The following is a 288,358-nucleotide window of genomic DNA, read 5'->3' on the forward strand; positions in this document are numbered from 1 at the left end:
TTCGGAGGGGTGAATGTGGACTTGTTGGGGCTGTATGGACTCTGTTTTTGTCATTGGAGTCACTATGTGTTCACAGGGTGAGACTGAGGCACCATTTATTGCCCATTCCTATTTGCTATTTATAAAAGGTGGTGGTGAGCTGCCTTTCCAAACCTCTGCGCCCCTCGGGGTGTGGAAGACAGCACCAGGATTGCAACACAGGAACACTGAAGGAATGGGGAGAAAGTGAGCACTGCAGATGTTGGAGATCAGAGTTGAAGAGTGTGGTGCTGGAACAGCCGGTCAAGTGCAGGAGAGTCGACATTTTGGGAAGAGCTGAAACGTCAAGTCTCCTGCTCCTCTAATGCTGCCTGACCGGCTGTGCTTTTCCAGCACCACCCTCTTCGACTCTGAAGGAATGGCCTTGTATTTGCAAGACAGAGGGGAACTTGCAGGTGATGGGTTTGGAAGGTGCTGTAGAAGGAGCCTTGGCAAGTTGCTGCACTGTATCTTGGAGATTGGTGCTCACTTCTGGCAGTGAGCAAATGTAGAAGCAATTGGTGGGGTTGAGCTGTTTGTCCTGAGTGTCATCAAGCTTTCTTCAGTGTTGCTGGAGCTACAATCCGCCAGGCAGGTGGAGATTATTCTAGTGCAGTCCTGTAAACCCAACAGGATAAGCATCTGATGAAGGAGCAGTGCTCCGAAAGCTAGTGCTTCCAAATAAACCTGTTGGATTATAACCTGGTGTTGTGTGATTTTTAACTGTGTCCACCCGGTCCAACATCGGCACCTCCAAATCAGGATAAGCATCTGGTGTTGAAAATGTGGAATTTGCTGCCACCTGGAGTTGTCAAGATGAATAGCATCAACGTCTTTATCAGAAAGTTTGAAAAACTTGAAGGGGAAAGCAATTGGTTAAGAGGAGATTGAGGGAAAGGGGTGACAGTCACGGTGGAATTTAGGGACAGCATAAAGAATAGAAACACACAGGCTGAATGACATTTCAACACTGCAAAAAGAAAACTTGTACATTGTTCAAATTGCGGATTTTTGAAAATTAACAGAATGGAGGACTTAATTTTTCACATGTAGTTTTGAGGTTTCAATGTTATTTATCTCAGCAACCTGGACAATGAGAAAGTTTCCAACATCTCATGCAAGGAATCTAATCGACATTCACAATCTTTTCACAATAACCTGTAGCTACCAATTCAATCAAAATCCTCAAATCTGATCTACAATGTAAATGGTGGATTGAAGGATATTCTTAAATTGGACAGGGTGCAAAACAGACTTACAAAGATATCACCAGGTATAGTGAGTTTGGGTTTAAAAAATTTTTAAATTAGATTTCCTACAGTGTGGAAACAGGCCCTTCTGCCCAACTAATCCACACCGACCCGCCGAAGAGTAACCCACCCAGACCCATTTCCCTCTGACTAATGCACCTAACACTATGGGCAATTTAGCATGGCCAATTCACCCGACCTGCACATCTTTAGACTGTGGGAGTAAACCGAAGCATCCGGAGGAAACCTACAGGACACAGGGAGAATGTGCAAACTCCACACAGTCACCCGAGGCTGGGACCCTGGTGCAATGAGGCATTAGTGCTAACCACTGTGCCACCCTGTTGTAGGGAGAAGCTGGAACTATTTTCCCTGGAGTCACCAGGGAAGGTGCTGTAGAAGAGGCTGAGGGGTGACCTTATAGAGGTTAATCACAAAGGTTATAGATAAGATGAACAGTAAAGGTCTTTTCCCTAGGGTAGGGGAATCCAAAACTAAAGGGCATAGTTTTAGGGGGAAGATATAAAAGGGAGCTAAGGGGCAACTTTTTCACACAGAGGGTGGTACGTGTATGGAATGAGCTGCCAGAGGAAGTGGTGGAGGCTGGTACAATTACATTTAAAAGACATTTGGACAGGTACGTGAATAGGAAAAGTTTAGAGGGATATGGGTCTAACGCGGGCAAATGGGACTAGATTAGTTTGGGAAACTTTGTCGGTATAGATGAGTTGAACCAAAGAGTCTGTTTCTGTGCTGTGTGACTATGAGTGATGAGAATTCCAACGTCTTAGAGTTTCTACTGCACTTAGAGTGTGGCATCTTGCTCAAATTGTAAACCTACCTCCACAACATTTCTAGGTAAGATACTTGGAAAGGGGAACATTGAGAGGTGAGAAGGGAAATTGATTTGAAGAATTTCATAAAGCAGCCAAAACTTATTTTTAGTGTGGGGTTTTGAAAGACCGACCACAAACCGAACATGCCTTCTAGATTACATTATCCCACAACTCCAAGAATTTACACTTTTGCTGACTGTGTTAAGTGAATGTTAGTGCTGAGGACAGAAAGCAGTCTGGTCTGGATTCCCATTCCACAGATTACTGCTATGCACAACTAAATGCTTGAAAGAAGAATCGGAGCGAAAATTTACTGCAGCCACATTGCAACATTCTGTAAGGAATAGCCAAGTGTATGGGTGCTCTGAGTAATAGGTCATGACTCACAGATGATGAAAAATCTGAAAACATTTCAGACTTCCAGCTTGTATGGGAACATTGTCGATGATGTCTGTATAAATGTCTGATACAACAGATTCTCACACTACATACTGCCTAAAGTCAAAATAATGTTCTCTTCCTCCCATTATAGATACCCCTGCACTGTTACAGCAGCTGTGTGTATGAGCTAGCCTCCAAATATTGCAATTGATACATCTATTCAGTTAGCTGTAGTCTGTTTCCCAACATTAACAAGTTCGATAATCACACTGCAAACAAACTGAGCAACAAGCAAATGCACAAGAACTGCATTGGCTCTCAAACCCCTTTCACAGTCTTACCCCCTTCCTAGCTTTGTAACCTGTCCCATCCCTCCAGCTCACTGCAATGTAAATTCTTCCAATTGTTCCATCCCCAGTTTATTTTTGGGGGTAATCACTGGCAGACATGACCTTAAGTCCCTATCATTTCCTCTCTAAACCCATCCTTGCCCTCTTTCTATCCAGCCCCTCCTTGGAAATGAAGGCTCCCCAAAGTGGGGGTTGGGACCCTAAGCAGAGTCACAAGTTGAAATGTTAGACTGCAAAGTTTCCAGGTTGTGCCAGTTAGTCACGGAGCTTTGACCGGAGCTATAACAGCTACCACACCCCACCCCCACCCACCCCTGTTCTGACTTTCAAACTTCACCTCGATGAGGGGTTCATGACAATTTGCAAATGGGGGAATAGTTTGTGAAGCATTGCCCTAAATCCTGCCTAATTGGCTTTGTCTTTAGGAACTCCAACTTACCCAGAATTCCCACAGTGCAGCAAGACACCATTCAGCCATCGAGTCCACACCAGCCCTCCGATGGGCATCCAACCCAGACCCACTCTTTCTCTTAACTCCCACATTTCCCGAGGCTAATCCGCCTAGCCTGCACATCTCGGATACTACGGGGCAATTTATCATTGACAATCTACCTAACCTGCACATCTTTGAACTGTTGGTGGAAACCATATAGACACAGGGAGGACCATGCAAAAAAATGTCAGTCACCAGAGGCTGGAATTGAAACCAGGTCCCTGGCAGCAGTGCTAACCACTAAACCACCATGTCACCCATTGAGCCATTGCACATGGCACAATGTGATATCTTGTTTAGTAACAGATCTATGGGTCACCACTGTGGCTTAAGGGCGCTTTGTGAATGAGTTGTTGTTTAAGTGAGTTATGCAGAATTTAAAATACCTCTTTTATCCTTTTAAATTCTTTAACTTTTATACCCAGAAGTATTTTTTGAAAATTATTCATAGAATGCGAGGGTCACTGCTTAGCTCAGCATTTATTACCCATCCTCACGCACAACTGAATGTCTACTTAAAGCCCAATCACCTATTTTATTTTCATCTATTAACCACCTAACCAAACCCATTATAAATAGATGCAGAGACTCAAAGGTATTATGTGGACGAGATGTCAAGAGTGCTCTTGTGGTACAGTGGCAGTGTCCCAACCTCTGAGCCAGGAGACCTGTGCTCAAGTCCCACTTGCTCCAGAAGATTGGGTTGGGATATCTGGTTGGCCTGGATGAGTTGGACCTCAGGGTCTGTTTCCGTGCTGTACATCTCTATAATTGCGCCATTCTATCCCTGAACAAGCTGATTAGAAAATATCTGTATGAGGTGATGTGGGTTAGGCTTTGTCAAGAGCACACATACAGTTTTAGTTCCTGTGGTACAAAGGGAACTGATGCTTCGGAAAGCACCAGTATAACAAGAATTAAATTACAGTTTGCACACTTGCGATATTAAGATTACTTCCACTGAAGAGAAGGTACAGGAGGTGGTTAAACCAATGAACGTTCTGACTGTAAATAGGGACACACCTATGAACACACCCTTCCTGTGTCACTGAAGAAGAGGAATTAACATTTGTGCTGAGTTCAGAAAAATTCTTATAAACTTAATCACTTATCAAGCCAACTGGCCACCAACACCATGTCCAGTGCATTTAATACAACTGAACTACATTTGGTGGCTGACCAAGTTTAATAATCTAGCAATTTATTTTTGTTTCTGATTTTCAGCATCTGCAGTTCTTTTCAGTTTTTAGTTAGAAAGGTGAATAATGCAGTCTATTGTTTACATTCTTTGAGCTTTAATTGGAAAGGGCAAATTCTACATAATTCAACATCTGGAATGTTATATCAGTTTGCAATTTTAATTCAATATTCCTTTTAATTCCCCACTTCCTCCTGACCCACTGAATTTAGCTGCTTATGTTGCTCCGTGTTTGTGACATGCATTTTACAGTACATGTGAAATACTGTAGATAGGGCTTAGGTTTGCAAATGCGTTGGGAGAATTAATTACCAATACTAAAGACTGTAACAGGTGAAATGGTCAAACTGCTAACTGGTTAAAGTCATGAAGAAATCTTGATTGAAACATTGCTTAGAGGGTCCACCTGGAGTGGAGAAAGATTCATCGAGTCAGTACCAATATTATGGAGCAAACGGCCTCCATCCCAACAGTCAGCCTCAAAGTTGCAACACAAAAGAAACAGACAAGATCAAAAATGAATTATGGATTTTATTATGTGAAATGATTACTTCCGTGAGAAATAGCAGTGTAATTGACAAGAATCAAGATTCGGGGACAGGCAGGATTAGATTCAGGCAGATATTAAACTTAGGAGTCATTGACAGCTCCAATTCACATTGATTGCCATCCCTCTGGGATTGTCTGAGAGTCTCTAAGAGTTTAAGGATAATTTGCTTGCCCCCCCCCGCCCCACCCCAAGGAAAAGCGTAATACTGTTGACTCATTCCAACAGGACTGGATCTGGGGGCAGGGAAGACTGTTTGATCGGGCAATGGGAGATATACAGAGAGGCAGCTGATTGAACCTCCAGGAACAGTTCCCTGTTGATAATTCTGGCACTGAAATTCCAGTGAGCCTCCGATCTTTGGGGTCCCCAAACCTACAACATATATGGCTACATTCCAAATACAACTCCAACACCACCATCCTGTGATAGAGGTAAAAACTGCAGTTTTCGAAGGTGGGTGAGCAAGACAGTGTTACAATGGAGTTTAAGCTGTTTCTCTACTGGATAAATTTGCAATAGCAGCATCAAGCCCTCACCCTAATGGTGCTTTGGGGGAGGGTAAGTGTGTCCGATTAGTCTAGATAGTGTCAGGTTCTACAGCACAGTTATTGCCAACTCATCTCAGCATTGTAGAATCGTACAGCACAGTCATAGGCCATTCAGCCCTAACAATGTGCCAGCTTTCTGATTGATCTAATTAGTGCCGCACCTTCCCCCCCCATACAGCTGCCATTTTCTTCCCCCTCCCCCTCCTCCAATGAAATATTTACATTCAAAAACTTCTCCCTCCCCTTAAAGTTTCTTCCCTCAACTCAAAAGGTGACTCCTAACTGGGTTCTGATTCACAAGGACCTCCAGATCCTTTTAAAGGCATTTCTTCACATGCACCAGAGTGCAGTTACATTAATGGTGAAGTGCAGGACTGCTGAAATTAGCAGCAAGTAGGAATCTCCTTTCCCATCACTGAACGAAGGCATCATTGGCAAGGCCAGTAATAATTACCCATCCCCAAAAACCCTTGAACTGAGTGGTTTTGCTGGATCATTTCAGAGGACAGTTATGAATCAGCAATTTTGCTGTAGGTCTGGAGTCACATGTAGGCCAAGATGAGTAAAGTGGGCAGATTTTCTGAAGGTCATCACTGAACCAGATTGTTTTTTCTCAAATCAGGAAATGATAGGTTCACGATCACCAAGACTGAGACTAGTTTTCAATTCCAGATTTTTAATAATTAATTAAACTGATATTCAACCAGCTGCCATGATTGGATTTGAACTTGGGTCCTCAGAACATTTGCACAGACCTCCAGCTTGTTATTCTAGTGCAATACTAATGGTCTACTGTCTCAATGATATTCACAATAATGTAGTGACTGTTTTAGAACCTTGGGGGTGGGGGTGGGAGAGGGGGGAGGGAAGAGAGGTGGTGGGAGTATACCATACTGTGGCAGAATGAAGGAAGATAGATAAACTTGACATTCAATAGAACAGAGTGGATGACTATGGTTGGAAATACAAAGAGACCATTCATTTCTTGGGATCTATGAAATTAAAATGGGCCAGAACAAGTACATCAATCATTTAAATGCACTGGTTTTGCACATAGGAGTGTAGAGCAGGTAGCGACAATAAGATCAAAGAATTTAGCAGAAATTTTACAGTAGCAAAAATATGATACTCTGCCACCCATGAGTTACTGAAAGAGAGAAGCGATTCAGTAAAGGGAAGGTTTGACGTGTGTAGGTGAGAGGAGGAAAGGGAGCCAGTGGTAAGAGACTCATGCTGATACAAACACCAACTTACATGGGCCAAGGTGCTGGAACATTCTACTAAATGCAATGTGGCATCTTCCACCTCCCCTAAAGAAACTCAATCAAATTAAGTGTCCCCCAATGATTTTGCAGGGAAATGGGAAGGGTGGGGGGTTGCATTAATGTTGGGGGTGGAGAGACTGAGGGGGAAAAGAAAAGCAGACAGATGCGCAGTGAGTTCATTGGCCATTGCAGGCTCTCAATGCAGAGATCTGAAATGCCCAGGACAGCAGAATTGCCGGCTCCACAAAGTGCCTGTACCAGAGAAGGTCCAGAGCGTTTAAAGTCGCATACAAGAGACAACTCCTCCTACAGCGCACTGGGCTGTTGACCTAAATTGTGTGAAATATCACAGCCATCTCGCTCAGAAACAAATACTGAGCCAAGGTTCAGTGACTTTACCGTTCACACGGGATGGTGGTAAGTGTTGGAGGTTTGACTGACTTCTGTTGCCCTTTCCTTCTCTCTAACGCAGTGGAGTGACATGATAAAGTCCACCTTCCCCGGCACAAAATTAAACTGATCTGCCCCATCTACTATAGCAGCACACCCCCATAAAACCTTCAATTAAAAGCTGATGGGGATGGATAACAACTTCACATCACTGAAGATTGTAATTAAATCAGAGGAAGTCTGAATAACACAAACACGATATTTCTTTAAAAAAAGTTTTTTAAAAAGTTCAACACAAAACAGTGTTTACAGACAGTTAAAAAAGATAAAAAGATAAAGAGAAAAGCAAGCAGTAAAATTCATTCATTACATCTGCTTTCTGACTCTACCCCTCCCCCTTTTCCTTGCTAATGGCTGACCACGAAGAGAGAGTCACTACAATTTGAAAAGGAAGGAAGATCCAAATACATTCCTCCAAATGGTTTCCCGATAAATGTTTACACCTCAGAGTTGGAATATACACATTCACAGTGGCATTAAAAAGGGAAAGGGTTTGTACAAAAGTTCTGGCACACCAGTCTGATGTGAGGACCTCCGCTCCTGTACAGCAAACTGATTGGTTACCGCTTCACTTCAGAATTCTGAATTTTTCACAAAGTGCTCATGTACAGCAAGAGACTGATTATCACTCAGGCACCGACATTTTTCACTACCCTAGAAGTTTTTTTTAACACAAAGTCGCAGCAACATTAGCGCAACTCATGACACCCACAGTACACACAGATTAGCAAAGGGCACCGCCGCTAGTGGGTATGGCTCTGCAAAGTCACTTGCCTTATCTACCATCATCAGCAACATTCCACAGGTAAGGGCAAGCTTCACATCGTGGCACTGAAATAAATGAGGAGTATTCAACGGTCTCCAATTTCCTTGCTACGCTGCTGGGGTTGTTGGCTCTTACGGGGGTGGGGGGGGGGGGGGGGGGTCAGGTATTGCTCCACAGATTTTATCAGCCCCGGGTTTCTCATCCCAGAGTCAAAACATATGGTGCTAGAAAAGCAGAGCCGGTCAGGCAGCATCCGAGAAGCAGGAGAATCGACGTTCCGAGCTCTTCATCAGGGATCCAGATTTAAACTCTTCATCCACACTTTTTGACCCTGATCTGCAGTCCTCACCCTCTCCCATCCCAGAGTCCAAACCAAGGGTCCCAGCACACGTTTTGAATGTATCAACAGTCCGAGCCAACCTGTAGTGGACGGTATCACTTCGCAGTGGTAACCATGTCCATAAAAGGCAGTATCTGTGACCGATCTTCTCCCTTCACCAACACCGAGACCCATGAGGGTTGCCCTTAGCCTAAGACAGGCTTGCAGGAAGTGACAGACTTGAGGCTTTGATGATCTAGATGGCACACTCACACCAAACTGCTCGGAACTAGGCTCTGGTACCACGTCAAAAAGTGTGGCGCTGGAAAAGCACAGCCGGTCAGGCAGCATTTGAGGAGCAGGAGAGTCAACCTTTCAAGCATAAGGTCTTCATCAAGAATTCTTGATGAACAGCTTATGCTCAAAACGTTGACTCTCCTGCTCCTCGGATGCTGCAAGGCCAGCTGTGCTTTTCCAGCACCACACTTTTTGACTTTGACCTGCAACATCTACAGTCCTCTCTTTCCCACTCTGGGACCAAGTCTCTGGCCACTCTCCAGAGTGATCCTGCGAGTACACAAAGATATGCCCCTGGCTGCTGTAGCTCGGCTGGGCCATTTTTGGGGGGGGGGGGGGGGGTGGGGGGTTGGAGAGCTTGGTCTCATCATCCATACAGGTGTCTATTGCTGGTCTCCACCCCAACTGCAAAGGAAGGGTGTTTGATGATTAGAGTGCAAGATAAATTAAAAGGCAAAACATGAACAGAACAAAAACCTTCTCACACTGGAACCTTGACTGGATCACTGGATTCCTGTGGCCTGTGATTCCAACTGCTTCCTCGATACAGGCATTCACCCAACCACAGGACACTGTCGCCTCTCTTGCATGCTGTTGTTTCTCTGCCATGGCAGGGTTGAACACATTTTCCCTCCTTGATTTTTCATCTCCCACCTCTCTCCACAGAAGTCAAGAGTGGGACGGTTACACTAGTTCATTCTTATCATGTGCCCCGAGGGGGACAGTGAAGGTAACGGACACGGTCAGCTTACAATTTGTCCACAAACCCAAGCTAACACTGCCCAGAGAACAGAAGGGATATGAATCAGTAACTGATCAGCCCTGAGTGTGTACAGGATACATGGGCTGGACATGGTACACATGCGAGTGTGCAGCCATCAGTTTTCAATGGCATCAAGAATGCCAAAGCAAGATTTCAGTCAGGGAACATTAGACATACCATGTAACTAGCCCATTCAACCGTAACAAGGTGCCCTCCATGATACATTAAATCATGTCTTTCCTGCAAGTAACAACAAAGGACTCATTACAACAAAGACAACATTACTCCAGTTTTAGCCGCTAGTGATTTGCCACATGGAAATTTGCAGAAAAAGCAGGTTCCTATCTAGAATTATGGGATGGAGTAATGAAAGGAAAGTTGTTTGCTACAAGCACTGGGACCAGGTATTTCAGTGTCCCTCCCAATTAATCCACCCAGCCTGGGTCAGGCTGTGGAACCTGTGGAGAATATGAACCTGAAAAGCCACCCAACAACTTGTGTTATATAAATCAGTGATACACTTTGAAAACAGTCAACATTCAGGCCCCTCCCCCAGCCATGATTCCCATGCAAAGGCCAATTTAGCATCATCTACCTGTTCGGAAGCCTGGGATTGAACCAGACACTTTCCACCCTGGTCTGGATGAACTCGTGTATTTTTCCCAAAAGAGCATTGTGTGGGTCAGAGCCCATTGTTCAAGTAGATCAATTTTTGCATTTTCTTTATAGATTTACACAAAGGGGCCTCCACTTCCCCCAGCCCAGACTCCAGAGTGATCCTGCCTATTCTACCACTGCTGCTGCTGAGAGAGAGCGAGTGGTTATAACTGGACCACTCAACAGCAACTCTCAGAGGGCAGATGGAAGTGCTGAGATCCCAGCAGCTCCTCTGGACACTGCCTGTGCTCATGCACACAAACGGCACGTACAGCAAATCCAGTTTTATCGCTTCAAAGCACCCCAACTGATCAATGCGGTGTCACAAAACCAACCACTCAACAGGCAGCCAAGAATATATAATAAAAATATTAAACGGTGTGTATTTAAAGAAGTGCCTCGCTCCACCATGATTTTACTTATTTTTATCCAATCTACATCAATTCTTACACCATGATTTATTTAAGGATTTAGAGATAAGCTCGCATCTCTTCTCCTGGTTTATATTCCACTTTTGTGACAGATTTAAGAACATCAGATTTGATGAGGATCCACAATGTCTCCTCATTGCCCACATCCTCATCTTCAGTGAATGTCTGTCTCTCTGGTCTCAGTATGGCATCGGGATCTACAGATTGATGTCCAGTAGGTCAGTGTATGGTCTCATTTCTTTCACGGGATGCTGGAGCCACGGGAAAGTCCAGCATTTGTTATCTGTTCCCTAATTGCTCTTGAGCCTAGTTTTTGCCTGACCATTTCAGATGTCAGAAATGACAAACATCTTTTGTTTTAAATGAGGGCGTGTGGACCAATATTTGTTGCCTATTCCTAGCTAGCTTTGCGAAACTGGTGGTGAGTTGCCTTTATGAACTACTACAGCTCATCTGATGTAGGCAGACCCACCCACACTGCTGTGGAGGAATGGCAGGATTTTGACCCAGTGACACTGAAGAAACTGAGAGACATTTCCAAGTTAGGATGGGGAGAGGCTTCAAGAAGAACTTGCAGAAGGTGGATGTATCAGCTACTCTTGTCCCATGAGCTGGGAGTGGGCACGGATTTGGAACGTGCTGTCTGAGGAGCCTTCCTGAATTTCTGCACTGCACGTCGCTGGAGCAGGTGGGACTTGAACTGGGGCCTCCTTGCTCAGAAATAGGGGCACTACAACTGCGCCACAGGACCTTAGCTTAATGAGTAGAAACTCTATTGTTGACAGTCTGGACACGTAAAATATCCCAAGGTGCTTTACAGGAGCAGTTTACAAAGATACTGACCAACATAGAAGAGATATTCGAACAATAGTGGTAGTTTGGTCAAAGAGGTAGGTTTTAAAGAGTGCCTCAAAAGGAGGGAGGACAGGAAGAAGGTTTAGGGAGGGAGTCCAGAATTTTGGATCAAGGTAGCTAAAGGCAGAGCCACCAAAGATGCAGTGAAAGATTATCAGAATTGTACAAGAGTGCAGTCTGGCATTCTAACTCTGCAACACAACTCTATTTCACATTCAAACTCATGGCAGTGTAAGCATTAAGATTCAGACAGCAGTTCAGGGGTGCATGGGCACAGGGTTGGGGATGGGTCAAGTGAATGAAGCAGAAAGACATATATGTAAGGAGAAAGAGCAGAACGCATCCAAATTAGTGTATCCTGCCTTGCATTCTGCATATAGTGTCTTCCATAAGCTGATGTGCAGGACATAAAAGAGGAGGAAACCAATGATACTCCCCTCACTGGCCTGGGGAATGCAGTGCCTTCAGCTTCACAGCCACCACCCCCTGACCAGAGCTTCCCCATTCCAAGGGCCTTCGGAACTGCATTCCTGTTTGTGTTTCATTTACATCCTGGCCCCCAGGAGTCACGAGCCTGCGACTAGAATAGCAGCGACAGCTTTACCATCAGGCGAAGGCTACTGGCCTTGGATTGTCTCAGATTGCAATGTGACCTTTTTTTTGGTTCCTCAAGCAGCTAAAACCCAGTGATGGTAACAAACCCGTGCATCCCAATGAAGGCACCAAATATTGCACAGTGATCCACAAACCCCAAACAGTTACAAGTTAAAAACATTGAGCACTGGTACTGAGTTGCCATAATTTTGATTGGTGCCACTGAAGGTTGCAGACCATGATTGGACAACTGAATCAATACAATCTTGCTTCATATTATTGCTGGCTACCTGACTGTATTAATGGGCTTTAATAGGATTCAACACTTAAAATCAATGGATTACCAAGAGTCAACAATTACAAAACATTAATAGGATTGCCACTAATATTGATCCAACGCAGGCAGTAGTATTCAGTATCCGTCGAGAGAGATGCACAGGTAACCTTTCAAGATGAAGTTGATTATTCTTCAGAACTGAAGAGTCATAACTGACTCAAAACGTTAACTCTGCTTCTGTCTTCATCAAAGCTGCCAGACCTGCTGAGGTTCACCAGCACTTTCTCATTGTATTTCTGATTTCCAGCATCCGCTGCTATAACCTGCTATCAATACTTGGTGTGGGATGGGTCGGAGATTCTTTGGCTCGTCAGAGGACTTGGCTGTGGGCAGGGATGTCAGGTAGCAGCTAAATGGTTTGGAAACCCTCAAACCCCCGTTACTCCCTAATGGCTCAGAGCTCTGCATTCCAAAGGGTTCTTCCTGCCAAAGACAATCTGCCAATCCCAGAAAATTATTCATTTCTGTGCAGATCATTGACATTCCTGGCCAAGTAACCCGGCGGTGAGGGGGGGAAAGCAGTGCAGTGAAAACGACTCAGCATGCAGATATTAAAAAGGTCCTTTGCTTTGTGTAGATCAGGAACAAGGATTTTTCAGGGAAAAGAGTCTGAAACCCTTAGTATTTGAGAGCCGGCCTTTCCAGCACTAAATAGCACGCATGACAAATTTGATGAGAAAATACAATGAGGCGCACTAAAACAACTGAGCTCTTGTTCGGGGATGTTGAAGAATTTAACTGGTGTATTGCACCTTTCAATGCAAGATTCATTCCCAACATCATAAAGGTTTTAGGGACGAGTGACATTAGGAACTTTCAACAGTAACCCAAACTCCTCCTGCTCCAGTTGACACACTGACAACATTTAGAGAAGGATCCCCTGCATCTCAGTTTGGAAGAATAACACAAACTGTCAACACTTGACATCCCACTTCACATCTCAGAATGATCTTGCCCTGTTTCAGATAGGATTGCTCTTGGATTCAGCACAGGAGGACGACAAGACCTGGACAGTACAATTGTTCCTTTCCCTCAACCTTGACCACAAAACAACAACCCAGCCAGTGCTCGAGGGAAACAAGACAATGCTGGTGACTAAAGCAGCAACACCCAATCACTTTCCTTCCGGCTAGGTAATGGCCACAGTAACTTCAACTTTGGCTACTGCGAAGAGTACGTTGGCCACTAATTTGCAATACTGCTTACGACCACAAGACCCACAGTGAGAATTGGTGGCTGTGTATTCTTTTTTCCAAAAAAAATTTGCCGCAATGTTGACAGCAATCAATGATCGATCTAACTAGACTTTAAAACCAGACTTTCAAGACAATTTTCATTCAATTGATTTTCAAATCTCCATCACCACGTCCAACTCTCCAAGGGTTCATGATCTAAGAGTCTCCTTCAGCTTAGTGTCCATGCCCAGAAGACGTAACCCCCCCACACACACACTTCCCCAGCTCCAAAGCTAATTACCATCCATTTCTCAGCCAGGAGGGACACCTGGTGAGAGAGGGAAATGCATCAGCTTGGCCAAGGGCTCGCAAGCAAATGCTTCATGTGCGGGTGACAAACTGGAGAATCATTCCAAGCTCGGATACCAGAAAGCTTGAAGCATTTGAGCAGGCCGGATAGATTATATCGTTTGATGCTCATAACCAAGGTATGAAGTGACAAGCAAAGCTTGTACACCAGTGCCATGCTCGTCAGCGATGTGACCTATACACAGATATGATTAAACTGCACGTTTTACATCGTGCAATCATTTTACATTCTAAATGATTGTAACTTTACAGATTTAAAAGAGATCCTTGGATTGGCTGGCAAGGTTCAAGAATCCTCCTCCCCCTCCTGCTGTATCCTCCTTCATTTGAGAAATACTACACTGGGTGACAATAACTGTTCCCCCACTCTGAAAGGCAAGGTGGGCAGGTGGTGGACGACTTTCCCACATAGGCCGTGTTGCTTCAGTCTGTGGGGGAGTGAAATCTGGGCAGACAACCCCTCCTCCTTCCTAACTCTGCAACCAGAAGACCCAGAGAACATGCACCAGGCTCCAAGACCCCAGTTGGCAGTGGTAGCTATTTATCGGTTGAGCACTGTCTGCACTTGAGTGGCGCATGGCCTGAAGTGCTGATTTGCCATCAGTGCTACAAAGACCAGGAGAACAGGCTCATGCCACCTCCCCCGCACAACTCAGGGACTTGGTGGATTCACTTCTCGGTAGGTCAACGTGTCACATCCACCCAACAGGATTGCACCCTAACTTGTTTCATTTTGTAGCCTCGAGGGGTTTGTATTTTAGGCTCTGCGTTTTCAGAATCGATGGGGAAAGCTGTCGCTGATGTTGGGCAGAGCACGAGAGCCCACGTCCCTCAGTCCGATGAAACAGCTCCGAGTGTGACTCCAGAATAAGTGGTACAATGATTGTGAGCAGCTGTCCCCTGGGGATAAAGTCTACCTCCCACCTCAGGATAAAACAAAAGGGAACTATTTCTTGACAAGTCATGATACTGTGGTTACTCGCTTTGCGAAGTACAAGAGAACATGGGGAGGACCAAGATACCTGTCCCGGGTGCAGGCAACACCCATTGGACTTGGCCTGAACAGCTTGGTGTTTGGGATGAAAGGGGAGGGGTCAGTTAATTTTGATACCTGCTCACTTAGTGTACCTTTGGGTTTTTTGTATTAATTTATTTCTTTTTTCTAAAAAAAACATACCCACCCTCCCCAATCAGTGCAAAAACACAACCTTGGCAACGTAGAAACCAAATAGTGGGTAGGCGCTGAGAGGGTGATCCTGCTTCATTAGGACCAAGCTCTTGAGCCTTGTGAAGGTCAAAGAAACCCACGCTGCCCAGGTCAATCAGCGGGCAGGCTCAGAGTTGGGAATCTTGTCCAGTTGTAGATTCCCAGCAGAGATGGTCAGGCCCAGAGTCGAGTCATGAGCTCCAGCCCATTCTTGCCTGCAACTCTGAAACAGCGAAAATCCTCTGATGTTTAGCCAAGGGTCCTGCGTTCCCAGCGCACGTGTATTTCCCGGTCAATTAAAGTGACCGCGAAAAGCGCACACTTGGAAGTGAATCTGATCAGGTCCCATGCACTGAAGGCCCACACGGACCTGGGGATTTCGCAAACAAATCGCCCTCCACGTTCTGGCTGTTTGATGTTAATCCCAGTGCAGCTGCAGGTCTTGACTGTCTAGAAAGTCAGTAGAAAAGACACTGGGGGCTACGGAGCTCAAAGGAGCAAGACCCACAGGAGTGCTGCCCATCGTCAGGTCGAGCCACTCCATGTTGTCCAGGTTAGTGTCAGTGAGGTCCAGAGCCAGGCTGGTGCTGTCTGCCGTGAAGTGCATGTCTGAAGTGTCCATGGGAGAATGAGGGTGCTCGAGAATACTGGAGCTGCTCAGCATTTGGTTGTGTAGGTCATCGATGAGGGAGAGGGGCTCCGTCCCGTCGTTATCCACCGATAACAGCGGCACGCCGGTGGTGCTCACGAGGAAGTCCTCGAGCCGGTTCTCGTGGTCAATGGGCTGACTGTCGGTGACAGGTTCCAGCAGCAACTGAGGTGACGGCAGCTGTGCTTTGGCCACTGGCGGCGGCGAAGAGACGGCCAGCGTGGGCGAGACGTTCTGGGGAGACGGCGTATTTAAAGATGTGGAAATGTCCTTGGCGTTGAGCGAAATTTCTGTCAAAGAGAATAAACAACTCAGTTGGTTCCGTAATCCAAGCTCAGTTCCTCAGACCCTTGGACGGGTCGGTCTCAGTCAGCCAATATACAGAGTTTCACCAAAGACATGGAGGGCACAGGGCTCAGGCAATTATGGTACAACTAATTTCAGGGACCGGGGTTTTCAATCTAAAACTACACTCCTGATCGTGATTCACTGGCAAACAGCCAGAAAGGTTCAGAGTTGGCCACGTACGTCCTGCAATGGTAGCACTCACTATCTGGCTTCATGCTAACAGCAGTTTTATGGAAGCACAGGAGAAATTCAGAGAGGATTTACTTTTAGAAGGTAAAAGGCAGCGACTTAGGATGGGGAGCACAGCAAGATGGGAAATAGAGAGACAAAAACTATCAAAACTAGCAACTCAAAGTGGTCAGGCCAAAAGGAGCATAAGCAGAAATTAGGGTTTTAGAGAAATAGAGTTGGCAGCAATGACCAACTTATACAGAACTTTGCTTCGGCCACACTCGACATGAGCCAGGGAGCTTCGAAAGCACAATCCTCATAGCACTGCTGCCTCATTGATGGCCACATCCTTCAGTAACTTGGGAGATTCTTGGGGAACCAATGGAATTTTCAACACAAGGGGCCGAGAGTATAAATTATAACAACACACATTTATACAGCATCTTTCTCACAGCGAGACAGCCCAAGATTCTTCCTCTGTCACATTCTTAGACAAAGCTTGCCCTGAAGCCCATCAGAATATATTAGGGTGAGCGTTCAGAAGCCTGATCAGGGAGGTACACCTTAAAAAGGATTGCAGGTGCAAGGTGGTAAGATTTAGAATGTAAATCTCCAAGTAAGGATCCTCCATTATACTAACACTGCGGCCCAGCTCAACGAGGGGGCGTGGGGTGGGAGAGTAACTTCACCAGTCCACGGTTGAGGGGGTACCTATCAGAGGCACATTGACAGCCGGGTGGGATCTTACAGGCAATCATCTTGAACAGCTCGGCTTTAAAGCTTTTAGCGAAGCAAGCATATGTGTAGACAGCATGAACCTACCTCCACTTTCAATGAGGATATCAAACAAATCATCCATTTGTTGGCTTCTGGAGTTTTCCTGAGGGCAGTAAAAACAGTGGAGTCATTACCGAGTGCAAACTAATATTGGAAAGAACCAATGAAGGTGCTGCAATGTGACAACTCCCAAGCAGGAAGCCACAGGGGTCAGATTGTTCAGTAGCCACTTGCCTGGTGTTAACAGATGAATCCCCTGCTGAGAGCCATGAGCCTGAAACACTGATGGGACCAAGCTGCCAGTGGGGAGAATGCACCTGTCCGGTTTCAAGTTAGGCCTATGGAGATGACGTGAGGTGTGACACTAAATTACTTCACCCCGATGAGGGGGGAAAACTGGCACATCCAGTTTCAGAAAAGCTCCTCCTTGGCACAAAAGCTGCACCAGACCAGTACCAACCACCAATGAACTGGGTCCCATCAATGGTTAGAACAAGTGCTGAGGCCCAATGCCAAGTCCCAGAGATTTCTACACGTGTCATGGAGATGGGAATAACAACAATCTCTGAACAGAGTGAAAATTGCTGACCTGTCTGGTCTATGATTAGGCACGAGCTTGAGACACAATGCCACAGGAGACATGCCATGGTGTTTGGCCCCATCCTGACTGAGACATGATGTGAAGCTGCCTGTATTGGACTAGGGTGGACAAAGTCAGAAGTCATACAACGCCAGGTTAAAGTCCAACAGGTTTGTGGGCGGCACGGTGGCACAGTGGTTAGCACTGCTGCCTCACAGCGCCTGTAGACCCGGGTTCAATTCCCGACTCAGGCGACTGACTGTGTGGAGTTTGCACGTTCTCCCCGTGTCTGCGTGGGTTTCCTCCGGGTGCTCCGGTTTCCTCCCACAGTCCAAAGATGTGCGGGTCAGGTGAATTGGCCAAGCTAAATTGCCCGTAGTGTTAGGTAAGGGGTAAATGTAGGGGTATGGGTGGGTTGCGCTTCGGTGGGTCGGTGTGGACTTGTTGGGCCGAAGGGCCTGTTTCCACACTGTAAGTCTAATCTAAAGGTTTATTGGGAATGACAAGCTTTCGGAATGCTGCGATGATCGAGCAGTCCTCCGAAAGCTTGTGATTGCCAACAAACCTGCTGGACTATAACCTGGCGCTGTGTGACTGCTGACTCTGACTGAGACTGCTCTCTCTCTCTGATTTATGTGGGACTTCATTTCCTATTTTCCATCATTCTGATCTGGTACTCTGTACTTCCACACTCTGCCTTTGGTCTGGCAGCCAAGTAGCAATCCATTCTCATTGCCCCCGACTGTACATGCTTTAACTTAGTCCACTGGTCTATTGTGATACCTTACCAGAGGCTTTACGAGCAATCTTGCTTATTATTAACTCTTCAAAAACTCAAGAGGGTTGGCCAAGTAACCCCTTCTAAATCCTTAGGACCATTCATTTTTAATTATATTTCTGCTTTCCAGATGCTTCACTTCTCCTCCCTATTGTGGGGGCGCCATTATTGTTCCAACCTCCATTATTAAACTGACCAGGTCTGTCGCAGCCTGCGCCCTATACTGTTCAAACTTCCCTCCTAACATACAGTTACAGCATGAGTAATTCACTACTCCATTTTTCTGATAAATTATCAAATGTGTTAAAAAATGCATCTGCTATTTCTTGCCCAGATTCTTTTACAATACAGGAACGTAATTGATTCAGGCAAGGGTTGCTGCTCTAATTTTAATCACAATCACATCACTTCTAATTTCATCTTGAGATACCACGCCCACCTGACCAACTTTCCAAATAAATACTGAAGCAAAACGATGACAATTGTGCAAATGTACCTGTGATTTTATCCTGACACCATCCTTTACTGCCCCTTTGGCTTTCCTTTTCTTTATCTGCCTTCAGAACATTTTGCTAATTTGTTTTTTTTAATCTCGATTATTTGGCTTCATAGTTCCTCTTTGTCTTAATTTTTTTTCATTCCTCCCCAATCACTTCATGTGCTCCCGCTGCGCCTTTTCCATGATGTCTACTGCACCCTTCAGAATTGTACCCTTTTAAAAACATTTCTTCATCTCCTTTCTCCCCACTAAAATCCATAATTTCTTTGCATTACACTTTATTGGCCATGAGGCTGCCCATCTATGCCCTCGGTATACTTCTCACGAGTCACAATACTTTCTATTTCATCTGCTTTAACCAGCCTGATGGGGTGGTACATTTCAGATTATAACTGTTGTAGGGCCAGGGCCAGGGCCAGTTAATGGCAATGTATAAATTGATGCTCATGATGAGTGTTACTGATAAGATCCTGTTCAAGTAGAAAGTGACAACTGCTAGTGTAGCAGAGGAAAACCACTTCCTAGTCTAACTGGAAGAGTCTCTGGTGCTTAACAAGATATAGTTGTTGTTGACAACTAGTAACACATGATGTTGAGATGGTTAATGATATTACATAGATTTTCATTAAGTTCGATTCTGGGCACTATATGTATGGAAGGAGTTAAAGCCCTGGAGAGACTTCAAAAGAGATTGCCTACAAGGATACCCAGAATGAGGGATTTTAGATAAACAGAAAGATTGAGATTGGAAAGAGACACTGGGCTTAACGTTCCCTGCTCCAGACCTCACTGAGGTATTCAACATCATGAACTGTTTTGACAAAGTAAAGGAGGACATGCTGTTTCACTAGTTGGCATAACTAAGGGGTCACAATGCCAACGAGAGAGCTAGGAGTGAGATGAGAAATTTCTTTACTCAAGGAATTGTTAGGATTTGGAAGGTGCTGCCTGGGAGAAGGATGGGAGGCAGATTCCATAGATGGTTTCAAAAGAGCCGAATATATATTTGAAAATAAAAGTATTTAGAGGCTACAGAGATACGGCTGGGTAGCCCTTTCAGGACTCGGCATGGACAATGGGCCAAATGGCCTCCAGCTGTACTGGAAAATTTGATGATATGACAGACATTGTTCCAGAAATGTTGAGGACGACCAGATTTAGGGTGCACTTCCTCGGTGACCCTCCCACAATGTCCGGGAGGTTAATCTTCAATTCCCAAAACCAGCAGACTAACCCTGGAGGGTTCATAACTCTCTAGGGAGGCCAGTCAGTGCAGTGAAATGATGATGCAGCACCTTGGAGGGGGGTTAGGTGAGGGAGACAAGATTTTCTCTTACTCTCTCACACGTGACCCCCCTCCACCATCCCCCACAGTGAAATAGTCTGTGGATATATCTTTGAGCTGGTGTTAAGGAAGCTACTGAAGCGATGGATGAGCTTACCTTGTGCGTGGAGCTGGGGCCGTTACTCACAGCGTTTGTCCTGGCTTTTAGTGAGCCCTCAGTTACACTGTTTACAAAGCAAGGCTGCACGTTCAGGGGTGTAAAGGAGTAGGAAAGCACCCCGGATGTCCCCGTGATCAGCTGCAGACCTAACTTCTGGTCCTACAATGAAAACAAACAGGAGTGAGGAGGAGTCAGACACCGCCTGCTGACATTCAGTCCAAACAGGGAAACCTGCCGCAAAAAAGTGCTTTTAATAAGTGCAGCTTTATTACTCCAACATGTCAAAGAGATGGTAGGCCATGAGGCTTATTCATTAATGAGGATTGTCGAGTTTAAATTGTACCAAGATTATATTTCAACACTTGCTCCATGCTGATATTTCGATAAACCAACTATCTATTCCTAACTTAAGACCATAATATCCAGGAGGAGGAGGCGGCCATTCAGCCCACCAAGTCTGCTGTTCCATTCAATGAGATCATGGCTGATCTGATAAATTCTCAATTCCATTTTCATACCTTTTCCCCATAACCCTTGATTCGTTAAAATATTGATCTCGGCCTTGAATACACTCAGTAACCGAGCCTCAACATCCTTCTGCCAGAAACAACTTCAGACTCACCACCCTCGGGGAAACGCAATGCCTCCTCATCTCGGCCTTAAAAGTGCGATCCTTGATTCCGAGAGGTTGCCCTCTGGTCCTAGACTGTTCCACAAAGTGAAACAACATCCCATCTACCCTGTCAAGCCCACTAAGAATCCTGAATATTTCAATGAAGGTTTGCCCTTCATTCTTCTATGTTGTATTGAGTACAGGTCCAACCTACCTGACCCCTCCTCATAAGACAGTTCCTCCAGACCCTAGGTCAGCCCTGTGAACCTTCTCTGGCCTGTCGCTAATGCCGGCGAATCTCCGCTTCGATAAGGGGCCCAATGTTGTTCACAGTATTCTATCTCTGGTCTGACTAGTGGCTTGTATACATTCAGCAAAACCTCTCTACCTTGATATACCATTCCCTTTGAAATAAAGGCCATTTCATTTCCTCACTGAACTTGAGAGCTTTTTGTGATTCAAGGACGAGGTCTCCCCAATCCCCCTGTTCTGTAGCCTTCTGCAGTCTTTCTCCATTTAAGTATTATTCAGCTCCTCTATTCATTTTGCACAACCTCACATTTGCCAAAATCACACTGCATCCACATCTTCTCCACTGCGTTCAGGAAACAAAAATTGTAGAATGCTGTTGAATCCACTTTGCCCTGGAATCCATCCTTGCTCCTTCACCTACAGACAGGCAGCACAATAAAAACAAAGTCTCTACCTTTTTCACAGCCTGGTTCATCACTCCTGCCTCCAGCTGCTGCTTCGGCTGGCTGTTAGGTGATGGTTGCTGTGCCTCTCCTTGGGAAGGAGGGGATGGCACTGCCTGGGAACAGAGAGAGGGAGGGAGGGAGGGAGGGACAGACAATAAGAAGCTATGAGACAACTGGAATAGCATCACAAGGTGCCAATCCCATCTAGGTGAAGCAATGCTGTTTATTTTTCCCCTGGAACTTACTGACATCTTTCCACAATGCCGAACTTCGGAAAGCATTCTCTCACCATCAGCTTGGTCCAATTTTGAATGTTTGCAACCTCCAATCAGATACATTGGTCAGGATCACATCTCAACAGCAGGGGCGGGGGAGGGGAGAGTGGTGGTGTGCGAAGAGGAGAGATGGGGGCAGTGTTGAACTGGGGTGGGGGCGAACGGTGGGGCGGTGTTGAGGGCAGATTGGGGCACAGCGGACAGTGAGCAGGGGCTTGCATGCGGTGCAAATCTCCTGAACGGGGAACGGACTTAGCAAGTGCTCCCTGTGTCAATCCCCATTGAACTGATGGTGAGGTGTGTGGGGGGTGGGGGTGGGGGAAGGCTTCAGCAATACTGCAGGTGCCTTACACACAAGTGTGTGCCTGCTCAGAAACAAACCCCGAGACAGAGAGAGGGAGCAAGGCAGGCAGAGAGGGGAAAAAGAAAACTTCAAAAAACTCCGAGCCCCAGAGGAGAGGCACTGAATCAGTTAACTGAATAATCAATTATCCGAACAAAATAGTGCCCTCCCATCTCAATCGGATAATCGAGGTTCCTCTGTATTTAACACTGCACATTGTGTGCTCATTAACCTAAATTATTTGCAGGAATAGATAAAGTTTACATAATATACACACACAATATACAATCCCACCCAGAGTCTCTGCAGACATAACAATGTGTCTTAATCCATCAGAACTTGGATTTCGTGTTGTAATTTTCATTCTATCGAGCTTTATTTTAAAGTCTGTCATCTTCTTCACATCAAACTGATAGAAGGTGCATTATCGATTAAAACACCTGAAAATGTGACTGAAATAAATGCAGATGCTTCAGAATCACTGCCACAAATCTCAGTCTTTTACAAAAACAAAATCCTCTTTTCCTGAACAATCCATTCAGCAATTCTCATCAGGTCACAAAAACAAATAAAGAAAACTTCCTGTTAACTTCCCCAAGAGAGTAATCTGCTTTGTAGCAAAGTCAGTTTCAAGGGAATAGCTTTGAAAAGCAGGAAGAGCACTGGTAAATAGCTCCCTCTGCTGGCAGTGTGCTTTACTGCAGTAACACATCCAACACGCAGCACAGGGACAGAACTGTGCCAGTGCCACATAAACGTCAAACCAACCTACTTTATCTCACTCTGTCAGCATTTCATTCCAACCCTTTTCCCTCATTTCCAGCTTTTTCTTAAAGGCATCAATGCTATTCCCTTTCACAGGTAGATAGGATAGTGAAGGTGGTGTTTGGTATGCTTTCCTTTATTGGTCAGAGTACCGAGTACAGGAGTTGGGAGGTCATGTTGCGGCTGTACAGGACATTGGTTAGGCCACTGTTAGAATATTGCGTGCAATTCTGGTCTCCTTCCTATCGAAAGATGTTGTGAAACTTGAAACGGTTCAGAAAAGATTTACAAGGATGTTGCCAGAGTTGGAGGATTTGAGCTACAGGGAGAGACTGAACAGGCTGGGGCTGTTTTCCCTGGAGCGTCGGAGGCTGAGGGGTGACCTTATAGACATTAATAAAATCATGAGGGGCATGGATAGGATAAATAGGCAAAGTCTTTCCCCTGGGGTTGGGGAGTCCAGAACTAGAGGGCATAGGCTTAGGGTGAGAGGAGAAAGATATGAGAGAGACCTTAGGGGCAACTTTTTCACGCAGAGGGTGGTACGGGTATGGAACGAGCTGCCAGAGGAAGTGGTGGAGGCTAGTACAATTGCAACATTTAAGAGGCATTTGGGTGGGTATATGAATAGGAAGGGTTTGGAGTAATATGGGCCGGGGGCTGGCTGGTGGGACTAGATTGGGTTGGGATATCTGGTTGGCATGGACGGGTTGGACTGAAGGGTCTATTTCCATGCTGTACATCTCTATGACTCTACGACTTTATGTGGATTACCTCATATTTGACCTAGAGTTCTGGTCTCCTCCCGACAATTGAAAACATTTGCATGTTTGCCCTACCTAAACACGCTAATTTTAACAGGTTTCCGTTAGGGTGCCCTGTACTTCTCAGTATGAAATAAATCAATAATTATTCTCACTGACTCATCAAATCATGGGACAGAGTCTGATGAAAGATTTCGACCTGAAACATCAACTCCCCTCCCCCTCTGATGCTGCCTGCTCAACTTTTCCAGCACAACCTTTTAGCCACTGACTCTCTAGCATCTCACGACCTTCATAGGACAAAATTTGTAAATATAGCTGTCTGAGCACTCGAAGGATCTGAAGCAAAGTGTTAAACCAACGTTCAAATGGGTAAAGACACGAACCCCTCACCACCTCCAGCATGGTCTTTATTGATTCTCCCTGCTGCTACACACTAACCTGTTGAACACAAAATTCCCAGAATCACTCTTTTCAGAGTACCTCAGAATTAATACTCAAAGAAACATAAGGCAAGGAAAGAGTTCTCTCATCCAGCTTGGGAGAAGATCATAGAAAAATAAAGAGCAGATAGTGTAGACCATTCAGCCCTTCGAGAATACTCTGCCATTCATGGCTGATCAGCTCCACTCCTCTGACTTACCACCCTACCTCCTGATTCTATTAGCAGCCATCACCTAAATCTATGACAACATACACTCAATGATTGCGCATGCACAACCCTCTCAGTAGGGGATTTCAAAGATTCACAAGGATCTCAGTGTCTTCCCTTGTCCTGAGATTACAAGCTGCCAGCTCTCTGGGGAAGCAGCCTCATTCTATGTCCTTCATCACATCCCCATATACACCTGATGTATTATACATACCTGATGACCACTGCGCCGGTAGAATGTGTTTGAAGACGCAGCTCGTCTGAACCTGGGCTGAAAGGCCTGATTCTGTGCTGTACATGACTCCTAACTCTGGAGGAAGTTGTGTGGGGAATGATGTATCAACCACCCTCTGGAGATTGTATCAGCTGCATTAAGTGCTTACCTGTATTGCTGGTGGACCCTTGGCCGCACTGACAGCAGGAGACACATGACCCACGTTGTTGTTTTGTGGAGTCACCGTGAGGAGAATGTGGGTACCCACTCCGTTTGCTAGCAGACTCGGAGCTTGGCTCGGTGCCACGGTCCGTGGTGCCCCCGTGGTCACCTGGTTTGGCTGCACCGGGCTCAGCAGAACAGCCGGCGTGGGTGAGGGCTGCTGCTGCTTGCAGGTGCCCACTAGACCCTCCTGCTTCACCACCACGGCCTTCACTGGCACGAGGTTTGACGCCCCTGGAGCATCGATGGGGCTCGGGTTGCTCCCGGGGGGTTTGACGTGGTTGAGAAGCGGGACAGGTTTCGCTGGGTTCGAGGGCACAGACTGCCCCGAAAACAGGCAACTGGAGGGCAGGTTCTCCTGCTTGACGGCGGTGGGAGTAGGTTTCTGGTTGCCCGGCACAGTCAAGGCCACGCTGAGGGGCGGCTGTTGGAGCTGGGTTCTCTTCTCCTGGTCGAGTTGCAGCCGGAGTGCTTCCACCAGCTGCTGCTTCTGCCTGAGCATCCTGGTCAGCTCCTCGATCTGCTTGTCCTTCTCCTGCAACATCAGATCCTTAGTCGCGGCTTGAGCGTCTTTGTCCGACTCTTGGCAGTGGCCCTGGATGCTGCTGGGCACCAACCTGGCGATGCCTGTCATGCCGTTGATAGGAGCTGGCTCCTCGATGCCAAATGGCCGCATGGGCGACGACTGGAGAGATTCGGTGACCACCTCGGGAGTTGTGCTCTCCTCCAGGCTGTGCAGCGAGTGGTCAGAGGGGGCAGGTGACACTGGAGGGCTGGAACCGGAGCTGCCCAACTTCGCTGTCACCATGGTGTTGGCTACATCCCCAGGAGTGGCACTGGTAACCGCCGCTGGGATGCTGCCGAGACGGACAGATGGGAAGGCCATTCCCTCCGCAGGTTTCGAAGGGGTGGGGCCGGTCTTGGTCACGGCAGACACCGTGGTGGCTAGAGTCCCGCCAGCTTTGTTCAGTTCCTGATAGTTCTTCAGACGCTCGATGAGGTCGGTTTTCGTTCCCGACACGGGCAAGGCCCTCAGCTTCAGCTCCTGCTTCAGCTCAGCCACCTGCAGACAGAAACACAGTCAGACACAACTCCGTGTAGAACCACTCAGCACGACACAGCAAGAGGCCATTCAGTCCTGCACACCTGCACCAGCCCTTTAACCCCTTCAAGTACTTCACCCAATTTCCTTTTCAAAAGTGCAACTGGATCCACTTCCCACCATGCACTGTTCCATTGTTTTTTCGCTGGTGGGGGCCACAAATGCAGACCAGGAAGATTCCAGGCTGGATCCCTGGGTCTGGATCGATCCCAGCTAGTGCAGGAAGGAGGGAGGGAAACTGCAGACCAACAGAGTGTGGATACAGCAGCAGGATATCCCTGGGTTTGGAAGTCTCAGTGACAATCAGACCTTTCAGAAGAAGTAGGAGATCCATTTTAACTGCTTGTATCTAACTCTCTCTAAAAAGGACAATACAGCCTCGAAAATTCATGTTGCGGTGGAAAGGTATCCATCTACAGCTGGTTCTGAATTACTTAACGAAATTCTTTAAAAGCTGATAATGGCTGGAAGGTGAGTCAGAACCACAATTTGCTCTACCACAGGATGTGAGTGTCACTGGCAAGGCCAGTATTTGTTCCTCATCCCCACCTGGACTTAAACTGAGGGGCTTGATTCGACCATTTCAGAGACCTGTTTAAAGTCACCCACAGTCTGCAGTCATGTCTGGACCCTCGGAGTTATTAGCCCAGTTATGGTACCATTACAGTTTCCTCGCACAACATCCACCAATAAAGCGTTGGATGAAGGCAGCATCAAAAGCTGGTTAATAGGACAAGGCTGAACCTCCTGTGCATCTCCAGTGGGCAGTAAAGGCTTCAGGATTGGCAAGAGGTAGCAACGGCCAGACCACAGTGGGGTGGGAAGGCAGAGCTGGGTAGGGACAGCAAGTTCCTTTCTTGAAGGATATTTCTGCACACGCTGCATTTTCCTGACAATCAAAATTCCATTTGCTTCCTGCATTATTTTCTGTTCCAGCATGCTAACTCTGGTGTGTCTTTCATGTGCAAGAATACTCAGATCCCTGCTTGCTGTAGTTGTTTGGAGTCTCTCTCCATTTCTGTAATGATCTGCCTTTTGACTCTTCCGAACAAAGTGCCCGGCCTCTTATTTTCCGGCACTAAATTCCATTTTTACCCATTTCCTTAACCTGTCTACACCTCCCTGACAAATTCCTTATATCCTGACCACAACAAGCCTCCTGTTTATTTGTGTATCACCAACTAATTTGGATACATTACTCACTATCCCCCCTCAAAGTGTTTGTGAATAATCAAAGCCCCAGGATTGATCCTTGGGACCTTCACCTTGTCAATGTTATTCAGTTTACCCCCTAAACACAGCCATTTGATAAGGGACCAGATAATCTGCTTTTAAGATACCTGCTGAGGGACAAACATTGGCCAGGACACTGCAAGGACTCAGACCTTCCAATGATACTGAGAGATCCTTTAAGACCTTCTGAGAGGGTTTCATTTAAAATCTCCTCTTAAACCCACAGGAAAAATATTGCAATCACCACCACTTTGTAGGAACTGAAGACCTTTCAGTTGTTTCAGTCAATGCACAGTTTTGCCAAGTGACCAGGAAAGTGCTGGCTTACAAGGCATCAAGTTGGTCATCTCCTCAGCGATCCCAGTTACATAGGCTACATTGCTGGAAAATGCAAGCTCAGCTTTGCCTCATGGTTAAACAGCATCATTACTTCCGCTCTCGCAAGAGGGATTACTCACATAAGACGCTGCAGAATTACAGCACTGGCTGCAGTTCATCCTGCCATGAATCACCAGCTCCAGATCAGTGCAGGGAGAGATGGTCCACTACATATTTGATAGATCACTTATAACATGCTGAGTGACAGACCAGGAAGATAAGGCAGACCTTGGGGGAACTATGAAGTAAATGCAACAGACCTTCAGGTCGTCGAGGTTAGAGGGCAGCGACCCCGGTGCTTTGCTGATGGCTGTGCAGCTGTTGTGCCGAGTGAGTCTGCCTGAACCTGGTGACGGTGTGCTATTACTCAGAGTCCTCACTGAGGCGGTACTGCTGCTGGTCTGTTTGTCACTGTTGGGCCTGAGACAGAATGAGAGAAGCAGCCATGATTAGACCGGCAATCACAACCATATGCAGTTACACGGCAACACCGGAGCTGAGAACAGTCAAATGTCATTACACACCAACAGGCCCAACTAGAGCCTGCCCTCACCCTGGTTCATGCAGCCATTTCAGCATTTCTGCAGAGGCCACTATAAAACACTAGTTCAGAAATAGCTGCCATCATTCACCACTTCAGTGAGCACTTGATAGATAGCACTGCAGCTGATACTCTGTATCTCCAACACCATGGTGTCAGACCTCAGCACTGTGAATTCAGGCGGTGATGGGGACTAAATTATTAAAAGAAGGGTCGCTTTTCTTTGAAAGTACAAGGGGACATATGCTTCCAGAAACTGGAGACAAATTTAGATGAAATTCTTTCTGGCCTAAGATACTACCATGCAGTCAATTACACAGCGATTATGTCAAAATAGAGTGTGTACTAAAATACAAGCAACAGACCAGGTAGTGTACGCTTTCAGAAGCTGCATACCAAAGTGAAAGAAAATGTGTGGGCTTGATTGCTGCTTGTAACCGAGGGAACTGGCCCAAGTGTTCTCATGGGTCACTCACACTTCTGAAGATGAAACCTCAAGTTTGACAGTTCACACACTGCAACTTCATTTGCAAACTGTAGAGTCTGAAAATGTTAAAACCCTGAAGTCCCACTCCTGCTCCCAACTCAACGTCTCCCAACTCCTCTCTCGAAGCTTTAGCTTTGTGGGGGCAGGGAGCAAAACCAACCCCAGTAACTCATCCTGCACTACCCTGAAAGTGTAGTGAAATTAATGACGGACTAATCCTCACCCTGTCTTCATTCAGCACAATCCAATGGGAGAAACTATTACACGATCAGAAGCAGGAAGCCCGACTCCCTTCCTCTCCCCTCTTTAAGGTAACAATGACGAGGTTCCAATAATGCCCTGGGGGTGGAAGGGCGAGATTAGCCAACTCAGCACAGGCTGAGAACTAAACCAGAGTCCTCAATGGCTGTCGTGACTCAAAATCATTTCAGGCACTGCATCAGCTCACTATTTCATGAGCTACAGCAATCTTAGAACCAATAACCTCCTGTATGGAGGCTGCTGCCTCACAGCACCAGGGACCTTGGTTCGATTCCAGCCTCGGGCGACTGTCTGTGTGGAGTTTGAACATTCTCCCCGTGTCTACGTGGGTTTCCTCTGGGTGCTCTGGTTTCCTCCCACAGTCCAAGGATGTGCAGGTCAGGGTGGATTGGCCATGTTAAATTACCCATGGTTTTCAGGGAGATAGGTTAGGTGCATTAGTCAGGGGTAAATATAGGATAATAGGGTAGGGGAATGGGTCTGGGTAGGTTTCTCTTTGGAGGGTCAGTGTTGACTTGCTGGGCTGAAGGGCCTGTTTCCACACTGTAGGGATTCTATTCTATGATTCTAAATGTCCTGCAAAGGCAGTAGGCAGATAGGGGAGTGTGTGTCTTACTTTGGAGGTGCAGGAAGGATAGTCTGGTAGTTGTAGTGCTGCTGCTGTTGACACAGGATCTGGAGCTGCAGGAAGAGCTGCTGCTGCTGGAGGAGTTTGGAATAGGCCGAATCCAGGGGCAGGGCAGCCTTGTCGAGTTTCTGGTCTGGTGGGACGTACTGGTGGTACTTGAGTTTCTTCACGCGGGATTTTGGCTCCTTCAGCTTCTTGCTCCTCTGGTTCTTGTCTCGCAAGGTCTTGGGCTGGCTTTGCTGCATGTGGAAAGGACCGAGAAACACCATCGGATTTCATCTGGAACAACTCGGAAGAGGCAGGTAACATAGAGACCACCCAACCGACAAAATCCAGACGCAACTTACAAAACGACAAACACACCAGGCCACAGTCCAAAACTAGAAACAGACTGAAACATAAAAAAAGGAGGCAGCTCCATGAGCGCTGATCACTGCCAGATTTAAACTTCCTGTACAATCATTCCCCTGGTATTAGCTTTCAACAGTGTCTTCTTGTATTAGGAGGATTAGACAAAGGGCAGAAGAGACAACTCTTTATGGACTAGCTTGCGATTGACAAAATAGGCTGTGGTACTTGTGTCAGGCTAAACAAATTATATTCCTGCCTTGTGCAGAGTATCAACCTTTTCACTTTGGAATTATCTACATTGCTCCCCCCACCCCACTCTCTGCAAATTTGCACCTATACTGAAGATGCTGACAGTGTCAGTGACTGGCTAAGTACTCACTGATCAGGTTCAGTCACTGGTAACGAGTGGCAGCAGGTTGCGTGGCTCCACGCAAAGTCACGGAGATTGCATCTTCTTATCAGGGGGTGGAGAAACAGCTCCCACGTGGGATGCCCGCACTGTAATCAGCAGCAGGGACTCTGACTAACCTCCCCTGTTCATCACTGTGGAGCAGAGTAACCTGCAGCACCAGCTGACTCGGTTAAGATCAGCAAACTTAGTGCAGTTCCAATTTGTAGACTACAGTCCCGAGTTCCAAACTAAAGACAGAAGAAAAATTGGAAATATGACAAGCGGACTGTCAGCCCCTGATGAGAGAAGGGGCAAGCTAAGGTGTTGGGTGTACACCAACGGCACAAACAGGAGAAGCAAACTCCAAGAGAAAACTGAACAAAACAAAAATCAAAAGGAAAGAAAAGCTGATTTTAACCACTCAAGAGGCAGATTTAAATCGCTAGTTAACAGATTGTTGCAAGCAGGAAGGAGAAACGATTGAATGCTAGCACAAACAGCCCCTCACTCAGTGATGTGGAAACAAGATGTGGAAAGCCACAAGGTTGACCAAAGGTAAGAGCTCTCCCACAGGGAATGACGTGAAAGCTTGGTTCTCGAAATGGCAGGAATACGCAAAAGAAATAAGCTCTTGACTGCTGAACGTATGGAGACTGCAGTCTTCAGCATATACACTTTCTGCAAATGGGGAGGGGAGAATGACTGAAGACCTCAAAAGCATTGAGCTGCTGCATAATGGCTATCCAGAGTATCTGAAGTCAGGAAAGGATTGGCAGTATATTAAGACAACTTGAAAGTTCCAAGTAATTATATTTACTAACTGACCTGAAATAAATCTCAAAGCAAGGTTCTCCCTGTGATCAACACTCGGACATACTCCACAACCCACCAGACAATAATACTTTAGAAAATAAAATGTGACGAACTGTGAACCCTGCTTCCTGAGTACAGAGTGAGGATTAGCTTACATACGGCCATGCTGGAGAGCTCAAGATTTCTGCCCGTAATTGGATTCAGCAACTCCCCAGGCCCCTTACTCGCTGACTGGGGTTATGCAAAAATCAGAACTGTTAGAATACGTGTGCGCGCAAACGTTAATTCCAGATTCAATCCCATTCCTGTGGGGGGAGTCTCTCTCAACCAGATATGGTTGAACAAACTGCAGTCTGCCAAGGTGCCCACCAGAAATGAAATGATGAGGGGTACAGAGGGGGCAGAATCACCACCTGACCAGCACCACCGTCAAAACGTTTCACCAAAATAAGGCCATTTGGCAGAGAACAACGGCCAGCACTCAAACCATACTCCACCAAAGACAAAGTGCCTACAGAACAGGGCAGGGGGAAGGGCAAATACCGGCAAGGAAGTACAGTAAACAAAGATTTTGGACCACACAATTTTATGTAAATACAAGTCAGCATCTGGTTAACCTCACAGTTGCAAGTGCACGATTCCAGCGTTCTGACCACAGTTTAACATGCAATACATTCATCACCACTCTAGAAAGGCTTTCCAAGAAGTAATCTTACTTTAATAAGTGTTGGCATGGGTTTGGCAGCTGGGGACAACACACCATTTGCCAATTTTGCTGTGTGTTGGTCAGATGCTGGCTTGGACTTGCTCAATTCTGTCCCAGTTGGCAATGATACAAGATACTGCAAAGAGAATAAATTAATTATGAAAAATGATGGCAAACTTTCCAAATCCATCTCACAAAACCTTGCAAAACATCAAGAAATGCCAATTCTCTGAGGAAAAGTTTAATTTTTAAAGTGACATCTCTTTTGTGGATCTGAGAAGCCAACATGATTCCCTGCTTAAGGACCAATCGGTATTCAGGTTTTAACTGATGTTCCCTCCCCTCCAAACAAAGGAGGAAAAATCTGGACTGAATCAAATTCAACAAACTCTTTGAAGCAAACACAAAAATGAAACAAAGAACTCCGGATGCTAAGATCAGAAACAAACAACAAAAACAGAAGTTGCTGGAGAATTGCCAAGTGACTTGAGTCCAGAAACGTTACATTTGTTTCTCTCTCCACAGATGCTGCTAAACCTGCTGAGTTTCTCCAACAAGTCCCCGAAGCAAATCCCATAGCTTTCCACCTGGCATCTCAGCTGAGGTTGGCACGCAGTATGTGGAGTGTTTTAAAACTGTTTGAGATGTCATGATATTGCAGTAAGTAATTACACATAAATGACCATCCCACCAAGTCTGCGCTGGCTGTCTGCAACAGAGAAGTCACCTTGTGCCATTTCTCTCCCCTTTACTCCTTGTAAACTGTCCTCTTCACATAATGATCCAATTCTCTTTCACCAGCCACAAGTGAAGTTGTTTCCATGGTATGCACACTCACTGCATTCTACGTGCTCAGCACTGGCTGCATGAGAAAGATTTTCCTCATCAGCATCGCTTCCTTTGCTCCACAGCTCAAGTTGGTGCCCTCTAGCTCTTGATCCTTCCACCAATGGGAATGGTTTTGCTCCATCTACACTTCAATCAAATCACCCTTCAACTGTTTATTTTCCACAGGGAACAGCCTAGCTTCTCCACTCCATCCACATAATTTCATCATCCTTGTGAAATTGTTTTTGCACCTTCTCGTAACGCCTTCACATCTTTCTGAAAGGTGGCCAGAACTAGATGCAACATCCCCGCTGAAGCCAGTATTTTTCACAGGTTTGTCAAGTAGTTCTTGCTTTTGGACATTATGCCCCTATATTTAGACCCTAGGATCCTGCAAGCTTTTCAAATAGTTCTCTCAAACTGCCTTGCCATCTTCAATAACTTGTGCACATAAATTCCAAGGTCCCTCTGGTCCTGTATCCCCTTTAGAAACGGTCCCTTTAGTTTATTTTAGCTCCCCACATTGTTGGAACCAAAATTAATCATTCTCATGTCTCTTCAATCAATTCATTTGCAATTTTGCAGCCCATTCCATCAACCAACACCCTTTTAGAGGTTCAACAATCTCACTCCCTGTTCACAATACTTACAAGTCGTGCAGCATCTGAACATTTTAATAGTATGTCATGTCAACAAGTCTAGTCATCGAATCATGGAGCACAGAAACTGGTGCTTCAGCCCACCATATCTACGTCAACACACAAACACTACCTAAACTAACTCGATTTACCTGCACTTGGTCTTTAAACCACTATCCCCTGGCATTTCAAGCGCTCACCCAGGTTCTTCTCAAACATTGCTCAAAGACCTATCTCAACCACTCTCTCAGGCAGCACGTTCCATATTTCTACCAACCTCTGGGTGAAAAACAGTTTCCTCAGGTCCCATCTGAACCACTCACTCTTAAACATATCCTCTCTGGTCTGAGAGGCATTTGCCACGGGGAAGATGACTTTCACAATCTACCTTATCTATGCTTCTTATAATTTTGTATATCTCAATCAGACTCCCTGTCCTCAGCCTCCTCTGCTCGAGGGAAAATCAATGAAGCCTGTCCAGTCTCTCCTCAAAACTAAGACTTTCCACTCCAGGCAACGTCCTGGTGAATCTCCTCTGCACCCTCTCCGGTTCTTCCATGAGTATGCCAACCAGAACTGCTTATTGTATCAGTGGTCTAACCAATGCTCTATAAAGTTTCAACGAGACTTCACTGCTCCATTTTCTACCCCACCCTGGGCTAATGAAGGCAAGTATCCTGTTTGCCTTCAGCACCCTGTGTGCTGACACCTTCGAAGGCCTATAAACTTGTACACTAAGGTCCCCTAAGTATCTCAGTACTCCCTTGGGGCCTAGCATTCACTGTGTAAATCGTTCCCTTATAAGACTTCTCAAAATGAACCTTACACTTATCGGGATTAAATTCCACCCCGGATTGCTCTGCCCACTTTACCTGCTGATCAATATCAGACTGTAACCTGAGACCATCCTCCTCATTACCAACATCACCACCAACTGTCGTGTCATCTGCAATCTCACTAATTATACCTTTGTCATTCACATTCAAGTCGTTAATGTACATAACAGACAACGAGGGTCCCAGCAGCAAACTCCGAGGTACACTGTTGGCTTCCAATCACAAAACTACCCTCCACCTTCAACTATGCCTTGGAATACTTTTATATCTCTCAAGAGCTAGTGTCCAGATACCAGTTTGAGGAATGCCACAAAAAACCTTCCTCAACACAACTGATCACCTCCAGCATTTCCTGGCAATTCATGCCCACGTTGCCACTGACGCAGTTTAATCCATGATTTCAGATTATGCTCACCTCCATTATGCAGCAGGAGAAAGCAAGGGCTGCAGATCAGATTTGAAAAGCGTGGGGCTGGAAAAACACAGCAGGTCAGGCAGCACCTAAGGAGCATTCGAGTTGATGTCTCAAGCAGAAGATCTTCATCAGGAATGTGGGGCGGAGGAAGGGAGCCGTGAGGTAAATAGGAGGGCGGGGATGGGGCTGGAGGTGATGTAGCTGGGAAGGTGATAGGTAGATGCAGTAGGGGGGATGGGTGGGTGATATTGATAGGTCGACGGGGAGGGTGGAGTGGATAGGTGGGAAGGAAGATGGACAGCTACGACATGTTAAAAGTGCAGAGTTGGAAGGTTAGATCTGGGATGATGTGGGGGGAGGGGAAGAGTAGTGAAGCCAATGTTGATACAGTGTGTTCAAGGGTCCCAAGACAGGAGAGGCATTCGACCACCGGTCATTGGGTGGCTTAGATTTGGCAGTGGAGGAGGCCAGGACTTGCATGCCCTTGGAAAAGTGGGAGGGGGAGTTGAGGTGGTCGGCCACAGGGAGTGGGATTGTTTGGTGTGTGTTCCCCAGAGATGTTCCCTGAAACGTGCTCCAAGTTGGCATGTATTTGGAGATTAGTGGGTGGAAGGTGAGGACCAGGGGAAGTTCTATCCTCACTGCGTTTAGAGGGATGGGGTTCCAGGGGAGGTAGGGGAAGTGGAGGAGGGCATTGGTGATCAGTGCTTCTCCTCCATTTCCTGCATCCCTTCAACTGCAACAAGGATAGAACACCACCTGTCCTCACCTTCCACCCTACTCATCTCCTGATATAGTGGATTATCATTCACCATTTCTGCCACCTATAATCAGACCCCAGCACCAGAAATATATTTTCTTCCCCTGCCGCAGAGACCATTCCCTCTGTGCCTCCCTCTTTTGCATTAGGTCCACGTGTTGCCCCCCCATTCACTCCCAGGACCTTCCCTTGCCACCTTACGAGGTGTGAAACCTGTGCCCACACCTCCCTCTTTACCTCTGTCCAAGGGCCCAAGGATCTTGTCACATCTGGCAGAGCTTTTCCTCATCTACTATGTCTGTTGCTCTCAATGTGGTCTGCTCTACACTGGGAGACAGGATGCCAACTCGCGGAACGTTTCAGGGAACATCTCTGGGGGACACTCACTAAACAACTCCACTGCCCTGTGGCCAACCACTTCAATTGCCTCTCCCACTCTGCGAAGGACTTGTGAATCCTGGGCCTCCTTCCCTGCCAAATCCAAATCTCCCGACGAGTAGAAGAAGAATGATTCATCTTCCACCTAGGGACCCTATAACCACATGGCATCAACACTGAACTTCACCAGTTTGCTCATCGCCCCTCCCCCCATCTCATCCCAGATCCAACCCTCCAACTTAGCACTACCCTCTTTAACTTTCCTACCTACCCATCTTCCTTCCCACTTATATAGTCCACCCTCCCCTCCGACCTATCACTATCAATTCCTACCTGCACCTACCCATCGCCTTCCCAGCCACCTTACCCCCACCCTTACCCTCTGATTTATCTCTCAGCCCCCTTCCTCTGCTCCCGCCCCACATTGCTGTTTTTGAGGTGACCTGTATAATGAACGGGGAGTGGTCAGCTCTCTAGCTGAGAAGTTTAGTTCAATCCAGAACTAATTGGGAGCTCAACAGTGAACTGGTGTGGAAACAAACTCACTCACTCTCTCTCTGATCTTCTAACTTCAAGAGGATTTGTTTATTGGGACTGTTGGTTATATTCACAAACAGCATAACTAAGTCTAGTTTGGATAGACTGAGTTCTGTAGGGGTCCTTTATTCTGTTCTGTGTGTTCCATTGTGTAATTTTGTGAATAAAATTTTGTCTGTTCTAAAACCTGGTAGTTAACTTCACTTACATAATCCAGGTAATTTTCACTGTTCACTTACCAAAACAAATTGCAAAGTTATGGTGTGGGCTGCCTGCTTAAGAATGTTTTGGGTAGTCTGGCCTAGTTCATAAACACTTCAAATGCCTTCTGAAAGTCCACATACATCACATCAAAAGCACTGCCCTCACCCAATCCCTCCAAACCAGAGTCAAACATATCAGTTCAATATAATTTGTCAATAATAGGTCCATGCTGGCTTTCCTTAATTAACCTACACTTGCACAATTGATGATTCTTTTTATTCCAAATATTGTTTTCTACAAGTTTCCCCAACACCAAGTGGCCTGAAGTTGTGGGTTTTATCCTCCTGTGAACAAAGACATAATATCTGCAATTCTCCAAATCCTCTGGCACCACACCTATACCTAAGGTGGAGTGGAAGGTGTTGGCTCAAGCCCCTACAACCTCTTCACTGTCCTTGGGTTCAGCTCATCAAGTCTCAGTGTTTTATCAACTTGAGGTAAGATCAACTGCTCCCTAGACTTAGAATGGGAAATGGATACAAGCAACAGGCATTGATGAAGCATTCAAATTTGATCATGCATACCAAGTACACAGGCTGCTTTGTCTACTGGTGGAAAGCAAAGCATGTTGTGAAATACGTAATGTCAGATTTCATGATAGCAGGAGGTCATAATGAGGCAATTTAGTTAGTAAATTAAGAATGTTCCAATTACTGGTCAATGATTACTTGCAAATGATGATTCTTGATAAAGAACATGATGAGGTGACTCAAAGGCAGTGATGAGTATTGGAACACTTGATGGAACCTGTAACACTCTCGCAGGTCAAGGAAGCCACAGTTAGATGCAAGATTACATCGTTTTTCTGCAGAAAAGAAACACTGAACTCATGAGCAATGCTTTCCCATTTCCTACATCATGCTGCAGTCTGTTCTGCATCAGATAGCCAGGTTGGTCCAGTTCCAAGGGCAGTCTTCTACTATCAGTTCACATCAAAGAGCAACTACACGGTGACTTCAAATGTAAGCCGTACGGTGAGGGAAGGACCCTTCATCTTCAGCTGAACAGGAAGAACAACCTTCACTTCTAAAGCAATTCATTCAGCCTCCTATCATCCCAAAGTGCTTTCTATCCAATAAACTACTGTTGAAAAGTAATCATTGCTGTAATGTAGGAAATGCAGCACTCAGCATGCCTCACAAACAGCAATGAGGCTGTGGCAGAATGCACTCTAATAATAAAGTTGGTGAAAAGATAAACAGTGGACGGGTCACCAGGAGGAACAGCCTTGCTCTTCTTAAAGTACATCTCCCCATGAGGGTGTTAATGTCTCCCCTAACAGCAGCAACCTCTGGTTTTACGCTTAAATTCCTGAGTAAGCCCACAACTTTCTGACTGTGTGACAAAAGTGCTAACCACCCAGCCATGTTTAGGCTGAGGCCAACCCACAATGCCAGAGTTAAAGGGCTCTTGTCCACACATTTCACCAAAGTGTCCATTTCCTCAGAGACACCAAATGCAGACTGAATGACTGCTACACAGAACATCTCCTCTCATTTGTGAGCATTAACCTAAATTTCCATAGTTTTGTACTTGGATTCTCATCCTTACACTCAATCTGATATCTCTAACCTCAGCCTGCTGCACCATCCCAGTGAAGTGCAATGCAAGCTTGATAAACAGCATGTTATCCTTTGACCAGGCACTCCATAGCCTTCTAGACACAATATCCTTCAAAGTTGTTGAATCCAAACACTGTCTCACCATTTTATTTTCTCCCCAATGTTCCCAAGCTAAACCAGTCCCTGCTGACAGGGCAGCCACTTACAGGCAGCTGTCAGTGCTGCAGTCAAATAAAAATAACCTTACTGCAATGTGCATTTGGCCCATATCCCTCCAAATATTTCTTATTCAATAACTTATCCAAATGTCTTTTAAACATTGTAACTGTACCCTCATCCACCACTTCCTCAGGAAGGTCATTCCACACACAAACCACTGAAAAAATAGTTGATTTTCATATTCTTTGCAAATCTTTCTCCTCTCACCTTAGAAGTAGGCCACCCCCTGTTTTGAACTCCCCCACCCTCGGGAAAACACACCTGCTATTCACCTTATCTATCTCCCTCATTGTTTTATAAAGCTCTAAGGTCACCTCTCAACCTCCTACATTCGAGTGAAAAAAGCCATTCACGTTTTCTGTGCCCCATGACTTTTTAAACCTCTGAGGTCACTCCTCAACCTCCAAAACTCCAGTGAAAAAAGTTCCAGTCCATTTTTAAACTCAAACCCTCCACCCCTCCAAAATAACCTGCTAATCTTTTCTGAACTGTCTCCAACTTAATAATATCCTTCCTATAACAGGGTGATAGAAACTGCACACAGTGGTCCACCAGAGGCTTCACCAACATCCTGTATAACTTCAACATGATGCCTCAATTCCGACACTCAAAGCTCTGAGCAATGAAGTTTGCTAAATGCCTTAACCAGCCTGTCTGTCTTGGGATGCAAATTTCAAAGAATTATGTACCTCAACTCCTAGGTCTCTGTTCTACATCACCCAGGGATTTATCACTAACCGTCTAAGTCCTGCCCTTGTTTGTTTTACCAATATCTCACATTTAACCAAATTAAACTCCACCCACCACTCCTCAAGCCCATTGACCAAACAGACGACTGCGCTACCCGATATACACGAAGCCCACTTTCCAGCAGTTGGGTCACAGCCTTCAATTTATGACACTTCAGTTGCTCACCCAAGTCCTTCTTAAAGGTTTGAGGCATCCCACCTCAGGCAGTGCATTCCAGATTCCAACCACTCCGTGTAGAAAAATAATCTTTCCTCCAATCCCCTCCAAACCTCTTGCCCCTTAATCTTAAAATGATGTCCCCTTGTCATTGACCCTTCAACGATCTCATTTTCAGTTACAGATTGAAGGTGACCGGTAACAAGGATTAGAGGGAACATGAGGAAAAACATTTTCACCAGAAGCTGGTGGGTGCCTAGAAATCATAAGAGTCCCTATAGTGTGGAAGGAGGCCATTCTGCCCATCAAGTCCATACCAACCTTCCAAGTAGTATCCCACTCAGCCCCTCACCCCTACCGTATCCCTCTAACCCTGCATTTCCCATGGCGAACCCACTTAACATATGCATCCCTGGACACTGCAGGGCTATTCAGCATGGCCAATCCACCTAACCTGCCCATCTCTGAATTGTGGGAGGAATTACACAGGAGAATGCACACAGTCGCCTGAAGGTGGATTTGAACCCAGGTCCGTCGCACTGTGAGGCAGCAGTGGTGACCGCTGAGCCACTGTGCTGCCTAGTTTTGGCGGTTCAAGCAGAAATCCTGTGGCCACCTGTCAGCACAGCCACAGAGCAGGTGCTGGGAAATGGTATTCAAGTGAATGGTTTGTGCGGTTCCTCCGCACCATCTTTCTGCCTGGTGGATGGTGCCAACATTTGATGCATAATCGAAAACAGAGTCGCATTTATTCATGTCATTTGGCCCTGCCAGCGAACAACGTGCTTAAATAAACAGTGAAGTATAATCCACAGATTCCAACATTTTTACATTCCAGAAAGATGTTGCAGACAGTGGGCTTAATGGCCTCCTTCTGTACTCTAACCTATTCACAGGTCCAAAGGCCACAGACCTGAAAAGTTGGCTCCATTTCTCTCTTCCCACAGATGTTGCCAGACCTCCTGAACGTTTTTCACACTATTTTTAAATTCAGATCTCTGGCATATTTTGCTTTTGCATTGCTGTAGCAGAAATTAATTATTGATCACCAAGGTAGAGTAACATTCAGCATCTACAAGCATCTCTTGCATTTACGTTCCCACCACATTGCTGAGAGGTTATTTTTATTTTACAGCAGCACCGACAGCTGCCTGTAAGTGGCTTCCCCGTTGGTAGGTATTCAGTAATCTAAACCTCCCAGTGACCTTCTCTTGGCAGCAGTGTTCTGTGGTCCTCCATGACCTGCCATCAGAACCACCTCCTCTGTGAAGAGGGCGCTAGGGAGACAACGTTTGACATGACTCACCCAGGAACCTCGAATGAAAGCAAGGAACCAGCTCAATATGAAAGGCCACCTCAACCACAAGGTGAAAAACATTTTAGAAGTAATGATGCCGGCCACAGTTGAATAGCTCACCAAAAGGCAATATAAGCAAGAATGGATGCACAAAGACCTGTTGTCAATCCATGCAACTTTACACAGGATAAAGTGAGGGAAACAAGAGCAGCACTTAAACGGGCACTTAGCAGTACAGAGCTTGAATACTGCTCTTAAAAATAAAGACATGGTTAAAGCTTTTCAGCTTACACTCATCAGGACAGAATTGCAAGAACACTACATCTCAAAAAGACAATTAATATTGCACTTGGCAAGAATGCCAAACTACATTGTTGGTTTCCTTTGAAATTTAGCATTCTTGTAATTCCGTCCTGACAAGTGCCAGATGAAAAACCTCACAAGCACACCTCGTTCTTTCAGCATTCTCAAGAGCAGTATTGTTTTGGAGCTTCCTCCGCACCATCTTTCTGCCTGGTGGACGGTGCCAACATGTGATGCATAAGATTCGCATTTATTCATGTCATTTGGCCCTGCCAGCGAACAACGTGCTTAAATAAACAGTGAAGTATAATCCACAGATTCCAACATTTTTACATTCCAGAAAGAAATGAAAGATTTATCCCAACAGAAGAGATCACAAATCAAAGTCAAGTCAACAATGATAAGTTGATTTTCTATATCAAAATGTAATTTAGGGAGCTTAGTCGAAACCGAGGGGTCAGTACCTGGGTTGAACAAGTAAGAAGGGGATGGTGTGGATCAATAGATCTTGCTTCTGTGGGGGATGGCAATGACCCCAATGACTCCTGGCTTCCTGGCTGCTCTGGTGAAAGGGCATCACTGCTGTCTTCATCAAACGATGAATTGTCTGCCAAGGCAGAGTACGGCACATGATTATCTGTGGGAGAAATTGCGACAACACTACATTAACAACTGGGCAGGGAAATTAATTTCTTTTGGGATCGACTCCCCTGCACACTGACAGAAATTACACCCACAAACATCAAGCCGTCACCCCAGCCACTGAAGGCAGCTCTCCTCTCAATCCAGGCCACCTTAACAATCAAAGAGTGCTTGGCCATGCAGTAAGATCAATTGATTCGAATCAGTCCAGTCTATACAGCTTGATGTACAATCCAACAAATTCAACAATATTTATTGTTTCAGGAATTTAAGTGGCACGGTGACTCGGTGGTTAGCACCACTGTCTCTCAGTGCCAGAGACCCAGGTTCGATTCTACCCTTGGGGGACAATGTGGAGTTTGCACATTCTCCCTGTGCCTGAGTGGGTTTCATCCCTCATTCCCAAGATGTGCAGGTTAGATGGCATGATCATGTTGAATTGCCTGTAATGTCCAGGGATATGTAAACTAGGAGGGTTAGCAATGGGTAAGGCAGGATGACAGGGATAAGGGTAGAATCTGGGTGGGATACTCTTTGGAGGGTCATTTTAGACTCAATGGACTGAACGGCCTGCGTCCACACTGTAGGGATTCGAAGAATTACTAAAAGCATCAAAGCTTTTACAAAACTTCATTTAGTTCTGCTGTTCATTAGTCTGCCTGCATTAGCTTGGGATTTAAACAATGCTCTTGTGCCAACTTTCCATACAAGCAGAACCAGTTATTCCACTTCAGCTTTCTTCCCTGTACTCTAGAGCCCCTTGCTCTCAAACTTGTGATCGTGCCTGGAGATCTGAAAGCACTCTAATTGGGGCTTCATGAGGCTTCTCTCACGATGCCAGCAGCATTACCACCAGCGACTTCTTATTCCCACTCCCTTCCCCCCTGCGCCTACTCAGTCCCGTTCCCATCAATGGAATCTCCTGGGAGAGGCAAATTACAAACACACTTAAAACACTAAATTGGACTGGAAAAGCCTGACTTTTTCAAGTCACTCTGAGAAGTGTGTGCAAATACAAACAATACGTCAAAGAGCAGCAATGGCTCACTTCAGTTTGGAATGCTGTCCTGAAAGAAGAGAGTACAGAAAACTTCCTCACTCAAGACTGTCACAATCAATAAAGAGTTTGTGAATTGCAACTCAGTCTACAAGCATTTTCACTGTTGCAAATGAAAACAGGTTCATTGGGATTTTTTGTTTTTATTAAATTCTTCCAATTTTACCTCACCTGCTGCTGTCAACAAGCTTCACAACAACTTGGATTTTATATAGCACTTGATAAAACGCTATTTTGGCAGAGCATGTTCTCACAAAATATGACTGAGTCACATGACAGGAAAACTTAGTCACAGAGGTAGGTTTCAAAGAGGCAAAAAAAAGGGAGGAGAGAGATGCAGAGCCACAGAGGCTCTGCACACTTCAGAGCTCAGAGTCTAAGGCAGCTGAAGACATGGGAGTGGAGATGAGCAAGAGATTAAATTTACAGAAATACAACAATCCAGCAACAATCAATCAATCAGATACAGGGCAGGGTGAGACCACAAAGGGACTTGCAATCAAAGGTTCAGGATTTTAAAATCAAATTTCTGTCATCACAGTATCAACAGCCCATTAAGTGAACAGTTTTAAACAATGAAAGGCCACCTTAAGACCAGGCTACATTTAATCAGCCTCTATTCTTTGAGTTGCCCAATTCACTGTGGAACTTGGGACTGCGCTAGACTAAAACTAGATAAACGCCAATGATTGACTGTCCTTTCACTATAAGGGATTGGTCAATCAACAACCATCTATAAACATCACAAGTGGTTGAAAACTAAGGTGACATCTACCAATATACTGCTGGGGAGTGTGGCCATGCTCACTCAAATATCACAACAACTCTCCTCGCCCTCTGTAATGCAGAATTTTAAATATACAAAAAAACCCCACAAAAATTGAATTTCACAACCTAAACAACAACAATCACTGCAGTCCAACTGAACACCAAGTGAAAAGGTCAGTGAGAATATTTCACCTCCTTTCCAATCCCATACTGTTTCACACATTTTGTTTCACAGATCCATATCTGACTGTGCCTAGGTTAATATGGAAATATCCGAAATAAGCAATGAAAGCTTTACTTCCTGGATTTCAACGCCCACTTAAGATGAAGGATGCTCAGTGTTGGGGAACAGAGCATCTTCTTGTTTAGAGACATAGCGAGTTGGGAGTACTCCAAGGTCAGGTATAATAGAGCCACACCTCGAATAAAATTCCTCAAGCTCAAGTGAACTTGGCAGCTCTCCGCTGCTTTTCCATTTAAATTTTGAGAGCCTTGGAAAGGATCAACTCAGCACCAACTACTCAATGATAGGTTAGGGCTGCAAGCCAGTCAGCACGTGAGGTTCACAAATTAACACAAACACACACTCACTCTTAATTCATGGTTAGTAGAGCTTCACGGTGCATGACTAGGAAAGGGAAGGAGTATATCTCTCTGCACCACTCTGCCTCTCAAACTTCAAATCTTTTTTGACAAGTGGACAGCAGTAATTTGAGGATGTTTATGAATAGAATCACACGCACAGGCATTGTACTGGGAGCTAATTTCTGCTTCAAGTATGTGTGAATTAACATCTGACCTGAATCCATGCCCAATGGGCCTTGTTTGCTTGTGTTAAATATAATACCGTGGGAGGCAAGGTGTCTGAGGGCAATGGGTTACAACAGTGAGATCATAGCAGTGCACTGTGCCAGAATGACCGAACAGGACAAACCAGGAATTGGCATGCAGCACATCACAAACATTTCCCTTGGTATGACCCATCCTGTGTTCAGTGAACAGCTTTGAATGACACTGCACTAGCTGAACAGATTGATTGATTGCAGTTATTTCCTACCCACAGTAAGCAATGTTACAAAATGATGCGTAAATATGTCAGATAGCATCCAGTTCCAGTCCAACAGACTAAGAGTACAAAAGCAATACGAGGGGATTGATCTTCATCTTTGGGATAGTGACAAATTTCTTCTTCAACTCTCATGAAGTTAGTACTACTGGAAAAATCACAGGAAGAACGAGAGTTTGGCTACCGTGGGGCAGGAACAGAGCAAAAGACTGCTACTAATTGGGCTGATCTTTCAGCAAACTAAAACAGGCACAATGACCAAATGACCTCACACTGTGCTGTATACTCTTAGGATTTGTCACGTTGCACATTCTTCTTTTACATGTCGCCTGGACTTAGAAGCAAACGGTATCAAGATTTCAACAATGCTGCCTTGTTGCAGTTTAAAAAAAAAAATCAGTTGTCAAAAAACAAAGAGTAACATTTGAAGTCGCTCCATTTAACATTCTGGAACTCTCCATTAGTCATCAACTCTAGATTGCTGTGTTTCAGTTTATTTAGAGTTGCAGAGCTGTGCAGCACAGAAACAGACCCTTCGGTCCGACTCATCCATGTCGACTAGATATCCTAAACTAATCTAGTCCCATTTGCCAGCACTTGGCCCACATCCCTCTAAACCGTTCCTATTCATCCAGACACCTTTTAAATGTTGTAACTGTAGCAGCCTCCGCAACTTCCTCTAGCAGCTCATTCCATATGTGCACTACCCTGTGTGAGAAAAAAAGTCGGTCCCTTTTAAATCTTTCTTCTCTCACCCTTAAACCTATGCCCTCTAATTTTGAGCTCCCCTCCCCTAGGAAACAGACCCTGGCTATTCACTGTCCATGGCCCTTATTTTGTAAACCTCTTTAAAGGTTTCTCTTAGCCTCCAATGTTGCAAGGAAAACAGCCCCAGCCTATTCGGCCTCTCCCCTATAGTTCAAACCCTCTAACCCTGGCAACATTCTTGTGAATCTTTGCTGAACCCTTTCAAGTTTAACAACATCTTTCTTACAACAAGGAGACCAGAACTGAATGTATGCTTTCTTCAATGACTTTTGTTTGGCAGTAGGGTCACTGGCAAGGCCAACATTTGTGCTGAGCAACCTTCTCAAATCAGTGCAATCTATCTCTTGTAGGTACCCCCATGGAGCTACTGGAAAGGAAGGTCCAGGATTTTAACCCCAAAAGGATGTTAGCGAGCCAGACAGATGTTTTGACAATTGGACAGTTTCATGATCACCATTACAGGCATTCTTTCAACTCTGAATAAAATTATTTAAACGCTGCCATGTGGAGGTTTGAACCCTGGTCCCTAGAGCATTAATTAACTTGAATCTCTGTGTTGTGAATCCAATAACATTACCATTATGGTACTAACCCCTTGTATATGGATAGGTATAAGTTACTCAGAAAGCATGACTGTTCCCTCCTCCATTATACTACCCACTAAACAACAATACACTACCTCCAAAGCTCAATAATAAGTAGCATGATTGCTCTATTGAGATAGCAGCATAGGGGCATTGTGCTGGACTAGTAACCTACAGGACCAGGTCAATACTCCAGAGTTGAGAGCTCCAATTCCACCATGCCGGCTGTTAGAATTCAAGTTACTGCATATACTTGATTTGGAGGCGCCGGTGTTGGACTGGGGTGGCACCTGAAGGGGGAAAGCTAGTGCTTCCAAATAAACCTGTTGGACTATAACCTGGTGTTGTGTGATTTTTAACTTTGTATGTACTCGAGTAATAATCGCACTCATATAAAAAGTCAACACCCTATTTTTGGCCAAATAACCTGGAATTTTCCATATATCTCATATAAAGGTTGACCGTTGTTCTTCACAGATAACAGATCGTTTATGAGTCAGTGTGCCGACTGTCATGTCCCGCTCCAGCTTTCCAGTCTGCCGGTTGCTCTGCTCACTCCCAGTCTCCCAGTCCGCTGGTTGTTGTGTTCCGCTCTGGGTCTTCACAATTACCATAATTCGTTTTGTTTTCTTTATTCATTAAGAGACCAGTTGGGTGTCTGCTAATGACACGGTACGAATTTTGACAGGCATGAATTTCCGCCCCTCAAAAATAGTATCCATGTAATAGTCGACCCCATAATTTAACTGTAAAAGTAGTCAAAAAAAATTTGACTATTACTCGAGTATATATGGTAAATTAATGAATAAACCTGTAATATAAACCTTGCTTCAGTAATAATGAAGTTAGTACCAAATGTTGTAACAAAAATCCAATTCACTAATATTTTAGGGAAGGAAATCTACTGTCTTCACCCAGTTTGGTTTACATATGACTCAGATCCATTGCCCTCTGATATCACCCATCAAGCTATTCAATTATACCAAACGGCTACGAAACAGACTGCAACAATTTGAGTTGGCAGCTCACCATCATCTTCTCAAGTCACGTAGGACTGACAGTGATTGCAGGCCTTGCCAGTGACACCCCCGTCACATGAAATAAAGAGAGAAAAGCTGCTGGGTATACGTAATTTGGACAACACGGGAGAAAACAAACAAGCAGCGACAAATCTATAAGATGATTTTTCAATGGACAACATAATGCCAATGTGCTTTTCAAGAGACTGAAATGAGAAAGAACTGCTTTAAAAAAAAATGTTTTAAAAGGGTACTGCAGTTTTGAAGAGCAAGTGACCCGAGCGCTATGGTATGCATCGTAAATAACTGTTCAAACAAGCAGTCATTGAAATTCAAGTTGCTGAGGGTGATATACTGCTAAAGCTCGCAACAACAGTATGTCAATTGGTCTATGGACTAGTGACCAGTTATTGATGACAGAGACCATTGTCTGTCAGCAACTGAGAGACTGGGTCTTGGATAGCTGAACCTCTTGGAGCTGGGACAAAGTCAGAGAAAGAAGCATTCAGTTCTTTCTCAGCTGGGGATCAGTCTCTCTGTCCTCTGCAGACAAAAGGTTTCAGTCTCGGCAGAGAATTCACTTCGCAGTCCCATGAGGCAGGTTCCCAGCACCCGCTTGGGCTGTGGTTCTACATCCTACACTTCCATCATGTCATTCCAGATGGAAATTCTGCCTTTGTGACAGCAAACAGGAGCAGTTTCATCATTCCTGTGGTGCCCAAACCCTATCTGATCCCATCCTTTCACAACATAAAACATGTACATGCTTTGAACCCTTGTAGGGTAATGATTTCAGAGTAGAAATCTCCCTGTTTTGTAGGATTTCACCCTCCCTTAGCCCAGCCACACTGAAGTCAGTTGTGCTGTAGTTAATTTCAATCAGTAGCTCTAATATAACACTGTGAGGCAGCAGTGCTAACCACTGTGCCACCGTACCACCCACACAGTGACGCCAGGCAACACTCAGGTGCCATGCCAAATTGCCTGTACCTACTGTGAAATTTGGTGAGCCCAGGCCCAATGTGTGCTCCCTTGGGAATCAAACCAGCTTTTGATTTTGTTACACCTCACTTTGGGTAGTGTGCTGGAAATCATACCCTGCTATTCTGGCTTGTTTCAAACTTAAATACTTTACAAATTACGCACAGCTCCCCAATTTATCTGACTCTCACACTGTGGTTCCTAGAAATCACAGCCGTAGTTTGTATTTGAAAAAAAAAATTAGTTTATTATAAATAATTAGACTAGCCCCGGGTAAACAGTAATAAACTGTTGGCGTATATCACAATCAATTCAAACTCTAATCCCTTTATAAACTCTAATCCCTCACAGACAGTCAGACAAACAGGGTAAAATAGGTTATGGGCAGCTGGGAAAGACAGTTTAGTAGTCTTTGTTCTTAAATTCTGTTATCCTTATGATTCTACTGCTGGCCAGCCTAATGCTTCAATTGTCTTTCTTCAGAAACTTGCGCTGGTTGCTAAGAGTCACGAGGTGCCCAGTTCACTTATAAAAGGTTTCTGACTTCTCAACCAAAAAAACCACCATAGTTTACAGCAACTATTGTAGGATAGAAACTGGTTTTCTTCGGGTTTAAAGTTGGTTTTCAGATCCTAGTAAAGTTGCACATGCCATGATCCAACAGAGACTCAGTCAGAGCTTTCCAATAAAGGCATTTTTCTTTTGCCTCAGTGTTTTCCCGTTCCTCCCAGAGCATCCAGCCATCGGGACTTGACAGTCGGAGACAATGTGGAGCCATGTCACTTGCCCATCAATCCAGCTAGATGTGCTCAGTATGAGTCACCACAGAAAAACCACTGAATTTCCTTCCCCTTCCTCAAAAATTGACAACTACTGAGGGACGTTGTCTCATATCAGTCAACTCTAGAAAGATAAAACATATACTTTGATGGGATCACACCTGATGATTACTGAAGAAAAATAGGAAGAGGAACAAAAAAAAAGAGTTATACTGCAGCTTTACATAGCAGCTGACAGGTATGGTGCATTTACTAAAATAGTTGGTCCTCACTCACCTATGATGGCCTCTTTTACGCTGGAGTCCACTGGAAGGATGTTCTTCTCCACCAACTCCATGGGGCCAGGCCGCTGGGCAATCTTCTCATTCAGGTCGTCAGCTAGCCGTGCCCGCTTCAGCTTCATCTGAGTGGCTTGGAGGGAGGGCTCTGCCGAAGTTTCTGCAGGACATCGGGATGTACACAGTCAATTCAATCTGCATTTAGTACTTTGATACTTTAACAGCTCAAACTGGGATCGAACGCAACATTTTCATCCTTCGTAAAAAAAATTATTCCTCATCTTCAATCCCCAACCCCCTGTCTCAAGACAGGCATTGTAATAGGCATGAAAATATTGGCAGACGGGGGGGGAACCAGCTTCCAGATTTTCACCTGCACCCAACCACTTGAAAACCGGTAAAGCCAGGATTGAATATCTCCACCTTGAGTCCAGGCTGGGTCTGGGAGCTCACGAACTGGGGAACAATGGGTATGGATTTGCATCTTTGCCATGCAGGCGCAGGATGGCTGAAACTGAAAATGTTGGCAATGTTCAGTAAGCCTAGTAATACAGAGAAAACAGGTCAACATGAAACATGAACTTTGTTTCTCTCTTTAGCCTGAGATGGTGAATCTGTGAAATTTGTTGCCTCAGAGGGCTATGGAAGCCAAGTCATTGAGTGCCTTCAAAACAGAAATAGATATGTTGCTGATAAGTGAAGGGATGCAGCGTTATAGGAAGAAGGCAGGAGATTAGGATTGAGAAACATACCAGCCATGAGTGAGTCTGGTGGGGCAAACTCAATAGCTCAAAAGGTCTAATTCTGCTTCACATTTAATGGTCACAGATGCTGCCAGACTTGCTGAGCACCTGCAGCGTTTTCTTTCGTTTAACTCTCTATCGCATCACTTGCAAATTTTGGCAATTTCTTTAAGCGAGCGCTCTGGAGTATAACTGCGTACAAATCGCATGTGCCATTCATTCTCTCCAGCCTGGTCTTGGACCTAAAAGTCAAATACTTTGATTCATTGGTCCAGAGATTTCTGAATTGTAAATCAGATGTAACCGGTCAGAATCTTAACAACTTTGCCCTTTTGTTGTTGCATCCTGCTGTGGCTTAGGACACATTTGCATTCTTCTTATCCTTAGCAAACCAACTATACAGCTCCGTCCTTGTACACCAACTTGCGATCCCACTTGACATCCATAATTGTGATTTTGCTTTAACAAGAGACTTTCTATTATTGCAAATATAGCCTCATTTAATGTCAGGATCATAAACAAATATGACCTTTCATATTAGATGCTAAGGCACAGTTTATATTTCAGCTTTTCTTTAAAGAGAAAAGTGGATTATGTTGAATTGCAACTTAATCCTCTGTATATGATGATCATGAAACCAACAGCTGTTCACCATTGTAACAAAGTTCAGATAACAGGGGCATGTCCAAAGGAATTTAGGATGTGAGGATCTTGTTTACTCCAAAGATAACAGTTGCTGAGGAAGTTCCCAACGAAAATCAAATGTGCGAACAGGTTTGTGAATATTTCGACACATTCTTGCATGGAAAGGGAGCAGAGATCTGGGCTGGAAAGGTAACTGCAATGGGTCAGAAAGAAACAAACTTGTTGACTTGAATGGCCTTTTCAAATTAAAACCTCTTTATTCTACACAGGTTGCTTCTGCCAGGACGTTTGAGCACAGAGAACACAGTCACACAACATGACTATTCAGCATGAGGTACTTTTCTTTTTTTTAAATCTTGCTATCACATCCAAAACCACACAAGAGTTGTAGAGTATAATAGTTTGTGGGAGGCAAGTGTTTCCAATTCACTTGTAGTCCTGTTTGAAATGTGAAAGACAGCTATACAGTGCAATGTCAACCTTCCATGTCAGTGCAGTCCTGCTAGGCTACTTTCCCTTTGATATTTGCCAGCACACATCTCATCTGCAATGCAGAAGTGCATGTCAACCACTGTCTGCCAACATCCGAGAGCAACTGTTGAATGAGTTACTCTTCACAACTGGTTGCGGTTCATCCCACTGGACCAAGCAGACTGTGCAAATTCCTTGGCTCTAAAATCCCTTTCAATTCAATCCATTTCAGCTGAGCTTAGAGTAGCTTCGACAAAAGGACAATGTTGTAGTGAGCATGGCAGGGTATCAAGACAGGAATACAGGGCTCAATCATGTAGCAGTGGGGTATCTCATAGCCCAACCCTGACAAGACTGCCGTGGGAACCCATCAGCTCAGAAACTGTTGTGTGTTGTAACTTGTTGCTGGTGCATGGTATAAGGAAACGGGGCATCTGGGACCTTGATGAACAGCAGACAAGCAGGGGCTTGCAAAGTACAAGAATCACAATTTCCTGGCAAAGTTCAAATCTCTTCTGCGGTCACGCAAGAGGACTTTGAAAACTGGCAATTTTAAAAAACAGCCTTTCTCCATACGTGCACACGATTACATTCACATGTGCAACCGAGACTTGAGACCAGACTGACGTAATTGGAAGATAGGACCCAGAGCACGTTGCTTTGTTGAGCCTGAAGTGATTATGCACAACATCGTAATGTGCACCTCATGCTTACATATATGAGGAAGTTAGAAGGTGACCGCAGAAGACATTTGAACTTTGCCAGGAAATTGTGATTCTTGTACTCTTGGAATGCAGGCCTCCTGACCAACAGCAATGTGGTTGGCTCTTAACTGTCCTCTGGGCAATTAGGGATGGGCAACAAATAGCAACACCCACATCCCACAAACGAATACATTTTTGAGAAATTGTCTCTGCATTTATTAACAAATCGGTACAATGCAATGAAAAGGTTAAGAAAGAGAGAGATGAACGATTGAAAATAGTAAATTGAACTTGTTAAGAACGAGGAGCAAAAAAGGAAATTGTGGAATGAAAGGGGATAAAATAAACTAAGAAGGTAATTTCAAAAGCTATCATTTTAACTTATAAAACAATTTATAGCCTATCCATGATTATGACCAAGATAGGTTAGCTTTGCATTATCTTAAAGTGATCACCAAACCATTGATTACCAGCCTTTTTCTGTGGGGCAATTAATATTGAATTCCAGCAAGTTCTATAAATAATGATTAAGAGTCTGATTTTGTTTCAGCAAAACAGACAGCTGAGGGACATAAATCAAGCAGCAAGTTCAAGAGATTTGCAACTCTGGCTGAATGACTTGAATTCCACCCACATCCCCTCCCCATTTCCCAGAATTTTCTGGCTAAATTTGACGTCAACATCATACTTCATTAACACATCACCACTTTTCCAGCAAGATCTTGCCAGATTTTTTTAAAATTTCCACTCAGTTAACTCTGAAAAGCAAGATTAACTTTGATGTACAGCTCATAAAGCAAACAATGATGACTACTCCTCGAAGTGGCTATCATGTGCAGAGCCTCAGTATTTAAAGTTCAACTAAATTTTCATTGCCAAACCTATTGGTTGGACAATCGCTTAGCTGCTACACTGCAATTGGATTCTTTGCTGCTCATATTCAAGCTACAGAGGAACCTCGATTATCTGGCAATTATCCGAATTTCAGATTATCCGGCCAGGATCGCAAGGCTAAACTGTGTTATTCAGCATTCGATTATCCGAACATTCAATTATCTGAACAAAATACTCCCTGGCCGTGTCGTTCGGATAATCGAGTCTCCTCTGTATACCAAAATCCTCCAAAGCAGTGGGAGGTGGCGGTGTTGTGCTGTCTCATTTGTTCAATATCATTGCAGCATCCATCACATAATCTTACATGGAGGCCTAATATAAAAACAATGTGCTGGAGAAGGTCAGCAGCTCTGCCAAACTTAGGACCAGCTCTGAAGAGAAGTCCTACTGGAGTCGGAATGTTAACTTTGAGTATTTTGAGTTTCTAGGGAGCCGGACGGATCTTACCTTCAAGTATGTGCATCCTGACCAACTCTGCTCTCTCCGGACGTGAACGGATCTTTCTTTTCAGATAGTCCTCAGTCTGCATTTTTCAAGAAAATAAAAAAGGATTATATCGAGAATCCAGGGGACTGAGAATGTCAGAATGCAACGCTCATTGCAGTGAAGATGGGAAACAATTGAGAGAACGCCACTCGTTCTAGTTGCAATCACTTACAATTTACTTATTCAGATGTACAAAGCTAGATAGAAACTAACTACAGCTGAGCATTACAGCACCCCCCACACCCCCCCCAAGCCCCTGTGGGCAAGTCTGCAGACTGAGAAAAAGCACTGAGCATTTCAAATTCTTACATTCAATTTTGAGCGGTCTTTCTTCAATTAAAATGTGGATCACAATGGGAGCAGACTAAGAGAATAAAGTTACTTCCAATGTTCAGATATCCATCCATTAAACAAGAGGTTATCGCTACAAATCCAGGTGGAGACTGAGTCCAGAAGTTAAATCTCCAAAGTCTACTGTACTGTTTTTTTTAAATTCTAGAAAGACTGACCAGAATTTTCCAATAGCCCATATCACAAGTGGAAGCCATGCAGCAAGCTAGACTATAAAATGCACAGCCCATGGCTTTCCAATAAGTAGCCTTGTTGGTACAATGGGAATTAGAATATCCCACCTAATGCCACCTCAGCTCCTGACTGGGTTACATTTTGTTTTAAGCAAAAACATTAATTTCCAGTCAAAAGCTTAAATACAATTCTATTGGCAAGGGAGAGAGTTTTAAATTTGAATGCACACGGTCATTACCATCTACTGCACAAATATATTTGACAATTTTTAAAGATCTATTATGTTTTTTTTGAGGTTTGGGATGCTTTCCAACAGTGATTTTTATAAGAAGGAAAGGTCAATTCTCCAATATTTATTTTCTTCCTTGTACACTTGCTCCTTTAGGTAGATCAGAGGCAAAAAAACCCAAAACTTTCAGAGAGGAAGGAGCAAGATTTACATATCTGTGTTAAAGTTGCTTACCCGTGCCCTCTCCAAGCTTCTCCTCTGTTCGTGAAATGCAGCAGGACTCTTCAGAGCTGTAACAACAAGCAAAGTTAAATAGCAGCAACAAGGTGCATTTAAATAAGAAACATTCATAAATATCATTCAAACATATTTCACATCAGTTGTCATACAAAATTCCACACTCAGACACATCAGGAAATGGACAAGAACTGGGCCAAAGGCACAGGTTTTTAGCAGCAGCTTAGAAAGGATGAGAAGGAAAAAAGGCAAGGGGTTTATGGATAGAATTTCAGAGCACAGGGCTGAAGCTGTTGACGTACAACAGATCAATGGGGAGCCAATGCCAATCTCAAATGTGCAACAGACTAGAATTGAAGGGGTGCAGTGTTGGTGGGCTAGGATGTCTTAAATACTAGAACTAGAATTCTGAGGCACTGCTGGACCAGGAACCAATTTACACAAGTGAGCACAGGGGAAATGGAGAATGGGTCCAAATGCATATTAGGGCAGAGGCAGCACTTTTGGATAAAGATCAATTTTAAAACTGGACGGAAAGTGGGGAAACCAGCTAGAAAAGGAATGGAGTAGTCTAATACAAGGCTCTCGGGAGCAGATGAGCTGGGACAATAATATGCAGATGGAAGCAAGTCGTGGAAAATTCACCTTCATTAAACAAAGCTGTTTTCTGAGCAAGAGGTTTGTAATTCAATAAATTAAGTACATGAATAGGAAAGGTTTGGAGAATATGGGCCAGGAGCAAGCTAATGAGACTGGTTTAGTCTGGGAAAATGATCAGCATGGACGAGTTGGACTGAAGGGTCTGTTTTCCATGCTGCATGATTCTATGACTCTCAGTGCTGATGCAGAGAGGAGAAATTTAACAAGGCAGCTTAAATGTTGCAAACAACGGATTTCAGCCAGCAAGCATCATTATTCCTACAAGCTGGTACCTCCATGTGTTAAAGTGAGGATTTACATGAGCTGCCACTCATGAAATGTCTAAATGAATTACAGTCAAAGCTTTTTTTCCCTTTGACTGAGTGAATGGCTCATATACCCAGCATTTCCATTTTATTCATTAATGTCATGTTTAATCACAAACACTAGAAAGGAATAGGACCCACTGTGGGATCACAGCTTTCTTTTTTTCCCCTCAGAGCTTGGAAAGCATTAGCTAAAGCTCAGGGGAGACCTGGGTCAATGCACAACCACTGTTAGCTGGATGGACTGCTAGAGATCAAACTGGTGCCAACAGTATGGGGCTTCAATCACTGTCATACCTAGAGTGAATGTAGGGCTAGCCTCTTTTCCAGACCTGTGATGGAGGTCACGACCCCAAGGGTCAGCCCTGCCTTTGATGTTAAACTCAAGCGGTAGCAGAACAAGGATCGTACACACAACTGTGCACACCCCAGGATGCAACAACCCAGCGTGCTCTGGCCAAAGACCTGATCGGCCAAATGGTCTATGATTCTATGCTCAGTTTCCAGGAGATCTTCAGTCTGTCGGTAAATAGAACATTTCTGAAGTGAGAACAAGATACATTAATGGTGCTGGGTTTTAGGATGAGCATGGAGGACTGAAGGGTCGAGCAGTCACAATGATGAGTGCAATGGCTGTGGGTGAGTGAAAAAGGTACACAGTGGAGTCAAGGGAGTGTCGAGGCAGCAAAGGCTACACAGGAATCTAAGGAGGAGAATTTTGCAATAGATACTTTGGGTTGCAGCAAATTGGTGAATGCCAATCAAGTCAGGCGAAGAGTGGAACTTACTCCAGGCTGCATAGATGGTGGCAGAAGTTTGAACAGTAGTTGTTGTGCAGGGGAAAGATGGTCTTGGCATAGAAATCAAGTTTAACGATGACAGTTGCTAAATGATAGCTGCAGGTGAGGTACAGTTGGCTCCTTTATGGGGCAATCTAAAACAAGGGGTCACAATTTCAAGCTAAAGAATGGCAGGTTTAAAACAGAGAGGAAGATGAAGATGAATGACTTCTCTCAAAGGGTCACGAATCTGTGGAATTGAACATATCAGAGACACCCTGACACTGAATAAGTTTAAAGAGGAGTTAGACAGATTTTTAATTAGAAACAGTTCATGGAGTTATGGGGAGTGGGCAGAAAAGTGGAATTCAGTCAATTTGAGATTAGTCACAATCAGAGTAAATGGCAGAGAAGACTCAAGATGCTGAATACTCCCAGTTCCTATATTAGGTTCTGTCAAATCAAACTTTACTGAATGTCACTTCAAAATCCTGTAAGTAATTGCAAATGAAGAGGAGAAACCTGACAGTCAAATATGTTAATAAATCTTGTCTTATGTAATTGTATTAAATCCCTATTACACAGCTAGGGGCATGAATAGAGAACTAAGCTTGGGGGAGAAAAGTGAAGAGTCAGGAGACCGTCTTTGACTGGTTACAGTAAACAAGGCAGGTGTCAAAGAATACAGAACCGAGTTTACCCCTGCCACCAGCAGGAGATGGTGGGTGTGGGGTCTAGGACCAAACTCATGTGAAGGGGAGGCAAATGAAATTGATTTTAAAATGTACACCGTGCAGCCTTGAGCTCAGAGGCTGCAGTGATTTAACACAATAAATGCTAATTCACCAAGATGTAACTTCTAAATCAAGCACCTCGATTAAGTTAAACTTTAAAACTTCCTGTGAAGCAATTTCAGAAAATCATGGATGGAATGTTTAGCATAATACATTATAGAAATGTGAGAGGAGAGACTTGGCCTGGTTTCATACCAAGAATCTTTTGGTTTCCATTACTCACATGAAGCTTAAACCAAAAAGCTGCTCTGTTAGAGGTGCTGTTTTTAAGAAGGCATGTCAAAGCGAAGCCCTGTTTGCTTTCAGGGAAGATCACAAGGGAACTACTTCAAGGAAGTGCAAGGGAACCAGGAAATATCCCTATAAATGAATATAATAGATTTCGGTTGTTATTACATTGCTGTTTGTGGGAATTTGCCATGTTTCCAACATCACAACAGTGACTGCATTTCCTGGCTGGCCAATATTTTAGGTCATCTGCAGTTGTAAAACGTGTGACATAAATGCTTTCTGTTCTTTCAGAATCACGTTATTCTCTAAATGTCTGACATGCCACAATCTGCTTCTCCTCGATCAGTTCATACTCATTGAAGTGATGGATCACACCAAACGGGATACAGAACATGCCTTCCTTTAGGGACCCAGCGTCTACCAACTTCTCCCAGAAAAGCAATGCACACTTTGACGCAGATCAAGTTCCTGTACTCAGTTCCGACGATGGGCCTCAGCAACATTTCAGGTGGCATCTTTTCTGTGATTGTCAGAGCGACACTGCTAACAGAGTGCTGAACAAGAAACATATGCACCAAGCGCTGAATTGCTGAGACATCCTCAATCCGTATGGTTCACTTCCCTCCCCATCCACTCAATAAAATCAGTCAGGTACAGAAGGAAGGTATACTGGAAGCATTTCAACAAATCAACTGGTAAGGTAGCATTTGTGGACTACTACAGATGCAAGTTGTTGCTGCTTTTAGGTACAAGTCCTTCTGGGTAGTTCTGCTGGGAAAGGAAAGAGTGTGGTGTGAATACCTGGGACTCTCAATCTAGAGACCCATATTATTGATCTGGGAACACTAGTTCAAATCACATCATTATAGCTGAAGGAACTTAAATGCAGTTAATTCCAGAATTGAAAACTAGTGCCACTGATGGTGACCATAAAATTATCATTGATTGTCCGAAGAAAATCTACAACCCTTCCCTGATCTGGCTGACATACGACTTCAGATCCACAGTAATGCTGTTGGTTAGTAACTGCCTCCTAAAATGCACGCTATTCGAATCAGGGGCAATTAGGGACGGGTAACAGATGTTGGCTCTGCCAGCATCATCTGCATCCCCAAAATGAAATAGCAAAAACCCAAAGTGAATGATTTTACGCTTCAGCTACCTCTCTTTGCACAACATGGAGACAGGCAAGAATTTCTTCACCTCAAGCTCAACTCAGAAACACTGACCTGAACTCTGCCACGATACTTTAACACTAAGGCAGACGAGCGGCTCAGAGCAGCACTGAGGCAGCAATGACACTTCAATCAAGAGATAAGAGTTTCTGCAGTGGTATAGGAAGGATAAAGAAGCATCGATAGGCAATGGATAGGAAGGTCACAGTAAAACAGGTCACACAAAAACCGCCATATTTACAATTCGCCTTCAGGCTTTGAAGAAAGATTTCAGCGTGCATACAGGTTTCTGCAAACTTTACTTTATAAAATGATTCAAACTGCTTTTAAAGAAAATACCACATCCTTACGTTCAAATTGGTTTCCTGTGAGTCATGTCCAAGTTTGAGAATGCCATCCTTATACTCATAAACCCACCCTCCACACTTAGTGAACAAACTCTCTCATCAAATGAATGAGACTTCCTGTTCCTGTTTGTGATGACTTGCGTATGTATTTTTTTCAAACCTAACACAATGGCTCTAGATCAAATGGATGGGAGGGCAATCTAGCACCTGCTCTCTATTCACACTCCACAGTGAAAGCCCATCAGGACACAAATTTAGCCTAAATGCTCCCGCAGAGGTTCAGAATTTGCACCTGACACTTTCAAAACAGATGCACCCAGACAGGACAGGAATTTCCATCCCCTTTTGTAAGGAGCTTGGAGAGGACATACCCCTGAAACACAACACCAGCTAGGACAAAGACAGACGCTGAGAGATCTCAAGATTCTTGGGTCTTAAAAGCTACTAGAGATTATCAGAGGAACAGAAGGCAGAGGCAAGGAAGGTAGATTCAGGATGTTTTGAGCAGGAGCAGGTTTTGATTTCAGCAAAGCCAACTTACAATTTCACAGAATTAAAAACAGTTAAGCTAATGATGAGTTTCAGGATCAATAAGTAGTCCGGGAATTCAAAAACAAATTACCATCAACCAATTCAGCATTTGCCATTAAATAGCAAGACGACAACAGGAGTGGGTTATTTTGCCAATTGAGCCTGTTCCACCATTTGCTAAGATCTTGACAGATCTGCTTGCTTTTGCAATAATTAGAAACAAACAGTCCCCACCGCCCATGAAACGCAGTGACAGCTGAGACCCGGAGGTCACAATCTTACGTGGGAACCCTCTTGTCCCATGGAGGTTCGAGTTAGAAGGAGAGGCTGGATTAGCTGGGGCTTTTTCCCACTGGAGACTATGAGGTTGATGGGGTGACCTTGCAGAGGGGCATGGATAAGCTGAACACATGCAGTTTTCCTCAGATGGGAAATTTCAAGACGAGGGAGTACTTTATTCAAGACGAGAGGAAAAAGATTTAAAATAGACCTAAGGGACAATCATGTGGAATGAACTTCCAGAGGAAGTGGTGGATGAGGGTACAGTTACAACTTTTAAAAGACATTTGGGCAAGTACATGGATGGAAAATGTTTGGAGGGACATGGGCAAGCCCAGGCAGGTGGGATTTGTTTAGTTTGGGATCATGTTGGGTGAGGACTGGTTGGACCAAAGGGACTGTTTTTGTGCTGTACGACTCCAAGACACAAATACACATGGATACATTTGAGGCACTGGGGCAGCTACAATATCCTGACATTTGTGCATTGCTTTTTGACACCTGATGAATTTTCATACCTGTGTTCCTCATCTCTTCACACCACTTGCCATTTATTCCTCCTATCACCTGGTACCTGCCTTCCTTGGTGCAGGAGGCTGTTTAATGCTCATTTAAAGAGCCAGTGCAGGCACAATGGGCTGAATGACTTCCTCCTGTACTGTACGTTTTCTGCGATTCTATTCAACTACAATCGGTCTCAACAGGAAAGTCAAACTCCACACTGCCCGAATACCTAAAGTTCAGATGCTTTCCTGCAGTGATGGCTGGGTAAGGACAAAGTCCAATTGATTTTCAGCAGTGCATGCTGCCAACTCATCGTCCAAGTAACCTCAGGGCTTGTGGCATCAATGCTAGAATATCACTTGCTGCATCAAAGATCAGGATCTCCAATAACACTGAGCAATTCAAAACCAAGTCAACTACTGCATGAACAATAAAATGCTTTCTTTTTACAACTGCTTCTGCAGATTTCACGGAGCTGATGTCAGGCGGCGAGCCTGAGTGGGGTGGTGGAGTGACTAAAGCTGAGTCCATCGAAAAATGGTGAGGAATTGCCAGGAAAGGGTGACAGAGCGAGTGAAATGTCAGAGCAAAGCGGCAGGTCGGGCTCACATCAGGATAACAAGGAGCACCACGATAACAGCAGTGGGGAGGCAATGACATAGTAGTATTACCACTGGACTATTAATCTAGAAACTTAGCCAATGTTCCAGGACCTGGGAGATAGTGAAATTTGAATTCAATGATGAATCTGGAATTGAGGGTCTAATGATGGCTGTGAAACCATTGTCAATCATCAGGAAAAGCTCATCTGGTTCACTCATGTCTTTATGGATAGGAAATCATCCTCAACTGATCTGTCCTACATGTGACTCCAGATCCACAACAATGTGGTTGACTCTTAACTGCCCTCTGGACAATAATTGCTGGCCAAGCCAGAGACATCCACCCTGCGAGTGAATTAAAAATGAAAAACATGTACACACCTACCAGCCGAATGAATGCTGACTTCCCGTTCCAGTTGTACATCAAAGTTAGTGGCCAGTTCTATCACTCCAGTGGTAGGAGACATTAAATATATCTTCCTCTCAATCAAAACACAGACCAACTGAAGCGGTTATGCAGCTGATAGTGAATGGCAAGTAACCTCATATACTAGGAATCACAAAAAACTCTCTGGAGGAGTCAATCCTCCCCAGGGACATGCAGAGACCATTGGTGGGCGACACAAAACGAACATACAGATGTTTTCTACAAGGTGAATTATTTGTTTCAGTGACCACCAAAAACTTTCCGGTTGTATTTAATGATTGTAAGGTTCATTCCAAAATTCCCGACCAGGAACTGACAACTGCTAACAAGTCAGCTGGAGATTTTAGAATTTTACTCACTAGGCACAGCAGCACTATTGCAAACACACATGGTTCAAAAGCTAACTTACCACATGCAGAATTTTGTATACACTGCAACCAGATAAGAATTAAAGCAAGAAATCTGGCACTGGTACATTTGGTTTGCTCAATTTAAGCCAACTACAGAGAGCACTGGCCTTAACTTGTCATCTCAAAGTGTGCCCACACTACAACACAAGAACTTAGCACCTTTAATGTAATGGAACTTGCCAAGATGCTTCATTGGACTGTTCTAAAACAAAGTACAACATTGAGTTGCACAAGATGATAATAGGTCAAATGATAAAAATCAGATCAAAGTGGTAGGCCTTTAAGTGTCTTGAAGCAGGAAAGCAAGATAACAAGGCATGGAGTTGTACAGCTTGAATTCTAGAGCCTGGGTTGGGACAACTGAAGGCACCCAGGGTGAAGAAATTATAGTCAGGAAAACAACGCATCAGAATTAAGAGGAACACATATCAGAAGGTTGAGGTAATGATGGAGTTTTGAGATAGGGAGGTGACAGCTAAGAAAGGAACTTGAAAACAAGAATTAAGATGGTGCTTTACAAAGAGTCAGTGCAGATCGTTAAGCACAGGGGTGACAGGAGAATGGGACTTACCGGAAGTTCAGAGATAGGCAGAATTTTGGATGAACTCAAATTTACAGGGTGCTACGCACCATACTTGCAACCAGCACTACTCACTGATAAAAACACACAACCTTAGCCATTCCCTGAGGTTACTTTTATAAAAACAAAGATACGCTTTGCTGGGAAATTTTGACCAGTCCAAGAGATGTGGGCACGGAAAATCACCCATTTCATCATTACTCATAATTGAAATCTCAGTTGCATGGTGACATATTTTTCTGTCAAACTCCCTATGTGTTTGTCGCATTGAAGACATCAATCTTCAACGGTATGGTTTGCTTGCTGTAAACCTCTGTTGAATGGTGGCAAGGGTTGAGTAGAGTCATAGATGTGTACAGCACAGAAACAGACCCTTTAGTTCAAACTGTCCAGACTCCACACATGCACCACCCTGTATGAGAAAAAGTTGCCCCGTTCGTTCCTTGTCCTGGACTCCCCCGAACCCTGGAAAAAAGTCTTACCCAATCCACGCCCTTCATGATTTTATTAATCACTATAAGGTTACCGCTCACCCTCCGATGCTCCAGGGAAAACAGCCCCAGCCTATTCAGCTTCTCTCCATAGCTCAAACCCTACAACCTGGCAACATCCTTGTACAGCTTTTCTGAACCCAGAAGAGAGACCAGAATTGCATGCAATTTCCCAAGAGTGGTCTAACCAATGTCCTGTACAGCTGCAACATGACCTCCCAACTCCTATACTCAACGCTCTGACCAATAAAGGAAAGCATACCAAACGCTTTCTTCACTACCCTTTCAATCTGAGACACCACTTTCAAGGAAATATTAATGTGCACTCAGCAGCACTCCCCCAGGAACTTACCATTACGTGACTAAGAAAGTCTTACCCTGACTTACCTTTCCAAAATACAGCACCTCACATTTATCTAAATCAAACTTCACTTCAGGACAGGCTGAGCATGTGACAGGTTTAAGCCAAGGTGTTCTTTCACATGGTTACATTATAATCATGGAGACATTTTAGCAACACTCGCCAGTTTTGCTTAATGCTAATCATTCTCTACTATGTTATGAACTATAACCACACAAACCCCAAAATCACAAAAGTAGCAGAGCTGGACTGCTTGTCCAAACTAATGTTTTTTCCCCAAAGAATAAGGTTACTGCTGCAAGAAACTCCACTCCAGTTTGTAGTTCACACCACAAGGGACATTATGGTGTGAAGTGATGAGATTCAGCGTATGATTTACTGAAATGATTCTCTGCTGTGAATTTTATTTGCAGGCTAGCTAAATCCAAGCAATTTATAACTCACATCAGGAGGGCTCCATTTACACTGACAGATGTCTGAGCAGTACATGTAGGAAGACAGCCAAAGAAGCAGCCTTTGCACAGTACAAACAGGTGAACTGCACCTTCACAACTCAAAAGAAAGCCATATAACCTGGAAATATAAAGGCATCAGCACTAGGATCTCATGAATTAGATCCCTGCGTATAATCAAAATTAAGACTACACCAAGCATTAGTTTGACCTGATCTTTGCCATGGGCCTGAAGTGCTTATGGTTTCAAATGGAGTTGACAAGACATGTTTACATTTCCACTTAATGATGCCAGCCAAAGTAAACTAATTCACCAGCATCCTTTAAAAGCCCGTATGCACTTAACATGAGCAATGTTGAGAATAATGGAGTGTTGCTGAAAATGTGTTGCTGGAAAAGCGCAACAGGTTAGGCAGCATCCAAGTCTTTGACTTTGCTCATTCCTGAAGAAGGGCTCATGCCCAAAACGTCGATTCTCCTGCTCCTTGGATGCTGCCTGACCTGCTGCGCTTTTCCAGCAACACATTTTCAGCTCTGATCTCCAGCATCTGCAGTCCTCACTTTCTCCCAATAATGGAGTGTTGGTCAAACAATTGCAACCTTGCTGTACAGAGCTTTTTATTCGAAGCTGTGAAGGTGCAGAACTGAGTGGTCACACAGTGCAAAGACCGATTGTATGATTCTTCCCATCATCCTCTGCATGTATGGCACAGACCTCTGCCAATCTAAATGGAATGCTCCTGCTGTGAGCTGGATTTGAGTTAACCTGCAAATGAAATTCACAGCTGACAATCCTTTCAAAAGATGACACGCTCAGATGACCACAGGCAGATGGATTGCAGCAAAATGCAGTCAGCAGCCTTGGAATGTTTCTGCAGTTAGCACATATTTTAATTTGGTACAATTGGTTTCATTCAGGTTTGGGGGCAGCCATCCTTGCATCAGCGTGAATTACTGGTAGGCATTAGTGACTTCCAGGCAATGCTGAGGAGTCACCAAGAAATGATGTATTACTTAGGAGTTCCTCCCCAGATTAAATTAAAAGTGACTGCATGTGCAAAATGCCACATATATCATTGCCAGCAATTATAGTGCACAAAAGCTAACCATATAATAAACTTGGCAAACTGCATTTCTCTTGGAAGTGTTCCTGTTTAAAATTTACACAATCCACAGCTACAGCCCCAAAACTGGCTTCTCCCTTCAATCTATAAGATTCAATCTTCATAATACTGTTCTTAAGGTTGGCTTAACAGTACCAAAATGCAAACTAATTTGATCTTCAAGGAAGTAATTATATGCACCCAAGTAGCTTGTTTACGTGTCTGCGCAGGGTTCTGATCCAGAGGTCAAACTCATCATAATTATACACCGTGAAGTAGGCAATTCAAGTGATGTATTTATAATGAAGCAGTCTTGGGGTTACATATGAACAGAGCAGTAGTACGCTAGTAGGGGTAGGTTCCTAACTATGTGTGTGGTCCAAGGTGGCAATCTAAAAAGGAAGTCGCAGTCATATCTCTAACATCAAACTTAAGCCATCGTATCTGCACTTGTACAAATGTTTGCATCGCGAAAAAAAATACAGAACTTCATGCACACACACAGCCGGTTCCCAATCTTTGCATCAGAAAGGGATAACAATTCAAAATGATGATTACTCTGCAAACATGGCAGGGTGTTGTCAAGGTTTCAAAGGTCAATATGCACTCTGATATCGATGATAACGGAGCCTAACCCATCTCAGACTATCAGTCCAAACCTTTAACTAGGAGTCCTTTAAATGCATCTATACTATTTCCTATGCCTTTCTCACGGTGGCAAGTTCCACCCTCTGGTTAAAGAGGTTTCTCCTGACACCTCTGCTAGACCTATTACTGACTTTTTAATATTCATAGCCATTTCCTTGATAAGACAGCCTCAGCCTGTTCAGTTTTCCCAGATAAATAAAACTTTTCAGTTCAGCTCTCATTCCCGTAAACCAAATCTCACGCTTGACCGGCACAAGTTTCATATCTTCGAGTGCAACAAATCACAACTGAACAGAAGAGGGGTGTATCAATTAAAAACTGCAAAAAAGACCCGAACTTACATTTACTGCAAACTACACTGCATAAATCAGTGTATGAGATGACCCCATTTCCCCAGCCCCAAGAAAACCATGATTTTGTCAAGATTCAGTGTGTACATCTCAACTCCCCTTCCAGCCATGACACTACCCTTACACGAGGAGGAAATTGCAACTTTTCTCCTCACAAATGCATATTCTCCTTACTGGTACCTTATAACTGATCAGGGCTCAAGCAGGCGGTAACAACCGTTTTGCATTGGTGCTTGGGAACTTAAGACACACTCATTCTTTCCATCAAGCCCCACATATCATTTTTACACTGAGTGCACAAGTCGTTCTGTTTTTGAAGGGAGTGGCCAAGGTATCAAAGGTCAACACTAGCAACATGAAAGGTGCCATACCCCTTACTGAAAAACTCCAGAGTGCTTTACAGGAGCATGACGCTCAACCACATTAAAAGATATTAGAACTGGTGACCAAATTCCTGATCAAGGATGGGACGTCTTAAGGAGCATCTTAAAAGAGAAAAGACTTGGGTGGGTGGGAACATTAGAAATTAGCACCGAGGGAGCTAACGGCAGAGTGCTTAACATCAGACGTGCTCAACATACTCACATTGCCGGAGCACAGATAGTTTCACTTTTCTAAGGCAAGACTTTCTTTGAAAATTCTTTACGACTTTCAATATTGCTTTGAACAAAGTTCACATGATTAAGAATAAAAATGATTCTATTCGAGAAGCAGAAGTTAACTTGATGTATTTTCTGCATTTAAAATATGTTGCAATGTGTTTTGTTTTGAAAAGCAGTTCTATGAACTGCTCCAAAGTTCCTCATCTCAACGAAGTTACTATGGTAGCTAGCTACAAGTGTTGATACACACGCAGGTCTACCTTGTCACTTAAATCAATTTAACCACATCAACAGAAATTTGGGGAAATGTGCACCAGAATTTGCTGTTTTGAAAATCGTATGGCTTCCTGGTATGCTGTTGTCTAATGGAAAATAACTGAAAAATATCCCCAAATTCCCTGAAAGGTTTTTTGGGTTTTACAAAATCAGGACAAGATAAAGCTTCCCTGGAAACTGCATGCAAGTTGCTGTATAAGCAGTGCCAGTTTGTTCAATAAAACCATTTTTATGACACAGGAAACCATATCCTTACAATTTCTAGCTAAATGAACACAGGGTTGACTACCAACCAGTGCCTAATGAGACGGATAGCTGCTATATGTTTGGTAATAGATTCTAAATGATTTAAGTTACTTTTTGTTAAATAATTTTTTAAATGGGAAGATGAGAAAGTCTGGCAAGTTTGGAGGGTATGTAACAAAAGGCCTGAATATCAACAGGCTTTATTTAAGCAAAGCTATAAATAATTACCATCAGCATTTACTCCACCTTTGGCCTGTGCATCATAGCACAGTGCAGATGCAGATGAAAAACACAAATCTCTGACATGCTTCCAAGACCCTCAACTTCTGACATCTTAAAAGGACAAGGACAACAGCCACTTGGGAACAGCATCTCCAAGCACCCCTCTAAACCATACATCACCCACAGCTGGAATAGAAGATACTCATCACTCCCTTTGCATGTAGAACCCTATTATTACAAATGTAAAATTGTCATTTTGGGATTGAGACTTCAATTTGGGATAAAATAAAAGGACAATCATTTAAGTTCAGAAGAGGTTAAAATGGGGAAACTGAGCAGGTCAGGCAGCATCTATGAAGTGAGAAACAAAGTTAATGTTGCAAGTCCCATATGACTCTTCAGAATGAGCCAGACACCTGAGCGACTCAAGTGTGGAAGATATAGGCAGGCCCAATTGTGCAACTTTGAGACAACAGCATAAGAAATTGCTGTTAACAATGAGAATAGCCAAGGTCTTTTCCAAAGGTGTGGGAGTCCAAAACTCGAGGACATAGGTTTAAGAGGGGGAAAAGATTTAACAGGGACCTAAGAGGCAACATTTTCTTGCTGAGCGTTGTGTATGTATGGAATGAGCTGCCAAAGGAAGTGCAGGAGGCTAGTATAATTACAGCATTTAAGAGACATCTGGTTGGGTATATGAATAGGAATGGCTTAGAGGGATATGGGCCAAATGCTAGCAAATGGGATGAGATTAATTCAGGATATTTGGTCAGCTTGGATAAGTTGGAGCAAAGGGTCTGTTTCCATGCTGTACATCTGTATGACTGCGAACTGCCAAAGTCACAGAAAGGCATGGAGAACGACTGCTTGAAAACAATTGCACTTCAAACTATTCTCTCTTCCAAAGTTAGAGAGAGTTGGGTCTCAAAAATAACTAATCAGCATTTTTACATGAATATTAGATCCATGTGATTCATGATTCCACGAATATGAATGTCGAGAGAAAGGCTTTCTAAAGCTATGAGAGTCATGAAAATTCTCACAACCACTGTAGTGAGAGAGAATATGAGAGAGAGAGAGAGAGAGAGAGAGAGAGAGAGAGAGAGACAGACAGACAGACATTAGAGGCAGGAAGCCCTGACAATTAACAGCACAATATGGAAGGGAGCTCATACCCAAATTAAAAATACCTAGTTCACAAGGCTTTGAAACAATCTCAATTTTTACAGTGAAGGTGGTGGTCATGTCTGTTCTGGATCTTCATGTAGAAACTCCCTTGGTTCCATCCTCCTGCCTTCCCCAATTTCTCGCACATTGTTCCCTTACAGATAATCACCGCATTCCCTTCTGAATACATCAATTGAACTTGCCTCGACCATACTCTGGCAGTGCATTCCAGACCCAAAACAATGGTCACATGAAAATATCACTTTTGCTTCTTTTATTAATTATTTGAACACGTAACTTGGACTACAAGGAACAAGAAACAATACTTCAAGTCTTAAAATATTACATTTTGTTATGTTAGCCATTCAGCCATCAACTGAGAGCCTGAATTTCTTTTTTCTATGGGGATCATAACACTGCTGAACAATACTGTCGGTGAAAGGAAACCATGCAAATTGTTATAGTAAACAGAGGAAGGCAATTAGGGATGGGCATAAATGCTGGCTTCACCAACAAAACCACACCCCTCAACCAAATAGCGAATTGCTGCCTCAGTTTTATATTTGCTGATCTATAAAATCTACCATACAACAATCTTTTGTAATGAGTTCCTACTGAGGAAAATTATTTACAATCTCTACTTGGTTATTTAACTTCATCTCTGTAATTACGAAGAATAGTTTGTGGTGTGTGTGTGTTTCAGTTTAAGTAACACAGCTCAGGAAAATGTATATGCTCTGCCAAACTTATAATGAAGTTGGCAATGACAGAATCGCCTCAAATGACTCGACACATCATGAACAACACAGCAAGTCTGATCTATTTGCATTTTATATAAAAATGATTTTATATACCTCATCACATGAATTGGTCTCATTACAAAGCACAATGAAGCACCATCATCTGTTGTGTTTGAATCTGCTTTGTTTTTATAATAATAGGCCGAAGGTTCAAAGTAAAAGCTGTCGTTAACAAATATGGTTCAAGTCTGGAGGTACATTATTACTAAGGATGGATCCTAGGCTTCCTACATTTCAATGCTCCTATTAATAACCTGGGCAACAGAGTTGAGAATTATGGTCAACAGCTTTATAGATAACGCCAGAATCTGTACAAGGGTTAAAGACAGAGAAATGCAAAATAGTTCAGCTGTGTTGGGGTAGGGGGTCATGCAATGGAACAAGTATTCAGCGTTGATATAAACAGTGTCGTGCACATTGGCCACAGCAGCACAGAAGGAGGAAGTGAGGACTGCAGATGCTGGAGATCAGAGCTGAAAATGTGTTGCTGGAAAAGCGCAGCAGGTCAGGCAGCATCCAGGAAGCAGAAGAATTGACGTTTCGGGCATGAGCCCTTCTTCAGGAATGAGGAAAGTCAAAAGCATCGATTCTCCTGCTCCCTGGATGCTGCCTGACCTGCTGCGCTTTTCCAGCAACACATTTTCAACAGCAGCACAGAACACAAGCATCATTTTCGGGGTCTTGTGGTGCAGTGGTAGTGTCTGTAACTCTGGGACAGAGTTCTGGATTCCAGTCCTATTTACTACTCCATATGTGCATCAAAACATATCTGAATAGGTTGAGTAGATATATTGATAAATATAATTTGCAGGGAACAATATCAAGCTAGGTTGAGATCAATGAAACTGTGATAATATAAAAAGTCTGCACTGAAAGCTAACAGTAGATTTGATGTAGAATCAGATAGCATAGTTCTAAATTCACATTTTATCAATTAGTAGATTGTCAGAGCACACTTCAAATACCAGTCCCAGTTTTAGTAGCCCTACACAATGGGTGATTGTGACTTTACAAATGATTCGGAGGACAGTAACTGGATGATTTCCAGTTCAAAGAATTTCAGCTACTTAGAAACAATCAAATATTGCAGATTTTAGAGCAGGAGAGGTGGGATATGACCTGACAGAAGTCAATTAAACCATGACAGAGTGAGAATGGTGGAACCATTTGTAATTTATTCCAGTTAAGCAGATTAGAGGGGGCCAGGAAACACGAGCACAACCTCGTGAATATTTTGCCCGCTGGGGAGATAGGTGCTGACTTAGCCTTGTAGATGGAGCTGGACCAATTCTTAAATGAAGGGCAGAGATACTATGGGCCATTACAGAAAACACTTAGTCTCTCAGGATTTTCTGGATTGGCTTTGATTACCAAAGGGGTTAGAGGGAAAATTTCCAGAATAAGTCTTCCTCCTCCTGTCTTTTACTTTACCTTTTTGCCTCTCCCAGATGCTTACATGGTTATGGAAATGGTGAATGGAGGAGCAAGTGTTTAGTCATGATATCTTGACCATTATGGTGTGGAGCAGGTCTGATTACAACGCTGGTCTTTGCTGCTATTACATTCCTTCAATAAATCCAAATATCAAATTCAGAGATGAGGAACAAACATTACTGTGGTTGCTTTACAATTGCAGCATGCTCACATTAAAAGCGGTGATACAAAATGCTTTGCCCTAAGTTCTGCAGCAATGGCCCAGAATATGACGCATTTTATTCCACAGCTTTTAGCATTAATGTGTTGCAGTGATGTGGAATTCACAAAGAATCATCATTATTCAGCACAAGGTTTGACATAATTTGCACACAACAAGGGTGGAATCTACAATTTGAGCCAGATGTAGTGGCTTCTGTGGTTCAGGGCAAAACACAGGAACATCATTAGTGTTCCACTGCATTGCATGAAAGCATTTATTATTTATTCCTCAAGAAATGCAAGTGAGTAACTAAGTGGGCCACTCTAGCGTATAGTTAAGAGTCAACCACATTGTTGAGTCCTTGTAGGCCAGATCAGAAAGGGGCAGCAGATTTCCTTCCTTGAACAACATGAGTGAACAGGATAGATTAAATTAGATTACTACAATGTGGAAACAGGCCCTTCGGCCCAACAAGTCCACACCAACCCTTTGAAGAGCAACCCACCCAGACCCATTCCCCTACATTTACCCCTTCACCTAACACTACGGGCAATTTAGCATCGCCAATTCACCTGATCTGCACATCTTTGGACTGTGGGAGGAAACCGGAGCACCCGGAGGAAACTCACGCAGGCACGGGGAGAATGTGCAAATTCCACACAGCTCTGAACCAGGCAAGTGGAAGGCACGTCAGCAGGGGAGCATTTGGAAAGAGTGATCATAAGTCAGTTACATTCAGGATACTCATGGAAAAGGATAAAGATGGCTGATAATAATAGATCTAAACTCAGGAAAGGCTAATTGAATTGAAAGGGAATTGAACCTGGGTCCCTGGCGCTGTGAGGCAGCAGCGCTAACCACTGTGCCACCCATAATGTCACTGCACAAATAGATAGATTTTTGTGTCACGAGAACTGGGTCTAGTTTTTCAAATCCAGGTCAATTATTTGAATGGAGATTTCACCTCCTGTAGTGGGATTTGAACCCCTGTCCGCAGAATTAGTCCGTGTCTTTGCATTATTTGTGCAGCAACATTACCACAATGCTATCAGATCTTTTCTCTCATTCCACAACTGCAAACAAGTAGACAAAACTGCAACAGGTCAAAACCTCCTTTTTGTTTTTAAATACAGGGTGGAGAATACTAGAAATTCAACTTGCTACAATTGCTAGCTCCAGACTTTAATCAGATTCTTGGCTCATTTGTTGACGGCAACTTCCCAAAAGGACGAGTGTCATGGATCTTCATGAGTCAACTGCACCCACTCCATTGTATCCATCCATTTTCTCCTTCACTTTCCTCTGCTACATTTTATATTCATCTTTCCTTCCAATAGCTGTCTGTCCCTCATCTGCGCTAACGATGTGATCAAAGTATCTTTCTCTCTTTCATGTTGTGCACCAATTTCCTTTGTCCTCTGGTCATTTCCAACACTTGCTGATTAGTCTTTCTGGTATGTAAGTTATGCAAAAATCCTCTTTTCACATCTCGGGGTATTCTGTTTATCAATAACCTCGCTGCTGTCTGTATAGTTAAGGCTTGGAACTTGCATAACAAAAGATATCCCTTCAGCATTGATCTTCAACTGACCTGATAATGCTGTATAAACATTTGATAATGATCCCCTCTTCCCCAGTACTTACACAAAATGTTCATTTGCTATCTCAGGTCTCTGTCACCAATATCCTTTGATTGAGAGCCAGCCAATGTAAACACATCAGATGACTTTACTGATGCCAGATAAAGATACTGATGTAACTCAAATGACCCAAAACACCTCAGAACTATTTCCAAAACCTAGCATAAATAATTAATACTTTAGAACTTCAAAACTGATTTTTTTTCTCTCTTGATGGAGTCAAGGGCTCTGGTTGTGTAATATAATCGAGAAGCCCTTTTTAACCAAAAGAGAAATTGCTGGAAAATCTCAGCAGGTCTGGCAGATTCTGTAAGGAGAGCAAAGAATTGACATTTCGAATCTAACTGACCCTTTGAACGTATGTTTAGGGAGGACGACGGGTAAAATGAAAGCAAGCACCTATAATCCACTTGGTTAAAGTGTGTGTGGAGAGCTCAGGTCCATGATTTGGACATTCCCAATACTCCTGATCATCTGGGTGACGTGTGCGGGACATGCTGCCCACTGAAACAACTCAAGCTCTGCGATTCGGAGGTTGAGCAGCAGTTGGAAGCACTGCAGTGCATTCACGAGACTGTGAAGTTTGTGGATAGCATGTTTCAGGACATGGTCACCACACAGCTTAAGGAAATGCAGACGGGGGTGAAAGGCTAACTACCAGACAGAAAGCAGTCAGGAAGGGAATTCCTGACATATAGAATTAGAATTAGCTTTATTGTCACATGTACTCACGAGTACAGTGAAAAGTTTATAAGACACCACTTACATTGTCATCTGAGGTACCTCGGAACAAATCCTTAAGTACCAATTTATGTATTTCAGATGGGAGAGAAACAGATGGAATTAGAAACTAAATTACTATTGAGTAAGTTTGGAAAGCAGAGAAAATATTGGCAACATAAGTAATGAGGAAATGGAATGTACTTTTAATGCAATGAGCCCGAGGAATAAGACAGCTTGACTGAAAGATGGTTAGATTGATAACTCAATATTTCTTGTTATAGAGTATTCAGACAATATGAAAAGGGAGTAAGGGATGGTTGCAATATTGATCAAGGAATCGATTACTGCAGTGAGGAAGGATGATACCTTGGAAGGAACACCAAATGAGGCCGTATAGTAGAAATTTAAAAAACACAAAAGGGGAAAACACACTGTTAGTTGTCAACTATAGACCCCAAACAGACAAAGATCAAGCATGCAACCAAATTTCGGAGAAGTGCAACAACAAAACAGGAAGATAGGGAATGTTACCCACACAAATATTAACCAAGATGACTTTAATGTACAAGTTGAGGGGGGAGGGGGGAAGGAGACAAACTTCTGAGGTGACATCCGAACAACTTTCTTTTAGCCAATGCATAGAAAGCCCAAAGAGATAGGGTACAGTTTTAGATTAGATTAGATTACCTACAGTGTGGAAACAGGCCCTTCGGCCCAACAAATCCACACCGACCCACCGAAGTGTGACCCACTCCTACACTTATCTGGAAAGAGCGATCATAAGTCAGTTACATTCAGGATACTCATGGAAAAGGATAAAGATGGCTGATAATAATAGATCTAAACTCAGGAAAGGCTAATTTTACTAACGTGAGATATAATTTGGTCCAAGTGAACTGGGGGCAGCAACTTGAAGATGGAATTGTCAGAACAGTGGGAGGCAATAACAAGGGTACATGGTAAGTATCAGCAGGTCTGGCAGCAGCTGTGGAGAGAAATCAGAGTTAATGGTTTGGGTCAAGTGACTCTTGCTCAGAACTGAAGAAGGGTCACTTGTCTCGAAACACTAACTCTGATTTCTCTCCACAGATACTGCCAGACCTGCTGAGGTTTTCCAGCATCTGCAGTTATTTGGTTTTTACATGGCAAGTATGCTTCTGTAAAAACAAAGGGTGCGTTCAAGACCAGAGAACCTTAGGTGTCAAAGGGCACAAAGGCCAGGATGAAGTCACGTGTGCTCGATAGGCCCAATCACAGCATTAGCTAATGCAGATCAAAATGTTACTCCATAAAACCAAACAATTACGAGTTGGAGTGACTTATGCTAAAACCGTAGAGAACTTTGGCACATCATATCATAAAGTGCTGGTTCATACAGCACAAAGGAGATACAAAATCTGGAAGTACAGACACGGAGCTCATCACACTCAAAAACTTCAGTTGTACGCAGTTTACATTTTGAGCCCTCCAATGACACAATGATACCAGTTTACAAGATGGCAAATTATGCATAGAACTGAGTAGAGATTAGGAATAACCCACTCACTCCAATGATCCATCAGATATTTAGAGTCTACTCATGCCTCCTCCTTGGTCACTCTCAGCAAATCATATTCAGGTACAATAAGAGAAGGAGCCCAAAGCTGACATTTATTTTTATGATGTAGAATTGAGAATGCAGTGCAAAGCCGGCAGGTGTAGACAACTCCAAGCGCGCTTACACCATGCAGGGAATGTATGTGCACTCAAGGATATAGTGCATGAACCAATATAAGTCTGTGATCAGTGTAATGGAACATATTAAAAGCTATAAATGTTCAGTCTTGCACAGGTGAATTTCACAGATGGGTATGAAACTGAAGTCTTGGCATTCTTGCCCCCCACCCACCCACCTTCCAAGTTGCAGAGGAAACAACCTGAAAACTCATTTCAGATGGAAGGATCACATAAGGTGGCGCCAGCACTTCCTTTTGAAAGCATCAAGATGATTTCAAATGCCTTGGGGACAGCCAGCCTGCTGTAAAGACAAAATCTAAAACTCTCTTCCTCCCTCTACCGCGCTCGGCCATGTTCAAACTTCACTCTTTCTTCCTCTAACGCCAACAGCTTTTGGTTTGTACTAGTCTGTTCAATATTTCCCCACCCTCTCACATCCTCCTTTCCTGATTCAAATATCAGAGTCAAAGCCAATCATCAGTCACCATGGTCAAACCATCCAATTGCCAGCAACCTGTGTTTGGAAAAGCCATGCTATGGGCGAGAAAACAAATAAAAGTCAGAAACTTAGCAAATACATTGCTTCCCACTCACAACACCTACAAACCTTTCAATTCTCCACAAGAACATAATTATCAGTAATCCTATCTTCTTGGAGTCATTCAGGTTTCTTTTGTTCAAGACATCTCCAGTTTCATTCATGCAAAGTCTGCCCTGCTCGTGATGCTCACCTTATTTTCCTTGAATCGAATTTGGAACAAACACCATTTTCTCTTTTCAGAAAATTCATCTGCTGTCTTTACAACATTAATATTGACTAGATTAGATTAGATTCCCTACAGTGTGGAAACAGCCCTTCAGCCCAACAAGTCCACACCCAGAGTAACCCACCCAGACTCATTTCCCTCTGACTAATGTAAATAACGCTATGGGCAATTTAGCATGATCAATTCACCTAACCTGCACATCTTTGGATTGTGGGAGGAAACCTGAGCACCCAGAGGAATCCACGTAGACACGGGGAGAATGTGCAAATTCCACACAGACAGTCACCCGAGGCTGGAATCGAACCTGGTGCTGTAAGGCAGTAGTGCTAACCATTGAGCCAACATGCTGTCCCCGATGGTCTGAAACTTTTTAATTGGCCCAATGGAATCAAATCCATCACCTCTAACTCTACTCTGCCGTGACCAAGCAGTCACAGTGATTTCATCAGGCCATCAGCAAACACTTGGCTTCTTATTGTGCTGCTGAACAGGCCAACATTAATCCTTGGTCCTCTGATAACTTCAACTACCTCAGTCAAACGAATTGGCTTTCCTGAACCTAATACCTCAGTAGCTCATTGCATCTCAGACATTCTGCGACTAGCTTTGAGCACCTGAGGTCTGGGTCTTGTTAATTGAGCCAATGGATGCCCGGCAATCATGTTCAAATTGAGTCATAGAGATATATAGCACAGAAAGACACTTTTCGGTCCAACTCGCCCATGCCGACCAGATAGCCTAAATTAATCTAGTCCCATTTGCCAGCACTTGGCCCTTTTTCCTTTAAACCTTTTCTATTCACATATTCATCCAGAAGTCTTTCAAGTGTCGTAATTGTACCAGCTTCCTCTGACACTCATTCCACACATGCACCACCTCCTGCATGAAAGTTGCCTCTTAGGCCCCTCATGTCTTTTTTAAATCTTGTCACCTTAAAAGTGTTTGCTTTGTCTTGAAATCCCCCATCCTCGGGGAAAGACACCTACCATTCACTTCATCTATACAACTCATGTCTTTATAAACTTCCACAAGGTCTACCTTTTGCTCTCCAGTGAAAAAAGTTGCAGCCTTGTGACTAATGACACAACAATGCCACTACCACCCAGAATCTGCAGACTCTCAGGATAAACAAACAACATCCTGGTAAATCTCTTCTGGAACTTCCACAGCTTAACAATATCCTTCCTCTAACAGGGTGACCAAAACTGGACACAGTACTCTAGAAATGGCCTCACCAATGCCTGTAAAGCCTCAACTTGACTTCCCAACCCATATACTCAATGAAGGGAAGTGTGCCGAACATATTTTAAACCATCATGTCTACATATGACGCAAATTACAAAGAATTATGGACTTGATCTCTTAGGTCCCTCTGCCCTACAACACTACCCAGGGCACTACTATTCATTGTATAAGTCGCACCCTTGATGTTTGCTTGGTTATCTCAGTCTGCAGGCTCAAAATGGCTACTGTGGCATTGTTGCCTTATTCGTCACAAAATCCTCCACCAGAACAAGATGGAAAAACGCGCACATCACTGCAGACATTCATTTACATTTCATGCATGGCCTACAAGACTCCACAATATGTACCCAAGTTCGAAAAAGACTTTTCATCATTTCCTACCCGAAGTTTGAGACTTTACTAATTTCCTCATTGTTATGTTGTTCTAATCATCACTGAAATTGCAAAACCTTTAACAAACCATTGAACCAAACAGGACCAGGAGCTGCATATCATTTTACAAAGTCATAGTTGTGATTGAACTCACCTCTTTATTCCGATCCAATACATTTGGCACAACGTCCCTTGGTTGATTCAATCTCAATTGCACTTTCAATCCAGTCCTATATTTTGATTAAATTTGAACTGTTGAGCTGCTGCCTGAATCAACTCATCTTGCACCCTCTGCAGCATTCGGAGCCAAAGTTAGATTGGCTTTCCTAGGAACACGAGTAGGCCATTCAGCCCCTCAAACCTCAAGAAGGATTTTGTGACTAATGACGCAACAATGCCAACACCCACCCAGAATCTGCAGACTCTCAGGATAAACAAACAACAAAACAAGGGCAGGACTTATACAATTAATGGTAGGGCCTTGGGCAGTGTTGTAGAACAGAGGGATCTAGGGGTTGAGACACATAATTCTTTGAAGTTTGTGTCACGTATACACAAGGAGGTTAAAATGGCACTTTGCACGCTTGCCTTCACTGCTCAGTCCTTTTGAGTACAGGAATTGGGATTTAATGAGATCATGCTTGAGCCATGGCCTAACTCCATGTACCTACCTTTGACCCATATCCCTTAATACCTTTGCCAACCTGACCTGACTTTCTGAAAGTCTCATTTATTAATTTGCCACTCCCTGCACCCCATGATCAAGTCATTTATCCCTGGTTGTACTCTACTAAATTTCATTTGCACTCTAAGATATTGGCATCCTGTGTAGTATCCAAGATTTTCCACAACAGTCCATGGGACCCCACCAGTGCTTTAGTAACTGTTTGGCATAACTTCCTTGCTTTTGTCGTCTCTCCAATTATTTGTCGGGTCAAAGATCCCATATTGCCTTGCTAACAGCGTTCTTAGCTTTATCTTGCTACCTTTAAAGATCAGTGTAAATAAAATATCAAGTCGTTACTTCTGAGCCCTTATAAATTCTAACATTTAGGTTGTATTATTACTCATTCTTCCCACTTCCCTGCCTTAAATTTCACCTAACATGTTTCTGCAAGCTTACTTATGCCCTCCTGAAGTGTCACTATCTTAATTGTTTGTTACATTTCTGGACTATGTGCTATCTGCAAAGGTAGCGAGACCCTTTTGAGAAGGTTGGTAGCTCAGGTTGAGGCTCTGGATGTAAGTTTGCTCGCTGCACTGGAAGGTTAATTTTCAGGCGTTTCATCACCGTACTCGGTAACATGATCAGTGAGCCTCCAGTGAAGCATCTGGTGTTATGACCTGCTTTCTGTGTATTGAGGTTTCCATGGGTTGGTGATGTCATTTCCTGTGGTGATGTAATTTGCTCTGATGTCATAATTTCCTGTTCATTTTCTCAAAGGGTGGTAAATGGGGTCCAAGTCGATGTGTTTGTTGAGTGTGTTCCAGTTGGAATACCATGTTTCTAGAATTCTCGTCTGCGTTTGGCTTGTCCTAGGATGGATGTGTTGTCCTTCCTCATCTGCAAGTAAGGATACTTGTGAAAGTGGATATTGTCTATTTGCCTGTTGGTCCAATGTAGTATTTGTTACACTTCTTAAAACATATTTTGTAAATGACATTAGTTTTGCTTATCTGTATGGGGTCTTTCAAGTTCATTAGCTGCTGTTTTCGTGTGTTGGTGGGTTTGTGGGCTACCATGATGCCAAGAGGTCTGAGTAGTCTGGCAGTCCTTTCCGAGATGTCTTTGATGTAGGGGAGAGTAGCTAGGGTTTCTGGACGCATTTTATCTGCTTGTTTAGGTTTGTTGCAGAGAAACTGGCAGACAGTGTTCATTGGGTACCCGTTCTTTTTGAATACGCTGTACTGGTGATTTTCCTCTACTCTTTGTAGTTCCTCTGTGCTGCAGTGTGTGATGGTTTGTTGAAATAATGTTCTAATACAGCTTCTTTTGTGGGTGTTGGGATGATTGCTTCTGTAGTTCAGTATTTGGTCTGTATGTGTTTCAGCTGTGACATCTAAGAATGGCAGTTTCATGTTGTTTTCCTCCTTAGTGAATTTTATGCCTGTAAGGATATTATTGATGGTCTTATTTCCTCTAATTGGTTTTGTTTAGTAATGACAAAGATGTCATAGACGTAGCAGATACATGACCATCAACTGGCCACAAAAAGACATCACCCAGTCTCACTAGTATCCTTACATGTAGATGAGGAAGAACACCACTTCGACTGGGAAAACGCATCCATTCCAGTACAAGCCAAACAGAGACATGCACGAGATTTCCCAGAAGCATGGCATTACAACCGGAACTCTTATCAATAAACACATTGACATGAACCCCATTTACCATCCTCTGAGAAAAAGAACAGGAACTGACATACCACAGGAATGGACATCATCGAAACACAAATAGGAAACCTAAACACAGATAGAAAGTGGGTCACTAACACCAGTGCCTTCAGTACCGATTGCTGGGGAAACAGCAGCATACATCTCTTTTCTCCTTCCCACCTGAAGGTCCGTTCACCACTTCTCCCTGCTTTCCGTTCCTTAGCTAATACCCTAACTACTACCTCTTTAATCTTAGAGGCTTCAATTTTGTTTCTATCAGATGCTTCTTCTGGGCCCCAGCCAAAGAAGTGTCTTGAACCTTCTCCTTTTCGTTTTTCTTCTTTCGTGATTATTCAATCTCCCAAACTGGCATTTTTTTAAAAAGTCCTCCAACTCTTAATCACCATCTTGGTAAGAGATCATTGGTCCATTCTGTTCGACCATAATACCAAGGTTTATTCCTTGCCAGGTCTGTCAGCTCCTCTACTTTCAGACTTGTTAATTGCAAAAATGAAACTGAAGTGTTTTGTTTTAGAATTGCTGAGAGATTATTCATCTGCCATGAAGACTTGACTTCTAGAACTACCCAAGTGGTTATAGCCAGGCTACAACACTGACTGTATCTACTCCAAAGGCCAAAACAGAACAAATATAATCCAATCAATTACTAGTCCCATCAATCTACGATCATACAGCAAAGGGATGCTACCTAGCAGTGCCTGACCTCAGAGGTCACTACCTCTTTCACATTACACAATATCAAGTCCAATATAACCTGCCCTCTATGGCTCATGTCGTGCTGTGGAAGTGTCCTTTCCGTTGAGCCAGTGACCTGGCTTTGAGTGCCACCTGCTCCAATGGTATGTAGTAACATCCATGAACAGGTTGATTCGAAAAAAGTACAAAATACATATTTTATATAATGCTCTCTTGTTGGATCTAGAATGTGATGCTCTAAGAAGTGATCCCAAAAGCTTTGTTAGAACTCATCCTGGCTACTAGGGTCTGATTTTTCGGTCTTGTATGTAAATTAAAGCTCCGTGATTGAGTACTTATAAAGGGATGGTACCAATGTTTATTCCTGCACCTTTGTCCCACTTGTGGAGTCCTATAGACAACTCCCCTTTGGGATGTCTTTCCCCTACATTCCTCTTCCCCACCCACAGATTCTACATACTGATCTCCTGAACAAAGGTTATTTCTACAATGGTACAAATGCCATCTGTGATTCACAGTGCTCCCCCTCCACTGTGACCTAGTTTGATATTTTTCTTGAATTCAACGTGATCGAGGATGACCACCTGTTTGACGTATAGCTAAGCTTAGGTGTAATGTCTTCATCACGCTGCACAATTAATATGTATATATTGTAGCTTTCTAAAGAGCAAAACAAAAAAAAAGACACTGCTGAGAAAGAGACACTATCAAAGTTGTTCCATACGCCTTTCAGGTAAGAAAGGAGATGCCAAATTCCAAAGGAAACTATGTATACTGCATGTAAAGCGTGCCCATCAGCACCTTGTTTCTTCTGCAGCGCACATGGTTTCCCTTAAAATTTACCATCATTATACCGTGCTGTTTCCTTTGAAGTTTCGTAATCATGTGCCTGTCCCCAGAGTACAAGATGGAAAGCTTTGACAACAGGTCGCTTTTTCTCAGCAGTACTCAAGGCATGTTCTACCAAACGAACTCTTCAAAAGAAAGAACTGAGATGCAGTCATTTCATATGTTGCTTCCACATCTGTTTTTATTCATTGCTGTTGCACTATTCGTCAGACAGGATAAGGGTCTCTGATTGGACAGCGTGAATTCAGCAGACAAAGAAATGGACAGTAGTAATTTCACAGCCCTCACCATATCTGAAGTGTCGCTTCTACTGTCACTTTTCCCTGACATTTTCTCTCCACATCTGAAATGGGAACTGTCATTTAAGCTGCTTTGTTGACTCATGCCCACTCTTGGAAGAAAACTCAGTGTCTTAGGATGCCTTACAACTCAAGTGTCAGCATAGGATTTATAACACAAGTAGGCATAGGCAGAACACGTGTGCAAGAGTGACTGGATTACTCCTGTACACCCTGGCCCATTATCTCTATGACACAAACCATTCCATCTGGTCTCAACTCCCACTGCACGACACCACAAAAGGTCACTACAAAACTAACACAAGCAGCTCAGTGTTAGGGAGGGCAAACAAGTAGGGTTAGGCAAAATACATGAGCAATAGAGTGACTGGATTACTCCTGTACACTCTGGCCCCATTATCTCTATGACACAAACTATTCCAACTGGTCTCAACTCCCACTGCACGACACCACAAAAGGTCACTACAAAACTAACACAAGCAGCTCAGTATCAGGGAAAGCAAGCAACATTAATACTTTTCACCAGAGCAAGTGAAGAAAGGAAACGATGCCCAAGAGAGAAGGACGTTTGCAGTAAATGTTACTCACCGTTGTGCCGGAAAATCTATCCAACAAATCCCAGGCTCCTCAAAAGGAGCCACGAGGAGAAGATGGAGAAAACATATCTTTAGTCTAAACTAATAGCCCATCTTCAGGGACAGTTCATTAACAAAGGATACACTAAGGCAGAGATTCCCATTTCAGCCCACATAGCAAGATTCCAAATCCCCGCAAATTTGGATCTGCTCTGTCAACTCTCAGTCCGCGGTCTATTACAGTGAGAACCTATATCTTCCACACACATGAAAGGGCTTAGCATGAATAAGCATAAGGTTATAGAAATTGGAAGCAACTTGGGTTGGGTCATCTTTCTTTAAAATAAATCAGTCTATTACACAATTCAAAATTTCAAAAGTAAACAGCAATCAGAAATTCGTCAGTGTGAGCAACTCAAACTTCTCTGACAGACTGGTGTTTTCAGAATCAGGATGTTATAACGTTACTTTTCAAACTATACAACTATAGTTTTACCTAACCAGATAAACAAGGCAACCACTCTCAAACCTAAATACCAGCCCTGGGAATTTGTCTTCAATAAAAGAGGGTCTGTTATGCACTTACCTGTCCATTTCTTTATGATTCCAAAACAATACCGGTCCATTGGATGGAACAGATGCAGTAGTGAACAGCACATTGTTCCCTAATTTACATCAAACGTTCATGTATTACAAGAACTATCCACTGCTGTCAAGCCACATCACCCTATCAGTTTGCCTGAGCTTTTTGATGCTGTCATAGTAACATTGTCAGGAAGACCAAGCTCTTCACAGACATGATGAAGGCCTTTTGCCCGAAACGTCAATTTTCCGGCTCCTCGGATGCTGCCTGACCTGCTGTGCTTTTCCAGCACCACTCTAATCTAGACTTCACAGACATGAGCTTAAAAGTGTGTTGCTGGAAAAGCGCAGCAGGTCAGGCAGCATCAAAGGAACAGGAGAATCGACGTTTCGGGCATAAGCCCTTCTTCAGGAATCATTCCTGAAGAAGGGTTTATGCCCGAAACGTCCATTCTCCGGTTCCTTTGATGCTGCCTGACCTGCTGCGCTTTTCCAGCAACACATTTTTAAGCTCTGATCTCCAGCATCTGCAGTCCTCACTTTCCCCTTCACAGACATGACTCAACTTATGCAGCTTTAGCACCAAATTTTCAAAGTGCAATGTTCATTGGGTGAAACATCTTGAGCCAAGACTGAAAGAATTACCCAATGGATCAATTAAGGATCTTACATTCCTAAGTAGCATGCTCATCCATTTGGTACTGGTGAAACACTTCAGGATGTTAAAACTAATGAATTCCCATCAGAACAGTGAAAGTAAATTGATTCAGGTGAGGTTTCGAATTGAAGATGCATTTGATTGATAACACTGTTAACCCCCTCCCACCTCTTCAATGTTCTCTCTTTCACACAAAGTCCTACGCAGGAATCTAGTACTTCACATTTGTGTAACTATGGAAACTGCCCAAAATTAGCTGCAGAACTAACAGGAAGAGAAAGTACACAAGAATGAGGTGCCAGAAAACTTCAAGTAGTCAGCGCTTGCAGTCTTCCATTTGATACAGATATTTCTTTGCCTTCCCTCTGGTTTTTCTCAAATCCGATTCTCAAACTTCTCCTTTCCCAGATTCAGATGCTGATCAACTCTCACTTCCTGATGCACCTGAATCTTCTTCCATTCCTACTCTCCTTCTCAAGGGGGTTACCTGAAGGCTTGGAGGTTGCTGGCTGCAGACAGGGTGGTTACTTATTGTGGACGGGGTTCTGTTCCTCAAAATTTCTGATTGGTATTGTAGCCCAACACCCCTTCAATTGAAACAGGATGTTCCGGTTTATCCATTCAAAGCATGCAGTTGTCTTAGTTTGAAAATTATGGCCATTCCACTTTTAATGCATAGCTCCATTAGTCACAACCGACATCTGATTCTCTTGCCACAGAAAGGAACCTAAATATGCTGCAAGGGTTCTGGGTCTTGGGGCATTACCATTGCTCAGGTAACAAAGACCTTGTCTAATGGAGCAGGAGGGGAGCCCGTGGTGACGTGCCCTTCAATAGTTCATACGACTGCAAACAATCAGACCTCTTTCCACACACGGATGTCATTCTACACTAAGTGCAGACAGGTAAGCAGCAAAGCAAAGCAGAAACAGCTTATTTCTCTAACGCAGACAAAACACCTCAAGGCACTTCACAAAAACAGAACCATACAAAAATCGATACTGAGCGAGGTCAGGAGATACTTGGAGATGAAAAGCTTGGTCAAGGAATTGTAACTTTCATCAATTGTTTGCGGGGTGGAGGGGGGGGGGGGGGGGCAGGGTCTGATTGTAGAGATTAGCGTCAGGTTCACTGAACACTTGACTATCAACGCTGTGGCAGAGGGAATCAAGGATGCACTGAAGTCCACAGGTGGAAGAATAAAGTTAGAGATCTGGAGAAACAGGGCTAAAGAATTTAAACACAAAGATGACAAATTGTTGGACTGGATCCATTGCACTGGTCTAGACGAATACAAAGCATAATAAAACACTCAAAGTTACCAAAGGCAGAATAATAAATATCAAATGATAGAAATAGCCTAAGTCTGCTTTACTTTCTATTCCCATTAGAAAAGTCCTCTCTTAACTTGTGTAGCAACACCTACAACACATGTATGCAATACCACAAATTGAAAGTCTTGGTCACGTCCCCACAACTAATTTGTTGCAACTCACGATTCTTACACAAGTAATGTCACAATGCTGAACAAAACTTCCATCTAGTGTGGAAACATACAACATAAAACAGGGTTTTCGCAAACTGGAAACAGGACTCGAACCTCCATGCTACAAGTGACCTTACTTCAATCACTAATCCAATTCCAATCAAGGCAGAAAGGTGTACAACTGAAGATCCAAAACAAAAAAATAATATTGGAGTCTTAAATGCCTGCAGAACATGACTAGGTCAGAATTACTCAACTGCTGTTACATCTATTTAAAAAAAAGGATTGGAAACATCTCACCACAAGTTTATCTGCAGCGTCAATAACCTTCCCACAAACTTCAAACAATCCTAGAGGAACAGGAGCCCAGTGGGAGCCAGTGATGTAGGTTTTCACAACAACAATCATGTCAGGAATAGGTAAAAATACATTAGGGTCACAGAGATCACAGTTTAAAGAAACCAGGGGATATAATTACATTTGCCGTGTCTCTTGACAGCTTTTGGGATATTGCACTCAACCATATTAATACGGCCCATTATTTGAACTTCCTTAATTATTTGACCCATATGACTTTTGTCGCTGTTTCAGAGATTGTGGCAATTCAATCAACAATGCTTTGAATTACTCAACATAGTTTAAAAACAAGTCTTCTCCACTGCTGACCTTAGGACAAGCAGGTTTATCTCAAACTAAGCAAATTCAGCTATTTGCAGGAGTGGATCACTCCACAGACAATAGCATAGTAACAGTGTTCAGTCTTCAGAGTCAAGGGTATCTACTGCAGCCCTCTGAGCAGTCACAGCACTGTAAATCCTCCTGACAGTTTTCAACTTATCCATGATTTCACCTCAATCACACACTGCCTCTCGCCCACACAACACCAACCCCCAACTTCTCATTCAACAACTTGCATTTACAAAACCCTTCGAAAGTGGCAAAACCTCTTAAAGTGTCGGAGCAAGAGACAGCAATAGCAAGAAAGAACATTTCTGACATCCAGACAGAGAACACGACGTCAGGACTAGTGAACAAGAGGTTCAAAAAGATAGATTCGTAACAGTATTTTGAAAGGGAACAGGACAAGAGCAGTTTAAGGAGGAGATTTCAGAGCTTGGGTCACAGTTGCCAATGGAAGAGCGGTTAAGCTCAGGGATGGACAAGGAATCAGAATTAGAGTGCAGAAAGCATAACAGAAGTTCGTGCTACTCAGAATGAAGAGGGCTATATGATGGCATCTTTGAACTACTGAAGTTTGATTTTCCAGTTTGTGATGTTACAAACCTCAGTATTTGGAGGGGATTGATGATGGGAAGCAGAAAGAGTGTTGTTATGGAGACAAGCATAAGGCAATGCTGGAAGTGAGAAGGAACTCGAACCATACCAAGTGCAACAAATATTAAGTGTCACTCATTCCATTTCTCCAAAACCTGTTGATATTTAGGGGTTGCACTCCTTGTTAACTTTACAGAGATATCTTGAAGATTTAGAATTGCCATGATTCCTTATCATAGCCTGAAATAGGTTAAAAGTCTCACAACACCAGGTTATAGACCAACAGGTTTATTTGGAAGTATAGGCTTTCATGAAGCTGCTCCTTCATCAGGTAGCTAGTGGGGCAGGAGCATAGGACACACTATTTATAGTCAAGGATCCAAGTGTCATAAACTGATGTGATTGATTGAACAAACTTAGATCACTGTTAAGTCTTTAATCACTTAGAACAGGTTGCAAGATTTGATTCATTAATATGTAAATCCCAGAATTTCTTTCAAGGTGAGCTGGACATCATATCCTCTTCTTTCCCAACTGGGAGAGAGCAATCCTGTCTGGCAATTATTGCATGTTGTCCATTCATCTGTTGTCATAGCATCTGCTTGATCTTGCCAATGTACCTTGCCTGCAGCATATGAGAGAGACAGCGTTGGCTGAGTTACATGACTACCCACTGTCCACGTGGTGGGTGGTATCCCCACGTGCAGTGGTAATATCCATGTTGACACATTTGACACGTCTTGCAGTGGTTGCCATAACAGGGCTGTATGGTGTTAATTGTGTCAACATGGATATTACCATTGCACATGGGGACACCACCCACCACGTGGACAGCAGGTAGTCATGTAACTCAACCAACGCTGTTTCTCTCTCATGCTGCGGGCAAGGTACATTGGCAAGATCAAGCAGATGCTATGACAACGGGTGAATGGACAACATGCAATAAATCGCCAGACAGGGATGCTCTCTCCCAGTTGGGAAAGAACAGGAAACGATGCCCAGCTCACCTTGAAAGAAATTCTGGGATTTACATATTAATGAATTGAATCTTGCAACCCGTTCTCCCAGTTGGGTAACACTTCAGCAGTCAAGGACATTTGGCCTCGGATCTTCGGGTGACCACCCTCCAAGTTGGACTTCGGGATATGCAACAAAGTCACTGAGCAGAGGCTGATAGCCAAGCTCAGCACCCATGAGGATGACCTCAACTAGTATATTGGGTTCATATCTCTCTCACATACACACTCCTTTCACAGGCATATTCTCTAGTCACAATTGCGCGCACACACACACGTGTGTGTGAATTTGCATTTGCATATTTGTATTTGCAAATATAATCCATTTTAACAAAAACACAATCTGTAGGCAGTCTGTCCAATTGATGTATTATAAATTCCTACTTTGGAAATAAAACTGGTCTGACTCAAGGTTGGAATACAGGCAGATTCTAACCTCACACCTTTAAAGCATTGTCTGAGTTGAGGGACGTCATTTTAAGAAACAGGATCATTATATTTAAGACAGAGGAGAAGAAACTTGCTTGCCTTTTTAAAACCTTAAGTTATCTCGGGAATGTGACTTATAAGTAGTTCTGGAATTTACATATTAGTGAATCGAAACCTGCAACCCATTCTAAGTGATTAAAGACTTAACAGTGATCTAGGTTTGTTCAATCCACCACATTAGTTGTATGACATTTTGATCTTTTACTATAAATTCTGCGTCCTGTGATCCTGGCCCACTAGCTACCTGATGAAGGAGCAGCGCTCTGAAAGCTAGTACTTCCACATAAACCTGTTGGACTATAACCTGGTGTTGAGAGATTTTTATCTTTGTCCACCCCAGTTCAACAGCAGCTCCTCCACATCACAGCCTGAAAAGTGTGATACTTTTTTACCCCGCAGACTGACTACCTCAACTGGACATCATCACAGCTAATGTGGTGACGATGGCTAGGTGGGGAACTGTGATATAAATAGGAGGTAGGATAACTGCAAGAGAAAATGTTAGCTACAATGCAATTTAGCAATGAAGGTAACTACAAATGATTACAAAACACCACTGAACCATTGCTAGTTTTGCATCTATTCATGACACACCACCAAACGAGGCACAAAGGTTTCTGCAAGAAATAGCTAAAATGATCAATTAACTCAGTTATAAAAACAAAAAGTTGCTGGAAAAGCTCAGCTGGTCTGGTAACATCTGTGAAGGGAAACATTCCAGTGACACTTCCTCAGAACTGCTGCCAGACCTGGTAAGCTTTCCCAGCAATTTCTGTTTTTGTTTCTGAGATGCAGCATCTGCAGTTCTTTCGGTTTTTATTCAGTTTTAAAAAGCTTGCTGCAAATGCTTTGAGGGCGGCACGGTGGCACAGTGGTTAGCACTGCTGCCTCACAGCGCCTGAGACCCTGGTTCAATTCCCGACTCAGGCAACTGACTGTGTGGAGTTTGCACGTTCTCCCCGTGTCAGCGTGGGTTTCCTCCGGGTGCTCCGGTTTCCTTCCACAGTCCAAAAATGTGTGGGTCAGGTGAATTGGCCATGCTAAATTGCCCGTAGTGTTAGGTAAGGGGTAAATGTAGGGGTATGGGTGGGTTGCACTTCGGTGGGTCGGTGTGGACTTGTTGGGCCGAAGGGCCTGTTTCCACACTGTAAGTAATCTAATCTAATCTAATCAAATGAAGTAACCTTACTGCTCCTCCCATTCAAATGATATATTTGACATTCTGCCTCAAACAATGCATCAAACCCTGATCAAAGGGGTATTCAAATGACCGCCTACAAGCTTCCAATCAGACTGTGGACTAACTGAAAAGTGTTGAGAGCAGTAAACATCGACTTGGTCTCTAGTCTCCCATTTATTTTGCTTTCACCTAATCTCATCATTGCCCTGACAGGTGCTGGCATTTGTGATTAAACACCCAGGAGAGAAAAAAAATTCAAAATCTTGACACGGATCCTTCAGAAAACCGGAGCTGAACTCTCAAATATTCTGGCAGGACGGATACTAAAAGAATATTTCCCCTTTGCAGAAAGTGAGAACACTAAGGGATACCATTTTAAGAAACAGGATCTTTATATTTAAGACAGAGGAGGAAAAGCTTGTTCTCTCAGAGTGTGGAATTCACGAGAACTGCGGCAGCAGAGTTACCAAACATTTTTAAGGCAGAGAGAGAATTTTCACGAACGGGGGGCTCAAAAGGTAATTGGGGTAAGGTAGGGTAGGAAGATGGAGTTGAGACTATTTGTCTGAAGTAACAATACAGCAGGCTCAAGGACTTCAAGAGTTTGCCTCTATCGTATAACATGCGCTAGTCTTGCTTCAACTAGGCTCAAACCAGGACAATGGTACCATATTTTGAACTGAATGATCACCACTGGAAGACCATTTGGCCTCTTTAAGAAAATCATACGAAGTCAAAGAAAGGCAATGCAACTAATCTAGACACTACTCACTTCTCCACAAATATCAAATGGATTAGGTGGTCATTATCATGCTGCTGACAAGGAGCACTTGCTGCATGCAAAACTGACCACTGCACTTGCTGACTACACTGCAACCGCACTACTCATGACCTCAGGATGTCCCAGTGCTCGATAATTTGGTCTGCTTTCCTTGCAAGGGATGTGGGTTTTGCCAGGTGAGCCACCATTTACTGCCCATCCCTACTTGTCCTCAAGATGATGAGCTGCCTTCTTGAACTGCTGCAATCCATAATAAATTGGCCATAGTGCCCAAGGATGTGCAGGCTAGGTGGGTGAACCATGGGAAATGCAGGGTACAAGAATAAGGGAGAATGATGGGTCTTAGTGGGATGCTGTTTGAGGGTCGGTGCAGACTCAGTGGGTCTATTTCTTCATTGGAGGGATTCTATGATTTGACATAGCTTTCCTTAAGCAGACAATCAACCAATCACAATTTTAAACCAGCACTGAGTACTGCACAACTATGGTATCATAGCTCAGATGAGGCTTTAAACCTGTTGCACCAAGTGGATGGAATGGTTCCACAGCATAGCACACTATTTGATGAAGAATAGGATATTCTCAACTGTCCTGAGAAACATTTATCCCTTAACTGGACATCACAAATACAGGTCACCTGCTTATTTAGAAACCTTTCTCGGGATGCAAGAGTCACCAGCACGGCTGCAATCTATTGGCCATATCTGGTCACAACCACAGCAGAGCCAACTACAGATTGTTTATAGTAGAAGGCTGAATGAAAAAGACAGCAGGATTCCTTCCTTAAAGGATATGAGTGAAGTTACCTCAATTGTTTGAGGAATCATTTCCTACATGAAAATTTTGGTAGCATAGGTAACTCTAAGCTCCTTGAGGCTCTTTCATCATTCTCTTAGATCATTTCTGATCTAAGCTCAATTCCACTTACCCATCTCTCACTTCCACATCTCCTTTAACTAGTAAAAATATTCCCAATGGTCATGAAATTTCATTTATGTTTTATTCATTCATGGGATTCGTTTGACACAGTATCCACAAACATTTGAGGGAGAATGTGTTTCACATTTCTACTAACTACACTGAGGAAAAGAAACAATTTCTGATTTCATCCTTGAATGGCTTGACTCAATTTTAAGACTGCCTCCTTGTTTTGGACCCTACCTCGTAAGATACTCTGCTAAAATCTTCAATTGTGTTGAGTCTTCTAAACAAAATGGAATATAACTCAGTCATGTAATAAATGTGATTTGTTCAACCTGCCTTCATCCTGTAACCCTATGAAAGTCCTGGTATCATTCTGGTGGAGGACACTAGCTGAGTGTGACTTTACTGGCTTGTCAAAGAAGCCATGTAAATTTGTGTTGAGAAATGATCTCACCTTAAAAATGAAAATAATTTTTTTTGAGGCACTTCCCAGTTGCAGGAAATGCATTAACCCACTGACCATATGCAGGTGCATCAGTTTTCAACAGAAGTTGAAGCAGATTGTTTTGTGTTATCTTCTTCCCTTACATAGAGGAGCGCTTTACAAAACAGGGCAACTTTCTCAGACAATTTATTTTAATTCAACGTTTGTGTCACCAATACAGTCCAATGTGTGAACGCTTCTGTATTCTGAGTAACACAAAACTGTAATAGTTCTTTCCTTCTTGAAATTTGTTCAATTCTCTTAAAAAGGCAGTGCTTCTTTCAGGGTCAATTTTATACAGGTCAGTCTCCATTCAGTACCTCATCCTGTGCCCATTTGGCAGATGTGAACCAAAACAATAAGCAGTGGCTGGATGCAGGGTAGTGGTGTGGGACAGGAAAGTATAATCCAGTTCACATCACAAGTCGAACAATCACTCAACAGTCAACAGGAGCAGGAATCCTTGGCTGACTGCTCCAGACTAGTTCAGAGGCACTGAAACTAATAGTAGTGTGCCAGCTAAGGTTAGATCCACAGCAATGTGGGTGGACTCTGAACAACTCTCTTAAGTGGCAATGCAAGCCACTCAGTTTATTTAGAGATGGACAAGAAATGTTGGCCTTGTCAGTGATGTGCATGGAAGGAATAAAATTAATCACCAGCTATCGCAAGAGGAATAAAAAACTGAGGTGTGACTGGCTTCCCAGTCCATATCACACCAGGCGACATGTCCAATGGGTAATCTGCAATAAAAGTTTTGGCTGCTAGCAAAAGCAGGAATGTGATGCTTAGTTAGCTCTAGCTGTTTACTTTGGATAGCTTTATACTGCGTCACATCACCCTGCTGGGACCATGTCGCTAAGATTGGATGTCAACTTTTTTTTAGATGCTGTATTGCATTATTAGCATCACATCACAAGCGCAGAAACAGGTTTGCACTCATGATACCCTATTCAGCAACCTTTATCTCAACATAGTGCTGTGGCACCATGAGACAAAGCCTGGCAGCCACAAGAACAGAACTAAGGATTCGATTAAACCAAGGCCACCATCACATACTCATTGACTCATACTCATGATTGGGAGTGACACTGGCAAACAGCTTGCTCACCTGTGCAATGATAAGAATGTGACTTGCAGAATGAGACAGAAGAAAAGTCTACTGAATATATATTTCATGGACTCCTATATAAACTCGCTAATTTTCCAAGAAAGATTTTAATTCAAATTAGTGTGGATAGCTTGAATGTTCTTATCTTGATGAGTAACTGAGGTTGTGGTATAGCCTGAAAACAAAATCTATTTAAATGTACAATTAATATGGCACATATTTTCCACTCTCCAACCCCAAAACCACATCAGCATATCCTTGGGCAGGTCACCACACACAAAATTAAGTCAAAAACAAGGCAATTGGGATCTGATTACATTAATTTCTTCACTTTGTTGCCTGGCTACACAGGAGATCTTTCAGGAAGGGGCGTAAACGCTTCTGAAATTCAATCCTTGCAAACTTTTATCCTTGCACAGCCTAAAAGGTCTGTTTTTTCCTTCATACACAGTGTGCACGAGATGGTGCAACTTGCTACTATAATTATTTCATATCTTATTTCAGAATTCTCAACTATTTTGGATTTGTTGATCACAAAGCAGTTCACACCATTAGAGAACTGTCGCTTGATTCAGGTATTTACCTGTCTTTAATGTGCTGAATTGCAACATTTAAACTTCAGAAAGCTTTCACATATTTTATTTAAATTCTTCACAAGACACCATGGGTGCTGCGGTAACATTTTATAAAAGATGATTTTTTTTTTGCAGCATGTAGTCTTGGCTGACTGGTTCGGGTGATGAATCTGAGATTCACTTCAGATGCACCACAAAGGTTCACATCCTGCCAACTATCAAAATTAGGAATGCTTAGAACCATTATGTGCAATGAGGCACATTTTAAAAAATGATGTGGGAATAAAAGATCCCCTTGGAAACAGTAACCATAACATGGCAGAATTTAGCATTCAGATGGAGGGTGAGAACCTTGGGTCAGAAAATAAAGTGCTTAACTTAAGGGAAATTACGTCGGGATGAGTTTAGAGTTGGCGAAAGTGCATTGGGGAAGGAGAAAACATGGCTGAGGAACAATGATAGGCATTTAAGGAATTAGTTTCTGACACACAAGGATATATTCCAGTGAACAAGGAGAAAGAGGGTAACCCAACTATGGTTAACCAAGTTAAGGATAGTGGATTCAAAGAAAAAATATACAATGTGGCAAAGATTAGTGGTAAGCCAGAGGATTGGATAAGTTCTAAAAGCTAACAAAAGACAACCAAAAAGCTAAAAAAGAAAGAAAGTAAAGTATGAGGATAATCTAACAAGTAATATAGAAACAGACAGAAAGAGCTTCTTTGAATATATAAAAAGGAAGAGTGACACCAAGTGAATACAGGCCCCTTAAAAAAGGAAGCTGGAGAAATACTATGGCTGAACCAGGAGACAGTAGAGGAATTAAATAAATAATTTACATCAATGTTCACAATAGACAACACTACTGGCACCCCAAAAATAAAGTACCAAAGGACAAGGTGAGGGAAGGAATTAGCACTAACAGTCATTCGAGAAAAAGTACCAGGTAAAGTAATGGGGCTCAAGGGTGATATATATTCCCCAGACCTGATGGACTGCCATACTAAAGAATTCTGGTGGAACGGTGGCTCCATGGTTAGCGCTGCTGCCTCACAGTGCCAGGGAACTAGGTTCGATTCTAGCCTCGGGCAACTGCGTGGAGTTTGCACATTCTCCCAGTGTCTGCGTGGGTTTCCTCCCACAATCCAAAGATGTGCAGGTCAGGTGAATTGGTCATGCTAAATTGCCCATAGCGTTTAGGGATGTGTAAGTTATATGTATTAGTCAGGGGTAAATGTAGAGTAATGGGGAATAGGTTTGAGCGGGATAATCTTCAGAGGGTCGGTTGTTGGGCCAAAGGGCCTGTTTCCACCCTGTTGGGATTCTATGAAGTCCCAGAGGATTGTCAATGTTGTATCCTTGCTCAAAAAGGGAGACCAAAAATAACAGCAACTACAAGCTGGTTGTTTTAACATCAGTCATTGGGAAAAAGCTAGAGTCTATAGCAGAGCATTTAGAAACATATAATCATGCACAGTCAATACGGCTACATGAAGGGGAAAACAGATCTTAACTTATTAATATTAGAATTCTCCGAATAGGTAACAAGTAGGATAGATAAGAGGGACCACGAGGTGAAATTTATTTGTATTTCCAAAAGATGTTCGATAAGGTGACGTATATAAATGTGCTTAGTAAGAATCTTTGATGTTGGGAGCAGTATATTAGCATGGATAGAGAATTAACTAGGTAATAGAACACAGTTGAGATAGAAGGGACATTTTCAGGATGTGACTAGTGGAGTGGCACATGCATTAATGATGGATCCATAGTTATTTACAATATATATGGAAGTGAATGTATTATCACCAAGTTTGCAGATGGTTCAGCAGGTAATCAGGGAAGCCAAATAAAATGCTCAATGTTATTCCAAAATGAGTGAAGTATAAAATAGGGAAGTCATGCTAAAACTATAGAACGTACTAGTCAGCCTACACCTACAATACTGAAGACAGTTTGTATTGCTTACTTAAAGCAAAGATACACTGGCATTGGAAGCCATCTAGATAAAGTTCACTAGGTCAATTCTGGGCATGGATGGATTTTCTCACGAGGACAGGTTGAGTAAATTAAGCTTGTACTCATTGGAGTTCAGAAGAATGAGAGGAGTCCTATTGAAATAGACAAGACTCTCACAGAGCTTGACAAGGTAGTTTTCTTGTGGGAGTCTAGAACTACAGGATAAGATCTCAGTCAAGGGTCACCTCCTTAAGACAGAGGTGAGGAGGAATCTCCTCTAAGATGCTTGTGAATCTGTGGAATTCTTAGCACAGAGGACGGTTGAGGCTGAGTCATGTAGAATAGTTAAGGCTGAGGCAGACAGATTTTTCATCAGTAAAGCAATCCAGAGTGATGGGGAAAAGGCAGAAGGTTAGCATTACCAGCCATGATCTCATGGAAAGGCAGAGGAGACTTGATGGACCAAATGGGCTGCTTCTGCTCCTATCTTTTATGATCCACATTATGCATAGATTCAGCTTTGTGTTAGAATAATTCCTTTATTGTATAAAATTAAAAGAAACTCAAGTTTATTTTGAATATTTTCATTCTCTCCTAAAGGTATGGAATTCCTTTCTAGAAGTCCAGTATATTCCTGCACAATGCGTAGTTCTCACATTCTGGGATTGTCAGTGACGGGGTGTTGAGGCTACTGGATGGATGGTCGAACTGCACATGAACAGGTCATCGTGCAGGATGCATAGACTACAAGCAAGAGCACTTGTTGAATCTTCCTTTCTGGTTCAGGAATAACGTGATCAACTACTGCATGAGTCCCATCTTGCCCCAAACCCCAATGAAATCAGCTACAGGAAGGGAAAAAAAAAACCAAACCTTCACAAAGGACATTTTGGAATGTCAAGGTATTCAGTGTATTAAATATTATTTCTTGAAGCGTAATCATTGTTGAAATGAAGGAAAGCAGCCAATTTATAAATGCAAGGCCCCAACAAATTGTAAGGAGCCCTGGGGACTGGGGGAGATCATGGTGCAGTGATGTCACTGGACTAATTCAGAGTCCAAAGCTAATATTCTGGAGACACAGGTTCAAATCCCAACTCAGCAGATTGTGAAATTTAAATTTAATTACAATAATAAAGTGCAGGATTGAAAGTTGGTCAGTTTCAAGATCAGCACAAGAGCAATCACAGACTGTTGTAAAATCCCATTTGGTTCACCAGCATCTTTTAGGGAAGGAAACTTGCCTCTCAAAATTAGCAAGGCACTTAGTTTAAGGTCAACTAGGGATGACCAAATGATGGTCTTGCCAGTGAAACTAACATGCCAAAAGAATACCCTTTAAAAATCTGGTGATGTTGGTGAGCAATAAATAACATTCATGATACAAGAAGAAATATGGACTCTTCTCCGAATCACGTCACACTTATTATTGCCAATCAGAAGGCAGGTATGTTCTTGGTTTAACATTGCAACAGAGCTACTGCAACTCCAACAGAACAGTACTCCCTCAATCGCACTAATGAATGCAACAAACACATTCAAGAGTTCATAAAATCTTGTAGATAGACAATCTAATGCAATCAATAAAAATGATAGATTAGGACGCAAAGATACAACTACACTGTAGATCTGCTTCAACTGCCCTTTAAACTAAATGAAAGCTGGAATTTGTAAGCAGTTACAAATTCTTGAGAATAAACCAGGCTGGGCAGTGGACATGCACTATCGCCAGGGTAATGACAAATCTGAGAATACAACCTTAAGGGGAAATAAGCTTCCAGTTAGCACTACATTAAAGAGAGTAACAGGTCTGTGGAGCAGAGGTCTGAACATACTTTGCTGAAGTTTATTTCTAGACCAGTTACTGGGTCTCAATGTAACTGCCTTCCTTTCCAAATGAGGTTAGGTAACCCACAAGAACTGTGAAAACATCTCAGCCATGCCACTGTTTTTAGACTGTCCCTTCCAGCTCCCTGCCACCCCATTAGAACTGCCATTCATCACATAACCGGTATTTGCTGTACCTTCTTTATTAACAATGTTGCAACCTTAAGAAATAGTCAAGTTATTAAATCTTTAAAACAAAAATGACCGTGTAACAGAGATTTTGGAGGAATTTGTGGTTCCACATGCAAATGCTAAGGCAATGGGAGCTGCATGCATTACATATGACTGTTGTCCATCTGCCGGTTCTGCTAGCTGATTTTTAGTGGTGACTTTTTTTTTATTACTGGTTCTGCTTTGAACAAATATCCATATGGCAGAATCAGTCCCCTAAAACAAAAATGACCAAGCTCTTTGAGAGAAACAACAACCCTCCAGCCATAGCTCAGACAAGACCACCTCCACTAAAATCAGTGGACAAACCAGAATTCCAATGTCGGCAGCTCCTTTCTCCAGAACTAGCCAGCTCTGACTTACAATATTAAAAAAGAAGCTACTGTTCACAAATTAATTGCAGCACAAGGAGAGAAATGCATTGTAGTTATAACACAGGACCAGCCCAATCGGGCCAATAGATCTTGACTGGCAATAACACTGCCAATGACCTTAGACAAATCAGGATAAACTTATCTACCCTTGTCCCTCTTTTAGCTGCTGTTTAAACACATCTACAGTACTCACCCCAAGCACTCTCTATGGCAGCAAGTACCATATTCTAACCACACCCTGGGTAAACAGGTCATACCTTGGTTCTTGAATGATTTTATCTGGGACTTTTATATTCAAACTTCAGACTCATGAAACAGGAAAACACATCTCTGTCTACTACATCAAACCTCTTCATAGTTTTAAAGCCTCAAGTAGATCACCTTTCAATCTTTTTACTTCTAGTGAAGTAAGCTGTAGAATCTAACGTTATAAAGGGTATTATCTGGGATCAGTGCAGCACTCATCACCTGACATATTTGACTGGGAAGAGTAGGAGGTTACTCGGCTGAGGTGTGCACCACCGTTTAATAAGTTCTTAATGATTTGATTACTCGATATTATCACCATACCTGATCATCTTTTGCCCCCTTGCTCATCAAGCAGCTAACTACCTCTGCCTTAAAAAACTGAGACTCTGCTTCCACTGTCATTTGAAGACAAGTCCAAAAACTCATGACCCTATATGAAAAAGAAAATCCTCATCACTGTCTTCATGACCCCTTATTTTCAAAAAGTGACTTTCTTAGTTCTTGATTCTGCAATGTTCACACTGTCAAAGCTCTCAGGTTCTTAACTCTTACTATCCTCAGCCCAAGGATGTGCAGTTTAGGTGGACTGGCAATGGTAAATTGCCCGCAATGTCCAGCGATGTGCAGGCTAGGTGGGTTAGCTGCATTAGCCATGAGAAAGTGAGATTACAGGGATAGGGTAGGGATTTGGGTCTGGGTATGATGCTCTTCAGAGGGTCAGTATGGCCCCTATGGGCCAAATTGCCTGTTTCCACACAATACAGATTCTGTGATAGTATATTAAAACACAACCCAATAAATTTAATCTGATTCTTTGTAAGGTATTTCTGTAATAAAATAAGGTTCTTTCTCCTAAAAGAACTTCATTGCACAAGTGGAGACATGAATTACAACGTGTGCACGTGTCCATCAGGAATCAGCCACAAAGTCTTCAAGCAAAACTCCTGAGAACACCACAAAAACAGAGCTTTTGTTTACTAGAGTGGAATGTGCAGCCTCTCGCCATCAAGAACAACACACTTAACATTGGCCAGAGAACACGAGCACAAGTGAGCAAGAGGCAAGCTCCAGGAATGCCTGCCCAATTTCCAAACATTATGACAGTGGCTATCTTTCAAAAGTACTTCTGGTCAGTATATAGCACTAAGTCGTGAAAGGAAGTTATTTCTCTCTGATGCATGGACACACTGCTGGAGTTTAACAACTAGTAATAAAATACTTTGGACAAAACAATCTACCAACAAGCCATTAGGGTAGATGAATACAATCTTAATGCTTAGTTTCAGGGAACATCTTAAAAAGACAGGAGAGACTTTAGGATTAAATGACAGAGTGAAGCACTTTGACAGTTTTGAAGGCACGGCCACCAGCGAAAACATTAATATTGGGGGGGGGCCCCAAGGCCTGGAGGAGTGCAGGTGGATTGTAGGATTTGAGGTGGTTACAAAGACAAGGGGTAAGGCCATGGAGGGATGTGAAAACTAGAATGAAGTGTTTAAACTTGAGCTCCGATTAAGCCTTGTCTATGTGGTCAGCGATGACGAATGGGACTGCACAAAAATAAGGACATAGTCAGCGAGAGCTCAAGGAACGGTTTAAAGTCGCAGCCTGTTTGTACCAAGCTTTGGTAAATTCTGTTCTGCTCCAACTTGAAAAAACAACCTCCTGGTAGGAACACCTTATCCGCAGTGCCTGGAAACACCAAACACCACCACAGCCTCCAAAAATTAAACTGCTGTGGAAAGATCACTGCCCATTGTGTTACGGGTTGCTGTGATACTTACTCAGGAGACGAGGCCACTAAGCCTGGATGTGCTTTTCCATGTCAGGAAGTCTCCTCTCTAACCAGGCAGACCGAAGGAGGAAGAACTGTTTGAGTCAAACAGTCTATCATTGAGGGGCCCAAGAGTTTCTTCCTCTGTCGCAAAGGGAAGGCGGTTTCAGCAGTGGGTGCTAAATGCTACGAGAACTCTCGTAGGTAGCTTCAATGCAGAGACAAACCTGAGATCAGTCCTCTCTCTCCACTATCTCTGATACCCAAGAAATCAAACCAAATTTGTTTCAAGGAGAAAGATGAGCTTTCAATCATTCAAACAGTATGTACTTTGGAAGATCGAGAAGATGGCGGGGAGTGCATGGTCGAAAAGAAAAAGATACAAACAGTTGAAGAACATACACAGCCAACCGAGTCACAAAGTGGCATCAACAGCCTTCATTTTACCAGAATACATCCACCAGTTATTACATGGTGTTCTATGTGATGTTACTTACGTGGCATGATTCCTTGGCTGGCCAGCTCCTCCCGGGTCCGCCGCTGCTGAAGCTTCAGCTGCAGTACTGTCAGAGAGAGAGACAAAGAGAGAGAGGACACACACGGTTAGTGCTCCAGGCTACGACTGCGAAACAGTGAAGTTACTCCATGCTTTGTGAAAGTTCTCCATTTTAACCTTCACTTTTTGCAGAAGTGGTCACAGATCTAGCATTTCCGCCCATCTGCTTTTAAGTAGGAAACAGCAAAGACGGCTGTCATTTCGATAAGCTTGACAATTAAATTTAAACAGTTCAAGTCTTGTCAAAAACAAAACTGCTTTTTTAAATTGTCTCCTGTGAAGAGAATTTCAGCTTTGGAACATACTGCCTGTATGTGACCCACAAGGCCATACATACAGGAGTCAGCACCTGCAAAAGTGCCGTAGTACTGAATCAGTAATTCAAGGGTCACAGATTACTATAAACTTTTTAGAGACAATCTGGAGGATGGTAGGGAAGGGCGAGAAAGGCAACTCTCAACACTGTCTAGTTTCTTCAACAATTCTGCAGGGGATTTTTGACAATTTTGAGCTGCCCACTGAAATCTCAACTTACTTTCTGAGAAGAACTTCCTCATTTCAGTCCTTAGTTTGACCCTCAGACTGTCAGAACTTCTGGTTTGCAGTATTAATAGGCATGCCTTGTTTGAAAAAGTAACCCACACTGCTTTAGTCTTGCAGGCTATCCCTCGCGGTTGCCTAGTTTCAAATCCAAGATGCTCAAATTCTACCTGTCGATAATTCAGCCAGAGCCACGCCTCTTTCTGTGACCACTTCTAGCAGCTGAATCACTTACAACTCAACGACCAGAACCAGACAATAAATACAAAAGGGAAAGTTTGACGACAGCACAATACACTTCGATCACACTTATCTCAGGCTTGCTTGCCATTAACTATAAAGTTAACTCTACCAAAACCACAAGGCCTTTCGACCTCACTGAGTTATTTCAATTCCATCTCTTTCAAAAGTTTTAAAAGCAAAATGGGCATTGAATCCAAGTTCAAAGTGGGACAGGATCATGGGAAAGAGAAGTTAGGAGAGATCATATTATCAAGTGAAAAACAGACCACACCACATTCTCATGAAAATCCAGTTTTGCTGCTCCAGTTATCAGGCAGTCATTTAATTTGTTATACAAAACTAACTTAAATATCCTCTGGTCTTTCACAAACCAAGCCTGATTCTAGATCAACAAACTGGGACGCAAATAAAATCAGCTGCAGTCAGAGATAAATAAGGACTAAAATAATTCAAACCACAAATGCTGGTCTCAGTTAATCCTAATTTTAAACTAAGTCAAAACATTTTCACACTATGCACATCCAGTCAACAATTTTCATACCAGATATAATTTAAAATTTACTGTGAAAACATTAAAATATTGGGTTAATTTTATGGACAAACTAAAGGAAACCTCCAACAAAATGTTTCCTTTCTGAAAAACTAGAGGCAAATACAAAGCTGAAGAGCCATGCTCAACTTTACAATTCCTCCTCTCCACCTATTTTCCATTCCCAATTTCAGATGTGGTATTTGGGAGATGTGATGGGTTGGAGGGCAGAAAGAAAAGAAGTACTACATTTTACAAATTCTGACAAGCAGCATTCAAAACAAAGACTGATCTCCTGTTTTGGGGAGGGGGGGCAAACCAGCAGGGAAAGGACAAAGTAAATGCAAGCATCGTTTCCGTAAAACCTTTCATGATTTGATTTACTACTTTGATAAGTTTTAAATGCAAACATCAAATTCTACCTATGACCACGATAACTGAAACAAGCCAGCAGAACATGCACTGCAATATGGATGGGCATATCTGGAAGATCAGATTGTACCAAGGTCTACCTTGCATTGCTAGTTTTGGCAGAAATGCTTTTACCAAATATGAATGTTGATAGGGAATTAATAGATAATAAAGACAGAAAGGCTGCACAAAAATACCAAACAGTTAGGCATGGAGGCCCTGAAATCTGGTCTCTGTTGCAATTACTGGGCAGTTCCACACAAGTGTCATATTGGGCTTGAAAAGATTAACCGTTTTTCTCTCTGCAAATGATGCCAAACCTGTTGAGTTTCTCCTGCACTTGCTGTGTTTTTTTTTATTTCAGACTTCCAGCATTGCAGTATTTTGCATTTAGACAAGCCAGTTAACTAAAATTGGCCTTGGTGCATCCAAAATGGAAGTGGGTAGGGAAGGAAGTAGTCCTACTTTTGAGTATCTCCAGTTTGGAAAACAGAGATGTATTCTTCAGATGAAAGCAGAGGGCATTGAAAGTTTATTCGGCATATGAAGGGCAGAGGGATGAACACAGAAAACAGTAGAATTAGCATACATAACTTTCCAAACTTGCTCCACATGAAGTATGGCCACTTAGACAGGGTGATCGAAAGCATTGTGCGCAAAAATAAACTGCTCATTTTCAGATATAACGTGTTCCACCAACGTAACTCATTTAAGATGATCAGCTAGGTCCACAGTGTGATGCATTTACAGGTGCTCGAACCTTGACATATTAATATGCGAGACAGTGTTTTTCGCAGACAGAAGGAATCTGTACATTCATTCCACCCTTTACAGAAAAGGGGCCATGGCTATACCCTGACCAAACAGAAAGCAGGTATCTGGTCTGAGTATTAAGACTGACAGTCAACTATTATGAAGACACTCAAAATGTTAGCTGTCTTTTCTCCACACATACTGCCAGACCTGCTGAGTTTCTCCAGCATTTTTTTTTGGTTTGTTTCATATCTCAAGTATATGCAGTTCTCAGTTTTATATTACTAAAGTATTTTGTCTGCATCTTCATGACAATTATGGCCCAGCCTATCAGCACCATCTTTACATCGTATATAAAATGGCGTCACTTTTTTCTCCCCTCAAGTTCGTTTCTTTTGCTGTAGTTATAACAACTGCAAGAGAAGAAGCTTCAACTTTAAGTCTCCTCCACTCAGTCCTCTTGACTGGAATCCTGCTTTAAAAGGATTCTGCTGTAGTTTCAGTCATGAGTTCTGCAAGCTGTGATTCATGGATGAGCACAAAAGAACACAGATTTACAGAAAAGAAAATCTCAAGGTAAGACGACTAGTTACAGCAGCAAATGCAGGGAATGAGTACTAAGTTGTCAATCCCATTCTGAGACTTCAGTTGCAGAGCAGAATCATCCAATATGGTCTCTCTCCCATGTGCTCTTCACAATACCCCCAGAACTCATGTATCTTAATGATCCTCATGCGTAATGTAACACACAGGTCAGCATGCACTGCACAAAATGTTTCTCTCAAATGATAGCAAGTCAATCATCCAAAGAGGGAGCAGTTAACAGTAAAAATGCTATAGCTTAACTCCTCAAATTTGAACTGAGCGGGTTCCCCTTCAGCAGTCTGACAAATAACACACTGAAGGTACAGGAAACAGTATCTATGCAGTTGAGTATAGCAGTCCTTTCCACGGATTGCCACCTTGCTACTGAAAGGCACAAATGTTCCATTGCTCCCAAGAGTGAGGCTTGAGGAGTTTTCTACTGCTGGCAGGATTACCCATGACAGTAAGGTCAAAAGGGAGGAACCAGCCAAAGCAGATCCAAAACAAGTCCTCAAATGGTGATTCAGGTGCAAGATATTCATGTGATGACAACGGCTGTGATGACAGATGAAGGTTACAGTCGCAGGGAGATCCCTAGTCGACATTTTCTTGCCATTGAAACTGGATCTACCTTCTGTCTAGGACCGTGTCTGCTGATGCACAACAGCGTTCCACATTATACGATATCCTTCATAAGACATCTACCTAGAGGAATAAGGGTCTGTTGCAGGGCATAAGAGAGACGGAGGACGGCAAGATGGAATACAGCTATGTCAGTACCATGGTACCTCAAATTACCAAACTGTTCTGAACCAACACTTGGTGATCTGCCCAGATGAGATGGACACATTACCCAGCTCAGCCTGCACTTAGTCACCTGCATCTGTTTAAATAGTGAGGCAATGACACTCTTCTACCTCTCCTCTGTTGTTAATCACTGACATTACAAGCAAGTCAAGGGTCAGCCACGAAGCAGTTAGAGGGGAGACAGTGGGGTAGTGACAATGTCATTGGACTGGCAATCCATGGGCTGAGGCAAATAATAAGCCATGGGACATGGGTTCAAATCCGACTAAAAAAGCTGGTGGAATGGAGATTCAAATCAAAATCTGGCATTGACAATTAGGTTTGTGAAAACTCATTTAATTCATTAGTGCCCTTTAGGTAATTAAACTTACATGAGATTTCAGACCCACAGCAATGCAGTTCACTCCTAACTGCTCTCTGAAATGGCCAAGCAAGCCTCTCTGCTCACAGGCAATTTGGAATGGGCTATAAATGCTGCCCTTGACAGCCTTGTCTATATCCCGTTAAAGATAAAAAAGAGAATGCAATCGTAGATGTTAATAAACAGGCATTTTCAGAGTGACTTGAATGTAGAAAATGCTTGAGCTGTAATCAATAAAGTAAACATCGGGCCAAAGGACAAGATATCGGGGTAAACAAAAAGATGGGTCAATTAAATAGGTTGTAAGGTTACAGAAGTGGGCTGTAGTGCATCAGGAAGAAATTCAGCTCACGGTGGCACAGGACATCGAGACGGTGAGCAGAGTAACTCAGGCTGGACACTGGTGAAGGAGGTGGAATCAATGGTGCTGATAGGTATTCTGAGAGGAGGAGCTGACTAAGTTGATAATTAGAAGTTAACTTCAGCAAACTGCAGTTCATCCAAGAAAGGATAGCAGACAAACTATCTGACTAAAAAATGGAACCAAAGCAGGTGATTGCAGCGCGAGGAATACGGACAGAAGCCAGCACAATGGCAACGTAATGTTTAATATATCCTCAGTTTCACTAAATGCTCAGATGGGTGCCAATTACCTACAGTCAGTCCAAACTTTAAAAAAACGTATCCATAATTTTCTAACTGCTCAAAAAGGTTTGAAAGATTTTTACAATGCCAAGATTTAGCTGTCATTTGTCACTATCAAGAATCTTATTGTTTTAAGGTGCATGTGAGATGTTTTCCTCTCAAAAACAAAAGCATCATCTTACAAGGGCAGCTTCCCTAACTGCCCTTAAGAAGATGGTAGCGGTGGTGAGCTACCCTCTTGAATTGTTGCGGTCCAAATGAAGTAGGCACACAGTGCTCTGTGGTGAGATGACCCAATGACAGTGAAAGAATGGTCTTGCATGAAACGCTATGAGAATGACCAGGAACCAACTGATGTGGAGAAGCCGGTGTTGGACTGGGGTGGACAAAGTGAAAAATCACACGACACCAGGTTATAGTCCAACAGGTATATTTGGAAGCACTAGCTTTTGGAGTGCTGCTCCTTCATCAGGTGGTTGTGGAGAATAAGACCATAAGACACAGAACTTATAACAAAAGATTACAGTGTCATGCAAATGAAATGATATATTAAACAAACCTGGATGGTTCTTAAGTCTTCCTGAAACTGAACTTATATACTGAAAAAGTAGGAAATATAAGACCACCAGCAAAACAATGCAGAGCTTTTGCAGAGATCAGTACTTCAAAGACAACCCTTTGCCATTTCAAGCACACGGGGAGGGAAGAAACAAAGAGGAGAACATCGACAACATCAGGTGGTACAAACAAATCCACTCGAGATGGTCTGAATTACTAATCAGTCCCAAGGCATTTTCCTTTACTGATGGGCAAGTTATTTCTCACATCTAGATTTCATACCTAAACCTGCTCGTCATTCAGAAATCACAAAGTGCCTTTAAAATAAAGTACAATTGTCTGTATTTCTCCAAGTTCCATCATCACAGCTACCACATCAGCTACACAGATCTCAAGCTTTTGAATTTCTTCCTGAAACTTATCTGAAACATCTCTCTGCCCTCTAACATGGAGCTGAAACCTAGGCTTTGCTTACTGCCCGAACACCATCTCTCAGAGCTCACTGTCAAATTTCCCATAATTCCTGAGAAGTTCTCTGGAATATTTTACCATGATAGATATTACATAATTACAACCTTTCCGTGAGAATAGAAAACCCATGATACTGCACACTGTAGCTCTAAGTTTCCCCAGAGTGGAACTCGGGAACTTAAGCTAAAAAATGTTGAGGTTGTGAACTCTGAAGCAACAGTGGACACAGCGAAGTTCCAATCGAGTTTGAACACTTGCGCTCCTGTTTCAACAGGCACACCATCTCAGCTAAACCCCATCACCCCCATGCCCCAAGCTCAGCCTTGCCAAGTCTCCTCACTACTTCAGTAGTCTCACCATCGAGCTGAACAACTTCCAAGCCTTTACAGCTTCAGTGGGAAAAGTTCGGGAAGCACTACCCAAGCCCCAAGACAATTGTCACACGGAGAGGCTGAGCACAGGGAGTGAAAGAACCCTGCAATATGAGTGACAGCTGCAATATTGCCCCCTGCAGCTGGCCATTGAGGATGAGAGAAACCACTTATTGAAGCCTTGCTTAGTCATAGCAAAAGAATGTCCTGAATGACGGAATCCTCTAGCGCGTCCACACCACTTCTGACAAAGATCAAAATCCATACTGGAGTAATAGCTTCCAGATTTAAAACAGGAATCGTTAAGTGAGAACTTAGATTACATTAAAAAATTAAACTAACACACCAAAGCACACAAGGTTGAAAACAATCAATCAATCAGTTGGGGGAATAATGAGGTAAATCAGGAAGTGCTGGATGACAGGTATTTACAAATTTGCAGATTGCAGGAATGAGGTTCGAATTAAGAGGTAATAGTCTCTACAGACTCTGGCTGTAAGAGGATGACCTGGGCTGAAACATGTGTTTCAACACGTTGAAGAAAGGGTCCCAGGTTCGATTCCAGCCTCAGGTGACTGTCTGTGTGGAGTTTGCACATTCTCCCAGTGTCCGGTATCCTCACACAATCCAAAGATGTGCGGGTCAGGTGAATCGGCCATGCTAAATTGCTCATAGTGTTAGGTGCATTAGTCAGAGGGAAATGGGTCTGGGCGGGTTACTCTTCGGAGGGTCGGTGAGGACTGGTTGGGCCTGTTTCCACACTGTAAGGAATCTAATCTAATCAAAAAAGTAAGAAAGACAAAAACACAGACAATAGGAGCAGACGTGGGCCATTCTGCCTGCCCTCCAAGCTCTATCGTTCTATAGAGTCACTACTGATCCTTAACCTCAAGGTCACATTCCCACCTGATGCCAGAAATCCCTCGGTCTTCGAATCTATCAACTCCAGCCTTGAATACATACGGCAACGGAGGATCACAGTCCATTGTAATAGCCAATTCATTAAGCCAAGTGAAGACATTTCTCCCATTTCACTCCAAAATGGCACTCTTTGCTCCTCTCTGCCCAACTATTTGGATTCAGAATCTTAAGCCTGGGACAACAGCCTCTTAGCATCTACACTGTCAAACCCTCTTTAATGCAGAAAAAGGTCTTCATAAGAAGATTACCTGAAAAAACTGGCATTGAGCTACATAAGATGTCAGAGCAGATGAGAAAGATATTAGCAAAAGAGATCTTAACATATCTTACAGGAACAGAAAGCGATGGAGAAGTCAAACATTATAAGAAATAGGTGATCATTTGTCCCCTTAAGCTTATCTTGCCCGTCAATAAGAGTATGCTAATCAGATCATGACCTTCACTTCACTCAGTCTTGCCCGCCCACCCTCCCCACCCCCACCCACCACAGTCCCTGGCACTGTGAGGCAGCAGTAGTAACCTCCCAGCCACCATATCAGCCATTTAGTGCAAAGAGCTACATAAGATGTCAGAGCAGATGACATTTCTACAACAGCTATTGAGACCGCATGGAAGTCTCCTAACTCTTCCTCACGCCAAAGTTTGACAGCAAATTAAGTACATCTGAAGTGTCACTTCATTAATAGAGCTGGCAGTAATTTGTACACAGCAAAGATTTGCAAGCTGTAAATCTAAAGAGTCAATCTATCTTGGTAGTGCCGGTTGACAGATGAATGCTGGCCAGAAAAATACATTGCTATTCTTCAAAAAGTTTGAAGTTCAAAAAGGTCTTTTAGATCGCTCACATCCAGCTGACCAAGCAAACAGCAGTTCAGTCCAAAGCCTCATCTGAAAGAGGACACTGTCAGTCCAGATGATGTGATGGCAGCTTGTTTTGGGGCTTGATCAGTAAGTCTCAGGAAGGAGGTCATATCTGGAGAGAGATGTATCCTGAGGAAGCCCAGGATCAGGGAGGCCCTGTTTGAAATTTACTGAATATTAAGAGGCCTGGAGAAGTAAATGTGGAGAAGACATTTCTTTTAGTAGGAGAGACTCAGGGCTTGAGGGCACAGCCTCAGGGTGAAGGGAAGACCCTTTAGAACTGAGATGAGGAGAAATTCCTTCAGCCAGAGGATGGCTAACCTGCGGAATTCATTACCGCTGCAAGTACAAAGGCCAAGTCATTGAGTGTATTGAAGACAGAGATACATAGGTTCTTGGTTAGTAGGGAAAACAGCAACTATGGTGAGAAGCCAGGAGAATGGGGTTGAGAAAAAAATTTCACCTATAACCAAACGACTCAGCAGATTTGATGGGCCGGATGGTGTAATTTTCCTCCTATATTTTATGGCCTTTATAAACCCACAATCTTCTGATTAAGAGAAGACACTTGTAAGACAGTACTCCGTAAAAGTTCTTTAAGAAACAATTCACATCTTGAAGATCACATTATGTTAAACAACAAAATATTATTCCTTGGATATTGTAATAAAGCCCAATTGGCATTGTAAATTGAAAGAGGAAAACTGAATTGAAATTAAATTGAATGGAGTTAAATCAGGAACGCTGCATGGTGTAAACAAGAGGAATCCAAAAATTGTGGATTCACCGATTGTTTGTTTAGATTAGATTCCCTACAGTGTGGAAACAGGCCCTTCGGTCCAAAAGGTCCACACCGACCCTCCGAAGAGCAACTCACCCAGACCCATTCCCCAACATTTATCCTGCACCTAACAATATAGGCAATTTAGCATGGCCAATTCACCGAATCTGCACATCTTTGGACTACGGGAGGAAACCCACGTAGACCTGGGGAGAATGTGCAAACTCCACACAGACAGTTGCCTGAGGTGGGAATTGAACCCAGGTCCCTGGCACTGAGGGGCAGCAGTGCTAACCACTGAGCCACCGTGCCACCCCACATCATGCAACCACATTATGTATGATGGAGAACAGTCAAAGGGAGGTAGATGCTCCCCCTTCCTAAATACTAAATACATACACAATAGCTCAGGAATCCATCTGCTATGAAGTCAGTGTGATTTTCCATTTCATTTCCAGTTCACACCAACTACCTGTGAGCAGAATGGCCAAGTTTATTTTCAATTTGCACTGACATGGGCAGTTTTCATGCTATAGAAAGCGATTTGAGAACCTTCCTAATACCGTCGCTCTCCCCAACAAATCTAATTTTTTTTGTTAAGATCCTTAACGCCAACAAAAGTAAGCATCTTTTAGCTTAATTGGATTCAGACAGAGGTCAGAGGGGTAAAAAAGTAATCGACCATAACCAATAAGATCCTCAGACAAAGTCTTTTTAACTGTTGGAACGATTTTGGTTTTCCTCATTCTCGATTGCTGCTCTTAGTTCATTCAACTAAAATACACACCATCTGGATAGTCATGCTGTACTGAAAGCAGTGTCTTTCTGGTAATAATGTTGAGCCAAAGTCACTTCAGGGGGTTGTAAAAATCCCAGGGCACTGTTCAAAATTGAGCTGAGAGTTTTTGCAGTGTTTTGTTTAACATTCTTCCCCTGACCACCGTAAAAACATATCAGCTGGTCACTATTTCTTTGGAGATCCTGATCAATCAAGACTAGCTGCAGCAGCTGCCTAAATAACAGGTTGCAGCCCCTGATTTATTTGGGGCTAGGTTCTGCAGAGTGCAATAATGCATTTTTCTGAAAGCTAACAGAATCACTAAATGGAAAAAAATCGTAATTGGGGAGAAAAAGGGCAAATAAAGTTCAATTATTAGCACTATAGTCAAAGTGCTTTTCCATTAGTGAGTAGTCCGGGTTGTGGAGCAGAAGAGCTTGGTAATTACACTGCTGTAATTACTTGCTGCTACAGCAGCAGGATTCCAACTGCAATTATTGAGAATCTATGATTGTGCCAGAGTAAAGGAGTGACCTTGAAGTAGTTGTTTCACAGTTGGAGCAGCCCAGAGTGAAAAAGGTCTTGTGTTGGAGCCCCACCTGCCCTAGAGATGTGTTATTTAACATGCCTGACCAAGCAATTAAAAATATTTGAAGGAGTCAGTGAGAAGCCAAGGATCAGCCAGAGAGACTTGGGAGCTGTGCAATCCAAAGTAAAACTTCAATGTACAATGAAGCAGCAGGGAAATTATCTGCAGTAGCAAGTAAGACAGCTCCTTGCAAATTACGGACGACTGCAACCACTAGTTAGTAGACTCCTACAGAAACAAACTCGCTCGGACCATCCTTAACTTGTACCACAAGAGACCAGGTCTAAAATTAAAGCACAAAATCATTTACTGACCAGGTAGAAGGTTACGAGTTTTACAAATGTACACACAACTTATCAGTTAATAAAATCTTTACAGAAAACGTGTGAGCACAAAACAGGAGCAAGAGAGATTTGACAGTGTAAGGACAGAGATTTAATCCACAGGCAAACTCTAATCAAGAGATTTGTAAATAGCGTTTGGTGACATGTACTAAGGCAAACAGCCCAATGGTTGAACTTCAGAGGCAGGTGCTGATCTAAAATAAAATAAATCTAATTGCCAAAGTAATTCCAGAAGGGTTCTGTCTCTGTCGGTTACATCTGGCACAATACTAAAACTTAGCAAAGTCATGGGGCCAGTGATACATATTTTTAGTGCAGTAGAAAAGTGCAAGAAAAACAGAAAAGATGCAAGATACAGCATGATTACTTCATGATTTATTAAGACCAGCTCAAGACATATATACGCAAGCTTTGACATGAAAGAAAAACCAATAAATAAGTTTAGCAAGCTGAATAATACCTTTCACAAAGGTTACCAACATCGGAAACATTATTAAATTTGCTGGCGACAGCAAGATGGAAAGGAGAGCAACTTGTGAGGAGGATACAAAAGCAAAGAGCTAATGATGGGCTCGAGAACAAAATATATTGGCAGAGTAAAATGAGGGAGGGTAGGAGGTTGTCCACTTCAGCAGGAAGAATACCAAAGGCTATCATTATTTTCATGGAGAGAAATTTCAGAATGCAGTGCAAGAGGCAGTCAGGTTTCTTATACTTTAATCACAGTAAGTTAGCATGGAAATACAGAGCATGTTTAAGACAGACAAATGAAATGTGACCTTTATTGCAAAGAAGATGGGAGTACAGGAGTGGGAAAGTCTTACTACAACTGTACAGATCAGTGAAGGGTCATACTTGACGTGAAACATTAGTTCTATTTCTCTCTCCAAAGATGATACGAGACCTGCTGAGTTGCTCCAACATTGGTTTCAGATTTTCAGTAACTACAGTATTTTGCTTTCAGGTGATTTCAGGGATGAAGGTTTGTCTGATGAGACTCTACTGCAGAGTAGACGTGAAAACTAAGACTGAACCGATTCAAAAAAGGGAATTCACTGTAGACTTGAAGGAAAACTGCTTAGGTCTAGATGGAAAGAGGGTGCAGGGACTAAATGCCTAAGTCTTTGCAAAGCCACTAGAGGCATAATGGGCTGAATGGCATTTAGCAATAAGATTCCATGTGTTTATATTGATATTTACTTCATTCATGTTATAGCTCTGCTGATGCCACAGTAATTAAAATAGCTCTGGAAATCTAATTACATGCTTGCTGAGGGTAAGTCTAGAAACTTAAGAGTTTTATAAATAGACTGTATTGATGAAGTCAGTTAGCCAGTAAGAAGCATAGATAACAGGAAGCTATATTTGGAAAGAACTGATGTTTTTCCTCCATTTAATTAACCGCCTTTTTATGTGGAGTTTATTTTTTAAACATGACAGAAAAAAAAAGCTGCACGTAAATAAGATCTTTCACTGGATTCACACAAGAACATTAGAAACACAAGTGCACCCTGTGATCCTGTTCTGCCATCATTGCTGATCAGATTCTGCATACCCCCTGCCAACCACCGACCTTAGACAACAATCTAACTCAGCTTTAAGCAGTTTCTAATGTTACAATACCAACCAGTAATAACCCTCAGAAAAAAATTATCATCTCCTAAATTACATGCTGAGTTAAGTGGGACATGACATTTGCACTCAGACGAGGAAGACTTTGATTCCAATTTCGAGCCAATGACCCCCAACAGAAAAGGGGCGGCACGGTGGCTCAGTGGTTAGCACTGCTACTTTACAGCACCAGGGACCTGGGTTCGATTCCTGCCTCGGGTGACTGTGTGGAGTTTGCACTTTCTCCCATTGTCTGTGTGGGTTTCCTCCGGGTGCTCAGATTTCCTCCCACAATCCGAAGATGTGCAGGTCAGGTGAATTGGCCATGCTAAATTGCCCATTGTGTTAGGTGCATTAGTCAGGGGTAAATTTAGACTAAGCAAATGGATCTGGGTGGGTTACTCTTCAGAGGGTCAGTATGGACTTGTAGGGCCTGTTTCCATACTGCAGTGAATCTAATGCTTCATCAGAACCTATCTAGCCTGACAGGATATTCTCCTGTCAAGTAGCGCACTAATTTTAATCATCCACCTTCACACTTGGCTAAGGGAATAAAGAGAGTTCAGTGGCTGTATGTCAACACCAAGGTGGCATTTGCTGACCCTATATGTCAACACTATTGTTCAAGGTAGGGAAGGGATGGGCAGAGCTCCATTAAACAGGGCTTTGCCAGTACATTTGGGTCTGTTTTTATTACAGATGCAACATTTAGCCTTAGAAAGTAGCACAACATCCACTTTTCACTTAATACAATGTCTTGCATGTCAACTTTAACCAACTTACGTTGAAAGCACCAATAATAACTTATGGTGTTTGTCCACGTCACAAGGAACAACCGACAATACGTCTTCTCGGTTGACTGAAGCAATTACTGTGTAAAGATGGAATCGATCATAGAATCCAGAGTTTGGAAACAGGTCATTCAGCCCAGCAAGTTCATACCAACTCTCTAAAGAGCATCCCACCTAGACTAACGCCCCCCCCCACCCCAAAAAACACTGTAACCTTACATTCCCTATGGCTAATCCACCTAATTTATACCTCTCTGGATAATATAGGCAATTTAGCATGGCCAACCCATCTAACTTGCATATCTTTGGACTGTAGGAGGAAACCCACATAGGAGAACATGCAAACTCCACACACAGACAGTCCCCGAAGATGACATCGAACTCAGGTCTCTGGTGCTGTGAGGCAGCAGTGCTGACCACTTAGCCACCATTTCACCCTTGGATGCCTTTCATGCTGCGGAAGACTAGGGAGTGCAGCTAAACATGGGAGCTTCAGCCTGTACATAAACCCATTAATAACTATAAAGATACCTCCACCAAGGTTAAAGGAGGAAGTTATCAAGGCAAACAGTTCACCTTCAAGGGAGGTGATCATTATTTTAAGGTACCTAATTTTCAGTGTTCTAACAAACCAAAATAAAATTAACAATAGTTTCAGAGTAAAGCCATCAGGCCATTTCAGCCAAGGCAAGGAGAATTTTTTCACTCATGGTGCTGCTGTTCTTTGAGTTGTCTACCCCATAAATACCAGTCATTGATTATATTCAAGAGGTGACTAGATTTTTGAATATTGAAATTAAGGATATGGGAGAAATGCAGGATGGTGGGAAATGAAACTATTTCTAAATTCACTTTTGGAACTTGCCCTTTACTAGTTGGACCAGAATTTATTGCATGTCCTTAATTGCCCCTTGAGAATGTTTAGTGATCTGCCTTCTTGAGCCTCTGCAGTTCATGTACTATAGGTAGACTCTCAATCGCCTTGGGGAATGAACTTGAAGATTTTGGTCCAGCAACACTGAAGGAATAATGGTATTCCGAGTTGTGATGTTGAGTGGCTTGGAGGGGAACTTGCAAGGCGTTCCTCTGTATCTGCTGTCCTTGTGTATGTAAGTGGTAGTGGCGTGTGCTGTCTAACCACTAAGCCCCTATTCCACCCTGGATGCATATCATCACAAACATGCTGCAGAGGACTACAGAGTGCAGCTCATAAACCCATTGATAACTACAAGATGGTGAATTTGTGCAGTGTAGCTTCTAGATAGAACACACTGCTGCAACTGAGTGCGTTTGTGATGGAGGGAGTAGATTCTTGTGGATGCAGTGCATGGACGGCACAGTGGCTCAGTGGTTAGCACTGCTGTCTCAGCGCCAAGAACTCAGGCGACTGTCTGTGTGGAGTTTGCACATTCTCCCCGTGTCTGCGTGGGTTTCCTCCCGGTGCTCCAGTTTCCTCCCACAATTCAAAGATGTGCAGATCAGGTGAATTGGCTATGCCAGATTGTCCATAGTGTTAGGTGCATTAGTCAGAAGCAAACAGATCTGGGTGGGTTACTCTTCAGAGGGTCAGTGTGGACTTGTTGGTCACTGTTTCTACACTGTAGGGAATCTAATCTAAATGAGCTGCCTCGCCCTGGATGATGTCAAGTTTCCAGAGTGTTGTTTGAGGTGCACCCATCCAGGTAAGTAAATATATTCGGGACATTCCTCGCTGGTGCTTTGTATATAGTAGATAGGATTTGGGGAGTCAGGTGGTGAGTCACTCACTGCAGTATTCCAAGTCTCTGACCTGCTCTTATAGCCATTGTATTTATGTGAGGCATCCAGTTGAGTCAGAGGGATGTACAGCAAACACAAACCCTTTGTTTCAACTTGTCCATGCCAACCAGATATCCTAAATTAATCTAGCCCCATTTACCAGCACTTGGCACATATGCATATCCTTTCTATTCATGCTTCCATCCAATTGAGGTTCTGGTCAATGGCAACTTTCAGAACGTGGATAGTGTGGATTTAACGATGGCAACACCATTGAATGTCAAGGGTGATGACTTGATTGGCTCTTAGAGATGGCATTCGTTTGGCATGAATGTTACTTGCCATTTTTCAACCCATGCCTAAATACCATCTAGATCTTGCTATGTTTGGAAACAGACTGCTTCATTATCGGAGGAGTTGCAAATGGTGAACATGGTTCAATCAGCAAACATCCCACTTCTGGCCTTATGGTGGAAGGGAGATCATTGGTCAAGAAACTTGAGGGTAGTATCCTATGCCCAAACATGAACTTCTGCAGAGATGCCCCAGATAAATGAGATGACCGACTTTCAACAACTACAACCATCTTCCTCTGTGCCTGATGTGACTCCAACCAGCCAAGAGTTTTTCCTTATTCCCATGATCTTATGGAATGAAAAATCTTGAGGGGTGAAATAGCCAACAACTGCATCTACTTATGATCTTAAAACGTTGGGTCGAAACACTGACTGGAACAGCACTGTCTGTGTTGTGGAACTTAAGCAACAGGGTCCCCTCTCTGTACAGTGAAGAGAATAATACAATTATTCAAATCAGTTTTTGAGCAGCCCATGTGCATCTTTCCCACAATTGAATGGTCAGTGTTATGTCTAGAACATGCCAAATAGGCATAGGTCACTCAGCATTTAGAACCTGCTCAGTCACTTGAGAAGATTCTGGCTGTTCCGACTACAACAGTAAGTTCATTTCCCTGCTAGTCCCTAACATCCTCTGACCCCCATCTCCACAATTAACATTTCAATCACCTTTGTTTTCACTGCTCTGACAAAGAGGGTTCCACAGACTCAACCATTAGAGAAAAGAAAAAGTACTCCTCATATCCGTGCTTAAAGCATGAAGTTGGTTTTGTCGCTAACGTCCTGGAGGTACAAACTACAGGAGATAAAACCAGCAACTGTGAAATAATTTTGACAGACCGTGTTATTGCTGTAAAATTGGGTATAATTCAGCATCTGGGTCTGAATTATCTTGGTTTTCAAACAACATCCTTCATTTACGTTTCCATTCAAATTGATTGCATTGCAAACGGGAAATCGTTCCACTAACCAGCTGTTTTAGAATGCTCTATATTTACACTGAAAATATTTCTTGGTGTGTTGAAGAGTGATAACCTGGTACAGTTTTATTAATGCAGCTGAGAATCAGTTTATAAACAAAAATCAACATTTTCAATCAAGTGTTTAGCTACTTTAAATAACTGAAAATGATTTTTTAAACATTCAAAACCAGGTAGTAGTTTCCTAGTAAATTAAATATTCCGTTGTTAAAAGCTTTTAACAGGTCCTAATAGTTCCCTTGGGTGGAATTTAATGCCATTCCTGGTGCTGGAGGGCTAGGGACACTGATTCAGGGAGGAGGCTTGAGGGTGGGGACTCGGCCCTGGATCAATTCAGCCAATGGCAGGAAGTCCTTGGGACAGCTCCCACACGTCGACACTGAGTGAAGCCCTTCAACAGCCCTAATTAAATCCGACTTAAAGGTCCCCTCCCAACATCACTAACATTAATCTAGTAGTCTGTTAAGGGTCTTGTCAAAGGACTCAAAAATTTAGCTGGGCACTCAAGGATTTTGTGGAAGGGTTGATTCTCAAAAGCTTGGGTTATGTTCAGATATGACACACTCTAACCAAATAAAGTCATAAGTCTCACAACACCAGGCTGTAGTTCAACAGGTTTATTTAAAATCACAAGCTTTTGAAGCACTGCTCCTTCATCAGGTTCATCTAGCTTGCCTTTTCCCCGTTCTGAATACTGATGAGATAGCCCCTTTTTTTTGCCCCCTTCTGCATACATTTAGCCATTTCTTTCAAACCTTTGTCAAGTTTATCTGTAACCTGATGGTTTCCCCACACATGAATACCAGATTTGTACCGAGTGCCAAGACACGCCTGACCAAAGGACAGCAGGGCTTTAAGATGGGCTTTGCAGCAAGTTAACAAGACTTAACACTGTCACTCAGTTCCATGCGCCACCCCACCCACCTAAACTACACTTTGTACTTGCATGCACAATATTAATTCTGTCACTGGTAAACGCACTGATATGCTCTGTAAGAATTAAATTTTTCTTAATATTCCCAGATCCAGGATTTACTTTCTCAAGCGCAAATCAACCTTCAAATCACAAGGAGTATTTTTTTAAATGAGCAGAAAAAAACTTCACCTGACTGTAGATTTAAAATAGATGCTGCATCAGAAGCCATGTCGGCCTGTCAGCAGTCCCCAGAATTGGACAGATATGCAGCAGGTGAAGGTGCACAATACGCAACACTGTTCACTTGTAGTCATTTTTCACCAAAAGCAGGAGAAAGCTAACCTTCTTTTAATCCCCTGTAACGAGTGCCGTCAGTGCAGCAATGCCCTTTCCACGTGTTGCGACCGCTGACAGACAGGATCTCGGACAAGACGGACTTGATCTTCCTGGTCTTGTCCAGCATGGTAGAAGACTGCTTTTGAAGCAAGTACATTGAAAGCTTTTCTAGACGCAATCAATGGCCTGCAGTCTTGAGCTGCAGCAGTGCCAGAAGAATAGTTATCGCATCCAACTTCTGACATTCGACCTGCGAGACTCTACTCGCTCTGCACCCTTCGCTTAGTTCAAAAAGAAAAGAATAAGGACCTCCCTTTGCTTATAATTCAATAGTCAGAACCAGATCCAAAAGAGCTCCCGTTGACATGGTGATCTTACCCAGAAGCAGCGGCCCTTCATGTGACACGGGTAGCATTTGCCACAGTCTGCACATACAGAACTGACAACACATGGCAACAAGTGACTTATTGCAACCAAAATAGTACACACGCAGCTGCCCTCTTGGCTCCAACCAGCACATGTTGCCTCTTGGGATTTTTTTTTTCAGGTTTTTAATATCACACCAACCATCACCATCTTTTATTTATTTCTTTGAGTAATACCACAGCTGTTGAGCCCATGTGTCAATAGCAGACTTGGAGAGCTGTCAATATAACTTGTACATGCAAGCAACTTGTCATATGGCAAAGTGTCAGACTGCTGCAAGAGGCACAATCCATGCGAGGTTAAGGATTAAATCCAGTAACTAAAATAGGTTTTAATTTTCAAAATTTCATTTGATCAAAGGCACATGCACTTCAGCTTCAATGTTTGCCACGTTATACTCCAGCTGCCAACTATTTTTCCTTATTACAAAGCAGATTCTCTGCTATCCTTATTTCTTGTCTTCTCACCAGTTGTGTCACCCACAAAACTTGGGGATAATGCATTCACCTTCCTCATCCAAGTCACTAATACATATTGTAAGTAATTGGGGCCCTAGCACTTCTCTACATAAAGATTTCCACCATGAAATTACCTCAACTTAGCCTAACTCTGTGTTTTATTGGTTAGCCAATCATGGCTGGCATGCTGTAGGAACAGTTAATTATTGCTCCCTTTCCAAGTTGGGCTTTCTTGTGTCTGTGCCCATGCTCAGGTAAGTGCGGGACTAGGTCCAAGGGGACAGCACTGCTGCCTTACAGCACCAGGGACCTGGATTCGATTCCCACCTCGGGTGACTGTCTGTGTGGAGTTTGCACCTTCTCCCAGTGTCTGTGCAGGTTTCTTCCAGGTGCTCCGGTTTCCTCCCACAGTGCAAAGATGAACACAAAGTGGATTGGCCATGCTAAGTTGCCCTATAGTATCCAGGAATGTGTTGACTAGGGGGATCAGCCATGCGAAATGCAGGGTTAAATGGACAGGATAGGGAGGTGGAATGCTCTTCAGAAGGGCAATGTGGACTTGATGGGCTGAATGCCCCGCTTCCGCACATTAGGGATTCTAAGTGCAAAATGAAAAGCTTCAACTTGATATCCTAGTTTTAAATCAAAGTTTATTGTTTCCAATTAAATCATGATGTATTACAAGTTGAGAGGTCCAAACGAAGGGGACAAACATGAACTGTGCCATCTGTATCCCTCTGATTGACATGTCTCAAGTATGGCAATATCAGCTGAACACAGACTGGGTTCAGTTATAATGCCCATCACTGAAACTTGGAAGAAAATGTAGACGTTTGGGCCCGATGAGTCTGTTCACTTTTCAGAGTACTTTGCCCACTTTCACCCTAAACTCTCTGATCCCTTTAGCCCCAATAACTACCTCTTCCCTGAAAACGTGCAATGATTCAATCTCAATTGCTTTCTGTGGCAGAATTCCACTTACTCCCAATTACCTGGATAAAGATGTTGCTCCTCATCGCAGTCCTACATGGCCTACCCCGGACTCTGAGACTGGAGCTTCCAATCTGGATTCCCTGAATATTGGGAACAGAGCTGTGCATTTACCCTGTTCAGTCCGGTTAGAACTGTATAGATTTCTGAGAGATATCTCCTTATTCCTCTCCACTTTAGTGACTACAGTGCTAACTGAACCAATTTCTCTTTATAGGTCAGTCCTGCCATCTCAGAAATCAGTCTTGTAAACCTTTGGTGTAATTCCTCCATAGCCAATCCTCTGGTCAGGAGCCAAAACCGAACACAATACCACAGGGGTGCTACATCACCTGCTGTATTCCCACAGTTCTAAAAGTTTATTTTTAAAAATATTTTAAGACGATCATCTCTGCTTTCAACACCCCCATAGTAAGTACGAGATCATTTCCACTTGCAGAGTAACAAAGATCCTCCTCATATGTATCTTTCCCAAACCATGTGTCGCCCTAGTCCTCACACCATCAGCTGATGGAAATGGTTTTGTCTATCTTATCAAACTTGTCGTAATCTTGCACATCCCCATTAGATCTCCCAGTATCTTGCTTTGATCCAAAGAGAATGTCCATTGCTTCTCAAACTTGGCCTGGTGTCTAAACAATTTCCCATACTGTTAAGTTCCATCATGCAACAGGATGATAAATTTAACTGAAGGGCACAGATGGGCCAATGGGCTGAGAAGTGGCAGCTGGAGTTTAATTCCGATAATTGCGAGGTGCTGCACTTTGGGAAAGCAAATCTTAGCAGGAATTATACACTTAATGGTAAGGTCCAAGGGAGTGTTGCTGAACAAAGAGACCTTAGAATGCAGGTTCATAGCTCCTTGAAAGTGGAGTCGCAGGTAGACAGGATAGTGAAGGAGGCATTTGGTATGCTTTCCTTTATTGGTCAGAGTATTGAGTACAGGAGCTGGGAGGTCATGTTGCGGCTGTACAGGACATCGGTTAGGCCACTGTTGGAATATTGCGTGCAATTCTGGTCTCGTTCCTATCGGAAAAATGTTGTGAAACTTGAAAGGGTTCAGAAAAGATTTACAAGGATGTTGCTAGAGTTGGAGGATTTGAGTTATAGGGAGAGGCTGAATAGGCTGGGGCTATTTTCCCTAGAGCGTCAGAGGTTGAGGGGTGACCTTATGGAGGTTTACAAAATCATGAGGGGCATCAATAGGATAGACAAAATCTTTTCCCTTGGGTCAGGGAGTCTAGAACTAGAGGGCATAGGTTTAGGGTGAGAGGGGAAAGAAATAAAGGGGACCTAAGGGGCAACTTTTTCATGCAGAGGGTGGTACGTGTGTGGAATGAGCTGCCAGAGGAAGTGGTGGAGGCTGGTACAATTGCAACATTTAAGAGGCATTTGGATGGGTATATGAATAGGAAGGGTTTGGAGGGATATGAGGCGGATTCTGGCAAGTGGGACTAGATTGGGTTGGGATATGTGGTCGGCATGGACGGGTTAGACTGAAGGGTCTGTTTCCATGCTGTACATCCCTATGACTTGAGGTGATTTTCTGCCAATCCAGTTCCTGATCTCATCAATGCCATTGAGAGGCAGTAGAAGCAAATGTTAGAAGGTTTCTATGTAGGTAAGGACGAAAAATACAAACAGACTAGCAGCATTGATACAGTCAGACAGTTACTGACAAGAACTAGCCGTGGACCCTGGCACAAAACAGGAATTGAACAGCTCAGTTCGGGACCTGCCAATTTTTGGAGACAAAGGGCAAGATATGATTGGAACTGGACTGCAGGATTTGCTTCCTTTGCCTTATTCCTCTGCTGCCTCAACATTAAGAGCTTGTGACTCAAACTATGATGCAATTTGATGGGTAAGCTGTCACCATATCGAACAACTGGTAGTACTTCAAGGAAAGTTTCAGAGCATCTTTGAAGACTTTTCTTTGTGAACGCTGGCCTTCTGAGAGTTAAGGCCTGGCAGGGAACACTCAATCAGCTGTTTCAGCACAGCCTTCTGCAAACCAAAGTAATGACAGTTTAAAAACAAAGACCTCCATAAGTCAACAGAAGACCTAGTGCACTGAGTAACTGTCATCAGCATATCCATGTACTGAAGACAGACCTGAATGGCATGTCAGGAACACACTAGAATATTAGAGAAATTCCATTAGCAAAGTCTCCACTCCATCTTCCAGATTTAACAGGAGCTAAGAAATGCTCGTCGTCTTCTTGATGTCAGCTCCCAAAATATTTTTTAAAACTCTGCAAAACCTTGCAATGGACTGGACCCTACCAAAATGGCCCAGAAAACCCAGTTAATTGACATATCCACAGCCCCATCAAACTCGGTGGTGATTTAGGACTTGCTGACCGAAAACAACTGTTGCAAGGCCACCGAGACAGTTAGAGAATGATGCTGGTGGGATCAGTCTATTTGGTGCAATCACAGGTACACTTAGTGCTCAAATGTTTTTAGATTTTAAATTCAAACGAAGGTATACTTTACTTCCATGCATTTTTCTGATCAATGCTTCCTCTAGGCTGTGCAGCCATGATCACACATTGACCTTGGAGACCCATGCAGTAGCAGGAAAATTAGAGGGAACAGAGCTTCTGATGGACAACATTGTAATATGTCCAATGAATTAGTTTAATAAGCTTCTTTAATTTAAAGACAAAAAAAGTTATTTAATTCTTTCAAGGAATGCAGATGTCTCCAGCAAGGCCAATATTTATGGCCCATCCCGAACTGTCCAAAGAATAACTTGAGGTCACAATGTTACTCTTTTATTCAGTTTAAAATATCTATGCACTGTCATAAGAATAGATTAAATTTGATCAGATAACTACTGCAACATGTCTGCTGCAAATATATGTTTAAACAGAATCGAGTTGGTGTTTACCATCAATATCAGTCACCACACAGGGTCTATCTGCTTCAAGCTCCTGTGCACCGTTGCAACACAGCCCATACTTGTTTCATGACTTGCACCCAGTTATGAGGAAGTGTTAAATAAATCATCTATTTATGGGGTGAAAAATTGAGTGTACACCATGTTGTGATCTAGAAAGAGGTTGGTCATAGAGTCATAGAGCTGTACAGCATGGAAACAGACCCTTCAGTCCAACTCAATGCCAACCAGATATGCTAAATTGATCCAGTCCCATTTGCCAGCACTTGGCCCATATTCCTCTAAACTCTTCCTATTCACGTACCCATCCTGATGCCGTTTAAATGTTGTAATTGTACCAGCCTCCACCACTTCTCTGGCAGCTCATTCCACACATACACCACCCCCTGCATGGAACAAGTTGCCCCTTAGGTCTTGTTAAAATCTTTCCCCTCTTACCTTAAATCTATGCCCTCTAGGTTTAGACTCCCCTACCATGGAGAAAAGACCTTGGCTATTCACCCTATCCATGGCCGTCAATTTTATAAACCACTGTACGGTCACCCATGGGGCTTTGACAGTCCAGGCAAAATACCCCAATCTATTCAGCCTCTCCCTATAGCTCAAACCCTCCAACCCCAGCAACATCCTTGTAAAACTTTTCTGAACCCTTTCAGGTTTAGCAACATTTTTCCGATCAGAGCAGGGAGACCAGAATTGAACGCAGTATTCCAAAAGTGGTCTAACCAATGTCCCGCACAGCCACAAAATGATATCCCAAGTCCTACACAATGGTTAATCGATATGGCAAACAGACAAAAAAAGGGCTAAAAAATGAGTTAACCTCATACGCTGCACTGATTCATATGCTTTGATGTACAATAGTTTCTAAATCTGCCTCTGTATCATCTTTTGGCCTAAACACGTGGCTTTGTATCAGGACCCTATTGTTTTTCTCTTCACCACCACAAGGGTATTTCTTGCCACTTGAGAATACTAGCTTCCCAAGATTATATCCTGAATGCTGGCTTTGATCCATGCTGTGTGTTCATAACTAAACTACAGTCATATCTTCAAATTAACACGGGGGTCATTTAAGGTGGGCAACATAATGTCATTCCATCAGTATTTCACATGTTCAACTAAAAACACATTAATCATCAGATTGTTAGATCCAGAGCCCTTATCTTCTGAAGTAACAATATAAAACAATGCATTGATATTAATTTGGATTCCTCCTGCTGTTCGCTATAATAATGAACAGAGGTTCTTTAAAAAAGGGAAGATGCCTCCTGGGTGACTACCTTCTGCACTATATTTGAAATACATTTCTGAAATAAATTGGAATAAACTGAAGCATTGTCCTTGAAACCCATAGGTCCTAACCAAAACTTCACAAATAGCACAAGTCATGGAAAAATCTTGTTATAGAATAATACAGCACAGAAACAAACCCTTCAGTTCTACTAGTCCATGCCAAACATAATCCCCAACTAACCTGCTCCTAGCCCATATCCCTCCAAACTTTTCCTATTCATAGCTCTACCTCAATGTCTTTTAAACATTGCAATTGGATCTGCACTCACCACTTCCTCAGGAAGTTCATTCCACACATGAACCACCCTCTGGGTAAAACATTTGCCCCTCAAGTCTTTTTTAAGCCTCTCTCTTATCTTAAAAATGCATCCCCTAGTCTTGAAATCCCTCACCCTAGGGAAAAGACAATTAACACTAACTCTATCTGTACCTCTCGTTATTTTATAAACTTCAATCAGGCCTCTCAACCTCCTACGCTCAACTCTATAAAAGTCCCAGCTTGCTTTTTTTTAAAAAAAATATCCTTTGTGCTTTTTCCATTATTGATTGAGGGTCTTTTCCAAATAATCTATTCCCAAATATAAAAAAAGGCTTGAAATTGACACAGCCAAAACGATCAAATTAATTCTCAATGATTTCTTTGATACTTCGATTCTGAATGCCCATTATACCTGCTGTGAACTCCATTACAGATTTCCCCAGCAAATTTTGCTCCATATGTGCATATTTTATATATATATATTATATACATACACATAAACCCCCCACAGGAAGATTAAGACACAGAATGGTCAAAATCAGAGCATCTGTTGCCAATAAAGGTGGTTACAGTGGCATATGGGATGTTTGCTTTTATAAGGGTCACTGACCCGAAACGTTAACTGTTTTTTTCCACTAGTCACAATGGAGCTCTATAAAACATGAGGCCACAGTTGGAGGACTGAGTGCAGTTCTTGTCTCCACTCCAGAGAAAGGCTGTCACTGCAATAGAGAATGTGCACTAAGATTCACCAGGATATAACCTAGGCCAGAGCAAATCAGCTCTGAAGAGAGATCAAATTGTTTGGAGTTGTTTTCCTTAGAGCAGATGAAGCTTGGGGAAACCTGATTGAAACATACAAGGTTTGAGGGATGCGGACAGTTTAAGCAAAATTTAAACCAGTATAGGTTAGATGCGATTAGATTCCCTACAGTGTGGAAACAGGCCCAACTAGTCCACACCCACCCTCCGAAGAGTAACCCACCCAGACCCATTTCCCTCTACAGCTAATGCACCTAACACTATGGGCAATGTGGCTAATTCACCTGACCTGCACATCTTTGGACTGTGGGAGGAAACCGGAGCACCCGGAGGAAACCCACGCAGACACAGGGAGAATGTGCAAACTCCACACAGTCACCCGAGGCTGGAATCGAACCGGGGACTCTGGTGCTGTGAGGCAACCGTGCTAACCACTGAGCCACTTATAGTCAGTGGATTGTGGAAACTTTTCACTTGGGGTTGTGGGCATCTGGAACTCTGCCTAAGATAGATATGAGAGGCAGGACACTTCAAGACCTGTAAAAATGTATTCAGAGGGACACTTTAAATGCCATAGCATAGAATCTACTGGACCAAGTGCTGGAAAATGGAATTTGAATAGATGTTTGGTAACTAGTGCAGAAACAATGAGCTGATGTGTCTCTTTCCATGCTGTGAAAACGGATTCTTTAACACTGCTGACTCATGGCTTCCATTGCAAGCAATGGCAATAACCAAACACAGCCATTTCTGTGTAGTGCCACTAGATGGAGCATTACTTTAGTCTAACATTGCATTTAGTGGGTTGAGTCATACTCAAACGACTACTCTTGCTTTGCAGAAATAAAACATTAACAAATGCATACATCCTGGATGACAGCTGACCCAGCCTCTGTCACACACAGCTACGCAGGCAAGAAACAACACTGTGGGTAGGAATGAATTAAAATGTAAGAGTCTTCTCAAAACACATGTTCCCATTTTCAAATGCAGAGCGTTAAAGTTTGACGTCACCTTTCAACAAAGGGCCTGCCTTCCAAAAGCTAGTGAAGTAAGAACCACACCTTCCTCATGTACATTCAAGAGGAAAGCACCCAAAATGTCCATATCAGCCAACAAAACATCCATAACCACCACTGACTAGCCACTAAACAAAAAATACTAAGAACAGATGATGCTGGAAATGTGGAGAGACAGCCAAATTAACATTTTGGGTCTGTGTCACCGACTTGCTGCAGTGCTCCAGCAAAGCTCAGCACAAACTGGAAGAACAGTATTTCACTTATTTTTCCCTGTTTGGTAAGCCTACAACCTTCAGTCGAGTAATTTTAGGGCCTGAGCACCTTCCTCCCTGTCCTTACCCCAACCCCTCACACACCAGGCCTTATCAACACATCTGCTGCTACCACAATTTATTGTCAGCTCCAATGGCCCACAATCAGTAGCCATTCATTCTCCTGGACTGACTTACCCACCTTTTTGTCTGCCCAATCACTGTTCTCTTTCTCTCGCTCTGGGCTCCATCTATCATTTATTCATTCCCCCTCCCCCAAACTCACCTTCAGCAAACATACTAACCTTTTCCTAGCTACAATCAGTTCTGAAGAGTCACTGAACCCACAAGGTTAACTCTGCTTTCTCTCTCAATAGATACTGCCAGAGTTTCTCTGCTATTTGTTTTTGTTTCAGAGGCAAGCCACTCCCTTGCTATGTAATGTCTGTACCTGCAGGCCATGTTGTAAATACCTGACAGGTGATGCTGCAAATGAGACAAAAGAAACTGACCAATTACTTCACAACTTCATCCACCTCCTCCACCAAGTCCAGAGAAAAAGAGGAGACAGGGCCAAGCGAATAAAATATTTAGGACTAATATCGAAATGGTTCTTCCTACGAGGAAAACCTGGATAGGTTTGTGCAGATAAAAAACATAACATTATTTAAGAACTGGTTTCAAAGATGTGCGAGCTCAGTGGACTGGCAATGGTAAATTACCCATAGCGTCCAGGGATGTGCCAGGTAGATTAGCCATGGGAAATGCAGAGCTACAGGGATAGGCATAGGGATGGGTCTGGGCAGGATATTCTTCATAGGTTCAGTGTGGACTCAGTAGACCAAATGGCCTGCTTTCACACTGCAGGGATTCTATGATTGGGTGTCACAGGAGGGTTTCTTGAAAGATTTTTTTTAATCAATGGGTGAAGCACAACCTTTCTCGTGAGGAATTCTTGCTGATGTATCTCAAAAATGACAGCAGTGGTTTGAGGCTGTCAAAGCACACTGCTTCCAGGGCTGGGATTCCTGATGAAGGGCTTATGCTCGAAACGTCGAATTCCCTATTCCTGAGATGCTGCCTAACCTGCTGTGCTTTAACCAGCAACACATTTTCAGCTGTGATCTCCAGCATCTGCAGACCTCATTTTTTACTCCAGAGCTGGGAATCAAGGAAGATAAACAGAGCAAATCTGCAATTCAGGATAGCACATTTTTCAAAAAGACTGCAAAAAGAGACACAGCAGCAGCAACTCAGACGCTCCGACAGTATCCAAAAAATAGTCAGTGCGCTCAATGAGTTGAGCAGCTCTGACGTGAGCTCCACCCTAGACACTAGCCTGGCTGGTCTGCCAACCTAAACGTACCTGTGGCTTAAGTCAAGAACATGCTGTCTGTTAGATTTCCAGCACGCACTTAGGTTGTTTCTAATCCCTGAAATGAGCTCAAACTTCCTTTAAAAATAACTATAAAAGGGCATTCCTAATAAGAGTAAAATGCAAACCACAGGTGAAGTGCACATGGGGCAGTACAGAGTACAATTCTCCTGTTAATCAAAAGGAAATCAGGCGACCCACACTAGAAACTGCATACAGGAATTTGAAAAGAATGCAACATCAATTTAAATTTTGTGATATATAATAACTCTTACTACAGCTCTTTTGAATAAGATCAGTCTGTCAAATCAATTTAGACAAGATAGCACGGTTAATGAACTGAGCTTTGGACTTTGCTCGAGTTGAAGGTTTGTTTTCAAGCACCAAATTACTTCTCGGTCATGACTACAATGGTATTGAGAACAAAACTTATTTATTCGGCTGGATTACAGGAAGCAATATAAGGTGTGTCCCACTCAAATGCAGAGTTAAACAACCACAGGAAATATTAACCTGAATTTATAATTCATCTCTCCTAGGGCAATGATATACTATGTTTCCCAACAAGGATCTGGATTTGTGATGACAGGAAAGTAGGATCATTTCAGTTCCTGTTTCAGAGATACAGCAGGGATGCCAGAGGCTGAACACCCTCCTCAATTTGCAGGATGACAGGACTGTTCTGAGCAGAGTGAGGAGACTGGGCCGATATCTGCCCCCCCCCTCCCCATTTAGAAGGAGTGATGATGTCATCAAAACTTAGAACATTCTTAAAGGGTTAGACAGGTTGGATGTGCTGACAGTACCCCATACAACATACCCCATCCACCTGGACACCCCGTGCTGGCCACTTACCCACCCTCGATCTATTTATAGCCAACTGCCGCCGCGACATTAACCGACTCAACCTATCCACCCCTCTCACCCACTCCAACCTCTCACCCACAGAACGTGCAGCCCTCCACTCCCTCCGCTCCGATCCCAACCTCACCATCAAACCGGCAGACAAGGGAGGCGCAGTAGTAGTTTGGCGCACCGACCTTTATACCGCTGAGGCCAAACGCCAGCTCGCAGACACCTCCTCTTATCGCTCCCTCGACCACGACCCCACCTCCCACCACCAAACCATCATCTCCCAGACCATCCATAACCTCATCACCTCAGGGGATCTCCCATCCACCGCCTCCAACCTCATAGTCCCACAACCCCGCACCACCCGTTTCTACCTCCTGCCCAAAATCCACAAACCTGACTGCCCTGGCCGACCCATTGTCTCAGCCTGCTCCTGCCCCACCGAACTCATCTCCACGTACCTCGACACGGTTCTGTCCCCTTTAGTCCAAGAACTCCCCACCTACGTTCGGGACACCACCCACGCCCTCCACCTCCTCCAGGATTTTCGCTTCCCCGGTCCCCAACGCCTTATCTTCACAATGGACATCCAGTCCCTGTATACCTCCATCCCCCATCACGAAGGACTCAAAGCCCTCCGCTTCTTCCTTTCCCGCCACACCAACCAGTACCCTTCCACTGACACCCTCCTTCGACTGACTGAACTGGTCCTCACCCTGAATAACTTCTCTTTCCAATCCTCCCACTTCCTCCAAACTAAAGGAGTTGCCATGGGCACCCGCATGGGCCCCAGCTATGCCTGTCTCTTTGTAGGATATGTGGAACAGTCCATCTTCCGCAACTACACTGGCACCACCCCCCACCTTTTCCTCCGCTACATTGATGACTGTATCAGCGCTGCCTCGTGCTCCCACGAGGAGGTTGAACAGTTCATCAACTTTACTAACACCTTCCATCCTGATCTCAAATTCACCTGGACTGTCTCAGACTCCTCCCTCCCCTTCCTAGACCTTTCCATTTCTATCTCGGGCGACCGACTCAACACAGACATCTACTATAAACCGACTGACTCCCACAGCTACCTGGACTACACCTCCTCCCACCCTGCCCCCTGTAAAAACTCCATCCCATATTCCCAATTCCTTCATCTCCGCCGCATCCGCTCCCAGGAGGACCAGTTCCAACACCGTACAGCCCAGATGGCCTCCTTCTTCAAGGACCGCAGACTCCCCCCAGACGTGATCGACGATGCCCTCCACCGCATCTCCTCCACTTCCTGCTCCTCCACCCGCCACCAAGACAGAACCCCACTGGATCTCACCTACCACCCCACCAACCTCCGTATACAGCGTATCATCCGCCATCATTTCCGCCAACTCCAAACGGACCCCACCACCAGGGATATATTTCCCTCCCCTCCCCTATCAGCGTTCCGCAAAGACCACTCCCTTCGTGACTCCCTCGTCAGGTCCACACCCCCCACCAACCTAACCTCCACTCCCGGCACCTTCCCCTGCAACCGCAGGAAATGTAAAACTTGCGCCCACACCTCCTCCCTCACTTCCCTCCAAGGCCCCAAGGGATCCTTCCATATCCGCCACAAGTTCACCTGCACCTCCACACACATCATTTATTGCATCCGCTGCACCCGATGGGGCCTCCTCTATATTGGGGAGACGGGCCGCTTACTTGCGGAACACTTCAGAGAACACCTCTGGGACGCCCGGACCAACCAACCCAACCACCCCGTGGGTCAACACTTTAACTCTCCCTCCCACTCCACCGAGGACATGCAGATCCTTGGACTCCTCCATCGGCAGAACATAACAACACGACAGCTGGAGGAGGAGCGCCTCATCTTCCACCTGGGAACCCTCCAACCACAAGGAATGAACTCAGATTTCTCCAGTTTCCTCATTCCCCCTCCCCCAACCTTGTCTCAGTCGGTTCCCTCAACTCAGCACCGCCCTCCTAACCTGCAATCTTCTTCCTGACCTCTCCGCCCCCACCCCACTCCGGCCTATCACCCTCACCTTGACCTCCTTCCACCTATCACATCCCCATCGCCCCTCCCCCAAGTCCCTCCTCCCTACCTTTTATCTTAGCCTGCCTGGCACCCTCTCCTCATTCCTGATGAAGGGCTCTGGCCCGAAACGTCGAATTTCCTGTTCCTTGGATGCTGCCTAACCTGCTGTGCTTTAACCAGCAACACATTTTCAACTGGATGTGCTGACAAGTGGTTCAAATGGTTATGGAAAAGGATAAGCTTTCCAAAGAAGTTAAAATTTTTTAATTTGTGTCAGGCAAATTTTAATGGTATGAGATAAGAACGCTCAAAAGTTGATTGAAGTAGATTGTTCACAGGTAAAAGGGCATGAGACAAGCGGGATGCTTTCAAAGGTGCAATGACAAGGGTTCAGAGGCATGATGTTCATTTTAGAGTGAAGGGTAGGGCTGATAAGATTAAGGAATAATGGATGAATAAAATATTGAGGTTCTAGTCAAGAATAAGTGAAGTTTATTTTAGATATAAACAACTTGGTTCAATTTAATCTCCTAATCAACATAAAGAGTGTACAGACATTCTGGAGAGAAACCAGGAAGACAAAGAGGGGATATGAGATAGCATTGGCAGATAAGGTAAAGGATAATCCAAAGAGATTTTCCAAGTACATTAAGAGCAAGTGGATAACAGAGAGGGTAGGGCCCTGAAAAGACCAAAGTTGTCATCTTTGTGTTAAATCCCAAAGATGGGAGAAATACTAAATGACTATTTCATGTCAGTTTCTACTGTGGAGAAAGAAATGAAGGCGAGAGAATGCAGAGAAATAAATTCTGATGTTTTGAAAACAGTTCACATTACAAAATAGTAAGTTCAGCAAGTCTTAGAGAACATAAAGGTGGATAAATCTCTGGGACCTGATCTCATGCACCCGAGAACATTGTGCGAATTAAGGGAGGAAATTGCGAGACTCTTTACAGAAGCATTTGCATGATCTATAACTACGGCTGAGATGCTTCAAGGCTAGAGAGTAGCTAATAATGTACCTTTGTTTAACAAATATTGTAAGGACAAACCGGGGAACTATAGTCCTGAGAGTCAGCCTTCAGTTATGGGTGAATTGTTGAAGGGGATTTTAAAAGATAGGATTTATGGACATTTAGAGGGACAAAAATTGATTTGTAAGGAAAATCTTGTCTCAAAGTTGATTGAGGCTTTTTGAGGAAGTTACCAAAAGGATTGATGAGGGCAGAGCAGAAGATGTTATGTGTGCTTGAACTTTAGTAATGCCTTTGACAAGGTTCCGCCTGGTAGACTAATTAGCAAAGTTAGGTCACATGGGATTCAGGATGAGCTTGCCAATTGGTTACATCATTGGTTTAACAGCAGGGGACAGATGTGGTGAAGGGTTGCTTTTCAGACTGGAGGCCTGTCACCAGCGGTGTCCCACAGGCATCACTTCTGGGTCTGCTTTTGTCGGTCATTTATAGAAGTGTTTTGGATATGAATACAGAACGTATGGTTAGTAAGTTTTCAAATGACACCAAAGTTGGTGCACCGACAGTGAAGAAGGTGTTCTGAGATTACATAGGGATCTTGATTAAATGGGTCAATGGGCTCAAAAATAGCAGATGGAGTTCAATCTGAATAAATACGAGATATTGCATTTTGGTACAACAAACAAGGGTAGGGCTTATACAATTAGTGATAGGGACTTGGATAGTGTTGTACGAGTTCTATGAGTTAAAACACACAATGCTTTGAAGTTTATGTCACAGGGTGGTTAGAAAGGCATTTGGCACACTTGCCTTCACTGCTCAGACCTTTCAGTATAGGAGTTAAAGCATCATGTTGAGGCTGTACAGGACATTGGAAAGGCCTCTTCGGAAATACTGTGTCCAGCTCTGGTCAGCCAGTTACAGGAAGGATATTATTAAGCTGGAGGAGGTTCAGAAGTGATTTACCCGATTGTGGCCAGGTACAGAAGATCTAAGTTATAAAGAAAGGCCGGATACGCTGGGACTTTTTCACTGGAGTGTAGAAGGTTGAGAGGTGCCCTTACTAGAAGTTTGTTAAATAATGGTGGGGTAGAGATAAAGTTAGTGGCAGTTGTCTTTTCGATAGATGGGGATTTTATGACTAGGGGGCATATTTTTATGGTGAGAAGAGAGAGATTTTCAGAAAGACGAGAGACAAATTTTTGTTTGAACAAAAGATGGTTTGTGCATGGAATGAACTTCCAGAAGAAGCAGTGGATGTGGTTACAATTAAAACCTTTAAAATACATTTGGGTAAGTACATGAATAGGAAAGGTTTGGTAACATTGGGCCAGGAGCAGACAGATGGGACTAGTTTGGTTTGGGATTATGGTTGACATGGACTGGGGGTTGGACCGAATGGTCTGTTTCTGTGCTGTATGACTCTAAGTGGATCTAGAACCAGGAGGCAGTCTCAGGATAAGGGACAACCAAATTAGGACTGAGATGATGACATACTTCACTCAGAGGGCAGTACATCTTTCAAATTCTCTAACCCAGGTAGTTGTGGAGCTCGGTGGTTGAATATGTTCAACGCACAGATTTCTAAATACGAAAGATTTCTAGACAGTGTGGGAAAATGGCATTGAGTCACAAGTGTTACACAAATTTAATGGCAGCCAATTCAGTCTATCTTATAGGATATTTGCCTGTCTTGTCCCTGTACTGAGAAAATCTTCCATCAATGTGGATTCTGGTTGTACTAATTCCTGGACAAGGTACAGATGGGTAAACAACTTCCAGTGCTACAACTTCCGGCAGTCTTCCTCAGGACACAAAAGCTAGCAAGATTGTAGCTGTCCTGTTCAATTTCTCCCAAAAGTTTTACTCGTCTGCCTGAAATTACTAGCCCTCTCTGGACACTTGTCCAAGATGGTGAAGCTATTGGTGTGTACACTCTCAAAACCGAAATGTCAATTATTCTAAACAAGTATGTAAACGTGGCATCCCACATGGAATCTCACTTAGCCATCTTTCTCATTCTTGCTCAGATTCACATTCAGTGATAAATAAGTTGTGTTTATGATGAGGTTTTTCCTCAGTTCTATCTTTCATACCTCCAATAGCCCATCTTGGACATCACTGATATGCTGTGCCTGTAATGCATACACCTTCCAGCCCACATTACCAATATTCTTTCTAACTGTGTCCACATTTCCCAAAAACAGGTTCAATAGTCTCTGAAGTCTTCTTGGCAACTTTCCTAATTTCTCATTGTTCAGGAAACTGAAAGAAATGCAGGATGATTGGAAGCACACAGGTAGATTGTTAAGTGAGTGCTGCCCAATATATTCTCATTCTTCTTCAGTAGTCCCTCGACACAGAGGCTGACTTTCTTCAACTCCAACACTGAGGGTCCAGGAGTGACTACATACCTTTGACGCTCACATGTGCCCACAGGTGGGACAGGTGGCATTTGAAGAGCTGGGTGGATTCCACATGCTCCTCTCACTGTTTGCCCTTGGTCTCCAGTTACTCAGTTTTCTGTTTGGCTGGTCTTGGGCAAGACATTCCCACAATTTGGTGGGAATATGACGTTTTCCCAGGATGAGGACACACCTGAAGCATTTTCTCTACCTGCCTGATAACCACTTGCCATAATGCAGACAGGAGCAGACACCCAGTTTTGCAACTCAGCCCTGTGGACAATGTGACCTGCCTAATGCAGCCAACTGACCATGACCAGTGCCTTGATGCTGAAGACTTGGCCGAAGACAAAACACTAATATTGGTGTGCCTATACTAGCAGTTGATTTGCAGGGCTTTGCAAAAGAATCACCAATGATATTTCTCTTGTGATTTGAGATGTTCATTGTACACATACAATGTCTCTGACACATACAAAATGGCACATAACACTTCTGGTCTATGGGTCACAAGATTTGTCATCAAACACACTGCTCCTCAGATAAACCTTGCTGAATTTCATCACCAATGTCTTCCCTTGCTGAGAGGTGGCTGACATATATCAATTGATTTTGGTTGTCCACTGGCTCACCACTGGACTCTGACAGACAGGAGACATCACAATGAGGGAGCAGGCTGGTAGAGAATCTACATCTTCAGAATGTTTAGCCTAAGGCCTGTTCTCTCATATACCATTGAGAACACGTGAATGGTTTAGAGCTTGGCCTAAGTTTGCACAAACGTTGGCCGCAAAAATTGCTGCTACACACTAGCTTTGTTGAAATTGGGTCTTGCTGAGGTGATCATATTTACCTGTGCCTCTGGATGGATGGAATCAACATTGTAACGACAGCAGGGGCTGTTTTCTAAGCCATTGGGAGAAAGTGATTAAGGGGATTCTACCAAAGGCCTTCCCTGTGAAGAACAGAACCAACCAGTCTGTCATTACCAGAATCAGTTGTCGCCTTTTTGGAGGATGGTTACAGATCAGCGGGGGCTCCTCTTAAAACAGATGGAGGAAGTACAGTCATACAATTGTACCAAGAGTGCTTTTCAACCATATTCTACCTGCATCAGTAACCTTGGTGGCTCTCAGTAGGTTTTGTCCTCATGCCAGGCTGAAACTGTGGGAGTGGGTATCGTGCTGTAGACTGTTATCAAGGGTTATCCAAGTAGAGGACTGAGGTAGTCCTCAAGATGCTCCTTCCAAGTGACCCTGATTGTCTCTCTGGACTTGGAGAGAGCGATTTCTTTCTCATTTGACTGTGAACCTGCTTTCTTTCCTTCATGTTTCAGTGGAGCTTCCTGTCTAGAACGCCAGGAGTTTGCACTTTAGGAGCTCTCGCATCTATTACCCATGACAAGTTAGGAATCCAGCTATGGACAAGTACACTTCTGCTTAGCAAATTATAAAAGTTAAAAATCACGACACCAAGTCATAGTCCAACAGATTTATTTGCAAGAACAAGCTTTGGGACTGCTGCTCCTTCGTCAGGTAACTAGCTCACAAAGCAGCAGCACTCCAAAAGCTTGTACTTTCAAATAAACCTGTTGGACTATGACCTGGTGTTGTAGGATTCCTAACTTTGCCCACCCCATTCCAACACCACCATTTCCACATCACAGTAAATTATAGACAGTTGGGCTCTGAATAATCATTGTAAAACAGTTTTCTTCAGTTGTCACGTATCTGTTGCTAATACAAAATGTTTTATTCATTAGCGAATGCTTGACATACTTTTTACTGAACAGTGGTAGAACAGTTAACCGTTTCCTGCTGACTTCTCATTGTACCTGATTTTAGCAAAAAAAGCACAGCAGGAACACACTGCGGCCATAGCCCAGTGGTGGATGGATTGAAATCCTCCTCTGTCATTTGTGCTCTCATTACCAGGAGAAAACTGGATTAAAAAGCAGTGGGAGATCTTGTGGTGCAGTAACAGTGTCTCTACCTGCGGACTCAGTTCACATCCCACCTGCTCGAGAGGTGCTGACCATCTCAGCATTGTAGCACATGCTGATATATTGAAGGGTTTCTTATTACAAATTAGCGTAACAACTAAAACAGTGTGAACTGTAGCTCACCAGTAGCTCATTAGCCATTTCTACAGTAGATTGGCACACCGTCCATGAAATCCTTACAGAGACTGAAGTTGAAGTGCTAACAAAGAAGCCTCATTATAGTCAATGCATCCCACATTTTTGACTGCTTTAAAATAAAACTTGCTATTTCCATATTGCTTGGGGTAACACAGAGGGGAAACATAAGAACACAGATAATTTACCAACACAGAAGCCAATGACCCAAAGCCAATCAGTAATGTGGGATCACAAGCTATTACTGGTGCAGAATATTAAAAAGTTAAAGAAAGGACTGCAGGAACACATCAGATATCAACCTTAACTATTGCTAGAATGCACCTCAAACCAAGAAAATCACCTGGCTCAGGAAAATGATCAAATAGCTAGAACATATTCAAGTTTAGTGTTCTGTGTTAAAATAATTTTCTCCTCCTGAAACATTACTCTCAGGAAAGGGAAGCATGTGACATGGGATCCACAGGTCTGGATTGGTCACAGTGGCTTTAGATACGACCTGCCCCAGACCATCACTCCCCCCAAACCTCAGCCCCTTATTAACATACCCACGAAAAAAAGGTATACATCTCTGCATCTCACCCTGTAGCAGGCGCTCCTCCTGTTGGCTGAAGGTAGAATGGCATTGGCGTCGAAGTCGTGGAGAAGTCCGCACCTCGCTCGCCTGGCTTCCCATCTCAGGAGCACCAGGTGGAGCCGAGTGCTCTTAATGGGAAACACAAAAAGGAAGAAATAAGAACAAAACAAAAGTCAATTGGGTTCCCAAGCCAGACAGGAGGGACTGGACCAGATACCAGTGAAAACCAGCCCTGAACATTAACCAGTTCTGGCTCACCAGGTAGCACAGTCGCCTCCGACATGCCGAAGTTCCAGGTTCAAGACCCATCCCTGGGTTCAAGCAGAAAAACCAAGGCTGACATACCAGTGCAGTTCTGAGGGACAGCTGCACTGTCACACGTTCCCTCTTGCAGTTGAGACATTAAGCAGAGGCCCACCTGCCCGCTCAGTGGCACTATTTTGAACAGGAGCCAATATTTATCCCACAATAAACAATGGAGAAACCAGGGGAAATCTGCCCATTATTACTTGGCTTCTTTGTGAGAGTTTACTGTTGCTTCACTTCAAAAACGTATTTAATAAGCTGTAAAGGACGTTTGGGATTTTGTGAAAGGTGCTAAATAAATCAAAGCTTTTCCTTAGTCATTCCCAACATGTTTAGGATAGATTGCATCACATTAAAATACAATCCATCAGAAAGGCCAGTTCAAATACACAAAGCATTGAAGCAGATCCACATTATATCCAAACATCTGGACTGGACCATCACCAGCAACTGATAGGTAATATTATAGCAGCTAATATTTAACAGCTAACCACACACCTTGCTAAGTACAAAGACTGATAAGTGAAGAGAATGCTTCAGAAAGTACAAACTTACGTCATGCCACATTAGCTCAACATCATTCCAATGACATGACATAATCGTAATGATGTCGGAAAGCTACAACAAAAACAAATGTTCAAAATATTCATGAGAGTCGGGCAGCATCTATGGAGAGAGAAACTGATTCAGCATTTCAGGTTAACGATGGTTCATCAGAATTGTAACAGTTGTGTTGGCCAGATATCACAGGGGTTACCACAGGGATAACTGGCTTTGGATGGCTAAGCATTCATTCCACATCACTTCAATGTCAGCTGTGAAGCAGAATTCACTAAACCCTGGATCGTTTGGGGAACACAGACCATTGTTTAGATCATTCAGGTACAGGTTACTTTTACCTTATTGTTGACATGTAGATTCGATACTAATTCTGCTCAGAAAAAGAGGAACTGCAAGTTTAAACATTTGGTGCATGTTCTTGCCTGAGGAGCCAATGGTGCAAAGCTACGACCTGTGGGACTATGACTGAACCCCTCCAAAAGGATATTGAGGCGTTGGTGTAGTGGACAGATAGTAATGGATAAAATTCAATACAAGTGTGAGGTGATGCATTTTGATTTTGATTTGTTTTCTTGTCACTTGTGTTAAGACTAAGTGAAAAGCACTAGTTTATGTGCTACTCAGACAAATCATATCTTGCATATCAGAACAATTGAACAGCATGCAGAATATAATGTTACAGCTACAGAGAAGATGCAGAGAAGGACCAACTCTAATGCATGAGAGGTCCATCCATAGGAAGAATATGGGCAGACAGTGTAAAATGAGGGGTACAATTGTAAAGTGGGTAGGAGTAGGCAGTTTTGCTAGTTGACCAATAAAAATGGCAGGTCAGATGGTGAGAAAGCAGTTAAGCAAGCATACAGTATGCTGGACAGTATCAAAGGGACACACTAGACAAGAGCAAAGAGGTTATGCAGAATTTATATTCAACACTCTTAAAGATCAGCTGAAATATTCGTTGGGGTTCTAGCACCAAGTTTTAGGAAGAATGTGAACATATTGGAGTCGATGCAGAGATGAGAAACTTCAGGAATGAGGACAGATTGGAGAGGGTGGAACTGTTCTCCTTTGAGGGTTGACAATGAACAGGAGATCTAATAAAAAATTTCAAAACCATGAGGTGTCTGGATAGAGGAGAAAGGGAGAAACTGTCTTTGCTTGTAAAAGGATAGAACAAGACAGTACAGATTTGAAGTGATTGACCAATGTGACAAGAACTCTCCTCTCACAATGGATGGTGAAATAACTCCATCGAGGCTGGTATCCCATCACCAAGCCACCCTTGTTTTACACAGAGAATCCTTGATACTGATCCAGCTCCCTCAGAGCTAGTTCTCAGAGAGGATAGAACCTCTGACACTCCTGTTTATATCTGTCAGCCAGGGCTCCCCGATGGGAACAGATTAACAGACGCAGTCAGGAAACTCACTCTGTGAAGTCTGCCTGGCTGACCTCATGATAATCACTACAGGTGGCTTGGATCTGAAATGTACTGCTTGGACATGTGGAGGAGGCAGGTTCAATTGAGGCATGCAAGAGGTCATTGAATCATTAGCTGAATAGTATTGGGGAAAAGGCTGGTAAATGCACAAAGTCATCATGCATTGGAGAGTCAGTGCAAAGACAATGGGCTTATTAGCTTCCTTCAACACCATGACAATCTACAATTTGGTTAACTGGTTCTGATGAATTTAGATGAGGTCATTGACGTGAAACATTAACTGTTTCTTTCTCCACAGATACTGTCTGAACTATTTCTAGCATTTAAAAAAAAAATTGAATGCCTCAGCTCTTCCTCGAGGCCTTTCCCTGGTGGGTTGATACTCAGTGTACCCACATCATATACTTCAGTAAAGCTACAGCTAAGAAACTGCTCTGAAAACTCAAATTTTGAAGGCTGAGACAATTTCCAGCACAGCTGCTAAAACAATTGACAACTTCAAGAACAGTCAGCATTGTATACAAAACCATCGATAGCCACAGGTGAGGGGCCGGAAGACTGGAGGTTGGCTAATGTAGTGCCACTGTTTAATAAGGATGGTAAGGACATGCCAGGGAACTATAGACTGTTGAGCCTGATGTTGTCAGAGGGAATGCTGAGGGAGGATGTACATGTATTTGGAAAGGAAAGGACTGATTAGGGATAGTCAACATGGCTGTGTGTCTGGGAAATCATGTCTCACAAACTTGATTGAGTTTTGTGAAGTAACAAGAGGATTGATGAGGGCAGAGCAGTAGATGTGATCTATATGGACTTCAGTAAGGTATTCGACAAGGGTCCCCATGGGAGACTGATTAGCAAGGTTAGATCTCATGGAATATAGGGAGAACTAGCCATTTGGATAAAGAACTGGCTCAAAGATAGAAGACAGAGGGTGGTGGTGGAGGGTTGTTTTTCAGACTGAAGGCCTGTGACCAGTGGAGTGCCACAAGGATCGGTGCTGGATCTACTACTTTTCATCATGCGCATATCCAAATCATTTATATAAATAAGAGATAGACTTAGTAAGTTTGCAGATGACAGCAAAATTGGAGGTGTAGTGGACAGCGAAGATGATTACATCAGGATCTTGATCAGATGGGCCAATGGATTGAGGAGTGGCAGATAGAGTTTAATTTAGATAAATGTGAGGTGCTGCATTTTGGGAAAGCAAATCTTAGCAGGACTTATACACTTAATGGTAAGGTCCTAGGGAGTGTTGCTGAACAAAGAGACCTTGGAGTGCAGGTTCATAGCTCCTTGAAAGTAGAGTCGCAGGTAGATAGGACAGTAAAGGCAGCATTTGGTATGCTTTCCTTTACTGGACAGAGTATTGAGTACAGGAGTTAGGACGTCATGTTGCTATTATATAGGACATTGGTTAAGCTGCTTTTAGAATATTGCATGCAATTCTCATCTCCATCCTATCGGAAGGATGTTGTGAAACTTGAAAGGGTTCAGAAAAGATTTACAAGGATGTTGCCAGGTTTGGAGGATTTCAGTTATACAAAGAGGTTGAACAGGCTGTGGCTGTTTTCCCTGGAGCGTCGGAGACTGAGGTGCGATCTTTTAGATGTTTATAAAACAATGAGGGGCATGGATAGGGTAAATAGACAAGGTCTTTTCCTTACGGTGGGGGAGCCCAGAAATAGAGGGCATAGGTTTAGGGTGAGAGGGGAAAAATATAAGAGAGACCTAAGGGGCAATTTGTTCACGCAGAGGGTGGTACGTGTATGGAATGAGCTGCCAGAGGATGTGGTGGAGGCTGGTACAATTGCAACATTTAAGAGGCATTTGAATGGGTATATGAATAGGAAGGGTTTGGAGGGATATGGGCTGGGTGCTGGCAGGTGGGACTAGATTGGGTTGGTCTATCTGGTTGGCATGAACAAGTTGGACTGAAGGGTCTGTTTCTGTGCTGTACACCTCTATGCTTCTATCACTCTATGAAACAACCCACAAATTTCTTAAAAATGACAATTCACCCAACCTCCCAGCGCTGATAGATTATTTAAAAGCAAAAACCCAGATCCACGTCTGTCAAAAACTACTCACTCCTTCCTTGGGCTGTACCCTGCGTTTCCTTGAAAACAGTCCATTGATTTTTGAGTTACATTGTTAATGTGTCTGTCTGTAAACAAACAGGTGAAAACAATACTTCAAGCCACCTTCAATGCCAGAGATGTAATAACTCGGAGTCCCCTTAAAGAAACAGCCAAATGTATCACTTACCCAAAGCTCTCAGTTTGGTAATGAAGAAAATTGGAGTAGAATACTGGCTTTCGAGAGTGTCCCCCTGTCAATTCAATTAAATCAGGGATACGTTTCTACTTCAACTCCCCCTCCCCCCACTACATCTCTTTCTTTCTTACTATTATTTCAGAAAAAGATTCCTTATACTACAGGTGGATCAGATTTCAAGAGCCAAGGACACTGCAGGGGTGGATGTGGAATATGATATGATGAGGTAATGCTACTAATACAAAGTGCCTCCATCACACTGACTTTTTTTTCTCAACCACAGTGGTTTTATTAGGAACAGTAGCAATGTTAATGTTTCCAGACTTGTAGCTGGAAAATTCAGCACCACACTATTAAATAAAAAAAAGCGAGAATCAGTAACAGCAAGCAGGCAATAAATAGATTATCCCAAGTAGTCATCTGACTCACTGATGTCCTTTACAGGAGGAAACCTATCAAACTTGCCCAGGGCTCCACACTCTCGGGAAGATGGTTAACTCTTCACTGTCCTCTGAAATGGCCTCCTAAGTTGCTCAGTTATCAAGGCAGTTCATTCCCACTTACTTGTGATCAATGAGGAATGGGTAATAGGTGCTGGTCTTACCAGTGACACCCAGACGCTCATCTTGAACTTGCTTCGCCATAACAAGTGAAAATTAAGGATGACTTGCAGTACAGTAGTTGCATCCCTGCCTCTGAGGCAAAGCTCCAAACACGTTGGTTATCAACCTTCAGGACCTTCCAACACAGCCAATATGGCAGGCAGCTACAGTAGGAGAGATTCCCTAAGTCAGCCAAATTTGATACAGAGCAGTGCCCCTCACGCATAATCTCTCACATCAGGCTAGCAACTTATTTTAAGGGGAAAAAAAAACTATGGAACACAGACTCAAAAATGTGTTACATTTGCCTCAGATGCATGAAAATCACCAAGAGGAACCAGCAGACATGGCACCCAACCAAAGAAAGACATGTTTTTGAGGGGGACAGAATGAACTGCAAGACAAAAGGAATCCAGAGTTTTCAACGTTGACTGACATTTTCAGAGCTGTCAAAGAATCGCAGAGCAATGGTACAGAAAACAAGGCAGAGCAAGTGTTCTTTTAGGACGAAACACTGAACAGATAGGGCCTTGCTCGACTGCTATGGCAAATTACAAGATGCACTGACTGAAGAGTCAGAAACCACAAGCAGCAGTCACCACTTATCCTTCACCAAACATCAGTAAAAAGCACATTAGTCATGTACTGTATTTTCCAAGCACAGCTCTGATACCATGTTAGCCAGCTTAACAGTAGCAACACCATAACATACAGTCAAATAGTACCTTTACCATGATAAAACAGCCTAAGAGGAACATTACAAAGGAAAATGTGACAATAGATGATCTAAAGTGGAGACAAAGTAGGCTTTAAGAACTGTGTTAAAGTAGACAAGAGGATGAATGACAGCAGAGACTTAACTGACCTCAGTCACCAGCAACTGAAATCTGAGATGCACAGAGATCTCAGATGGTTGGGGGAATGGGGCAAGTCAGAGAGAGGGAAGGGTAGGGCAGGGCCACAAAGGGATTTGAAAATGAAAAGAGGGGAAACATTTGTCTGAAGAACTACTAACAATATCAAGTAACATGGAGCCAGCAGGGAGGTTACGGAGTGATCAGAATAGGATTTAGAATTTATGACCTGAGTTTCATGATCAAAATGGGGACATGAGGAGAAATCAGTTAACAATGAGTGTTCAGGACAAGGGCAGGGGAAGAGTTTTAGAGAGATTAGATTAGATTAGATTTACAGTGTGGAAACAGGCCCTTCGGCCCAACAAGCCCACACCGACCCGCCGAAGCGCAACCCACCCATACCCCTACATTTACCCCTTACCTAACACTACGGGCAATTTAGCTTGACCAATTCACCTGACCCGCACATCTTTGTGACTGTGGGAGGAAACCAGAGCACCCGGAGGAAACCCACGCAGACACGGGGAGAACGTGCAAACTCCACACTGTCAGTCGCCTGAGTCGGGAATTGAACCCGGGTCTACAGGCACTGTGAGGCAGCAGTGCTAACCACTGTGCCACCGTGCCACCCACAAAGGAAGTTTAGTCCAATAGACCAGAAGGGAGGACAATGGTAGAAGCAACTGATTTGTTGATCGTATTCTTAGTGACAAAAAATTACATGAGTTCCACACACACAGTCAGAGATGTACAGCACAGAACAGACCCTTCGGCCCAGCTCATCAATGCCAACCAGATATCCAAACCTTATCTAGTCCCATTTGCCAGCACTTGGCCCATATACTTCAACCCTTCCTATTCATATACCCATCCAGATGCCTTTTAAATGCTGTAATTGTACTAGCCTCCACCACTTGCTCTGGCAGTTCATTCCATACACGCACCACCGTCTGCATGAAAAAGTTGCCCCTTAGGTCCCTTTTATATCTTTCCCCTCTCACTCATAACTTTTGCCCTCTAGTTCTGGACTCTCCCAACCCAGGAAAAGATTTTGTCGATTTACCTTATTCATTCCCCTCATGATTTTAGAAACCTCTTCTAAAGTCACCCTTCAGCCTCCGATGCTCCAGGGAAAATAGCCCCAGCCTATTCTGATCTCCCTATCGCTGTTGAAGGATTTCAGAGAAAGCAGTGGTCTACAGTCGGGGAAAGGAGTTGAGTTTTTTTTTGGGCTGGGGGGGTTTAATCACTGAATTCCAGGATGATTTTGGATTAGTAAGTCATCAAGAGTACTCCATTTGTTGCAAAACATTTCGAAGGAATTATGAAGATGTCAAATGCACCCAAGTACAAGTTGCTTTATCACAATCTGGTTTTACTGATCCTTTTGTAAAGAACAGCAAAGAAGCAGAAATATCATCTACATTTGGTCTCAAGTTGATGGGTCGACACGTCTGAGCGAAAATCCCGATTTAAGCAGCCTAATCTTGTTGAACGAGCTATTATATTTGCAATCAATGACAACTTAACACAAATTGTTCAAGTTGACTGTGGAAATTAGATACGTAGCAAATCAATTACTTATATAGTTAAATTAGAAGACTCTCTCTGGAGTGAAGCACGGCAGAAACACTTGGAAATCTTCCTGGATTACACAAAAACTTGGCGAGTGCTCCGCCCTGGCCACAGCCCTCCTGGCTATAAACAGTATCCAGTTGCATCACTATGAAAACAAAATTGGAGGTGCATGAAGTGCAGTTGACAGACCACTTGGCAAAACAGTCTGCACAGAAATGACTCAGTCAGGCTTGTAAAAGGTCTGGGTTGCAGCACTTTCCCAATAGTCAGATTAACAAGAATGTGCCCAAATAAGGTCAAACTGAGGTCAAGCACTGATCAAAAATGTGACTTTTACCTCTCTTTTCAACCTCTTGGTGGGATCTAAAGAGGAACCATGTACCCCCTCTCAACTTGGTACTGCAAATATACAGTAAGAAAAGGAAGAGGAAGAGGAAGAGGAACTTAGCTATTCAGATTGAAGGTGGTGATTCACTCCACACCTCCTGGGTACCCAAGAATCACTGAAAGCCTCGATCATAATGACAGAGACATGTTTACCATTAATTCCAATTTTACTAGGACTCTTTGTGATGCATACTTGGTCAATTGCTGTTTTGATGTCAAGGAAAGTGTGTCAGGAAGCTAGATGAACACAGCAGGCCACCTGCTGATGCTGCCTGGCTTGCTGAGTTCTTCCAGTCTCCTGTCTGCCTACTTTGAATTCTAGCATCTGCAGTTTTTTTTTGTGTCTCTAGTGTTGGTGTCAAGGGCAGTCACTCTTGGGTCAGATCTGGAGTTCAGTTTCTGTTGGATATCTGGATCAAGGTTGTAATTAACTGAGGGGCTGAGTGGTCCTGGTGGAAACCAAATGCAGCACCAGAGAGCAAGTATTCCCTAGGTGCGGTTTGATAGCGCTGTCAAAGACACCTCCATCACCTTTATGATTAAATGTAGAGCTGACAAATGGTAATTGGCTGGGCTGGATTTGTCCCACTTTTTGTGAACATGGTGGTGATGATAGCATCTGTTAAGAGCCACCTTGGTCAGGCTCAGTTCCAGGAGGAGATACTCTAAGCGACCTCACCAGGTGGACAAGCATTAAGATTGTGGAACCATTTGTATGGTAAAATAACCAAGAGCAGCCCTCTCCGATTATCTGTTTTTGCTCCACCATTGGAAGAGGATGTATTGGACACAAAAGCTCATATTAATATAGCAGATTCAATTTAAATTAATTCAATCATCACAAAAGCTCGCAAATAACATTTGATTAAGAGCCACATACTGTTATGAAGATGTGGGTGTACTGTATTTTTGAGTTAATGCTGGAAGTGACAGCACTAAGTGTTTTCAATAAGATACAATGCAACACATGCTCCAGCTACTGGAGTAGCTGGTTGCCTGGAAATGACAAAACAGATTTGAATTAGGCCAATCAGTTTAAATTACACCCTGAAAAATGCAAAATTCCAATCAAGTTTGAATTGAGTATATTGACAATCTTAAAAGCCAATGACACAATCCGATGCGCCGGGGTATAAGACCAGGGAAAATTGAACAGTTGGGAGGAAAACTGCCATCAGACCAACAGCTGTAGACTGCTCATCAGAACTGTCAGAGGTACCTGTCTAGAGAAGGAGTTTGCACAGAGAAAACCCTCACTATTGACCTGGAGAGCCAATCTACCAAGAAAGATGAAGAAAAGATTCAACCACTGGCTGGTTTTAAAATTTGAATTTTCCTGTAAATCTTAATTGGAAGTTTTATCGGACTAGTATTAGAGAAGGGTTAGAAGGAAGGAATTGTAAAAAGTTGTTAGTTAACTTTTACTTTAAATAGCTCTCGGCCACTTGAATGTTTACAGATTACTGCACAGGATAAATCTTTTTGTGTTACTGGTTTTAAATTAAGTAGGAGGGTTTACCCCATGTAGCAACCATACAGACATGAGAATATGTTGCTTAGAAGCCAGTTTTGAGTAAGAGTGCAGCTTCAACAATACTGAAAGGTCAATGCCATCCAAGCCAAAGTAGCCTGCTCAAATGGCACCTCATCCATCACCTTAAACATTCCCTTCACCAAAGTACATTAACAACAATATGCATCTTATAGAAGATGCATTGCAGTAACACCCTACAATTCCTTTAACAGCACGCTCCAAATCCATGACCACTACCAGTTAGATGTTGAAGGGCATTGGGTGTATGAGAACGTCAGACCGAAAGCTCTTCCCCCAACCACCAAGCTCACCGTATAGCAAGGCCAAACTTGCTGCAGAGCAAAATTTAGAACAGACCACATGACTCTCCATTTCTCCATTAATCCCTCAAAGGAACAGTCCCAAAACAATTTTATTAACTTCATGCTTGCCACAAGTGTTGCATCTGCATAATTTCAGGGACTTGGCGAGGACCCCATCTTGCTCATCGTTTCTGACTAGTAGACAGATAAGACTTTTGGGAAATTGGTAGGCAGGTTATTGCTGCAGATTCCAACCTCAGACTTGCAGAGTATATCTAATGCTCAAGAAGTTCAGTTCTCCCAGAATCTTACAACAGCTGCCCATTAAAGATAATGTTGGCCTCCAAAGCTCCCGAAATGAAACTGAGTTGATGTTCGAGCATGCTGATGAAAAGTTAGCCCTCAGCTGAAGCAGTAACTTCATCCCCACAGATGTTATCTGACGTGACGATTACTTCAAGCATTTTATTTGTCACTTCAGATTGCCATTACCTGTAGTATATTGCTTTTGTACGGGAACGATTCTTTCCCTGGTAGAGAGAACACCAAGTCAGAGGTGAGGCAAAGAATGAAAGAAATAGGAGGATGGAGTCATGGGAGATTACTCTTGGGTTTAAAAAACTGTTCATGTGGAGGTTAGTTGGATCAAATGGCAGACTTTCATGCGATAGTTTCTAACGTGAGAGATAAGTAGCTGCTGCGCAGTCTCACTAAAAACACCCGCCACCCACTCAACAAAACGCTAGTACTCCTGTTAACAAAATAGGAAAGTTCTTAACATGGGGTAAGACGAATTCATGCCTGAGTTGAGAAACAGTCACAGGTATCTATGACACCCTCACCAATCCAAACAGAGGCCCAATTTTACACACCATGACAGAACAGTCTCAAAAAGTGTGGTGCTGGAAAAGAATAGTCAGAGTGCTTCCGAGGAGCAAGAAAAGCAATGTTTCCGGCATAAGCCCTTCATCAGGAATGTAGGGGCTGGGTGATGGGCGGGACCTGACAGCTGAAAGATAAATAGGATTGGGGTGGGGGTGAGGTAGTAGGAAGGCAACAGGTAGATGCAGGTGGGGAGGATGGTGACAGGTTGAAGAAGAGGGTGGTGCGGATAGATGGGAAGGACAGTTCAAGAAGGCGGTGCAGAGTTGGAGGGCTGGATCTGTCATGAGGTGGGGCAAGGGGAGAGGAGTAAACTAACGTTGACGCCGTGTGATTGGAGGATCCCAAGGCGGAAGATGAGGTGTTCTTCCTCCAGGCATCGGGTGGCTAGTATTTGGCAATGGAGGCAGCCCAGAACTTCATGCCCTTGGCAGAGTGGAAAGGGGAGTTGACGTGGTCAGCCACAGGATGATGGCATTGTTTGGCGCGTGTCCCCCAGAAAGAGGAAACAGAACTCCACTTGGAAATTTGAACTAAATCAAAATTATGGTACAAGCTTGGCCACTGTGGCTGGACATCCATATAACATTGGGCAAACAGTCTTCCATTTTATGCTTGTGGCTCATTATCCATACAGAAAATTCCTTTCAGGAACATAGGACATTTCTCAAAAACTAGTATGTAAATATTAATTTAAAAATAAACTCAGAAGTCTATTTGATTACATTCATTGAAACTATTACAATGTATTGAGTAAGTCTACCTTCGGGTACATATTGTCAATGTATCAGTTTATATAATCATAACAACTAGAAGCAGGAGTAGGCCAGTCAGCTCTTCAAGCCTGCTCCCCCATTCAATAATAATCACAGCTGATCATCCAACTCAATACCTTGTTCTCAATTTCTCCCCATACCCTTTGGTCCTTTTAACCCCAAGACTATTTATCGCTTTCTTGAAATCATTCAATGTTTTGGTCTCAACCACTATCCACATGCTCACCACTCCGAGTGAATAACTTCCTCCTCAGCTCAGTCTAAAACAGCTCAACCACATCCTTCAACTGTGACCCCTGGCTCGGGACTTCCCAGTCATCGGGAACATCCTTAATATGTCCCTGCTTTTATTAAAAAAATGGCACAACTAAGAGGGTGGCATTGGAGTACTGCCACTGGACTGGCAACCCAAAGACCCAGGCGAACGTGGAGATACTGGTTCAACCCAAAGACCCAGGCGAACGTGGAGATACTGGTTCAACCCAAAGACCCAGACTAACCAGGAGATATTGGTTCAACCCAAAGACCCAGGCTAACGTGGAAATATTAGTTTAATTGGCAACTTATGGAATTTATATTTAATTAAGTAGTTTGGAATGGAAAGCTGGAGTGGTGATCACTAATTGTTGCAAAAAACCTATCTAGTTCACTAATGCACTTTGGTGCAGGGCCCCTTTCCCCAGTCTGGCCTACATATGATTCCAGACCCACAGTAATTTTGTTCCTTCTTAACTGTCATCTGAAATGACTTAGCACAACATTTAATTCAAGCATAATTCGGGATCGGCAGTAAATATTGATTTTGGCAGTGACACACCCATCCGGTGAAAGAATTAAGAGGGACTGTAGGCTTTTCACTGAATGCATTTAAACATAATTAGGACAACTGATACAATTCTTACTGTCGGTGACACTCAATACTCCCATCAAAATCCTTCAAGAATGGATCTCATCGAGGACAATTAGCTCATCAAATAAGCTTCCTACCTGGTTTAGGAATGCTGGAGTGCAGTTTGGAGTCCAATAGGGAATTCAAAGGAGACTACTTTATTCACAGCATGGTGAAAAAATGGAACGGGTCACCACAAGCAGTGGGTGAAGTCAATTGTGTAGATCCAATTTTTATGGGAAACTGGATAATCATGAGGGAGAAGGAAACATATGGTTACATTTATGGTTTTGAGTAAGAAATAAAAAGGTAGGAAACTCAAGTGGAATATATATATACTGGCACAGATTAATTGGGCCGAACGGCACGATTCTGTGCCATATAACCTAGGTAAAAATCTTGTCTCTTCAAAATATTGTTAACCTTCCTCTCCTACAGTAAAGCACATGAACATTCAAACAGAAATCTATCTGATCCTGAGTGCACTTGACAACCAGAGACAAAGCTGGCACTATCCATTCCTCTCACTCAGATTGTTCATTAAGTTGAGAACATACAGCATAGGCGGAGCCTCTGTCCAATCATGTATGCACCATAGACATAGGAAGATAGATAATAACTTTTACAGGCAATAAAAAAAAGGCTCGATTAACTAGCCTGTGCCAAAGAATGACTGGCAAGAGATTCTCCCACTCTGATCGCCTTCACTTCAATTTGCAACCCAGCAAACTGTAACAACAATGCCTCAACAACTTTGTACACTGTCGCAGCCCATCAGTAGACTATGTGTCAGAGCCTAGCCAAGATTCTGGCCTGCAGGGTGTTCAAATACTCTCCAGAAAGATCACGGAGAAAACTGAAGTAGTCAACCCAAGACACAATCACTGCCTGTGTTATGGGACTGGAGAAGTCTCCGATATCATCAGACAGCTCCCAAAATGAGAGATAGTACATGGCTTACTATCCCCCGGCTTAGTGCAGGGGGAAAGGTGACAAACTGAGAGGTGAAAATCCCACCATGTTATTTGATTTACAAAAGCATAGACAACTGCACAGTTGAGACTCTTTGTTCAAACATACCACACTCAGATGCAACTCAGAAGCTGCAACAGAATGTGTGTTACTCCAATTACAGAAATGGACAATCCCAGCTGTAGTCCGGAACAAAAAAAGTAAAATACAGCACATCACTACCATCACGGAGACTCCACAGCTCCTGCTGGAAAGCTCTCTCTTCATTAAGAAAACAATTGAGAGCTAACCCAATCTACTGGGAATGAGCTGCTCCCAGGGAGACAGCCATTTAAATGAGTACATCCCAGATGCCTCAAACATGTGTGCTGCCTTACCTGCTATGTAAAGATAGTGGATCATGAGTAGCGGATCTTCCGTTTCCAAACAATTCTATTTCCCCAAGGTGGCTTGTGGTCACAAGTCGTTCTTTTCCCCGGACTGAGCAATTTCTCTCCTGAAAACGCTTGCATGAAAAGGACATCACTGGTGGCTATTGCTGAGTTTGGGAGTGGAGCACGTTCAGGTATGGGCCCCTCCTACTGGTTTGCTTGATACAGCCATCACGTATGAGCTCACCACCTCAATGAGGACAGCCCTGAATACACAAAGCTTTTACAATGTCAATGAACTTTGCCCTGCGCAATCACTTACTTTTTCAGCAATCAACATTAACCCTTTCGATAACTTCTTTCAGTAAGATAAATGGAATGCACTAACTTCCACTTCATAGAGTGCAAAGGAATTTTGTACGATCTTCTGTTCTCAGATTATTCTCCAGAACTTTAATGTTGTGAGACACTACCTCCTTCAATCTTCCCTTCCACATATAAGCTAGAAGTCAGCACAAGTACATAGGCAACACTCCTGCAAAATCAATCCCAGCAGGTTGGACGCTATATCCTAAAGACCAAAAAACACTCTCTCCTGGAAGGGTCTGTTTTCTCAGCACTCAAATGGCCAAAGCAGCAGTCCTGATGAAGGGCTTTTGCCCGAAACGTCGATTTTCCTGCTCCTTGGATGCTGCCTAACTTGCTGTGCTTTTCCAGCACCACTCTAATCTAGACTCAAATGGCCAGAGTTCCAGCAAAACAAAGAAAACCCTACCAAGGTATAATGAAGCTACCAATGAAGTGCAGCTGCATTACGTTAAAAACAAGGGAGGATCTTGCGATCAATTACTGAGAATGACAACAACTTGTTAATTGAGATTCCTCATACTTGGAAGCCCAACATCTCAACAGCAGGCAGAGTGACAGCACAGACGGGAAGAAAAGGAAGCAAACCCTGCATGACCACATGAGACAACCTTCCCCGAAGTGCTCAAACATCCAGAGGTCCGAGGCTGGCCCATTCAGTCACAGCACTGAGTGGATGTCATCATCAAATCAAAAGACAGTCGATGCCAATCAAGCTCTTAAAACACAAAACCAATATTGCTCTCCATTACACACGGTTCTCAATTACTCTCATCACTTAGCGATGTGTACTATTTACCAAGGCCATTCACTGCCTTTCTTTTTAAAAATGAATTGCTGCACCAAATTCCCATTCAGCATGGACCACAGGCAATGTTACTTGCTTGTACTCTCAATACACTTTAAGGGCCACACTATTGCTGACCAAAGAAAACAGGGGACACAGTTCCCAAACTTTCACATTTTGAAAGGGCACAATAAGCAAGGGTTAAGAGTGTCAGACCATTTCAGGTGAAACTAAGTGTCGTGCAGTGCAGTCACTATTGTGAATGCTGAACAGCAGGATCATAACATCTGAACTGGATGCAATTAAAACCGAGCAATGAGAAAATTCAAGGGAAGGTGGTGACTATTTGGACTCAGGATACATGAACCAAGAGCACAAGATCTTTTTCAAAATATCAATGTACCTACTACAGAAGGAGCAAAACTTGATCGTCGCTTGAGAAATAAGGCAGGGTAAGCGACTGAACTATTAGTAGGTGAACACTATGGGACTGGTGATCATAATTCTATTAGTATTAAAGAGTCTTGGAAAAGGAGAAGCCTTCAATAAAAGTTTATGTTATTAATTAGCGTAAGGCCCATTTTAATGGTACAAAACAAGTACTTTCAGAAGTTGATTGGAGTAGACTATACGCAGGTTAAGGGATGATTGACAAGTGGGAAGGCTTTCAAAATTGTGCAGACAGAAGTTCAGAGGCATTATGGTCCTGTCAGAGTGAAGGGTGAGGCTGCTAAAATTAGGATACAATGGATGAATAAAGATACAGGTTCAAGTCAATCCACATTGTAGACTTATGAGCAACGTTAGATCATATGGGATTCAGGATGAGCTTTCCAATCAGATACAAAATTGGACAGTAGAAGGAAGAATCATTTATTAGATATACACAACTGGGATCAAATGTGTGCTTTAAATCAATAGAAAGTGTGTAGGGGCATTCTTAAGAGGGAGATCAGGAAGATAAAGAAGGGATCAGAGATATCCTTGACAGATAAGGTTAAGGATAAGCCAAAGAGATTCTACAAGTACGTTAAGAGCAAAACAGCAATGAGACAGAGAATAGGGCCACCTTAAAGGATCAAAAAGGTCATCCACTTGTTGAACCCCAGAATATGGAAGAGATACTAAGTGAATATTTCACAGCAGTTTTTACTGTGGAGCAAAAAAATAGAGGCTAGAGAACTCAAGCAAATAAATATTGATTTGAAAACAGTTCAAATTCCAGAAGAGCAAGTTCTGGAAGTTTTAGCAAATGTAAAGGTGGATAAATGCCTTGGATCTAATCAAGCTTATCCCAGGACGTTGAGGATTAGGCAAGAAATTGCAAGACTCCGAGCAGGAATACTGGTATCATAAGCATGGGTGAGGTGCCAGAGGTCTGGAGGGTGGCTAATGTCATATCTTTATTTTAGGAAGTCTGTAAAGAGAAGCCTGGGAATTATAGACCTGTGAGTCTGACATCAGTGGTGGGTAAATTGTTGGTGATGATTCTGAAAGATAGGGTTGACATGCATTTGGAGAGGCAAGAACTGACTAGGGATAATCAGTTCTCAAATTTGATCGATTTTTTTTAAGGAAACAACCAAACAGATGGAGGGCAGTGTGATTAACACTGTTTACTTGGACTCAAAAGTGTGTCGCTGGAAAAGCACAGCAGTTTAGGCACCATCAGCGAAGTAGGAGAGTTGACATTTTGGACATGAGCCCTTCGTCAGGAGTATCCTGCCTGGAACGTCGATTCTCCTGCTCTCGGAGGCTGCTTGACCAGCTGTGCTTTATCAGCACCACACTTTTCATCTGACTCTCCAGCATCTGCAGTCCTCACTTTCTCCTCCACTTGGACTTGGCAAAGCTTTGACAAGGTTCCACATGGTAGACTAATTAGCAAAGTTAGATCATATGGGATTCAGAATAAATATAAAATTGGATAACAGAAGATCGGGGTTATTGGGGGTGGAGGGTTGTTTTTGCAGTTGGAGGCCTAAGACCAGTGGTATTCTACAGGGATTAGTGCTGGGTCCATGTCTGTTGTCTTTTACATAAGGGATTTGAATGAGAATATGAGAGGCATGATTAATAACTTTGCAGATAACACCAAGATTGGTGGTATAGTGAAGTGAAGGGGGTTATCTAAGATTACACAGAGATCTTGATCAATTGGCTGAAAGGGCTGAGGAGAGGCAGATGGAGCTTAATTTGAATAAATGCAAGGTATTGCATCTTGGTTAAACAAACAAAGGTGGGACCTGTAGGACCTTGGGTAATATTGTAGAATAGAGACACCTAGGAGTTCAGGTACACAATTCTTTGAAATTAGCATCACAGGTTGACAGGGTGGTTAAGGCTCTGGATTAGTGTGCTAGAAGAGCACAGCAGTTCAGGCAGCATCCAAGGAGCAGCGAAATCAACGTTTCGGGCAAAAGCCCTTCATCAGGAATAAAGGCAGTGAGCCTGAAGCATGGAGAGATAAGCTAGAGGAGGGTGGGGGTGGGGAGAAAGTAGCATAGAGAACAATGGGTGAGTGGGGGAGGGGGTGAAGGTAATAGAGGCTCACTGTCTTTATTCCTGATGAAGGGCTTTTGCCCGAAATGTCGATTTCGCTGCACTTTGGATGCTGCCTGAACTGCTGTGCTCTTTCAGCACCACTAATCCAGAATCTGGTTTCCAGCATCTGCAGTCATTGTTTTTACCTGGGTGGTTAAGGCAGCATTTAGCACGATTGCCTACATTGCTCAGACCATTGAGTATGAGAGTTAGGACATCATGTTGAGGTTGTGCAGGACATTGTTAAGACTTCTTCGGAAGCACTGTGTGCATTTCCGTTTGCCCTGCTGTAGGAAAAAACTTATTAAAATGGAGAGGGTTCAGCAAAGATTTACCAGGATATTGCGGGGAATGGAGGGTTTGAGTTATAAAAGGCGGCTGGAGCGGTTGGAACATTTTTTTCCCCGGAGCATAGTGAATTGAGGAGTGCACTTAGAAGTTTATAAAATTATGAGGGGCACCGATAAGCTAAGCAGGAAAGGCCATTTTTCCCCCTTGAGTGGGGCAGTTCAAAACCAGGGGGCATATTTTTTAAGTAAAAGAGAAAGGTGTGAGGACGACAGGAGGGGCTACTTTTTTTTAAAAATAGAGTGGCTCATATGTGAAATGAACTGCCAGAGGAAGTGGTGGATGTGGGCACAATTACAACATTTAGAAGATATTTTAATAAGCACATGAATAGGAAAGGTTGAGTGACATGGGCCAACTGCAAGTCAAACTAGTTTAGTTGGGAACATGATTGGCAGGGACTGGTTGAACTGAAGGGTCTGTTTCCATGCTGTATGAGACTTTTGCCCTCTGGGTGCTCACAACTCTAACCTCAAAAAAAAACGAGAGATCACTATTGCTACAATGAACAACAAATCCTGCACCATATTTGGAGTAAATTCCTACATTAAGATTTGTTCAACTTCCTGAAAAGGTTTTAAAATTTAGGTAAATTGTGTAGATTTTAGTTTTAAACAAGTTCAAAACAAGTTGCTTTTTTTTAAGCAAAGTATTTGGATTCTTCAGAAAAGATTTACGAGGACGTTGCCAAGGTTGGAGGTTCTGACCTAGAGGGAGAGGTTGAATAGGCTAGGGCTGTTTTCCCTGGAGCATCGGAGGCTGAGGCAGCCTTATAAAGGTTTATAAAATCATGAGGGGCATGGGTTGGAAAACTGCTCGGCATGGAGGAGTTGGACCGAAGAGTGTTGCCGTGCTGTACATTTCGATGACTCTTCCCTGCCCACAAGTAACTATAAATCACACAGCGTGCAGTGATACCCGCTCACTCTTAATGCTTGGAAAACCCACAACAGGCATCTCATAGCACCAGAAAAGTATTGCCAGTGGTGCCTTCAGGTGATGCTTCAAATCCAGTAACAAGATAGTCCAGCAGCAGTATCCTCTCCAAACCAGTATGGCCAGTGGAAAGATGTTAACTACTCAAAACCAGCTCCAACAATTGGGATATGTTGCCCATGTGCCTGACATCAGGCTCCCAAAGCAACTGTTCTGTTCATTCCTCAGCCACAACAGGAGGCTCCCATGAAGGAGTGTGATAGCTATATGGATATTCTCAAAGCATCCTAGCAAAGTCAGACATTCCCAACAACTTGTGAAAGACCCTAGCTTGCGACAGGAGAGATGGAGGCACACATTCAAGCAGCAACAAATTGAGGGGCATCTGGAACTTTATCTCTGCAAAGTCAAGGTATCGGAAAGAGCACACAAACTTCCAACAACCCATCTACCCAACTCTTCAAGCATGACCCATCCTGCGTGTGGCACAGTCTGCAGAATGTGCAGTGATGATCAACCAATGCAGAATCCAGCCACCCAGATGGAAACTAAGTCATCCTTGATCAAGTGACTGCAAGATTATAATCTGTTTCACATCAAAATCCTAATCAGATTTATACAGAACAGTCAGTAACCACGAGATAGCAAAGGTCAGGTTGGAGGGGTCATGAAAGATGTTAGAAAATTATAGATTGTAAGGAAAAAAAAAGGGAACAGTACAGGGGTTTTCAAATCATTTGAGGAAACAGGCATACGACATAGGAGCAAACGTTAGGCCATTCAGCCCATCAAGTTTACTCCGCCATTCAATTGTGACTGATAGGTTTCTCATTCCCATTCTCCTGTCTTCTCCCCATAAGCCTTGATAATCAAGAAGCTATCTCAGTCTTAAATATACTCAACAACCTGGCCTCCACAGCCTTCTGTGGCAGTGAAATATGGAAGATATAGCTGTTTTAAAAGTCTCGATGGTTTAAAATGCAAAATACTGATGGCAGCAGTCTGAAATAAATGCTGTATTCAGCAATTCAGGTAACATCTGTCGAGAGAGAGAACAAGAAATGGGTCAAAATTGACGACTTGCCGTCAGTTCTGACAAAAACTCTGCTTCTCTCCCCATAGATGCTGCCTGGCCTGCTTAGTGTTTATAGCATCGTTTGGCTGTGATGCCTCCAGTAAAAACACAAACTGATGTAATTTGTTGACACACACACAAAGCAGAGCAGAATCTGTCCTTTGAATTGTTTATACAATTTTATAATAACAAAGTACAACATCTCCAAGAAAGTTTTCACATTTTCTGAAAATTGAAAACAGATGACAGAGACAAATAACAATGTGCATGTTGATTTTGGCTAAATTTTGCTAATTTTCTTTTAAACTGCTTGTTTGAAACTGTGACCCCACCCTCAGTTAAAATAAAGAATGAATAATGGAACACAAACACTCATGCCAGAGCCAACTCTCATATCTCATCATGTCCAGTCTCAAGAGAGCGTATCCTGTCATGAATACAGAATAGCTGGTATCACTGCTTCAGGTAAGCTTTGAGCGCCATCTCCACAATAGGAGAAGAACACATGTTCGTATAGCATTTTCACTGCCTCAGGTCATCCCTGAATGTCACACAACCTGTGAAATACTGATGAACGTTTGGAATGCAGCTTTAGTGTAGCCGCCAACTTGCATACAGCACACACCCAATACCAGCCTTATCTGCTTTAGCGACACTGGTTGGAGAGAACTATTGGTCAGCACTACAAGGAGAGCTTCCATTCTCTTGTTCAAAACCATGCTATGGAATCAACCCGGAGAGATAAAAAAACAGAGTGATTAAATGGCTACTTCAAAAGACGGCACCCAGCAGTGCAGGATTGATAGCCTCCATGATGGGTTCAAGTATCTGTAGGGGTACTTTGTACCATGATTATCTGATTGACAGGCGAGAATGCTCCCCATTATGCTGGACTGGACTTTCAGATGTGCACGTGGTACAAACTCCTAGAGGATTATAGTTCTGATGCTAGGGTTCCTATGGGATATTGCATCCAAAAACTATTCTGCATAGTAAACATTGGCAAAGTATTTGAGCAGACAAGACATTGCAGCTGTTTTGATCCCTTGTTACACAGCTCCAGCTTGAACTTTGATTGGCAAAAACTCACGAGTAAAAAGTGAGGTCTGCAGATGCTGGAGATCAGAGCTGAAAATGTGTTGCTGGTTAAAGCACAGCAGGTCAGGCAGCATCCAAGGAACAAGAAATTCAACGTTTCAGGCCAGAGCCCTTCATCAGGAATGATTCCTGATGAAGGGCTCTGGCCCGAAACGTTGAATTTCTTGTTCCTTGGATGCTGCCTGACCTGCTGTGCTTTAACCAGCAACACATTTTCAGCTTGGCAAAAACTCACCTGCACTCTAGATTAGGGCAAAACCACAAAGTGCCAACATGCAGGACCCCACTGTACTACGCAGTCCACAGGTACTCACCATTTTTTCTCTTGTTCAAAGGAGAGAGGCCATTGCTTGACTGCAGCGTGAGCTCCTGCAATTCATTCGTGACCGCTTCACTCTGCGGACTTGGAGCCGAACCATCGTCTTCACCATCGCCAACCCCACTGCCGTCTGCTCCAGTCCCAGAGACGGCAGGGGGAAGGCTCACTTCATTCGGCAAATCCACCTTGGCTCGAATATTAGCCTACAAAGATGGAGGGGTAAAAATGGTTTAAAAAAGATTGCATACAGCCCAGTTGCTAGAAACACTTGGTGGTGGTGGCGGGGGGTGGGAGGGGTGGGAGGGAGAGAGAAAGCAAAGGATAAGCTGAAACTAACACTCAGCAATTTGAAAAAAGGTGAACTCTGTACAATATCAATGATGAGATATCATGAAAACAGACAGGCAGCAGATTCAAAACCAAACACTTGCACACAGCATCCTCCAAAATGACACATTTCTCTTCAAATTATAAGTGTTAAGATTGCAATTCTGGAAACAAAGGCTCTAAAGGATTTAACGCTTTTCAGATAGTGAAATTCAAGCTATGGGATCCCGTCGCAACATCAAAATCAATTCATCCTCAAAGAAAACACCCCCATCACATTAGCTGAGCTTTTGGTCATTGCTGCCTGACTGAGCATCCAGTACTTAATGCTTTGACAAGCACTTTACTGACATTTCTTTAGATTAAATACACAAAGTAATTACATATAAATGTGTACATTAGAGAACATAAATATGTCCCATTGTGCTTCATTAAAGTTATTTTCTTACTTTGAAAACATACATGTATGCTGTTGTCAGTGAAACATACTCAAATCTGAACTCTTGGGACAGAGATAGCTCCTCTTCAAAACAAGTTAAGAGATTTCAACTGGAAAAACCACAAAAGTAACTGCACCACATACATTCATTCAGGGAACACATTGCGTTGGACTCTAAACATTAATCTGCTTCTCTCTCCATGGATACAAATCAGACTTGCTGAGATTTTCCAGTGGCTCCCATTTTTATTCTGCATATGTTATATCACTCTGAAGAGCAACAAGGAACTACATACCGGAGAAATGAGTCACCGGGCTCCACCTTGGGGCAGGGAGTAATTAGACCCCAGCCATCAAATGGAAGGTAACAATCGATTATTTGTAGAACAATTGCATCACGCCTAGCCGAGCTCATTTTAGACATAGTTATAGTCTGGCTCTGGGGTCATAAAGTACGAATAAATTTTCTCGTCAACCAGAAGCTGGAGGAGCATGTGTTTTAGGAGCGTTTCTGGATAGAGCTACACTCTTCCAGGAGCAGCACTACATGACAGTGGATCACAAGGAAAGAGAGTGAAATAATAAATCCAACCCCACTGCTTCAACTGACACTGTAATTTCACACCATGTGGGCTAACAACTACCTGCATTTATATAACCCTTATGTGCCGACGTGCCTCACAGAAGTAATACCAAACACAGTTTGACACCAATTTTAGGAAACATTAACAAAGGTTTGATCAAAGAGGTAGGTTTTTAAGAAACCTCTGGAAAGAGGAAATGGGAATGGGGAACGTAGAGGGGTTGAAGGAATGAATATCCAATGCCTGCGGCTGCATGGACTCCATCACAAGGAGAATCATCTTCTCAGCAATAATACTATCAAGTCTCCTCACAGTCGTGTACATTCCAACCAGATCACTTCTCATTTTCTGAACTCTGACAGGTTTAGGACAACCTGCAGAATTTTCGTTCAAGATTGAGCATCCTCATCTCCAGAATCAGACGAGTGAATCTTCTCTGAACGGCTTCTAATACAATGATGTCCTTTAACTAAGGAGACTAGAACTGTACACAATATTCCAAGTGCAGTCTCACTAAGGCACTTTACACCAGTAGCAAAGCTGCTAATTTTACACCCAATTTTTCTTCCAATAACACAAAAGTCCCTGGCTCATGTTTGGCTAGATTCAGCTTAATTAGACAATTGTTTGCCTCAACAACTTTTTGATAAAGCAGCTCTCCCAATATCTCCCAATACTAGTGACTGCCTTAGTTTCATACATTCATGTTTTATTCATTGCCAATAACACTCTGCTTCCTCTGCGGTGGGCAACACCACTTTCCTTAGTAACCTATTGACCATCTTACTGTTGTAGGCCATTTTAACAAGGACAAGACTTTTTTCCCCAAATATAAAGGCATTGCTGTACCCGTGGTTAATGGAGGCCTGTGAGCAAGGAGTAAAAGGTGATGGAGTAGTGGTAATGCCACAGCACTAGTAATCCAGAACCCCAAGCTAATGTTGTGGGGACAAAGGTGGTGACATTTGAATTCAATAAAGCCTCAAATTAAAAGCTAGTCTAATGGACTCCATGGAACTACATGGCCATAAAAACCCACCCAGTATACCAATATTCTTCAGGATAGGAAGAACAACTGGTACAGCCTTCATGTAACTCCAGACTCTCAACAATGTGACTGACACTCAACTGAGTAGGTCCGAATGGGCAATAAAAGCTGGCCTGACTAGCGAGATTACCAGCCACAGACTAATTTCAAGAATAAGCTAAGGTGTGGGAGTTGTCAGTCTGTCTGCATGGCTCCTTCTCTACACCTCCACTTCTGCTCAAGGAATTTTTAAAAAATACAAAAGTGAAAAGCAATTTAAAGACGCAGTTGTAAGACAGAAATAGTGCAGTTTTTGCAGGCTAGACAGCTTCAGTTCTACTTCCTGAGAAAAAAGATCCCTCGATTGGCAAAGGAAGTTCCTCAGGAAAGTACAATCTGATATCATTTCCACATATTCAAAGAGATGTTAATATATCATCCACTTGCCATGAACCAGCTGAGTAGTAAACTTCACCAAGACAGCTGTGTGCCAAGGTATTTGATCCCCAAGGTTTGCTATGCACCAAGGAGTAATCAGTGTGTCACAATGTAATGCACCATTGTACTACTGACACAAGCTGTCACTTGCTAACCAAGAAGCAGGAAATTCAAATCTCTGAACCTTCTGAAGGATAGTCATTTGACCCTAAAAGGTTAATGCTGCTTTCTGACCACAGATGCTGCCTAACCTGCTGAGACTTTCCCATCAATTTCTGCTTTTGGTTCTCATTTCCAGAATCTGTGTTGTCTTTTTTTTGTTCAAATCTCTGCACACGAAAAAAAAGCTATTTCAAAAGGGTCAACTTGAATTTAGTCAATTATTGAAAGATTACTGAAAACAAGATGCAAAAATGAAAGGAGTGTTTTATCATGGGTTGGAAATTCACCATGCAGAGACATGGGAGCAGGGATAAAAGGGATGCAACAACAGGTCCTCAGCTTTTCAACATTTATACCAATGACTTGAATGAAGGAAGACATTTTACAGATCCAAGTTTCAAGATGGTACCAGGTTAAGAGGACTATGATGTTACTTTGAATAGGAACAAGTAGTTGCAAACAGACATGCATTAAGTGAATGGATAAAAATGTCAGATGGAGATCAATGGGTGAGGGGGAGGTACAAGGTATTCTTTGAACCTAAAAGACAAATGGGATACTGTTTAACTGGAGAGAGACTAGGAGTGCTGGAAGAGCAAACTGATTTAGAAGTCACTGTACACAAATCAATGCATGAGCACAATAGGTAATGAAGAATACTAATACATCATTGGCCTGTATCACAAGGAGTCTGTAACATAAAAGGAAATTGCATGTCAGCTGTAACTAGACCATACCTGGATCACACTGAGTTGGGGAATTGCACTTGGAGGATATACTGGTCTTGGAAAAGGTTCAGTGCAAAATCACCAGAATAAGAGCAAAGCTTAAGAGTTTAAGTTATGATGTTAGACAGCTTAAACTGGGAAATATGATATCAGACTGCATAAACTTGGCAGCTATTCTTTGAGGTTTAGACATTCAAATGATCTAAGTGCAGACTTTCAAAATGGCAAAATGGCTCATTAGGTCAACAGCCTGACTTCTTGCGCTAAACATACAGGATAACGTCAAAGGATAGGAATATTTGGAGTTGAGGTGCAGAATATGCTCATGTGGCTGTTCCCATTCTTTGAAAAACTCCAATTTTAGAACAAAATCAGGATGGAGACTGAGACTGGATCAAAAAAGCTTGTTCACTCAAGTGAAATGGGTGTATAAGAACAGGAACAAATTATTTAAATGAACTAAATAAAAAGGGAAAATGCTTGAGTTTTAGAGTCAACATTTTGGGCGGCACAGTGGCTCAGTGGTTAGCACTGCTACCTCTCAGCACCAGGGTCCCAGGTTCGACTCCAGCCTCGGGTGACTGTCTGTGTGGAGTTTGTACATTCTCCCCGTGTCTGGGCGGGTTTCCTCCGGGTGCCTCTCATAGTCCAAAGATGTGCAGGTTAGGTGAATTGGCCATGCTAAATTTCCCACTAGTGTTGGTATTAGGAGAGAATTGGTTCTGAGTGGGTTAGTCTTCAGAGGGTCAGTGTGCTGGTTGGGCCAAAGGGCCTGTTTCCACACTGTAAGGAATCTAATCTAATCTCTAAAGTATAGCTAATGTGCGCTTCATACCTCAGTATCAGAAAAGCTAGAAGTGATGCTCATCCCGAGTTGGTATTTGTAAATCACCAAGACATCATGTGAGGAGTGATAGGTATGACCCCCTTTGGGGGTAGTGACATTATATTTGACATCCCTCTTAATTCAGAATATAATTTCAAGAAAATATAAATTGAAGATCATTAAAATGACAGAAGAACTAATCTAAATGAATTGAAGAAGTTTGTTGAACATTATAGGAGCAAATTACAGCACATGCTTGGATCCACAGCAGATCAGACAGCAACCGTGGAGAAAGACCAAGCTAACACTGAGTCTAGAGGACTCATCAGAGCTGACATGAAGCATGGAGGGGACAGCAAGGAGTGCTGATAATGAAAATTAAGTGATTGTAATGTGAGATTGGCGACCAATGGTGTCTCTAACTGCCAGACTGGAAAGAACGAACAGCCCCATTGGAGAGTTGGGCGACACATGACGACAGAGAATGCAGTAAGTAAAGCTAAAACAAAAGTGAATAAACAGGAATGAGTTGTTGAACTCATTATTGATGCCCAAGGTTTGTAAAGTAACACGTCTGAAGATGAGACATTGTTCCTCCAGTTTGTGCTGTGATTCGTTGGAGTACTGCAGCATGCAGAGGACAGCCAAGTGGGCATGTGAGCAAGACACATTGTTAAAATGACCTGCCACAGGAACGTTGGAATCATGCTTGTGCAGGGACCAGAGATGTTCTACAAAGTGGTAACCCAGTCTGCATTTGGTTTCTCCAATGCACAGTAGCCACATGGGGTGCAACATGTAGAACATTATTTCAGATGAGGGTAAATCAACACCTTTAAAAATATAACTCACTTAGAAGTATTTACCATCTAGGTATCAACATTCCAATAAGTCTGAGACTACTACATGAAGAAATGACCCCATTATAAAGCATGGAAGGAAAAAAAGGGTAGGGGCTAAGGAAATGCAGAACGACAAAGTATAATCAGAGGCAAAAGCTACAAGTAGTAGTAGTTGAACAAAAAGACAAATGCCAAAGATCTGACTGGAACAAAGGATATTATTTGCTCCCAGATTAAGGGATAACAAAGTTACGTCATCAACCAGAAACACACCCGGCATGATTAATAAACTGGGAGAAAGTAAGAATTGCAGATGCTGGAGAGTCAGAGTCAAAAAGGGTAACGCTGGAAAAGCACAGCAGGTGGGGCGGCATCCAAGGAGGAGAGTCGATGTTTCGGGCAAAAACCTTTCATAAACTGGATTAGACGACAAGTTGGGCTTGCTTGATCAAAACAGCAATTCCCAGTAGTAGATACCATATTTCTTAGAGGACTGAGACACACTTGGAAAGAGATTAAAGTCGTTCCCCACTATTATGGAAGAACAGCTGAACAACAGGCTAACTTTGGGCTCACATCCAAAAAGAAAACCAAAACAGTTAATATGGGGTGTGTGTGTGTGTGTGTGTGTGTGTGTGTGTGTGTGTGTGTGTGTGTGTGTGTGTGTGTGTGTGTGAGTGAGAGAGAGAGAGAGACACACACACACACGTAGGTCTGCATGAAGTAATGAAATGGTTCATCTTAAGTAAACATTTGCCTGCATAATATTAATCTATTGACTAATCTACGAGGAAAATGTTATCTCATCAACTTCCTTGACTTCTTGAACTGTAATGTTGAAATCTCCACCAAATTCACCTTGATGAAATGAGCTGCCAGAGGATGTGGTGGAGGCTGGTACAATTGCAACATTTAAAAGCATTTGGCATATGAATAGGAAGGGTTTGGAGGGATTTGGGCCGGGTGCTGGCAGGAGGGACTAGATTGGGTTGGGATATCTGGTCGGCATGGACGAGTTGGACCAAAGGGTCTGTTTCCGTGCTGTACATCTCTATGACTCTATGACTTCCAAAAGAATGTTGACAGTTTCACATCAAGGCTACAAAGATGAAAGCAGTGGAGATCCAGAGTAACTCTTGCAAATGAGTGAAAAGCTAGATATTTAGAAAACAAGGGAGATCTCGTGAGGGAATGCTTGTTAAAAATTGGGGCCATAGAGTCCCACAGCATGGAAACAGACCCGTTGATCTAAGCAGTCCGCACCAACCATATTCCTAGTCCAACCTGCCTGCACTTGGCTGCTATTCCTCCAAATCTTCTCTATCCATGTACTTATCCAAATATATTTTAAACAATGTAACTGTAGCTGCATCCATCAGTTCCTCTGGCAGCTCATTCCACAAACCACTGTGTAAGGAAATTGCCATGTCCTTTTTGAAATCTTTCTCCTCTCAACATAGAAATATGCCCTCTGGTTTTGAACTGCCCCACCCTAGGGGAAAGACCTTGATCGTTCACCCTTATGTATGCCCTTCATGATTTTGTAAACCTCAAAATCACCCCTCAACCTCCCACGCTCCAGTGAAAAGTCCCAGCCTACCCATTGTTTTTTTTAAAATCTCAAACCCTCCATAACCGTCAAAAGCCTGGTAACTCTTTTCTGAGCCCTCTCCAGTTTAAGAATATCCTTCCTATAATAGAATGAGCAGAATTGCACATAGTACTCCAGAAACCGCCCTACCAATGTCTTGCCCAACCTCAACATTACATCCCAACTCGGATGCTCAGTGGTCTGAGCAATGAAGGCAAGTAGACGAAACACCTTCTTAACCAACCTGGTCTACCTGTGATCCAAATTTCAAAGAATTATGTACCTAAATCCTTAGACCACTCTGTTCTACAACACTACCTAGGGCCATACCACAAATTGTACAATTCCTGTCCTTGTTTGTATTACAAAAATGCAATCTTTCCATTTATCCAAATTAAACTCCATCTGCTGCCCATTGACCCAAGTGATCTTAGATAACCTTCTTTACTATTCACTTTACCACCAATTTTGGTGTCATCTGCAAACTTACTAACCATGTCTATATTCTCAAACTCCGAAGGGATTATAAACCTTGTCTCTCCAATCCAATTCCAGCTTTACTAACTTAAAATGAATTGGTTTCCAGCAACAGCAGCTTCTAAAACCTCACCTAATGTGCTCAAACCCTACTCCTACCTCTGCAAACATGTTCTTCACCTCCCTTTAGTCCTACTTGACATCTTTGACCTTACTATGTCTCCACTTCAGTTGTCAAACTGTTGTACTCCACATTTTTTTTCTAAACTGCTCCACCGTTCCATGACTATTTACAAAAGCCTCTTGGAAATTTGCATCTATGTTCACAGTCACTTCTCTTTAGATTTGAAATATGCTAAAACTGCGCAAAATCTTTTTCTCTGCTGGGCACTCAAATCAGTCTCATCTAGTAGAGGCAGGTCATCATAGAGCAGATGCTGAAAGGAATGTCAATTCCGGCAACAGAAGGCTCCATTTTAACATGTTTGATAAACATTTGGATGACGGATTTTTCATTTTAAATACAAACTTATTACAAACAGAATATTCAAAGTCATATGTTTGAAGTGAACAAACAGCTGGACATAAGACATGGAAGGAAAGAAACTTGGAATTTAAAAGTTCACTCTATAAATGGAAGGGCAAAATCAATTTGGACAAGGATCTGACCTAATCAATAAAGGTGCCACAGTTAGTAAAACGGCATAGTAAAACCAAGATTACTGTATTCAAATAAAGGTACAAACACCAGAGAATGTACCTCAAGGCTACAAGGCAAACCTTGTGCATTTTCTCCTATATTAATGAAGCAGCTCCTCTTGATTCTTTACCAGCAGATCCACATGTTCCACCATGAATTTCTCGTCAAACAATAGTGATGGTAGACATCACAATGCTAATGCAGCAACATTTCATACCTCAAGCTAACTATTTTAAAACTCACGAAATAAGCACATGGACCACAAACCACATGTTTAAGCACGGTGATCACGGATAAGACTACAGTAAACATGACACTTTAAGCTCAATAAACTTCAAAGTAAGTCACTGCACCAACACATCAGCTGCAAACACAACTTTCTCAAACAAAGCAAAACAATTCAAAACTTTAAATCAAAGTAAATAGAATTATATAAACTAAGCATGACTTGGGCAGGAAAACTTATGCCAAGAAATCCATTTTCTGTTGGCTGAAGGACACAAAATAAAACATTGGAAATTTAACAGCAGTTAGCAAAGAGTACAAGCACTGGGCCAATCATCCTCTTCAGTTTAAAGCAGCTAGACTATTGACCTGTACAATAGTAGGAACAGCTCATTTCTTGTCGGCAAGTGAAAACATACTGAAGGCTACTGAATTACTGATTGACTAGAGTATCCGCCTGTGTGGCTTTTAATTAGAAGCTCAGAGTGTCAATGATATTTTGCAAAGATTGATATTTGGACCAGACGGTGGCATTTGTCCAGGTGAAACACCATCTTAGCCTTCTGTACAGCACAGCAAACCTGGATGAATGGTGCAGCTCTGACCTCTGGGAGATGCCAAATCAAACTTGCTGCAGTTTTGCATCTATACCTACTTAACACCTCTCCAATGGTCAGGTACAGATCACAAAAGAGCATTTGTTCTCAATCAAAGAGCTTCAGGGGACACATTCTGCACAACCCTGTTATTACAATGACGTAACCATGAATAGATACTGGAGGACACTGTTCATTCAGTGACTTGGAATGTAAGTCCCCCTTTGCATCATTTACCACTCTCTCCTGGTAACAGGCATTTTTAACTTATCAGTAAGAGAAGACACATAGCAATGGAAGAGCAGCCCTGCCAAATGTAAAACTTACCCTGATTTTGATAAAACTCAAATCTCAGTTAGAACACATCATTGAAATCACTCCACATTTGTCTCAACAGGGCAGAAGGGACCACCACACAAACGCGGTCACTCTTGATTAGGTTTCTGATCAGGTAGGCCACAGTTTCGATTAAGATTTCCTACAGTGTGGAAACAGGCCCTTTGGCCCAACAAGTCCACACCGACCCTCTGAACAGCAACTCACTCAGACCCATTCTCCTACATTTATCCCTTCACCTCACACTACGGGCAATTTAGCATGGCCAATTCACCTGACCTGCGCGTCTTTGGACTGTGGGAAGAAACCGGAGCACCCGGAGAAAACCCACACAGACACGGGGAGAATGTGCAAACTCCGTACAGACAATTGCCCGAGGCGGGAATTGAACCTGGGTCCCTGGCGCTGGGAGGCAGCAGTGCTAACCACTGTGCCGCCCTAGTTGTGGACTAACACAATCTATACCCATGAGTTCAACTCTCAGCACCACAGCAGGGGAGTTTAAATCCAGTTAATTTGATAATTTTAGAATTAAAAAGCTAGTAAGGGTAGTATGTGGCCACATTACTTCTGATTAGCTGAAAAAACATCCTCTGGTCATGAATATCCTTCAGGGCATCCTTACCTGATCTCGCCTGCAGGCGACTTCAGACCCACAGCAATGTGGCTTATTCTTAACTGCCCTCTGAGGTGGCCCAATAAGCCATTCACATGGTGGTGGTTCATGCCCTCCCATCAAGGTAATAAATGCTGGCTGGACTAGCAACTCCTAAGTAAACAGTAAGCTCTTTCATAATCATCATGACCTGCATTTCTGTGATCTTGCCCTTGTGCACAGAAGCCAGTAAGGCTGCCCTCAGAGTCTAGTTCCCACTCCTGGTATGATCAAGCTCATTCTGATTTGAGCATTAGTATTTGCACAGCACTTTTCAGTCAATAGCCAGAAAGCTGTTCCCCCTTATCCAGTGACACAAGATTCTGGGGCTAACCTAAGTGAACTCAATCTGGATTCATGCTTCCAATATTTACATCACAGATCTAAACTATTAATCACGTGTAAATATTCAAACTGCACTGGACTACCTTTGAATTCTTTTGGGTTGTGCCTCCTCCTTTCAGATCCCAAAAACAATTCTCCATCATGCTCTACTATGCATTATACTCTTGTTTGATACTTAAGACAGCCTAACAGTTTTCTGTCCCCTGATAGGCTCATTATGGAGGATCAGACTTCACATTTCCAAAACCTTCAGCTATACTCATTATGCTAGTAACCTAATAAAATCGACTTCTATCCCTCCATCAAAGGAGCACTGAACCATGGAGAAGTTGCAATTCAGAGGAATCACTCATCTATCATGTCTGTGGCATTGAAAAAATTAGCTCATTCTAATTCAACTTTCCAGCACCAGTCCAAACCTTGCAGACCACAGCACTTCGGGTGCAAATCCAATTCCTTTTAATTGAGTTAAGACACCACTCAAGTCCTCTGACACCACGCAGGAGGAGTGAATTCCATACACTTACCACTCTGCAAAAATGTTTTTCATGTGCCCTGTAATCCTTCTGCCAATTAACTTAAATCTGCCCCCCTAGTAATAAACTTGGGACTGGACAGGAAAATGTTTCCTCTACTCTATCCAAGCTCCACATTCCCTTGAAGATCTCAAACTAGTTACCCCTTAGTGCCATCTCTTCCAGAAGAAAATAACCTCAACTTTTATCTAAACTATCCTCATTGCTGCAATTTGCAAATCAACAATATGGTTGCTATATTTCTTCAGAGCAATTATGTCATCCCTGTCATGGGACGACCAGAAACGTACAAAAAAAAACTCAAGTCATAGAGATGTACAGCATGGAAACAGACCCTTCGGTCCAACCCATCTAGATATCCCAACCCAATCTAATCCCACCTGCCAGCACCCGGCCCATATCCCTCCAAACCCTTCCTATTCATATACCCATCCAAATGCCTTTTGCCTGCTCCTGTATTCAATACCCTGCCCAATTGAGGAAAGCGCCCTACATGCCTGCTTTACATGATTTACCCGCCCTGCACCCTTCAGGGACCTGTAGGCATGCATTCCAAGGTTTCTTACATCTTCTGAACCTCGCAATATCCTCCCATTAGTGTATTTCCTTGCCTTGTTTGCCCTTGCCAAATGCATAACCTCATTGGATTTAATTCTATTTAATTCTACCTGGCAGTTGAAGTCAACTTTTGTGTCAACTGCAAATGGTGACGTGATGGAGACGCAACAAAGCAAATCATCTGGGGTTGGCATGGGTTCATACTGTGTACTTCCACTGACAGCTGAAGAGACTCAGTAAGAGGTGGGCACTGCCACAAGTGCCCCATATGAACTGGGCATCATATGGAGTAGGTGTTTTCAGTTGTGGCACCTGTCATGGTTCCAACTGACCATTGCCAATGCACATCAGTCCACAGATGCCATCATTTTCCTGTTGTTATCCCACATGAGAGATTCAACATTTAGAAGCTACATGACACTTGCAAACATCCTTGAAGCAGAGCTAGTATCTGGGTTCTAGTCACCAACTAAATTTTAGATGAAGTTGCATGGCAGGTTATTTCTAAGTTACATTCACTTCTATTCGATAGATTTCTGAGCTCATAATGTGGACTCTTATACCTGAGCTACCGAGATAGGCTCAGCCCTATCAGCTTTAGTAAGTAACCTTTAAAGCCCTGTTAACAACACAGGTACAAACACGCAGCACTGAATCGGTTTTATAATAAATCTAAGTTACAGTACATTAAACTTTGGGTATTTTTTTAAATATCCTCTGACTCTATTTTCTCCTTCCTAGGCTTATGCTGCTCCCCACACCAACGCTGCAAACCCTCATCTCCCGAGCAAATCTGGCAGCAAATGCAGTGGAAACTCACCGGCTGGCAACAGCCCAATATCGAGCAGTAGCCAAGCTTACAATTCAAAGCAAGATTTCTCACAATGGGTGGGGGGAAGTGCCAGGTCACTCCAATCATTACGTCAACTCAGTAACAATGCATCAGGGCAAAAAGGCCTTTTACCTCTCTGCACCGCTGACTTCCTCTCACTTGTCCCCACCCCACAGCATTTGTGTTAAATATCCTTGAACACATATTTCCTGTGCATACACCCACACGGCAAAGCAGACCAAGTACAAAACAATTAAACTCCTGCATTGGTATTCTTCCACACACAATCCATCAAGTGTGCCCAAACACTTCACAGTTCCTTCCCAGGCCTCTGGCTCATTTTCAGAGCAAATGTTTGGAGTTCAGGGCTGTCAATTCGCCCAAACCCTTGATTGAATGTTGGCTTCCAAAAAGTGAGGAATATTACAAGAACCAACATCAGCATTAACCGCTACCTGGTCAGGTAAGACAGAGTGATACACAGAACTAAGTTTTGCGAGTCAAACCCAGCACGTTAACAGTCCCAAATTCAAAGCATTTCACACTGCACTAAGCAAAACATCTCCATTTATCATAGCTGCCATTCTACAGGTCTATACAAAAGTGTGGATTGCAGATGCTGGAGATCAGAGTAAAAAAAGAGTGCGATGCTGGAAACGCACAGCCAATCAGGCAGCATCCGAGGAGCAGGACAGTCGACATTTCAAGCATAAGCTCTTCATCAGGAATGAAGGGTGGCTCAAAGGGGCTGAGATAAATGGGAGGAGGGGTGGGGCTTGTAGTAAGGTAGCTGGGAATGAGCAGATAAAGTGGGAAGGAAGATTGACAGTTAGGACAATTACAGAGAGCAGTGCCAAGTTAGAGGGTTGGATCGGGGGAGGGGGAAGACGAGGAAATTGGTGAAACAGACATTGATCCTGTGTCAAGACACCACCCACGCCCTCCAACTCCTCCATGACTTTCGTTTCCCTGGGTCCCCAACACCCCATCTTCATAAGAGATATCCAGTCCCTGTACACTTCACCATAACGAAGGCCTCCAAGCCCTCCATTCTTCCTCTCTTGCTGATCCAACCAGTACCCTTCCACTGACACACTCATTCGACTGGCTGAACTGGTCCTCACCAACAATTTCTCCTTCGAATCTTCCTACTTCCTGAAGACCAAAGGGGTAGCCATGGGCACCCACATGGGCCTCAGCTATGCCGGCCTCTTTGTCCGGCACAGTCCATCTTCTGCAGCTACACAGACACCATTCCACACTTTTTCCTCCATTACATCGATGACTGTATTGGCACCACCTCATACTCCCACAAGGAGGTTGAACTGTTCATCACTTTCATGTACATCTTCCACCATGACTTCAAGTTCACCTGGATCACGTCGGACACTTCCCTCCCCTTCCTGTACCTCTACATTTCCACTTCCAATGACTAACTCAACACTGACATCTACTTTAAACTCACCGACTCCTACAGCTACCTGGACTACACCTCCTCCCACCATGCCTGCTCTAAAAACACTATCCCTTATTCTCAATTCCTCCATCTCCATTGCATCTGCTCCCAGGACCATCAATTCCACCACAGAATATCCCAGATGGCATCATTCTTCAAGGACTGCAATTTCCCCTCCCACATGGTCGATGATGCCCTCCAGCACATCTCCACTTCCCGTACCTCTGCCCTAGATCCCCCCCCCCCTCCCCCCCCAATCACAACAAGGAAAGAACCCAGGTCCTCACTTTCCACCCTACCAACCTCCGGATATATTGCATCGTCCTCTGCCATTTCCACCACCTACAAACAGACCCCACCACTCAGGATATATTTCCCTCCCAACCCCTACCTGCATTCCACAAAGACCGTTCCCTCCATGACTCCCTTGTTAGGACCACGCCCCTGACCAACCCACCCTCCACTCCTGGGACTTTCCCGTGCCACCACAAGTAGTGCAAAACCTGCACCCATACCTCCCCCCACCTCACCTCTGTCCAAGGCCCGAGAGGATCGTTCCACATTAGAAAGAGATTTACCTGTACATCCACACACATCATCTACTGCGTCCATTGCTCTCAATATGGTCTCCTCAATATGAGGCAGAAAGGACGCCAACTTGCGGAGACTTTCAGAAAACATCTCTGGGACACTAAACAACCCCACTGCCCTGTGGCTGAACATGTGAACTCCTCCTCCCACTCCACCAAGAACACGCAAGTCCTGGACCTGCTCCACTGCCAAACTCTAGCCATCCAACGCCTAGAAGAATGCCTCATCTTCCACCTTGTGACCCACCAACCACATGGGATCAATGACAATTTCACCTGTTTCCTCATTTCCCCTCCCCCCCACCTTATCCCAGATCCAACCCTTCAACTTGGCACCACCCTCAAACTGTCCTACTTGTTCATTTTCCTTCCCACCTATTTGCTCATTCCCAGACACTTTGTCCCCATCCCCCATCCCCCACCCCCCATTTATCTCTCAGCCCCCTTGGGTGTCCCCCTCATTCCTGAAGAGCTCATGCTCCAAACAACAACTCTCCTACTCCTCGGATGCTGTCTGACCGACTGTGCTTTTCCAGCACCACACTTTGACTCTATATGAAAATGTGGTCCACTCTCACTAAGAGCTGGAATAAAGTTGCACCAACCCATCTGATCTAGGAAGAAATGCAGCTGGCAGAGGGGAAACCTATACTACAACATGTCTAGGATACTTAAAAAGTCAAAATGTAAATTACTGTAAAAGGCAGTTAGCTCATGATTATTTAACAGGAGCTAAGTAAAGCCTTTGAAATTCCTCTTAAAAATGGCAAAGATTGCAAGGGAGTTTTTTTTTTAAAAATTAGATACTGTAATGGAGAACGTTCCACATCAGAGATGAGGACCACTGAGCCATGGAGCGGGGGACAGATTCAATCCCAGGCTTCCATCTGACTTAGATCGGTCAGAGGTTTAAGTTGAAAATGGTACTTATTTTATTCCAAAATCACAGAATACACGCCATTATATGTCAGTCACAGTACAGAGGAATAGAAACAAATTCTTATTATACTTTGTAGGGAAATAGATCAGAGCTGGGAGGATATAACATGTATTGCTCCTCCCCAACTGAATCGTGAATCACTCCAGAAGCCAAACATTTCAGAGAGAGACATAGAATGAAAGAATATGCTTAATTCATTGCTGAATACAAGACATTCACACCTCACAGGAGATCAGTTTTCTCCATTCACTGACTAACATATGACCTGTAATTTAGGCAAGATTCACTTACTGACTGCTGGCTTTTGTACCAAGGATTTTACTCGATTGACTGCCTTTGTCAGACTTAATGCATCAGCACGCCTGTAAGCCCAACCTCAGTTAATCAAACTACCAACGAATTACTTCCAAGACATACTCACTCTTTCAACAGAACAAGACACTGCAGAAGGTTAGAAAAACAGAACCTGATCCTTTGCAAATGGATGTAGCAACATACAAACTCCTGTTCCTCTCAGGTCTTTGCCAAGTGACCAGCAATTTTCGCTGAACAGGTTTAACTTGTTTGACAAGTGGTCAACCTATTGTGTGGCGAGTGAAGTAAACATCTTTGTTGCATCTTAAGAGCTGAAGTGCTCCTTTGTACAAACCAGAGTCAAATTAATACTCCCACTTGGAATGCAAACCTCCTCGGAGATGATTGGAGGTTTTTTTGTCAATAATTGTAGCTTGCCAAATTGGACTGGAGAGTTCACATTGTTAACTTCTCATTCACCAAACATTTACTGAAATTTACATCGGGGTAAAGGAATCTAGATTTCATCATAGTAGTGTTCTTGAAGTCGCATTCACAGAACCTGCAGAAACTGGTCAATCTGACCAACTGTTCAAGGGCTTCAAGTGGACACGGCCTGGGAAATGAATATTCAAGGGTACACTTGCTCTCACGTGTAAGGACAGACTGACGGGCAGAGGGGGTGGAGCGGCCTTGTTGGTAAGGGAGGATATTCAGTCCCTTGCACTGGGGGACCTAGAGTCAGGGGATGTAGAGTCAGTGTGGATAGAGCTGAGAAATACTAAGGGTAAAAAGACCCTCTTGGGAGTCATCTACAGGCCCCCAAACAGTAGTCTGGATGTCAGATGTAAGTTGAATCAGGAGCTGAAATTGGCCTGTGGTAAAGATGTTACTACAAATGTTATGGGGGATTTTGACATGCAGGTAGACTGGGAGAATCAGGATGGTATTGGACCTCAAGAAAGAGACTTTGTGGAGTGCCTCAGAGATGGATTCTTAGAGCAGCTGGTGCTGGAGCCAACCAGGGAGAAGGCAATTCTGGATCTAGTATTGTGGAATGAACCAGAATTGGTCAGAGACCTCGAAGTGAAGGAGCCATTGGGAAGTAGTGACCATAATACAATAAGTTTCAATCTGCAATTTGAGAGGGAGCGGGTACAGTCAGAAGTGACAGTACTTCTGTTGAATAAAGTGAATTATGGAGCTATGAGGGAGGAGCTGGCCAAAGTTCAATGGTGCAATACCTTAGCAGGGATGACTGTGGTGGAACAATGGCAGGTATTTCTGTGTATAATGCAGAAGTTGCAGGATCAGTTCATTCCTAAAAGGAAGAAAGATCCCAGAAGTAGGCATGGACGGCCGTGGCTGACGAGGGAAGTTAAGAAACATATAAAGTTAAGAGAAAAAATACAACATAGCAAAGATAAGTGGGAAAACAGAGGACTGGGAAGCTTTTAAAGAACAACAGGGGATTACTAAGAAGGAAATACGCAGAGGAAAAATGAGGTATGAAGGTATACTGGCCAATAATATAAAGGAGGATAGTAAAAGCTTTTTCAAGTATGTGCAAGGCAAAAAAATGGTTAGGACTAAAATTGGGCCCTTGAAGACAGAAACAGGGGAATATATTACAGGGAACAAAGAAATGGCAGAAGAATTAAATGGGTACTTCAGATCTGTGTTCACTGGGGAAGACACAAGCAATCTCCCTGAGGTAACAGTGACTGAAGGACCTGAACTTAAGGGAATCTGTATTTGCCAGGATTTGGTGTTGGAGAGACTGTTAGGTCTGAAGGTTGATAAGTCCCCGGGGCCTGATGGTCTACATCCCAGGGTACTGAAGGAGGTGGCTCGGGAAATCGTGGATGCGTTGGTGATGATTTTCCAGAATTCGATAGATTCGGGATCGGTACCCGAGGATTGGAGAGTGGCTAATGTTATACCACTTTTTAAGAAAGGTGGGAGAGAGAAAGCAGGAAATTATAGACCAGTTAGTCTGAACTCAGCGGTGGGAAAGATACTGGAGTCTATTATAAAGAATGAGATTACGGCACATCTGGGTAGTAGTAACAGGATAGGACAGAGTCAGCATGGATTTATGAAGGGGAAATTGTGCTTGACTAATCTTCTGGAGTTTTTTGAGGATGTAACTCTGAAGATGGATGAGGGAGATCCAGTAGATGTAGTATACCTGGACTTTCAGAAAGCTTTTGATAAAGTTCCACATAGGTGATTAGTGAGTAAACTTAGGACGCATGGTATTGGGGGCAAAGTACTAGATTGGACTGAAAATTGGTTGGCTGATAGGAAACAAAAGGTAGTGATAAACGGCTCCATTTCGGAATGGCAGGCAGTGACCAGTGGGGTACCACAAGGATCCATGCTGGGACCGCAGCTTTTTACAATATATATTAATGATATAGAAGATGGTATCAGCAATAACATTAGCAAATTTGCTGATGATACAAAGCTGGGTGGCAGGGTGAAATGTGAGGAGGATGTTAGGAGATTACAGGGTGACCTGGACAAGTTAGGTGAGTGGGCAGATGCATGGCAGATGCAGTTTAATGTGGATAAATGTATGGTTATCCACTTTGGTGGCAAGAACAGGAAGGCAGATTACTACCTCAATGGAATTAATTTAGGTAAAGGGGCAGTACAGAGAGATCTGGGTGTTCTTGTACACCAGTCAATGAAGACAAGCATGCACGTACAGCAGGTAGTGAAGGCGGCTGATAGCATGTTGGCCTTCATAACAAGAGGGATTGAGTATAGAAGCAAAAAGGTGCTTCTGCAGCTGTATAGGGCACACCTGGAGTATTGTGTGCAGTTCTGGTCGCCAAATTTGAGGAAAATCATTCTAGCTATTGAGGGAGTGCAGCGTAGGCTCACGAGGTTAATTCCTGGAATGGAGGGATTACCTTACACTGAAAGACCTAAGCGACTGGGCTTGTATACCCTTGGGTTTAGAAGACTGAGAGGGCATATGATTGAGACATATAAGATTATGAAAGGATTGGACACTCTGGCAGCAGGAAACATGTTTCCGCTGATGGTTGAGTGCCGAACCAGAGGACACAGCTTAAAAATACGGGGTAGACCATTTAGGGCAGAGATGAGGAGAAACTTCTTCACCCAGAGAGTGGTGGCTGTGTGGAATGCTCTGCCCCAGAGGGCAGTGGAGGCCCAGTCTCTGGATTCATTTAAGAAAGAGTTGGATAGAGCTCTCAAAGATAGTGGAATCAAGGGTTATGGAGATCAGGCAGGAAGAGGATACTGATGAGGAATGATCAGCCATGATCATATTGAATGGCGGTACAGGCTCGAAGGGCTGAATGGCCTACTCCTGCACCTACTGTCTATTGGCATTGCTCATGTTGTGTAGATGCCACTCCAAATATATTTTATTTCTTCCTCTCTCACATTCTTATCTTTATCTTTCTTAATACTATAACCATCGCACAGATACGTGAATGCTTAACAATAAAATATCTTGGATTTGGTTTCTAAAAGTCAAACAAGAACTAGGAAATGCAAACCATTCGGCCCATCCAAACCTGCTCTGCCATTCAGTAAAAACATGGCTGATCTGATTGTGCCCTCGACTCTACTTTCCTACCTGTTCTCCCATAACCCTCAGCTCCCCTCCCTGAAAATCTAACTTAGTCTTGAACATGTTCAATAACAGCCTCCAGTGCTCTGAGTGAAGAGAGATCCAAAGACGATTGAGCAGAGAAGAAATTCCTCATTTCCATCTGGAATGCGAGACCTTTTAGTTTTAAGCTGTGACCCCATGCTCTAGGTTCTCCTATGAGTGACTCAGTAAGCTCTCCCAATCGATTTTTCTGTTATTCTTGTGCTGCATCGTCCCCCTTGTGAAGAGACAACACTTGCTAAAAGTTGCTGCCCTTCTCTTGTTTTTCTAAAAGGACAAATGCTCTCTAACGTCTCGTCCTTTTTATGTACTCAAGAAGCTTTTTCTGTCTTATTTTACATTCTTGATAACTTTGTCTCAGTTTATAATTTCAGCCCCTCCCCCTCTTTTTTTCAAAACTCATCTATTGTGGCTTTCTAAAATTTCCTAAACTTCTGACCTATCACCAATCTTCACAGAATTCACATCTTTCCTTTCAATTTGACACCACCTTTAACTTGCTTACACCACAGAGGTAGCCTTCTTCTGGTCTTTCTTTCGCAATGAGGTAGATCTTTGTTGAGAATTATGAAATATCTCCTTGACTGTCTGGCAGTGCTTCAGCTTACATTTGAACCTATTTTTCCATTCTAAATCAGCTCCCTTGACAAATGCATTTTAAGTTTATGCTGCTATTTTCAGACCCACCATCTCTTGGCCTCAAACAATGTGAATTATCATGTTATGACCACTTTTACCTTGAAGATCCTTTAGACTGAGGTTATTAATTAATCTGCTTTGTACACCAAGGTCCAAAATAGCCCACTCCCTTATTTATTCTTGAATGTAATATTCGAAGAAGCTGTCCTCATCACATTATGAACTCGTCCTCCAAGTTACTTTGGCCAATTTGATTTATTCAATCTAGATGCTTAAAATTGTCCAAGATTATTGCATGACCTTGTCTCACCCGTTATTTCTTGCTTTATGCTCTGTCCAACGGTGTTGCTGGTTTCAGAAGGTCAACTAATATAATTGATCGCTAGTATCGCTATCTGCAGACCCACATACAAGTATGGTCAGCCCCATCCATGATTTTCTTTTTCCCTCATTGACAAATGCTGGCAGATTACATGGTATGTTCAGGTCCATTGGGATTGTTAAGGGATTCCCATTCTAACGCTCTCTGTGGTTTTATGTTATTGTGGGAGATCCGCGCGCCAATCCCCCAGAGATAACACAGGATTACACCACTTTTGCTATTTAACTCCAAACTAATCCTCTATTTTAATCCTCCAATCCAAGATCATTTCTCATTACCATACTAATTTCATCTTTGATCTGATCTAGCCAATTTTTTTTCTTTTCTTCCAAATACGCTTGAATATTTAGGTCTCAACCAAAGTCACTTCACAATCATGCCTCTGTAACAGCTATCATACTCATTTTATTGTACTTCTTCCACCTAATGTTATGACATTTGTTGCATTCAGATAAAGGGTTTACAATTCCATCTTCTGACAGCTTCCTTTTCCAATCTAGGCACAATTTGCTGGTGTGCTCTAGTATCTGTACGCACTATTCCTTCCTGCTACACTCTGGTTATCATTACTCAATATTTCCCTGCACTATTGCCTTACCTTAGCTTTTAATTTCCAAATCTTATTTTTTGGGAACATGCAATCCTTTTCACCATTAGTTAAGGTAAGACCCGGTCCAGAGTCTTTGATTCATTGGATCTGGTGTAGTTTAGGTGAAGTCCCAAAGATATAGTCCCCTAACATGCAATGAACAAATTTAAATCCCTGCCTTGTGCAATGTTAATCAATCTTGATCAGTGTGGCAGATGGAATCATTTGCTCAGTTTCAATGGTCATAGTCAGAGCGTGAGATGTGCAAGGTTGGGATTTCCATTCATAATCATTATTCATTAACAGTTGTTGACTACCCCGAAAACCTATCGGATGTTTTTTTGGTTACCTGTCCCAACATCCCTCATAGCCTCATGTCAAATTTTGATCAATTATTGCTCCTATGAAGTATCTTGGGAAGTAGCAAATGATTCAAACACATTTGTAATAACCCCTTATTGCCCACCCCAAAGTCAGCCAGCCGGCTGACACTCACCAGAAAGGTTACATTACATGAGGCAACTTTGACAAGTTCGTGGGAATTCAAAGAGCTATTTCCCAATCAGCTGTGAACACCTTCATCAAATCAAAGGAAGAAAATTCTGAATAGAGTGTCACTAATCAACTGAGGCACCTAGAAGATGGAGACGTAACTGTGGAGCAATAACACTTTTTTGCCTCAAGACAGGAAAACATCCTATACCACATGAACTCGAGCACATTTTTACAGTTCTCAAATCTCTCAGTTAAAAGCCTTAACATTAGTCATCCGCTGTGTTTTTTACAAACATAAAATGCAGCTGTGACAATAACATTTACATTGACTGTACATTTATATCTAGTTTTGACTTGTTTTTGTGGGGATTCCCAGAGTAGACAAGAGGCTTTGGAAAGAAAGGAAGTCACATAATAGGAGGAACAAGAGTAGGCGTTTTAATCTGGTCCACCGTTTAAGTGAGATCATGGTTAATCTGTGACCGAACTTCATTTATCCGCCACATCTCTTCTACTTAGCAAAATACAGCATCCATTTCAGATCCAAACTTATTCAATAATCTAGCTTCTAAACTTTCTGTGGGTATTAGTGCCACTTTCCTATCACCCATTATAGGAAATGTTTCCACAAATCCCTCCTGAATTTTAAGGTCATGACCCTTTCTAATGTTTATATCTGGTAAATTGCCTGTCAAAGAAAAGCCCACGTATAATGACATTCATGGTTACTGGAGAATTAAAACCAATAAAGGCTTAAAGCACCATTTCTAAAATAGAATTCATGACCACTGGTCAATACATAATAAATAGCAATGAAAACTCTTAACTGCGAGACAAACAATATAAATGTTTATGCCTGTAAAAGCTCAAACATTCCCACTGTGAATTTTAGAACCTCCAGTGGCTGATCACTTGCAGTTTACCAAGGTACTCAATACTAAACTAGATTGGTGCAATTCAAGTTGGTACATTTTATCAACCTGCACTTTGAGTGGAAATGTTAAAACAATAGCTAATGGTATATGAGTGTGTGTATTAGTGAGTCACTGATAACTGGGTATTGTCAACTGCAGAATGATTAAGTATCTCTTTGGAAAACCATAGAGATGGAAAAGAAAGCACTGTTAAAGATTCAGCTGCCAAAGTGCACAATGGCTTTGTTTTTCTAATCAGGAAAGACCACCAGTTTAGACAACCAGGAAAGTTATTTCCAGGTTTTTTTCAAATTTCTACTATGCATTACTGATAATTCCAGCATTTTGTTGTTCACCCCTCAATGCCCTCCAATATGTATAGTGAGTGGTCTTCATAAACAACCGCAGTCTATCCTATAGTTACACCAACAAATGATACTAGGACAAAGCTCCAGAATTTTGACCTCCAACAGTGAATGAACATCAATGTAGTTCCATGTGAGGAGGGTGTGGGATTTGGTGCTCCCGTGCACCTTATGACATTGTCCTCCTAGGTCGCGGGGGGCACCATATTGCAAAGTCGTGTCAAAGCAGCTTCAGAGACTTGTTACAGTGCATCCTGAATATGGTACACAGTTGTCAGAGTGAGGTGGAGGATGTGTAAGTTTAAGATGGTAGGTGGTGTGGCAATCAAGGGAGATACTTGGTCCTGGATGGTCTCGAGCTCAAGTGTTGGGGCTGCATCTCGACAAGTGAGGAGCATTTCATCACATTAACTTTTAGCTTATGGATGATGGACAGACTTTGGGGACTCGAGATAAATTTACTTTTGTCAGCAATCCCAGCCTCTGATCAGCTCTTGAATTTACGGTAGTTATGCAGCTGACAATTCCAAGTTCCGGTTAATGATACTCTAACTCAAGCCATTGGTATTTGGGGGTGCATCGACTTCCCCATTAAAGTGTAGCCAAAATCAATGGGACGATTGTGCCTGATACGATCCTAGTGTCGCACAGAACATCTGAGCACCAACATGCTGTGCTACCACTCCAGCTGCCATTTGACCATACTCCGAGGCTCATCAGGACACTGACATCACAATAGAATGGCTGGCCTAAACCCAGAGTCTATCAGACTTCAAAAACAGTCTCCCAAAAACTACAAGGTAAACTGTAGGGCCATAAAAGATTCTTTAATCCGTTATAAAAATATTGGAGATAGGAAGGAAGCTGTTTAGCTGACAGTTAAGAATCATTTAGTCAGGCTCATCAGGATCAATGCAGATAAATTAGCCAACAGTGGCAGTGTGGTGGTTAGTTGCAGGTCTTGTGATGAATACTTCAATCTATTTGGCAGCTCAATGCTCCTCACGGACTTTTGTCATGTCATTTCCCTCCTGGACTCTCTCACTGCTGCCTGTTGAAACTCCCTTTAACAGTAAAAGTAGAACTGACCCAACTCAGCCTGAATGGCATTTTAGTGGAGGCTGGGTAGTTATCAGATTGCCTTTTCTCCAAAAGGAATGCTTTTGATCTCAGGGGCAGGGTCAGATGCAAGAATTTGCCTGTCTCATGAAGTGCAATGCTAAAAGCCCCAGGATAATGAGGTCAGCTTGTGGTTGAGGTGGTGGGGAAGGAGGGAGTAAGATGAGAAAAATCGATCTCATCTGTTAGTTCGTTCTTAAAACTCATACCACATTCCATTTGTAGAATCCTCTGTCACATTTTCAAAGTTCTAACAACTAGCAATTTTCAGCCAACTCACTGTCTTTGAGGATCTCATACACTGGGTGCAGTTCAGTTTCTAACCACTTAATTACTTTCAAGACTTAATAAATAAGGTAATCATTTTAAAGCTTGTTTTTAATGCAAGTTCCACCAAGCAATATCCTAAAGTGTTATGGGAAAAGAGCAGTGAGACCCAATCAGACAGCTTTCTCAAATAGCCAGGACAGTTTCAATGGACAGAATGGCCTTCCCCTATGCTGTATGATTCTGTAACAGTACCTCAGAATTTGAGCAAGACATTTTTTTTCTTGCACTAACATGCATGTGACTCAGTATACTACAGCAGTAATGTTACTCAAGCCCATGCACAGCATCCTGCCGGAGTACATTTGGTGTGGCACACAATTCATCACCTCAAATTGACAGGATCATAGTTTACTCATTTCCAAAAGTCAGCAGGAACTATCAATGGCACACATACAGACCATTCAGGCCAACAGGTACATGTCAAGCCACAGATTGATTACATAGCACTGAAGGAGGCCATTCAGCTCCCCTGGTCTGTGCTGGCCTTCTGAAGGAGATATTCACCAAATGACCGTCCCTCATTATCTTCCAATACCCCTAAGCATTCTTTTTCCGATATTTCCCTGACGATAGCATCAACGGATCTGGTCTTTACCCCACACACAGGCAGTGCATTGCAGGTCCTAACCATTCACTGGGTTAAAACATATTTTCCCCTGTCTCACTGACTCTTTTGCTAATTACTTATATTGTAATCAATATAAGTGCTCAACCATCCCATCAATGCAAACAGTCTCTCCCAATTTACTCTGTCCAGACACCTCATGGTTTTGTGCAGCTCGACCAAATCTCCTCTCAACCTGATCTCCAAAACTTCTCCAATCCAACCACGTAACTGAAACTCCCCATCACACGAATCATTACTATGAATGTTTCCCGTGTTCTCTAATGTCCTCACGTTTTCCTGAAGCTCGGAGAACAAAATGCAATTCCCCAGCTGAGGTTGAATGAGTGTTTTTTTTAACACAGGCGCAACATAAATTCCATGGCTTTGTACTTTCTTGGTGGGGGTGGAACAGGAGAATGAGGGAGTGAAGAACGGACGAGGGGGAAGTGTGAATGAGAGAACGGGAGACAAAAAAACGAAGACGACAATGAAAATTGGGAAGGGAGAAGAGAGAATGATCGAAAGGATGGGAAAATTAAAAAGGAGAGTGAGGAGCTAATTGCCTGAGTAGATAAAAGTTATGAAATTAGCAACATCCATTTGCTAACTAACAAACTGTCACAACCGCAAAAAAGGAAAGAAACTGAGCCTGTTACACCCTTACCTTAGGATATATATTTCAAACTCCTCACCTGCTACTTACCAAACGGCATTAAAAACCCAGATAGCATTGCCTCGAGCAGCATCTACACTGAACACCACAGCCATGATCTCAAACAAAAACACAAAGGTCATGAGTATTACAACTTCACTAGAAGTGATCCCCACCTGTGCTGCTTTTAAATCCTGTACTGAATGTTAATCTTACAGGTGTAAATATTCTACTGAGCTGTTTGAACATGTGTTGGTATTTTGTTTGCCCGAGAGGACTCATTACTGAAAGGTCTGGGCTGGTGTCTTCGTCATACTGTAGGCTAACAGCTGAATCATAAATACACCAATGAAATTTAAACCCAGTACTTCAGCACAGCACACTGGTTGTCTAACAGGCCTCAACAATTGAAGGTACAGCGTGCTCAATTCTCAGATGAGTGAGGATACCAGTGTTATTCTCCACAGTTCATCCAAGGAGTCATTGGCAGAACCAATGCTCAATGCCTCCAGGAATCTGCAAGGGTGTGCTCCATCAAGTAGAAAACACGCACTCTGTACAGAAATTCACAGGATCAGGCAATGCCTGTCTACCTTGTGTCATAGCTGAAAATGTGTTGCTGGAAAAGCACAGGTCAGGCAGCATTTAAGAGCAGTAGATTCGATGTTTCGGGCATAAGCCCTTCTTCACCTCACTTTCTCTTACCTTGCGTCATATCACATATCCGACAAAGCAAGAGTTGTTTTATTCTCCCTCCGGAATTCTCTGCACAAAGGCAGGTCATAGAGCCATTGGGAAAGCAAATCTTAGCAGGACTTATACACTTAATGGTAAGATCCTAGGGAGTGTTGCTGAACAAAGAGACCTTGGAGTGCAGGTTCATAGCTCCTTGAAAGTGGAATCGCAGGTAGACAGGATAGTCAAGGCGGCGTTTGGTATGCTTTCCTTTATTGGTCAGAGTATCGAGTACAGGAGTTGGGTGGTCATGGTGTGGTTGTACAGGATATTGGTTGGGCCACTTTTGGAATATTGCGTGCAATTCTGGTCTCCTTCCTATCGGAAAGATGCTGTGAAACTTGAAAGGGTTCACAAAAGATTTACAAGGGTGTTGCCAGGGTTGGAGGGGTTTGAGTTATAGGGAGAGGCTGAACAGGCTGGGGCTGTTTTCCCTGGTGAGTCAGCCTCGCAATTAATCACTGGACCATTCCACAACTTGCTGTTTTTTCTTAAGATAGTAAGGTGAGGAGGTGGGTCCCTACTCTCAGCTGAAACTTCAAACCAAAGAGTCAGTGGACTCAACATGTTAATTGCTTCTCTCTCCACAAATGCTGCCAGACCGGAGTTGCTCCAGCATTCTTTCTCTTTTTATTTCAGATCTTCAGCGCGCACAGTATTTCATTTTTATATGAAGATCCTACAGAAACACTACAGTTTTTAAATTAGTTGCAACAGGAAATCCAGATTCACTTCCTTTTCAGGAACAAGTACAATGTGATGGAATTATTGTACTGGGGCTACAGATCTAAGGCAGTTAAGCAGAGCCAAGATACACACCGGCCAGGATTTGTGTATGTGGTTATCATGCTTCATACAGTTTAACAGCAGGCCGGTACTCCAGATCAGGTCAAATGAAAATATGTGCATTACCAAAGTACCAGAGTTGTACTTGTTCTGGGGGGATTGCAGCTACCTACATACAAAAGCAGCAGCAACAGAGGAGAGTGAGTAGTTCTCTGTTCACATTGTATTGTCACTAATCCCTACGGTTGGTTCAAAATCCTGGAACTCCTTCCCAGACAGCGCTCAGGGTAGACGTACAACCCGAGGACTGCAGCAATTCAAGGAGCAAGGCGAAAGTGAGGACTGCAGATGCGGGAGATCAGAGTCTAGACAAGAGTGGGGCTGGAAAAGCACAGCAGATCAGGCAGCATCCGAGAAGCAGGAAAACCAATGTTTTGGGCAAAAGCCCTTCATCAGAAAATCAGAGAGCAGATAATCATTACGTTCTCAAAGGCAATTCAGAATGGGTATCCAACACTGGCCTTGCGCACAGTGGCTACATTGCAGGAGTGTAGTTACAGTAGATAAGCAGTGCCACAACTAATCAAACACTGTACTTCTACCACATCAAGTTACCAACGGGTTGGTAACCTATCAAGCAGATAAAGGCCAACCGAAAAACCATAGAAGCAGGCCATGTGGCCCATCAAGTCCACACTGGCCCCACTTGGACGTACTACCCCACTCCACTTTGTCCCTGTAACACACGACTAAATCGACCTAAACGGCACATCTTTAGACTGTGGGAGGAAAGTCCCTGCAAACACAGGGACATTGTTAAAACTCCACACAGACACTCACCCGAAGGTGGAATTGAACCTGGATCCCCGGTGCAGTGAGACAGCAGAGCTAACCACTGAGCCGCCATGCCACCCCTTCACCATTCTCAAGCACCGTGGAGCCCAACGCAAATGCCAAAGATAAAATCGAAAATGCTTTCAGCCACAAGTTAGAATGGATTGACCCACCCACCAAAGATCTCCCCACTAAATACCAACATCCAACCTACATAGAGCAATTTTGAATCTACAGTAACAGCCGAAAGAATATACAATGATTAAAATATGTTATGATTTGGTTTAGTTGATATTTCTGCACAGCAGGTCTTGCCAATTTACAAGATAATTTATACACCAGTCAATAATTTATGCTGATTGCCAACACAGATTTAAATTACAGAAACAAATGAACAGATTGATTTCCAAGCCTAAAGGTACAGAATGAATAGCATTTGATTCTATAAAAACTGTAAACACCAACCTTTGGAGAATACACATGCTAACACACATTTATTGTCAATAATAGCATTACTTGACAACACAGGATATTCTGTGGAGCCATATGAGATATTGAGTACTATGCCAACCTCCCAAAGTACAAAGTGTAATACACTGCCCAGCTGCAAGAGTCTGGAAGCCCTCGGCAGTTCTGTTGCATTTGTGAATACCTGGGGACACTAAATTGCTCACAACAAATGCCAGCCAACGCAACATGTAACAAACTGCGTCACTGAAAGACCACGGGTACTACACTGATAAAGTACACCTCCAAAGATGTTGTTAAACTTGAAAGGGATGCAGAAAAGATTTGCAAAAATGTTGCTGAGGTGCGAGGGTTTGAACTATAGGGAGAGGCTGATGACGTTTGTGGGCAGCATGGTGGCTCAGTGGTTAGCACTGCTGCCTCACAGCACCAGGGACACAGGTTGGATTCCAACTTTGGGTGACTGTCTGTGTGGAGCCTGCACATTCTCCCCGCATCTGCGTGGGTTTCCTCCGGGTGCTCCAGTTTCCTCCCACAATCTAAAGATGTACAGGTCAGGTGAATTGGCCATGCTAAATTGCCCAGTGTTAGGTGCATTAGTCAGAGGTAAATATAAGTTAGGGGAACGGATCTGGGTGGCTACTCTTCAGAGGGCCCACATGGACTTATCGGGCCGAAGGGACTGTTTCCATACCATAGGAAATGGAATCTAATCAGACTAGGGCTATTATCCCTCGAGTGTCGGAGGCGGGGGGGGGGCCTTCTTCGGGTTTATGAAGTCATGAGGAGCACGGATAGGGTTAATAGTCAAGGACTTTTTCCCCAGGATATGGGAGTCCAAAGGTAAAAGGGCGTAGGTTTAAGATGAGAAAAAAAAATTTACAAGAATCCAAGGAGTAACGTTTTCACACAGAGGGGGTGGTACATGTACGGAATGAGCTGCCAGAGGAAGTGGAGGAGGCTGGTCCAATTACAACATTTTAAAAAGCAGCTAGATGGGTGTATGAATAGGAAAGGTTGAGGGGGATATTGGTCAAAATGCTGGAAAATTAGACTAGATTAATTTGGGGTACCTGGCCAGCATGGATGGATTTGGCCGAAGGGTCTGTTTCCCTGCTGTAAAACTAACTCTTTGAAAGGGGCTAACAGCAATATGCAACTCATAAAGCAACTCTTCACAATCCCTAGTTTGTAGAATAGGGACTGATCTTAGCATAGCAAAGCAATGGAGACAGCAATGCAAAATCTATCACTAATGTTTTCATGTAACTACTGTGGACTTTTTTCCCTGCAGTGTAGAAAGTTGAGGGGTGACCTTGTAGAGGATTATAAAACCATGAAGGACGTAGATAAGGTGAATAGCAAAAGGTCTTTTCACGAGGTTAGGGGAGTTCAAAACTTGAGGGCAGATTTTTAAGGTAAGCGGAGAAAGATTTACGAGGAACGAGGGGCATCTTTTTCACTCAGAGGGTGGTTCAGATGTGCAAGGATTTGTCAGAGAAAGTGATAGATGCAGGTACGGTTACAACATCTAAAAGACTTCGGACAGGTTCGTGAATAGGGAAGATTGAGGGATATAGGTCAAACAGAGGCAAATAGAACTAGTTCAGTTTGGGAAACTTGGTCGGCATGGACAGGTTGCAACGAAAGGTCTATTTACATGCTGTATGACTCAACATCACGCCTGAGCCTTGCATGGGGGCAGGAGAGGGGTCATGAGAGGGAAGGAAAAGGAGAAGTTAAAAAGCTAAACAGCAGGAGTCACAGAAAAGCAAAGTGGATATGCAGGTGGGATGAGTTTGACTGAAAAGAGGCCTTATTTCAATCTCCTGACAGCGGTTTTGCTTCATGTGAAATGGTCATTTAGGCAAGGTACAGGAGGGCATGACAACATCAGGGCTGCACAGCGAGTTCAACAGTCATGATCTAGATGAACGGCAGAGCAGTTTTGAAGGGCCAAATGGCCTTCTGTGGCTCCTGTTCCTATGTTTCTTTAGCAACAGTAGCACAAAGACAACAAAGCCAATGAAATTGAACTGCCACTGAGAGAATTCTCCCAAACTGCTGAGTCCCTCCTATTCTTGGAAGTCAGAGTGCAGGTAGCATCATAGGTAATCAATCCATAACAAACCATCTGCTGATGTTGAACCAATACATCACCATGCTTCTGACATATTGTAAAGCAATTAAAGTGAACAAGCTCATTACAATTTTAAACAGAATAAGGATTAAAGCAATGGAAATATGAAAATACATAACAGGTTTTGACAACATTCAATATACACACTACTGCTGACACTGTGATGCCTTCCAATCAATCCTATCACTTTGTTGGCCTTAAATACAACACAGTGGATGAATGAGAACTTGCTGGATGAATCTTAATCACAGGGAAGCAATTATTCAGGGCTTTGCTCAGATACCTCCAAGGTGCCTCCAGAGTTGCACCAATTAAGGAATTTTCAATGGTATCCTCCCAGCCAGACAGTCATAGGTTCAAGTCCAACTCAAGTACTGAGTTCGCAATTTATGTGAAGTGATGATCTGTCAGAGGTACTCTGTACTCTCAAATGGGCAAAGTAGATCACATGGTATGACTTCATTATTTATCCCTAAACCATCTCACCAAAAGTAAATTATATTGCTGTTTGAGGAGTTATAATCCAGCTGATATTTTTACTGAATAACTCATCAGATTAAAGTCTGACTTAATGGATCATGCTTTGTTTTCATTTTAACAAGGTGATCTCTCTGAAAGATAGCACACAATTCTGCAAAATTTAGATTTAACAATAAAACAGTTGCAAAGAAATGAAAATAAAATAGAACATACAAAAGTACTCATGCATAGTATGCCATTAAAGATTTTGAAATGCATGCTGGAAATATAATCCCAATAATTCCAAAAATACTTCTCAAAAATACATTGACAGTACCCAAAAGCATCCCTTGCACAGTATGCACACCAGAGAAAAACCTCTTTGTAACACCTTGCTTGATAGGTTCAAGTTAGCTGACTTCAATTGCCAGGCTGGAAAATCAGGAGCTTTTACCATCCTTGATTTTCAATGTTCAGTTACAAATAATCTCTTCAGGGTTTTATCCAAACAATTCTGGCCTATGACTATTAAACTTCTTCCCCTAAGGTGATTTCGCTTTATATCTTCTCCCTTTCTCAGGAGCATTTTTTATGAATCCATCCTCATCCAAGGACTTCTGCAGAACTGCCACAAACTGAAAAACATTTTCTTCCCTCATTTTCTTATATGTTTCCCTAAGGCTTAAAAAATAATTCTGGAATTTTCTGACAAAAATTGCACATCAAGGTTTCTATGTTGCTCAGTCATAAATCTCCTAAAGTAAATAAAAAGCCCATATATCATGAAATATACTCCCTCAAGATGCTTTAAAAGAAATCTCCATGGATACTTAGAAGTTAATCATTACATACTTGACAAATGCAGAAAAATCTATCCATCACTAAAAATTTAAACTCAAATCCAAATTTCAAATAAATTATGTATAAATTATATAGTCTATACCACAGTGGACACTGTCAAGTGAAGACAGCTATTTTTCCCACACCGATCAGATGTGCTTCAGGGTAACCAGAGCTCTCATGGGGCACTAATGAATTACATGCTTTTCCTTCCAGTGTCACCTACACACACACGACCCAAGAAAGGAGAATCATGACTCCACCCTTCAGTGCCTCTTCTTTGGTGTCACTGCTCTGAAAACCTCTGTCACTGAGTATCAGATCACCCCACAATAGCAAAACACCAAGTCAGCTCTCACCCTCTGTTCTCTGCTGAGAAGAGTGTACAGATAAACATCAAGCAAGGGCTGCTTGTTTGTTCTCATGAGCAAGTAACAGTGACTTGATTTCGGGAAGCAGAACAGGTGGGCACGGAACCAGAAGGTAAATAGAACCTTTTAGAATAACAGCCAAGTATGCTTCAAGATGGCAAGAAAAACTGAACAACTTATGGCTCAACAAATGGACTAGAGGCTCAGCAAAGCAACTTCTGGGTAAAACATGGCAATCATACTGTAATGGGATCAAGGATGAAGGACTACTAATCTAGAAAGATGCTTGGTATAGCAAACATATACTGCATTTCTGAATCAAATACAGAATTCTACTTCATCAAAATGATTAGATAAACACAGCCCTTGCAGCAAAGCAAGACACTTGATGTTCACATACTTCAGCCAGGGAAAAGATGAACGGATGATAGGAACCTTGCACTTCCAAATGTTGGTCTGTTGCTGATCTGCAGGGAGAATCCACAGCTCAGCTTTATAGAAATCCATACTTGATGAGAAGAAAGGGTCAAATGCATCAAGCTTAGAATCTAATACAATTAATCACACTCATTAAAAGACTAGTACAGCCACAGAGGAACAAAGATGTCTTTCTCCAATTTTATTGAATAGTGGTTGGTGGATGAGTGTGTGTAGCTCCTGTCCCCTTTACTAAGGAAGGACATACTTACCATAGAGGAAACGCAGCAGACATTCGCACGACTAACTCCAGCAAAAATGGGATGGTCCTGTGAGGAGAAATTGAGGAGACTGAGCCTACATTCTCTGGAGTTTAGAAGAATGAGAAGTAATCTCTCAAACTATCAAAATTCTTAAAGAAATAGACAGAATGAACGCAGAAAGGATGTTTCACTGAACACAATCTAGAACCAAGGAACAAAGTCTCCGAATAAAAGGCAAGCTATTTAGGAGTGAAATGGGGAGGAATTGCAGCACTCAGTGGGTAATGAGTGTTTGCAATTATCTGCCTGAGGGCAGTAGTGGGTGTTCAGTTATTTAGTGGGCTCATGATAGAAATCGATGGGACTTTTTGTACTGAATGACATTGTTGGATATGAGCATAGAACATGAATATGACTGAGGCAGATGATCATCATATCAAAAGGGGGAGCAGACTCAAAGGGCTGAATGGCCTACTACTGCTTGCGTTCTTAAATGTCCTCAGTACTCCCAGGTTAAGGAAGAAAGAAGAAACCTAAAATGAAATTAGTTAGACTTTAGTTCCTAATGATTGTGCCTCTATAGATATCAGCTGAGAACTGTGCAACCAAATGTCCTGCAAATATTCAGCTTCAAGGCTGTCACATGAATAACAGACACTTGGGGGCGGTGGACCAGTGTAACTGGAACTTGAGAAATTCTCCCAACATCTCATCTTTGCGATGCTTTTTTAGTAAATACAAATCAATTATTAACAGGCTATAGCTGAAAGTTATGAATAAATTATTGGCATAACACTTATGCACTTGTTTGCAATGAGTATGACCAGTTGACTGCAGTAGCAATGTTAAATTCTATATTCATGACGTGGAAGTCAGGAACTGTTGATGACTTTGGATCAGTCTACAGTCTGCATTCGCTTCCCATGAAATCAGCAAAGCAATTACCAAAACAAGTTCTTAACACGATAAATCCTGTATCTTCACCCTAACGTTGTTTGTTGCTTCAAATGGATTTTATGAGCACTCCTCACCCCACACCCATATATTCTCTGCTGACTCATCTTTTAGTTATTCCAACATATAGAACTGGCCCAAATCAATTCCTGAAGTAACTTTTAGTAAAACTCGAACCTTGTACTAGACTCAGAACTTTTAAAGTGCATACTCTTCAGCATCCATTACCTGGGAGTCCAACATCTCCCACGATAACCTGTTTAGCAGGAACAAAGACAGGGGAATGCTTACAGAAAGGCAGCTCTACAGTACTTAAGATACCAGAGCAGAAGAAAGAGGAAAAAACAACAGAGGTGGTTGTGCAGATCCTGGAGACAAAGACTCCTTGCGTTTGATGTCGGTGATGAGATTGGGACTAAAAGAATGCAAGTTAGCAATTGCCGCTGTTGGATAATCTTTAGTTGCACTTGCCCCCCCAAACTGAACCTGCAGTAAAAGGCAGTTTTATTTTGTCATAAGTTTTACCTAGAAACAAATGTGCAAGAATAGAAACAAAGAGCAAGAAAAACTATAGCAAACAACAATTTTTTTACATAAACAAGAGTCCACAAGGTCAGAGCCAGGTACTGTGGGAGACACCAGGATGCCAAAATCTTTTTTAACACTCACATTCTCAGTTCATTTCAATGGTTTCAGCGAGACAATGGGATTAGAACCGTGAGGTGCTTGTTTTTGACCAGCCCAAACTGGATGGGCCAAAGATCCTTTTCCTGTGCTCGAGACCACTCTGACTCTATGAGCTATGCTCAGAGCAACATTAAGCACAGTTAAAACTGGCGTCAATCTGGTGATGATAGAAAACAGAACTACTTGCAGCCAAAGAGCATAAGCAGTAAGTGATTAACAAGGCCAAGCGATTTCACAATTAACAAATGAGATCTGAGCTCTGCAGTCCTGACGAATGGTGGTGGACAATTAAACAACTCACTGGAGGTGGCAGCTCCACAAATATCCTCATCCTCAATGATGGAAGAGCCAAGCACAACATTGCAAAAGCTGGTCTGAAACGTTCACGACAATCTTCAGCCAGAAGTGCTAAGTGGATGATCCATCTCAGGCTCCTCCAGAAGTCCCCAGCATTACAGATACCAGTCTTCAGCCAATCCGCCTCACATGATATCAAGAAATGGTGGAGGCACTAAATACTACAAAGGCTATGGGTCCTGAAAATATCTCGGCAATAGTACAGAAGACTTGTGCTTCAGAACCTGCTGCATCTTAAGTCAAGCTGTTCCAGCAGAGCAAAAACAGTGGGATCTATGTTGAAAATTGCCCACTTATATCCTATATATAAAAAGCAGGACGCACCCAACACAGCCAATTACTGCTCATCAATCTACTCTCAATCATCAGTAAAGTGATGGAAAGAGATATCAAGAGCACTGCCTAGTCTCACATTCTACTCAATGACACCCAGTTTGGATTCCGCCAGTATCACTCAGCCCCTGAGGCCTGTACGTTCAACAATCCCAAATCTTTGCTGATCTTTTAAACAGCTGGTTTCTAACATTACAGCAGCTTCACTAAAGTGAGTTCAGAGACATACCTTCTTTAAGTCTCTGGTCTCCTTCTTTCCCAGCTCTGTTCCATTCTTAAAGTCAATTTTGTCAGCCACAGGTCCACTAAAAAAAAGAGAAGAATCATCTTTAACAACTCAGGTGCAACAATACTGCTTCTTTGAAGCCAACACATACAGGCAGGAACAATAATACAAGATTCTTCCACACAAACAAAAGGAACCCTTATTGACAAAGCACTGGAAACCCAAAGCCTCTCAATTATTGCTGAATGAAAATGAACTTACAGATATTCAAAATTAAAACTGAAAATGCTGGGAAACAACATCTGCAGCAGGATAAACTCGATGCCCTGGGTCAATGACGTTTTGTCAGAACTGCTCAATAATTTTGCATCAAATGTTCATTTGAGTCAATGCTTAAAAATGTGTTGCTGGAAAAGCGCAGCAGGTCAGGCAGCATCAAAGGAACAGGAGAATTGACGTTTCTGGCATAAGCCCTTCTTCAGGAATCCCCTGAGTCAATGCCCCCATTAAACTAATTCACAAAAGGAATTTAAACAAATGTTTTCATGCAGTAATTGCACCAAGCAAAGGTCAGAACAAGAAAAATTCTCTCAAAAAGCACAATCTAGCTCAGGGTTTCTTTTCAAGCAAATCCAAGTCATTAGGGGAGCTTGGTTCTTTTAAAACCTTATGAGAGCACAGTATCTTGAATAGGTTCCAGTGAAACTGAGAAAGGCAGAGGAGCTGAACTTCTGTCCAGCATGATCCTGAAAATTTCTGCATCGACATAGAGGCAGATTATTCCCATTGCTAATGTTGTACGATGTAACATTTTGCTTTCTGTAATGACAATCCTGAAATTGAAGTACTTCAAAATAGATCCATTTTTGCAGAAGGTGGGGGGTGGGAGGAGGATACAAGAGGGCGATCTCCCAACGAGAAAAGTTTAAAAGCAATTGTTGAAAACTCCATGGTAGCAAATCTTAGTCAGATGGCAAGACCAGAAGGCTGACAGACTGTACAGTGCCAGAACACTGGCTGCCACAATAATGTCGTGGAATGCTGAAACGTCAAGAGAGATTCATTTTATATTTTGAAGTGAGCCCAATTTTTACAGACAAAACCAGAGCATCTCCCCTAGCTCAGGACCAGCATGAATTCATTGTAGAAAACATGATCCGTCTCCAAACAGTCTCTGCTCTACTCCTGACTCACACTTGCTTCCTCCTACTGACCATCCGCCAGCAGCTCAGCAAACAGGCTGTTTCTCAACTATGAGCTCTCAATGTCAGCAGGTTTTTTGTCACCAACTCTGGCAAGACCTTCCTTACAACCTACCCTTTGTTTCTGAGGTGGCTGCAGTAGGTCTTTCTCTACTATTGAACAGCTTGCTGGGCCATTTCAGAGGGAATGAAGAATTAAGTAGACATTATAGCACAAACATTCTGCCAAACAAGCACGAGAAGGGAATAGATTGGTGTTTTAGCTCTGCACAAGGCTCTTCCTACCATGCGAATATCCACTCCTAACTGTATATTCTTCCGCTGCTTTCTCATTCACCATGTTATTCCCAACAACTGCAGAGAGTGCACCATAATGTGGAACTGGAATCAGATGGTTAGATTGGTGATGCTGACTGGACCTTTTCCATGAAGGATATTAGTGAATCAGTTTTTCGTATGTGTGACTACTTCCGTGATTCATTTCTTCCTGGTGCCAGCCCAGAATTTGACGATTATAATAAATCTCTAAAAATTTCAATGTATCCACCATTCAATCTCAGAATAATTACAATATTCCAAGATTCCCTCGACGGGGGAAAATTTCCAGTGGATTGGAAAAATGTTAATGTAAAGCCCTTATTCAAAAAAAGGAGGCAGGCAGTATGTAGGAAACTGCAGACCAGTTAGTTTAACATCTGTCGCTGGGAAAGTGTTAGAATCAATTATCAAGGAAGCAATATCAGGATGTTTGGAAAGTCAAATCACTATCCAGAGTCAGCATGGCTTTATGAAGGGCAAATCATGTTTGACTAATCTGCTAGAATTCTTTGAAGATGTAACAAGCAAGGTGGATAATGGGGATCATATAAATGTAATATATCTGGGGGATCGAAGATGGCGGTGACCCAGCAAGTCTGAGTCTATAGTGCTCCTCCCAAGACTTGGGCAAAGTGGGTCACCCACCCCCACCAAATCATTTAAAATAGCTGTTTAATTTAATTAGTTGCTTAGTATTAAATTTAAACAATCTAATCTTCAGTAAAAATGACTAAAGGGAAGGGAGCTTGCAGCTCTCAGCAAGCAGGAACCCCTCCCCCACCCTCTCCAGAGGCGTCCACAGCCGCCCCGGGGGATTTACCTACAGTGGCGAGCCTCGTGGAAACCATCTCCAAACTGGATGCAAAGATCGACGCTTTTATTGAAGAGTCCCGGAGCCGATGGGACTCAACTCTCGGCCGCACTGCAAAACCATGACCGAGACATTAAGGAATCGAGCACCGAGACGGAGGGGCGGAGCTAAAGGTCACGACCTCCGAAACTACAGCACAATCGGCCCGGCTCGAACCAGCACCCCCGCCCGGTCCTGTTCCGGCTGCACTGCTACAAGGAGACACAAATACTCCTAGAAGCCTCTAGATATCTTGGAAAAGATTCCCAAGCCATGATCTATAAAGGATCCAAGCTCATGTTATTCCAGGACTTTTCCCCAGCTCTGGTCCGAAAGAGGAATGCATTCGTTGAGGCGAAGAAGTGTTTAAGGGACTTTAATATTCAGTATTCGTTACGCTATCCAGTGATGCTATGCTTTAACCATTAAGGATCCGTGTATAACTTCGGATCACCAGAAAGGCTAATGAATGTTTGGACTCTCTTAGATAAATTGTAAGAGGTAATGGATGTTGGTTTGCCTTCCCCCCCAACTCCGGTTTGTTTACCCCTTTTTTTTAAAACTTACTGTTTAATATTATCTTGGGGGGTGGGGAGAGGGATTTATTTATTTGTTCTCTACTTAACGATTTTCTCCCCCCTCTTTGGTTTTGTTTTACTATCCTATATTTATATTTATTCTATTTTACCTCTTTCTCTAGGAGCGGGGTTGTTTTCCCTTGTTATTTTGTATTATTATATTTAATTATTACTTGTTGAGGTTGTAATTTTATAGTTATACATGTTTATACATGGTATTAACATTACCAAATATATCCAGGTGTTGGTGTGGGTGGGGGGATGGGGGCTAGGGTGCTCACTGTTAACTCTAGCTCTGTAGTATATTTGAATTCTCCTCATCCTATTGAGGAGTGCCTGGGTCAAGGGTGGGGCACTGGTTGGGAGAGGATACGATGGACCTTTGGAAAGGAAGTGATACCCCCGGGGATCAAGGGGGAAAATCTCCATTTAAATACTTTTTTTATTATTTAGAAATAGTTGTTTATTATACTGCTGTGAGTTTATTAGAGAGCCTTTATTTTTGTGAATTTTATATGCTCTATGCTCGGGATGTTCTGGATAGTTTCCCCTCTTGGATTTGCCCAGATGATTATGGTTGATCAGTCGGTTAAGTGGTGCACCTGGAATGTCAAGGGAGAGTAATTCGCCAGTCAAAAGGAAGAAAATATTATCAAATCTCAAGAAAGAAAGAGTTGGTATAGCTTTCCTACAGGAGACACACCTGTTGGATAAAGAACACTTGAAATTACGACAGGGTGGATTTGATCAGACCTTTTTTTCTTCTTTTAGCTCAAAATGCAGGGGAGTTGTTATTCTTATTTCGGAAGAATTTCCCTTTCAAAATCCTAAATCAGATAAAAGACGAATCTGGACGATATATTCTGATTAAAGCCCTTATATATGGAGAGGAAAATGAGATTTTAAATTTGTACTGCCCCCCGGCACACCCCTTTAAATTTATAACGGAAGCCTTCTCAAAATTGATGGCACTCGGTGCCCGACATACAATTAAAGTCTCCCCCTATAATTGTATTATGGATCCGGAAATAGATAGGATTCCCAAGAGTATCTCCCAGATCTAGACAATTGGTGGATCTGAACAAAGAATTAGGATTAGTAGATGTATAGCGATGTCTTCATCCACAGGGCAGAGAGTTTTCTTTTTATTCCAATCCAATTAAATGTCATACCAGAATCGATATGTTTTTTGCCCCCTCAATTTTTTTAAATTCTATATCATCCTTTAAAATAGGTAGTATAGCAATTTCCGATCACGCTGCTGTATATATGGAAATTAAGGCGAGGAACGAAGGGACGTTCCCCCCGGCATTGGCGTATGGACCCCTTCCTGATGAAAGATAGTAAATTTGTAAAGTACTTCTCAAAAATTTAAAACTTTTTTAGAAATTAATTTAGGTACGGCTAGCAACCCATCAATGATGTGGGAGACCATCAAAGCTTACACGCGAGGTTTGATCATCTCATACTCAGCGACCCAGAAAAAAATTAAAGGGAGAACAACAGCGCCTGCTCAAAGCTCGCTTAAAAGCAGCTGAAACAGCATACCCTGACAGACCTTCTATTATCAAATTGCAAAGGATTACGGCCCTTAGGACAGCTCTAAACACCACACTTACCCAAATGGCTAAGAGGAAAATATTATTTGCAAAACAAAGGTTATATGAATTTGGCGACAAACCGGGTAGATACTTAGCATTTCTTGCAAAGAAAACGAAGGTCCCTCAAACTATCACGTCTATCAAGGAAAGTACAGGTATTTTGACTCATGATCATAAAAGGATTAATGCAATCTTTAGAAAATTTTATTTTGATTTATATATGCCTTCGAGTTCTGGACTCCTGACCTCAGGGAAAAGATCTTGTCTATTTATCCTACCCACGCCTCTCAATTTTATAAACCTCTATAAGGTCACCCCTGAGCCTCCGACGCTCCAGGGAAAACAGCCCCAGTCTGTTCAGCATCTCCCTATAGCTCAAATCCTGCAACCCTGGCAATATCCTTGTCAATCTTTTCTAAACCTTTTCAAGTTCCACAACATTCTTCTGATAGGAAGACCACAATTACACACAATATTCCAAAGTGGTTATTCTTATTTAAATAAGTCGCAGGATTGTGAAGACAGAACTCGGAGGATGCAATCATTTTTTAAAAATTTGACCTTTCCGGACCTAACTCTGGGACAGGTATCGGTCTTAAATGCTCCCCTAACAGTCCAAGAAATACTTAATGCAATCAGGCAACTTCAGAGCGGTAAGGCACCTGGCCCAGATGGTTTTCAAGCTGAATTCTATAAAGAATTTACAGGAATATTTACTGGTCCACTTATGGACATGTATAGCTATGCATATAGTCAGGGCTGTCTCCCGCCTTCGCTGAAAGAGGCAAATCTCTCTCATCCTTAAAAAAGGAAAGGATCCAGAAGATTGTGTGTCATACAGACCAATATCCTTGCTAAATGTAGATTTTAAAATCCTTTCTAAAACATTAGCATTGAGACTAGAAAGGATATTGCCACATATCATAAAAGGAGGATCAGATGGGGTTTATTAAGGGCCGTAGATCATTCAATAATATTAGAAGGGTTTTGAATATGATTCAAGCCTGCCATCAGGGAAAGATACCAGGAGTAATAGTTTCATTAGACACGGAAAAGGCATTCGATAGGGTTGAATGGTCATATTTGTTTTACACACTGGAAAGGTGTTTACCAAATGGGTCTCAACATTGTATAGCGATCCCAAAGCAGTTGTGGTTACCAATAGATTAGACTCGAATAGCTTCAGTGTGTGTAGGGGCTGCCGTCAGGGATGTCCTCTCTCGCCATTGTTATTTACGCTAATAATTGAACCACTAGCAGAAGCTATACAGGTTGACCCTAATATAACAGCCCCAAGGATTGGTACAGGTAAACATAAAATTACCCTTTATGCAGATGATGTTCTTCTATTCCTCAGTAATCCCCTGATGTCCGTACCTCGCTTAATCCAAGTTATTAATACATTTAGCGCATTCTCAGGCTATAAAATTAATTTCTCAAAATCTGAGGCTATGCCAATGGGTGGCCTTGCTACGAAACCCCACTTAGTGGACGGATCCCACTTTCCCTTTCGGTGATCCCTAGAAGGTTTCTTATATTTAGGCATTTTTATTACCCCAGTATTTGGTCAGTTCTACAAGGCTAACTTTGTGCATTTACTGGAAAGGATAAGGCAGGACCTCCAGCGATGGGGAGACCTTCCAATTTCCTGGCTGGGTAGAATAGCACTAATTAAAATGAATGTCCTGCCGCGTCTCCTATACCCTATGAGAATGCTCCCGGTGATGCTGCCGAGGGTGGCACTACGTAAATTATATGGCTGGCTGGGTTCCTTTATCTGGAATCATAGACGGCCCCTCATTAAGCCGAAGAAACTACAGCTTCCATAGGCAAGGGGAGGATTGGACTTCCCAGATTTTAGGAAATATCAGTTAAGTTCCCTATTAGGTTACATAGCTGATTGATTGTGGATCAGACAAGACCCAATCTGACTGTACGTTGAGGCTTCTCAAGTAAAATGCCCACTTATTAACATTTTCAGACAAGAGGAAAATCATTACAGATCACTGTAAAAACCCTATAATACTAAATACAATTAAAGCTTGGAATACAATGCGGCAAAATGAGGGCAACTCACATAAAACATGCCCCTATGCGCCGATAGTGGGAGCATGGGGATTTCTCTGGAGTTTACAGATGCCATTTTTAAACTCTGGAGATCCAGGGGTATCTCATGTCGAGGGGACCTATTTAAAGAAGGGGTCCTGATGTCTTTTGAACAGCTGTGTCAGAAATTCGTATTACCTAATGGAGACCACTTTCTTTACTTCCAAATTCAAGATTACATACAGAAGACGACCACGTTATTAGATAGTCTTTATAAATCAGATAGAGAATGGGGGTATCTTCCGTCAGTAATATTTACCATTTACTATATGAAGTAGTATCGGGAGATATGGACAATCTGCTTAAAACATGGGATCAGGATTTGGGACTAGAAATCTCTATCGAAACGTGGAATGAGATTTGGGAAAATGCCAGAAGAATCTCCATCTGCAACAGAACTCAGGCTACCCAGCTGAAGATACTTCATATGGCACCGGATTGATTGGAGATGCTCCTGCCTTAAATTTTGCCAATGTGTCCCAAATGTAAAATTGAGGTGGGCACTCTTGTACATTGCCTATGGACCTGTCATAAGATCCGTAGATACTGGACTAAAGTAGTAAGTACCCTGACAGAAATTTTAGGAACGGAAATTAAAGTGGACCCTGTGTCTCTCCTTTTGGGCTTTTCGAACTTTCCCTCCCTGGATATGCACGAGAAGAGATTATTTTCTATTCTCTCTTTCTGTGCAAGGGAAAATATTTTGGTAAACTGGGTGGCTGAGGGCCTCCCTGGACTTTCACATTGGCACAGATTAATTATGGAATAATATGGCAGCCCTTCTTGAATTATATAAATACAGATATTTTGGCTTTCCTAACAAGGGCTTTTATTTAATTGAGATTACGAACCTGGCTGGTCCGGGGCTCCTTGGGAGAGGAATCCCACACGAATACGGGTTTTGTTACATTTGATGTTAACACATTCCGCACACATATCTCACTCCCCAATTTCTGTGTTATCCGTTTTGTTTTCTCTTATTTGAATAATGTAAGAGACTTAATTATACACTCTGGTTAGTTGTAGGTAGGTTAGTAGTTGGTTGAGTTTTGTTTTTTTTCTTCTTTCTCGGTATTTTTTTGTTAAATTTTGATTATTTAAGATTTAATTGTATATCGATGTTTGTACTTGAGAGTTATGTTTATTTTTGTAAACTTGTAAAAATGTTAAATTTCTAATATAAATATCTACTTAAAAAAATGTAATATATCTGGTCTTCCGGAAGGCATCTGAAAGTGTTACACAAAAGGCTAATTCACAAGGTTGGATCGTATGGGATTAGGGTTAATTTATTAGCTTGGATACCCCCAAATTACTGGCTGATGGACAGAACACAGAGTCAGGACGGTTTTTCTGGATGGTAGGAAGTAACTAGTAGGGTGCGATAAGGTTTGGCCCTTGGACCCAGCTATTTACAATGTACATTAGTGACTTGGAAACAGGGTAGAAAGCTCTATAGCCAAATTTCCAGATAACACAAAAATAGACGCAATGGGAAATTGCAATGAGGAAATAAGAACCGTACAAATTAATATAGTTAGGTTAGGAAAACGACCCAAAATGTGACAGATGGAGTTTGATGTGGAAAAGTGAGAGGTCATACATTTTTGTCGGAAAAACGGGAAGATGAACTATTATCTTAATGGGGAGAGACTTTGGGATACTCCAGTCCAGAAGGATCCGACTGTCCTCAAAGACTAGCATGCAGGTACAACAGATAAATAAAGCAAATTGAATGTTGGCTTTTATAGCTAAATGAATAGTACATAAAGGTAAGGAAATATTGTCACAACCAACAAGGCATTGGTGAGACTACACCTGGAGTATCAAGCACAGCTTTGGTCCCCGATATTTGAGGAGAGATGTAGTGGCATTGGAGGCAGTTTGGAGGTGATTCACTAGATTGATCCCAGAGATAAGGGGCTTGCTGTATGAAGAAACATTTAACACTTTAGGCTTTTCCTCGCTGGAAGTTAGAAGCAGGAGGGGAAATCAAAATGAGGTTTTCATGATGATAAAAGGTGTGGATAAAACAGACATGGAGCGGATGCTTCCTCTTGTGGGACATTCTAGAACAAGAGGTCATAATCTTAGGATAAGGGATAGCAAATTTAAAACAGAATTGAGGAGAAACTACTTCTCCCAAAGGACTGGAATTTGCTACCCCAGAGTGCAGTGGATGCTAGGACAGTGAATACGTTTGAGGATTAGACAGATGTTCATTTGGTAATGGGTTGAAGGTTATAGAAAGAAGGCAGGAAAATGGGGGTGAGAAGCATACCAGCCATGACCAAATGGTAGAGTAAACTCGACGGACTCAAATGTCTCATTCTGCTCCTATACCTTATCAACAGTTTAGCAGAACAAAGGTCGCGCCCACACAGCAACAAAAAGCTATTCAACCTTTCAATTCTTTTACCTACCTACCTTGGTTCTACGAACCTTGATAACTTCACCAAACAACTGTATTAACTTTTGCTTTGACCTTTTGCAATAGTGTTTCAGGGTGAAGAGCTCAAGATTTCAAGTTAGAGTGTGTAATGCGATTTCTGACATCACCCTGAATGGCTCAGCTCTAACTTCAAGGCACTACCTTCTTGCTCTGGACTCTGGGAATAAACATCTACACATTCAAGATCTTTAATTTCTGACAATAACCTAATTTACCTTTCCAGTTTAGTTGACCCTTATATTAGAAACCACACCAGTAGTATTATCACTGACCAACTCGTGCCAACCTATTAGTGCAATTAAAATTGGAAGACCAGAAATTCTGTACATGACCTGTAACTAAGAGGCCAACTTGTGCAGAGTGTATGGCACCCTTCAAATTTTGCTGTGCTGGGAATACTGACTGTATTCCTTGGAATTTAGGAGGCTAATTGGTGACTTGACTGAAGTTTTCAAGATAAAGGAACACTGATTGGGTAGGCAGACAGAAGCTATTTCTGCTATTTCGTGAGTCCAGGACTCGCGGATATGTTCAAAATTAGTCAGGCCTTTCAGGAAGGCTAGCAAGGGTGGCAGAACAGAACAGAACAGAACACACGGCCATAAATAGCAACTGATTCACAATGAATTGTTAACACCAAATCTGAGATTGACAGATTTTGTTAAGCTGCATTCTATGCCTCAGTAACAAAGCCTGAGCATTGATGGGTGTGTACATTGAATGCTCAAGCTGCTTAACAAGTGCACTTGAAATTATTAATGCACGCACAATTAGAAGTTCAAAGGATCAAACAGAATATTGAACGATCTATCCAACAATACACTGCCACATCTGATTTTTGGTGATCTCAAAGGATATTAGCATATTGACAATCATGACATTCCTCACCCGTAGACTATGCTTGTCATCTTAAAAGATATGCAAGTATAGGTAGACAATTCGTTATCCAAAATCCAAAGGTTTAATCGTGAAGTTCTTTTTTTCCCTCATTAACAAAGTTGTTTGGCATGCAAACCGTTAACCCAACACCACACCCACTCAGATGAGACTTGTGGGGGCGGTCCAGCACTCAGGCCTCAATCACAGTGCATCTGCTGTTTACTAAGATTTTTTAAAATTTCACCAAATTGTCACTTATTCTGAAATTCGAAAAATTCTGAATTCCAAAAACCAGCTAGTCCCAAGCATTTCGGATAAAGGATTGTGCACCTGTATCACATATTGCCCCTAATCATGATCACCATTCATGACCATCTTCTGTTTCACTAAACTGCTACCCATGTGCTGAAACTAGGCCTTGTGTCAGTCTAACTCAACAAGTCACCTTCCTGTCACAGGACATAAAAGGAGCACAGTAAACCTCAGTAACCACAAGGTGAGATATACAGGAAGCTCAGCAGGTCAAAGAAAGAAACTGCATTCATCAAAAAAATGAGAAAGCAGGCATCTTTGTCCCTTGTCTCTGAGTTATGGAGTGCCTGGCATTGACAGTTTCCAAGGAGAAATCATTTTAATTCGTGAGCTGCCAGAGTAAGTGGTGAAGCTGGCAACATTTAAAAGGCATCTGGATGGGTATATGAATAGGAAGGGTTTGGAGGGATATGGGTCAGGTGCTGGCATGTGGAACTAGATTGGGTTGGGCTATCTGGTCAGCATGGATGAGTTGGACCGAAGGGTCTGTTTTCATGCTGTACATCTCTATGACTCTATTTAATCATGGACGTAGGTATCGCTGCCTGGGCCAACCGTAATTACCCATCCCTAACTGTTCCAGATGGTGGTGAACTACTCCTGGATTGACTGCCATCTTATTTGATGCTGGCAGACCCATAATGCTGTTCGGGAGTGAGTTCCAGAATTTTGGCCCAGCAACACTAAAGGCACAGCAATATATTTCCAAGTCTGGGTGGTGAGTGATTTAGAGGGGAACTTGGAGGTGGCAGTGTTCCCATGTGCCCATCCTCCAAAATAGTAGTGGCCTGAGGTTTGGAAGGTGCTGTCAAAGGAGCCTTGATGAGTTACCGTCATGCAGCTTGCAGCTGGAACACACTGCTGCTACTGAGTGTCCGTGGTGTAGGGAGTCAATGTTTGTGGATGTGATGCCAATCAAGCTGGCTTGACCAACTGAGTACTTGCAGCACTTTTTGTTTGCACTTCAGATTTCCAGCATTCGTGATATTCTGCTTTTCTACAAAATCAATGAATGCACTCCTTCCTTGGAGACACTGCCCCCATTCACTTATTCTTGTTGTGCAATTAATAAGTGATTGCCATGCGCAAAAACAGATCATCCACTGAACTGAATTACCTTCCAGAAAATGACATAACTGGGACTGAAAACAACCCCTTATCGTTAAACACACTCCCACAGCCATGTAGCAACCGATATAACGTGATCTGATGCCTATGTACAAGCATATCATGTAACGTGGCATAATCTAAGCCAAATTTAGGTAGATGGAAAGGAATTGTCCAGTTGCACTGATGATTTCCAACGGCTAGTTCACACTATCCAACAAATGCGGAGATACATCCAAACTGTGGGAACAACGTTGTGTGTTTAACAAAATTTACATCTCTGACTTTCTCAGTATACCCACAGCTTAGGGTGGAACCACGCCAGAAAACTAGGAAAGCCCAAGTCTTCAGAGTGCTCTGTGCCAAGTGAGCTGGCTTTAGTCAGAGAATCACGAGGTGTTTCAACAATACTCCACAAGTCAGAGGTTTGGAAATATAAAAAGCAGCTAGTATTCATTCCCTTGATCACTGTCCAGGAGCTCCTGATAAAAGTGCACAGGTTGAATTAAACGTCTGCTGGAATGGTCAGATTAGCCCATTGAAATTCACCGTCTAGACTCTCAAGACAAATGATGCTTAAAGTAAAGCGATGAGAAATGAGAAGACCCAATTACCAGAAGTAGCTTGCATGGCATCAGCTGCATTTCATTAGGTTTTTCAGCTTTAGCATATCTAAATATAGATTAGTCAGGAAGCATCAGTTACAGCAGCCCAATAAAAATCTCAGTGCATAATCCTGGCTAACATTTCAGTGTAATAATGATGGATGCTAGAAGTACCATCCATTTGTTCACATGCAAGAATGTAAAAGACCACAGTGCACATTTAAGTAGGGGGTTTAAGTGCCTTCCCTATAACCTACCGACTAACAAGGGAATTGCTGATTCATCTCATTGCTGGTTGTGCGACTTTGTTGATTGACATTTCCAAAGCTAAACAATTGTGATATACAATACTGTAAAGCATTTACAGTTCAAACATTCTGCCCAGCTGGTCTGTGTCAGTGTTTATACTGTAAATATCCTGGTTTGCCAGTATTTTTTTGCATGATTATCAATTTCAATTTCTCACCTTAAATAAGCATCACATGCTATCAACTTGCAACTACTTGCACATACAAAACATAGTCCAGAAACAAGGCACTTGGATCAACAGCAAACTTCATTCAAGCCTCTTCCTATTCCTATAACTCCATTAACATATCCTATTTGTTGCACCTTCACTTTTTCTATGAGTCAGTCCAACTGATTCTTGTGGTAAGTTAGTGCCATATTCTCTGAGTAAGAATGTTTTCCCCTGTGTTTCCAATTAGACTTACTGGCAACCATCGTAAGTCCATGGCTTCCAATTCAGGTCAGCCCTGCAAATGGAAACATCTTCTCTATGTTTATATTATTAAATTATCTTGCAACCTGAAAAATCTCCAACAGATCATCTTGACTGGAAAGCAACAGATACCAAGGATGCAAAAGGTGCTATATAAATGTTCTTTTCCCCAAAATTAGCTCAGTTTCATTAGGTAGCAATTGAGGTTTTGGCTAAACGTATCCTTTATTATTTCTAGGCCTTATGGAGCACCACCTACAAAGTGGTGGGGTTCCATAAGAACACACTTTGTGCAAAGTACCATTCTGAAAAATATCTGAGAATTCAAATTTCAACAACAAACAAGCCATCCAGGACAGCCCTGCAGACATCACTGGAGTGACAGCACCAGCTGTCTGTAAGACATGGAGACCCCGATGCAGCATGGAGGAGGAGGAAAGGAAAATGAGTGACGTCCTTCCCCATCAACCTTCGGGGGTTAAACCCAACTGGAATGCCACTGCTTCTTTCCAACAAACCAGGACAAAGACGTGGACCATTACACTGTACATCACAGAGTAGCAGATTGTGGAAAAGCTCCATCTGAGAAAGTCTAATGGAAACACAAGTAAAGCACAATTTGCAGTGTACGAGTGGAAAAATATTATATGGAGACCGAGCTCCAGCTGTACTTCTGCATCTTGTCAGCAGCTGCTCAAGGAGAACCTGCCGCCTCAGCTGAAAAATGCTGTTTAATCTCTTGGGAAATGGAAGCAAGGGGAAAAGAAAGGCGAACAAAAATGAAGAGAGGTGCAATCCTCTGGCCAGCAGACAGAAGCTCAGCAACAATGATGTGGTTCACCTGACACAAGTGCGAACTTCATTCCCCCTACAAGTAGGTTCTTCTGCTATCACTCAGTCCACCCAGAACCCACAGGAATAAGATGCCAGGTTCAATTCCCATTTGACTCCAGCGTTCAGTCATCTCAGAGCAGCAATTTAGTTGTTGCAATTAACTAAAATCCAAGTACACGAAACGTCAGCCAACATTTACTGCCTACAAGTTCAAGTGGGGGGTAAGTGCCTTCTTGAGCTGTGGTGCAGGTGCACCAAAAATGCTACAAGGAAGTTGACCCAGTGACAGTGAAGGAATAGCAATATAGTTCCCAGTTAGAAAAGTGTGTGATTTGAAGGAGAACTTGTAGGTGGTGTTCCATACATCTGCTGTCCTTGTCCTTTTCAGTGGATGCATGATGCACCCGCAGTGGAATTAGTCTGCTCACACTCTGTGTAGCCACCCATTTGACATACTGGTGCCTGATAACAGTTAATATAAATTGGCACCTTTGGTACACGAGAAACACAGCGTAATCTCCTTCAGTAGTGCAGTCCTCTACACTCCCCAGATTAATCCTGAAGACCACTGGTTGATGGCTACATGGGTTGTTCCAACAAACTGCCTGCTCTATGGCATTGTCTAGCTTCAATCTGTAAATCCAGATGTGGGAAACCTCTACGCTAATTAAATGAGTAAGAGACATTGAGTGAATGTTATATTTTGAAATTATATATACAATAAATGTGCACTTCGCTAGGTTTTGTAAACCAAGTTAATTTGAACTGTGAGCCTTCAAGTTGTCAAACTACTGACTGGAAATCGATGTTTGTTAAATACCTGGAGAATATCCACATGCATTGACTGGATTAAAGCATTTCCAACAGAATTGGTACTGCTAATAGCACTGAGCCCAGTCAATGATTTCTACAGGAGATCAGAGGAGAAAACTGTCAACAGCCATTCACTTCTTGAAAATCTCTCCTTCAAATTCCTATACGGCACTATTGTAACCAAAGTGCCAAGAGAAATCCTTTGGCAAGTTGATGTCTTCATTTCAAAGCAAGAGTTTGTCATCACAGGAAAAGCACCCCCCCCCCCCCCGGATTTCAGAGTTCGGCTGTGTCCTGTATCAAGCAGCAAAGTGATGTGACAGCTGTGCTCAGGAATGTTGTGAAGTAATTGAGGGCAGCAAAGAAACTAGTTCAGGAATCTTAACTTGCCAAAAATTTACAAAAACAGTTGTCAGAAATGAGTAGCTGCTCACACCCAAGAGCTTGTTAACATTGCAATGGGTATGGTGAAATGGAAGAGCGAATAAATTAGCACACTTTGCATTCCTGTGTATCATTCAAACCTGCAGCGGTGCCTCACCCCATCCATGAGCAGGGTTCCAGTAGCATAGATACAGCAAATAACACACCTCCATGCACCTCAGAAGCCGATCCATCATCTACAAAGCACAAGTCAGGAACGTGATATAATACTCTCCACTTGCCTAGGTGAGTGCATCTCCAAACTCAAGATGCTTGACCCGAAGGCAAAGCAATCCATCAGCACCTCACCCACTACTAATGCATACCATTGGCTTCCTATGAACACATAACCAATTACCTAGTTTGCCTCAACAGTTTTTTTCCCCAAACCCATGATGTCTACCATCTAGGAGAACAAGGGAAGCCGATAAATCGGAACACCAGCATCTGCAAGTTTCCCCTCGTGCTACCGGTCTTCCTGATTTGGAACTATTTCACCATTTCTTTTTCACTATCACGGAGTCAAAATTGTGAAAAACAACCTCACTCTCTGCAAGTCATGTCACAACACTGCTGGAGGATGCCTACAATCACTGGGTAAAGATACCACTACACACAATGTCAATGTTGCTTATTCAGGTGTTAGTGCATGTAGGATTTATAGAATATTCATGCCATTGGGTCATTAACAAAGACAGTTAAGTACTTTTGAAGTCTAGCCATTGTTGTCAGGTAGGAAACAGCAGTTTTACACACAGAAAACTCCGAAAAGCAACAGCTGACATAATAATCAGATAATCAACTTTTATGATGTTGTTTGAAGAATTATACTGGTTGGACAATAAGACTTCCTTCAAAACACTGCAATGGGATCTTTTACCTCAGCTTAATGTCTCAACAGAAAGACAGAGCCGCACACCCACAATACTTCACCAGAAGGTCAATTAGATTTTGCCCCAAAGACTCTGCAGTGGGATCAGAGTGAAACCCAATGAATTACAGCTGGCTCTGGGCAAAAGCACAAAAAAGTGGGAGAGGGGAAAGAGAAGCATTTCCTGAGCAGAGATTACAATTTAAAGGCAATGCAGCCTCAAAAAGTCCACATTAAAACTGTAAGGCAATTGAACATATCCAATACAGCGTACTGAAACACCCAATGACAATAGCATGGGTGACATTGTTGAGTTCCAGGAGAGCCACACTCACAAACCTATTCAACTAAATCCAGCAGGAATCAGAGATACAATCTGCGCTGGCCAGTGGAGCCAATAACGCTGATGTAATAATCACACTCACACACACACACACACACACACACACACACACACACTATGTGAAAGGGATGGCTAGTTCTCTATGCATGGTATTAAGTTCTCTCCTTTCTACCAGCACTGCAGGATCAAGGTGCCAACAGTCTCAGAGCGATAAGACACACACTACCTTTGCCAATGAGTCAAACCATATGGACCTCTGTCACTGGATGTTAAGTAGCATCTATGAAGAACATAAGGTTACCGACATCTACAGAATCAACAAACAGTTTGCAAACTAACAGATCCTTCTCATACAAAAAGTGACATCAAACCAAACAAGGAGCCAGTAGGACAGCAGACAAAAACAAAATCAATAGTGTTTTGACAGAGTCTTAAAGATCAGTGGGAAAGACTAAAGTTTTGGAAAGGGAGTCCCAGAGGTCAGCGATCCCAGAGGTCAGCGATCCCAGAGGTCAGCGATCCCAGAGGTCAGCGATCCCAGAGGTCAGCGGCTGAAGCAATGACAGAGTGATCAATCAGGCTACACCAGAGGCCAGAACTTCAGAGGGGCACAGAGCCTGGAATGTCACAGGTCTGGAGAAGGTAGGGATGGAAGAGGGCATGGAAGGGTTTTGAATGTCTGCAAGTTTTTCTTTTAAGAAACAAAATCAAGTTGCGGATGTAAAGTGAAAGCAAGTGCAAACACCAGGTGTAGCAAGACATAAAGGAAGAGATATTATGGATGGCCGATGATAAAACAGGCAGATACACCAAAGCAGTGCCAGAATTTAGCTTTTGTCCAATTCCTGGGTTGACCATTTGGACCATGGGCAGTTCATACCAATCCAGGATGGCAGAAGTGAATGGGCACTTGGAACAATCCAGTGCACGAATGGTTAGGCAGCTAAGTCCAGCTTCTGCTAAGCCCAGTCAAATTGACTAGGTAAATTAGTTTTAATTGACTACAATTACAAAAAGATGCACAGTGCATTCTGAAAATGTCCAGCATTCAAACTCCTCCAGCTTTCAGACAGCTGATTGAGAGCACAATTAACTGTGCTGTGTTTTTTAAAAAAAACTCCACTTGTAGGCTGCAGGCACATGGCTGCATCAGGATTCATTACCCATCCCTAATGAAAAGATGGGTTAATGTCATGTTCGTGGAAATTCTTTCTCAGACAAGAATATTAATACAATAAAATTAAACCACATGAGACTGAGGGTAGTGTACTTACAGGGATAGAGAACTGATGGGAAATGGTAAATGTGGAAAAAATAGGTATCAATGGCGTATCACTGGGATCAGTGCTTGAATCTCAGCTATTCATTATATATTAATGAAATAGATGAGGAAACTACATGCAACGTCTCCAATTGTGCAGATGACAAAGCTGTGACGAGGATGCAAAAATTTTTCAGTGTGACTGGAACAAGTTCATGGGGAAATGCATGGCAGATGACGTATGTTATAAATAAATGGGATGTCATCCACTTGGTAGCAAAAGTAGGAAGGCAAAATATCTGAATGTCAACAGCTTGGGAAAGGGAAAGATGCAATGAGACCTGGGTGCCCTTGTATACCAACTGGTGAAAGTAAACATGCAGGTGTAGCAGACAGTGCAGAAGCCAAATAGTACACTGGCCTTTATCGCAGGATGAAGTTCAGGAGTAGGAATATCTTGCAGTCACAGTTCTGCTAGGATGCGGTAGCTCCATTCTCGTGCAATCCTATGTAGGATTATGTAAAATTGCATAATAGCAGCACCATTTAAGCTATTGGGGCTGAAATCACGTTATAACCAATAAGCACTTTAAAACTTTGTGCTTTATAAAGTGTTCCCAACTGTGTTATAACATGTTTGTGTTTACAAAATGACCTGAAATTACCTGTATTGCAACTGTACAGTGCCTTTGAGACTAGATTTGGAGTGCTGGAGAGAGTGTGCAACAAAGGTTAACCAGAGCGATTACTGAGATGACAGCAATGTGTGAAAGAAAACTGGATCAGTCAGAATGATATTCACTGGAACGTAGAAGAATAGATACTGGAGATATCTCCAGTTAGATGCTGGAAGGGCATTTGCAATGGTGGGGGAGACCAGAACCAGGGGTCATTCTTTAATGATAGAGGGTAAACCTTTTCACACTGAGATGAGGAGAAATTTCTTCACCCAGAGTGGGGAGAGTCTACGGAATTCTCTGTCACAGAAAGCAGTTGACGCCATATCATTAAATGTTTACAATTCCGAGTTAGATGTAATTATAGAGTCAAAGAGATGTACAGCCCGGAAACAGCCACTTGCATTCAACTTGTCCATGCTGACCAGATATCCCAACCTAATCTAGTCCCGTTTGCCAGCACCTGGCCCATATCCCTCCAAATCCTTCCTATTCATATACACATCCAGTGGTGCATTTCCACCACTTCTTTTGGCAGCTCATTCCATACACGTGCTATCCTCTGCATGAAAATGTTGCCCCTTTGGTCTCTTAAATCTTTCCCCTCTCACCCTAAACCTACACCTTCGAGTTCTGGACTCCCTGACCCCAGGGAAAAGACCTTGTCTATTTATCCTATCCATGCCTCTCGTAATTTTATAAACCTCTATAAGGTCACCCCTCAGCCTCCAATGCTCCAGGGAAAACAACGCCAGCCTGTTCAGTCTCTCCCTATAGCTCAAATCCTGCAACCCTGGCAACATCCTTGTCAATTTTTTCTGAACCCTTTCAAGTTCCTCAACATTCTTCCGATAGGAAGACCACAATTGCACACAATATTCCAAAGTGGCCAAACCAAGGTCCTGTACAGCCACATGACCTCCCAACTCCTGTAATAAATACTCTGACCAATAAAGGAAAATATACCAAATGTCTTCTTCCCTATCCTATCTACCTGTGACTCTACTTTCAAGGAGCTATGAATCTGCAATCCAAGGTCTCTTAGTTCAGCAACACTCCTTTAATGAGTAGTTAAGAACTACTAATATCTGTGAATCCATATCACAACTAGAATCAATATTCTTAACATACGCTAAAATATATTCCCAAAAGATGGCATTACTCATTAAGAAAAATGTCATAGCTGCACTCAGATGACATTTGGACAACTTTTCTAGCAAGTCATGATTTGGAGATGCCGGTGTTGGACTGGGGAGTACAAAGTTAAAAATCACACAACACCAGGTTATAGTCCAACAGGTTTAATTGGAAGCACACTAGCTTTCGGAGTGATGCTCCTTCATCAGGTGTTCTTCTCGCAAGGCCATTATGGGAAGAACTCAGGACAAAAAAAGTGCAATTGCGATGATAGGGTTATACTACAGGCCTCTATATAATGTAGCAGCCAGCAGAGACAAAAAAAAACAGTAGTGGGTGCTTTCCTTAAGGCTGAAGGGATCAATGGGTAGGAGGAGAAAGTGGAAAAAGGTACGATGACCTTGCTGATCAGCCATGATCATACTGAATGGTGGAGCAGACTCACTGGTCAATAACCGGACACATTCTTATTCTCTGTTTCTATGTTTCCTACACCCAAACATTTTGTCTTTCACACACTTGACACAGAATTCCAATATTTAAGTTTCTATTTTATACATCTTTGTGTACAGTTTAAACGTTTCCATTTATGCACACTAGGAAAGGTCTTTCAATCGGACACCACAGAATTGTTTTTAGTGCTGACACTGAACAGAAAGAGGCTGTGATTCAGGAAGAACACGGACACTCTCCCTCTGTACCCACACTAGTTATTTTGACCTGATAATAGACCAATAACAGCAGTAGCTGCACTTCTATTTGAGAAGTTATGAATTCCTAGCCAATCAGCATCCACTATCTCAAATGAAAGCAAGGTTGGTTTCCCCAGGTTTTAGGAAATGTCACAAACTGGTCACTACGGCTTGTGAGAATTTGCTGCGTACCAACTGACTCTGACAACCTTTAAGTACAATGGCCCATTTGATCGAGATCCCAATGAGTGGCAGATAGAACTGAATTGACATAAATGCGAGGTGCTGCATTTTGGAAAGACAAATCAGGGCAGGACTTTGACACTTAATGGTAAGATTCTAGGGAGTGTTGCTGAACAAAGAGACCTTGGAGTGCAGGTTCACAGTTCCTTAAAAGTGGAGTTGCAGGTCGATAGGATAGTGGAGAAGATGTTTGGGATGCTTTCCTTCATTGGTCAGAGTATTGAGTACAGAAGTTGGGAGGTCATATTGCGGCTGTACAGGACATTAGTTAGGCCACTATTGGAATACCATGTACAATTCTCGTCTCCCTCCCTACTGGAAGGATGTTGTGAAACTTGAAAAGGTTCAGAAAAAATTTACAAGAATTTTTCCAGGGTTTGAGATCTAAGGAGAGGCTGAAAAGACTGGGACTGTTTTCCTTGGATGGCTGGAGGCTGACCTTATAGAGGTTTGTAAAAGCATGGATAGGGTAAATAGACAAAATCCTTCTCCTGAGTGGGGAGGTCCAGAACTAGATGGCATAGGTTTAAGTTGAGGGGAAAAATTTAAAAGGAGCAACTTTTTCCAGTGTGTGTGTGTGTGGACTGAGTTGCCAGAGAAAGTGGTGGAGGATGGTACAATTATAGCATTTGAAAGACATCTGGATGGGTATAATGAATAGGACAGGTTTAGAGGGATATGGGCCAAATGGGACTAGATTTATCTGGGATATCTAATCAACATGGGTGATTTGAACCAAAGGGTCTGTTTCCGTGTTGTACATTTCTATGATGGCAGTTCAGAAAGCAGGTCATTGGTTGCGAATTATTATGGGATGGCCCAAGGTGCCACAGAAATCAACATTCCTTTTTAATCAATCCTCATTATACTGTGGGAGAGTATGCATAATGTCCTGAGTCACACCCTCAACTCAATACAGAAGCAGACAGACTCAGAATATTCATACTGTAAATAAATGACTAAATTCTTCGACTGTTAAACAGCTATTGTTAAATATGCCCCCTGGACTCTAACAAGCGGAAATACTTTCTCCATGTTTTGCCTTTTTGAACTCCAGTTTGAGGAACTTTTCAGGTCTTTCTCTTTGACAAGAAAAATCTCAAGTCTGTTCAACCTTTCCCAACAGCCACGTTCTCCTAATTCTGCAAACACAACTTTTCTGCATCTTCTCCAATGATTCCATGTTCTTTATTAGTACAAGTGCCAGAATTGCACCAGTACCCAACAGGTGGTCTAGCCTAGACTCCATGTAGATTTAATTTAATGCCCTGGCTTTTTTGCTGTCAGCAATTCGTCCAAAGTGGGACTCAATGGACTGCATCCAGGGTGTATGCCACTTCAAGAACAAACACGTGTGCAGAGTCCAAGTCGCAGGCAGCAGCCCCTTCCAAACTGATACCGATGAACAGTCTTGGTCTGAAGTCGACTGATGTTATCTCTCCACCTCGGAGGCTCCCCGTCTCGTTTCTGATGAAGGGCTTTTGCCCGAAACGTCGATTTTCCTGCTCCTCAGATACTGCCTGAACTGCTGTGCTTTTACAGCACCACTCTAATCTGGACTCTAATCTCCAGCATCTGCAGTCCTCACTTTCGCCTTGCTTTTGCTGCAGTCAGCTCTCTCAAAACCCACAGCTTACAGCAACCCCATTCCGAAGAGTCACATTTGATGCAATGTTTCTCTTGTCACCAGTGATGCCAGGCTTGCTGAGCTTCTCGAGCATTTTGTTTTTAATGCAGATCGTCAACCACCAGCGTTTTGCTTTTACTCTCTTTTCCGCCATTTGGCCATTTCTTTTCTTCTTGTCATTGTCTCAGACATTTTCAGAAATTAACCCGAGTGCTTTGTCAAATACCATGAAATTTTTTTTAAAAAGTGATCTGGGCGGCACGGTGGCACAGTGGTTAGCACTACTGCCTCACAGCGCCTGAGACCCGGGTTCAATTCCCGACTCAGGCGACTGACTGTGTGGAGTTTGCACGTTCTCCCCGTGTGTGCATGGGTTTCCTCCGGGTGCTCCGGTTTCCTCCCACAGTCCAAAGATGTGCGGGTCAGGTGAATTGGCCATGCTAAATTGCCCGTAGTGTTAGGTAAGGGGTAAATGTAGGGGTATAGGTGGGTTGCGCTTCGGCGGGTCGGTGTGGACTTGTTGGGCCGAAGGGCCTGTTTCCACACTAAGTAATCTAATCTAAAAAAACTAGAATACATTTCAGCAGGTAATAGAGAAGGCAAATGTAATCCCGGCCTTTACTTCAAAGTGAATGGAATACAAATAGGGAAACTTGCAAAACCTGTACAAGGCACTTGTTCAATGACACCTAGAGTACTGTGAACTGTTTTCGTCCTTATCCAAGGAAATATACTGGCATTGAAAGGAGCCCAGAGGATGTGCACTAGGTTGATCCCAGGTAGGGAGAGGGGTTGAGCCTGTAATCATTGGCATTTAGAAGAATGCAAGGAAAGCTTACTGAAACACTAGAAGCAGCATGACACTAGAGAATAAGTGCAGGAGTAGGCCATTCAGCCCTTCGAGCCTGCACCATCATTCATTATGATCATGGCTGATCATCCACATCATGTGGTGATTGCAGCAAGTTTACTTCACTTTATGGAAGAATCCAGACCAAAGGATATAATCTCACAATACAGGGATCACTATCATTTACGACAAAGTGAGGAAATTTTCTCTGTCACAGTAGTGAATCTATGAAATTCTTTACCACAGAGAGCTGTCAAGGCTTAGTCATTAAGTATATTCAAGTCTGAGATACAGATTTTTAATCCGTAAAGGAATCAAGGGAATGGGAAAAAGGCAGGAAATTAGATTATCAGGTCAGCCATGATTGCACAATGGCAGGACAGAGCCGACGGGCCAAATGGCCAACTTCTGTTCCTACATCTTTAGACAGAGAATTACGCACTTTTGCCATATCAAAGTCTTGAAGCAGACAGTAATGACATTTTACTAGATATTTGATGCATATACAAGGGAGAACAGACAGAAATTTGCATGGGACATATATGCTGATCAAAGTACGAGGGAGGGTTTTACGTCAGTGGTACAGCATTCATGCAGAAGCTAGGATGGGCAGGGCTCGTAGCCAACTACGTATCATTCCAAGAACGGAGACCAGAACTCAGGCTCCAATCGATCAACATTAAAAACACAAACCTGAATTTACAAAGTACCTTCCATGGAATAAAACATTGCAAGAGATTTGCACGTGCTAGATAGATTTCCACACTTAGCCACATAAGATGATGTTATGAGGCGATGATTATTATCCAAAAACCTGTTTAAGTCAGGTGGTCTCAAAGATCAGGTTTGAGAAGAGTATGGCAGGGAGATGAAGCAAGATGGCAAGAGCAGGCCTCCCTCACTACTCATGGCTGTTGGAACAAACTATGAGACTAACTTTCTGACAGATAGTTAGTGCATAGAAACAGCAATTATTTCACAGCAGTCAAACATCTAGACAGAAAATCTATTCACTAATTTACACTAATGTCAAAATTTAAAACAAAGTATAAATAAGAGGCTGGTCAGGCTGAATAGTTGGTTTCTAAGTTCAAGATTGCAGGTATATTCTGCACATCTACTCTGTAACATTGTGATTCATACATTTGTACCCATACAATCAAACAATCAGGAAGTACACAGCCCACTCATGTTTGCTACATACAGAGCAATATTTACTCCATCAGCACAATTTTCAAAATGTAATTATTTTATAATATTTCCACGGGTTTCACTGATGTTTGGGGAAGTGGTGTTGAAGGGTGCACTGGATGAGGAATCCAGAAACACAGGCTCTAGGAACATGGATTCAAACCCCACCACGACAGTTGCTGGAATTCAAATTCTAATATTTATTTTTGTAACAAAATACAGGTGACAATCATGGTGAATAATGTGCTGTGCCACCTTAAAACGCAGAAAAATAAACCGCAGAGCCCAAAGGCAGAAAAATAAAGAAGTGTTCAACTTTACAGTCCTTCTTAAAAATTCTGATATTCAAATCTATTCTCACAATAACAAAGGAAACTATCAATTGCTGTGAAAGCTTATCTGGCTCATTACGTTTTCTAGCGAAGACAACAAGTCATTCTTACCTGATCAAACTACAAGTGACTCCAGACCCACAACAATGCAGATGTCCCTTAAATGCCCTCTGAAATGGCCTAACAAGCTGCTCAGTTCAAGAGGAGTTAGACATGGGCAACAAGTATTGGTCCTGGCCTTGTCAATGAAAATCCTGTCCCATGAAAAATAAACATTAAAGCTGTTTCTTTTGAAGTTAGATCAGGCTCTCCTGTAACACCTCCCATGATCACAACCATGACGTCCACATACAGGACATGATTACTTGGGCAGTATGCCAGTGGACTTAACTAAATATTGGGGCAGGTACCAAGGTGTTTACAAAGGGCGTGCAGTCCGGCACCCCACCACATTCCCCCCACCCTTCCCCTCACTCCCTCAGCCATTGCCCTCATCCTACAAACACAGCCCCTCCTACCCTCTCTGCTCCACTTCTCCTCATCCCCACCTCCTGAAATCCGCTTCCCTCCTCTCACCCTAACCCTCAACACAACTTCAAAGCCCTCCTCTCCCACCTCTTCCTCACCCACATCTGCTATTCTACTCCCTTGCCTCTCCTTCTCTTCATCCCACACCCTCAACTTGTCCTCATTGCCACGCTTTTATACCTACCCATTTCTCTCCTCCACGAACCCCCTCCCTGATCCCCCCCTGCCTCACCTACTCCCTGAGCCCCCCTCACCCTCAACCCCACCTCACCCCATACCTGACTCTTCCATTGCCCCTCCTTGAGCTCTCCATCACCTCCTCCCTGAGTGCTCCCGCACCAGATCCCTTGCTCTCCTTGACCCTCCCCACCCCTCACCGCCACCCTGCCCCCGACCCCCTCCCCCTCCTCCCCCACGACCCCCTCCCCCTCTTCCTCCTTCCTGACCCCCATCATCTCGCTCCTGCAGCCTACCCTTCCCACACCCACCCCCTGCCCCCTACTCCCTGAACCCCTCCTCCTTCTCGCGACCCTGTCCCTCACACCCTCCCCCTCCCGACCCCCACCACCCCGCTGCTGCAGCCTCCCCTCCCCCACCCTCCCGCGGCAGCCACCGCCTCCCTCACATCAGCGCCACCGACCCACACCCATCGCCAGGCGGCTGTTCCCATCTACTTGCTCCCCTACCCGCCACCGTCCCCGCTCGGCCGTGTCCCTCCCAGTCCCGATGCCCCCTGCCTCCATTGCTTCCCCCGCGACAGCTCCCGCTCACCGGCCGCTGCCGCCGTCTCCTCTTCAGACCGGAAACATGACACCGGATGTGCACGCCCATAGCGGATGATTGACAGTACTTCTGACCAATCGGCGCCCACCATGACCGTGTCCCCGCCTATCTCGGCTGCTATCCAATCATTGTGCAGATCATGATGACTGATGGCGTGACTATCCAATCATCATGGCAATCTCCAGCTTGATGGTGGGATTTCGCGCAATAGACGGGCAGATTTTGTTCGACTGACATCAGTATTATTCAATCACGGGCAGGGTAGTGCTAATTGACAGAACCTTAGACCAATAGAAAGGCAGTAACCGGCTAAGGGGCTGTTATAATCATCCAATAGCAATCCAGCATTTATTGACTTGACTGTCCCTCATGGGTGATTCAACGCGCCGCCTGCTGGCGTGGAGGAGGAGGTGCAGGGAGGATGAGGCTTTCATACCTTTCTGTAATGGACTCCCAAGTATCTACTTGAAGACATGAAAGGGATGGATTAGGATTAACAGTAAAAAATTCCCCTAGACAGAATAATAACCGTAATCCTCCCTCTCCTCACGTTACAGCCGCCCTGCCATAAAGGCTTTCACTGTTTACTTCAGGAATTTTACCATGGAAGCTTGACTCTCTATAAGTGTGGAGTTGATTGTCCCCAGGGCACAGGCAATTGACCCTCAGAGAATAAGCAACCAACTACATCTGGTTATTATTGAGGGACTGTACTGTGTAGGAGCAAAATGAGGCCATTCTGCCCATCAAGACTGAACTGATAATCCACTTTCTTGTCCCCATTTCTCCACAACCTTGATTAACGATTAGAGATCTGTCTGTCTCAGCCTTGAATGTATTCATTGCTTCAGCTTCAACAGCCCTCTGTGATAAAGCATTGAAGGGCAATGCAGTGACTCAACAATTTTGGTTGCAGGCATGGCCAGGTATCGGTTGTGATACTACCTTCTGTTGGTTGCCACCACTTTTTGTTTTGCACTTGCATTACGCATCACACACACTTAGAAAAGGGAACAGAAGTCTCCCAAATACCAAAGCAGAAAATGCCGGAAAAAGTCAGGAGGCCTGGCTGCAATGGTTCTGATGAAGACTGAACCTAGAACTGAAACATTAGCTCTGTATCTCTTCTCTTCATGTGCAGCCACACCCGCTGAGTTTCTCCAACACTTGTTTTATTTCAGATCTCCATATCCTTAGGTTTCGTTTTAGAGGCTCCCAGAGCCCATATCCCACCAGAAAGCAGTGCCTTAATTTAAGGCAGAATGTGAGTATGGCACCTCAAAACTACCAGTTGAAAGCACAGACTTTTACTTTAACAGAGCATTTGGAAAACGGGTTTCCACAAATCTAACAGAATGATACAAATCCTTTGCCATGAGGGAATTTGAATTCAAGAGTGGGTTATTCTTCAATTATGCGGGGCATTGGTAAGAGCACATCTGGGATACTGTGCAAAGCATTATGGTCCCAGCTGACATGATTGAATTTATAATTGTCACATACCCAGTACAGTAAAAAATTTTGCTTTAACATAGAACTTAGAACATTACAGCGCAGTACAAACCTTTCGGCACTCAATGTTGCATCATCCTGTGAAACCAATCTGAAGCCCATCTGATCTGCACTATTCCATTATCATCCATATATTTATCAAATGACCATTTAAATGCGAGTCTACAACTGTTGCAGGCAGGCCATTCCATGCCTCTACGAGTCCCCTACTAGAAACTACCTCTGACATCTGTCCTATATCTACCACCTCTCAATGTGAAGCTATGCCCCCTCATGCTATCCATCACCATCCTCGGAAAAAGGCTCTCATTGTCCACCCAATCTAACCCTCTGATTATCTGATATGTATCAATTAAGTCACCTCTCCACCTTCTTTCTAACAAAAAAAAATGCCTCAAGTCCCTCAACCTTGCCTCGTAAGACTTTCCCTCTATACCAGGCAACATCCTCGTAGATCTCTTCTGAGCCCTTTCCAAAGCTTCCATGTCTTTCCTATAATGCGGTGACCAGAACTGTACCCAATAATCCAAGTGCGGCCGCACCAAAGTGTTGTACAGCTGCAGCATGATCTCATGCTTCCAAAACTCAATCCCTCTACTAATAAAAAATAACAAACCATATGCCCTTTTAACAGCCTATCAACCTGGGTGGCAACTTTGAGGGATCTATGTACATGGACACTGAGTTCTCTCTGCTCATCTACACAACCAAGAATCTTACCGTTAGCCCATTACTCTGCATTCCTGTTACTCTTTCAAAACATGAATCACTTCAAACTTTTCTGCATTAAACTCCATTTACCACCTCTCAGCCCAGCTCTGCAGCTTATCTATGTCCATCTGTAACCTACAACATCCTTCAGCACTATTCACAACTCTACCAACCTTAGTGTCATCCACAAATTTACTAGCCCATCATTCTACACCCTCTTCCAGATCGTTTATTAAAATGACAAACAGCATTGGCCTCAAAACAGATGCTTGCAGTATACCACTGGTATCTGAACTCCAGGATGAACATTTCCCATCAACCACCACCAATTTCAGCTAGCCAATTTCTGATCCAAACCGCTAAATCACCCTCAATCCCATGCCTCTGTATTTTGTGCAGTAGCCTCCCATGAGGAACCTTATCAAAATCCATATACACCACATCAATGACTTTACTCTCATCCATCTGGTTTGTCACCTTTTCAAAGAACTCAATAAGTTTTGTGAGGCACAGCCTACACTTCATGAAACCATGTTGACTATCCCTAATCAACTTATTCCTTTCTCGATGATTATAAATCCTATCTTTTATAATCCTTTCCCACACTTTACCCACAACAAAAGTAAGGCTCACTGGCCTATAATTATCAGGGTTGTCTCTACTTACCTTCATAAAAATGGGAAAACATTTGCTATCCTCCAGTCTTCTGGTCCTATTCCTGTCGGCAATGACAACATAAAGATCAAAGCCAAAGGCTCGGCAATCTCCTCCCTGGCTTCCCAAAGAATCCGAGGATAAATCACATCCAGCCCGGGGATTTATCTATTTTCACACTTCCCAGAATTTCTAACATCTCCTTGTGAACCTCAATCCCATCCAGTCTAGTAGCCTGTTTCTCAGTATTCTCCTCGACAACATTGTCTTTTCCAGTGTGAGTATTGACAAAAAGTACTCATTTAGCGCTTTTCTTATCCCCTCTGACTCCATGCATAATTTTCACTACAGCCCTTAATTGGCCATAATCTTACTCTCGTCATTCTTTTATCCCTTATATACCTGAGGAAAGCCTTAGGGTTTTCCCTGATCCTATCTGCCAACAACTTCTCATGTCCCCTCCTGGCAGTTCTTAGCTCCCTCTTTAGGTCTTTCCTGGCTACCTTGTAACTCTCAATCACCCTATCTGAGCCTTCACATCTCATCCTAACTTCTTCCTCTTGACAAGAGATTCAACTTCCTTAGAAAACCAGGCTCCTGCGCTCAGCAACTTTCTCCCTGTCTGATAGGTATGTACTTATCAAGGACAAACAATAGCTGTTCCTTGAATAAGCTCCACAATTCTATTGTGCCCACCCCTTGCAGTTTCCTTCTCCATCCTATACATCCTAAATCTTGTCTAATCGCATCATAATTGCCTTTCCCCCAGCTGTAGCTCTTGCCCTCCAGTGTATACCTATCCCTCTCCATCACTAAAGTAAACATAACTGAATTGTAGTCACTATCACCAAAGTGCTCACCTCTCTCCAAATCTAACACCTGGCCAGGTTCATTACCCAGTACCAAATCTAATGTGACCTCGCCCCCTTGTTGGTGAGGGTGGGGGCAAAAATCCTCCTGCACACAATGGACAAAAACAGACCCATCTAAAGTACTTGAACTATAATATTCCCAGTCAATATTTGGGAAGTTGAAGTGCCCCATAACAATTATCCTGACACTCTCGTTCCTATCGAGAATCATCTTTGCCATCCCTTCCTGTAAATCTCTGGAACTATTTGGAGACTGATAGAAAAGTTCTAACAGGTGAGCTCTTCTTTCCTGTTTCTAATCTCAGCCTATACTATCCCAGTCGACAAGTCCTCAAACGTCCTTCCTGCAGCCATAATAATGTCCTTGACTAACAATGCCACACCCCCACCTCATTTACCATCTTCTCTGTTCTTACTGAAACATCTAAGTCCCAGAACCTGCAATAATCATTCCTGTCCCTGCTCTACCCATATCTCTGAAATGGCCACAACATCGAAATCCCAGGTACTGACCTATGCTGCAAGTTCACCCACCTTATTCCAGGTGCTGCTGGCGTTGAAATGGACACAAATCAAACTAATTTTTTGCTTGCCGATGCCCTCTTGCAACCCTAAACCTTATTTCGGACCTCCCTATGCTCAACTTCCTCTATACACAAACTACAATTGAGATTCCCATCCCCCTGCTGATTTAGTTTAACCTACCTGAAGAGCATTAGCAAATTTCCCTGAAAGCTCTGGTTCAGGTGAAGACCATCCTGTTTGTAGAGGTCCCACCTACTCCAGGAAAACCCCAATTATCCATGAATCCAAAACTCTCCCTCCTGCACCATCCCTGCACCATCGTCTCTTTTCATATTCCTCGCTAACACGTGATAGCAACCAGAGATAGCAACTCTGTTTGTCCTAGCTCTAAGCTTCTACCATAGCTCCCTGAATTTCTGCCTGAAATCCCATCTTTCTTCCTACCTATGTCAGTGGTGCCTATGTGGACCACGACTTGGGGTTGCTCGCCCTTCCCCGCAAGGATCCCGAAAACATAATCAGAGACATCGCGAACACTGGTACCTGGGAGGCAACACACCAACCGTGAGTCTCTCTAATTCCTACAGAACCTCCTGTCTGTCCCCCTAACTATGGAGTCCCCAGTGACTAATGCTCTGCTCCTCTTCCCCCTTCCCTTCTAAGCAACAGGAACACACTCTGTGTCAGAGACCTGTACCCCATGGCTTTTGTGCGCAGATAAGGAAAATCATACCATTTGAATTATATTTGGGTAATACAAAAGAGTGAGGAACACCATGTAACGGCTGCACTTAAGGTGCACAGACAGTGAGACCAACATTAAATTTGGGAGGTCCGTTCAGAAGTTTAATAACAGTGGGGAAGAAGCTATTCCTGAATCTGTTTGTATATGTATTTAAACTTTTGTATCTTCTGTCTGACGGCAGAGGATTGAAGAGATTATAATCGGGGGGTGGGGGGGAGTCTTTGATGATGTTGTCTATCTTCCCAACATAGCGAGGAGGGTAGATGGAGCAATGGATGGAAGATTTGCTTGTTTGATGGACTGGGCTGTATTCACAAATCTCTATCATTTCTTATGGTCCTGGGCAAAGCAGTTGCCATACCAAGTCATGATGCATCCAGGTAGAATGCTTTCTCTGGTGCACCTATAGAAATTACTAAGCATCTTTATGGACATGCTGAATTTCGTTAGCTTCCTGAAAAAGTAGAGATGTTGTTGTGCTTTCTTGACTGTCACATGGACATGAGTGGACGAGGACAGATTGTTCGGTGAAAGCGAGCACTGCAGGTGCTGGAGATCAGAATCAAGACCAGAGTGATGCTGGAAAAGCACAGCAGGTCAGGCAGCAACTGAGGAGCAGGAAAATTGACATTTCGGGCAAAAGCCATTCATCAGGAAAGCCGTTCACCTTGATGAAGGGCTCCTGCCCGAAACCTCGATTTTCCTGCTCCTGGGAGGTTGCCTGACCTGCTGTGCTTTTCCAGCACCACTCTAATCTAGGACAGATCGTTGGTGATCATCACGCCCAGAAACTTGATGCTCTCGACCATCTTCACCTCAGTTCCATTGATGAAAACTGGAGCGTGCCCTCCACCTTTGCTGGACGAGTTAAGTCCTGGATGGAAACCTGGTTTGATGCACCATTTTTGTTTTGTTTTGGTTTTAACAAAATGGTCTCTCACTGAAACATGAGCACACAATGCTGTAAATTTTGTTTTAACAATACAACAGAGGCTTATTAACAAAACAAATAAAGGTAAACTAGAATTAACCAAATATCTACTCAAAATAGAAATTTAAGCAATTTTAACCACACAATAAAAGTATACTCCCATTCTCACATACAATCCTTTATAAATTGAAAAGAACAACAATAGCTTTTATACTGTACCCAAAGGACACTTTGCATTGTACCCATGAATACTATTCATACAATACCAGAGTCTCTAACACCCTGTGATTTTAACTTGCAGAGTGGACATGCAAATCGAATCTTCCTAAAACTATTAGACAGCTGCGCCTAAACATTCTCAGCTTTAAGTAATCTCTTCAGGGTTTTATCACCAACAGTTCTGGCCTGGGACTAACATTCACACTTTACTCAAAGTTAAGCTTGTTTCTCTACATCCTTCCCTTCTCAGAAGCTTTGGGTTATGTCTTCATCCATAAGACTGCCCAAAACTAAAGGTAGAACAAAATAGTCTCTCTGAGCAATGCATGTTTCCCCTCAACATAAAAGAAAGCAAATTCTAGAAATCTCCGACAAACTTTGAGGCCCATTATTTGTCTTGCTGGGTCACAAAAAAAATCCCAAATTTGCAAAAATCCAAAACACCCATTCATTTTCAAAGCAGTTTTACAATAAAACAAAAGAAATACAGGAATACTAAGAAGTTAATTATCAAACTCAGGCACACAAAAATCCCACATTATTAATTCATAAATCAAAACCCCCCCAAAATTATATCAACAAACTAGAGAAAAGATTCAGAGAAGATTTACAAGGATGTTGCTGGGACTGGAGGGTTTGCGTTATGGGGAGAGGCTGAATGGGCTGGGGCTGTTTTCCCTGGAACATCAGAGGCTGAGGGATGACCCTGCAGAAGTTTATAAAATCATGAGGGTCATGCACTGAGTGAATAGTCAAGGTCTTTTCCTCAGGGTAGGAGAGTCTAAAACTAGAGGGCATACATTTAAGGGGAGGGGGAAAAGATATAAAACGGACCTAAGCGGCATTTTTTTTCACACAGAGGGTGATACATGTTTGGAATGAGCTGCCAGAGGAAGGAGCCTTCCATATCCATCAAAGTTTCACCTGCACATCCACCAATGTCATTTATTGTATCCGTTGCTCCCGATGTGGTCTCCTCTACATTGGGGAGACTGGACGCCCAGCAAGTCCACACCGACCCTCCAAAGAGTAACCGACCCAGACCCATTTCCAACATTTATCCCTGACTAATAACCTACACTATGGGCAATTTAGCATGGCCAATTCACCTCAACTGCACATCTTTGGATTGTGGGAGGAAACCAGAGCACCCGGAGGAAACCCACGCAGACACGGGAAGAATGTACAAACTCCATACAGACAGCTGCATAAGGATCGAACTTGGGTCCCTGATGGTGTGAGGCAGCAGTGCTAACCATTGAGCCACCATGCTCTTTTCGCCTGCACCAGTTTGTCTTCCCCCATTTTTCCATCAAGAGTTCCCATTATAAATTTGTCTGTTCACATGTACGATGGAAGCAGAGAGAGTGTAGTCAGATTTTTTCTCAGTGTAATTGCTGTACAAAAAGAGAAATTACTGCAAAAATCAGCAGGTCTGACAACATATGTGGAGAGAAAGCAGAGTTAATGTCTGAATCCGGTGACACATCTTCAGATATCCTGGTTTCGTTTCAGATCTCCAGCACCCACAGTTCTTTGGTTTATTTTAATATAATTTCTGTCTGGGACTGTAAATAGCAAGGCAGAAGATGCGACATGAAAAATGAGACTACATCCCATATGTACCACTCACTCCAATTATCCATCATCATCTAACTCAATGTTGCTTGAAGCCATCAGGCATTAGTTCCCATCTGCAGTGACCAGAAGATAATAACGTGGATAACAGGACAGTTTGCCCATTATTCTTGTTCCTCATTGTTTTTTTAACCTTCCTGAATTTTGAATGCTACTCAGACATCCATTTCATTTACAACAGCATTCTTTCAATGTAAAAAAATGCAGACATTTAAATCGATGTGAACTGAGAGACAGAAAGACAGAGAGAGGAAGTAAACCACTTATGGCAGTTCTAACAGAATAATACATTGCAAGGTGCTTCACAGGAGCATTATAAAACGACATCTGACACCAAGGTGATTGAGGGGATTCTTAGAGACAATGACCAAAATTGCTTAAATAATCAGTTTTAATCAGCATCTTAAAGAAGGGGTTGGGATTCAATTCCGGAGTCTGTGGTCAAGGCAACTGGAAGGGCAGCTGCCAATGTTGCAGCGATTAGAATCCGGGATACACAAAGGGCAGGCATTAGACGGGCTCAGGAATCGCACAGGGTTAGAGTCACAGTGTCATGCAACCTTCGGTCCAACCAGTCTATGCTGACCTTCATCCCAAACTAAACTAGTCCCACCTGCCCGTGATGACCCTCCGAACATTTCTTATCCATGTACTTATCCAAATGTCTTTTAAACGTTGTAACTGTACCCGCACCCACCACTTCCTCAGGAAGGTCATTCCACACACAAACTACACAAACCACACAACAAAAATTGCCCTTTGTGTTGTGTTTTTAAGCTTTCTCCTCTCACCTAAACAACGTGCCCTTAGTCTTGAAATCTCCCACCTTAGGGAAAAGACAGCTGCCATTCACCCTATCCATGCCCCTCATGATTTTATAAACCTCTATAAGGTCACCCCTCAACCTCCTACACTCCAGTGAAAAAGGTCCCAGCCTATTCTCGGATGCTGCCTGACCTGCTGTGCTTTATCAGCACCACTCTAATGGAGACTCTGATTTCCAGCATCTGCAGTCCTCACTTTTGCCTTATGACTCAAACCCCCCCATTCCCAGCAACATCCTGGGAACTCATTTCAGAACCCTCTCTTGTTTAATAATATCCTTCCTATAACAGGGCGACCAGAACTGGACACAGAAGAGACCTCACCAACGTCCTGTACAACCTCAACATTATGTCCCAGCTCCAAATACTCTATGGTCTGAGCAATGAAAGCAGGTATGTTAATCATCTTCTTAACCACCCTGTCTACCTGTGTGCAAACTTCAAAGAATTATGTAGGTGAACCTCTAGATCCCTCTATTCTACAACACTACCTGAGGCTGTACTTCTAATTGTATAAGCCCTGCCCTTGTTTGTTTTACCAAAATGCAATAACTTGCATTTATCCAAAATGGAATGGGAAGGGATTGCAGAGGTAGGGAAGGGGGAGGCCATGGAGGTATTTGAAAACAAAGATGAGAATTTTAAAATCGGGTTGTTGCTTGACCAAAACGCAGTATGGGTCAGTGAGCACAATATAGCTCAATAGGTGTGCAGCGTGCTGCAAGTTAAAGTCATGAGACCATTAGACGTATGAGCAGATGTAGGCCATTCAGCCCATCGAATCTGCTCTGCCATTTTATGAGATCGTGGCTGAGCTGATAGTCCTTAACTCCACTTTCTGCCTTTTCCACGTAACCATTATTCCTTTATTGATTAAAGATCTTTCTGTCTCTGCCCTGAATATACTTAATGACTGAACCTCAACAGCCTCTGCAGTAAAGGATTCTACAAACATGAGTTGTCCAAATCTCTAAAAGACTTCCAAACCTGTACTGCTAGACCTAGAATGTCTCCTGCTATCACCATTCAGGACTATGTTCTATTCCGCAGGGAAACCGATCAATGTTCAAAGTAGGTTAAAGCTGAAACAGATAACGCAGCAAGACTTCATGTTTTAAGATTTTTACTGCAACAAATGATAAAATCATAATGAAGCAAACATTATTTAACTATTACAGGTAGTTTCTACTTAAAATATCTGAAATAAACATTCCTTTCTTAACTTATCACACACTGCACTCTCCACAGAATTACAGTCCTTTTATAGAGTCGTAGAGGTCTACAGCATAGAAACTGGCCCTTCAAACAATCCTGTCTTCCTCAGTTTTCAGAATTAAACTAGTCCCATTTTCCCCTGTTTGATAAATATCCCTCAATACCTATCCAAATGTACCTGTTCAAAAACAGAAATCACTGACGGAATTCAGCAGCTCTGGCAGCATCTGTGCAGAGAAAGCAGAGTTAATGTCTGAATCCAGTGACCCATCTTCAGATGGCCTGGTTTTGTTTCAGATCTCCAGCATCCACAGTTCTTTGGTTTTATTTTAATGTAATTTCTGTCTGGGACTGCAAATAGCAAGGCTGTCCAAATGTTTCTTAAAGGACAAAATAGTACTCGCCTCCACCATTACCTCTGGCAGCCATTCCAGACATTCACCACCTTCTGTGTGAAATAATTGCCCTTCTGGATCCTCTTGTATCTCTCCCTTCTCCCCTTAAATTTATTATTTAGTTTTAATAAATAGGACAGATGCTTCTAACGTGAAATGTTTCCAAATACCATTTCATCAAATAGTAACTCACACAGACCGTCTCTCAGAGCATTTCTCAGTTTTCCGAATCCACCAGCAGCAGCAAAATCTGTTTCTTCATCTTCCTCTGGGATATCTGGTCAGCATGGATGAGTTGGGCTGAAGGGTCTGTTTCTGTGCTGTACATCTCTATGACTTTATGATTCTATGCCAGGATGCCTGTGTTCCACTGGTGACTGTCTCCCTGTCACGTCCGGCTGTGGGGGCTCGCAAAACCGAGCCGGTTCTTCACCTCCCTCAGCGGGTGCAGGAGCAGGCTGCCCCCAGGGTGGATGTGGGGGGTGTGGTGGGGTGGATTAAGTCAAACCAGAGAGGACAAGGTCAGGCCAGTGTAAGAAGTGTGAGCCCAGCATGGCCAGGCGCTTGTGGTCTGTGGTGTTGAACTGTTAGCTGAATTCCTTTTGTAGTCATGATTTGGAGATGCCGGTGTTGGACTGGGGTGGACAAATTTAAAAGTCACACAACACCAGGTTATAGTCCAACAGGTTTAATTAGAAGCACTAGCTTTCGGAGAAGGAGTGGCGCTCCGAAAGCTAGTGCTTCCAATTAACCCTGTTGGACTATAATCTGGTGTTGTGTGATTTTTAACTCTGTATTTCCTTGTTTTTCTACTTTTTAGTAAGAGGACTATAAGGTTGAACTTCATTTTCCTTATTTTTCCGCTTTGTAACTAAGATTCTGGGCCTAGATACCTGTGTATCTAAGGTGGCACCCTACATGGCGACTTGTAAACGTTCAATTGAGTACATACGACAATAAAGCTAATTCTAAACTTTGCTGACCTCTGTCGTCTGGCTGTGTAACTGATTGTTACTGATCTCAAAATTGGCTTCTTCTGCCCCCTTCCCCACAGCAAAAAGGAAACACATTCACCTTGCATCCAGTTAGGAATGTAGATCAACTATTCTTGAGACCAACTTTCTTTCATTTTAGAAGAGGATAATTTATAGCACAATCACTTCCAACTCGATACTAACAATGCTTCCTTGGACCTTTGGGAAGTCTTTGATTTAAATTTAGATCTAAATTTTTCATCATGTGTATTCAAGTACAGGAGTACAATGAAAAGTGTATAATGTTGCCACACACTGAGCCATTTTAGGAACAAAGGTACCTGGGTACAAAAAAATCTTAAGTTTTTATTCATTCATTCATGGCTAGGTTGGCATTCCTTTGCCCATCCCTAATTGCCCAGGTTAATTATTAACCACCTGTCTATGGGTCTGGAGTCACATGTAGGCCCAATAGGTTTCCTTCCCTAAACCGAATGGATTTTTCTGACAATCCACAATGGAATCATGGTCATCATTAGACTCTTAATTCCGGATTTTTTTTTATCGAATTCAAATTCCACCATCTGCTGTGGCAGGATTCAAACCTGCGTCCACAGCACAGTAGCTCAGTGGTTAGCACTGCTGCCTCACAGGGCCAGGGACTCGGGTTCGATTCCAGCCTCAGGCGACTATCTGTGTGGAGTTTGCACGTTCTCCCCGTGTCTGCATGGGCTTCCTCCGGGTGCTCCGGTTTCTTCCCAGAACCACAAAGCCATGCAGGGTAGGCCTTGCTAAATTGCCCATAGTGGTCAGGGATGTGTAGGCGAGGTGCATTAATCAAGGGTAAATATAGGGTAGGGGAATAGGTCTGGGTGGGTTACTCTTCGGAGGGTCGGTGTAGACTTGTTGGTCTGAGGGGCCTGTTTCCACACTGTATGGAATCTAATTCTAATTCAAGATGGGTTTTTGGATTAACAGTCCAGTAATAATACCACTTAGTCTGCCCATAGGTACAAAGTACTAAAAGAAAAAAAAGTTAAGAAGTAAAGCATTACAGACCCATTGTAGTATAAGGAGAAAGATGAAAGTCCTTCTTACTATAAATTTAAAAAAAGAAAGAAGTTAAAAGTTCAACAATCTTTCCTGAGTCCTTAGCCATAATGGGGACCCAATCTCCTGTGCTTAGCGTGCTCTCTAGGATGCCTCAGCTGCCTTTTCTTGATGTTGCGGAGACCAGGGGACTTCCCTCACTGCTTGCACAACCTACATTGGGCTCAATTCCAAATGACAAATTCCATGTTCTGGTTCGAATGAAGCCCAGAATGCCATCACCCCACTGCTGTCACTAAAGCTGCTGTCTCTGATTTCCAACTGCTGCCTCTGGTCCATACACTGAACATTTAGAGATTTCTGGCATTTCCCTCCAAGCATGGTGGCTCAGTATTTAGCACTGCTGCCTTACAGCACCAGAGACCTGGATTCAATTTTTTTTAAATTTCAAAAATATACTTTATTCATAAAATATTTTGATGATCTGTACAATTGGTCATGCCATACATACATAAACATTCCATTTCTTTGCATACAGAGATTGAGTAATCATCCGTATATACAGGTCTGTATGTTTATCAATCAGATGCCCATATATTTAACTGAGGCGTCAGCAGAGCCCAAACAACTGCATGGGCCCCCTGATCTTCTTTAGACAGGCAGATGTTACACGGTGGTCTTTCCCCACTGCGCCTTGGCGGCAGCTGCCCTAAGCTTCAGCGCGTCTCTCAACACGTAGTCCTGGACCTTGGAATGTGCCAGTCTGCAACACTCAGTCGGGGTCAACTCCTTCAGCTGAAAGATCAACAGGTTTCGGACCGCCCAGAGAGCGTCCTTCACCGAGTTGATGATCCTCCAGGCGCAGTTGATGTTCGTCTCGGTGTGCGTCCCGGGGAACAGGCCGTAGAGCACGGAGTCCCGTGTCACGGCGCTGCTCGGGACGAACCTCGACAAACACCACTGCATTCCTCTCCAGACTTCCTCTGCATAGGCACATTCCAGAAGGAGGTGTGTGACAGTCTCGTCCCCCCCGCAGCCACTTCGAGGGCAGCGTGCGGTGCGGCCGAGAGTCCGAGTGTGCATAAATGATCTCACAGGTAGAGCCCTTCTCACCACCAGCCAAGCCATGTCTTGGTGCTTGTTGGAAAGTTCTGGCGATGAGGCATTCTGCCAGATGGCTTTGACAGTCCGCTCGATAGGATCCGCCCTCTCCTTTTCCCGAAGGGTCTCGAGGACAGTACATGCTGACCACTTCCTGATGGACTAGTGGTCAAAGGTGTTTTTCTTCATAAATTTCTCCATGAAGGACAGGTGATACGGAACGGTCCAACTACTCGGAGCGTTCCGTGGCAGTGAGGCCAGACCCATCCTCGCAACACCGGGGACAGGTAGAACCTCAGTACGTAGTGACACTTGGTGTTTGCGTACCGGGGATCCACACACAGCTTGATGCAGCCACACACAAAGGTGGCCATCAGGGTGAGGGTGGCTTTGGGTGTATTTTTTCCCCCGTTGGCCAGATCTTTGTATAGCGAGTCCCTTCGGACCCGGTCCATCTTTGATCTCCACATAAACTGGAAGATGGCCCGGGTGATTGCTGCGGCACAGATTCTGGGAACAGGCCAGACCTGTGCCACGTACAACAGCAATGACAGTGCCTCACACCTGATGACCAGGTTTTTTCCTGTGATGGAGAGCGACCGTAGCTTCCATCTGCCCAGTTTCTGCCTCACTTTACTGATAAGCTCCTCCCAAGACTTGGTGCACACCCCAGCCCCCCCGAACCAAATACCCAGCACCTTCAGGTGGTCGGTCCTGACGGTGAAGGGGATCGAGGATTGGTCGGCCCAGTTCCCGAAGAGCATGGCCTCGCTCTTGCCTCGGTTTACCTTGGCCCCCGAGGCCCATTTGAACTGGTCACAAATGCACATGAGTCTGCGCACGGACAGCGGATCCGAGCAGAAAACGGCGACGTCATCCATGTACAGGGAGGCCTTAACCTGCAGGCCCCCTGCTGCTAGGAATAGTCACTCCTCTCAGGCTCGCATCTTTCCTGATGGACTCGGCAAATGGCTCTATGCAGCACACAAACAAGGCAGGAGAGAGAGGGCAGCCCTGCCTGACTCCAGATCTGACTGGGATGCTATCTGATTCCCACCCATTGATTGAGACTGCACTGACAATGTTGGTGTAGAGCAGTCTGATCCAATTGCAGATTTCCCTCCCCAAAGCCCATTTTGGAGAGAACATCTCTCATATACATGTGTGATATCCTGTAAAAGGCATTCTCCTGGTCCAGGCTGATCAGGCAGGCGTCCAACCCTCTGTCCTGCACGTAGGCGATCGTATCTCTGAGGAGTGCGAGACTCTCAGCGATCTTCCTGCCCGGCACAGCACAGGTTTGGTCAGGGTGAATCACCGACCCCAGAGCAGACCTGACCCGGTTGGCGATTACCTTTGACAGGATTTTGTAATCCGCATTCAACAGTGTGATCGGTCTCCAATTTTTGAGTTCCTCCCTCTCCCCCTTCCGCTTGTAGATGAGGGTGATGATGCCTTTCCTCATGGATTCGCTCATGGTACCCGCCTGAAGCATACTGACATACACCTCCAGCAGGTCCTGGCCAATCAAGTCCCACAGAGCGGAATAGAGCTCGACCGGTAAGCCGCCGCTTCCCGGAGTTTTATTCTTTTTGAAGGACTCGAGGGCCTTGGTCAGCTCGTCCAGAGATAGCGGCTGGTCCAGCCTCTCGCGTGTTCTGTCGTCTAAGACCTCCATGATAGAGGACTGGGAGGCCGCGCTGTCCGTCGCCTTCGCGTCGTACAGACTGGCATAGAAGGATTTACTGATCCTCATGGCGTCAGCCTGAGATGACGTTGTCGAGCCGTCTTCTTCCTTCAGGCTGCTGAGCACAGAGCTCTCTTTGTGCACCTTCTGGAAGAAGAAACGTGAGCACGTCTCGTCCTGCTCCACCGAGCGGACCCTGGACCGGAAGATTATCTTGGAGGCCTCTGAGGCAAAGAGCGAGGCTTGCTGGCCCTTCACCTCCTTGAGGTCCTCCGTGACATCGACCCCCATCGTCTGCAGCAGGAGCAGGTTCTGCATACTTTCCTGGAGCTGGGACAGTTTTCCCCGCCTCTCTCTCGCCTCCTGACTGTCACTGGTGATGATATGTAATTGCATTTGGAGCCATTAGATGGAGGTATGTTGCCAGTTTGTCAACTGTATTCCATTGTTGGTTTGGTGCACAGCACATTTTAGTCACTAATTGCATGAAACGCAGTGATTAATTTATGTTTATTAGTAAAAATAACCATCATTTTCTAATATTGTTGCTTCAGATCTGGGGGAACAGAGCAGAAAAGTTAACTTGAGGTCAAAGACCAGCTAGGGTCTTACTCACCATTGGATCAAACTGGATAGGCGACAGTGCAGAGCCTGAGGGCTCTAGTGGCACTGTGGTAGTGCCCCTGCCTCTGAGCCGGGAGGCATGGATTCCGTAAGAAATAGTAACAGGAGCAGGCTGTTCGGCCATTCAATAGGATTATGGCTGATCCCATAACCGTAACAAAGAAAATCAAGGGATGCTGGAAATCAGAAGCTAAAACGGAAATTGTTGGAGAAACTCAGCAGGTCAGGCAGCACCTGTGGAGAGAGAAACAGAGCGCAGGGGCGGGGCTCGGGACTGGGGGCGGGGCTAGGGGCATGGGGGCGGGGATTGAGACCCGGGGCGGGACTAAGGATGCGGGGCGGGGCTAGAGTCACGGGGGCCTGGCAAGGGACACAGGGCGGGGCTAGAGGCTCGGGGCGGGGCTAGGAACACGGGGGCAGGGCGAGGGACACGGGGGTTGGGCGAGGGACACGGGGGCCTGGCTAGAGAACAGGCGTGGCCACGGTTCCCGGAGCGGGGCGAGAAATCGGGGCGGGACTGGAGACACTGGGGCGGAGCTACAGACACTGGGGCGGAGCTACAGACACTGGGGCGGAGCTGGAGACACAAGCGTTTGCTCCAGACAATGGGGCGGAGCTACAGACACTGGGGCGGAGCTACAGACACTGGGGCGGAGCTACAGACACTGGGGCGGAACTGGAGACACAAAGGCGGGTCAAGAGATCCTGCAGTGGGGCGTGGCTAGAGGCATATGGGCGGGACTGGGAACTTTGGGGCGGGAGCAGAGACTCTGGAGCGAGCCTCTGGTTAATGGGGCGGTACTCGACACACAGGGGCGGGGCTAGAAACACGGAGGTGTGGCTAAAGGCTTAGAGGCGGGACTTTGGCTTGACAGACGAAAATATTGGTTTGAGCACGTGGCTGCATAATAAAGGGGCGGGGCAGAGATGGCGGATTTGGCACGCGGCTCGGAGCCGATGGGCGGAGCTATGTTTTGGGAGGTGGGGTCAGAGATTTGGAGGCGGGACTGAATGTCAACGAGGGATACATCCTTCAGATTCCTGGGGACCTCCCCAAAACCCTCCACGGAGCCTTGTCGCATATTCATTATCCTCCCCTGACCTCAAACACGGGTATGGGGCCGAACGGTCCATCCTCAGGAAAGGGCTCACGTTCATGCCCCTGCGCTCCCACCTCAACAAATTCCACACCCACCACAACATGGAGCTCCTCTTCTGTCACCTCTGCCCTTGTGCCTTATTCTCTGACCAAAAACTCTCAATCTCCCTCTGAGGACCCTTTCTCCCGCCTCCAACCTTCCTCCTCCACTTGGTCATCCCCTGCTGGCCTCATACCCACCCTAGACCTCTTCATTGCTGACTGCTGAAGTGACATTGGCCACCTCAATTTCTCCATTATCCTCACCCACTCCAACCTCACCTTCTCCAAACGTGCAGCGCTCCACACCAATCCCCGTTTCACCATCAAACCTGCTTACAAAGGCTTTATCGCAGAGGCTGAATGCCAACTCTCTGGCACCACATCCCACTCCCTTGACTTCACCGTGACCCATCAGGCCAAAATCACTCACACTGTGCCCTCATTGCCTCCGGTGGTCTCCTCACGCTGCCTGGTTCTACATGCTCCCCAGGATCCACAAGCCTAACTACCCCGACCGACCCATTTTCTCAGCATGCTCCTGCCCACCAACTCATGTCGTCCTATATTGACTCCATTCACTCACCCTTGGTTCAGGCACTTCCCATCTACATTCATGACACCAACCACGCCCTCCATCTCTTCAGTAACTTCCAGTCCCCCAGCCCACAGCTTTTTATTTTCACGATGGACATGCAGTCCTCATACATGTCCATACCCTACAAGGATAGCCTCCAGGCCCTCTGCTTCTTCCTCTCCAACAGATCTATCAAATCCCCCTCCACCAATAGCGTCCTCCATCTTGCCAAACCAGTCCTCACCCTTAATAACATTTCCTTTAACACGTTCCATTTCCTCCAAATCCAAGGGTAGCCATGGGTACTCGGATGCATCTCAGCTTCTCAGCTACACCTGCCTCTTTGTCAGCTATGTTGAACAGTCTCTCTTTAGTACACAGGCACTGTGCCTCAACTCTTCCATTGTTACATCGATTACTGCATCGGTGCAGCATCCTGCACCAGGCTGAACTGGAGCCATTCACTGACTTTGTCCACAACTTCCACCCCACCCTCAAAATCACTTGGTCCATCTCAGACATCCCCCTCCCCTTTCTTGACCGGCAGCAGTCTCCAGACAAATGTTTACTATAAACCCACAGACTCTCACAACTACCAAGATTACACCTCCTCTCATCCAATATCCTGCAAGAACTCCATCCCATTCGCCTTGGACGCATCTGCTTGGACTCCCAAGCATCCCAGATGTCACCTATTTTGAACAATGTGCTTTTCCTCCCTCTGTCATCCAGACAGCTCTCCACTGCACAACCTCCATTCCCTGTTCCACTACTCTAAACCACTCCCCCCCCCCCCCCCGGCAATAAAGACAGAATTCCATTTGTCCTCACTTATCACCCCACCAGTGCATGCATACAATGCATCATCCTTAAATGCTTCTGCCAACTCTAACTAGACCCCACCACTAAAAACATCTTCCCTTCCCCACTCGTCTCTGCCTTCCACAAGGACTGTTCCCTTCACCAGTCCTTGGTTTGTGCCACTCTCTGCACAGCCCCTCACAGACTTATACCCCTTTACATTCACACTCACACAGGTACACCTGCACACAATCTCTCACAGACACACACATACCCCCAACACACACACACATAAATTTGTGGGGTGAATTTGTACTTGCAGAGTTATATTTAATTTTGCTCAAAAACTGCATGAATCCATGTAAGATTCTGTAAATTCTTTTTTTAGAAATAGAATATCTCTGAACATTGGGTCACAGGCAGCCTCACACAGGACACCTCAAACCTTCAATGCATTGTCTGAGATGACATGGCATCTATTTTTAAAGTTCACTTGAGAATGCAACTTTAAAAAAAAGTTCTGGGATTTACATATGAAAGAAGTGAAACCAACATGATCATTCTAAAGGATGAGAGACTTCACAAACAATCCAGGTCTTTTTCAATATATAATTTCAGCTGTATCACACTGTAAACTTTTGCTATAAATTCTGTGTCTTCCTATCTTGTACTCCACAACCACCTGATGAAGGGGCAGCGCTCCGAAAGCTAGTGCTTCCAATTAAACCTGTTGGATTATAATCTGGTGTTCTGTGATTTTTAACTTTGTCCACCCCAGTCCAACACCAGCTCCAACAAATCTTGTCTATCTTGTATGTCAAGGAGGCGGGGTTTAGTGTAAGGGGTGGGACTACAATATGGAGCTGGGACTAACCGTGAGGGATATGGGGCAGGGGCGGGGCCATGCCTGATAATAAGGGAGGGGCTAGAAATCGAGGGGCGGGGTTATAGAATAAGGGGCGGAGTTAGAGTGTAAGGGGTGTGGATATATGATGATGGGCGGGGTTTATGTCACAAATGAGGCGTGGCCAAACTCTCCATGATGTTAAAGGAAGAGAAGGCCACAGTCGGTGATGATTTGGAGATGCCGCTTTGGACTGGGATATACAAAATTAAAAATCACCAGGTTATAGTCCAACAGGTTTAACTGGAAGCACTAGCTTTCAGAGTCTGCTCCTTCATCAGGTAACTAGTGGGACCGTATAATATAACAGAATTTATAGCAAAAGATCGTAGTGTCATACAACCGATGCGATATATTGAACAAACCTAGACTGCTGTTAAGTCTTTCATCTTTTAGAATGGATTGCAGGTTTCAATTCATTAATCCCAGAACTTCTTTCAAATCGCATTCCCGAGATAACTTAAGGTTTTATAAAAACAAGGGTGTCATCTCAGCTCAGAGAGTGCATTAAAGGTGTGAGGTTAGAGTGTGCCTGTATTCCAAAGATGAAAGCAATCTAGGTTTGTTCAATGTCTTTTCCCGGGGGTGGGGGTGAGTGGGGAAAGATTTAAAAGGAGAAAGTGAGGACTGCAGATGCTGGAGATCAGAGCTGAAAATGTGTTGCTGGAAAAGCGCAGCAGGTCAGGCAGCATCCAAGGAGCAGGAGAATCGACGTTTCGGGCATGAGCCCTTCCAGGTCCTAACAGGTCAGCATGGACGGGTTGGACCGAAGGGTCTGTTTCCATGCTGTGCATCTCTTTAATCCAAATCGCATCAGTGTGATTTTTTGCTATAAATATGATCCTATCCCTCATTAGTTACCTGTTGAAGGAGCAGCACTGAGAAAGCTAATGCTTCCTAATCAACCTGTTGGACTATAACCTGATTTGTGAGTTGTAACACTGTCAGTCATGTTGGCGGTGGGCGGGATCTCTGGGGCGTGCATGTGTTGGGGGCGGGTCTGAGTGACGTTCTGGTAGGGGCGGGGCCTGCTGGCCTGAGCTTCTGAGGGTGGAGCTGTCAACTGAGGGGGCGTGGCGTAGGCGGGGCGGTTTGTGACGATGCTGACGGGGGAGGGGCGGTCTGGAGGGGTGGTGAGAATTACCTCATTTGGGGGGATCCCTGTGAGGCGGTGGGGCAGTTGGATGCCGGTGTGTAGGCGGTAAGCGGCCGTTGGGAGCCCGGTACAGAAGAACAGGGAAAAAAAACACATTACTGACATGGACACGCCACCACATCCCGTCAAACTTTACGTCTACGACCTTTCCCGGGGGCTGGCCCGACAGTTTAGCCCGATCATGCTCGGTGAGCTGAGTAAAATGGTTGCCGGGGAGATGAGGGTGGCAAGGCGGGCAGCAGCGGCAACTCGAGGTCGGGGATTGGGTAACCTTTACTAGGCCGCAACTTTTTTTCTATGAAATGTTCCACCTTATTTTGTTAAATATTCATACCGACTGCAAAGTTAATCTTTGCATTACTGAGGGAGTTTTGTAGGAAGCGATGGATAAGTTGGTGAAATGGATTTAAATTTGATGTTTTAACTTGTTTTCAGATCATGTTGTCGTGATTTTGAATTGAAACTAATAATTCTTGCATGGCAATATTAATGTCTTTGGTACCTTTTGAAAATTCACTTATCCCATTTCTGATGTTTAATTTTGCCTTTTCTGATTTCCTGCTTGACTTCCAGCACTTTTTACCTCTTTTTGAAAGTCAAGGTTATCCAACAACTTTGGTTTGGCCTCCAGCTGCTAGTAGTTTTCCTGAAAGGCTGAATTTTGAAATGGTTTTATCTGAAGAGGGTAACAGAAGAGCTGATGCTTTGATGAAGACTCTTGTTTTGCTTACTTCTGGAAGTTTCTGGCTTGTAGAGGTGCACTTCAGGGACCAGAAACAAATCTTTGGCCTACTTTTCTATCTTAATAAAATCACACACAAGGGAACAAAATCCTCCTGTGCCTGACCTAAAAATCCAGTTTGCTGTTATGTTATGAGCAGAACTGGAACACAAGCTTGGAGATGGCCTTTGAGGCTCCACTTCAGAGATTCAAGGGTGTGAAGGTGACTTGTGTGACCAATTTACAATTTCCTTGCCTGAGTGTTTGCAGCTGAGTAGTGTATACAATATAGACATTGTGTTCAGTAACAATACATGACAAGAGGAACAGCTGTTTGTCCTAACTGATATTCTGCTCTTGATCATGGCTGTCCAAAGCTGTTTGTCTTTTTTCTTATGACTGGATTGAGATGATGTTCTTTGTCCTTGCTGTTGACTACAATCTCTGTAGTTATCTGTAAATTGCTTTCAGCTGTTTGAGAGCTGAATCAGACTATTCTGCCCACCGTGCCTGTGCCAGCTCTTAAAAAAAATGCCTAAAATCCCACTTTACATCTTTTGAAATAGCCTTGAAAGCACGAGTGGATTGTGTTTTCACCCCTCACTTCCACATGAGAAGAGTGGCTCCTGTGGGAGGGTTGGATCTCTTCTGAAGCTGATGCTTTACGAATAAATTGAAGTGAGATTGAGTTTTGTTAACCATGGGAAAAATTGTGTTGATGTAGAAGCTTTGTCATTATCTTGTTGAATGCTGTGCAGCCCCTGAAGCTGAAGGCCTGCTCTTCCGACTCCCATGTTCCTCTCTGAGGAAAACACAAATACATTGGGGTGGCAGACCATCCATTACTTCCTTGAAAGTCAGTGTAACAGGTTCAAGGAACTGAATTGGATTTTCCATTGCACTGTTTTTGAAAAAAAATCTGAATTCTATTCTTGCATTTTGCTGGTGACCTGGCATTTAGGCCTACAAATTGCTGACTCATTATCCTGCAGCCTTTGAACTTTTTCGATTTTCTGTCTTCACAAGATCCTGACTAGTCATAATGATTATGAAGGGTCATTGGCCAAATGCATTCTGAGCACTGACACGGGCGAAGTTTGGTGTATTTACCTTGATCAGTGCTTGCATTTGGTCTTGAAAAGAGAGCATTCGTATTAAGAGGTTGTAAATTCAATGCCGTGAAGTTCTAATCTCCAAGTTCAATCTTTCCAAATATGTCACAGATCTGAATTCAGAACCCTAGATTAATGTTCGATGAACATGGGGTCAAATATACCATGATAGATGGTGAAATTTGAATTCAGTGAAAAATTCACCTAACGGTGACCATCTGACACTATCAAATATCAAAGAAAATCCATCTGTTTCACTTGTGACCTTTACAGAAGGAAACCTGCTAACCTTAACTAGTCTGGCTGACACATGATTGCAGACCAGTAGTGATTTGTTTGACTCCCCACCACCCTCTGACCAGTTAGAATGGGTATTACAACCAGTGACGTTCACAAAAAGTAATTGTGGGCAAGTCAATTTAATTGACAAATAGCAACAGGAAGGTTTTGTCATATCTCCCTTGTTATTGTTTGTAGTATTCTGTCTTCCTTGCATTCTCATTTTTCCAGATGAGATGGGGAAGTAGGCAGATAAGTGTTGTCATTCCAACCAGGATATCCATTGCCAAAACTTGACAGTAACTCAGCAATTTCAGTCGCAAGGTGTATTTACATGTAGGGCGGCACAGTGGTTAGCACTGCTGCCTCACAGCGCCTGAGACCCGGGTTCAATTCCCGCCTCAGGCGACTGACTGTGTGGAGTTTGCACGTTCTCCCCGTGTGTGCGTGGGTTTCTTCCGGGTGCTCCGGTTTCCTCCCACAGTCACAAAGATGTGCGGGTCAGATGAATTGGCCATGTTAAATTGCCCGTAGTGTTAGGTAAGGGGTAAATGTGGGGGTATGGGTGGGTTGCGCTTCAGCGGGTCGGTGTGGACTTGTTGGGCCGAAGGGCCTGTTTCTACACTGTAAGTAATCTAATCTACATCATATTCCTACAGTGTGGAAGCAGGCCATTTGGCCTATTAAATCCCCACTAACTCTCCAAAGAGCATCCCACTGAATCGCTGTAAGCTTGTATCTCCTGTGGCTGACCCACCTAGCCTGTGCTTTCCTGGACACAATGAACAACTTGGCACGGTCAATCCACCTAACCTGCATGTCTTTGGACTGTGGGAGGAAACCCATGCAGACATGGGGAGAATGTGCAAACTCCACACAGACAGTTGCCGGAGGGTGGAATTAATCTGGGTTCCTAGTGCTGAGGCAGCAGTGCTAACTACTGAGCCACTGTGCCACACTTAAACATAGAAAATGTCCCAAGGTGTTTTGCAGGGTTGCAAGTCACATCAGATATTAGGGGAGGTGACGGATAGCATAATCTAAGTTTTGGGTTGTCTTTTAAAGCAGGAAAGTGAGATTGAGAATTTGGTTTATTAGATTAGATTACTTAGTGTGGAAACAGGCCCTTCTACCCAACAAGTCCACACCGACCCGCCGAAGCGTAACCCACCCAGACCCATTCCCCTACATTTACCTCTTCACCAAGCACTACAGTAAATTTAGCATGGCCAATTCACCTAACCAGCACATTTTTGGACTGTGGGAGGAAACCCACCCACGTAGAGAATGTGCAAACTCCACACACAGAGTCGTCTGAGGCAGGAATTGAACCTGGGTCTCTGGCGCTGTGAGGCAGCAGTGCTAACCACTGTGCCACCGTGCTGCACACCAATGGAGAGCATTCCAGAGCTGAGGGCCACGCAGGAATGATGGAGCAATTAAATAAGTGACACACAAGAACAAGGATTAGACTAATTATCTTTGGCACTCTGGAGCTGGTGAAATTCGTCAGAAGGGTGTGGACATGGAGGTATTGAAAATAATTTTAAAATCAAAATAATGTTAGACGTGGAAGTGGTTGAACAGTGAGCACAAGTGTTGAGAGATTCGGTGTGAATTTGGGTACAGGACCAGCATGAGTTTGAGTCGAGAGTGTAGTTGAATGGCTGGCAAGGGGGCAACGGAATACTGCAGTCGAGTTGAAAGAACAGGTGAGGATTTCAGTAGCAGATTAGCTGAAGCTCGGACAAGATGGAAATAGACAGTAAGAGCCACTTTTATGGAAGCTCATCTCAAACAAATCAGATGTAATGGTTACAGATTATCTCAATCTAGACAAGTGTCCTGAACTGATAAGGATGTTAGAGAAGCTGCGCATTTCAAGATAGCAGAAGATACATTTTTCTGACTTTGCTACCTTTACAGTAACCAACCTGGGGTGTGTCAGCCACCTAAATGTTACCTATTTGTATTTCTTGAACTGCATTGCTTGTCTGTTGCTGAAACCTTTGTTAGCTCATACTCCACTATTGCAGTGCACTCTTCCTGTTGTCCCACATTCTAATCTCTGTAAACGTGATGTCATCCAAAACTCTGCCTGTCATTAACTCTCAGAAAAGCCTACTCCTCTATTGTCTCTTTCTGCTCACTGGTCAAAATTAGCACCCAGTCTTAATTTTAAAATGAGCATCCCTGATTTCAAAACCCGCCTGCCTCATAACTCACCTGACCTAATTCTGTAATTTAGTCCAGCCTCTCATCTGTTTTCCTGAATCAAATTCTTGTGCATTTTCAGTCATAAATGCATTAACATTGGTGGCCGTGACTTGAGTTACTCTGGTTCCATGCTTTACAATTCCCTTCATGTATACAACATAAATAGGAGCAGGAGTGGTCTTTTGGCCCCTCAAGCCTCTGAGGCCATTCAGTGTACAACTGAGGGCGAATCTGCCCAGGCCTCAACTTCTACTCTTTGCTTCTGCCTATTCCTATTCTGCTTCCTATCTAGAAGCCAGTTCTCTATCTATGCCTGGCCCCAATTCCATGCACTTTAATTTTATATTCTGATCAATTCTGTGGGTCCTTAGTTGAACGCTTTCTGAAAATCTAAGTAAACCGCATCCAATGCCCCTATCCCCCAACACCATCATCAACTCTACTAATTATAACCAAAAAAAAATTCCAGTAGATTTGTTGAGCCTGGTTTCCCTTTTGTGGATCCATGTTCACGTTGATCTTGTTACTGTTTTCCAAGTGCTATGCTATTAAGTATTTTATAATGGACTTCAGTATTTTCCCACAATCGATGTTAGATTGACCATTAACAAGAACCATCCTGGGTCTGTTTTGTGTTTCGCTTTATATCCAGAAGTGCTCTTGCAACATCCGAATGTTGGTTTTCACTCCCCACCCCCATGTCAAGTCACTATGTAGCCAAGTGGATATTTGTCTGTAAAGCCCATTAAGAGCAATGCAAACCATCAAAAGTGAGGTAGGGGGAGCGGCAAGTGGCTAACCGGGTCTGTTTTAGATTACTTAGTGTGGAAACAGGCCCTTTGGCCCAACAAGTCCCCACCGACCGGCCAAAGCGCAACCCACCCACACCCATTCCCCCTACATCTAAAACTATGGGCAATTTAGCATGGCTAAATTCACCTAACCCTCACATTTTTGGACTGTGGGAGGAAACTGGAGCAAACCCGCGCAGACACGGGGAGAATGTGCAAACTCCACACAGTCACCTGAGGTGAGAATTGAACCCAGGTCTGTGGTGCTGTGAGGCAGCAGTGCTAACCACTGTGCCACCCACTGCCTCACAACTGAACAGCTTTCCCACCACTAAATCACTGTGACTTTTTATTTACCAATGCCACCAGTAAATCGCCCATGTTGCTGATTAGAAATTTACATGCAGCCTCCATTATGGGCAATGCAGATATAAGTATGTTGGGGGTGGGGTGAGGTGGAGGGGATGGTGGAGGAGGAGGAGGAGGATGGAAATGTGTTAGGTACTTTTCCCGAAGTTTCTCACACGTGATGCACTTCACTCTCACACCAACCTCTGCACACAGTTAACGTTTATTAAAGCGTGTACCAGCTAGGTGACCCCCTTTGACCCTCTTCGCAGGTATGCCAAGTCGAGTCAGTGAGGCCCTCAACAAGGAAAACACATCCCCTTTATACAGGTCAGTTGGCCATGCTTACAGATGCTCTGGCCTCTCCCTCACAGTCACATGCCACTCAATACAGCCCCATTCACTCCCTCACAGTCAGATGTTACCCCAGGTACAATGCGAGGATGGTATCCAGATAATGTAAATGTAAATGCCCTAATCTTGGGGAATCGTTGTGCAGACTCTTCCCTGACTCAGAGATTTCCCCAAGACAATGTAGGTGTGAGGTGTCCTAGCTTTGGGGAATGGCTAGAAAGCATTTCTGAATGGAAGCGATTGAATGAGAGTTTAATTCATTCAACACTCATTCAATGAGGAGGTTTAGTAGCAAACGACTGCCTAATTGGAGTGGGGGTCCTCCGCATTCCTGCTTGACTATCATCGCCACCCACTTCCAGAATGTTCACTCAGTGCAGTTTAACTCTTTAATATTAATGTCCAGAGAGAGAGAGATTCTCATTAATCTTTTAACTTTATAGAATGGGGCAAAGTCAAAATGGTTTCAGTGGGCTGAGTCTGTTTTGTTTTCAAATCGACCGGTTCAGAAATGTGAAAACATATTTCTGGGGCAGGTGAGGTGTTAACGCAGGCATTCTGATCCTGAGGTAGAGACATCACTGGTTTAGCTTTTATTTCTTTTTAATTAACCTATTCTGGGATGCTATCACATACCTTTGGAACAGAATGGGCCTTGAACCTGGGCCTCCTGGCCCAAAGGTAGGGACACAACCATTGTGTCATAAGAGCCCTAGCCGGGTCTGCTTTATTTATTCTATTTTGTACATCACGCTGCTCATATTATTACACATCTGAAGAAGGTGGGGTCTTCAACTTGGGCTGCCTTGTTCAGGGATGACCACTGCACTACGAGTGGATCGACTTATATTTCTAATCAACTTGGTCAGGGATGTGATTACATGCCTCTCAAACAGGTGGAGTTTGAACAGGAGCCTATGGGTCTAGTGGTAGTCCCTTTTAATTGAAATTGTATTAATTAATCACAGGTCATTCTTCTCTGGATCTCTGCATTTTTGCCTTTAAACTATAAATTTCAAAATAAAGGTATGACAAATTACAAGTGATTTTAAAACTCTCAAAATATTCAGTCAGTTCTTTCTTCTTATAGTGTCATAGAGATGTACAGCATGAAAACAGACCCTTTGGTCCAACCTGTCCATGCTGACCAGATATCCCAACCCAATCTAGTCCCTCTGGCCCATATCCCTCCAATCCCTTCCTATTCATATACCCATCCAAATGCCTCTTAAATGTTGCAATTGTACCAGCCTCCACCACATCCTCTGGCAGTTCATTCCATACACGTACCATCCTCTGTGTGAAAAAGTTGCCCCTTAGGTCTCTTTTATATCTTTCCCCTCTCACCTCAAACCTATGCCCTCTAGTTCTGGACTCCCTGACCCCAGGGAAAAGACTTTTGTTTATTTATCCTATCCATGCCCCTCATAATTTTGTAAACCTCTATAAGGCCACCCCTCGGCTTCCAATGCTCCAGGGAAAACAGCCCCAGCCTCTCCCTGTAGCTCAGATCCTCCAACCCTGGCAACATCCTTGTAAATCTTTTCTGAACCCTTTCAAGTTTCACAACATCTTTCCAATAGGAAGGAGATCAGAATTGCATGCAATATTCCAACAATGGCCTAACTAATGTCGTGTACAGCCGCAACATGACCTCCCAACTCCTGTACTCAGTACTCTGACCAATAAAGGAAAGCATACCAAACGCCGCCTTCACTATCCTATCTACCTGCGATTCCACTTTCAAGGAGCTATGAACCTGCAATCCAAGGTCTCTTTGTTCAGCAACACTCCCTAGAACCTTACCATTAAGTGTATAAATCCTGCTAAGATTTGCTTTCCCAAAATGCAGCACCTTGCATTTATCTGAATTAAACTCCACCTGCCACTTCTCAGCCCATTGGCCCATCTGGTCCAGATCCTGTTGTAATCTGAGATGACCCTCTTCTCTGTCCACTACACCTCCAATTTTGGTGTCATCTGCAAACTTACTAACTATACCTCTTATGCTCACATCCAAATCATTTATGTAAATGACAAAAAGTAGAGGGCCCAGCACCGATCCTTGTGGCACTCCCGTCTGAAAAACAACCCTCCACCACCACCCTCTGTCTTCTACCTTTGAGCCAGTTCTGTATCCAAATGGCTAGTTCTCCCTGTATTCCATGAGACCTAACCTTGCTAATCAGTGTCCCATGGGGAACCTTGTCGAATGCCTTACTGAAGTCCATATAGATCACATCTACTGCTCTGCCCTCATCAATCTTCTTTGTTACTTCCTCAAAAAAACTCAATCAAGTTTGTGAGACATGATTTCCCACGCACAAAGCCATGTTGACTATCCTGAATCAGTCCTTGCCTTTCCAAATACATGTACATCCTGTTCCTCAGGATCCCCTCCAACAACTTGCCCACCACTGAGGACAGGCTCACTGGTCTATAGTTCCCTGGCTTGTCTTTACCACCCTTCTTAAACAGTAGCCAACCTCCAGTCTTCCGGTACCTCACCTGTGACTATCGATGATACAAATATCTCAGCAAGAGGCCCAGCAATCACTTCTCTAGCTTCCCACAGAGTTCTCGGTTACACCTGATCAGGTCCTGGGGATTTATCCACCTTTAACCATTTCAAGACATCCAGCACTTCCTCCTCTGTAATAGGGACATTTTGCAAGATGTCACCATCTATTTCCCTACAGTCCATCTATTTCCCTTCCATATCCTTATCCACAGTAAATACTGATGCAAAATATTCATTTAGTATCTCTCCCATTTTCTGTGGCTCCACACAAAGGCTGCCTTGCTGATCTTTGAGGGGCCCTATTCTCTCCCTAGTTACTCTTTTGTCCTTAATATATTTGTAAAAACCATTTGGATTCTCCTTAAAGCTATCACATGTCCCCGTTTTGCCCTCCTGATTTCCCTCTTAAGTATACTCCTACTTCCTTTTTAATCTTCTAAGGATTCACTCGATTTATCCAGTCTATACCTGATACATGCTTCCTTCTTTTTCTTAACCAAACCCTCAATTTCTTTACTCATTCAGCATTCCCTATACCTACCATCCTTCCCTTCCACCCTGACAGGAATATACTTTCTCTGGATTCTTGTTATCTCATTTCTGAAGGCTTCCCATTTTCCAGCCGCCCCTTTACCTATAAACATCTGCTTCCAATCAGCTTTCGAAAGTTCTTGCCTAATACCGTCAAAATCGGCCTTTCTCCAACTTAGAACTTCAACTTTTAGATCTGGTCTATCCTTTTCCATCACTTTTAAAACGAATGGAATTGTGGTTGCTGGCCCCAAAGTGCTCCCCCACTGACACCTCAGTCACCTGCCCTGCCTTATTTCCCAAGAGTAGGTCAAGTTTTGCACCTTCTCTAGTAGGTACATGCACATACTGAGTCAGAAAATTGTCTTGTACACACTTAACACATTCCTCTCCATCTAAACCCTTAACACTGTGGCAGAATACCCTACCATAACCACCCAATTATTCTTAAAGATAGCGGAGATCTCATTGCAAGTTTGTTTCTCAATTTCCCTCTGACTATTGGGGAGTCTATAATACAATCCTAATAAGGTGATCATCCTGTTCTTATTTCTCAGTTCTACCCAAGTAACTTCCCTGGATGTATTTCCGGGAATATCCTCCCTCAGCACAGCTGCAATGCTATCCCTTATCAAAAATGTCACTCCCCCTCCTCTCTCGCCTCCTTGTCTATCCTTCCTGTAGCATTTGTATCCTGTTGTTGGAGTTAACCAACCACTTGGTCAGTGTGCTAGAAGGAGTGAACAGCTGGACCTCAGTGAGTCAGAAAGATGGAATTATCAAAAAATTAACATCTTTAGGAAAAAAGCAGACCATTTGATACATTATTCTCCTCAGCTCTGATACCATTGTCTCTCTTTAATTATGCCTTGGTCCTGTTCTGTCTCTGTGTGTTCTTTTCTCTCTTGTCGACTATCGTCCTATTTTCTCCATTGCACCCACCTTATGGGCTTACTGGGCTGAAATGAGTTCCGTTTCGGGTGCTCCGGTTTCCTCCCACAGTCCAAAGATTTGCGGGTCAGGTGAATTGCCCATGCTAAATTGTCCGTAGTGTTAGGTGAAGGGGTAAATGTAGGGGTATGGGTGGGTTGCGCTTCGGCGGGTCGGTGTGGACTTGTTGGGCCGAAGGGCCTGTTTCCACACTGTAAGTAATCTAATCTAATCTAATCTAATCAAATGATAAACACCTACTCCAAACACGTTCTCTTCTAGTATTTGCAATTTCTTGAATTCATTGCTTGACTCAGTCTTTCTCTCAGAATATTTAAGCTTTTGAAACACAGTATTCCCATATCCAGTGTTACCTAAACTTTTTCCCCGTTGTGACTGTATGAGACTTGTGAATTTCAGTGACTGCTCATTGAGCGCAGGGTGGTTGAGGAGCTGAGACTGGGGTGAGGGCAGCACTGGGACAGAAATCACAAACTTCTGGCCTCTGAACCAATCACAGCAGGCCCTGATGTAACCCACATCCATGGCTGGGCTTGGAGCAGGATGCGAAGCTAGGGAGAGGGGACTTTGAGAATCCTACCTCTTCAGTTTTTTTTAAAAATTTGAAGCAGGACTCAAGTTCACGAATGCTCTATTAGGCCGTATTCAGTTTTAATTTAAAACCAAGGCTTTAATGAGGCGCCTCAGCTGCATGGCAACTGCTGTCGGCTCGGAGCTCCTTAGACTTAGACTTAGACTTAGTGTGGAAACAGGCCCTTCGGCCCAACAAGTCCACACCGACCCGCCGAAGCGCAACCCACCCATACCCCTACATTTACCCCTTACCTAACACAACGGGCAATTTAGCTTGGCCAATTCACCTGACCCGCACATCTTTGTGACTGTGGGAGGAAACCGGAGCACCCGGAGGAAACCCACGCAGACACGGGGAGAACGTGCAAACTCCACACAGTCAGTCGCCTGAGTCGGGAATTGAACCCGGGTCTACAGGCGCTGTGAGGCAGCAGTGCTAACCACTGTGCCACCGTGCCGCCCACCAATTGCCGTAACCCACAGTTTGGGATGCTGTGCCCTCATTACTTGCCTCCTGATTTAAACCATCACTTTATCAATCTTTCTTTCTTTTCTTCCTTTCTTAATATCCTGCTTAGTGGTTATGGTCCTTTACCCAAGTTAGTCAGTGCAAAGTAATCCCTAATTTGGTGTTTGATCAGAGTTTGCAGTTAAAATCCAGTCTGCTAATTTTTGATCATCCTCACCTGCTGTTCTGACACTTACCCATCTTCTTTTGTTCTTCTCAAAACAGGAAAACAGCTTGATGGAATATGGTGAGTTAATCTGTGAAATTTTCAAAACTAGTCTTTCACTTCAACAATCAAAGAGTTGTATATTTATGCATTAAAATAATCATTGCATGTGTGTCTATTTAAATGTGAATTTGTTCCTCCTTAAGGCACACTGCAATAGTTGTCAACGGAGAGGAATTCTTCTATGGGTCGGGTGGAATTGCTAATTGTCAGCCAGTGAGTATTTTCTTTCTACTTTCTGAATGTTTTATTCATCCATACTTGCCTCATCTTCAACTGATTTCATGTTTGTGCATCAACCCTCCTCTCAAAGGGGTAAATGAAGCTGAATACCAGCCAATGCAGCAATTCATTTTCAAAAGAAATTCTCCTACAGTCCACAAGCACAATTGGGAAAACCCATCTCCAGAATAGAATTGATTCTTGCTTTTGAATACTATGATCATCATGTTTTCTGGAAATCCATCAAATGTCATCTTTGGGAGCATGTGACTTAGGTCATTGTCTCTCGAGCTGGCTTCGCCGTTAAGGTCACAGATCACCTGTGACCATAACTCCACAAATTTCATCTACTCCCATCTATCCAAATCTATCTGTGCCTTAAAAGTATCCACAGTACTCTACGCAATAGAGAGTTTCAAGTCCCTCAAGGAGAAAATTCCTCATTTCCATCTTAAATGGGAGATCCCTCATTTTTAAAGTGTGTTCCCCAGTTCTTATCTGACCCATAAAGAGAAGCATCCTTTCAGTGTCTATCAATCAGTGTTAATTCCAATCAGGATTTTCTTTGAATGGGGTCACCTTTCATTCTTGTAAACTTCAATGAGAATAGGCCCAGCCTATCCAACCTTTTCCCTACAAAGATTACCCTATCCCAGGTATCAGTTGACTGAATCGTTTTGAAACTCCTTCTAACATGACCTGCTTTACAGGAAACTAAGGACATGTCTTTCACACCCTCTTCTGGAATCTTGCTTGGCTGGTTGATCAGCTACATAGGGAAAGCTAAGACTTAATTCTGGATAGTCCTCAAACAGGTTTCTGTTTGTAAAGTTCCCTAAACCCCACCACCACAACCCAAGTATTCACAATAATGCTGTTCATTCTCTTATTAATCGTATCATGATCAAACTGAAATGCTAGGCATCAACTCTGTCTTGATAGCAGCTGTGGTGTTAATGATCAAGTTTAGGAACCCTAACAGCATTGTATCTATTTGCATCCCAAGTATTGCTGTGGTTCGAGAAGGCGGCTCACCACACCTTTTCGGGCACTGTTGGGGATGAGCAATAAACCTTGGTCAAGCCAGCATCTCCCAAATCCCGAGAGAACAAGAACAAAAAAGTCCCCATTCACTTTCTTCTCCCTGATCTAGGGATGCTGAGTTATTTTAGCTGTTTCACTCACTACGGTATCGGGGAGCTAATGTTTTGGTGATGTTCGTTGTAATGTCATCACTTACATTGCTACATTCCTTTTGACTCCATTCCTGATGAATTAAAGTCCTGATACCAACAATGTTAGAAGTATATTTGTGTTGTGTAATCTTCCCTAAATTACTGATTTGAGTGACCTATGTGGGAAGGACAGGAAATTTGACACTTAACAAATTTATGATATTGGAATGCATTTAACCCAGTATCTGTATGATATTGTGGCCATTTTCTTTATTATAATAGTCTTGTGTTTCCTCTTTCTGTTCCCAAGGGAGGGACTTTACTTGGACCACCTGACTCGGTCATTGATCTGGGGACAACTGAAGTGACTGAGGAATTAATTATGGAATATTTATCCTCTCTAGGAGAGTCAGCATTCAGGTTAGTCTGTGCTTTTGCAGTGGGCCAACTTAATGCGTTGCCTAGAACTGAATGGCAAGAATGTCCATGTCTTTGAGGTCACTAGCAGCCATAAACAATGGCTGCACTTCCATCTGTATGTAAAATCTAGCAACTGTGCACATATCTTGTCAGGTATTTGTGTTGTAGAAAGCACTATGTAATTGCATCTGCTGCCAATGGAGGCAATGTTGTATCAAAGGCAGATAACATTAGTGAAAAAGCCCATTTGTTTGTAGCCGCTGACTCATGTTGTGGAGGTAGCTGTGCAAGCACCACTGTAATTAGTTCATCTGTTTACAGTTTGTGTTTGAAGGATATAGTGGGTGTGCGCTCTTCGGGCAAACTGAAGTTGTAACCTCTTGGATTTGCTTAGTAGTAAACATTGAGGCCTAGTTTCTCCTTATTACGATTGCAGTAATGTCTCCTGAATATGCGTCATGTTTTTAGTTCTATGTTATATACTATACTAGCATTCCAATGAGGTCAAAGTGGAAATTTGTTTCTTCATTCTCTGACTTTTTTTATCCAGATAGATTTTATCTACTGTAGTTGTCTGTTGTCCTCCCAAAATATGTCACTTTGTAATTTCTCCACATTGAGCTTCATGCCGTGTCTCTGCTTATTTCATCCAGAAATCAAAGCCATTTGGGTTTGGATGTTGAGTGAAGGATGAATGTTGGTGTGCTGTTCAAACAGTGCTGAGACAGCAGAGAAAGTCCTTGATTTAAAATGCCCACTCAATATCGTACTGCAGTTTCAGGCATGTTTATGTTAACGAATTATCTGATTTTATTCAATACACTGAGATTTCATCGACTTTTCATTAATATCTGAATGCATGCATTGATGCAATAAGAGCTGTGGAGTAATTGCAAAACTATTTATTTAATGCAGTAAGCATTGATCAGGTAAATATTCTTTCCTCCCTGAATCCACAGTGAAGGGTGAGGGCAAGGATTGCACTGTCTGGGAGTGTGATGGAGACAGAATCAATTGTGGCTTTAAGGGGAGGGATGTACACAACAATGACAAAGGGTTTTGAAGGGGGCACGTGCAGGGACAACTGTTGAATGGTACTCCGTATGGTAGCGGTTGTGATTCTGTGACATCTCTCACTTTATCATTTTGTTGCAGGGGAGAGTGCTACAAATTGTTCGAACATAATTGCAATACATTCAGTAACGAAGTTTCCCAATTCCTCACTGGGAAGAAGATTCCGTCGTATATCACTGACCTGCCTTCTGAGGTTTTATCAACGTGAGTACACTTCCCACTGAGATGTTAATCACTCTGCCGACTACGAAGGCATTGACCCATGTTGGGCTACTGCAAGAGTCACTGAAATCTCTGCAGCATGACTACAAAGACCACAGTCCATAGCCTTGACTTGTGATCTCTGCCCTTAATGGCGGCACGGTGGCTGAATGGTTAGCACTGCTGCCTCACAGCACCAGGGTCTCAGGTTCAATCACCCCCTCGGGTGACTGTCTTGTGTGGAGTTTGCACATTCTCCCTGTGTCTGCGTCGGTTTGCTCTGGTTTCCTCCCACAGTGGGTAGGTCAGGTGAATTGGCCATGCTAAATTAGCCATAGTGCTAGGTGCATTAGAGGGAAATGGGTCTGGGTGGGTTACTCTTCGGAGGGTCAGTGTGGACTGGTTGGGCCAAAGGGCCTGTTTCCACACTGTAGGGAATCTAATCTAATCTTAATTTCTTTGGCCTCCATGGTCTAGAGAGGAGCTGCCAGCCAGATTCCCAGGGATCCCTGCTGGAAAGTATATGTACTAATCTCCTGTAGGGAAGGAAATCCCATCTGGAAATCACACCGAGATGTGATTCCATACCCACAGCAGTGTGGCTGCCTTTTAACTGCCCTCTGAAATTGAAAGCCATGAATTCAAGGGCAATTATGGTTGGGTATCAAATATAGTAAGATTCACATTCCATGAAATATTAAAAGGAAAAAAGCATCATGGCAGAGTAGGAGCAGTTTTCATTGGAGCTCCCTCTGTTGAGTAACCCAGCAGCATCCGCTGCATTCACATTTAGCGATGGAGCCAGGGAATCGTTGGTGTTCACGGAATCTAATACCAGCAGAGGACAGATTTCGTTGTAAGGAAGGGAAGGGAAAAGAGACACTTTTTTTTTAAAAAAGAAAGTGATGTTTTTACTGTAATGGCTAATATCTTTGTTCCTGTGTTATTTTTCCATCAGCCCTTTTGGCCAGCTCATTAAGCCCATCCTGGACTCGGTTCAGATTCAGCCGGTGGGAGGAAGCAGCTTCAACGATCAGAATCCGAGTTAGTAGCTGCAGACCAGAGAGCTGCTGACTGCAGGGATGTGTACAGTCACTGGCCTCACCGAACTATACAATGATTTTCCAAAAAACAAATCCCCTTCAAGCATCTTTCATCTCGTATCTGACTTAACGTAGAACGTTAAAAAGTGGTAGAAATGCTTTTTTAAAATCCATTTGAAACATGTATCTAATACAGAAGCACTGAATTCTACAGTGCAATCTATCAGGTTGTTGTCAGCTCCCTTTTGTCAACTGTCTTTGAATAAGCTGTAGCAAGCAGCAGTCATGAGAGATTGATTCCTTGCTTCTTTCACAATGTATTTAACCAGCAAATACCCCTCCCACCCCCACCCTCCTCCTCCTCTTCCGAAAGAGGCCACCAGCATGGAGACCTTACCAGTGTTTCCCTCGTTGTTATGCCAACATCATTGCCAATGCATTGACCAATTCAAGGGGTAGTGTTTGCGGTGTTGTCAGGGTTTGTTTAGGATAGCTGTGTTGTATGTGGGAGGGAAAGATTTACTTGAGTCACCTTGCTTTTCATATCATTTCAGCACTCAGCTGCAATCGAAAGAGATGTTGGTTTAGATTTTTTTCTTTCACCTGATCAAATCAGTAGATTAAACTTGAGCTGAAATCACGAGAATCCCAGTTTCAGATTACTTCAGTCCACTTTGTTTCTTGCTGTAAGTAGTTGCTCTGTCTATCCCCTTGCCCAAAATTACTGGGCAATGACTTCACAGGAGCAGCTGGTCACGTATGGAATGGTGAGTGCAGACAGCTTGTTGGACTTCAGAGCCCTTGCTCCCACACATGACACAATTCTTGCCATGTATCCCTATGTACGTATTTCTCCCCACAGCTACAGGCCAGCAGTTAGAAACATGAATCCAGGGTGGTGTACATACTCTGTCTCCCCTAATCCATGAGGTTGCACCTCTGCTTGCTTCACACCCATTCCATTTGTGACCAACTAATTCACAACTTGGGGAATAAACCAGCTGTTCTCTGTACAGCTCCGTATTGGCCATCCCTGCTTTAAGGTTTTAGACCAGGGGCTGCCCCAATGCCAATGGACAGAATAGCCAGCTGCAAAGGTTCAACCTCCTCCAGCCTCTAGCTATCCCAGTGGTATGGATTATTACAGCACAAACCTCACCTAGTGCAGGGTTGTCTAATATGTTGGCCAAAAAGGTGATCATTTGGCATTACTAGGTGTGGCCTCTATTCACAAGAGTTTGCAATGTAAATTCAAGAACTTTAACCTTTTTATCCAATTAATTCTCATGGAGTGCAAGTGCTTTGGTTTGATTGTGCTTCACTTTTTTGGTTCCTGAATGATGGCAGATGTTTGTTAAACAAGCCTATTGTGTGAGGTGTATGTGAGGCTTTTTGTTCTAGCTGTAGCCAAACATGGCCAAAATGGTGTTGCTGTTGTCACTCCCGGTGTAACTAGGCAGCCTGGCACAGGCAGTGGATAATGCTGGATGCTCTCTCAGTACATCAGTATTTATTGTAGCTCAGTAATGCCATGGTATTGCAGTGGTGTGGGTTGGACAGGCACCAAAAACACACTCAACTGAGAACATGATCCTGCAATCCTACTCATCTCCTTCCATTTCTTAACGATACTTGTTCAGTTTCCCAGAATCAGGCAGGACTTTTTTATATTTCCAGCTTCTGACAGTCGAGTCCACCCCAGTGGCCCAGCAGACTATCCTGTCTTGGGTTCTGGCAGTGAGTTTGCCATATTTGTAAATTTGTTAATATCGCAATCAGTTTGAACAAGTAAGCTACAAAATTCTCAAGTGCAGGGCAGGGTTTGAAAACTTATTATTAGTATGATATAAAAAGCTTTCCTGTATAGGTGTAATTTTGTGGAAATTGGGAGCATGGTTTTGAACCCTTAATTGGGTAACTTCACCCAGTTGGATGCCATTGCCATGGAAAATCATGTGCAGAGTACGAACCCCCAGCCCTTCAGCAGAACTACCTCAATGACCCTAAACTTCAGTGAAATCTCAATGCAGCTCGGTTTAAAAAAGTCTAATTATACTCATTAGCATTGTTTGGAAGTAAAGTTCTATAATTCTGTGTCAATTCAGCTGATAGATTGGGAATTCAAATTGAGTTTAATATTAGAGATTTTCCTGCTTGAAATGTTTTCTCTTTGTAACTTTGCTGTTGAGGGGTCAGGGGCTGATCTAAGGCAAGCAGTGAAGCTAATTGTCAGCAGTTGGCATGGAATACGCAAACAAAAATAGCTGAGTGCAGTGCTGCAGTCTCTTGGTGACTTTTTCTGTCTTTTACCATGGCAACTGCAATCTTCAGAGCAAATCCAACTGCCCTGTTTTAATTTCCTGCCTCTGCAGGTTTGGCTGCCTGAGATGAGAATGAGCCAACTTGCACAATGATTTATTTGGCGTTGCTCAACATTGTACAGTTCTACCATTATCTGAGTAGCATTAGGTGGTTTGGGTGTGGGGGGAGACACCAGAGGTTTTGAAAATGGTTTTCATTTTGTGGAATGGGTGTGTCACTGGCAAGACCAACACTTCATAGCCCTAATTGCCCCAAAGCTGCTACCTTGTTCTGTTGTGGTCCATCAGTATCTGCTGCAGTTGGTTACAATTGGGTATTTGCTAGGCTATTTCAGAGGGCATTGAAGACTTACCCATATTACTATTGGTCCACAACTGTATGGCAGTCCGGTCAAGTAAGGACAACAGGCTTCTTTCCCATCTCGTGCACTAGGTAGATTTTTACGACAGTTGATCGTCTCCATAACATGGTCATGAAATTGTCTTTCAATTATAGGTTTATTAATTGAATTCAACTTTCACCAGCTGCTGTTGGGATTTAAGCCATTGTCCACAGAACATTAGGCCAATCCTCTGAATTATTTGTCCTGTGAATTTACCGGACTCATACAGCATGGAAACAGACCCTTCGGTCCAACTAGTACATGCCGATCATGTTCCCAAACTAACTTCTCCTGAACTGTAACACCCTGCTAATTATGTGCATATTGTTGAATTTCTTGATTGAACATTTATTCCTTAATGTTTTATTTGTTAGATCTTGAGTTTATTAATCCTTTTCTCTCCAGGTGTCAGTGCCACCAAGGATCACAGTTTGCCCATGTGCAACCGTCTCCCTGCCATTCCTCCCATTCCTCCTTCGTTCCTTCCTCAGAGGTGTCACTATTTGCAAAGCAGATGAATTGGCCTGTTGAGGTTTTGCAGTTGAAGCCTCTGAGTTCATTGAGTTTTATTTTTCAGATGGTTGCTTGCAATCTGCCAGCCTCAGTTTGAGTTTCATTATCAGCAGCTTCCTCAGTTGATGTTCTACCTTGACACTTCCCGTGGAGCAGTGGGCAGATTCACAGGCTGATTAATGTGCTGTGGCGTAAGCACTCATTTCAAGGCCATGACCACCTTCACACCACTGAGTTCCCACAGTGTGAGCAATGAGTGCGGGGTGAGGTCGAGAGAGAGAGAGAGAAAGCATCATTGAACTGCAGATCCACTGAAGCCTGTGCAATGGTCCACACTCATCAGATATGTCTGGAGCAGGGTTTGAAACCTAAAACCTTATGATTCATGTCGAGTATTATTGTTAATGACTCCTTGAGGTGTACCAGAGCAATTGAGGAGGAATCCCAGTTTTGATCCCCTAACCTGTTTTTTTTTAAATATATGCCCACAGTTGTTGTTGTAGTTCTCCTTGTCCTTAAGCTGTGAATGAGGGACAATAACCAGCCAGGATTTGCATTCTGAATTGTTGCGGTGTTTGTGTTTTGGGCATTAATCAGATTAAGCTGCGCTGTACTGCTGCCTTGCCCCTCCAGCTCGGTAGTTTGTCAGCAGTGTCTGGTGCAATAAGACTCAGCTGTCCTGGGTGACATGCAGATTGTGATGGGTGTCAGGAGCAGTCAGTTGCATCATGAGCTGGGACCTTAAGGAAAGAACTGAGAATTAGCAAAGTGTGTTTGGCCCCTGGAGAACAAAAGGGGCTCAGTAATTGGTGATGGTAGTTTTGGGGGGAGAGGAGAGCAGAAATCAGAAATTACCTTAGGCTCCCAATTAGAAAACTGTGCTACTGTGATTCAGTTTGTGCTTTAGTTTGCTGCAGGTCCTGCTCAGAAATTACTTGTCTTCCAGCAGAAGCATTGGCAAAAAAACCCTCCAGAATGTCATCAGGACACAGTTCCTTCTGTTAATGGAAAGTTATTTTGCTTTTAAAAAAGAAATTTGTTATTCAAGTGATCAGATGTTCAATGTTGATAATGTCCAAGTACAAATTCAATGCTGAAAAACAACTTGTGATCAGATCATTCGAATTATTAACTTCAAATGAACAGTAGATTTCAGACCAGGTATCAGCCTGTATAGACATGGGTTTTATGTATTTGAATGTATTATTGTTTATCCTCGATATCTGTTTACAATGTTTAAATATTGATGGCTTTTAATGGATATGTAAATCAGGGAATTGTATTTATTAACCTCTCCAATAATGGTTTATAAACGGGAGGCACAGGTTCCTCATGCACGTTCAAAACTCCTTGCCCATTTAAGCGTCTGTCACGTCATAGTTCAATTTATATTAAAACATATCTTGTGTTTGTGCTTATTAATGTCAAAGTTTTTGTCTATTTAATATATGAAATGTTTTACTTTGAAAAACTTTATTTAACTGATGATTCGTAAGAGTCCAGTTGCTCCATCTTATTGCATGGTTGTTTTGTCCCTGTCTGTCTCTGTTGCTGTTAATTATATTGATGCTCAGCCAGGCTATTGGATGTAGCACCTCTCTTGAGCTTGCAGTGGTAATGTGCATGTTGCTAAATCGCATGGTTGCTTGTCACTGATTTCTTGACATGATGGTTTAATTGTTAACTTTAAGGGGAGTGATCTTGCCATTGTGTTCTCTTGTTTGGAATGATTGGAAGGTTGAAAGCATTGCCCATCTTGTCCTGGTTCGGGGTACCATCTCTTAGCTGGTTATGAAGTGGCATGAGCAGGCATGTCACCCACATTTATTTTGGGAGGTTTGAAATGTTTATAGTCCATGGAGTTGAAGACTTGACCTCTGGCTTGGCTATTGGGAAATGTACCTGAACAAACGCAGTTGTGCACATCATAAGTAGGATGCCATCTTCAGCCTGCCTTCAGGTAGCTAGCAACAGCTTGTTCCTAATTTTGCTTTTGCATTTATATTCCATAAAGCTATTGCCGCAACCTCCTGTCCTCTTGCTGTGCACTAAGTGGGAAGTGTATTGAGTTGGTGAGTAACCACAGATTCTTTCCTGAGTTTTTTTGTTTTATGTTTCCTCCACGGAATACACCTAATCCTTGCCTGCAGGTCAGGGTAGCACATTCGCAGCGAGGGACGGTTTGCCCTTGCCCTGGTCTTTTAAAGTGGTCCCAGTTTTTGCAGTTCTAATTGCTCCCACTAGAGGTTGCTGTAATGTCACTTCCAGCAACAACTGGTTCAGTGTGTAGACAACTCACTTGGAGGTTCTCCTGTCGAGGAACTTTGGTAGATAGAGCACAATATGGAGCCCTGAGCTTTCCTGGCACAAAATGAGAACTGAGTTGGCACATAAAAGTTCCTGAGCAGTTATGTTTGCCCATCATTAAACCATTGGTCAAAATTTTTTTTTTGTTAACCAAAAAAAATTGGTGCAAGAGAAAAATGAAAGAATACAGTTTTCCCCAGCACATTGGACTAAATCTACTGTGAAAACATGAACATCTATAGATGTGTCTGAAATATTAGTTAATGACCAATAAATAGGCAGCATTTTGGAGGTGGTTTTCTTCAACTGTCATCCTGTAATTACATTTTATTTGTGCTAACATAGGAAATGAACACCATATTGGAATTTGATGTGAGTTGTGTGTTGGAATCAAATAAAAATTAGTGGGTGGTGATTAAATCATCAGTTAATCTCCAACAGTGCTTTTACATATCCATGATTTCAGAAGAGTACCCATGCAGTAGACTACAGGATACCTGTTGATGTTCCCATGCTTTTTTTAAATGATGTTTTAAATTTGCCATTCCTGTTCATGATTCCCAATGTGTTTGGACCTAGCACCTATGTGGTATCGCACTCCATTTGAGTTCATTTTGTAGTCATGTTTTCTGACTAACTAACTGAAGGGGATGTACAGAGGGAGGTATTTGGATTAATTGCCATTAGCCTGCATCTAATGGAAGGCCTCTATCCAATCCATCTATGAAGCAAGTAGTTTCAAAGCACAATTGAAGTTTGGGACTGTGCTCCTTTTGCAGGAACTGCCCAATTTATCCATTTTCCTTACAGACAGAAGAGTGCAGGCAACTTACCTGTTATCTACATCCACTAGCACAAATGGCACCCATCAGTCTTAGAGACCAGTTGCTGGGAGCCATCCTGACTGAACGTTGCTTTATTGCCTTGCTTTGAGTGGTCAGACCCCCTTCTGTCTTGAGATGTTTGAGTTTTTAAAGCTATGTGCATTCCGTGTACCCTGATAAGCAATCTGGTCCTGCTTTTCCAAGGCATTCTAGATGTTTTGCACAGTGTTGCTGTAATTGTACAAACCATTTGCCAATTTGTCCCTTCCTTATGACCGGGCACATTTTAAACGACTTGATTTTGTAAATTGTTTTGCTTTATTTAAAATAAAATTGCACAAGTTGCAATTGCTGCTGGCTCTTATTTTCGTTGATGAGAAAAGTTTTTAAAATGTTGCACAGCAAATGTTTCTGCAAGTTGTTTCATACATGTGTGTAGGTTCCATTTCAAATGCCAATAAAGATTTTTTTAAACTTTCAGTCTCATCTTTATGTTCTGTGAGACATTGCCCTGCTATTTAGTTAGTTGTATGTAGCAGGGTATGTATTTTCTGCAAACTTCCAGAAGCTATTGAATCATGATCCACGTAAGAGACTGTTTAACTAAGATTCAAACTTACGAAACTGAACACTAAGTTGGGTTAACCGAGAGAAAGGGTAAGTCATGGGTACACACTCTTTGGACTAAAGCTACTGGTGGTGATTCAAATGAACCTGTATTCAGGGCCTCAACTCTTCATCGCATTTTATTAATGGCTTGAAGTACAAAGGTGAATTTTCTGACTAAATTCCGATCGGTAGTGGAGGCTGGGTTGTTGCTGTGTAAAATTACAATGTTGGTGGATTGAAATCCATCCATTGCACATTTTCACTGTGGGAAGAGGTGCGTTTCAGTTTTGACCCAGTGGGTCAGCCCTGTCTTCAAAAGATGAAAAGCTAGAAACAATGACCCAGGGATCACCAAAATGCAGGAACTGCAAAACCTGTTCACAACTGTTACTGGTAATGTGGACATGTCAGTGTTAGACTGGGGTGGACAAAATCAGGTTACAGTCTGACAGGTTGATTTGAAATCGCCAGCTTTCAAAGCACTGCTCTTTCATCAGGTGAAATGGGGACTTCACCTCGTGAAGGAGTAGCGCTCGGAAAGCTTGCAATATAGGCGGCACAGTGGTTAGCACTGCTGCCTCACAGCGTCAGAGACCCGCGTTCAGTTCCCGCCTCAGGCGACTGACTGTGTGGAGTTTGCACATTCTCCCCGTGTCTGTGTGGGTTTCCTCCGGGTGCTCCGGTTTCCTCCCCCAGTCCAAAAATGTGCAGGTTAGGTGAATTGGCCATGCTAAATTGCCTGTAGTGTTAGGTAAAGGGGTAAATGTAGGGGTATGGGTCTGGGTGTTGCGCTTCAGTGGGTCAGTGTGGACTTGTTGGGCAGAAGGGCCTGTTTCCACGCTAAGTAATCTAATAAAAAAAATCAAATAAACCAGTTGGACTATAACATGGTCTTGTGTGACTTCTGCCAAGTGTTAGTGGAACTTTGGCCTATATAGCTAAGGGACTGATATATCCACAAGGAGGTATTTTTGCAGCTACACAAAACCCTTGTGTTACTGCCACCAATTTGGTCCACACCAGCCAACCAGCCTGCCTAAAGAGTCCGAGTTACTACACCAATTTACACTTTGACCTGTATGTTATAGATAGTGAGGGTTGAAGTTCCAGGCCATCATGTAGCTGACCAAGAATCTCTTTCACTCTAACCAGCTGCCATTAGTGTGTCTAGATGACTCTTTATCAGAGCTCTGAAAAGTTATCCTCTCTCTCTACAGCTGCTGTGGTTTCCAGCAGTTTTTTTTGTTTTCAGTTCAGACTCCAGTATCTGCGGTGATTTGTCCCTGCTGTCAGTGTGTTGGGAGATCTGCAGAATGATAACATGTACATTTGGTATCTTATCCAGTTAGCTTGGGGTGGGGTTCAAATCTGAAACCGGTGTCTCAGGGACTGAAATGCCCCCTCCCAACCTGCTTTGAAAATATGTGGATTTTTAAAAAAAAAAATTAGTTCAAGGGCCAATAATATTGAATGCTTGTAAAGAGGGGAAGGAAGTCTCCAAAAAAAATTGTGCCAATTTTATTTGCTGGCTGCGATGAGTCATTGGGTTTGTGTAATTTGCCTGACCGTTGACTCTCTTGGGTGTGATAGAGAGAGAAACCACATAGCTCCCTCCCCTTCTGTTCCTCTGGCATGTGATCACTGTCGTCAGTTCGAGGAGGCTGTGAGCTTCAGAATGTGGTGATCCCCAGCGGCGAGCAGCCGCGGATCCCGATGTGGTGGAGGGAAGGAGAGAGGTTCCTGGAAGCTAGGGGGGAGATGGCTGAGAGAGAGCCGGAGCCCCACACTCTCTGCCTGTTTGATGTGGATGGCACTCTGACAGCAGCCAGACAGGTACAGGCAAGGGGAAGGGGACCTTGTGCAAGGTCAGTGCTGTGCTCTACTCTGTTCACTTTGCTGCAGTATTAGTTAAAGCAAGTGTGTGTGTGTGTGAGAGAGAGAGCTCACCAGAATAAGCCCCTCTGCTCAAACCCCTGTGCGCTCTCTGTCAGAGACCAAAGTCCGCTTCCTTCAAGAGATCATTTAAAAGGGCTGTTATCAGGACAGGGGCTGACATGAACGGCCCTCTCACAAACTGTGTTCGGTCTGGCTTTCCCCCTTTGCGGCAGGATACTGGGGAAAGGAGCCGTGTCCTGAATAATAACAGGGTCTACAGCGGGGAAGTTAGGAAGGCAAGTTGAACAGATTAGTCAGAACAGAAGGGCTTGACTTTGAAATGTTTAAGACTATTAAAGGATTCAATAGATTCTCTCTCTCTCTCTATCAACTCTTTATCCTCTTGGGTTGGGGGTGTAAGTGGTTGGGGAGTCAAGAAGCTAAAATAGGGTTTGTCCAGGAAGCCCTGCCTCCAAGTTCATGGCTATAGGTATCTGAGACCTTCCTCACCTCCCCCCTCCCCTGTAAAGCTTTTGAGGATGTGCTCAAATCGATATTTGTAAAGCTGCAATAGAATGTGTTTTGTTAAGGAATTGTCGTCTGATCCAGTCTGGACACAACAGGGAGCCCTGGTGATCACTCATGGAGTCAAAGAAATGTCCAGCACAGAAACAGACCCTTCGGGCCGACTCGTCCATGCTAACCAGATATCCTAAATTAATCCAGTCCCGTTTGCCAGCATTTGGCCCATATCCCTCTTAAACCCTTCCTATTCATATACCCATCCAGCTGCCTTTTAAATGTTGCAATTGTACCAGCCTCCCACTACCTCTGGCAGCTCATTCCACACGCACCACCCTCTGTGTGAAAAAGTTGCCTCTTAAGTCTCTTTTATGTCTTTCCCCTCTCACCCTAAACCTATGCCCTGTAGTTCTGGACTCCCTTATCCTGGGGAAAAGACCTTGCCTATTTATCCTATCCATGCCCCTCATGATTTTACAAATCTCAATAAGGTCAGCCCTCAGCCTCTGAAGTTCCAGGGAAAACAGCCCCAGCCTGTTCAACCTTTCCCTTTAGCCTCCAATCCTGGCAACATCCTAGTCAATCTTTTCTGAACTCTTTCAAGTTTAACATCTTTCCTATGGCAGGGAATCCAGAATTGAACGCAATATTCTAAAAGCGTCCTAACCAATGTCCTGCAACGTGACCTCCCAACTCCTATACTCGTTGCACTGACCAGTAAGGGAAAGCATACCCAATGCTGCCTTCAGTAGCCTGTCTACCTGTGACTCCACTTTCAAGGAACTACGAACCCACATCCCAAGGACTCTTCGGTCGGCAACACTCCCCAGGACCCTCACAAGGACCAATGTATTGACTGGGTGGTAGCCCAGGGTGAGGGAGCTATGGGTATAGAGATCCTGGAAGTTACAATCATTCCCATTGACCTCGAGGTCTTTGGATCTCCCAATGGTGTAAATACAGCAGGAGTGACTCAGTCGGTTCACCGCTGGGGCAGAGCATCATGAGTTCAATCCCCAGTTCCAGACACTCCAGTACAAAGGACAGTCAGTACTGGGGGGGGGGAGAGTGCTGCATTGTCAGGGGTGCACTCTCTCAGATGGAGAATGAAAGCAAACCATTGTCTCTCGGGAATGAGAGAGAGAGAGAGAGAGAGAAGGTTCCTCATCTCTGAGAGAATGCATAGCTCTCAACAAACACCAGGTTGGGAAGGAACTATCTGGTCCTTGTGGTATGGGAGTTAACTGTGCAACATTTCTGCCCTGTTTCCTACAGCACAACTTTAAGATGCACGCGATTGGTTGTAGTTAATCCTGGGATATCCTGAGGCTGTCAAAGGCGCTAGATTAATTCAGATCTCTCTTGTAGTAACGGTATGTGGGCTCCTGAGGTGACTCTGGCTCCCAATCACTTTCCTCAGCTGCTGTGGCCTCAGCCAAGGTCAGGCGCTCCCGGCTGAACTCTCCGTGAGGCCAAGCCGGCCCGAGCACCTGGGACAACCCCCCCCTTTCCCCCCCCCCGCCCCAAACTCACACCAGGTGGAACCAGCCTCTCACCGCCTTGTTCTCTTGTAGAAAATCACGCCTGAGCTGGACGAGTTTTTCCAGCGGCTCCGAACCAAGGTGAAGATCGGTGTGGTGGGAGGCTCTGATTACATCAAGATCGCGGAGCAGCTGGGGGAAGGAGAGGAAGGTGAGGCCATGGGCCACTGGGGGGGTGCTGGAGCAGGAGGCCTGGGTTCCCGTCGACGGGCCGTTCTCGCACGTGGTCACCCGGGAGCGGGTTTGCTGGGGTTCATTTCCACAAGGTCCCTGCGCACGTGTCAGCCCTTCGTGGGAAACACTGGCAGGAAGTTCCCTTGGTGGATATCAGCTCCTTAGTGTGAGATAACTGGGCGTTACGATTATGCCAGGGCTAGGTGGTGGTTTTAGAATAGATTCCCTACAGTGTGGGAACAGGCCCTTCGGCCCAACCAGTCTACACTGACCATCTGAACAGTAACCCACCCAGGTCCATCTCCATCTGACTAATGCACCTAACACTATGGGCAATTTTGGCAACTCACCTGGTCTGTACATCTTTGGACTGTGTCAGAAAACCCAGAGGAAACCTGCAAAGGCACGGGGAGAATGTGCAAACTGCACACAGACAATCACCTGAGGCTGGACTCGAACCTGGGAGCCTGGTGCTGTGAAGCAGCAGTGCTAACCACTGAGCCACCGTGCCGCCTCGTGGTCATGACCCTGGATGATAAACCACAGGCAGGTGGGACCCGTTTAGTTTGGGATTATGGTTAACATGGACTGGTTGGACCCAAGGGTCTCCTTCCGTGCTGTATGACTAGTATCACTGACAACGAGACATCTTCTGATTGTTATAAGGACCCATCTGGTTCACCAATGCCCTTGAGGGAGGGAAATCTGGCACCCTTACCCAGTCTGGCCTGGATGTGACCCACAGTCATGTAATTGCCTCCTAATGATCCTCTGAAATGCATCTAAGATGCCACTCAGTTCTAGGGGTGGGCAAGAAATGCTGCCTGGGCCAGTGATGGCCCGAGTCCCACAAATAAGTTGTTTCTTGGGTTCACAGTTGGTCCCTTTCCTCAGGCGCCTCCCTGCTCCCATGGTTCTGAAACCGTGGAGGAGTGTGGTAAGCACAAGCCACCACTGTGACCGTGTACCAGCAGTGCCAGTGCTGCCTCAGGAAGGCAGCTCACTACCACCTTTCCAGGGCAACTAGGGAACGGGCAGTAAACGATGGCCCACATTGCCAATTCGCCCATCACGAGTCATAACAAAATGGACCTGGATGGATGGAATGGCACAGGATCTTGAAGGAGTGATACTAAATCCTCCTCTCTTTCTGTGACCGTGCCTGTCCTATCGAAGATGTGCAGGTTAGGATGGATTGCCCATGCTCAATTAGGAAAAAGTGAGGACTTCAGATGCTGGAGATTAGAGTCAAAACCATGGTGCTGGAAAAGTCTGGTGCTTTGATTGTAATCTTACCGTGAAGCCCCTTCCAAGGATGCCCACCTTGCAGAAGTTCTCCTCCTCCCTCTATCACTCAGCCCCCCTTTGGTCTCCTCCCCCCCCACCCACACACATCTCTGACGAAGAGCTGATGCTTGAAACGTTGGCTCCGCTGCTCCTCAAATTCTGCCTGACCGGCTGTGCTTTTCCAGCAGCACTTTTTGACTCTGCCCATGTTAAATTGTCCATAGTGTCTAGGGATGTGCAGGCGAAGGGGTTAGCTATTGGGAAACGCAGGGTTACAGGGATTGGGACTGGGAGGGTCAGTGCAGCCTTGATAGGTTGAATGGCCTCTTTCTGCACTGTAAGGGTCCTACAATGTGAGCACCGTGCCCCACGATTACATGGAGCTGAGGATTATCAGATAATCCACGATCTTAGTGAATAGCAGGTCAGATGCAATGGGCTGAATGGCCTCCTTCTGCTCTTCTACCTTTACGATCTCACCCAGCTCTCCGTTCCCTTCCGCAGTCATTCGGAAATTCGATTACGTCTTCGCCGAAAACGGAACAGTCCAGTACCGAGACGGAAAGTTCGTCACAAAGGAGGTGGGTCCAGAAATCACCCAAGGTCACTTCACTCCAGACCAGGAGCACACAGCTTTACAAATCCCAGGCACTGCATCGAGAACAAATTTAGAAACACGATTTTAACCAACCTGCTTGGACATGTTAAAACTCGTGTGAAAGGGTATGGAGAGAAAGATCATATGGAATGGGAAAGAAGGCACACGGGGCCGAATGGCCTCCTCCTGCTCCTTGTTTCTGTGTATTCAGGGCAGCTGGGATTGAACCTACAGCTCCTGTCTCAGAGATAGGGGCATTACACTACGCCACAGGACTGTCAGAATACTATGCGTCCGCTAAAGAGTGGGACACGTTGAAATGTTTTGTTAGATTTGATTAGATCAGATTCCCTACAGTGTGGAATCAGGCCCTTCGGCCCAACAACTCCACACCGACCCTCAAAGAATAACTCACCCAGACCCATTTCCCTCTGACTAATTGACCGAACACTATGGGACAATTTAGCATGGCCAATTCACCTGATCAGGACACGAATGACAAATTTCAAATCTCACAACCATTTGTTACAACAGGGGAATGTGGTGAAGAGGAAAGTTTTTCACTCAAAGAGTTGCGAGGGACGTAGGGCAATGGAATGGCTTTAAGGCAGAGGTAGATTCCTGATTAAGGAGGGACTATCATTTCTCTCTTTATCCATCCACAGGATGAGGGTGTTGCTGGCCAGAGGGCAGTTAAGAGTTAACCACAATGAGTTAGGAATCACACACAGGCCAGAACGGCAGTTTCTTTCCCTAAAGGAGGTTAATGAACTAGATGAGTTTTTCCCAACAGTCGGCAATGGATTTATGGTTATCATTAGTTTCTTAATTCCAGATTTTTTTTTTCAAATTCCTTGGCAGGATTTGAACCTGGGTCCCCAGACATTACTTGAGACTCTAGATTAACAGTCCAGTGATAATACCATTAGGCTGTCACTTCCGCTTCGGTGAGTCAGTATTCTCAGTGATTTATTTGCCATACAGTAACAACATCTTCTATTTTTGAGGTAACATTCAACTGTTCCAGACCTCTGCATATATCACGTATATTAAGGAGGGTGTCAGAGGCAAGAAAGTGGAGTTCAAACTGCACTCGGGTCAGCCGTGATCTTATTGAAGATCGGAGCGGGCCTGAGGGGCTGAATGGCCTACTCCTGCTCCTATCTCTTATGTTCTTAGCCCAGCAGAGTATGCAACTCTAGTGGCCTGGAGTTTTTATCACATGACCCACTCCTGCCTGTAAATGCCTCACCATTGGTCACCAGTGTGTCTGCCCTCATCTTCCAATCAGACAGAAAGCAAATCAACCCTTTGTCATCCAATTTTGATGAACGTTAATAGTCGCTCGAAGGGCCTGTTTTCTCTGAACTTGTCAGGAACATCAGTGTAGAATCCAGGAAAATAAAACAGAGGGTCAGCCACCATTTCATGGGATAGTATGATGGGCTCGAGGGGCCGAATGGCTGTATTTCTGCTCCTATTTCTTACCCTCTTACGGTACCTATGAACCCCTGGAACAGCACAAAGACTGAAAATGGTTACAGCACAGGCCATTCAGCTCACTGTAACTATGCCAGCTCTCAACAGCAGTTCGGAGCACCCTGCTCATTTCCTCTACTGCCCCATGATTTCTCCCCCTCTCACCTGGTCCTTGTCCAGAATCGATGATACCTGTCTCCTCCGAGCTGTTTCAGGCAAGGTTTCCTGTTCCTAACCACTTACTACACAACAGCAAACTCTATCCTGCTCTACCCCAGGGTCACAGAGGCCCTTTGGCCCAACCCCTCTGTGCCAACCAGAGTTGCCAACCTGAACTAGTCCCATGTGCCTGCGTTTTGCCCATATCCCTCTAAACCATTCATATCCGTGTACCTGTCCAAAATGTCTTTTAAATTGTCACTTGTGGTTTCTTTGCAAGTCCTGTGTTTCTCAATTCTCCACCAATGGCAGAGGCCTCTACCTCAGGCGGTGATGACCTGGTTGTATTATGGCTGGACCCTGCTGTAATCCAGAGCCCCAGGGAATGTCCTGGTACCTGAGTTTGAATCCTGCCATGGCGGATGTGGAATTGAATTCAGTAAAAAACAGGAATTACGAATCTAATGATGACAATGAATCCATGGTTGATTGCCAGGGGAGAGGAAGCCCCTCTAGTTCACCAATACCCTTTCAGGAAGGAAGCTGCCTTCCTTACCTGGTCTCGGCCTACACGTGACTCCAGACCCACAGCAATGGGGTTGACACTGATCTGCCCTTTGGACAATTAGAGGTGGATGATAAATCCTGGCCCAGTCAGTGACCCCCTCATCCCGTGAATGAAATTTTTAAAAATTCTGCTTCCATCCCTCTTGATTTTGAACTCAATCAAATCTCTTCTCAACCTTCACCCCCACCCCCCACCCCCCACCACCCAAGCACAACCAGTCCAGCTATATAGTGAGTATCAACATGAAGTGTGTATATTGCTCCAATTATAATCCACTGTCACCAAAGGAAATGAAATCTATAGGATACACCATCATAAATATACCTGTATGATTAGATTAGATTCCCTACAGAGTGGAAACAGGCCCTTCGGCCCAACCAGTCCACACTGACCCTCCGAAGAGTAACCTACACAGACCCATTTCCCTCTGACTGATACACCTATCACTATGGGCAATTTAGCATGACCAATTCACCTGACCTGCGCATCTTTGGATTGTGGGAGGAAACCAGAGCACCCGGAGGAAACCCACGCAGACGCGTGCAAACTCCACACAGACAGTCGCCCGGATAGGTGATTAGTGTAGATTCCATAGAGTGTCTCACCATGCAACACAGGAGCTGGACTGAGAGGGAAGGAGTCTGCCACCTGGATCACTCTAGTATAAGATCCACATGTGGTGGTTAACATGGCTGCCGCCCAGCGTCAGGGATCCAGGTTGGATTCCAGCCTTGGGTGACTGTGTGGAATTTGTACATTCTCCCCGTGTCTGCGTGGGTTTCCTCCAATTGCTCTGATTTCCTCCCTTTGTCCTAAGGTGAGGAGGTGAGGTGGACTGGCCATGCTCAATGACCCACTGCATGGAGGGATGAGCAGGCTAGATGGATTCGCCTTGGGAAATGCAGGATTACAGTGATACGGTAGGGGGTTTGGTCTGGACAGGACACTGTTCGGAAGGTTCCTGCAGACTGGATGGGCCAAATGGCCTCTCCCCTAGGGATTCTCCCTCCCAATCAGAGGCAGCTCATGTGAATAGAAGAAAGGGGAGGGGGGGGGAGGTCATTTGGCCCATTGAACCTGTTCTTTCATTCAATACACTTCTGGCTATTTTTGGACGAGGTTTGGAAAATTGGGAGGTGTTGAAATCTCACGCGGAGCCTGACCCAAGGCTGGGACAAGGAAGCAGGTTTCACTCGTTACCGTCCAGAGGCATCGAGACTGAGGGAATGGCAGCCATTAAAGATGAAACTGTCTGAGATGGTGAACACGGGGCAGGAGAAGCTTTGTGAGGAGTTGGGGCTCAGCCCCAGGGTTAGGGTGGGAGACAGTGCGAATATTCCCAAGGATGTTGGAGAGAGGGGGGAGACAGTGGGTTTGCTGAAGCAGTCTGGGACAGGGATTGAGGGGAGGGGAATCTGAAACATGTTGATATGGATGGGGTCAGTGGAACGCGTGGCCAGGTGCTGCTTTGTCAGGATTTTGATGTTGAATCCGGAAACCGGGGAGAAAATGGACAAAACCCATCCGAGACCTGAAGGCGGGGATGTTTCTGGGAGAAGGAGGTGTTTCTGCAGAATCCTGAGGTACTGTGTTCTGTGTCTGTATCCCTTTCTAACCAGTGTACCCTTCCCTCCCCTCCCCCTCACCATCTTCCCATCTCCCTTCTTTGTCCACCCCCCACCCCCACCCCCACCCACCTGTTCCACTCCCCACTATCCTCCCCTCCTTCCTTCACCTTGCTTTCTCCATCCCTCCCTCCCTCCACCCACACTCTCTACCACCTCCTCTCACCTTGACTCCATCCCTCTCTTAGTCTCCCTCACCTTCCCTCTCCTCCTTCCCTCTCTCTCTCCCCCACCCCTCCCCTCCCTCTCTCTACCTCACCCAACCCTCCCCTCCCTCTCTCTACCTCACCCAACCCTCCCCTCCCTCTCTCTACCTCCCCCCACCCCTCTCTCCCTCTCCCTCCCCTTCCCCTTCCCCCTCCATATATATATACACACACACACTCACACACAAAACCCCCACCTGCCCCTCTCCTGTCCTGTCTGTTGTTTGTGTCCTTCCCTCAGGCTATTCAGAACCAGCTCGGTGAGGAGTTGCTGCAGGAGCTGATTAATTTCTGTCTGGGCTACATGGCTCTCATTAAACTGCCAAGGAAAAGGTAACAATCCCCATGACCCTGGGCCTGGGGCTGGGGCTGGAACTGGGGTCTGGGGCTAGGCTTGGGCTGGGGCCTGGGGCCAGGGGCTAGGCCTTGGCCTGGGGCTAGACTTGGGCCTGGGACTGGGCTTGGGCTTGGGGCTGGGCCTGAGGCAGGGCCTGGGGGTGGGACCGGGGATTGGTGCTGGGCCTGGGCCTAGGGCCGGGCCAGGCTTGGGGCTGGAGATTGGGGATTGGCGGCGGGATGGGGCGGGAAGGGAGAGGGATGAATGGACAGAGTGTGATTGGTGGAGCAGTGGGGGAATTGATATGAATGGAAATTTGCAGGAATGGTGGGGTTGGGAGCTATTGGACAGGAATGCTTGCATTCACTCCTCCACAGTGGCTGAGGAATTTCAATTCCAGCCTCAGGTGATTGACTGTGTGGAGTTTGCACATTCTCCCTGTGTCTGCGTGGGTTTCCTCCGGGTGCTCCGGTTTCCTCCCACAGTCCAAAGATGTGCAGGTCAGGTGGATTGGCCATGGGAAATTGCCTGTAGTGTTCAGAGATGTGCAGGCTGGGTGGGTTAGCCATGGGAAATACAGGGTTACAGGAATAAGGTAGGGGGAGTGGGTCTGGGTGGGATACTCTTTGGAGGGTCAGTACTTGTTGATGGGCCAAATGGCCTCTTTCTGAACTGTAGGGTTTCTATGAAATACTGACCCCAGTAGTTCGATTTTCTCCCATCCCCCACTCTAACTGAGGACCTTGAGGTCCCTCGAGCTGTGAATCCATCATTCTCTAGGGCTATGCCTTGACACCACTTTACTGGTGTCAAGGGAGACAGTGGTGTAGTGACGTTATCGCTGCACTCGTAATCCTGAGGCCCTGGGATAATGCTGTGGTGACGTGGGTTCAAATCCCACCCCTGGCAGCTGGTTTCACTTCAGTAAATAAACAAAATGAACCTGGAGTTGAAAGCCCATCGGTAACTCCTCCCAATTGTTGTCAAAGCCTTCACTCTGAGAAATCTGGCCTACGTGTGATACCAGGCCCACAGCAATTTGTGGATTGGTAACTGCCCCTCTGAAATGGCAAAGGCAGTTAGGGATGGGGCAACGTGTGGGCTAGTGGGCCGAGGAGGGGCAGATGGAGTTTAACGCAGAGAGATGTGAGGTGTTGCATTTTGGAGAAGACGAACCAGGGCAGGACTTAAGACAGTTAATGGTCGGGCCCTGGGGCGTGTTGTCAAACAGACAGACCCAGGGGTGCAGGTACAGAGTTCCTTGAAAGTGGAGTCACAGGCAGACAGTGCAGTGAAGGGGGTGTTTGGCACGCTTACCTTCAGCGGTCAGAGCATTGAGTATAGGGGTTGGGACATCCTGTTGCAGCTGCACAAGACATTGCTGAGGTCACATTTGGGGTGTGCTGTACAAGTTCTGGTCGCCTGATATAGGGGAGATGTAACTAAACTGGAAGGGGGACAACAACGATGTACAAGGATGTTACTGTGACTGGAGGCTTTGAGTTATAAGGAGAGGCTGGATAGGATGAGTCTAGGAGGCTGAGGGGTGACCTTTATAGAGGTTTATAAAATCATGATGGGAATGGATAGGATAAATAGACAAAGTCTTTTCCCTGGGGTGGGGGAGTCCAGAACTAGAGGGCATAGGTTTAGGGTGAGAGGGGAAAGATATAAAAGGGACCTAAGGAGTAACGTTTTCACACAGAGAGTGGTACGGGTGTGGAATGAGCTGCCAGAGGATGTGGTGGAGGCTGGTATAATTGCAACATTTAAAAGGCATCTGGATGGGTATATGAATAGGAAGGGTTTGGAGGGATATGGGCCGGGTGCTGGCAGGTGGGACTAGTTCAGTTTGGGAAACTGACAGGCATGGACGAGTTGGGCCGAAGGGCCTGTTTCCGTGATCTAGGACTCTACACATGCTGACCCTTGGCAATGACACACCCAAAAAAGGATTTAACCAAAATACAAATGGCATTCTTCCCCTCACGAGGTCAGATTGACGTTGATCAGCCCTTTTGCCATCATTGGAGTCATTGTTTTATCCTGGTTCCTGGTTAGTCAGAGCTGCGCAACACAGACAAAGTCCTTCAGCTCATCGGGTCTGTGCCAACCCATCTACACAAGTGCCACCGTGCTGTACTTGAATCTGAATGGTATTTCTGGTGCCCTCCCAGACATTTTGTAAATGTTGTGAGGTTTGCTGCCTCTGTGGCCCTCCTTTCCAGGTGCCAGTGGCCCAGCGGGGATGGTGGGTGGTTGGCGTGGTGCTGGCCAGTGGCCAAGCCAAGGTGGCCCTGTGTTTGGGCCCCAGCTCAGTCTCCGTGAGGCAGCTCGGGGGCTCCAGGCCACTCATGGTCGATCAGCTGGTACCGGTTCTGACCCCACTGTGGGGCATGTCTCTCTTTCAGGGGCACCTTTATCGAATTCCGGAATGGGATGCTGAATGTATCTCCCATCGGCCGGAGCTGCACCCTGGAGGAACGTATCGAGTTCTCCCGGATTGACAAGGTAATCCTGGGGTGGGGGCTGTTGGGGAGTGGGGGGCAGTAATATTCCTGCACCATTCAGCATGCACTACCCTCCTGAATCCTCCCATGGGGTGGGTAGGGGGCAGGAGCAGTGCAAGGGGGCAGGAAGGGTAATTAGGGATGGCCAATAGATACTGGGTCCGGCCAATGATGTCCAGGTCCCCAGGAACAGTGAACATCAGACACTGAGGTACTTTTCCTGTGGAGGCCATTCAGCCTCTCAAGCCTGCTCTTCCTTCAGTGAGATGGCAGCATGTTCGGTCCTTCTAACACCCCGATTCTCTCATGGGTTTTAAGGCTGCACGAAATGACCTGAGCACCAATCAAAGTTCTTGTTCCAGTGAATCTTCCCTCTTCAGGACCAAGGATGACTTGCTTCCCCCAACCCTCCCCAGTTCAGAGACTGTTGATAGTCCGATGTGTGATATGCAGATGTTACCCGGGTTTGGGGGGCAATATTTGGAGGATGGCTTGTTTGGAGGCTCTCTGTCTGGAGCCTCACTGTGGAGTCTCGCCACGTGTTCATAGAACATTCCAGCGCAGTACAGGCCCTTCGGCCCTCAATGTTGCATCGACCTGTGAAACCAATCTGAAGCCCATCTAACCTACAATATTCCATTCTTGTCCATATGCCTATCCAATGACCATTTAAATGCCATTAAGTTGGTGAGTCTACTACTGTTGCAGGCAGCGTGTTCCAGCCCATACTACTGTCTGAGTAAAGAAACTATCTCTGACATCTGTCCTCTATCTATCACACCTCAATTTAAAGCTATGTCCTCTCGTGCTCACCATCACCATCCGAGGAAAAAGGCTCTCACTGTCCACCCTATCTAACCCACTGATTATCTTATATGTCTCAATTAAGTCACATCTCAACTTTCTCTCTAATAAAAACAGCCTCAAGTCCCTCAGCCTTTCCTTGTTATACCTTCCCTCCATACCAGGCAACATCCTGGTAAATCTCCTCTGAACCCTTGCCAAAGCTTCCACATCCTTCCTATAATGCGGTGACCAGAACTATACACTATACTCCAAGTGCGGCTGCACCAGAGGTTTGTACAGCTGCAGCATGATCTCATGGCTCTGAAACTCAATCCCTCTACCAATAAAAGCTAACACACCATTTGCCTTCTTAACAACCCTATCATCCTGGGTGGCAACTTTCAAGGGTCTGTGTACATGGACACTGAGATCTCTCTGTTCATCTACACTACCAAGAATCTTACCGTTAGCCCAATACTCTGCATTCCTGTTACTCCTTCCAAAGTGACGCAAATCACACTTTTCTGAATTAAACTCCATTTGCCACCTCTCAGCCCAACTCTGCAACTTACCTCTCTCTCTCTGTAACCTACAACATCCCTCAGAACCATCCACAACTCTACCGACTTTAGTGTCATCCGCAAATTTGCTAACCCATCCTTCCACGCCCTCATCCAGGTCACTTATAAAAATGACAGACAGCAGTGGTCCCAAAACAGATCTTTGCATACATCACTGGTATCTGAACTCCAGGATGAATGTTTCCCGTCAACCACCACCCTCTGTCTTCTTTCAGCTAGCCAATGGGCGGCACGGTGGCACAGTGGTTAGCACTGCTGCCTCACAGCGCCTGAGAGCCGGGCTCAATTCCTGCCTCAGGCAACTGTCTGTGTGGAGTTTGCACATTCTCCCCGGATCTGCGTTGGTTTCCTCCCACAGTCCAAAGGTGTGCAGGTTAGGGTGAATTGGCCGTGCTAAATTGCCCATGGTGTTAGGTGAAGGGGTAAAAATAGGGGAATGGGTCTGGGTGGGTTGCTCTTAGGAGGGTCAGTGTGGATTTGTTGGGCCGAAGGGCCTGTTTCCACACTTTAAGTAATCTAATTAATTTTGGATCCACCCTCAATCCTATGCGATCGTATTTTGTGCAATAGCCTACTGTGGGGAACTTTATCAAATGCCTTCCTGAAATCCATATACACCACATCAACCGCTTTTCCCTCATCCACCTGTTTGGTCACCTTCTTAAAGAACTCACTAAGGTTTGTGAGGCACGACCTACTCTTCACAAAAGCGTGTTGACTATCCCTAATCAACTTATTCCTTTCTAAATGATTATAAATCCTATCTCTGATAACCCTTTCCAACACTTTCCCCACAACCGAAGTAAGGCTCGGTGCCTTTCCGAATCGACACTCTCCATCTCGGTCAGTCACATACCGGAGACACTCACGAGAGGGAGGTGGGGGAGGGATGTGTTCAACCTCCTCAGGGGAGATCCCCGAGCACCTCCCCCTCACGGAGTCTCCTGCCGTGACCGAGTTCCTAGTCGATGTTGTTTTGGGGAGTCTGGTGTGAGATACACAATCAACACGACCCCCTCCCCTCCCCACGGAGCTGGTTGCAAGTGATGAGCTTCTTACTCTGTGTGTGGGTTGGGGGTGGGGGGGTGGTGGTTGTTGTGAGCTGGATCGAGAGAGGAAATACCTTGAACTATCCGCCCAAACACTGGGCTTTCATTCTGTTCTCTCTGTTTCTGGTTCAGAGCTGTTCCCCACTTGTCCCTCTGGGTGATTCTGATGAAGGGTTGGTAAACGGAACCATTCACTGTGTCTGTTTCCAGCACTCTCTGTTCTGACACCGTGTACCTGGTTATCCTCACATGGAGCACGGGCCCCCGGTCTCTCGATCTGGATGGATATGAGATCATGTGTTCTCACCTTCTCCCCCATTCTTTCCCCAGGAAGAGAAGATCAGGGAGAGGTTTGTTGCAGCTTTACAGAAAGAATTCGCTGGGAAAGGGGTAAAGTGTACAAGAGGCAAGTCAGCAACATCTGTCTGAGTGTGTACAGTTGTCATGTCCCTGTATATTTGTGTGTGTGTGATGCCATGCATGTGTGTCATGTCTGTGTGTGTGTATGTATGTCATGTCTGTGTGTGTCATGTCTATGCATGTCACATCTGTGTGTCTGTGTCATGTCTCTGTGTGTCAGTGTGTGTGTGTGTCTGTCTGTCTGTGTGTGTGTCTGTGTATGTGTGTATCTGTGTCTGTGTGAGTGTGTGTGTGTCTGTGTGTGTATGCCTGTGTGTCTGTGTTTCAGTGTGTGTGTGTGTGTGTGTGTCTGTGTGAGTGTGTGTGGGGGGGGGTGTGTGTAGGGTGTGTGTGTGCGTGTGCGTGTGCGAGAAGCTTTGGCCCTGCACTTTATTCCTTTTGCCCATCCTCTCCCGGCCTGTGGCACTGCCTTCCATTGTGAACCTTGCCCTTTCACCAAATATTCAGAAGCTGTGTTCCGTGTGGTTTGTGTTCACTTGGCATTTACAAAGTGGGATTAAGGGGTGAATATGGAAAAATCTTAAACTGTAACCTGACGGAGATTGAGTAAGTTTGGTCTCCAGCCTCCTCAGAGTGAGAGCTGTCATGTCGGGGAATCGATGGGCTGCCCTCAATCTGATTAAAACAAAACTTTAAACTGTTTTCATCAAACAGCCTTGTTTACATCTCTGTATGAGCAAAGGTTATTCACTTCTCAACACAGCGATCACCTAGTAATGAAATGTCAGCAAAGCCACGTGCAAACTATATCAACCAACTAACACCCGAGATACAAGCACGTACACATACGTGGATGGACAAAGTGAGACACAGGCACACTCACAGGAACAGACAAACAGGCACATGTCGTGTACAGACACACATACATTCACACACACACACACACACACGCACGCGCACACACACTCATAGACACTCACAAACACACACACATAGACACAAATACATACACTCAGACACTCACAAACACACACACACACACTCAGACACTCACAAACACACACATACACACACTCATAGACACTCACAAACATCCACACACACACACTCATAGACACTCACAAACACACACACTCACTCAGACACTCAAAAACACACACACTCATAGACACTCACAAACATCCACACACACTCAGACACTCACAAACACACACACACACTCATAGACACAAACACACACACACACTCATAGACACTCACAAACACACACATACAAACACTCATAGACACTCACAAACACACACATACACACACACACTCATAGACACTCACAAACATACACACACACACACACTCATAGACAATCACAAACACACACACACACACTCATAGACACTGACAAACACGCGCGCACACATACACACACGCTCATAGACACTCACAAACACGCACACACTCATAGACACTCAAACACACACGCACACACTCATAGACACTCACAAACACACACACACACTCTCATAGACACTCACAAACGCGCGCACACTCATAGACACTCACAAACACACACACACACACACACACTCACAAACATCCACACACACATACACACTCACAAACACGCACACACAGTCATAGACACTCACAAACACGCACACACACACACTCACACATAGACACTCACAAACACGCACACACACACTCATAGACACTCACAAACACCCGCACACACACACACTCATAGACACTCACAAACACACACACACACTCACAAACATGCGCACACTCATAGATACTCACAAACACGCACACACACAGTCATAGACACTCACAAACACGCACACACACACACTCACACATAGACACTCACAAACACGCACACACACACACTCACAATCACGCGCACACACACACACTCATAGACACTCACAAACATGCACACACACACCCATAGACACTCACAAACATGCGCACACTCATAGACACTCTCAAACACGCACACACACACTCATAGACAATCACAAACACGCGCACACACACACACACTCATAGACACTCACAAACATGCGCACACTCATAGACACTCACAAACACACACACACACACACTCACAAACATCCACACACACATACACACTCACAAACACGCACACACACACTCATAGACACTCACAAACATGCGCACACTCATAGATACTCACAAACACGCACACACACAGTCATAGACACTCACAAACACGCACACACACACACTCACAATCACGCGCACACACACACACTCATAGGCACTCACAAACATGCACACACACACCCATAGACACTCACAAACATGCGCACACTCATAGACACTCTCAAACACGCACACACACACTCATAGACACTCACAAACACGCGCACACACACACACTCATAGACACTCACAAACATGCACACACACACCCATAGACACTCACAAACATGCGCACACTCATAGACACTCACAAACACGCGTGCACACACACACTCATAGACACAGACACACACGCACACACTCATAGACACTCTCAAACATGCGCACACACACACACTCATAGACACTCCCAAACATGCGCACACACACACTCATAGACACTCACAAACACGCACACACAGACACACACACATACACACTCACAAACACGCGCGCACACACACACACTCACAATCACGCGCATACACACACACTCATAGACACTCACAAACACACACACACTCAGAGACACTCACAAACATGCGCACACTCATAGACACTCACAAACACGCGCACACTCATAGACACTCACAAACACACAAGCACACACTCATAGACACTCACAAACACGCGTGCACACACACTCAGACACTCACACACACACACACTCATAGACACTCACAAACATGCGCACACTCAGACACACACACACACACACTCACAGACACACACACACACACATAGACACACACACACAGACACTCACAAACACGCACACACCCACTCATAGACACTCACAAACACGCACGCACACATTCATAGACACTCACAAACACGCACACACTCATAGACACACACACACTCACAGACACACACACACACTCATAGAGACACACACACACACTCATAGACACATAGACACACACACTCATAGACACTCACAAACATGCGCACACTCAGACACACACACACACACACACACTCACAGACACACACACACATAGACACACACACACACACACACACTCACAGACACACACACACACATAGACACACACACAGACACTCGCAAACACACACACACACACACTCATAGACACTCACAAACACGCGCACACTCAGACACACACACACTCATAGACACTCACAAACATGCGCACATTCAGACACACACACACTCACAGACACACACACACTCATAGACACTCACAAACACACACACACTCATAGACACTCACAGACACTCACAGACACAGACACACACTCATAGACACTCACAAACACACACACACTCATAGACACTCACAGACACTCACAGACACTCATAGACACTCACAGACACACACACACACTCACAGACACACACACACTCACAGACACAGACACACACACTCACAGACACAGACACACACACACACACTCATAGACACACACACACACACTCATAGACACACACACTCATAAACACTCACAAACATGCACACACTCAGACACTCACAAACATGCACACACTCAGACACTCACAAACACACACACACTCATAGACACTCACAAACATGCGCACACACACTCATAGACACATACACACACTCACAAACACACACACACACACACACTCATAGATACTCACAAACACACACACACTCATAGACACTCACAAACATACACACACACACACACTCACACACACACACACACATAGACACTCACACACACATAGACACACACACACACACACACACAGACACACACACACACACACACATAGACACACACACACACATAGACACTCACATACACACACACACACACACTCATACACACATAGACACTCACATACACACACACACTCATAGACACTCACATACACACACACTCAGACACTCACAAACATGCGCACACACACTCATAGACACTCAAACGTGCGCACTCAGACACTCACAAACACACACACACACACTCATAGATACTCACAAACACACATACACTCATAGACACTCACAAACACACACACACTCTTAGACACTCACATACACACACACACACACTCATAGACACTCACACACTCATAGACACTCACATACACACACACACACTCATAGACACTCACACACTCATAGACACTCACATACACACACACTCAGACACTCACAAACATGCGCACACACACTCATAGACACTCAAACGTGCGCACTTAGACACTCACAAACACACACACACACACTCATAGATACTCACAAACACACATACACTCATAGACACTCACATACACACACACACACTCTTAGACACTCACATACACACACACACACTCATAGACACTCACACACTCATAGACACTCACATACACACACACACACTCATAGACACTCACACACTCATAGACACTCACAAACACGCGTGCACACACACACACACTCATAGACATTCACAAACATCCACACACGATAGACACTCACAAACACACACACACACACTCATAGACATTCACAAACATCCACACACGATAGACACTCACAAACACGAGTGCACACACACACACACACACACTCATAGACATTCACAAACATCCACACACGATAGACACTCACAAACACACACACACACACTCATACACACATAGACACTCACATACACACACACACACTCATAGACACTCACAAACACGCGTGCACACACACACACACACTCATAGACATTCACAAACATCCACACATGATAGACACTCACAAACACACACACACTCATACACACATAGACACTCACATACACACACACACACACTCATACACACATAGACACTCACATACACACACACACACACTCATAGACACTCACATACACACACAGTCAGACACTCACAAACATGTGCACACACACTCATAGACACTCACACACACACACTCACAACACTCACACACACACACACTCATAGACACTCAAACGTGCGCACTCAGACACTCACAAACACACACACACACACTCATAGACACTCACAAACACACACACACTCATAGACACTCACATACACACACACATACACTCATAGACACTCACAAACACACACACATACACTCATAGACACTCACAAACACGCACACACTCATAGACACTCACACACTCATAGACACTCACATACACACACACACACTCATAGACACTCACACACTCATAGACACTCACATACACACACACACACTCATAGACACTCACAAACACACACACACTCATAGACACTCATACACACACACACACACATAGACACTCACAAACACACACACACACTCATAGACACTCACAAACACACGTGCACACACACACACACACACACTCATAGACATTCACAAACATCCACACACGATAGACACTCACAAACACGCACACACACACTCATAGACACTCACATACACACACACTCAGACACTCACAAACATGCGCACACACACTCATAAGACACACACACACACACACACACACACACACACTCATAGACACTCAAACGTGCGCACTCAGACACTCACAAACACACACACACACACTCATAGATACTCACAAACACACATACACTCATAGACACTCACATACACACACACACACACTCTTAGACACTCACATACACACACACACACACTCATAGACACTCACATACACACACACACTCATAGACACTCACATACATACACACACACACTCATAGACACTCACATACACACACACACTCATAGACACTCACATACATACACACACTCATAGACACTCACATACATACACACACACACTCATAGACACTCACACACACACACACACACACTCATAGACACTCACATACACACACACACACTCATAGACACTCACATACACACACACACACACTCATAGACACTCACATACACACACACACTCATAGACACTCACATACACACACACACACACTCATAGACACTCACATACATACACACACACACTCATAGACACTCACATACATACACACACTCATAGACACTCACATACATACACACACACACTCATAGACACTCACATACACACACACACACTCATAGACACTCACATACATACACACACACACTCATAGACACTCACATGCACACACACACTCATAGACACTCACATACACACACACACACACTCATAGACACTCACATACACACACACACTCATAGACACTCACATACATACACACACACACTCATAGACACTCACATACACACACACACACACTCATAGACACTCACATACACACACACACACACACTCATAGACACTCACATACATACACACACACTCATAGACACTCACATACACACACACACACTCATAGACACTCACATATATACACACACACACTCTTAGACACTCACATACATACACACACACACTCATAGACACTCACATACACACACACACTCATAGACACTCACATACATACACACACACACTCTTAGACACTCACATACATACACACACACACTCATAGACACTCACATACACACACACACTCATAGACACTCACATACATACACACACACACTCATAGACACTCACATACACACACACACACACTCTTAGACACTCACATACATACACACACACACTCATAGACACTCACAAACACACACACACTCAGAGACACTCACAAACATGCGCACACTCATAGACACTCACAAACACGCGCACACTCATAGACACTCACAAACACACAAGCACACACTCATAGACACTCACAAACACGCGTGCACACACACTCAGACACTCAGACACACACACACTCATAGACACTCACAAACATGCGCACACTCAGACACACACACACACACTCACAGACACACACACACACACATAGACACACACACACACAGACACTCACAAACACGCACACACCCACTCATAGACACTCACAAACACGCACGCACACATTCATAGACACTCACAAACACGCACACACTCATAGACACACACACACTCACAGACACACACACACACTCATAGAGACACACACACACACTCATAGACACATAGACACACACACTCATAGACACTCACAAACATGCGCACACTCAGACACACACACACACACACACACTCACAGACACACACACACATAGACACACACACACACACACTCACAGACACACACACACACATAGACACACACACAGACACTCGCAAACACGCACACACACACACTCATAGACACTCACAAACACGCGCACACTCAGACACACACACACTCATAGACACTCACAAACATGCGCACATTCAGACACACACACACTCACAGACACACACACACTCATAGACACTCACAAACACACACACACTCATAGACACTCACAGACACTCACAGACACAGACACACACTCATAGACACTCACAAACACACACACACTCATAGACACTCACAGACACTCACAGACACTCATAGACACTCACAGACACACACACACACTCACAGACACACACACACTCACAGACACAGACACACACACTCACAGACACAGACACACACACACACACTCATAGACACACACACACACACTCATAGACACACACACTCATAAACACTCACAAACATGCACACACTCAGACACTCACAAACATGCACACACTCAGACACTCACAAACACACACACACTCATAGACACTCACAAACATGCGCACACACACTCATAGACACATACACACACTCACAAACACACACACACACACACTCCTAGATACTCACAAACACACACACACTCATAGACACTCACAAACATACACACACACACACACTCACACACACACACACACATAGACACTCACACACACACACACATAGACACACACACACACACACACACACAGACACACACACACACACACACATAGACACACACACACACATAGACACTCACATACACACACACACACACACTCATACTCACATAGACACTCACATACACACACACACTCATAGACACTCACATACACACACACTCAGACACTCACAAACATGCGCACACACACTCATAGACACTCAAACGTGCGCACTCAGACACTCACAAACACACACACACACACTCATAGATACTCACAAACACACATACACTCATAGACACTCACAAACACACACACACTCTTAGACACTCACATACACACACACACACACTCATAGACACTCACACACTCATAGACACTCACATACACACACACACACTCATAGACACTCACACACTCATAGACACTCACATACACACACACTCAGACACTCACAAACATGCGCACACACACTCATAGACACTCAAACGTGCGCACTTAGACACTCACAAACACACACACACACACTCATAGATACTCACAAACACACATACACTCATAGACACTCACATACACACACACACACTCTTAGACACTCATACACACACACACACTCATAGACACTCACACACTCATAGACACTCACATACACACACACACACTCATAGACACTCACATACACACACACACACTCATAGACACTCACACACTCATAGACACTCACAAACACGCGTGCACACACACACACACTCATAGACATTCACAAACATCCACACACGATAGACACTCACAAACACACACACACACACTCATAGACATTCACAAACATCCACACACGATAGACACTCACAAACACGAGTGCACACACACACACACTCATAGACATTCACAAACATCCACACACGATAGACACTCACAAACACACACACACACACTCATACACACATAGACACTCACATACACACACACACACTCATAGACACTCACAAACACGCGTGCACACACACACACACACTCATAGACATTCACAAACATCCACACATGATAGACACTCACAAACACACACACACACACTCAGACACTCACAAACACACACATACACACACTCATAGACACTCACAAACATCCACACACACACACTCATAGACACTCACAAACACACACACTCACTCAGACACTCAAAAACACACACACTCATAGACACTCACAAACATCCACACACACTCAGACACTCACAAACACACACACACACTCATAGACACAAACACACACACACACTCATAGACACTCACAAACACACACATACAAACACTCATAGACACTCACAAACACACACATACACACACACACTCATAGACACTCACAAACATACACACACACACACACTCATAGACAATCACAAACACACACACACACACTCATAGACACTGACAAACACGCGCGCACACATACACACACGCTCATAGACACTCACAAACACGCACACACTCATAGACACTCAAACACACACGCACACACTCATAGACACTCACAAACACACACACACACTCTCATAGACACTCACAAACGCGCGCACACTCATAGACACTCACAAACACACACACACACACACACACACTCACAAACATCCACACACACATACACACTCACAAACACGCACACACAGTCATAGACACTCACAAACACGCACACACACACACTCACACATAGACACTCACAAACACGCACACACACACTCATAGACACTCACAAACACCCGCACACACACACACTCATAGACACTCACAAACACACACACACACTCACAAACATGCGCACACTCATAGATACTCACAAACACGCACACACACAGTCATAGACACTCACAAACACGCACACACACACACTCACACATAGACACTCACAAACACGCACACACACACACTCACAATCACGCGCACACACACACACTCATAGACACTCACAAACATGCACACACACACCCATAGACACTCACAAACATGCGCACACTCATAGACACTCTCAAACACGCACACACACACTCATAGACACTCACAAACACGCGCACACACACACACACTCATAGACACTCACAAACATGCGCACACTCATAGACACTCACAAACACACACACACACACACTCACAAACATCCACACACACATACACACTCACAAACACGCACACACACACTCATAGACACTCACAAACATGCGCACACTCATAGATACTCACAAACACGCACACACACAGTCATAGACACTCACAAACACGCACACACACACACTCACAATCACGCGCACACACACACACTCATAGGCACTCACAAACATGCACACACACACCCATAGACACTCACAAACATGCGCACACTCATAGACACTCTCAAACACGCACACACACACTCATAGACACTCACAAACACGCGCACACACACACACTCATAGACACTCACAAACATGCACACACACACCCATAGACACTCACAAACATGCGCACACTCATAGACACTCACAAACACGCGTGCACACACACACTCATAGACACAGACACACACGCACACACTCATAGACACTCCCAAACATGCGCACACACACACTCATAGACACTCACAAACACGCACACACAGACACACACACATACACACTCACAAACACGCGCACACACACACACACTCACAATCACGCGCATACACACACACTCATAGACACTCACAAACACACACACACTCAGAGACACTCACAAACATGCGCACACTCATAGACACTCACAAACACGCGCACACTCATAGACACTCACAAACACACAAGCACACACTCATAGACACTCACAAACACGCGTGCACACACACTCAGACACTCACACACACACACACTCATAGACACTCACAAACATGCGCACACTCAGACACACACACACACACTCACAGACACACACACACACACATAGACACACACACACAGACACTCACAAACACGCACACACCCACTCATAGACACTCACAAACACGCACGCACACATTCATAGACACTCACAAACACGCACACACTCATAGACACACACACACTCACAGACACACACACACACTCATAGAGACACACACACACACACTCATAGACACATAGACACACACACTCATAGACACTCACAAACATGCGCACACTCAGACACACACACACACACACTCACAGACACACACACACATAGACACACACACACACACACACACTCACAGACACACACACACACATAGACACACACACAGACACTCGCAAACACGCACACACACACACTCATAGACACTCACAAACACGCGCACACTCAGACACACACACACTCATAGACACTCACAAACATGCGCACATTCAGACACACACACACTCACAGACACACACACACTCATAGACACTCACAAACACACACACACTCATAGACACTCACAGACACTCACAGACACAGACACACACTCATAGACACTCACAAACACACACACACTCATAGACACTCACAGACACTCACAGACACTCATAGACACTCACAGACACACACACACACTCACAGACACACACACACTCACAGACACAGACACACACACTCACAGACACAGACACACACACACACACTCATAGACACACACACACACACTCATAGACACACACACTCATAAACACTCACAAACATGCACACACTCAGACACTCACAAACACACACACACTCATAGACACTCACAAACATGCGCACACACACTCATAGACACATACACACACTCACAAACACACACACACACACACACTCATAGATACTCACAAACACACACACACTCATAGACACTCACAAACATACACACACACACACACTCACACACACACACACACATAGACACTCACACACACACACACATAGACACACACACACACACACACACACAGACACACACACACACACACACATAGACACACACACACACATAGACACACACACACACATAGACACTCACATACACACACACACACACACTCATACTCACATAGACACTCACATACACACACACACTCATAGACACTCACATACACACACACTCAGACACTCACAAACATGCGCACACACACTCATAGACACTCAAACGTGCGCACTCAGACACTCACAAACACACACACACACACTCATAGATACTCACAAACACACATACACTCATAGACACTCACAAACACACACACACTCTTAGACACTCACATACACACACACACACACTCATAGACACTCACACACTCATAGACACTCACATACACACACACACACTCATAGACACTCACACACTCATAGACACTCACATACACACACACTCAGACACTCACAAACATGCGCACACACACTCATAGACACTCAAACGTGCGCACTTAGACACTCACAAACACACACACACACTCATAGATACTCACAAACACACATACACTCATAGACACTCACATACACACACACACACTCTTAGACACTCACATACACACACACACACTCATAGACACTCACACACTCATAGACACTCACATACACACACACACACTCATAGACACTCACATACACACACACACACTCATAGACACTCACACACTCATAGACACTCACAAACACGCGTGCACACACACACACACTCATAGACATTCACAAACATCCACACACGATAGACACTCACAAACACACACACACACACTCATAGACATTCACAAACATCCACACACGATAGACACTCACAAACACGAGTGCACACACACACACACTCATAGACATTCACAAACATCCACACACGATAGACACTCACAAACACACACACACACACTCATACACACATAGACACTCACATACACACACACACACTCATAGACACTCACAAACACGCGTGCACACACACACACACTCATAGACATTCACAAACATCCACACATGATAGACACTCACAAACACACACACACTCATACACACATAGACACTCACATACACACACACACACACTCATACACACATAGACACTCACATACACACACACACACACTCATAGACACTCACATACACACACACTCAGACACTCACAAACATGTGCACACACACTCATAGACACTCACACACACACACTCACAACACTCACACACACACACACTCATAGACACTCAAACGTGCGCACTCAGACACTCACAAACACACACACACACACTCATAGACACTCACAAACACACACACACTCATAGACACTCACATACACACACACATACACTCATAGACACTCACAAACACACACACATACACTCATAGACACTCACAAACACGCACACACTCATAGACACTCACACACGCATAGACACTCACATACACACACACACACTCATAGACACTCACACACTCATAGACACTCACATACACACACACACACTCATAGACACTCACAAACACACACACACTCATAGACACTCATACACACACACACACACATAGACACTCACAAACACACACACACACTCATAGACACTCACAAACACGCGTGCACACACACACACACACACACTCATAGACATTCACAAACATCCACACACGATAGACACTCACAAACACGCACACACACACTCATAGACACTCACATACACACACACTCAGACACTCACAAACATGCGCACACACACTCATAAGACACACACACACACACACACACACTCATAGACACTCAAACGTGCGCACTCAGACACTCACAAACACACACACACACACTCATAGATACTCACAAACACACATACACTCATAGACACTCACATACACACACTCTTAGACACTCACATACACACACACACACACTCATAGACACTCACATACACACACACACTCATAGACACTCACATACATACACACACACACTCATAGACACTCACATACATACACACACTCATAGACACTCACATACATACACACACACACTCATAGACACTCACACACACACACACACACACTCATAGACACTCACATACACACACACTCATAGACACTCACACACACACACACACACTCATAGACACTCACATACACACACACACACACACTCATAGACACTCACATACACACACACACTCATAGACAC

The 288,358-nt window shown here is 43.7% G+C and overlaps 3 protein-coding genes across 8 annotated transcripts in view; 2 read left to right on the forward strand and 1 right to left on the reverse strand.

The window, feature by feature from the left end:
* Positions 1–8,848: 8,848 nt before the first annotated feature.
* LOC132831492 (myocardin-related transcription factor A-like) lies at positions 8,849–216,093 on the reverse strand. Of its 6 annotated transcripts, none has more exons than XM_060849661.1 (18): positions 216,071–216,093; positions 190,750–190,825; positions 188,199–188,255; positions 155,621–155,828; positions 134,417–134,539; positions 98,342–98,407; positions 53,610–53,665; positions 52,583–52,658; positions 48,677–48,838; positions 41,201–41,373; positions 31,804–31,929; positions 29,521–29,771; positions 27,876–28,035; positions 24,850–25,965; positions 21,676–21,780; positions 20,354–20,515; positions 17,100–17,157; positions 8,849–16,048 (listed from the first exon to the last, which is right to left on the reverse strand). In XM_060849661.1, the coding sequence occupies exons 3-18, from the start codon at positions 188,199–188,201 to the stop codon at positions 15,528–15,530; spliced, it is 3,366 nt and encodes a 1,121-aa protein (XP_060705644.1). In that variant the 5' UTR covers positions 188,202–188,255; positions 190,750–190,825; positions 216,071–216,093; the 3' UTR covers positions 8,849–15,527. The 6 variants fall into 6 exon arrangements, with proteins under 6 accessions (XP_060705644.1, XP_060705645.1, XP_060705646.1 ...); XM_060849662.1 differs by lacking the exon at positions 216,071–216,093 and adding an exon at positions 214,883–214,995; XM_060849663.1 differs by lacking the exon at positions 134,417–134,539.
* Positions 216,094–236,341: 20,248 nt separating this feature from the next.
* Positions 236,342–256,248, forward strand: LOC132831275 (desumoylating isopeptidase 1-like). Its single transcript, XM_060849305.1, has 6 exons — positions 236,342–236,523; positions 247,467–247,488; positions 247,614–247,683; positions 249,175–249,284; positions 250,440–250,562; positions 251,518–256,248. The coding sequence occupies exons 1-6, from the start codon at positions 236,439–236,441 to the stop codon at positions 251,606–251,608; spliced, it is 501 nt and encodes a 166-aa protein (XP_060705288.1). The 5' UTR covers positions 236,342–236,438; the 3' UTR covers positions 251,609–256,248.
* A 3,967-nt stretch (positions 256,249–260,215) lies between these two features.
* Positions 260,216–288,358, forward strand: part of LOC132831246 (phosphomannomutase 1-like) — an 85,363-nt gene continuing 57,220 nt past the window's right edge. Inside the window, exons 1-6 of the mRNA XM_060849259.1 lie at positions 260,216–260,392; positions 262,531–262,648; positions 264,463–264,539; positions 268,835–268,926; positions 271,342–271,441; positions 274,187–274,262. Coding sequence (XP_060705242.1) covers positions 260,273–260,392; positions 262,531–262,648; positions 264,463–264,539; positions 268,835–268,926; positions 271,342–271,441; positions 274,187–274,262 — 583 coding nt within the window. The 5' untranslated portion in view covers positions 260,216–260,272. The remainder of the gene's footprint in view (positions 260,393–262,530; positions 262,649–264,462; positions 264,540–268,834; positions 268,927–271,341; positions 271,442–274,186; positions 274,263–288,358) is intronic.

This window comes from Hemiscyllium ocellatum, chromosome 33, assembly GCF_020745735.1.
Source record: "Hemiscyllium ocellatum isolate sHemOce1 chromosome 33, sHemOce1.pat.X.cur, whole genome shotgun sequence".
NCBI lineage: Eukaryota > Metazoa > Chordata > Chondrichthyes > Orectolobiformes > Hemiscylliidae > Hemiscyllium > Hemiscyllium ocellatum.

Coding starts and splice junctions, on each gene's coding strand:
- LOC132831275 (XM_060849305.1), top strand. CDS start 236,439: ATGGACACGCCACCACATCCCGTCAAACTTTACGTCTACGACCTTTCC. Junction 247,684..249,174: donor GAATTGCTAATTGTCAGCCA/GTGAGTATTTTC, acceptor TCTGTTCCCAAG/GGAGGGACTTTACTTGGACC. Junction 249,285..250,439: donor CTAGGAGAGTCAGCATTCAG/GTTAGTCTGTGC, acceptor ATTTTGTTGCAG/GGGAGAGTGCTACAAATTGT.
- LOC132831492 (XM_060849661.1), bottom strand. Junction 134,540..155,620: donor TTTGAACAAGAGAAAAAATG/GTGAGTACCTGT, acceptor TTTCCCATTAAG/AGCACTCGGCTCCACCTGGT. Junction 41,374..48,676: donor CGTAAAAGAGGCCATCATAG/GTGAGTGAGGAC, acceptor TTTCTCCCACAG/ATAATCATGTGCCGTACTCT.